General features: G+C 40.8%; 6 protein-coding genes across 11 annotated transcripts; 3 read left to right on the top strand and 3 right to left on the bottom strand.

The window, feature by feature from the left end:
• Positions 1–2,403: 2,403 nt before the first annotated feature.
• Positions 2,404–5,265, top strand: rnaseh2c (ribonuclease H2, subunit C). The gene is made up of 5 exons (XM_082547026.1): positions 2,404–2,536; positions 3,251–3,405; positions 4,209–4,321; positions 4,416–4,535; positions 5,034–5,265. Exons 2-5 carry the CDS (start codon positions 3,252–3,254, stop codon positions 5,055–5,057), a joined length of 411 nt encoding a protein of 136 aa, XP_082403152.1. The 5' UTR covers positions 2,404–2,536; position 3,251; the 3' UTR covers positions 5,058–5,265.
• On the bottom strand, positions 5,254–11,337 carry zbtb3 (zinc finger and BTB domain containing 3). 2 transcript variants are annotated; one of them, XM_082546948.1, is made up of 4 exons: positions 11,249–11,337; positions 10,789–10,943; positions 9,147–9,973; positions 5,254–8,819 (listed from the first exon to the last, which is right to left on the bottom strand). In XM_082546948.1, the coding sequence occupies exons 2-4, from the start codon at positions 10,873–10,875 to the stop codon at positions 7,751–7,753; spliced, it is 1,983 nt and encodes a 660-aa protein (XP_082403074.1). In that variant the 5' UTR covers positions 10,876–10,943; positions 11,249–11,337; the 3' UTR covers positions 5,254–7,750. The 2 variants fall into 2 exon arrangements, with proteins under 2 accessions (XP_082403074.1, XP_082403075.1); XM_082546949.1 differs by having other exon boundaries at positions 5,254–8,816.
• A 191-nt stretch (positions 11,338–11,528) lies between these two features.
• trpt1 (tRNA phosphotransferase 1) lies at positions 11,529–16,852 on the top strand. Of its 2 annotated transcripts, none has more exons than XM_082547011.1 (7): positions 11,529–11,641; positions 11,835–11,916; positions 14,458–14,627; positions 15,535–15,712; positions 15,790–15,846; positions 15,939–16,049; positions 16,154–16,852. In XM_082547011.1, exons 1-7 carry the CDS (start codon positions 11,570–11,572, stop codon positions 16,174–16,176), a joined length of 693 nt encoding a protein of 230 aa, XP_082403137.1. In that variant the 5' UTR covers positions 11,529–11,569; the 3' UTR covers positions 16,177–16,852. The 2 variants fall into 2 exon arrangements, with proteins under 2 accessions (XP_082403137.1, XP_082403136.1); XM_082547010.1 differs by having other exon boundaries at positions 15,921–16,049.
• Positions 16,722–33,971, bottom strand: fermt3b (FERM domain containing kindlin 3b). Of its 2 annotated transcripts, none has more exons than XM_082546969.1 (15): positions 33,887–33,971; positions 31,034–31,158; positions 27,680–27,913; positions 25,528–25,644; positions 25,193–25,361; positions 23,104–23,206; positions 22,886–22,993; positions 22,554–22,688; positions 21,990–22,036; positions 21,711–21,835; positions 19,514–19,620; positions 19,132–19,350; positions 18,783–18,907; positions 18,193–18,334; positions 16,722–17,512 (listed from the first exon to the last, which is right to left on the bottom strand). In XM_082546969.1, the coding sequence occupies exons 2-15, from the start codon at positions 31,155–31,157 to the stop codon at positions 17,333–17,335; spliced, it is 1,935 nt and encodes a 644-aa protein (XP_082403095.1). In that variant the 5' UTR covers position 31,158; positions 33,887–33,971; the 3' UTR covers positions 16,722–17,332. The 2 variants fall into 2 exon arrangements, with proteins under 2 accessions (XP_082403095.1, XP_082403094.1); XM_082546968.1 differs by lacking the exon at positions 33,887–33,971 and adding an exon at positions 32,407–32,595.
• macrod1 (mono-ADP ribosylhydrolase 1) lies at positions 33,293–180,925 on the top strand. 2 transcript variants are annotated; one of them, XM_082546989.1, is made up of 11 exons: positions 33,293–34,045; positions 35,366–35,464; positions 36,660–36,767; positions 115,832–115,861; positions 131,729–131,845; positions 160,315–160,436; positions 164,014–164,044; positions 168,830–168,903; positions 172,902–172,983; positions 175,824–175,853; positions 180,424–180,925. In XM_082546989.1, exons 1-10 carry the CDS (start codon positions 33,625–33,627, stop codon positions 175,826–175,828), a joined length of 1,089 nt encoding a protein of 362 aa, XP_082403115.1. In that variant the 5' UTR covers positions 33,293–33,624; the 3' UTR covers positions 175,829–175,853; positions 180,424–180,925. The 2 variants fall into 2 exon arrangements, with proteins under 2 accessions (XP_082403115.1, XP_082403114.1); XM_082546988.1 differs by lacking the exon at positions 175,824–175,853 and having other exon boundaries at positions 33,299–34,045.
• flrt1b (fibronectin leucine rich transmembrane protein 1b) lies at positions 65,503–97,780 on the bottom strand. 2 transcript variants are annotated; one of them, XM_082546926.1, is made up of 3 exons: positions 97,416–97,780; positions 73,737–74,819; positions 65,503–71,026 (listed from the first exon to the last, which is right to left on the bottom strand). In XM_082546926.1, the coding sequence occupies exon 3, from the start codon at positions 71,009–71,011 to the stop codon at positions 68,810–68,812; it is 2,202 nt and encodes a 733-aa protein (XP_082403052.1). In that variant the 5' UTR covers positions 71,012–71,026; positions 73,737–74,819; positions 97,416–97,780; the 3' UTR covers positions 65,503–68,809. The 2 variants fall into 2 exon arrangements, with proteins under 2 accessions (XP_082403052.1, XP_082403051.1); XM_082546925.1 differs by lacking the exon at positions 97,416–97,780 and adding an exon at positions 97,089–97,405.
• Positions 180,926–202,056: the final 21,131 nt, after the last annotated feature.

Raw genomic sequence — 202,056 nt, 5'->3', positions numbered from 1 at the left:
CAAATGCTAACTCATGATCTAATGCTGCATGAGGTCTAATATTCTGAACTGTGTATTGGTTTTATGTCCAGCAGAAACTGATAATCATATCAAACTGTTTGCTGAACTGATCATTTATTGTTGATCTATTTTGTTTTATCTCGTGGTCCATCGTCCCCAGGGGTTTTTTGTTTCAGTTTTGTGTTCTGCTTCATGTCTTTTTTAATAGCATTATTACTGGTAGTGATAATAGTCTCCCCAGTGTTTCTATCTGTATCATCCTCTGTCTATTTTCTGTTTTAATGCTTTGTTCCCCCTTTTGTTCCTTTGCCTCTGATATCCAGTTATGTGTTAGTATTCATGTTTCCAACAGCCTCCTTATCAGTTTGTATTAGTTTTATTTGTATTTGTATTAGTTTTATTTCACATCTTGTTCCTCTCCTGTTAGGAACGTTCAGAGAGCTACACTCCTGTCTTCCAATTTATCTGTTAGTTCATTTCAACACTGTTTTGTGTTGTCTTGTTTTTGTCTGTTATTTTAATATATATATATGAACAACATGGTTCACGCCTACTGGCTAAAGAAGCTGACTGCACTCCACGAGCGTCTGGCAGCACAAATGAGCCAGCTGCTAGTTAACAGGGGACACCCGGAATGGCTAACCAAAGGTCGGACGGTCCTGATCCCCAAGGACCCCAAGAAGGGACCGGTCCCCTCCAACTACCGACCAATAACCTGCCTCAGTACTACATGGAAGCTCCTGTCAGGCATCATATCGGCTAAGATGAACAGGCACATGGGTCAATACATGAGCGGGACACAGAAAGGAATTAGCAAGAATGCCAGAGGCGCAAAACACCAGCTACTGGTAGACAGAACAGTCAGCCGAGACTGCAAGACCAGACTGACCATGGATGGAGGGTTTCACCCCAAGTCCAGCACCCTGAGGCTGTACGCTAAGCAGAAGGAAGGGGGCTGGGGACTGGTGAGTGTCAGCACCACAGTCCAGGATGAGACAACGTACATCCAAGAATACATTGGGAAGATGGCCCCAACTGACCGAGTGCTCAGTGAATACCTCAGGCAGCAGAAACCCAAGAAAGAGGAGGGAGACGAGGAACCATCATGGAAGGACAGGCCCCTGCACGGTATGTACCACCGGCAGATAGAGGAGGTGGCTGATATCCAGAAATCCTACCAGTGGCTGGACAAAGCTGGACTGAAAGACAGCACAGAGGCACTAATCATGGCAGCACAAGAACAAGCTCTGAGTACAAGATCCATAGAGGCTGGGGTCTATCACACCAGGCAAGACCCCAGGTGCAGGCTGTGTAAAGATGCCCCAGAGACAATCCAGCACATAACAGCAGGGTGCAAGATGCTAGCAGGCAAGGCATACATGGAACGCCATAACCAAGTGGCCGGCATAGTGTACAGGAACATCTGTGCCGAGTATAACCTGGAAGTCCCGAGGTCAAAATGGGAGATGCCCCCAAGGGTGGTGGAGAATGACCGAGCTAAGATCCTGTGGGACTTCCAGATACAGACGGACAAAATGGTGGTGGCTAACCAACCGGACATAGTGGTGGTAGACAAACAGAAGAAGACGGCCGTAGTGATCGATGTAGCGGTTCCGAATGACAGCAATATCAGGAAGAAGGAACACGAGAAGCTGGAGAAATACCAAGGGCTCAGAGAAGAGCTCGAGAGGATGTGGAGGGTGAAGGTAACGGTGGTCCCCGTGGTAATCGGAGCACTAGGTGCGGTGACTCCCAAGCTAGGCGAGTGGCTCCAGCAGATCCCGGGAATAACATCGGAGATCTCTGTCCAGAAGAGCGCAGTCCTGGGAACAGCTAAGATACTGCGCAGGACCCTCAAGCTCCCAGGCCTCTGGTAGAGGACCCGAGCTTGAAGGATAAACCGCCCGCAGGGGCGCGCTGGGTGTTTTTATATATATATATATATATATATATATATATATATATATATATATATATATATATATATATATAAGTAGCACATAACAGTACTTGTTATGTGCTACTTATGTGCTACTCAAAATGTATTTATTTATGTTAATAATTATGTAATAATTACTTTATTATGTTATATATGATATTATGCAGACATATAATATATGTATATATACGTACATAATAAAATACAAAGACTTATATTAAATGAAAACTGGGAATGAACGTGTTTTTAAAAAAAAACAAAACCTTTAAAATCGAAGCAATTGAGTTGGCCGCTAATTTCACTTCAAATAGAAAGCAAAATTACAAAGACAGGTGTTTAACCCCCCACCAAATAAATAAATAAATAAAAAGGATACGCTAACTATCTCATATCTAGAGGTGCGAGTGTGAGTCACAGTTCAAGGGCGAAAACATCGAGCTTCACCGGGAGGAGGCGCTATTCTGGGGCTGAGCAGAAAAAAACCGCCAAAATATCTTCTGGCGTAGAAGAAGAAGGTTTTGTCCAATCACAAGCTGTGTTTGTTGTTTACCGGAAAAGATCCAGTTTAACGTTTCACGTTTGGAAAACTGCAGAAAGGTAAGGGTGGAGATATATGTCTTTTAAATAAATGTAAGACTTTTATTGCATGTTGTATGTTATTTAATAGGAATTAATTTTTTCTCTGGGATTCTTTGGAAAACATACATGTGCTCACTTTGAGTATGTCGTATTCTGTGTATGAAAAATGGAGAACAACAAATAACTATTCTTATCGAAAGCCAGAAAAAAAATATTGTTTTAAAGTAAGTATTACTTTTGGCTGCTCTCAGATACTCAGACAGACTGAAAGCTGTCCACCAAAAAGTTTCATCCTGTGCTGTGATGCATGGATTACATAGCTGAAGGTCTGACAGACAGTTATGGTTGACAGGCAATCAGACAAGTAGGCTGGCAGAACAACAGAAAAAGCTGTAAACAGGTGGAGTAACATTAAAGTCACCATGAGTTCTGAATCAACTGCAGATGATTCATTGTTTGTTTTATTTTTGAGTACACTAGTGTGCTGGACATAAGAGCTAAAAAAAAAAAAACTACTATTGTGAACCTTGTATTGTGACATCTGCAGTTGAAAAATTATTTTAATTGCAGAAAAACACTCAGATTAAAGGCTGAACTTTGTGGCTCAGTTTGTCTCACATACAATTTTTTTCCCCTTTTTTTGTAGTCTGTGACTGTGTTTGATAAAAGAGACTGAGGTTAAATTAAAAACTAAAAATGTACATTCTTTTTTCTTCTGTCTCCTGGCTGCAGGATGTCCTGTAATTCCAGTGTTATTCGACTTTGTACATCATCAGTGGGACAGGCACTGCAAGCTCCAGTCCACCTCATGCCATGTGAGATTGAACACAATGGGCCAGCACAGGTCAACCAATACTTCACTGCTACCACCAAAGATCAGAAACAAGGTAAACACAAAATCTTTTGATATCTGCTAATATGGATTAATCCACAGTGGACAGATAAAAATGTAGAGATAAAAGATCACTAAATGTGTAAATAAAGCAAACAGCTGCCAGTATCCTGGTTTTAAACTATTTGTACTGCTTTTTTAATAACTGCTGTTTCTGATATGATTAATTTGTTTTGGGGTAAAAGTGGAATGGTTTTTAAGAATTCTTGGGAATTTTTAGTTAAAGTGAGTTGCTATTTAACACTTAAGTAAGTAATAAAAATGTAGCTTTATTGTCCTTTTTGAGACAGAAAACACTAACAAAGCGCAAAAACCAGCATATGCTAAAGCAAAGTGGACACATATGAACACTACCCGAATGTCTGTCTGAACAGATGAGTTTTAAGCTTCATTATAATGGATGCCACAGAGTAAAGGGTGTGTGTAGAAAGTGGTAAACTATTCCCTAGTTCTGGAGGTTTGGAAGTCACTATCATATTTAGTTTTCAAATGGGTTTGCAGAATCACAAGAAGACCCCTACCTAAGGACTTGAGAACACAAGTGGAGTAGTTTGACAAAATATGTGGGGACCTCAACCTGTAAGGTCATAAAAGTGAGACCCAAGATTTTAAACAATTCAAAAACTTTAAAAGTGGGATGTTATGCGAAGACTTATGAGAGTGAGTTAAAGCCTTACAGGATCAGTTTAGACAGACTGGAGGCGACAAGTAGGTGCTTTAGGAAAGAAAACTGCGCATTACACAGCACACATCAAGAATCCTCAATGCTTTGTTTTGTTTTTTCCTTTCACATTGCAGATAAGTCAGTGTCATTCAGGGGACGTGGGTTAAAGGGGCAGGAGATCAGCTGTCCGCAGGGCTACACGGGGCTGGTACTGAAAGAGATCAACAAACCCGGCTCAGACCAGGAGGTAAATACCACTGGAGTTGTGGGTCCAAGAACTATTTCATAAAATCAGATGCGTAGATGAGGTTTTTGTAACTTGTGTTTATGTGTGTTTTCAGGACAGGACAGTGAAAGTATCTTCTGTATTTGACAAAATGACCTACTGGAACCTGGAAACACCTCCTAATTCAGACGATACTATTGTGATGGCAATGGATTGGCCTGATTTGGCTGAGGCAGTGAGTTGTTTTTTCCCCCTCTTGGATCCATTAATCCAAGATCAAACCAAACTTTGTCTCCTAGTAATTAATATTTAATACATTTAACATAAATAATGTGTTTTTTTGGTGAAATATGACCCAAACAATCTTGGGATACCCTTGGCTGTATTTTGGAGCAGGTTCATATACTATTCAGTCACCTTTAATCACATCCTACAAAAAATTAAGCATGTAATACCAGTTGTTGCTTGAAGCTGCTGTTCTGAGTTAATTACCAGTTATTTCCTGGATCTATATTACATTTCCATCTGTGGCTATTCAGTACATGTTCACCGGGTTTCATAAATATAACGTTTTCTTGTAAACTCAAATTACACTGCACTGAAAACCTCAGTTGAGGCTCATTCTCTTTGGTGGAGGAACTGTGTTTAATTCAACTGATGAAAATGCAAAAGACACAGACAGAAATATTTTCAGATATTTGCAGGTTTGTCCTGATATTTTGTCTCTTCACAGATCCACGCTCCAGTAGATGACTGAAGAGGCCGCCTGATGTCTCCTCAGCATTTTACATATGAAATGCGCCGCTTGCTGGTTATTCATGATAACTGGTGGAAAGGCTTAAGAAATATTTTCAGTAAGTGTTGCTGTTGCAGAGCAATAAGTTACACAACCTTTGTATATATCTTTAATGACATGTTTTTTTTCTAGTGAACAAAAAATAAATAAATAAAAGTCACTGACCAAAGTGTGCAATGTTTTATTCACTGAAAAAACTACCATGTTCATGTGGCACGTTCTACTCAACACTGTTTATTCACAAGGGCACATTTAGATTCTGTAGACTGGCTACTATAAAACCCTCTAATATGTATTAACTGCAATTATGATATGATAACGGTATGGTAATAACGACACACAGCAGCTGTCATACAAATACACTTAAGGTGGTGCAGAATGAAAGAGTGTTTAACATTAACTTAAAGTTTAAACAGAAGGCAGAAAACTGCATGTGTTCAAGTGTGTCGATACTGTGGTGGTTCTCAGTCATGGTAGTTTCAAGTGCTTGAAAACTATTCATTGCAAATGCGTAAATGACCCTCAGGTCCACCTCCAAGGATACAGTCCCCACTAAGACTCTCAGACAGCTGATGAAGCCGCTTGGATGAGAGGCAAGAAGAACATAAAGAAGTCCAGCTGCCTTCTTTTCAAGCACTTGAGACGATATGCTGTTCTGTCAAATTACAGAAGTAAAACTGGTATGAGATTAATCAACCTGTTAGCTAATCAAGAAATGTTGGCCAGGAGCGTTCAGGGTTTTGTCTCCTTGACAACATTTGATTGTATCTAATGAACAATGTCAAACAAAGTCTGAAATGTGTGGTGATAAGACACAGACGTTACGACCGGACATGCAGAGCTGGGAGCATAACTTGCAGTAAACTACAATGTAAAATCCAATCCTGTGCAGGTCACTGGAAATAAAAAAGTTAATTTAACACCTTTATCCATTTCCATTATTTTCAGATGCAACTTCAGTATTTCTGGATCAGTTACTTTATGTTCCTCATTTGACACTTACTGCATTGGAGATAAAGAGGAAGGAAATGAAAACGAGAAAGAAACAAGGCAGGTATTGACAAAGTGACTTCAAAACAGTTCGAGCTCACATTTGGGGGTTTAAAATGGCACAAAAATCAACTTTCTGGCACTGAAAGAGCAGTCATACAAATTTAACAAATAAAAAAATAAAACCTTTGTGTTTGTTTTGAGTTAATAAAGCATAAGTGGTATAGTATGTCACATGACTAATATTTTTAGACATCTTTTCATCTCTGATAATTTTAACAAACATACGTCTTTGATGCAACAATGATGAAGGTATTTAAAATTACAAACTTGGGTGCGAGGTGTCACTTAATATTACAAAGAGTACACAATAGTACAGCTATCAAATCTGTTCCAGGGCTCCAGTAGACAACAGTGAACATTAAACAGATTAGATTTGTGAATAAAAGAAGTACCAATATGTGTGGGTAAGATTGGGATCAAATTTCCAGAAAGGAAAGTTGGGGTATCTGTGGAGCGTTTTTAAAGTGAGAGATATAAAAGTCAGTCAGTGGCAGGGGTGGGAAATTTTCTCTCAGCCACTCAAACATTTAACCAGCCACGATTTTTATTTTTTGTGTGTAACATTTGCAATGTTGCGTTATATTTACTCCAGAAATATAACGCCACATTGCAAATGTTACTGATCGATTTTTCCTCCCTCTTCTAGATCCCCCTTTTCCATTAGTACCTACTCGGATTGATTTGCCACGGGAGTCAACTCAGATCGACTGGTTCTCCATTACAAATCAGTACTACCTAACCTGCGTGGTTGTCATCACAGCAATGCGTCAGAAAACCCTGCAACTTTATTAATATGCGACATGAACACTACAAAAAAAGGTGGACGTTGAGGCAAGAATATACCTGCTGCTCGGTCTGTGGCCTTTCGTCAGACTTGGGGACCACAGAGTTATTTTTGTAGCCATTTCCCCTGCTGCTGGGTTTAAAAAATGGTGGTTTCAATTTTCACAAACGTATGTAACGAAATATGTGCAGCAGGCTAAGCGTAATTTATGGTCCCAAAAATGTGTTTGTCAGCGTACATCTTTCCATTCGGGGTGAAAAATACAGAACAGGCAGTGGCTGCAGTTGACAACTTTTTACTGTTTTAACACTCTGCTTCACTTCAGCTCTTTTGTATGTCATATATGCTGTATGTATGCTGATGGATCAACAACAGCACAAGCAAAAGTGGCTCACAGACCGGTTGCACCACATACTTTGTACACTGCCTCCATATGACAACGGAGCTCTCTGCAGGTATACGGGCAACCCCAAAACTGCCAGCGGACAGCAAACATGCTCTCTCTGTTGGATCATAAACTCAGCTTTAGAGTGATTAAGGACAAAGAGAGATGGAAACATACTGATGAATGAAACGTGTGGTGAGCAGATGGAAGGAGTACTTTAAGGAGCTGATGAATTAAAAAAATCAGAGAAGAGGACAGACAAAAGATAGTGAATCAGGAAATGCAGAGGATTAGTAAGGAGGAAGTGAAGGCAGCTATGAAGTGAATAAAGAGAGGAAAGGTGGTTGGTCCAGATTACATACTGAACAGTATGGAGTCTTTGAGAAAATGTACATACTGTACATTTTGTTGTGGAATTGAAAGGTGTCTGTGTTAGCTAAGAGGTGGAGGTGGTGGTGGTGGCTGCGCTGGCAGAGAGGACTCTGTGTCTACTTTGCTGCGTTTGGCTGGCAGTGTGTGGTCATGCGCTTTGCGAATGTGTCGGTACAGATCGCCCGATTGTGTGTAGCTTCGGTAGCAGTAGCGACACTCATACGGCCGCTCCCGTGTGTGCACAATGGCGTGGCGTCTCAGGGTGTAGGTGCACGAGAAAGTTTTTCCACAGACACCACACGTTGGTACGTCCTCTACGAAGTTTCCTACAGAGTCCTGGAGCTCCTGGAAATATGCAACAGGGTCGGAGTGCTGCTGAGATGTGGATGGAGGAATGAGGGATGCAGTGAAAGAGGAAGCATCCTGGGAGGAAGGTCCAGCCCCAGAGGAGGAGGAGGAGGGAGAGAGGGGGAAGGAGTAATCATTTGTTTGGGAGGTCAATTGTAAGAAGCCCTGTGGGTGAGAAGAGAGAAACTGAGGGCTGTTCAGATCTTCTTCCTGGATGTCATCTTCAAAGTCATCATCAACTTCCATCACGGGTTCTCTCTCTTTGCTTTCCTCTTTCTCATCCTCTAGCTCTTCATCTGATATAACAATGGCCTCCACTTTGACTTTCACATTCTCTCCATCATTGCCTCTCCTATCTGTTCCCATTAGAGGGTGATTTTTAGTATTAGATGAAGCTCCAGTGCCCCCCTCAGGTCCTTTAAGCATTTGTCTCTGAGGAGGAGGAGCAGCAGCGAGGGATTCTGAGCTCTGGGTTTGAAGCGATATGGCACTCTGAATTCGGATCTGTGGAGGCGCACGCCGGGACAGCGTCTTTGGTGCGCTTAATTGTAAATGTGAGGTCAGAGCTGATGCTTGGATCAACATAACCATCTGCTGTCCTTTGCCTAATGTACTTCTGTCATCAGTGACTGAGGGTTCCCCTAAAGAGCCATTGCGTGGGAGTTGCGGTTCATCAGGATGTGCACTGGATTCTGACTGGGGAAGAGCAACCAGTGAGCGACCAGCAGCCTGGCTCACTGGGACCAGAGAAGAAGATGAGGAGGAAGGCTGCTGGTTACTGCTGAAAAATAAAAAGGAAGATACAAAGCCTTTTGATAAAAAGAAATAAGAATGTTCAATTTCTTATGGTTTAATCTAAATAATGATCATAAGTCCTCTCAGTGAAGGCTGTATTGAAATCAGATTTTACTTTACTTCTCCTGTTTTTTATATATATATATATATATATATATATATATATGTCCTTACACCCTTAAAAACATCTGATTATGAAACTGAATTAAAGACAACACTAAATAATTATAGAACAGAATTAAGTAATGTATGCTGCCATTGAAGTGTTCTTGTTTTTCCTTATTTTCTGTCTGTAAATCAACAATTTATCTACCTGCATGTCTCAGTGGTGCTACAAGGACTACAGAGTGCTGTGCCTTCTCCCTGATGCACAGCCCCCATCCTGATGTGACCTCCAGGAGCAGGGGCAGACTGGCCTGTGATGAAGCCTTGCACCAGCTCTCCACCTGGGGGCAGAGGAGGGCCATCCATGCCTGGCTGGGTGGTATCGGCGAGATCGGGGCTCAAAGGAGTCTGAACTCGTGCCTCTGATGACTGCCCACCAGTCCTTTGTTCAGACTTCACAGTCTCCACATGGCTCCTCTCTGCCACCATGGATGCTGATAACAGTGGTGCAGCTATGGTGACTGGATTTGAGTGATCTGATGCCATGGCCACCATGGGCTCTGCTCCACGGTCACCCCCATCCTTCCTCCGTGTCTCTATTTCCTTCCTCGAACCAGCACTCTCTTCAGAGCGTGTGCTGTCTGCCTCAGCCAGAGGCCCTCGTCTCTGCAGCCGCCTCTTGCAAACTCTTACTACCTCATTCATGTGTAGAAAGCTTGCAGCTGCCAATACGTCCTCCACTGGAGGTGACTCTTCAAGCTGCAGCACTCCTTCATAGACAAAGTCCAAGAGCAAGCCAAATGCAGCTGATGTGACAATGTCACTGTCGAGCGTGACAGAGCTGCTGGTGCTGTTTCCTCCTGGAGAGTCTGAGTAGAACATATGGAAGAATGGCGAGCAGGAGGCCAAAACAGCCCGGTGAGCCAGGAAACGGGATGAGCCCACCAGGACGGTGCAGTCACAGAGGAAGCCCCGCTGGCGCTGAGACCGCAGGGCGGACAGCAGCTGCTGGGAATGCTGAGGAAACTCCATCACCTGAGCAAAAGAGACAGGGAGAGATGCGTTTAACCCCTACAAGTGAAAGCTTCTGTATGAAACTATACTGAATCACAATACAGTAAAGCAAAGCACAATTATACAAAAAGAGGATCTGTTCTTGTGGGATAACTGTAGGTAAATATTGTGCACTAGAAAATGTTTAAAATGTCCTCAAAGCTGGAAACACATTATAGTTATCACAGTGTGTAATAAAGCATTTATGACATGTCTGCTTTATAGGGAGACAACATGTTACCTATGCACAAAATAAAGCACAATAAACTAAATAAGTTAATTAACTTATTTTCTCTGAGTGACAGTGTGATTTTTTTAGATGTACTCTTTAGATAAATTAATGTTAATGCTTAGATAAACATCTAATAATATTTTATAAGACTACCTGTAGAGAAATCATAGGGGGACACTACAGCTAAATACAACACAAACATTTCCTAATTACTTACACTTACTAACAAAATATATATGATTTCTGACACTGTTCCATATAAACGATAACTGTTGAATAATGACATGTCTCATCTAATTTTGCACCAAGATACATTACTTTTCCAGAACAGACACTGGATAATGCCGAGGTCAGAATTGCTAGTGCAAGATTTATACAGTTATATACAGTTATGCAGTTTTTTGTTGTTGTTGTTTTTAAATCATTATACCAGTAAATAAATGGCTACGGCTATAAATAAAAAAGAGAGAAGCTATTTTTAAAATTGGAATAGGATTATTTGGAGCAAAAAGTTAAAGTGGCTATCACCATATATCGAGAGAGAGAGATAAAATAAAAGACTCACGGCAAACTCTTCGTGTTTCCGTCTTTCAGCGCTGTTTAATGGCAGGTAAGACTTTAAACAGCCGTCCAGCTTTAACGTTGCTAACATTAGGTTTCCATGGTGACCTGCTCGAATTCTTCGGTCCGCTGGCAGATCTCTTCATCCACGAGCTCAATCTGTAACATGGGACGTTTCACACAAACAGGAGAAGAAGAAGCACGACTGAAAGCGTACACTTTTCAGAAATCCCCCCCTGCTGCCCAGCCAGAAATTCAGGTAACCCAAGCTCAACGATGCTAGCATTAGTTAGCCAAGTTAGCTCAGGTTCTGTGTTCAGTTCCAGCACCAGGAGTATCCGGACAGTCCCTACTTTAGAGCCTGCTATTTACCAGATAGGTTCTTATTTACCACGGACGGAAACGATCGTTTCTATTCTTGAGTGCGTCATTGTTTTTGGTGGGTGTCCTGAACATTTTCTTACCTGCAGCCACTCAGACAACAGCTGTCTGTCTGAGTGATGTTTTCCTCCAGGACAAAAAAAAAAAAAAGAAAAGAAAAGAAAAGAAAAAAAAAACCCCGCTTTTCCTCTGTGGTGCCGAATTACCGGAGCACTGCCCGTCACAGTGCCACCTGCAAGCGGAGAACGGGAACACACAGGAAGCGAGAGCAAGCCAAAACGCTACGCGCAATGCACTGACAACAAATATTATCCTATGCAACGTTTCGCAGAATTAAAACCAGTGAAATTTATCATACAACAGCTGTAAAACGAGGTCTGAAAAGCTGAGCTGCCTGTGCGTTCATGGACAGTGCCAAAGGAGGGGGAGGAAGTGGCAAAAGAGGAAGAGGAAGGAGAGGACATCGTGGTGGAGAGGTGAGAGTTTGTTGACCCATTCAATTGGGATAATTTCCCGTCTTTTTAATATCTCATAGTATTAGCTGTATGACAGGCAGTATGAGGGTTTTGGCATGGTAAAGTCTAGGTCCTATATTTAAACCACAGCTATAATTAGAACTAAATTTCAGTGTGTGTATGTTACTGAAAGTGATGCCTTTTCCACCACCAGGACAGAGATGTCCGCCTCTCTAAATCCATGTCTTATGCACTTCGCCATGGAGCCAGCCAGATGGGTCTGCAAATGGGTACAGGTGAGCTGCTTACAGTCAGATCTAGGTAACACAGATAATGCAGGGTAGACTGGTAGGGATGCAAATTTAGCAAGGACTCTAAAGGAGTTTTCATTTGAAAATGTAGCAAATTTTCATATTATTACCTGCAATTACACACAGGAAGTTCACAAACACTTATAATGAGCATCAAAACCAGCCTCACACTTACACCTCCAGAAATACCTCGTGATTGTGGTCAGTTAGCTCTATCCTTGTCTCATTTGTGGGACGGAGAGATTTCGCAGGTCTTTCCTCCCCACTGCTGTCAGACTCCACAACAAAGACTTTAACTGAACAAACACACACATCCACACATGTGCAATAACACTAAGTGCAATAATCCTTTCTGGCATCGTTGTATTTTTACTCAGTTGTATATAGCATTCGTATTCTATTTTTATCTTATTGTATATTTTTATTCTATTTTATTCTACTGTATATAGTATATTATTTTATTCTATTCTGTACAGCTGTGTACTGTATTTATTCTTATTGTATTCTAATTTTTGCGTCATAACTTTTGCACTGTCCACTTCCTGCTGTGACAAAACAAATTTCCCACGTGTGGGACTAATAAAGGTTATCTTATCTTATCTTATCTTATCTTATCTTATCTTATCTTATCTTATCTTATTTAAGCATAAAGCTTTTCTCCAGAAGTCATTTAGCTTGTCCATGTGGGCAGTATAATCATACTATAATCATTCTGCAGTTCAAATAAATCATTAAAAGCCCTAAATCACCACTATTAAGGGCTAAGACAAGTGATGTGTACTGAAAACATAAAGGACCCTGATACATAGAGATAACCTGCATGTAATTAATGTCACCATTATAAAGGACATTTAAGAACGTAGCCTGTACATATGTTTACCTAACAGCAAAATTAAGATGGGCAGTTTAAAATAAATAAAACCCAATATAAACATTTTGCTGAGTACCCAATATGACCTTTAAAGAAAATGATGTCATTCACCCAGGTATTTGTAGTATAATACTTTCTTCACAAAGTCTTCTGCTGGATATGCTTACCAATATTATCTGAGATCTGAGGGTGATTTCTGTAAACCAACATAAATTTGGTTTCCTTAACATTAAGAAGCTGCTTTAAACAAGACAATTTGGAGCTCTGACTCAGAGCAGGGTCAGCTGGTACAGTATTATACATTGAGCTACAGCCATTGCTCAGTTCCGGTAATTAGTGTATAAGGACGTAGTGTATCTGTTAATCAGAAGTTTGGTAGTTTGATCCCTGGTTGTTCCCAATGTGTATCTTGCTAAGGCACATTCATCCACTGATGCATCAGAGTATGAATGTGTGTGAATGTTAGACAGAAAAGCACTTACACTAAAGTTGTGCCTGAAATCTGCTGGTCTGCTCGTCGAGTTTCAGGGTTGTTGCTCCTTTTACTGCTGGGATCACTTTGGACATTCTGCATCTCCTCCAGTTGTTGTTGGTACTTCTGTTTTCTTGTGTTCCTTCTTTCTGATATTGCTGTCCGCTGGGAATGCCACATCTATCACAGCTGCAGTGTTCTGCTCCTTGTCAGCCAACACTATGTCTGTTTGGCTGGCCAGCAGCTGCTTGTCTGTCTGGAACTTGAAGTCCCACAGGGCCTTAGCCCTGCCATTTTCAAGCACCTTCAGCAGTGTTTGCCATGAGGACTTGGGGATTTCTAGTCCATATGTGGAACAGATGTTCCTGTATACTATCCCAGCCACTTGGTTGTTTCTCTTGGTGTATATTGTCCCAGGTACCATCTTACCTTTTTCTACTATGTGCTGGAGTGTCTTTGGAGCACCTTTGCACAGTCTTCAATTTTGGTCTTTATCAGCTGTGCTAGATTTCTGCCTCTATGGAGCTTGTGCTTGTAGCCCTTTCTTATGCTCCTAGGATCAGAGCCTAGGAGCATAATGTTTTCCTTTAGGCATGTACAAACTATGCATTGGGAAAGTCTGAGGACGCATAGAGATTAGTACCAACTAACTAGAGGAACCTCTGATTATTATCATTCATAAATTTGATTCATTGTGTTTTGTCTACATGTGATGCTGGAATGCATCCTTAGAAAAACACTCACTGGTGAAATACCTAGAGTTGTCTTAATCACAATCACGTTGCTTGATGTAAACAACAAGAAGGGTAAAAAACTTCAGTTACACCAAAAAGACTTATGCATTCAATATGAAATAAGTAGTGTGAACAATTTTAAGCAATTAGAAAAGTGGGTGATACATATTTCTGATGTCCATATAACAAATTTCACCTATGGACAGATCCCATTTAATGATGTTGTCATAATTTTGATAGCAGATGCAGACCTTAGATTTATTTTTATTTTTATTAATTTTAATATTGAACTTTTTAACATCCTTTTGCTGTTTTTTTTTTTGGATTATTTGTAGAGAAAATGCTGCCAAATTGGATCAGTGCCTCAAACAAACAACTTGTTGCTCACAGGGCTGTAACATCCACAGGGGAAATTTGACCATAGTCATAACAGCTCTCTTCACATATAGACGGCTTCCTGTTTGTGGAGGATCTCCTGGCTCACCCGCAGTTCCACTCGTACTCGTTGGAAGACGTTGAGAGAGTTGTGGCCACAAATGACAAGCAGCGCTTTAAGCTCTGTACCCACCCTGAGGATGGCCGGCTGCAGATTCGGGCCAATCAGGGTCATTCAGTACAGGTAATGAGAGTTACAAAATTGTAAGACATGTCAACACCTGTAAACTCTGAGAAGCTTATACTTGCTGTTGTCAGCACATTGGCTATATTGGATTATCGCCTAGCTAGATGCTGAATTCAGTAAATATTCAGTTTGTTTGTTTGTTCTTGCTGATCAGCAAATGATTAGAAAAATATGATGAAAATGTGATTTATATACTTTTGGGACATAAAACCAAAAAGCAACTCAGAAAATGCAGACTTTGCTTTAGTCATATACCCAATTTGTGCCTAATATACTGTAGATGTGTATGTGTGGGAGAGTGTTAGTGAGTCAAAGACTATTTTGAAGAAGTTACTCTATTTCTTTGCATTCTTGTCATGGAAGAAGTCCTACAACATGGTAAAACAAACTCCATTTTATCCCAAATAATGTAATAAATCAATGTAAATAGAGTCTTTGGAATATCAGCGTATCAGTGTCTTAGAATTAATCCCAAAATTACATTTTTAACAATCTTAAATTACAGGAAAATACACGGATACACAGAGTAGCTGTCTTTAATGTGTACAGACTGATAATGATTATATGTGTAGTCAGGCCTTCCCAAATGCCCCACTGATGCTGGAAAAACCCTGCACGAGCGTTTGCATTTGATGTTAGGTTTAGGCCCAATAACAATGGGGAATATCTTCCTTTTAAATTTTTTGACACTGCCACTGTTGTTGACATTTCAGCTGAGCATGGGATCAGTCAAACTCTCACTGGGCTTGAGTTTAATAATTTCTCTCACTATTTTCTCCGATACTAATCAACTGCCCATGACTAATTACTAAAATAAAGCAATAGTAACCAGAATGCCTTTCTTTACCAGATTTAAGGCGGCTTTGTAAATCTGTGGCTATCCTGGCTGTGTTTCCACGGTCAGGTTGTGGATCTGGAGCTGAAACCGGTCATGGCTGGTTCTCCAGACTGCCCTGCTGAGGCTGTTCATGGCTCCTACCTCAGAAACTGGAGCTCCATCCAGCAGCAGGGCCTGAGCCGCATGAAGAGGACACACATCCATCTGGCACAAGGCTTGCCAGGGGAGGACGGCATCATCAGTGGTATGCTCGTGTGAGTTTGATGGAGAGTAGCTTGTCAGGAGGTTTGTACTACAGCGTTATTTTTTTTCACCCACCAGGCATGAGGAAAGATTGTGATCTAGCTGTGTTTATTGATGTCCCCAAAGCACTGGCTGGTAAGATTAAACCCCGATTGCTGCTGTCCAATTATCTACCTTTACTCTATATGTGTAGGAACCAATGCTATTAGTTTTATGTGTCTCTACAGATGGTATCAAGTTCTTCTGGTCTGAGAATGATGTGCTGTTGACTGAAGGTGATGCTGAGGGTAAAATTCAACCTAAATACTTCAGCCGAGCTCTAAGACTGAGACCTTCAAGTAAGAAAAACTCTTATACAGAAATAAAAGTTTAGATTTTATGCTTACGTGGATTTGGGTTCACTATTTCCTTGTTCACTGAGCTCTCTTTTGCTGTGTTCCAGGGAGCATCCTGCCACTGCAGTAACAGCAGAGAGTGCTGTCCTGTCATTGGTCATTACCGCACTCACCTGACCATGTTAGCATCCGACGGTTGGTTGATGCTTATCCCAGTTCCCCTGGCAACACTTGTTTTCCAGCAGCATCGATTTATCAGCAACAGAAGTGTATATTCAGAAATCTCCCAAAGTGGCACCTGATTGGTAAACTTTAAACTGTTGATTCATTATTGAAAGTGAACAGGACAGAAGGTGTATCCTTATTTTTATATGACAATTCAACAAACTTAAAAATACAGAAGCCTTGTTTTCCCCACTTCATGCTAAATAAAGCATTGTACCAATGACTACCAGGATATTTTAACTGGCAGATCTTTAAATAAAGCGTATTGTGCATGTGGTTAGTCACGTGGCTAAGCATGGGAAATGAGAGGATGCAGACATTGAGGTTTAACGGACTGCAGTTTCCAGTAAGATATGGACTGACACGCACAGTGTGTGAGGGAAGATAACTTGTTTGAGGTTTCCTGTGTAAGAAATTGCCAAAATATGTCACAGGGAAAACAAGAGATAATGAAAAGTATACAGCTCTATTTATTTTAGTAAATGTTTTATGTGGTGAATATTTTGCCATTTATCTTATATTTCTCAGTCATATCATTACCTGTAACATTAATTTCTAATAAAAAGTTTAAGTAACACTGGGTCTGGAGCTCTGGACATTCAAGGCTTTCAATTCTGAGCAATGCTGATTACATTTCTTGACAGAGTGAGTTCAGAAAAGTAGTTAGAAGTTAGAGCTGGCTGATTCAGCTGTTGATTTTACATTTCTTTGAGTCTGATTATGACGCCTGCTGAACCTGGACCAGAAGCCCAGCAGATTGGCCCAGCAGCAGTCCATCCTGTAGGGAGGGGGGAAGTCAGCATGAGGACCGCTGGAGTCTTGAACATGTCAGAACATATCAAGTTTAACATCCACTGATGTGTGAATGGAAAACTTGGTGTACTTACAAGTTTCTAACACATTTACAGTAAACTGAGTATCTTGTTTTTGATGATTTCCTTATCTTTTTGTGGCTGCTTGAGTTAAACATTAAGTCTTTTTCCAAGCTGGTTTTCCACTGAGACACAGGAGGTCTGATGGGCTGTCAACCATCCCATTGTCTGGGCTTTTGTGTTTCAGTCTTAGAGAGCTTCGTGGCCACCGGTCAGCTTGTGGAATAGCTCCTCATTGAGCGTTTCGCTCTTCTCCCGACTGCGTGTCGACATGAAAATGTAGCCTCCGATAAACTCATGAACAATTTTGCAATCAGCAGTCACACAGCTGAAGGCAATGTTCACATTCCCTTCAAACTCAATGGCCATCTGGAGTAGACGAAAATTAACACAAAAGAAATGCAGAGCTATTTAGAAAAAAAATATTAATCCAGGGATGAAAAATATCTTCACTACAAATATACATACATATCCCATGTTGTAAGTCATTAGGGCAATAGCTCCTAAATTTTCTTTCTGGTTTTGTAAAAGCATATTCATCAATCTCAGTTTCATTTCAGGTTTTTCACCTGGTTGTCTGTGCCCCACAGTTTCAGAACCATTTCCATTAAAAGATCTGACCAGTAAGAACTATAAATGTCACTTTATTGAAAGACACACTGTCAGCATGTTTTCAGAAGTCTTTAGCGTGCAGCTAAATTCATGCTTGGTTTGTGGGTCTGTCTCTAAACACACAAGCTTCTTTTCATTCATGCTCAGTTATCACAAATACCATTGTGTAATAAGGCATTGTACATCAGTTGTACAAGAAGTAATTATTCTTGCAAGCCTAAGGTTCAGGCTTCAGACTACTCAGAGTTCTCCCTCTTAGACAATTTTCTAAAACTCTTGGTAAAATATGAGGTCAGGACAGCGAGTAGAAGGTTCAAACCTCTTGTCAGAACTATGAATCATAAAAACCTCTGAGAATGAAAACGTGAAGTTGAAAATGAGCATTCTAGACATTTTTAAATGATCAGACAGAAGCCTGTTCAAGATATGAGTCATACCTGTCTAATATCCCAGTTGACGTTCCACTGTTTCATGTTGTTGTAGCGCCAGGTCTTCACTACATCACCCACACTAAGGTCAATACGGATCAAGCGATTGGGAGCAATGCCGAGTACCTCATCCTTCCGGCTGCCTTTGAACCTGTTTGGGGGGGGGGGTATATTTTGTTTAGATTCCTCTAAGTTAATTTATTTATTTATTTTAGATAAAAGTCAGTCTTGAGTCCTCCATATAAAAATGATTAAACTTCTACAGAACTACGCTTAGTCTGATGACTTTGCACATTGCTGGTGGAAGGATGTTTAAAATTTTTCTTTCTGTCTACCCAAAAAGTGAAAAAAAAATGTTAGGTTAGTTTCATTTTTTTTAGCATGAACTACATTTCTGCCGATCTTGGGCGTGCATTTCCCTCGACTACAGTCTCTGCTTTTATGCTGTTAAAACATTTATAATGTTCATAACACACAGAAGGAGGATGTTCGAGGTCAAGTGCTTTATAATAACCTTGTCACAGTGAATTTCGGTCTTTGATGTGTTCACTGGCACAGAATCAACTCTCAAAAGCTTTAAATGAAACTTTAAACTTAACCTGACAACAACGTATGCAAGCCCAAAGTCAGGCAGGGCTTGCCAGATCTGCAGGAAGCGCATCAATGCATCTGTCAGGGAGAGCTGAGCCACGTTCTGGTATGCATCCAGGATTCGAGGGGTCAGCTGGAAGAGCAGGCAGAGGGTAAAAGGTGAGATTTAATTATATTTTTGCTGCCATAAGCAGTTGCAGATTTGCACAGTTGCACAAAATTACTGTACTGTAAGGTCATTTAGGTTGGTAATTTGAGCCACACAAAATATATGAGATCAAAAATACTGCTTTGTGAAAACACAAGACAATAAATCTGCAACATTTATCCTTTTGTGGCCTGTTGCTACATCTGTACCTGTTTGGGTTTGTACTTTTTATGGTAACGTGGTGACACCAGACTGTGAGTATTGATGCTTTCTTCGCTGGCATTTGCACTGCTGGAACTGGAGTTGGTCTTTTGCATCGCCAGGAAAGAGCGGATACTCTGGATCTCACTTTGGAAACTGCTGTCGGCGAGGGTCTTGCCTTTGGATCCCAACCGGCACCCTGCCATCCACTGAGCATACTGCTGCTCCTGCAGGGTGAATTTCAAAGACATAACATAGAAAAAAGAGCATGAGAGACAGGTGTGACTGTGGTCAGAGCTGAGATGATGAACTGAAGATAGAGGCATTGAAAATGAAAGGATGTCACACGTAGAGATGAGAAGAGGTGTATGGGTGTGCGTGTGGCCTCACGTTCTCACAGCGAAGATAGACCTCATTCATGCCTTCAGGTGCTGGAATCAGGAGTCTGATAAGGAACTTCTGAGCAGCCACATTAACGTCTGGAGCCACCTCACATCCTGTGTAAAGGAGCAACATTAAAGTGGTATCATTAGGTTCATGGTTAAGCTGTTAAAAACAAAAAGCGTGTAGGAAGAGACTGATATGATCCCCGCTGATTCTCCTCAACCTCCTAAGACCCGAACTCTTCCATGTCATGCATTTTTAATTTCTCTTTGATATTTGGGCATATTGGGACCCGATGAATGTAAAAACAAAGAATCACCACATTTGTTTTTTTTACGCCATTTTTGTTCCTAAGAAAAATGAGAGCCACATATGAGGATATTCGTTTTAAATTTTGATGAAACAGAGGCAGTATAATGTCCTCGTGAGTGGATATCAGGCCCTTGTAAAGCAAAATTTAGTATTTTGGTCTAGACAACCCAAAATGTGATGTCCACATATGTGGACGCCAGGTCCTAGGAGGTTAATTCACTTTTAACTCATAGTACTTATCTACCTTTAGGTGTTCACTTCTTGCAATATATTAAAACTCAGTGTCTGATATGTGATTCCATATGTGTTGGAAGTTTTTGGACTTCTTCACTGACAACATTAACACCAGAAGATCTAAAATGTCACCCCCGCATTTAACATTTTCAGAGAGTCAGTCAACTTCATCACTGTTCTCTAAATATAATACCTGCACACTTCTTCATGGCAGCTTTTGGTCCACTGTCTCCTTTTATTCTGACTATTTACGCTATAATTATTTAGCAAATTGAGTCATTCCTTCCTGTTTTAAAACACAGTCATGCAGCCGTTTCTAAAGAAGCATAAACTTTGCCCATATTTCCTTAGTAACTGCAGACCGATACCAAAGTTACCTTCCTTTGCCAAGATTTTAGAAAAAAATTCTCTTCTCCCAAGTTGCTTTCTAGATAAATACTTTTAACATTTGAACAACAAAACATTTGAAGCATAACGTAGGACTGCAGGGTTTCTACACTGGTTTTCCTCAACCTTTAGTGTCCAAATAGGAAACGGCTTCAGTTTCTACTAACTGTGATATCCCTCAGGGATCCATGTTAGGTCCTCTTTTAGTTTCAATATATTTGTTACCCCTTGACTCTAGCATTCATGAATACAACATTTACTATCACTGTTACGTGATGGCACCCAGTTTTATCTGCCAGCCACACCTGACATTGACCACTCCTTTAAGAACCTCTTCGACTGTTTGAATGATCTGAAATCACAGATAGCCAAAATATCCTTCAACTTCAAATCATAGCATAACTGAAGGTATTTTGCCTTCAGTTAGGTATTCTGCTAGAGTCTTTACTGGTACAAAGAAAAGACATCATGTCACTCCTGCTGTAGATCAGCAGTATGGAAGCTTGTCTCTGCCACATAAAAAAAGTGACTTATATGTCTAAATTTTGGGTTATAATCTCAAAATTCAAACCTCAGAAATCTGAGCCAGTAAGTTGAATTTTTGAGATACCTTACTAACAATATCAACTTAGTTCCCCCTGCTTACAATCAAGCTTCTATACACATGCAATAGCTACCTGTGAAATTTCTAAAAGGTTTTAAAATTGTACTATTTGTTTTTAAAGACCTCCATGGCCATAATATACTACAGGTCTTTTTCCTCCAGGTCCTTCAGCGTATCATCCCAATTTCTCTTAATGTCTCTTCTCAGCTAAAAACAGGTGACCTGTCATTGCCTCTAAGTTCTGGAATAGTCTGGCTTCCCACATAAGAACCTGCTCAACAATTGACAATTTTCATTCAGCTCCAAGACCTACCAGGCCCATTTTCATCAAGTTTGAAGTCTCTCATGGTTTGGTCAAGCTCACTGTTAATGTTTTCTTCTACTGTTTTCTTTAACTTCTTACCATTGTTACAATTTAGTTGTTCTTATTCTCATTTTCTGACTTATTTTCCAGTTATTATTTTTATTATATCATCTATTTAGGCAAGTTATGTGTTTTGTAATTGATTTTTGGAGAGTTGGATTGCAAATAAGTGTGCCTGGAAATCACTTTGGGTAAACATCTGTTATTTTAAAATGTGCTAAACACTTACCATTCTGTTAATAGCATGGTGCACTATATATAGCAGAAAAACATAACATAAAAGTACGTAACGAAGTCATTACCTTTGAGGTTAATCATTTGAATGGGCTCTCCTATGCTTTCCTCTTTGCTCTTGAAATAAGAAATGGAGGTATCTTGGAACTTGAACCAGTATTGCTTGTACCCCTTCAGAGTCAGCCTTTTGGGTCTGAAATATACATGTAATCACATTAGCTGATTTCACCAGGGATTTTTCCCCCAGATTCATAACAAGTTAGAAATAAAGAGGAAGGTTACTAATAAATATTTATTTATTTAAAGAAAATGAAATTTATTTTAACCAGTTGGAAACCAGCTCTCACCTAAATATCTTCAGGTAGTCAGTGAGTTCTGGTGCTGTCATATTTTCCTGGATAAAATGCAAGTTTTTCAGTTAATATGTTTTAGCAATAAAACTGTTAGTCAATCAATGTTAGTTTGACATAAGACCAAACATTTAACTCAATGCTGTCTACATCATCAGTGGATTTGGATCCAGGCTAATACTACCATTAATGAAATAGCTTAAATCAGGTGTTCTTAAAGCCAATCAGGGGGACAAGGAGGCCCATATAGGAAAAATTCTACCATGAAACACTGATGTGCTGGTCTATATTTTTTTAACCATGAGTCAGGTGCATATCACATTTAATAATGTCAGCTGTACTTGTCAGTGTTAGGAAGGTTAAAATTGAAGTGAAATAATCCCTCTGTTTCATTCTGTGATCAAAGTAGTAAAGTGTACAGTAGCACATATCATCACAGGCAGCCACTGGCCTGCAAGCCACACTTTGAGAAGCCTGGACCTAAATTGTTATAAATTTCTGTTCCCCGTTATTAAAATAATTTAATTTTAAAAAGACTCGGGTGAGACTATTGTATCTGACCAGCAAATCAGATGCAGAGCTGCCTTCTCCCTCCATCTTGACCTCCAGGGACTGCAGGGCGGAATCCAGATCGTCCATGGCTGGATTGTTGCTCATGATCTGGGGCTCTGACTGAGCCACCTTACTGATATGATACTGCATGTAAAACGAGACAGAGAAATGTCCTATTTAATCCAGTTTTATACGACACTGCTTTACTGACGATTGAATAGACCAGATATCTTTGAGGAGTGGGAGAACATTTGAGTCTCTATATTATCTGACATCCAGCGAAATGTACACTTCCATTAGAGTGATTCACATATTTCACTGTCAGCAGATGGATTTTCTACCTGCAGAGCTCCAAACAGCATCATCTCCTCCTCGGTGCAGTCGATGTCTTCCAGCAGGATGGCCCAGCGTGCCTGCTCATAGAGCTGGGTCAGACGTACAGCATCATACTGCAGGGTGGAGAGGAAAGAGAAGGATGAGGTCAGAGAGTTGATATACTGGCAAAGAAATATGCACACACACACTCTCTGTATTTGTGTAAACACACACACACACATACCTTAGAATCCATATCGTAAGTAGCATAGTATTTGAAGCGAAGCCAGAGTTTATCACTCTCTTGGATGCCCTGCTGCAGAAGACAACGGGACGAGTCCAACCACCTGAGAGGGACAGACAAAGAATATATATGTTTATGATTTCATATTTGTTACATCCATGTTTATCTGTATTTAAAATCACAAGAAAATACTATTTGACATCATATAGACAGCTTGACCTAAACAAAGTAAATTGGTAACATGATTGTTTTTAGAAACTACATCTTATAGCAAAACACAGCAGAATAACAAAAAATGTGCAAAACCTTAAGAAACAAACATATACTTCTATATGAACTATATTCTGTATTTCACTTAATTTTATAGTAGTGTACAAAAGTCTAGGGTGTGATCATTATTATTATTTAACATAGTCTGAAGTGTCTTAGCCAAGCTTTCTTGTCATTTCTTTAAGTAGTCTTCAAAAATAATTCCCCAGGATTCTTGAAGGACATTTCAACCTCTTCTTTGAATGTTGGCTCTCTTTTGTTCTATTATCTGTCAAGATGATCACACATTGCTTCAATTATATTAAAGTCTAGGCTCTGGGGAAATCAATCCATTACTGATGGCATGCTTTTACTCCAGTGTGATCATTGTCCTAAACACACTGTCGTCAATGAGATGCTTTCCAGATGGTATTGCATAGTGGATCCAAATCTGACTGTACTTTCCAATGCTCATAATTCCATTTTTACAAGATCTCAAACACTGCTGGGTGAAATGCAGCTCCAAACCATGGCACAGCCTCCACTGTGTTTTACAGACGGTTGCTTGCCTCCTGCATACATATTCACAACCGTTTGAATGAAATTTTTCAAATTTGGATTCATCACTCCATAAGACCTGTCACCACAGATTTTGTTAGCACACCTCAGCCTTTTCTCCATATATATCTACATTTTCCTCTCAAGCATCCTTCCACTGACACGATTTCTGTATTAAATGGATTAAAAGAAGGGACAAATGCATCTCTCTAGTCCTGTGTCAACTCTTTCCTGGATTATTTCCTATTTCTTAAGGACATGACTTTCATGTACTGTTTATTTTTATTTTTCTGTCCTCTACTTCTAACATTTCCACAAATGTTCTAAGGACACACTGCACACTCTGCTAATTAATAGCTAACAGCTCTCTGGGAATAGGTGCAACAATACAAATTTATGCCAATCAACTGTGTTATCTTTAACATTTTACAAAAATAGAAATAAACAACACCAGTTCATCCCTTGAGTTAGGTGTCATTTTATGCTTGCATGACTCATAGGTGTGTTGAGGGTGTGTTAAAAAGAAAAACAAACAAAACATTCTGGTTGCTAAGGTACAAGGACTGGACTGAAAGTGGGTGAAAAATCATTTAATGTCTGAAGTCTGGCTCCTTGGAAGTAAAATATGAAGAAATGACGTGTGGCTCAAGACTTTTTCACATTACTATATTACTGACTACTTATTATAAAGCTAATGATATAATGTGCTTTATGTAAGCTCACGTATTTGATGTTTTCAAAAAGTATTTATTTGATGTGTAATTATGCAACAATGGCTGAGGCAGCTGAAGTTTAAAGCGGCTTTGAACTTTAGAGAGATAAAGCAGGAGACTTTAAAAAAGCTGCGACTGTGCCTAATTTATTACATCAAAGAGTCTAAAAGCCCTTCAAACAGCTCCTATTTTAATACATTTGTAGGCACTGGCGGTAGTATCTTTATGAACCAGCATGCGCATAAGATAAAATATGTCTGAACTCGAGATCAGAGGAGGCCACTGCTTCAGTAGATACAGCTCTGAGTTCTGGAAACCCCCAGTTTTCTTTATCAGGACTGATAAAGAAAAAGAAAAGTGGCGAGTGATTACACCGGCCTTCTGTATTGTGGGGTAAGAATACTAACTGAGGCAGCATCCCTGATAGCTAGTTAATAAGAGGACTCAGTTTGTGGGGAACTTGTTTGTTAAACATCTTGCATTAGTGTGACATGGACAATGAAACTCTATCAGTTCCCCTCTGCAATGTAAACACCTGGTTTGACAGACTGATACCTGTGCACACATACCTGCCATTGATGTGAGCCTTGTCCACAACGCTGGCTGGGCGGTACTGCTTGGCTATGACCTCAGGGGCAGGGGGAGGCTGACTGACTGACAGCATCTTGTAGATGGCCTCCATCTCCGGTGAGTCGGCAAAGTGAGCGGGCATGCCGTTATACAGACAGGGCCGGGATACTGCAAAAGGAGTGGAAATAATAAGGTTGACCTGCATAGTTTTAATTAAAATGACAGCACACAATGTTTAAAATGTTTTTCAGGCCTTTTACATTACATGGGAAATGATTTAATTTAATTTTTACTATGTTATGCCTGCAGTGTAAATAAAATGTGATGCGTGTACCCGAGGAAAGGGGCACCTCGGTCAGGTCGTAGATCTCTGGTGCCAAATTTTTGTCTTTCTTCTTTTTCTTCTCCTCTATGGGTCGAAGGAGGGAGAGTTCCTCAGGGTGACGAATGTCTATTAAAAATAAATAAATAATATGTACAGTAACAGTGCTGTAAAGGTGATAAGTTATTCAGGGGTGTGTTTACTTCTTGTATTAAGCTGATTGTTAAAGCAACACTCAAAGCATAGACTCTGTGGCGCAACGGTAGCGCGTCTGACTCCAGATCAGAAGGCTGCGTGTTCAAATCACGTCAGGGTCAAGTCCTTTAATATCTTACCCTCTAACAAAGCTAGATGCTACATTTGTATCCTCACTTAACAGCAATCTGTTAACTGACGATCTTCACTCATAACTGATCTAGGTTCTGCTGGAGCTTTCTTCCTGTTTAAAAGTAATTTTCCTTCCCACTGTCACCAAGTCCTTGTTCGTTTTGATTCTTGATTTTTCGTGTATTCTCTGTATTATTGTTGGATCTTTACCTTACAATTAGCAGATATCTTCATCTTACTGGAGAATTGTTCACAGGCGGATATAATACCAGAATTAGTACATATAATAGTAAGAAACTGTTAATGTCAATGCTGTCATTTTGCCACTGACGTTCCCCCACCTCCAACTTGTCAGTATCGTTGGATTGAAACCTTGCACTGTGAAAGGCTCTGATTGTGCAGTACATGCACTGTTGTCCCGATAAGGATTGGCAAGAGATGAGAATCTGTTAAACTGACAACCCTGGTCAAACGGCTGTAACATGACCTTGTGGTGCAATAGTAGTGTGTCTGACTCCTGATCAGATGGTTGTCTGTCTGAGTCACTTAGGCTCATGGTTCTGAGAATCTCACTCCTATCCTCTAACTAAGAAAGACATTAAAACTAGGGCATTTTAATAAATTAAAACCAGGTTCTTATTAATATTTGCTTGTGTGTGATGTGTTTGTAGTACAGCAGGTAATTTGACATAAAAGGAGATTTTCATAAGTACCAAAAATGGCACATATACTATAAACAAACTTTACTTTAGTATTCTACCCCACCCCAAAAGTTTTCCAGTGTTATTACACTGACACTTTGTATTGAGTCTGACCTGAGAAAATGGCCACCTGTGCGACTCTGTGGCGCAACGGTAGCGCGTCTGACTCCAGATCAGAAGGCTGCGTGTTCAAATCACGTCAGGGTCAATTTATTTACTGCTTAAATCAGTGAAGTGTAAGAGTGCATACCAAAATTATAATTTGGTATTCAAAATTTCCTTTTGTTGAACATTTAGTGCCACTGCAGAGCTGCTTTTATTTATCTCATCTCAGGAAAATGCATTCCTCTTTTCCTAGGTCTGGTCATTTTCCTCTTCCTTATATCAAACATCTGTTGTCTTTATATTACTTTAAAAACTAATTTTATTGTCTATTAGATGCCAACTAGGTGCCTTTATATGCAGTGGTGTGCAACTGCAGCAAAGTGGAATTTTGGAGCATACATACTCCCTACAAATCCTCACATACACCTCTTGATATTGATCCATACAAACAACATATGAAGCAATGTCACAACAAAGGCAGGAAGCAATGCGGGATTTAAAATTAGAAATAAAAAATAAAAGTTTATAGTCAAGAGAATGTCCTCAACATGGATGTGTCTTTTCTGCCAGTACAAGTGAGCTCTAGGAGCAAATATAATTAAAAAGGAACTGCTTACTTCATGATACCAAGCCTTATCTTTGAACATGTGTGTGACATTTCTATAGACAGATGTCATTATTTTCCCCCTTCCGTGCTGCTTTAAAAAACCTTTCCAGTCTGCTGGCCCCTCCCGGGGATTTCTGGTGAGGAATCGAGACCAAGAAGTGCCAGAATTAGACAAAATGAAAGCACAAAGCAGATGGGGAAGGCCCTCTCTGGCAATAGTTGCAGTCACCCTGCGATGTATTAATGAGGCACTTTGACACATTTCACTGATTAAATTATTGTGAACAGCTATATTACAGCTTGAGTACTTAGAATCTGCAACAGGACTGAGAAGGAGAGATGAGAAAAAGAACTTAGATGTGTAGATGTTGCTAGCAAACAGAGAACTAGACAAAAGAGAGAAATGAAAGAAAGAAAATCTTACTAAGCATTCTGCAGATGCCCATCACTGTCTGGAAGACGGGATTGGAGAAGCAGACCCGGAGCCTCAGTGTAATGCCGTTGGGCAGACCCAGTCTTAGGGGCTTGTGCTGGGGCATGAAGACTAGCTTGGCATCAGCGTGGATACCATATTTCTCCAGAGTCCAGGCTGTCCGCAGCAGCCACCGCTGCTTCTGCTCCCACCACAGCGCATGATCTGACCAGTCCTGTTTGATCTCTGCAGAGGACAGAAACAAAAGTCAGAGTAAAAAGAGTTAAACTATTCAAGAAACTGAATCTGGTCATCTTTACTTTAAAAATATTCTAATTTACTTATTACTACGATGATCGTCGGATATTTTAAATGGCATTTTACTTGAAAAATAATGGATTTTTTATTGACTTTTTGTATGGTTAGTTTTAACAAAAGCCATAAAGTGATTTCTTGTCTTTTTTTTCACAAAAAAGTACAACTTAAAAGTTTCCACTGACCATTAATCTTTTGTAAATATAAATGAACCGTTTTCCGCTTATATTAGGCAGCCATACTTGACTGTGTTATGGAAATATGTTTCTAATATTGTCTCCATTCCCATTTGAATGTAACAAATATAAGAAAGGAGTCAATACAGTCTGCATGCACAGCATAACTATTGTAGAACAAACAAAAGGAAATGTGTGAGCTTAAAATTTAGAATTGATGATAGAGCTGTTGTATTGGTCTGCAGCTGCTGGTATTACCTGATCTCCCCCACAAAACTTTGGTTTTCACCTATTCGATACCTGGTCTGCCTCCTCATTTACATTATATTACTAATAAAAAGAATACAGTATTACATTATTATTACTGCTGTTGGCCACTTTACTAGATATGTATGTCACATGTCATGTCCTATCTCTCACTCTGCTCTCGTTCCTTTGCTCGTACCAATGGCTCCCTCTCTAGTTCTGCTGGAGTTTTCTTCCCGTTAAAAAGGAGTTTTTTGTTCCCACTGTTGCCAAGTAGGGGTCCTGCGATTGTTTGGGTTTCCTTAGTGTTTTCACCTTCACAACTTACAAACCATAGCGTCGTGTTTTTTTTTAGTTAAAAAAAATTGTTATTAGTACGTTACACATTTTACGTGTGTGAAGTATTTTAGGATTCGGGGGAGTTAGCGTAGTTAGTGTACTGTATGGTAGCAACAGTGCTTATGTTTGCAATTGCTAATTAAATATCACAAATTCGTTCAATTTTTAATATTTAATTAGTGACATTTGATCATTAAAAATTGTTTTCTATGCTTTGAGCAACACTGCTATGACACACTATATAACATAATTTCTTTGTTTAAAGCTAACCCCAGCTCACCGCATTTGTGACCTAATAATTAACTAGTTTTTTGTTTGCTTTTTTCCATTAAGACAGGAAATGGTGTGTAATCATAGTTGGTGCACACACTGTGCAGACTCTGTGGCGCAACGGTAGCGCGTCTGACTCCAGATCAGAAGGTTGCGTGTTCAAATCACGTCAGGGTCATTTCTTTAGTCTCTTACCCTCTGAGAAGCCTCGATGCATGCTCAGATGACTCACTTCAGTCTCGAGACTGAAGAAGTCACCAAACCTTTTTTCCACTGAAAACGCTACTTTTTGGGATACCTCAGTATTACATTTGTATCTAAAACCAGCAATCTGTTAACAGAGGATCTATTCTCGTAATTCATCCAGGTTCTGCTGAACGTTTCTTCCTGTTTAAAATAAGCTTTAAATGTTTAAGGTTTAACATTTAAGAGACTGACATGAAAAACGGTTTAGATGTTTCAGAGGGTGAGAGTGAGCAACGATGTTCATTGGAAATACATCAACATTTTTTCAAGACATTTCAAAATCTCTGAAAGGAGATAATAACACTTAACAGAATATCAAAAAGTACTTTATGAGGGACGATTTCATATCTACTACCCACTAGTGCATAAAAATGATGAATATATGCATTACTCATTTTTCAAGAGGGTAAAAGTTTGATGAAAAGTTGAGTAAATGACGTTATAACAATAAAAAAAATATCAGTTGTAATTTTCTGACTGACACCTTGCATTGACTCATTGACCTGAGAAAATGGCCACCTGTGAGACGCTGTGGCGCAACGGTAGCGCGTCTGACTCCAGATCAGAAGGTTGCGTGTTCAAATCACGTCAGGGTCATTTCTTTACTTATTTCTGCTCCTTATACGATGCTTTACACTGCTCTTATGTGACCACTACCAAACAATGCTAGGCAATAGCCAGATTGTTTTCAGTATGTTCCCACATGGCTCATATTTGTCTGCTAGTTTTTCGTTTTTTCCACACATTATTTACACTAATGTTCCTGAAACACGTCATAGGAAAGTGCAGCCTCTTTATTAACTGGAATATGTTCACTACAGAGTTAAATCAGCAGGACCTTATGGATCTTGGATTGTGAGAGATGCAGCACAACACTGTTACCCACTCTGCATTGATCCTGATGTGATTTGAACATTTTCCTTATTGCTTTTCCTTATTTTCTGTTGTCAGAAGTTCACATACACTCAGCGACAGCTTGGATCTTTTTTTAGACATTGGACAAGTGGTGACACATCTGAATAACGCATCTGGGAACATCCTTGGAATCTACAGCTGTTCAGAAATGGCAGCAAGGACCTTCCCAACTTTTCCCATTGTTCTGAACATTGGTCAGTCCAATGATTGCAATCAATTTACTGTTTGTCCAGTGCAGGGTTCATCTGGGGTGGAGTCTGTCTCTGCTGTCAAAGGGCTGTGTAATCTTTTGCATGTGTACAAAACATGTTTAAATAATGCGTGACTGATTTTGATTGAATGCATGCATAGACCTGCTCGCAATTAACAAGTGATCAATTTGCCCGAGCTTTATTTATAGCTTTGTTTCCTCACTTCTTCAATGTTTGCTCCTAGGTCATTTACATTCATCCTCTCTGAAACTAAAACAGCCTCATGTGATTGAGCTGTTTTGGTTAGATCTTACTGGTGTCTGCATGATCCGTCCAACCTAATTGGTCTCACATTGACAAACTACTTGATGAAACATATGTTTAGACTGATGTTGTGTTTCTTGCTGAAAGCAGTGGCGGAAGAAGTGAACAAACTAAAATTGAAAACATGTAGCAGGTGACAAAAGAAAAAAAATTATAAGAGCAGTTCAGAGGACTTGTGACACACTGTGTGCTGAATAATTCATTCAGTTTTCTTGCCTTAACTATGCATTTGTAATTTTGTTAACTGTATGTGAACTCTTGTGTGAATATGTAAATTACGACACTAATTTTAGTCTGAAGTGTGACTGAGAGGAAGACAAAGAGAGGAAGACAGAGCTACCCACGTGTCTTTTCCACCAACTTGAGGATAACCCCTCCGATGTGAAGGTCGGAGGCCACGCTGATGGTGACGGGTGGGGCATCGAGCCCCAGGTCCTCCACCGTGACTGACAGGTCCCACGCCGCCATACTGGAAAAAAAGAGAGCGTGGGATAGTGAGAAAGAAATGCAGGAGACAAGCCTGACAGAGCACAGTGACAGATAAACAGACAAACACGGAGAGAGTAAACAGCTTTATCGCCCTCCTCCATCTTTTATGTGATGGATTATGGGTGACAAATGCCTTGTGTTTCTTTTTATTTGTCCTTGTTGTTACATATGTGACAACGATGACAAAGACAATGGAAGAAGACGTGTAATTAACTTTCCTTTGTTTCTTCGCCACATTGATCAAACTGTGAAAAATCAGCTCCATGAGACTGACATGAAAAACTGTTCAGATGTTTCAGAGGGAGTGTTAGGGTGAGAGTGAGCAACGATGCTCGTTTGAAATACATCTACGTTTTTGCAAGACATTTAAAACTCTCTAAAAGGAGATAAAAACATGCAAGAATATTACAAAGTACTTTATGAGGGATAAGTTCATATCTGAATTATGAATTATGAATATATGCATTAATTATTTTTCAAGAGGGTAAAAGTGTGATGACAAGTTGAGTGAGTTATTTTATAACAATTAAAAAAAAATTAAAAAAGAAATCGGATAGCTTTGGTCATATAACACCTCCTTCTGCTTTTCAGGGCATTTAAAATATTGAATGAGACAAAGGGAGGATATTTGACCTGCCAATCACTCTTCGGTCTATCAGAGAAAACCAACTTTAACCCACATAATACTGCGCAACATGACACAGACACACACGTATAATGGATGGGATGTCCACTTTGATGAGCACTTCCTGTTTCTGACTTAAACTATCACCATGGATGCACACTTCCGCTTTCTGACCCACCCAAAGTGAGAAGTTCATCCCCCGTTAAGACAGTGTCCTCCTGCATATGTATGAAAAGTAGAAGCCCACCTTGAAGATATTGGATTTATGGACTGAAATGTGTCTGAACTTAATTAAGAACTGAAATAAGAGCAGATAGAGACAAAACAATGCATAAATAAAAGTTTCACACCCCCTGCACCTCTACTTAGGCCTACACTTTCCACATCTGTATGAGTCTAATCATAATTTTCCATCTGTGTGACCACTTCATCATTTTACATTTCATTTCATGAAGTGGTGAAAGTAAATACATGACCTCAGATGTGTGTATAACAGAGAAGCTTCGTAAACATGCGCATACACACACGCCCTGTCCTAAACTTGCTCTCTGTCCTCATGCTGTCTCTCTCTCACACACACACACACACTTTAAAGGACAATACCGTCAGTTTCCCGCGTCCAAGGTTTTGAAAAATGGAAACTGGGGACCCCCTGCGCCTCTGTCAAGATCTCTGAAGAAGTTTACCAGGTTTTCTCCGAGAAGGTTTACCAGTTTTGTCTCTCTTGGGTTGTGGTCTCTGCTACTTGTGTCACTGCTGCTTGTTCCTTTTTTTTTTCTCTGTCAGTTTCCGACAGGCGGAAATGTGAAAAGGCTCAAACATTTTTCACTGACAGACTGTGGGAGTGACACATATATGGCAATTTGGGTGTGCATAAATATGTTATTTTTGTGTGTTGAGTAATCAGCAAAAATGTAACTTTAGGGTGTGAGTTATGAGTTCTATACTTTAGTAGCAGCACTTTCACCTTTTATTGACATATCAGACACAAACCAAAACAATTTCATTTTTATGCTCGACAACTAATAAAAATTGGCGCATTTAAAACCAAAATTCATTGTCTCCTGTCTAACATCCACAAAGATAATAAGGAGTTCATTGTTTTTAATATGGGGAAGATACCTTTATACAATGATAGGCTTGCTGTGACTACAGACTATCTTTTGTTTTTTTGAATCCGCTAGAGGGAGACCAAATACGGACATATTCTTCTGTACGAGCGTACAGTTAATGTTGCTTTCAGGGCTAGATGGCTTTTGAAGAATCGGCGAAAGTGTCGATTTTAAGTCAAGATTACTGCGTAGGGTTGATGCTTTAATTTGTGTTGTCCTGCTACCGCATCCAAAACGACTACTTTCTGGAAACGTCTTGTTAAGATACATATTCGTATTCATTATTCTGTGGGCTGTAGCAGGCCAGCGTGTTCTTATCATGTAACGTCAATGTTTCCGACAGTCATGAAGGCGGCGCGCTCTTGTGGTTGACGGTTTCGACTCTGCTACTCGGGTCGAGGTTTTCGCTGGGTGGGAACTTGTAAATAGAAACACCCTCAGCTGTGTAGTCTACTTATTTCACATGTCACAGCATAACTTGTTTAATGACACCACTGAAAACCATTACAACTCACATTTTTACAGGTACTTATTTGGCGGCAATTAGCAGGCTCCCCTCATAAATGGTACGGTCCCATCTTAACTTCCCAAACAAAAATGGCACATGAGTGTTTGTGAGGTGTGTCGATAACGAAAACGAAACAACGACGTGTGGCCGACACTGCAAACTAGAAAGCCGTAGCAGCACGACCCGTTAGTTTCCTCAGACATGGCACTGCAAGTATCAGCTCGAGTTTCCCGTATCGGGGCTCTCCCGTACTACACCGGCGGCCCTCTGTCCCGTGTCAGTGCTGACACTCAGAGTGTCGGTGTCAAGTTCAAACATATTTTAACTCCTGGAAGCCCCCAGCTGGGAAGGAGGCCAGCAACAAGTGCTCCCCGCAGCCATATTAACGCTGTCCGCCGAACTGACAAGTTCTCAACGACAACACCACTTTGGCGGTCCAGCCGAGGCACCCATTCCTCCTTACCCCAGGTGAACAGAGGCTGGCTGGGCAAGTTTGCCCTCGGTACCGCCTTTGGAGTGAGCACAGCCGTGCTGGTCCAGTCTCTCCACACCGGAGCTTTCACCGCCATGGCCCTCAAAATTAACCTCGACTCTGATAAGGAAGACTGGAAGAAAACCAAGGGTGAGAGAATTCAGTGACAGAGACGAAGATTTTAATTTAAGTTGACAACGCTTAACCTGCAGGGCCTTTGACGCGTGTGTGCGGTCACGTGACCGCCAGAACCTGTCCAGCTGTTGTCACAGGGATCAACAGTACCGATAAAGCAATTAGTGGTAACAGATCAAAGTACACATGTATTTCATACACATTATACTGTATATTAAAAAAATCGAATTAATAAATTAAACTTAATAAATATGTAAAACACACCAATATTTTTAATTAACTGTTAAATTAAATAATACATGATTAAAATACAGTAACGTTATAAAATTATAAATTATGGAATGAAACTGACTTACTGCTGCCTGAAGTTGTAAGCTTGTGAAAAATTTCATGCACTATTTAGTTTCCTTCATAAGGTTGTGGTCTGAAGTTTACATACACTCATCATAGGCATGAATGTCATGGTAATTTTGGGCTTTAAATTGTATTAATTTTTTTAAAATTTTTTTTATTAACTGTTGTTTTTCCTGAATGAAATGATTGTACAGCATACATCTTTAATGACTTAAAAAATAAATTAAAGAATAGGATGCACAAATTTGAAATGATTTTTGGTTCTCTTTAATCTACACAGGGTGAAAAGTATACATACAGGCTTAAATGGACACATACAGCCCCATTGATATTTGGTTAAATGTCTGTTAGCAAGTTGTACTCGAACAGATGCTTTTGGTAGCCATCAACAAGCATCTGGCATAATTCTGGCCAGATATCTGACATCTCTTCTCGGCAGTTCACTTAACTGGAGTTCATTTAAATTCAATTGTTTCCAGTCATAGAGCTGGAATTGAAGCATTATCTAAAAGTTTTCAGTTGGGTTGAGGCCAAAGCTTAATGGAGCCATTTCTCAACAACTCCAGATTCCATAGTCAAACGACTATATGCAAGAATAAGTTTTCTGGATGTGTCACCTCCTTTGCAAAGTCTGGAAGAAGATCCAAACTGTCACTCTCAGATGAGAGGAGATTGGTTTGGTACAACCAGGAGTCACAAAGACTCAAGCATGTCATGAACTGGAAACTGCTGGAACACCAGCATGACTGAGTTTTACATTGTCATGGACTTAGAGGGTGCTGACCAAATTTGCTACTGCCTACATGGACAGGCCAAAAGCCTTCTGGAGAAATGTTTTTCTCAAAATCTGCCAAGAAGAGTGATCAAATATTCAGTCAGAAACTCATTGATATCTGCTCAAAGTGCAAATGACAAATACATTTGATGTTATATGTTTCAGATGACTTACTGCCTTTTCTCTTTATCTTACTTTTCTCTCAGACTACCTGCTGTCTCTGAGCGTGGAGGACAGGCGTCAGTACTACTGGACAACTGACTACAAGCCACTGGATGAGATCTCAGTGTGGACTCCCACTGCAGGTCAGACCCTCAGCATCAGTCACAGTTACCATTCTGTTCACAAAGAGTTGAGTGATAGTAGTGGTAGGGTTTTCCAAGATTCTCAGATTTCCAAGGTTTCAGATCATTAACAATTATTTTAATACTGGACAGACCCCATATGTAGCTGCTCCGTAAAGGTAGGCATAAGATTCAGCTGCTAAAAAATGCAGTCTGATTATAGTGAAAAAAAATGCTGCCCCACACATCTCTGGTTTTTAAGAGACAATGATAGGCAGTGTGCTCAAACGCTGTCAGGCGGAGTCAAGTTTTTAGAAATGAAAAACTATTTTGTTTTGAATTAGCTGCAGAGCTTTCAGTGCACAATATTGTATTATTTAACATTATATAGGTATATTTAGAATGATGAATTAAGGTGGTGATTTCCAATATGCACTAGAGTGGTGTGCAGCAAGAATGACTCAGCATTTTGAAGTCTGAGGTCATGATCCTCAGCCGGGAAAGGGTGGAGTGTTCACTCCAGGTCAGGGATGAGTTGCTGTCTCAAGTGGAGGAGTTTAAATATCTCAGGATGTTGCTCACAAGTGAGGGAGAGTGAGATTGCAGAGTATTAGCTTGTCCATGACCTTCCTCTGAAGGGTGGCTGGGTTTCACACTGAATAGAGCTAAGTCAGATTGTTTGATGGTTTGGGCATCTGCTCTAGGATGCCTCCTGATCACCTTCTAGGTGAGGTATTTGATGCATGTCCTGACAGGAGAAGGCCTTGGAGCATCTCTGTTTGATATCTCCATGGATGGATGGATGGAGGTCATACATTTGAAGGGTCACTGCAGATCACTACACTTGCTTTGATGAAGGTTGTGGAAACTAATAGTTTTTAGTGCTTCAATGTGTTTGCTTTAGATTCACTTTGCTATATAAAGGCCTTGAACAATGAAATGACAGATCCCTCTTGTATGAATCTGTATCTCATACTGTAGATGCTTGGCAGGGAGTGTGAGAGTTCTGACAGTCGCTTAAGGATTGAGTGCCTTCCTGGCAAATCATTTCATTACATACACATCTTGTGATCTTCTATAAATGGTGGCAGCCTTTTCCAAGAATTGTTTAGGACATGATGCTTTTTGTATGCGTTGAACTACAGATGTATCCCCTGTGCTGATTTATCAGGTAAGCAAACCTGGTCCTGAGGCTGTTTGTGTCTCTCATCATCAGGTGGTTCGCAGCCAACTGACTACAAGAGGAATGAAAAATTGGACCAGAAGATTTCCCTTTATAACGGCGACATCACCAAGCTTGAGATAGACGCTATAGTCAATGCAGGTATGTGTGTGTGTGTCTATGTTTAAACCTTTGTGAAGTTGTCTATTTTCACACAGGTCAAAATCAAATGTAATTAAAAAATAAATTGATGAAGCTCAATTTTATTTTGCTGTTATTTGACTAAAAATAATGGCTCGCAGTGGTGTACAGATGAAACCTCTGGAAAAGAATAATGTGAAGAAGAGTCAGTCAGAGGGAAACATGAGAAAGGATTATGTTTTTAAAAGCTTGGTGCCAAACTGAGTGCCGCCTCCAATCCGTTTGTGCATTGATGTGCATACATTTAGCAAGGAACACCTGTGAGGGAGGTTCGCGCTGTGATTATGGGTATTATGTTTTCTCAGTGTGTGGGAGATACAGCTACAGGGCTTTATATGGTTAAGAATCCTACTGTGAAGTTTTCTTTAAAGTGGAGTACAAAAAGAATAAAAGAACAACAGAACGGCTGAGAATCAGAAGATTTGCTGAGTCGCTCCCTGGAAACTTTAAAAGTAGACAAAGAAACACAAAAGCAGAGCTAGCATTCATCTGAAGTCTCCATGCTGGAAGAATTATGGACAGACTCCTTTGATATATGTGAAATTCATATGCTTTGTTTGTTTATGTAGCATCCCCCAGCTGTTTGGTTTAAGAACACTGTATCTTTTAATGTCTGTGCACTGCAGAAAGTGATTATTTTCAACTCCAACTGTTGATATGCATGCATGCATCTGCTGGACATCGGAAATGGCCTTGCTGGCTGCAGTTGGCCTATGAGCAAAAAGGTTGACATTTACCCATGGCAGTGGCTGATGTTTATCTGCTGCGTCAGATCAGTTTTGCTTTGGGTAAATGTTCAGCAATAGTACGATGAAGAACTGGGAGAGTCTGAAATGTCTGAGTTACTGGAACAAGAGGCTGAATAAATAAAAATATAAAACTAAAGACAGACAATAAGTGCAAAACAAAACTTAAAAACCACTCTGATAACGGTAATGCTGTTAACCAAATGATTTTTAAGCCATTTACTAAATTTGTTTTTTAAAATTCTATTTAATATTAAATTATTTAAAAACGGACTAGCTCTGGAACAGAAGAGACGAATGTCTTAATTCCAAAACTACTTGCAAATATTGAATTATAAATAATATTTAAGCTATATCTAATCAGCCGACACATATAACAGAAATCCAATGCATTTAGGCATGGTCGAGAAGTTAAAACTGAAGTTTGGACCATGAGAGTACCCCATTCCCGCCATTCCTGTCAGCTCAGAACTGAAACTGAGGGTATGATTCATACAGTCTCACTAAAATAGGATAATAAAAATTTGGAAACTTTTGCCTTGTCCGATGAGTCTCCATTTATGCTCTGAAATTCGGATGGTAGGTTCAGAATTTGGTGCAGACGATAGGAAACCATGGATCTTGTCTGTGTTGTAGTTCAGTTCAGGCTGCTGGTGGCGGTATAATGGTGTGGAGGATATTTTTTTGGCCAATGTTGGGTCCATTAGTGCCAACTGAGCACCTCTGATGAATGCTTCCAGCACCTTGATAAATCTATGCTATGAGGAATTAACACAGTTCTGAAGACAAAAGGGGGTCCAATTCAGTACTAGCCAGGTGTACCTAATAAACAGTCCAGTGAATGTATATCTAACTCTTAAAACATTTTTTGGTCTCATGTCCTCCCATCACTTGTTGTTCTCAGGTTTTAGATAGTAGTGACCATTAGATGGAGCCAGAAGCCACTTGATCCATTCGAGACTTTCTTTTTCCCACAAGGCTGTTTGGGCATGTGGGGGAAATTTAATCGGTGTCTTGGCACTGGTGATGCATCGGGGGAGAGTGAGGCAGGCCAGCATGCCTAAATGATGCTTGATGATGAGGCTTTAGCAGAAAATGATAGATTTTCACTGGCAGCTGACTGTCAGCAGGTGCGCGCTGTGCCAGCATCCAGTGAATATTTTGATCGTTGACTCTCATAGTTCAGTGTGACTGCTTCTGTTTGTGTGTGCTTGCAAGTAATTATACATGCATCTGTCAATAAATGTTTCAGTAATTATGTGTGTATACAGTAAGTACCGTCTCTGTGTTTCTGGAGAGGCGACTTTGTATTTTACAAGAGCTTTTACAGAGTCGTGGGATGCAAAGTAGCACAGAATTAACAAGAAGAAACAGCTAGTAAAGTGTCATTTAGCGGAGAGGACGAGGCAAGGTGACGAAGAAAAACCTCAGCAATGCCAGAGGAAACATGACTGAGAGATGGAGCGTGAGAGAGTCACACTGAGTGACAAAAAGCAAGAGGGGAGTCTGGAGGAGTGAAAAGAAGAAGATGAAAGAGACACAGGGAGAGGACACAGGCTAGTATTTAAATCTCAGACTGCATTGCCATGGCAACAAGCAGGTACAGGGTACCCTCAAAGGAGCTTTGGGCGGCAGAGTCCGATCATCCTTTCTGCCTGACTGATTGGCTGCCCAGCTGACTGTCTCCGTGGTCATTTTGTTGACTAAGCTGCTGACCTTTTCTCCCAGTGACTAACTGATTGACTAAGAGGCTTTGAGTGATGCCAGTTGCACTTAAAGAAATATGACATTAAAATAAAAGGAAACATCGAGCAAGTTAATTACGCTCATTTTTGAAATTGTAAACTTTCTGCTGTTGCAGCAAAGCTCTGACCAGAGCGTGCGGTTTTTGACATGTGGAGGAGTGTTGTGGATTTTCTGTGGCTGCTTTGAAAGGCCTTGAAGCATCATTTGGCCCCTAAGGCAGCAAACATTCAATTGAAGCCAACTGTGGCCAATTATACGCTATACTGGCAGGCTGGTAGGTAGGTTGGGAGGGTGGGGGCCTCCAGGCCTGGCTGGTGGTTAGCAATTGATTAGACACTCAAACACACGCACACATATATATGCATGAAGAGAGACACTCGTGTACACGAATGCATAGGGACGGATAAATTAACAGGTTTGAACTTCACGTGCTCCCTTATCTTGTTTCATTCCCTCCCTTCCTTCTCTCCTTTCCTCAATCAGCACTCGTTGATCAGGTAAACAGGGCGTTGCAGGGTGGGCGCTGGTTGTCGTTTGTGTCTCTCTCTCAATAAAGATTGGATTTACAGTAACCCTCAACTCCTCCTTCCCTCCTCCTCCTATTCCTCCCTCCCTCCTTCTTTCCACACTTTTACTGCTCCTGGCTTCTGCCCACTCCTATAAAACACTACAAACATAAAAACCCACAAGCACTTAAGAGCCGTCCGGGTGGTGGTGGTGGGGGGCATACTGGGGGAGGAGACGTGGGCAGAAACATCCTCCTCTTTACACCCCTCAATCACTCCGTCCGGAGAAGGGTAGGGAGATGGAGGGGAGGATATATTGTCTCTGATGGGCTAGCTGATTAAGATGGATTGCACAATGAAATGTCGTTGGAGTGATGCGTTCTTGGAGTGTGTGTGTGCTGCTACGCAGCAACTAACTTTGCATTAAAACCTTTTTTCAAATTGATTAAATGCAAATTTGTTGAGCTCTACTGAACTGCATTTTTGCCCTGCAAAAGTTTTATTCTTCATTTCCATTTCTACACTTACTTTTAGCCCCCGTAGTGTTTATTATGTTTGACATTAAATGCCATTTATTCTGGCCCACCGTCTTCACTGCGCAGAATAAAATCTAATTGAAAAAGATTTAAAAACTGAACCGATAAGTTCTCTCAGTATTTTTGTGTGATGTCCTTTTTTTTTTTTTCCGTGGAGCTAATTCGGTGCGTTAAAGTAAATGCAGCAGCAGAGTCAGCTGATAAATCTTTCAGGCTAGACTATAAAAAACTGTCCCTAAAATTAAGCCGTGCACCGTCAAGAGATAAAGAATATTCCGGTCCTATCTCAGTCTTCGCAGCTGAACCACTTGTCTTCGTCACAATTTCTGCTTGCCAGGAGTCTTTGTGTGTGTGTGTGTGTGTGTGTGTGTCACACCTTTACACCCTTATTTAGATGTGCTGTTAAGACTACATATATGTAAGTCTGCATGTGTTCCCCTGCTTTTGCCAGGAGCACACATGAACCCAGCTCTAACTGTGTGTACGTGTTTGATGTGCTTTGTCTATGAGTGGTTTGATATGTGAGCAGGTATCCTGTCATGTGCATGTGTGTGCCTGTGTGGGTGGATGAGATAGGGTCTCCCAGGTTTTCCTCTGCTGGTCAGAGATAAAGCTGTTGGTTGGCTCTGCTAACCCACCCACTGTGGCTAAAGCTGAGAGATACAAGATTAGAGCCAATAGTTTTCTCGGCCCCCAGGTGACCGACAAGAGGGAGGAAGAGAGAGTCTGTATGTGTAGGCTGGACTTGTAACATCCCCCTGGATAAGAAACCTAGAAAAGGAGATGGATGGATGGATAAAGGAGCAGGGGTGGTGTTGTGAGGGACAAAAGGTCAGGCATTAGACAGGTGAAAGGCACTAACTCTTCAGGTCACCTAGGATTTCCACCCCAAACCGTCACGTTACCGTCAGCGCAACATCAGCTTTTTGAAATAAAAAGTGTGATCGGATTGATGAACAAACATTTCTTGAGAAAAGCTGGGAGATTAAAAGCCTTTCATGAGTAATTGTAGACCGTCAGGGAAAATAGAGATATTCATAGCGTTAACTTGAGATGCTGACCAAAGCCTGAAGCTTAACTCCTCGGGAATAATAATAAAGGTTTAGGTGTGCAGTCGATTCAAAGGTCAGAAGGAGACTCAGCTCAAAGTCAAATCAGCTTGAGTGAGTACAGTTTCAGTATTCTGTTTCACAGAAGAGATGCATCTTTGTTTAGGTACATATTTACATGAATATAGGACAAATCGTCACACTGGAGAAGGTGGAAAAAGCACGAGGCCTTTTTGCTCAAAAGCCCACTGAAGCGTTGGTTTTCAAAATGCTTGAGGATTAATGAATTGATTTCAGGTTTAAAAATATTCAGGCATTATGCAGATTTTTCTCCCAATGGCATCTTTCCTGGTAATTAGTCAATCAACAGAATTAAGTGCTGATCTAAATTCTGATTTTCTTTGTCACATTTAATAGTCAGTTTTCAGCCGTCTACAGCTACTGGTCTGTTTGTTTGGCAAAAAACAAGGAAATTAAGGGTCTTGCTATGGCTTGTAAAAAGATGCAACAGTGATGAGATGATAAGTAGTTTTTTACTCTTTGCTTTTGTCTTGTAGCCTAAATTCTAGGTTGTCAAGAATGACTCGGTCTGAGTGCCGAATAGGAAAAAAAGTGACTAGTTTAAAAAAAAAAAATCTATTTATTTTTTAATAGACCATTTAACACGTAACAGTCAATCTCCTCAAAAATTTCTTCTCTAGAAGGAAATAAAAGGGCAGGAAAAGCAAACAAAATGTTCAAATTGAGACCAAAAATACGCCTCCATTCAGTACAAAAAATACAGCAAACAAAAACTGCATGGCTCTCGAAAAACAACTATTCAGGCCAACTTTCTGTTAGGTCTTTAAAATAGTTTGAAAAGCTTCCCCAAGCCCTTTCAAATGTGTTTGTCTTTCCGCGTATATGTTATTTGTCTGTGTTTTTCCTTTTTTCTTTTCAAAAAAACTGACATTCATTAATGCTTGCTTATTTTTGTTGCTCATACAAACTGAACAGAAGAAGCTTTTGAAATTACTTTTTCACATGTCTCTGCCAAACAGTGTTCCACCAGCCCAGGGATGTCAAACTCATTTCACATTACAGGCCATATGCAGCCCACTTAGACCTAAAGTCAAGTTTAACTACATATTTAATCCCTGGGAAAACGTGCTCCTGTAGTAAATGAAAGAAATCTGTCAGCGTGACTATTTGGGCTTGAATTTTAAGAGATAAATGTGTAAAATTACAGAATAGTTCTGGTGACTCATTTCCCATAATGTCCTCTAATTATAAAACAGAAGGCTTTTACTAAGTCACAGAAAATGCTGTGTACACATTGTTAAAAAAAATACCTTTCTCAAGTAGGACATGAAAAACAAGAACTTTTCTGTCATTTAATTCATAATCTAATCCTTAATTACTTTCGTGTAGTGTAAATGGCCAATTGAGATGTGTTTTAGGAGTGAAAGCTGAAAAAATTCAGTTAAAAGTCCAAAATCTGTTCACTCACATTTTCCAGAGTTGTCCAGTGGGTCGGGTTGGAGTCTGCACCGAGCCGATTCTGGCCCCTGGGCCTTATGTTTGACACCTCTGCTCTAGGCTTGTACATTTAGTACAAAGGCATTTTTGAGTTCCCTCCCCAGACGCCTTAACGCCCACTCACATCCTGGGCCATCTGACCTCAGGAATTCGCATGATAAGTTGGGGCCAGGTTTCACAATGAGCTCACCCGAAACTCTGGCTGATTGGGACCCACACCCAGTTTCACACCTTGGCTCAGGCGATTAGAGGATCATCAGGGGGTCCTTTTGTCCCTCTGTGGGGGGAAACTCCCACTAGGTTTAAATCTGGGACTCTCCACCATTTGACCTTAGAACTGAAGAAGCTTCTCGGATGAGAGGTGAAACGTCTTCAAGCAACTTAAAGAAGTCCAGACGCTTTTCTTTGCAAGCTCGATGACCTGGATGACTGAGAACCTTCACAGACATATTAATGGGGATGGCTGTTCTTTTATTTTTTTTTAACACCAGCTGCATTTATCAGACTCGGGGAGGTTTAGTCTGCTATGAGGGCGGGACTAAAGAGTTGAAACTGAAGATAAATGCTCCCTTGGTCTCGCTCTGTGCGGGCTATATTACAGTTTAACATGAACCGTGGATTAATGAAAAGTACCACAGTGCATTCTTTCAGTGTTGCTCTCACGGCCTGAATAAAATGTTTCTGCTCTCGGCCTGCAGGCCCCACTTTGAGAACCCTGGTCTTAAATGATTAAATGCTTGTTCTGTTAATTGAGAAAATAATCACTTCATTAATAAACAATGAATATAATTGTTTCTTGCAGCCACAGCTCTTTTTTTCTGATGTTGTTGTTGTTAGTGAAGATGATCCATATTTAAAGGCTTGCTCTGCTTGGCGGCACTGCAAAAACTTTGTAATATAAGATCTGGTTCCTGCTCATGATGTAGACTATAGAGCTCGAGTGAGCAGACACAAACACTGTAAATGGCTATTAATGCTTTTTTTCTATAACGGTGGGTAATTTTGAATTGGGCCGTAAACAGAAGTGATACAGCAGAAGCCGCACAAGATCAGCTTAATCTTTTATTATTACATTGTGTATACGGGTGGATGCATGGTGGGAGCATTAATAATTAAACAAAAGTGTTTTTTTGAGCTTGGATGCTTCCTTCGATTGAAATATAAATTCAAGTCAGTGTTGGGGCATCTTTTATTGATTCCAGAGAACTCCATGCTTGATGATGTCCTGTAGCAATAGCAGGGTTGTGGGGGCCTATGGGTTATAGAGGATGAAGTTATTGGGAGTGTTGGGGAGTTATGGATGAGCGGACCCAGACGGATGGACAAGCAGCAGGACATCGACTAGAAAATGCTGGAGGAAAAAGGTGAGAGGGATGTACTCTCTGATCCTGTTTGGTGATTTTTAAGAGGATAAAACAGGCGAACCCTTGGCGCTGCAGGTAGAGCCCCTTACAAGAGCATTACCCTACAGCGTCACACTCCTTCTGCAAGTCTTCTCTGATTCTTAGCTGGCTTTGTCAATGGGGCTTAGTGCCGTGCTTAGCGCCAGAATCAGCCTGGCAGACGTCGCCGTTTTTTTTTCCACGCTGCCGGAGTGTGTATGGGAGATTGTCAGGCCTGACGTTGTTCTAAATTGCTTCAGCGCAGCTAAAATTATTTCTTAGATTTCACCTGAGCTGCATTTTCCTCATTTGACTAGAGTGATGGGGGGCATTCAGTGGGAATCTTGCATGCTTAACCACTTTATAAGGGATTTTCCAGCATCAGGCCAAGGATTAAGTTTTCTTTTGTTGTCGTTTCTTTTTCTTTTTTTTAACTGATCTACTGTATCTGGTCCAGCTTCTGGTGCTTAAGCTGGTAATAGTGTAATAGTGTGTTTGTTTTAAGTATGTACATAGTGTAGCTGTTATTAGAGGATAATCAAGTTGTAGCCAGCTGTAGTAATTTTATTTTATTTTTTTAAGCAAGAGGAATGAATGTTTTCAAGGCTTCATAGACACCCTTCGACGTCTGCCAGTTAGTCACCAAGTCACACGTTTTACTCTAGGGAGGCAGCTTGTTGTGATCCACCCGACCTCTCTGGTAGTAGCAGGGGTGTGAGGGGGGAGGATTGATGGAAATCCCAGAACGGACCTAGTCGTGCTGCTGAGGTCTCTTAGGCCCCACAGCGTTCTCTGTTTCCTGCAGTTACCATATATCTAACCCAGAGCACTTGTCAGGTTGTGTTAGGACAGGCTCATATTACAAGATGCAAAATGTCACACTAAGTTTGCTGTTGCTGACAAATATTTCATGCGTGTATGCTTTAGGAAAGATGGAACTCAGATGCTGCAAAATTATAAATGTCCCGTGTGTTTTGATGATTAGGATTTCAATTGAGAACCAATGAAACTCTTCTCGTTGCCTTCAGCTTGCTGGCATCTGTGAAAACTAAGCCAGAGTTGTGCTGTTTACTCTAAAAGTAAAACGAGTCCATATGCCGCTCTTGTGAAGCAGAGCAGATCCCTCATGAAATGCACTGTTTCTCCCTGCTGTAGTAACTGTACTTATTTAGCTCCAGTTCCTACAGCAGTATCCCCACTGCACTGGCTGTTTTGTGAAGCACTGCTAATGGACGCGCTCTTACAATGTGCCTGTCAACTATCTGTATACAAAAGCACTACAGAGTCAAATTGGCATCGCTGGTGTAGTTTCAGATTGAGAGCAAAAATGATGTGCTGTCAAAACTTGGTAACGACACGCTCTCCCCCTCCTCTTTCTACCAGCTACTAAACCGGGATCACTGTGGCGAGGATTGTGCAGACTCTGCCAAATGGAGACATAACCTGCTCTTTTCTTCTTCTTCTTTTTTTTTTTTACTGTAAAGAGGATTTACTGTACAAAAAACCAATAAAAGAGAAAATCCATCAGAGTAAGATTGAGCTGTATGAAGCGAGTTCAGGCAGCGGTGGTGATCGGCAGGGTCAAAGACGGGGCTGATGCAATGTTTACCCATCATCCAAAGTACTACTATTACAGAGCAGAAGTACATTTAGCTTTGTTTTATTCCTCTGTAGGGTAGAGCAACTGTAATTGATTTAGACCACTACCCAACTGACAAATGATCAAGTTATTTTCATAATGGATTAATACGTCAGATGCAGAAGTATCATCAGCGCCGTCTTGAAATATCAAAAGTAACAGCAGTAAGCAGCAGGGATGCCCTTATTATTGTGTTATATAGTTATGTAATGCTGGATTAATGCTGCCTCTTATTGATTTATGTTAATCAGCTTTTAAATGTTGCAAATTTTAAAACCATTTTTAAGTTGATCAGATTTTTAGTAACTAGTGATTCTAGCTGTCAAATTAATGTATTGCAGGGAAAAGATTAAAATGTACTTGAGTAAAATTATAAAATGTAAATAGTCATTAAATGCATAAATACCTCGAAACTGTACTTGAACAAATGCACTCTACCACTGGTGCTTGTTCCAGACAGGCGGCCCAAAAGGTGAGACAGTAAGTGTTTTCCTCAGCGAGCTCCTTTAAGAGAACACATGAAGATCAAGTGAGGCGCAGGAGAAATTGGAGAGCTGAGATTTCAGGGTTTCAAATTGGCTTCTTCTCCCAAAAACTAGATTTAACACCTTCCCAGTAAAATGTTCTTCAGTGTTGGAGTTACTGTGACACAGCCAATAATCGGTGTCGGGTCAACTCCTTAGAGATGTAATCACAGTCCGCCCACACATTTCAGTTTGACAGTAACACCATAAGTGAAGAGCCTGTCTGTGAACTTCAAGACAGCGGTAAGGACACAACGTGGGCATCGCAGGGTCTCCACAGAAAATAAGTTCGAAGACCTTTTTAATAGCACTCTAAATGTAATTTAAACTTGTGAAGGGAATAAACATCATAACTGTAAAAAAATACTCTTTTTGAAGTAAACACATTTGATGTCAGTTCAAACCGAAAAGTAAGGCCGTGTTTAGTTGAGTTTAAAAAATAAAAAGCCCATTGTTCTTGATCTGATGAACAGTGAAAGAGCTGAGAAGCTGATGTTAAGAGAAATAGACTCATATTGCTATTTTTAATCTATATGACAGGGACCTTAGATATTTAATTTAATATGACTGAGACAAAAGCAGGAAGACCACATTTTAATGCCTCAAACAAGTCACTCTCTTTTTTTCCATGAAAAGATTACACAGGTAATAAATTGATTCAGCAGATGTGAATATTTGCTGGTTAACTTTTATGTTAATCGACTCATAAATGCCGTACAGGCTCTAACCTGTAGTAAAAATGATATCATGCATTTGGTGGACATATTTTTAAGCTTGTAAATGCTTTAAGATGGATTTAAACATTAGGCCGTGCCAGTGGGTTTTTATATTTGAATCACAATCGATGAGAGCAGTGACGCGCTGATCTAAAACCTGAGATGACTGCATTTAACGTGAAGCCAGTTGCTTTCTAAATCATAACTGTCCTCTCATTTAGAGGTTTTTTTTTTTGTTTTTTTTTTGAAGAACACTGGATTTTATTTATCTCTGTAAAAAAGGATTGGCTTTTTTTATAGACTTCCTTGTGCTAAATAAACTTAATTGTCACTAAGGAGACGTGCCATAGTTAGCCTGGTTTGTTTCTAATGGGAGCTTATATCTCAGCGCTCTGTGTTTGTGTTTCGAGGGTTTTCAAGAAAACCCTCCATATGAGTTAAAGACATATCAAATGAATAGAAAATTACTATTAGGCTGCCTCATGAAGTGCCTCATTTTTTTATGCTACAAGAACTTAAATGATTGGGGGTGTGTTTAATAACTTTTAAGGCTTTAGATGATCTGAAGTCCACCACTGAGAGTAATCAGAGTGTGTGGGCTTCAAACTCATTTAAAAAAAAAAAGGTAGTTGAAGTGATCACAGCTGACATTTTGTTTTATGTTTAGCTACAGATTTCTGCTTGCCTTTTCAAGTCTCTTCTCTTTTTTTTCTGCTCCTTACTTAAATCTCTACTTGTGTCTCCCACTTTCAAGCACAACACTGAAGTTGCGTTAAGGCCACTCTGTCCTTTTGTATCTGTGTTTATGCCATGGGTCAAGTTTGGAGGCTGCAGAGACTCGTTGGCTGCAGCGTGGATTTAGACAGTGCTGCTGCTCTAGTTTTTTCCAGTCCAGATCTGTCTGAGTTAATAACGGTACAACTGCCAGAAAGACCACTTTACTGGTCATTCGGGCAGTGACATTAATGCTCTCTGTGTAGTCAGAATTTTGAGTGTTCAAGGTTCACTGCCTCCCAGTTTCCACAGGATGCTGCAATGTTCAGTTTGTGTCTCAATTTGAGTGGGAAGATGAAAGGAAAAACTTCAGCGCTCGGTTTGTTAGGCTTTAATCCTTTCCCTTCCCCCTTCTTTCGCTCATGAACTCGGGCATCATCGCAGTGCTGTGACCTGAGAGGAGTGAGACATCGGCGCTAGACAAATGGGCCTTAGTTTATAGCCTCAAACTGATTTACACCCTGACATTGAGAAGTTAACATACCCTTGGAGAGTTAATCCCCAATGTTGTCTGGGTCAGTAAATAAACCGAAAGAGAAAAGCCAAATTGAAGGAGTTTGCAGAAAAAGCTCATTCGTGCTAATTATTTCTCTCCCACCCCTCCCTAGTTAAAAGCTTTCCCACCCCTCCAATCAATCGCCACTTTAGCGAGCAGGAAGGGTTGAAGGAAGTGTGAGCCTCATTAGCCTGATTGGGCCAATGTGGGAGATGGAGAGAGATGGACTGAATGAAGGAGTTAAAGAGAAAAGGAGTCAGCTTGATCCTCAGCACTTGGCCCATCAGAGCTTCTGTCAACAAGGCAAGTGCTGCATTCAAATGTGTTGGTTTGTTTTGTAGAGTTGGGGCTCCTAGTGGGATTTGGGTGGATCTGCTGATGGTATCTGTGCTGGATGGGAAGCAATTAATGATGTGTGCTGCTTGGAGTTTGTTAAGGTAAATATTGTCTGTGTCAAAAGTGAGCAGACTGGGAATGTTGCCTTTGTTTTTAATTTGATTGGAAGATTAAGATTAATGGTTGAAACCTAATGGAGGCACGGGAAGAACTTAGACACACAGTTAGGCCCAGAGACACAGTCAGGACAGAGACACATTTTTTTTTTGTAGTTTTGCCTTTGTACACCATCACAGTGGCTTTTAAATTAAAACAGTCAAAATGTGATTGAAGTGCAGACCTTTAATTTAACTGTTTAGGAATTACTGCTGCTTTCATACACAGTTCCCTATTTTAAGAGGCTCAAAAATGATTTTAAATATTTGTAGCCAAGTTTTTATTACTTGGCTAAAAATCCTTTGCAGTCAATGACTGTCTGAAGTCTAGAAACCATGGACACCACTAGATGCTGTGCTTCTTCTCTTTAGATCTTTTGCCAGTCCTTTACCGCAGCTGCCATCAGTTGCTTGTATGTGGGACTCTCTGCATTCAGCTTTGCATTTAATACCTGAAAAGCTGCTCTATTGGATTGAGATGGCTTTGCTGTCTGATCAGTTTTGCAGCAACTGCCTGAATCTGAGCAGAGCATACAGCCCGACACACTTCAGAGTTCATCCTGCTGTTTCTAACAGTGATCACATCATCAATAAACAGTGTTGACCCGGTTCCACTGGCAGCCATAAAACTACCCCCTTGTAGTGATGCAGTCATGTAGTTCTTGGTTTCATCGGCCCCAAGAATCTTTGTCCCCCAGAACTGTGCAGCCTCTTTTCGATGTTTCTCGGTAAAGTCTAATCTGGACTTCTTGTTCCTTTTATTTAAACTGAAGTAAACTAATTTTGTTTTATTCAAAGGCTGCATTTAAATACCAGGCAGTTTGGTGCAGGGTGAATTGGTTAGTTAGCAGTATTGGGATAACAGTGAAGCACTATTGTAGACTGGTTATATCAAGGGTTGTATACTGTTTTGTAAGGTATTTAAGTTAATGATGCTGATTAGATTCACTGTTTGAATTCTACCTTTTTATAGTGTCTAGAGGTTAGAAATCAGCTGCTCACATCACATATTTTCCTGTTAAAATAACAATGAATGTCAGGGTAGCAGCACAGGTCAGCTGATAACAGTCTGTACACAAAGAAAAATCTATTTGGGTTCACAGCACAAATTACTGTGTGATTTATTTCTGAGTTAGACCTTGCCTTAAGGTGTAGTTACACTTTAAACTACAAATTTCTGCTCTGTGAGTGTCGAGTCTCCTTCAGATTCTTGGTCAGGTCCACACCTTGCAGGTCCAGCTTTAACAAAACAATGTGATGGCCAAAACTCTGACTAATGTGTGACATCTTGGCATCTGTATCCATTGTTTAGATACATTTTTCTTGTCCTGAACACACAGTTTTGGCATAATCGTAACTAATTAAACCATAAAAAATTTAAACAAAGAGGAGAAAAGGGAAATAAATCATGTCCATGTGTTATTTATGAACTGTCTAATACCAAGAAACTTCATCAGAAGTATGCGGTTGTGGTTTAATCAGATCTGATTGACACCATATTTTTCCAGGGCAAAACAAACAGCACAGAGATCTCTCAGGGGAAGGAGGGAGGCTTTCAGGGCATTTGAAGCCTTCGTGTAGTCATATTAAAGGAGGCAGACGCTGTGCATTTTTATTAAACTCATATGCCGGCATGACTCACACGTCGTGCTTTAATTGGCCTTTCTGGACAGCCGGAATCTGCAAAATTTTCAGACCTGCCTTCAGTTTTGCTCAAAGACTCTTTCAATATTCTTTTTGAGACAGTTGCTTTTGAGTGTTTACGTTAGCAGAGGAAAGCAACATTACTCTGCACAATTAAACTGTTAGTAAGACGGAAACGAGAATAGTAAAGATCTGCAGTGGGATGTAAGAAGTCTGTCTTTAATGCAGCCAAGTGAGTTTTATTGCTCAGGACTCTCAGGAAAGACTTTAGCCTCTAATATGTGAAATCTTTCAAAAGTAATATTAAATTTATTACTGATTTCCTGACAGCTGACCAAAATGTTGCTAGAAATTTAAATGATCACTTATCTCTCTCTAGCAGCAATTCCAGTGACAATCCTGCTGGCAGAAATTTGATCTGATCTCAAAATTGCTTGTGAGCTCATTTGGGACAAAAAAAGACCAAGGGTGAAATTGTCTACCTAGCTCGTGCTTGAGGAAAGAAGAGACTAGGCTTTACCATTGTTAAGGGATTACTGCCTCTCAGCCCAGTGGCGTCCACTTCTATGCTGGTGCATCTCGTCCTATGAGGCCAAATGGAAGAATATTGAGTTTTATTTATTTCCTTTCCAATCAAATCAGCGCTTGGTTATGTTGAAAATGATCAAGACATCTAGCCAGTGGGTCAACCTTTCACTGAAGATAGATGATATATGATATGATTGAACGTTTCCAGCTCCAAAATGAAGTTAAACTGAATCTTAGGCGTCCAGCAAACAATCCTGACTTTGCACCAGTGATGCAAGATTGCAAATTTAGACAGTGAGCATGTTATGGCATTATCTGCACATGTAAGATTGTTAAAATCTTTAACTTGTGTCAGACATATGGGCTTTAAATGCCTCAATCCACATTAACTGCCACATATGATACAGATATTAATTGTCGCATGTAATACTACTAATAAAGGACTCATAAGCAAGTTAGCATCACATCACTGAATAGTGAGACTACTGATTATGTGAAACAACGATAGGAGAAAGAACTGGGCACTGGAATATCTGTAGATATAGGTGGCAAACTGCTTTATAGACACACTCATCTTAAAACATATTCCTGGACCTGCTGTTGGAAAAACTTTAAGTAAAAATCCAAACAAACTGGCCTGCTGGGTGAATATTGAAAAATACTGGCTGATTATACCCTCATATTTTGGATTTGTGCCTTTAATCCAACCTGGAAGGAAGTAGCAACAATCATCTCTAAAGGCTTGGGCATTAAGGTTTGCTGAACTTTTACCGCTCTTTATCTTGGATGTACGCCAGATAGACTAAGCAATACCTTCTGAAGATCCCTCTGGCAACAAGCAAAAAGCCATTAAAAATTGATGGCTTCAGGAAAATTGCCCTACTGCCACATTGTTCGTCAATACTGTCAAACATACACATACTGAACCAGACGACATATTCTATACGGAGAATAGAATATGTCGTCTGTGGAGGGAGAAATTGTGCTCTTTAAACCCTTGAAACAAACACATGTCGCGTTGGTGAGAAGCATATTTTTTCATTTACACATACAGTATTTATTTTAAAACATACAATTTTGTATTGGCTTGTATTTCAAAAGTCCTTGTGGGCTAAATTCACTCAATCCATGCAGTGTTTTGCTCTCCATACCTAAATGAATTGGTAGATTAAGGAAGTAACTGATCAGAAATCGTAGAACAGCAAATATGGAAGATCAGAGATGACACACATAATCTCCTCAGAGACTTCTGAAAGTAACCCAGGGTCTCTTCCCAGCCGGGCTTGCCTGGAAAACCTTCAAGGGGGAGTCATCCTAACCAGATGACATCTCATTTGGCTCCCATTAACATGAAGAAACAGCCATTTCAAGCTCCCTCTATATGTCCATGATACTCACCCTGTAGTATGATTTGGATGTGTGTAGCCAGAAGCGTGATGGTCAAGCGGTCATTCCTGTTATGCTTCTTTTAAGTCTGCTTGAGGCACGCTGCCTGGGCTACATGTGCAGTTGGTCAATTGTAAATTCTCTGCAGACGAGTCCACGTGGTCACAAAAATTGGCAAGTCTGCACGGACCCTCTTGCTCACCGACTGGTGACAAAATTTACATAACTCGGACCCCCGCAGACTCAGAGGAAAGTATAATCAATGCCTTAGGCTGAGCCCAGCCACCCTACTGAGTAAACACATTTCGGCGTCTTGTATTCATGACCTCACTCTTTCGATCATTACCCAGATCTCATGACCACAGGTGAGATTTTCATTATGGATGACTGATCGCGTACAGATCCATTGATAAGTACACAAGCACAACTTCTCTAAGCGTGTACAGTATTCTTATACTAAATGGTATTAAATCTGATTTTTAATTAAAGGTTTTAAAGTATTTTCTTTCTTTTGGGAGGTTTTGGAAAAAAGTAATTTTATATTTTCCAATTAGGATTATAATAGTTTGTTACAGTTGGATTTGTGCTATGTCTGTTCTTCTCAGAGTCTTATAGAGGAAAGAAAAAGGAGTAGCAGGGACATTTAAATCCATTTAATGTCTCTTGGGGAAAGCAGTGGAGTCACATATAAAAATCAGAAAAGTACTAACCCTGCACTGCTCCTGAAAAATATGGCACCATTGGATTATTTGGTCCCTGCTGCTACCAGCTCATCAGCTCCTTCTTGACCGCAGACTGGTAACATATCAATAAATATTTCAGTATTTCACTGAGCACTACAAAAGGGAGACAGCAGGTTAAGCGATTACATCAATACACTATTCATATTTCCTTAATTAGAACAAATAAAGACATTAAATTGTGGAGGATATTAAGCATTCTTAGGTTTTGTATTGTTCTTCCCCGGAAATGGCATTAATGCATATTTCTTTTTAGGGCTTTAAAATGCCTTAATAAGTCTTAAATTGGATTTTTAAAAGTGTACAGTCAGACTGTGTAGGAATAATTGTTTGCATTCCTGGTTTTTCATGACTATAAAAGTGTTCACTTTGTTAAATATTGGAGTCAGACTAGTAATCAGAGCGGCATTGTTGAGACTTTGCCTGTGCATCCAAATGTCTTGTCTTCTTGGGTGCTAAGGTTAAATGCTTGAGCAGTTCCAGCACCGTAATTATGACCACAATCACCTGATGAATATTGTGACTGAGTTTATCAACCTTAGATGACTGCCGTTTTTCATTTAGAGGTTTTCCATTAGTATTGAACCCCGTTTCACTGAAGCAGCTTTGCAAGTAATTTTTTACTCAAATCGAGACTCACAGGACTGAATTGGGGGGGGGGGAATTAGATATGGAAATTAAGAACACATTGGGGAAGATTATCCTCATTGTAGGCGGTGTTATTTGAATAATAAAGTATAATGCAGTCTGACAATACCCCTCCATTTTCTCTAATCTGCGTAATCATAGTTTAGTGAACAAAGTACAAAGCATGTATCATTGTAACCTCCAAAATGGGCTTTAAAGTATTCCTAAGTCCTCTTCCCTTCTCTTTCCACCAGCCAATACAAGGGGTCCTCATTGTCTGCTCATATGTCCTCATCACTGATGATGCTTTTGTCACATAATTACCAGCATGCACATTCAGAGAGTACAGGGAGTGCACACGGCACACACTGCACACAATTACCATCTTGTAATTGCGATCTATCAGGCGTTGTTGTGAAGCGGTGATGCACACGCTGTCGGCTGTGCTGCATTATCAGAGCTTAGGAAATGACAAGACTATTTATAGGGGCTCTTTATCCACTTATCCTGCTGTTGCCATTGTCCTCGGGTGCAACGGGCAGCCCTGGTTAAAGCTGGACTGACAGACGGGTTGGTCAGTTGGATACTGCGGGACATAAGTGTGTAAAAGTTTGGACTCTATGGTGAAATGAAGTAATAAAGCACCCCCTGCAGGAAACTTGTTGGTCCTTAGCTGCATTATTAGGACTTCTCCTGACTCTTTAAACTCCCAAAACAACAAAAGAGCTAATATTTTATCATGACAGGCTCCTCTAAGCCACTTGCTGAAGGTATAAAATCAGGCTAAATGATGTAATCTAAACAGGTTAAGGCTATAAAAAGATATTAAACTCTCCATTCTGCAATTCCCCTGTCTGAATTATAATTTAGAAATGGCAGTGAAGGGGAAACCGTGGAAGTCAAAACATAGAAAGCTTTAAGATAAAGATTTAAGATAAAACTGCACCTGAGCCGCAAGAGAAATGCCAAAATCAAACCCATGGAGAGCTAAGCAGAACAGTGCACAGTTTATCGGGTTGGGTTGTATGACAACCAGAGGCACAGGAAATACTGACAGAGCCAAATATCATGAATTGAGTCAACAAAGAGGTTGATTTCTGCAACAGGGCAATGATCCAAAGCAGAGCTCAAAATCCACCTTGAACTACTTACAAGAAACATAAGCTGAATCTTTTGGAGCATCCCTCTGAGTGTCTGACCTGCACATCCCTGAAGATCGGAAAATCAGTTGGGAGACCTTGGAAGTGCTGTGTGTGCAAGGGGTGCCTAAAAATATCTCAGAACTTGAAGAGATCTGCATGGTAGAGTGGGCAAAATTTCCCAAATCGGGAAAAGAAGGACTCTTATCTGCTACAAAATGTGTCTGAAGGCTGTGATAGCTGCCAGTGAGATACAAATAGCTTCCTTCCAAGTCATTAACATTTGAAGGAAGGCTAATATTTTAATACTTTCTGTGTTTTCAGCACTTTTCTTTACTACTTTAAACTTATAAATTAATTGTTGCTGATTTACTGGACTTGTGTACAAGCAACAGATTTATTGAGCTTTTAAACAGGCAATTTGTTCAACTGTTGCAGTTTTATCTTAATTATTTCAATTAAGGCATAATATTTTGTTTTGTAAGGCCCCTGGCACACATCTGCTTTCAGAGCACGAGCCAAGACATTTCTGTGGTCAATTTACTTTCAACACACCAGTGATCCAGTAATTAAAAAAAGGGAAATATTTATCCATATAATTAAATGTGATGTTTGCCACCTCGTGTAAAGTAAACTGAGAGGAAATTGTCAGTTGATATGCTTTTCAAGACAAGAAAAAAAAAAACGAGGGATAAGAAGATGTGAAGGACACTGTGATGTATTGGAAGGACACTTGGATCACAATAACACTGAAGTGCTCAGAAGATTTATTACACCCTTTACGTCTTGTGTCTTCTCCAGGATCAACAACCTATAACCATTTCGTGGTCTGCACACTCATGAGAAAGCCAGTTACGTGTATGCATGAGTGTGCTGCTAATGTTTTCACATTATTGTGTTCAGATATGTTTACGTAATGGTGAGGTTCGGGCTCTGGGGAGGCCGTTGTGTGTTTGTTCTATCCAGGTATGCGTTTACAGCATTGGTTGGAGCAGACCTTCCCATAGTGTGGGGCCCGCCCCCTAGGGGGGGGGCGCAGAGCCATTGCAGGGGGGGCGCGGTGTGAAAAGGGGGAAAAAAACAAAATGCTTGGACACTGCAAGCATGGGGCGCCCACAGAAATGCATATGTTTCCAAACCAACTTCATTCTAAGCCAAAGACTAGAAAATATGGTGAAGCATGTCTTCCCTTTGGTTTCACCTGCACAAGTGCCGAGGTAGGTCTCCCCTGCAGAATTGGTTTTCCCTTTGTTGGGAGCAGCGCTGGGCTGTTTAAATCACGGACAAACAGGATCCCACAGTTGCTTATGTTTTTAAACCCATTTTGCACAGAGAGGCATTTTTTGAAAAATGTATTGATAGCAATGTTGAATATTATTACACATGAAAAAAAAAACAACTACACGTAAAATAATTACACCGAGACGCCTCTGCCTTTCTAAATAGAGGGACATTAACTGCGTCCCTATGTAAGCGTGTAAAACCTGAAGATAGTCAGATTAACATTATTTTGTCTCTATCTGCCATTCTGCAATTCATCTCATGTAAACAATAACGTGAGGCACAGTGTGACGTGAGAAAAGGCACATACCTTTGACGTTGAGTGATGAACTCTGTATTCCTCGTCCACAGGTAAACGCAAAAAAGGAGTTTTAAAAAAATCTCAGTTTTCGGTGATTCGAAACGCCGTTTACGTGTGGACGAAACAGCTGCGTTTTCAAAAATACCCGTGTAGGTGTGGACATAGCGTAAAAGAGTTAGTAGTTTATTTTATTACTACCTGTAATTTATTGCAGATTACTTGTATTTGCTTAATTGTTTACTAAATGTTTGAGGTGTGAAATAAACCGCAATGGAGCAAAATATGGGTGTGTGTGGTTGGAGGATGTGTTTGTGCGTGTGCACGCGCGAGAAGGGGGCGGGAACATTTTTCTTGTAAAACAAAGGGGGGCCTAGCAAAAAAAAGTTTGGGAACCACTGGGTTGGAGTGTGTTTGGGATTACTGTCATCCTGAAACGCTGTTGTCATTCAAACTTATTGCAGGTGGTACTGCATGGTGGATCAAAATCTGATGGTACTTTTCCTGCATTCATAATACATTGTTTTGACCACTGGCTGAGATCACCAACACCACTGGCTGAAATACAGCCACAAACTGTGTTTCATCTCCTGACCTCCTCTGTACATATTAATGATTTAATCCAATCATTATTTGCAACTCTGCTAAAAAAATCTTTTCCCGCTCTGCACAAGTTAAGCTCTTATATGTTAGTACTGTAATCCTAAACAAAACAACTATGCACACAGCTTTACCCCTGACATTAGTAAATAAGTACTTAGAAATCCTTGGTTTATTAAAAACCTCTACATACTGCATTAATCTTTCTTTCTTTTTTATGTGACCTGAGATTGCTATGTCCCTTCAAAATAAAAGCAGTTGTAAGAGTAGTATGCGAGGTTTATTAAAGCATGTTTGGTGTTTCTGAGAATGGACAAACTGCATGATGTATCCGATCATGGCTGCAGTGATACAGCATTTCTTCACTTCTATGAAATGTGAGACACATATATGAACTTGATAGACATCCAATTTGTAGTCCAAAGGATTTAATATGATGTTGGTCCACCTTTTGCAGTTGTAACATTTTCCACAAGGTTTCACAAGCAGATTTGTGAGGTCAGACACTGATGTTGGACAAGAAGACCTGGCTCACAGTCACTGCTCTAATTCATCCCAGAGGTGTTCTATCGGTTTGAGATCAGGACTTTGTGCAGGCCAGTTAAGTTCTTCTACACCAAACTGGCTCATCCATGTCTTTATGAACCTTGCGTTGTGCACTGGTTTGCAGTCATGTTAGAACAGGAAGTACCATCCCCAAACTGTTCCCACAAAGTTGGGATCACAAAATTATCCAACATGTCTTGGTATGCTGAAGCATTAAGAGTTCCTTTTGTTGGAACTAAGGGGCTGAGCCCAACTCCTGAAAAACATTTCCACACCATAATCTCCCCTCCACCAAACTTTACTCTTGGCACAGTGCAGTCAGACAAGGACTGTTCTCCTGCCAACCACCAAACCCAGACTCGTCCATCGGATTGCCAGACAGAGAAATGTGATTTGTCACTGCAGAGAACATTTCTTCACTGCTCTAATGGCGTCATGCTTTACAACACTATATCCAATGCTTTGCATTGTGCTTGGTAAGGCCTGGATATAGCTGCTCGGCCATGGGAATCATTTCCATGAAACTTTGTATGCTTCTTAAACTAATCCGAAGGCTGCATGAAGTTTGAAGATCTCTCCGCAGAGAGCTGACGACCTCTGCACACTATGCTCCTCAGCATCCACTGACCATTCTCATTTTACTTGGCCTACCACTTTGCTGATGAGTTACTGTTGTTCCCAACCACTTCCACTTTGTTATAATACCACCAACAGTTGACTGTAGAATATTTAGTTGCGAGGAATTTTCACGACTGGACTTGTTGCAAAGGTGGCATCCTATCACGCTGATATGCATGAGCGACCCATTCTTTCAGAAATGTTTGTAGAAGCTGCCTGCATAACTAAGTGCTGTATTTTATACACCTGTAATGTAATAATGTGTGTATGTGTTAGTCCCCATAGGGAAATAGTTCCTCTGCATTTAACCCATTCACCCAGTGAATTAGTGGGCAGCCACCAATGCAGCGCCCGGGGAGCAGTGTGTGGGACGGTACCTTGCTCAGGGGTACCTCAGGGTAGCCGTTCAGTGGAGTCGAACCCCCGACCTTCCGATCATGGGGCCACCACTCTACCTACTGAGCTATCCCTGCCCCACTGTGACCATGGAAGTGACTGGAACACCTGAATTCAATGATTTGGATGAGTGAATACTTTTGCTTACTTACTTACAGTGTGTGGATGTGTGTGTGAATGGGTGGATGATTGTGTATAGTGTAAAGCGCTTTGGGTTCCTTAGGACCAAGTAAGGCGCTATACAAATACAGACCATTTACCATTTTGGCAATATAGTGTATCATAATCCAGCCTGTGTTATCTTTTTATTACCAGACAGCATTTTTTTGTACAGAGCAGTGTTGACAGAAAGCAACATGCAACAATGCCCTTTATGCATCTGTTGCATATAAATGATTGCAACTTTTCAAGGCTACTTAATCTGCAGGTTTCTATCTAATTTTATTGTTAATCAGCAGTTGAAGTCTGAATTAAGGCTGTCTGTTACACTGTGCATTGCTGCTGTCATTCTGTGAAGCCTCACTGCTCACACAACGAACACAGCAGAGAGAGAGCAGGTGCTGTGCCAGGAGTGCAAGATGTCATTGTAAAGCAGTATGATACTGTACATGGAGTTTTTGCAGTGCCTTAAAAAAAGAACAGCTGAAGGGGCATTGAAAGTGGCTAAATGTAGTGACAAAGTGACCTCAATGAGGTGAACGGAAGTTTGAGAGAGAGAGAAAGAGAGATGTTGCACAAGCTGAGATTAGTTACAGTTCCTCATTTAACAAGAAAAAAACCCAACAACATATCCAAATCTTAAAATTCAACAACAGACAAATATCTAAATAGCTGAATATTTGGGTAGAGCCCCAGTACGCTTTTAATTTTTCACCTATCCATGCTGAGCTGAGCAATTTCTCCTCAATTGCAATTTCATTATTTTGCTAAATATTTGTTGTTGTCTTAGCGCAGCATTAAATAACGCAGGTTTGAACTGGGCAGTTACCTTTTAAGTTCAGCTGCACATTGTGTGCTACACCTCTGGAATGATCACAATTCACTGTGTGGCATTTTCAACTAAGTAATGAATAATTTACTGTGCTCCAGGAATTCATTTATTTTTTGGCTGAGTTGTGTCTGCCTCTGCTGAAGAAAGGCTGAGAGCCAGTACTCCAGAGAAATCACAAGTTGCCATAACTACAAGTGCTGAGGTCTCTGTGTAGTCCAGAGTATAGCCCCAGAGAGGTGGGCAGTAAGCCGACCATGAATGACGGCTGAGAGCTGTGGAAGACCACATCCAGCAGGAGCCGGCTGCCTGAAGCGCCCTTTAGCCAGAGTCGTTCCTCTGCAGTGTTTGCTCGTGTGGGTTGAATGGCTGATGGGTTATCGTATGAGAAAAAGAAAGCTATCAATTATTCACTTAATGTCAGCCTGGGATAGATAATGAGACAAATCGCACGACGACTACTTAAGGTTGACTTTAATTCTCTAGTTCTCTTGAATTTAGATGCTCTTTTTCTCCTGAAAGCAAGGTTACAAAAGCAATCCTGTGTTTTAGGGGCTCATAATTAAGCTAAACTAAAAGATAACATGCACAGTGATCGGAAATTGAATAGAAGACAATTGCTGTACAAGGAAAATTTGGTTATCTTTTTGCACATGCTTTGAGCGTAGTTACAGCTGAACTTTACTTGGAAGACTTCTTTTTTTTTTTTGTACTCCTTCACACTAGAGGGGCTTTGCAGTAGCACCAAAGTGTCTCTCTCTGATAGACAGCCTAATTCATACAGTTGGTGTTTTCATAATCCCCCAGAGGCTGTCTTGGTGTGCTCTCTGTCTTGTTTATTCCACTGATGTCCTCTCCACCCACTGCTACCAAAGAAGCCAGACCACTGCAGCCTAATGTCTGTCTGTTGTTGTTGTTGTTGTTATAGCTCTTCATCCCTCTGAGGTATCTCATTGGTTTCTAGGAGTGTGTCGGTATAAAAGATACACACGAGTGTTTTTAATCTGGCCCCCGGGATCACTGGTCCCTTGTCAATTCAGGCTATACAAATGTGTGTCCAATAATGAGAACCTTTAAAATTGATTTAAAACTGCTGTGTTTGTCATGAGTTGGTGTTTGTAAATCTGTGCACGTCTGTTGAGAGCTGTTTTCATATCCTGCAAAGATTTGAGGAAGGCAAGGTCTCGAGAGAGTTTTTGCTTAATGAACAAAAAGTAAAATGGCTTTGTTAAAAAAAATCACACTAAGTGGGGAAAGGTGCTGTTTGGAGTCGAGCTGTAAAATGAATAAGAGAGAAAAGGAAAAACTAAAATCCAATCTTCAGGAAAAAGAGCCTTCATGTTATAGTCACCAACATGTTTTTACTTGAATCATAACTCAAGACCTGATTTGAATTTTTTTTTTCAATAAAAAAACATATTTTTTTTAATGTTTGTTTGCTGCTTGTTTGCTGTATACTAAAGCATTTTCATTCCAGTGTGTGAAATAGTTCTGCTCTGTCGGGTACACACGGTGTCCTTGGGCTTTAGGGCCTTGACACATCAGTCACAGTAATATTGGACGCTGAAAGACTGGTTAAAGAGCCAAGTCCACGGTCCACATGTAACTGAATTACATGGACATGAAAAACAAGTATTTACAGAATACCAAATAATTAAATAACCACCGACACTGAGCTAGAGTATTGCTCAAAAGTCTTGAGCCATCTATTTCTTTATACTTGGCTTCAAAGGAGCCACAATTTCTTAGATTTTTTAAAGCGATCTTCAGTAATAGTTCGTCTGATAACGACTGTGTTGAGTCTGTTCCTTCCCATTCCATGCAAGGCCACCTGGGTTGGCTGGAAGACTGTTTACTTAGCCTAGCAGGGCGAAGCTGAACTATGGACACACATACACTTACACTGATAAGCACACACTCATCCCCCTCCCTTTCCAAACGCCTTCGATGCTTGTTTCCTGCGGGGGAACACGGCAGGTCTGTGTGCCGCGCTGGAATGGTAGCGCTGTGCAGGGCGGCTGCTGTGTTCGCTTCGGATTACTCCTCACCCCCCACCCAATCCCGTGGCTTGTCATGTCTTTCACAAAGTTGTGCTGTGGACATTTATGTGCTTTTTGTGCAGAGGAGTTTTTTTTGTTTCCTGTTCTCATGCTGTCCTACCATGGAAGCACAGCATGAGTAGAGGTCTCTTTTTTTCCTCTTGTACTTTCCCATTGTAGTGTACATTTCAGTGTTTTTCTGTAACGCTACCGATCTCCGACCTGTATCCCCATGTGATGTCTGTGTTGTGTGTGTAAGGTCAGGGGGTCCCATTTCACTGCAGGGCAACCTGCATGTGGCGAATAAAGCTTTGATTGATTGATTGATTGATTGATTGATTGGTTGATTGATCTGGGTTTCTGAAGCTCCTTAAAAGTTTGTGTTTGGAAATTGGCTACATTTTTACCCATTTTCCATCCAGTCCTTATACCTGACCATTGTTTAAGCCACTTAACATTGACCTACGAATCATTCAAGCATAAATAAGGTGCCTAACTCAATGTATGAAGCACTGTTGTCTTCACATGTCAACTAAGTAAAGAACCTATGTTATATTGTATCATTAGGCACTTACAAGCAGCCGGCCACAAAAATAGACATTTTGTTCCCATTGCTTTAGTTCCTTGTCAGTGTTGTGTTCAGTTTTTCAGACCTAAATGAAAAGCTGCAGATCTTGTCTTTTCCCTAATTACTGCCAGACTTGTTGAATCAATGAACAATTAAATAGAACCTGTGTGACAGAGTGAAGGAGGATAACAGAAAAAGCAACACATTGTGCAACAATCTAAAGAAACTGCAGACCGCCCCGACTCCGCAGCAGCAGGAAGGCTCCACACTCCAGACCGCAGTCGGACGGCCAACTCCTCCTCCTAGTCCTAGCCCCCCTGCTCCAGCAGGTCGCAGAGAACGGGGGTGAGAGAAGACTCCGAACCTCCCTCCACCCGCTCATTGTAGTGTTGATGCATGTGTGTTCTAAGGTGCATTTAAAACCCAGGAGGGCTTGGAGCTACCTGCCAGAGAGCAGCAGGTAAGCGCATGGTCCCTCCTGCTAGCCCTCAATGTCTACGTGTATTTAAAATTGAGAGGTGGGCAACGATGCCAGGGGTGGGGTGTACACCCTGATGGTACTTTGGACTCCGTGTATCGTGCCCACCCCCAAGATCCTATATGTATGTGTAATGAGAGTGTGAGTAATGTGAATGTCTAAGTTGTGGGATAAAATTGAGGCAGAGGCAGCCAGAAGGGGACAGAGGGGGGGGGGGGGGGGTAGCCTCCTCTGCACCCTGGTGACATACCCCTACTCCAAGGCCCTGCATGTGTGGGTGGTTGTGGTGGAGCGGGAAGAGGGAGGCAGCTGGAGATGGGGAGGGAAGGAAGGGAGGGGCAAGTGACCCCTCCCTGGGGCCAGCTCCCCCGCTGACCCCAGTAGGCACCCCCATACTCCGCGACCCGCCAGGGAAAGGGGGCCCAGGCCCATCCAGACCGGGCCCAGTGCAGCAGCGCCGCCCGGCCCCACAGAGCCCGGGACAGTCCACCCAACCCCACCACAGAGAAAACTGCACCCACCCCACCATCCACTCATCTTCCAGACTACATAAGACAATAAACACCCAGGCTGAGATCTTCCTCCACCTCTCCTGTATCTCCCCCTCCTGCAGAGGGAGCTCCTGAGGAGAGGAAAGCTCCTGCAAGATGTGACAATCTCCCCCACCAGTTGAAGAGCCCCCCAGGTGGCTCGACGCACCGGCGGCACCCTGTGTGTGATCATCTTGACAGAGAAAATGTTTGTTTCAAGAAACTGCTGTACCCGTTTTCCATTTCTATAAAGAACTGAGGGCCGGCTCAAGACTTTTGCACAGTGCTGTATTTTTCTGAAACGTCACACTCAGCTTGATCTGGAAGTAGCTGCCGCTGCAGCCGGTGAAGCTGTGGCTGGATCTGCGTGCCATAACAACATTATTATGAGATCAAACATACTGAAATGTGCCAGTTCTGATATGTTCACACTCAAAGCTTAAAGCATTAGGCACAAAAGTTGGCAGAACACCCTAACACACACAAGTTAGATTAGCATTTTTAGATTATATGCTTTACTGGTTGTGGAGCTGTGATAACAAAATGCAGGGTCTTTGACATTGTGTCATTTAGTTTGGCTCTAGCTCAGAGTGAAAGTTCAGTGAATTTTAAGGTTATTTGGCTGTTGATACGGTGCCCTTTTTTGTATGAAAGTAACTCTGGCAATGACCAATGCGAATCTGGTCAGATGGAGAGCATATAAAGCAAAAAAAAAAAAAATTAAATAGCTGTCTGTTGTCCCTGAGATTGTGGCGCTAATTTGGCTTAACAATTAGCCCCTTCACAAATTAAATGCATGCTAAAAAATGACAGCTACCTTGTGTGTTTAAGTGCAATACCAAGAAGTCATTTATAAGCATTTGTATGTGATGAGTTAGAAGTAAACGGGCAGTTTGACTGTTGCCGTAAAGACAGTGCATAATGGCACCGATGCTAAAGGACACCTTGTGCATATCTGTGAAACGCCAGCGGCTTTGACAACGCAGCAGTATTTGAGGTCCTCTCATGTTTATATGTTGCATCTGTTCATGTTTTTCTCTGCCGTGCCCTTGACTGCTGCGAAGTCAAGAAAGAAAATGTAAACTTACACATTCACCCGTGCAGTGCCTTTTCTTTTCTCAGCTCTGCCTCAGTATTTGTAGAAACATTTGCATTCAAACTATCTGTGCCAAAAAGATTATGTTGTGGATTTGATTCGGTTGACTGTGCATGCATACATGCATTTCCTCAAATGCATGCATTGAGAGGAATACAGTGACCTTTTCACTAAATAAGCTTATAAATGCACGCAAACAGCGGAAGATAACTCGCGTTGCGGCTTTAAATCATCCGTGGCAGCACTGTTGTGAAGAAAATACTGAGCATAGAGTTTAAAATGCAACCGACCAGTGCAAGAATAAATTTAGCCCAAACAGATGCTTACCCCCAGTCTCGGAGTATACATCTTTTTCTTGGGTGTAATGCGAGTTAGGATAATTAAGCTGCAGGACCTGACGTTAGATAATGGACTGCGGCAGTGAAAGGCGTCCATAATGACCGATGAGAACTCGGGCCATTGTTGTTAAGAGCGTGGACGCCAAGATGCAGCCGCACACCGCCAGACGTATAATCACAGATCCTGTAGATAGTCATACGAAGTCATCAGCGTGCGGCAAACCATTTCTGTCTACAGTATTTTTCTTTCAGACTCCTTCCTTCTCAAACACCCATCACAAGCAGTTACTCTAAGATGGACACTTATACACTCCCCCGTTCGTTATATTGATCCATGCTTACACAAGCATTAGCACTCACTTAGAATGAGAGGCATGTCTTCACCCAAACTCAGGAGCACCGAGCACAAACACATCCATACAAATGGACGCAGCCGAGTTTCTTGTGTCACTCTGTGAAATACGCACTTGAACTTGTCAGGATAAAAACATGCGTCCTTCCGAATGGAATCGGAGCGCATAGACGCTGATGTATTCATCCAGTGTGTGTGATTTAACGAGGCCTGCTCCGTCTCGTCATAAATCATGTTAATAATCTGAGCTTCCCATTGATTTTTAGTTTTTAAGCCCTCCCCCCGCCCACTCTGGTGCATTATTTGACATCTCCAGCCTTTCCTTCTGATTTGATGAACTCCACTCAGACGCACGCACACACAGAACTCACGAATCCGCTCTTCCTTTTAGAAGTCTTTATTCATCTGCGTAGAAAAAAAGACGACAGACCAATAAATGGAATAGCGTTTTGCACCCTTTTTTTATGTTTATACATAAGAGTGTTTTCATTATCACATCTGAGGGTGACACTTTTAAAGGAAAAGGATCTCTACACAGAATGAAAGGAAGCTTCAGTGCTTTTAAAAAAATTAAAAAAAAAAAAAAACCAACCCTAAAAAACCCACACCGGAGCTCTTCCAATATTACTGGTACACTGTAACACAGGTTGAAAAAGAGAAAGAGAGCTACACAAAGTAAGACTTGGGTTTCAACACTTACAGGCTCTATCTAAATCACCCCTCTCCACTCTCCCCCTTTATTTTTCTCTCTCTACCTTCTCCTCTTCCTCTTCCTGTTAATCTCTGGCTGTATTTTATTAGCGTCTTCTTTGATGTTCCTCCTGCCTTAAAGTACATTAGTGTGGTCAGCGAGAGGCGGTCAGAAAGCAGGGGGTCGCTCGTTTCCCTGTGGTTGTCTTTGAGTTGAATTGCACAGTGTAGCGGTCAGGCTGTGATCCCAGTCACCAGAACATAGTGTCTATGCTGTGCTAAGGCCTATAAAACCACACGACCTGAGTCAACTTATACGTTTCACCTCCCAGAATGCACTAGATCAGGTGTGATTATACTAGTTGTTTTAGTTTCTCCAATTCAGCTAATCTTTATTATAATACAAGTAAATGAATTGCCTTTGTATATGACAGTGTAAGAGGAAAGGCCACAATTTCATTGTTGATCTAAATTAACTGATTAAAGAGGACCTATTATGCGCTTCCCTATTTCAAACGTGGGCCTTAAAAAAACTAACTTCAAATTGCTCTGTTATTTTTTTGTTTCTACTCTTTGATCTGTTCATATCAAATACGAGGCGATCTCTATAATATGGTCATCACAGGCACACAGCTCTAGTTGTGAGCACAGCACTCCCACCAGTCTGCTGTTCAAACCCTCTGAGGGGCACAGGAAAGGGAGCTGAAGTGGCTCATCTCAGACAGTGGGTGAACTGAGGGGCTGCACCGAGATAAATGACGGTAATTTTGGATTGTAATTCATGCAAAGCAACTCTGGTGCTCGAAGAATAAAAATATGAGGCTGGAAATGAGCAGAATAGGTCCACTTGAATCATCTGGTCCATACAACGTGAGGCAATTGTGGAAAAACGTCTGTCTTAGATTCCTGCACCCTGGGGTAATGTCTTTGAACTGCTTGGTTCATTTAACTAACAGTAAAAAGAGATAAAGATTTTCAATTTACTGAGTAATAAGACTGAGAAAAACTGCAAATACTTAAAATTGGGAAGCTGCAACAGGGAAACATTTGGCATTTGTTTACACAGAGGGATAAAATATTTAAATTTTTAATTTTGGGAGTTTTACAGTTTGGTCAGGTGTTTTTAACTGATTCCTGATTCCTGTCTGGTATTTTTGCTGTAGTCAATCAATATATTGTAAGCCACTAATAGAGGTCTTTATATACAAATCATTCTTACTCTCTTTTTAAATAAACACAGAGAAAAATATTTTCCCCCCGCTGTAGTCGAATAGATTTGTTAAGAGTGGATTTTAACAAAGAGTAATCAGACCAGTGCCGTTCCAACTTCCACCAAAAAAAGTGTCAGCTGCTAAAACTTATTTTTAATTAAGAAGGTTTAGCCATCCTCTAGAAGATAATGGGTTACTATAATAAGATGTGTGATTAGGATTCTTTCACTTCATTTGCAAAGATAATTTAATAATGACACCAGACCACAATAAAAACTGGGTACATGCAGTGCTGAAATTCCAAGATGAAGTTTTTTTTCTTCCTTTTTTTTTTTTTTTACAATAATAGTCGTTCTTGTCAGGCTTGTCTGTTGTCCTGTGGTCTTGGCAATCAGTGTATTTTTTACTCAGATTGTCTCGCCGTGCTTCTTGTCCTTGTTGTTGTCCTACCGATGTTTTTAAAATCCTGAAATGTGCTGTTTATTTTAAAAAAAAGATACACGAGGTGAAAGGTAACTACCGAGAAATGTTAAATTCATCTTTGAATTTCAATGATCACAGGCACCTGAAAACAGTCCTTGAAGGAAGCATGCACTCTGTTATCACTCGGCATGTGCTGAGTGCAGTGGGTACACTGTGGGCAAAAACTTCATTCTTTTTTTTTCTCTTCTTTTTTGGACTATGATGTCACATTATTCCAGTTGTCAACCCTCTTCTTTAACCACCCACTCCCTTCTTGATCCCCCACCTTTTTTCCTCTTTGTGTGCTTTTTTACCTCCTGCTGCTGCATTTGTCACACGCCCTTTTTTCCACTTAGCTCCCCTTTTCTGTCCTCGCTCTTTGCCTGAAGCCAACACACCTCTCTCTGCGTCTACATTCCCCCCAACACAGCTCCGCACCCTCTTTTTTTCCTCATCTCCTTTGATGTTTTCTCCATCCATCCATCCATCCATCTATCCATCCATCCATCCATCCATCCATCACCCCCACCCCAAACACATGCTCTCTCTCTCACTCTCATTAGTCTCCTCGTGCTGTGGTTTGTGTCTCTCGTCTCTGTCAGAACTGTTATCACTGCTGTCAGCTCCCTTGGCGAGAACAAAGTCGTCCTCTGCTCACAGCACCACAAAAGACACAAGAGAAATAAAAGGAAAGAGCCTCAGCTGAAGAAAAAAAAAAAAAAAAAGAGGCGGAAAGGAGGAAAAAATTAAAAAGGAGGGGAATAAACCAGAGGAAAGGAAGGGGCTTGGAACACATCTTTTCATGTCAACCATGATGCATTGTCATCTGTGGGTTATAACAACCATTGATTTCTTCCTCTGTCATCCCTTTTATCTATACAGCACAAAGCTTACAGTTGGTTGGAAGATTTGAGACCTATCTCTATACACATCAAGTGCCTTTTCCCCATATTATAAATATATCTCCTTCTAAATCAGCTAAGCCTAGTATATCAACCTCAAATAATTTACTGTGTATTATCATTAGCTGAGAAGAACAGTAGGTTTGAAAGACACTGAGATATCCAAAAGAGAAACTGTAACCATTTATAAGAAGCGCTGAAAGAAGGGCCTACTATAAATTGTATTTATACAGTAGAAGAGTATAGTAGGACTTACACTTCTGTCACTCTAGCAATTGTCCAATTAACATAGCAGAAATTCTCTACTTAACAAACCAATCAGAATTGAACCAGCAGAGGCACAGAGGGTACTTTGGAAACCAAGGACAAAATAACCACTAGCCAACAGGGCTTTCGTGGCTCAGGGAGTGCGTCCCTGTATCATCACGTGTAGGCATAATCTATGTCAGGGATGCCACCCTCTCTGTAGCCACGGTTGGTGCCATATGTAACACGATGGTGGCTGGTTTGGCTGAGGATGGTGCCATTTAGGCTGCCAGCTCCGTGACTGCTCCGGTAGGTCCCGTTAGCTTGGGAGGAAGAGGAGGAGGAGGAGGGGAAAATGGTGTGGATGTAGGTGACATCCTCCAGCTTAGGCTGAACAGGCTGATGGGCCATAGCTGTCATCTGAAACCCTGCAGGAGGGGCCCTGATCTCTAAGATGGAAGTGTCTTTCTTGGTGCCTGACTCTACATAGTCATCATAATGTTTTCCTCCCCGGCCCCTGTTGTATGAGCCCGAGTCCCCGGATATGTAACCTGATCTCTGTCCATACCAGCAGAAGATGCCAAAGATTAACAGAAGGCTCACTAATGCTGTGGCACCCCCAATAATCCCAGCCAGTGGCAGGGCTGTTAATTCTGAGTCTGGTCCCTTTTTATCTGAGCCCTCTTCTCCTGAGTGTGCCAGAGCATCTCCAGTCTCTATCTGTGCACAGGCCGGGGCTGAGTCTTTACTGTCCGTGTCCGTGCTGACAGCTCGAGACGAACCCATGCTGGGGCTCCCAAAGGAAGTTTCCTGTCGTAATGGCAGCAGGCAGATGAGGTAATGGGAGCGTGGGGTGAGCTGGGTTAGAAGATACTGCCTCCTTTCTCCAGGTACCAAAGTCTCTGTTATTGAACCGAGAGCTGCACTGCTGCCCAGCCTCAGCCACGACAGGCGGAAGGAGGGTGCCGGCTCTGGACAAAGCCAACTCACCAGCACGCTGTCTGAAGAGAGAGGTTTTACAGTCAGCTCCAGTGCCTCTCCAGGTACGTGCCCTCCTTCACCTGGGGGCAGAGGCATAACTAGGCCTGGCCGCTTAGCTCGCAGGGTGAAAAGAGAACCCTGTGTGGGGATGAGCAGAGAGGTAGTGGTGGTGCTGCCATGGGGGACTGAAGCCACTGCTTGACCCCCTCCAACACCATCTTCACCTCCTCCATCTTTGTCTGCTGGGTTCATCCCTATTCCAGTATTAGGAACAGGAGGGGGACCTTCACACTGCTCCATCAGAGAAGTTAGGTCTCTAAGGGCCTGACCCCTTACAGGCTCAGGCCCCTGACAGGTTAGACCCCTAACTGTAACCGCCGCCCCCCGACCGTGCAGCCAGGCATGGAGCCAGCGAAGGTTGCAGCCGCAGTACCAGGGGTTTCCTCGCAGCAGTAGCAGCTCCAGGCTTTCTGTGTCCTTAAAAAGTCCCCGGGGCAGAGTGGTGAGATTATTCCCCGACAGGTCCAGCCTCTGCAGCCGCCGCATCCCATCTAGCGCCCCCCTCGAGATGTGGGTCATACCATTGTCTTGCAAATGGAGTCGCACAAGGTGAGCTGAAGGCAGGTTGGCAGGTGGAGACTGCAGAGCGTTCCTGACCAGTGAAAGCTCAGTCAGGTTGGAAAGACGAGAAAAGGTGTCATCTGCTATGCGTGTGTTGGCCAGCAGGTTCCCGTCCAGGACCAAGCGTCTCAGAGAGGAGAGCCCACGGAAGGCATGAGTAGGGATGGTGCTGATTCTGTTGTCATCCAGTCGCAACTCTTCCAAGGATGTTGGCAGGCCTGCGGGGATGCTTGACAGGTGGTTCCGAGACAGAAACAGCAGTCGAAGCCGTGGGGTCCCAGAAAAGGCTCGGTCCTGGATGCTAACGGTGGATATCGAGTTATCATCCAGGTGTAAACGTTCTAGTAATGGTAACTTGGCAAGAGCCGACCGCGGTAACGTTCGTATATTATTATCCTGCAAATGGAGCTCCCGTAATGAAGGCGGGAGGTGTATAGGAAATTCATCCAACTGGTTGGCATACAGGTAAATCACTCGTATGGAAGAGCTGCGTTCCAGCGACGGTGGCAGCCCGGCGTTACTCAGGCGGTTGCTCTGTAAGTACAGGATGGCAGCCGTTAACGGCAGCGGAGGAATAATGCTGAGGCCACGGTCATTGCAGTAGACAAAACCCTCGTCGCAGCGGCAAACCGAGGGGCAAACTATGCCCTCGTCTCCCTCTCCCGTCTCCATGGCAATTGCCGCTGCCGCCAGTTCCAGCACCTCAGCCAATAAGGTGAGGCACAGGAGGAGCAGGAAGAGCCAATCGCGGAGTTCTGCAACACTCTCAGCTGCCATGGTGGCGCACAGCTCCTGATAGGAGAGAAAATGGAAAACTGGATCAAAACAAAGTACAGACACTGAAACCCAATGATTCTAAAATGAATGGAGAAAAAAAAATTCATTATATTCAAATAGGGAAGCAAAAAAGAAGGACGAGACAGAGCGAGATAGAGTTTCGCTGTGGGGTCTATCTCCAAAATTACTCGACCAAAGTGCTGTGTTTTCTACCTGCTGATAAAAGTAGAGTCTCTTTAAATCTCTAAAGTGCAAAAGATTTGGGGATTGAATCATCAGATGCACTTATAAGAAGCTGCCCACTATTATATGGGTCAGGGCGACCAAGCAAAAGACAAACGCACATTTAGAGACAGAGTGTGATGAGGGGTGGATTGACTGGACGAAGAGGATTACGAGAATCGGAGAAAGCAAAGGGACGACAGAAATGGAGAAAATTGGACAGTGACATTTGAAGGAAGGGAAAATAAGTGAAGAGGAGTTTTTTTTTTCTTCCACAGAGATTAACTGAAATGGAGTGAGTGACATGAAACTAAAATGGAGGCGAGATCGGGGAGGAGGAAATCAGATTAATTGCCCACAGTCCAGTTGATGGCTCAGAGAGTAGCTGAACTACTAAACTTGTTGTTATTGCCCTATATCTACCCCTAATAAATATATATGATAAAACTGAAGAGAATATAGAAGAAAAGCAGAGAAATTTAGGTTTCATATTGTATACTCAGAAACACAATTTATCTATCAGAGGTCGTGACCAAAACACACACTGAGAAATTTGCTCACACAAATAAACAAATGTACTGAGCACAAAGCATTCACATACAGAAGTCTCAGTACAAGCTGACATGTATAATGCATGGTTTCACTCAGTTGTTATTGTTCGTGAAATTTCTATAAATTATTCAGGAAAGTGGTCCTGAAATCCCAGAAATGTTTTAGTGAGATGTTTTACAGAGAAGCATTTTTCTGCAACATTAATAGGTTCCTTGGTCGATGTTTTATGATTTGTCTCCTTGCAAATCCTTGACACCAACATCAATAACATGAATTTACAATTCAGATAAAATGATCTCCGTACGTGCACATTCACGGCTCACTATATTTAGAATATGAAAAATATACAGTGGTGAAAGTTGTGGAAATTGCATTGTGGCGTCCTCGTGTTTGAATCCTTTCTTTTAAGTAGCCCGAGGCTGGAAAATGTGCCCTGATGTGAAATGCCTGACATGATTTGACAGCACATTTGATAAACAAATCCTCTAAAGGCAAGTTTTTTCCCCCCCCTTTCTCCGCCCCTTCTGCACATGCATGTTTGTGCGTGTGTGTTTGTATGTGAACTCTGTGCTACATGTAAAATTGCCCCTTGGCTGCAGTCAAAATCCATGCAAAGCAAACGAGAGATGGCAACAATAGTTGAGAGGCAAGGAGGGAGGGGTGGAGGCGAGGAGACAGATGGACAGTAGGACAGTCAGGAGGAGGAGGAGAGAGGGGGAAATGAGTTCCTGGCAGTGAAGACTGAAGTCACTATCAGCTGGAAAAAGAATAATGGCTCCAAATATTGGTTTGGTGTCATTTTTTTCTATTCTGTGAGATGGATGTAAAAATAGCCGCATTTGTGTACCTGTACATGCTTGTGTGTGTGCCTCTGATGCATGTGTGCGTTTGTGTATGAGAGAAAGATCTGTATCAACAACAACTAGCTCCTGTCTCAGCTCGACACCGGCAGCATTTGATATGTCAGGGTGAAAAAGAGTGTGTGCCACCTAATTCGACGTGGACCCAGACTTGATTTTTCTCTTTTCTTAATAGTATTTTTAGCTCGAATCTGACTATTTCTTTCCCCAGCATGTGAGAGACAGAAAAAGAAAGAAAGAGGTACACATACACACAAGAGGGGCTGTCAAGGTACGAGCTGAGACCATATTGGGATGCTCTATGAATATCAACTAGCATATGTTTCAGTGCCACACTATCCCTGCTTCCCTTTCATAAACATCCTCTTGGCACAAGCTGGCATGTGTGTTTCTTGCCCACATGCCAAGGTTTCCCATCGACACGTTCTTTTAATGATCCTGATTTTTCTCTCGTCTCTCTCCCCTCCCTCGTCCTTCCTCTCGCTCTCTCTCTCTCTCGCTGCATCTTTATCACGCCGTGTACCTCTCCAATCCGCCCACCTCCCCTTGATAATCTTTCATTATATCTACTTTCAGGTTTGTTTACAGAAGTGTCCGTGCAGTCATCCTCCTCCTCTCCTCCCCTGTTTCTATCTCTCTAATCCTCTTTTATCGTTTCCTCTTCAGTCGTCCGTTGATTCCTGCACACTGAGATTGGATCAATCGGCTCTCCGCTTCCTCTCCTGTCCTCTCCTCCACTGCAACTTAGTTTCTGTTTTTCATTTAGATGCACCTCTCCCCCAAATCTCTTCCTCCTCCACCACTCCCGTCTCTTTCTTACTCCCTCGGCATTCTTGCCTCGGCATTCCCTTTCCGCTCCCTTGTGTTTTTTTTGTTTTTGACCCCCCACTTCCCACAAACATTTTAATCATGTTCTGAAGTAAAGGAGCACAGAGCTGGTGTGTGTTTTCTAGTGTCTTCCTTCCTATCCTGTAGCTCAAAGCAAGATGTAAGTGTAGTGTTCCTCACTGTGATGAATGAAGTGTACGTGCGTGCGTGTGTGTGTGAAAGGTCTGATCGACCCAGGATGTGATTGCCAAGGGCTTGCTCACCTGTTCAGTGTCTGTGCCTTTCACGCCCGCCGCAGCCTTGTTTTTCTCTATCAAGGATTTGTGGAGGGGAGTATTAGTGTTTATATGGGTTATTGAGGATGTTGCTGTGGATCTCTGCGTGTTAGCACAATTTCAGTCTCCTTCGAATCGTTCAGAAGTGTAGCCTCTTTCCTTCGGGCCGTTGAATCTTCCTCAGCTTGGGTGAATGATGATAGGGATGATGATAGCCTGTACTCCAGGGCTCCACAAGTAGCAACACCAGCATGGCTCAAAGCCGTCTCGGCATCCACATTTGTGTCTTCTTTGTGTGTGTGTGTGTGTGTGTGTGTGTGTCCTGCTGTCAAATTCTCTCTCTCTTGGTAAGGGGCTTTTAGGCCTGCCAACTCAAGTCATCTTCAGCAAGTGTCCAGAGGCCTAATTCTGAAACAGCCACCCCCCCCACACTCAAATGCTACAGTTGGGCAGACAGTCAGAAGATGGTTGTGGGCTCAAGGGTCCTTCTTCGAAGTCAAAAGCGACCCTGGTTACTCATGCAGGCAGTGGGTCATGCAAAAATAGTACTGTACCGAGCGGCACTTGCTTCAAATAGACAGGTAGTGGTTTTAATAGATGATCGGCGTGAGGAAAATGAGAATAAGTACGCTTTTCACAGCTCGGAAAAATCCAACAAAGTGTCCTTGATCTGTTATTAGAGCTGTACTATAACAATTATTACAACATGCACTTCACGGTTCAGTGATAGTAATGAGCACTTTTTAAGGCAGTGATGGACAGGCTGGCCTCAGTAAGAGTGCCGACTGTATGAGCAGGATTCAAGGGAAAAGCTCCTTTCTCCTTCTCCCTCAGTTTCAAGCACTCTCTCCTCTGTTAAATGTTTGATCACTTCCTTCTCAGTTCACACAGATCATCTTCAGCAAAGCCAGATGACAGCATGTATTGTATACCGTCCGCTTTAAGGAGTGCTGTGATGGGCTGGCTCAGTGTGAAGAGTTGGTGGAAATGGACAGCCTTTGTATCCTGAAGGTAGACTTCACTGGTGTCGACTTCAGCAGGACAGCTGGCTGAGTGTTAGTGAGCGCCGACCTGAAAAGAGACAGCAGGCAAGAGTAGTATTAGAGGCTTCATTTGGAGATGCATTTGAGCAACGAGGTAAAATCTGTCTGATACAATGGGCCATTTGTAACACATCAGACGTGAAAAGAGAGTGCACAACAAGGAGGATTAAAGGTCACTGATTCAGTTCACGACACTCTTTACAAATTTTGGATTACTGTATGATGCTAATGGAACCAGAGACATTATAATAGAGAGCCAGAGAGACGTGGCACAGATTTTGATGGAAGATCGCTTCAAAAGATGGATGGATGGACAGTGCTGTCTACAAGCCTTTTGTTTCAAAATGTAACATGCAAATGCATGCGCAACAAATGTAGCTGCATAAATACAGCTTAATCAAAATAAGTGAGCCGCGTGATAATGATGATGGTGACACTTGTAGAAGTTATGCTAAAACATTTCAAGATGTGCCAAGAATTAAGACTGAGTCTTCTGAAGTAACGTGTCTTAGAAGCTGCATAAAATACATTATGTCATTGGCTTTGGGGCCAAGCGAGTCACTTTAAGTCATTCGTGTATCTACATTTTAACGAAAGCCTCTTAAGTTTGAGTCGGCTTGTAGTTTTTACTCTTATTTTAAGCGATGTTAAAAGCTTCATTTTCTTAACCACTGGAGCTTGTCACAGCTGTTTTTGGGTGAGAGGTGGGGTAATAACCACTCTATCACAGGACACAGAGAGACAGAAAACCATTCACACTTAGACATATGGCCAGTTTAAAATCACCAACCTTAAACTAATTTAAAGAAATGGATTCTGGTTAATAAAGGGGAATTGTTCTCATAAATCTGTTGTGGTAATGATCATAGAGTTTATTATATTTCCACAAAAAGAATATTTTAAATATTGGCTTAATGCTTAATGTGCCGTAAATGAAACATCTTCTAATATATCTTCATTTGTTACACCTGTTTTGTGTAAATGATGCCACCATGTGCTGTTGAGTCTTAATGTTGGCACAATACAGAATCCTAAAAGGTACAGGCTAAATAATTATCCCCATCTGAATGGTTATACCTCTTAAAATTAAGTACCTCGTGAAAATACTTCCTGAAGGTCACCACTGCATATGCACAGCACTGTGCTCCCAGTAGACACAAACCTCCCATTAAGGTAACTCCATATTTTATATCTGTGTTTTTTTTGTGTTTTTCTCTTCAGACAAATCTTTTGAGCTTTTATTAACCATCACGCACTAAGTGCCTGTATCTTATGTGCAGAATCAAACCCCCAGTGAACACTGGTTTTAGAGATATAAGGTTTTCATCAGGCATACTGAGTGTACAGAGACAAATTCATCAAGGCCATTAACTGCTCTGCTGCTCACATTCGCCTCTTCACTTCATCCCAAAGTAAGTAGACTACATCGCCAACTGGGAAATTATTATCCAGTTTGCTTAAACACAAATAGAGACAAACAAAGGCGTCCTCATTTTCATTTTCAAAGGACACGCGCTGCAGCTGAGAAGAACTTGGTCAACAGGCTTATGTCTGTACTCCTGTACATCCTCGAGGGCTGTTAAAAGCTGTGCACTCAGGGCGATGGTGTACAGGTTTTTGTTTCCCATGTGATGTAACTGGTTCCACAGATGGAAACTGGATGTGCAGTTCAGTGAGGTGTTTGGCGAGATAAATGATCCTTTTTATAGGACGTCTTCAGATTGATATCCAGTTGATGCCTAGTAAACTTATTCATATGTGCAGACTGTGGCTAACTCGCATAATGAAAATCAAGCGACGTGGGGCAGAATGATAAAGAGGCAGTGTTTTTGCCAAATGTGTCGACTTTGTTATTGGCATTAAGGAGAAATGAGATAATGGTCTAAGCAAGGACTTGGTGCGGCACTCATTGTTATTCAGTTCATTTGTAATTTGTTAAGGTCTAACAGTTTGCATTTTTGGACTTTAAAGTAGCTACAAAAATAAACACTAATTGGATGTCATCAGTCACGTATTAACAGCAGATGTCACCTTTAATAACGTGAACTGTCATTTTAAAGCTAGTCGCTTTACTTAGCTATAATTTCTGAGCCAACTACTCTTAGACTCTGCACTAATCTTTGCATACTGCAGGCAAAACGTCTGCCTGCACTGGACAAGAAGTGACTATTGAGCATCAGCAGCATCTCCACAGCTCACTGCCATTGGTCATTAGACATCAATATGTGAAGCTCTATCTGTGTGATGTCAAGGCTGTCCTTAAAACTTTTTTTGATGGAAGCAAGCCTAACTAGTGGGAGTGTGATGGGAGGACAGCAGACATAAGGAGCATCTATCAGAGCAAGGAGCTTGGAGGCAAAGTACATGCTAGTCATTTGGCAGAGTATGAAAACGGCTGTTTGTCAGAGTTTTGAGGAAGATTAGAGAAAGTTTCACCAAGGTAATGACTTTTGTTAGTCATAACTGCTTGAGAACATTAGGGAAATTGCAGCACTTTTCAAAGGAAATCCGTCTAAAAATAACCTTGTAGAAAGATGTTACACAAAACACGAATGGACACACTTTGACATGGAGTCACAATGATAAAGAAGTTCAAGGTTTTCGTTTATTTCCTCTTTCATGTGGTTTCATTCCTCTGATGTAAACATTTTCTAGAAATGCACTAATTAGTGGTAGAATATAAAAGTATGATAGAAAAGAGAGGTCAGCTGTTTCACTGTTAAGTCATTGAATGATATGAGGTGGGATCAGACCTTCAATATCAGGCAATGAAAATGGAAAAATGAAAACTACTCTTCGAGTGATAGTGAAGGTTGAAAAGGTCTGATGAAAACAAGTAAGCGAACGTCAAATAACAAGTTCTACCTTACTGAAATAACCATCATGTTTCAAAAGGGACTGCGTTTTCTTTGAAGGCGAAGGTGTCTAGTGTCAGGTTTGCATATCGCTTTTCTTCTTGGTCTGCAACCACTCTCCAATCAGTTGATGAATGCACATTTTTCTGTTGTTGATGGCGGTTATCATGGGGTCACTGACTGGTGACCCTGGAGACTAGGATTTGGCAGTAGATTTTAGAATGACTGCCAGCAACTACTTGCAACTATTCTGGGAGCATTTGTTTTTCCCTAGCAACCGGTAGTTGCCAGGTGGTCTACAACTAGTCTCTGGATGAAACACGCCTTAGCTGATTAGTCAAAAAGTTAATTTAAAACAAGGTGGGGGTTATAGCTTGCAAAGGGGGAACAATTATTATCTTTTCTTAATCTTAACTGATAGCAGATTTTGAGTTTAGGACCATTTGTTGGATAAAACACTTCAAACCATATCTGATATGCTCATTTCCAGTTCCATATTTTCATTCTGGGACTCTACTGAGAGGTCAAGAAAGCCCAAATTATCTTGTGCTAAGCTGTGGTGCAGCTTACATTCTTTCCCTTTTAGCTATTTTTCTTCTAACTAGCTACCCCTTGTACACCAGAAGTTTGTAGGTTAAGTGGGTGGCGCTGTGTTAATATAGGTTTTAGGTTGCAGTTTACTAAATTTACAATTACGCTTTATTTCATCAGCTTTTCGCCTGTAGAAAGGTTATATATAGAAAGCAAACTGATGTCTGCTATCGTAATATTATTTCTTCTAATGTTATGTCATCCTCTTTACATAACATGTCACACTGTCACTGAAACAAAGAAGCAGTTAAAAAGAAAGCAGTAATCCATATCGTGTGCTGAGGTCAAAAACATTTCTGACTGACCCTTCACTCCATGTTTTTTCTGTTGTACTCGATTTTTTTTTTTTTGTCTTTTTGCATAACAGAGACCGGAGAGAACATCTCGTTCCTCAGGGGGACAGAAGTCACTCAGCTCTTGTGAGCCAGTCTACAACAACTGTGTAGCCTACAGGCAGGCAACAGTATGTGACTTTCACTGTGGCATCTGTGCTGTTCAGACGCTCTCACTCCTCTTTCCTTTGTGTAGTAATAAGCAGATATTAGTGTTTTATTTTTCTTTGTTTGGTGCAGAGGCTTATAAAGAAGGCTAGAGATAATAAAACTGCATAAACCAATAAGTGTGATTCTGTACAGATACTGCATCCACATCTGAGCTCAGAGCGACTGAAGACTACAACAAAACAAATCTTTTTACGTTGTGGATACTTTTATGTTAAAGTAAAGTGTACAGATGAACAGTAAAATGATTCGTGTGACTACAGATGTACAGATGGTGGTAACATATGTGCATGAATACAGCCAGAGCATTCGCATGTGCATTGTTAGTGGTCACCTTGTACGATTTGCGGTTGGAAGCTATAACGAGTGGTACTACAGCTGTTTTTGCTGGCATATTCATTTGTACTGACATGAGGTTCGCAAAGAGGAAATGGTGACATTGAGGCTAAGTAGCATGATAAAAAAAAAACAACAACCTCAAAACCTTTTCCAAATCCTCCTCCAGATGACCTTCTAGCTGCACTGTCACAAATCTGACACACTGTAGTGGGGGTGGCAGGAAATTGACGATATCAAATCTCCATTTCCATCCACCCTTTGCTCCATCAGGCTGATCAGAATAATTGGGAAAATGGAAAGCAAAGAAAAGTGACAGCTGTGATACTTGGCAGTTTGCTCGCTCTGTGCGCCGGAGTGAGCTAGGACAGAGGAAGTGAGGAAGTAGGAGTTAGGGATTAATAGTTGCGGGGCTGGGGACCAAAGTCTGAGTACTTTGTAATCATGTGGCTGTCTAACCCCAGTGTTAGCGAGGTTGATGAGCATGTGTCCCTGCTGACACACACTCTCTCCATATCCACTCTGCTGAATATTAATATGGAAAAGAGAATTCCTCTGAGCCCCATTGTCAGACGGCCTATTGTTCTCTGCTGGCCTCCGCCTGGGCGCGAGTGTATGTGTGTGTTTTAGTATTAATGCGTAACTTGGTGTCTACATTGTGTGCTTATGCATATTAAGGCCATGTATTCATTGCAAGCGTGCGCTGGCTGCAGCAGAGCAGCCGTTAAAGCGGCAGTTGGGGAGATGAGGGGTGTGTTTGCGGCCCGCCATGGCCAATAAAGACAACTGGCCTGAGAACACTTGGACTAGCCATCAGGGCCCAACACTGGCAATTATTTCACCTAGAGGCGCTATCAGTAAAATGAACACTCTCATTAAAACCGTGTCCACATGTGTGTGCATTTAAATGCGTGTGCGCACACCCAAGTCAATTTAGAGACACGGCAAATATATGGCAACACAACTGCTCGTCTTTCAATCAAAGGGTAATGTGCTGTTTATGATGTTTTGACTGCGGTTGTGTGCTTGCGCACATGAGTATTTACATACTGAGTTCTCTCGGCGTGCCCATGTGAGCACACGCGTGAGCGTGTACGTCTGTGTTAGCTGTGTGTATGCATCTGTATGGATTTATGTGTGTGAGTGTGTGACTGTTTAACTACCCCACACACGTAACCTCCCCATCTCTGCCTCCCCGTTTCTCATTTACTGAGCCAGCGCCAGTGAGAAGGAGTGTGGGGAAACGAGAAAACAAGTGATAGGAGGGGGAGGAGAATGAGAGATGGTGAAATAGAGGCGGAGAGGGAGGTGAGGAGGGTATAGGTTTATACAGGGAAAAAAAAATGAAGTGAGGCTGGAGTAAAAGGGAGAAAGAGAGCAGGGACGGCAGAGAAGAGGGGAAGATAGAGAAGCAGGAAGATGGGGGAAAGAGGCAGAGGAGGAGGCAGCAGATTTATGAAGCCATTGGAATGTAATTTGGAGGCAGAAATTACTGTCAGCCTGTGCAAGGTTTAAAGTCAGTGAAGCCTGAATCCAGGCCCTGCCTCTGTGTGTGTGTTTGTGTGGCAAGTATCAGACAAATGGATAGCAAATGTGATGCAGAGTAATACCACAGAAGCTCCGCAGTTACTTGTCATACACAATGAATGCAGCGTGTAAGTGTTTATGCACACGCACATTTTTTACAACTACTCCATGCATGAGTGACATGACTGTATGGCATCAGAACACAACCCAGCATTCATATTTAACAGCTCATATTTCATCGATGCTTGAAGACACAGATACACCCCCGCACGCAAACGCGCACACACACTTGCACAAACACAGGCGCTGAATTCTTGTCAGGCTCCGAAGGCCATGACTCCGGCAGAATCAGTCGAGGGTGTCGACGTGGACAGAACGAAGGCTGGAGGGAGCTGAGCGGGAAAGAAAAAGACAGAGAGCGTGTCAAGGATAGACAGAGAGAAAGGTAGAGGTGGGAAATGAAAAAGATAGAGGGGGAGAGAGAGGGAGAGACTCTAAGAGGAGCTAAAAAGAAGAGCGAGAGGGATGTGACTAGCTTTCTAACGCAGCAACACACAGCTTCCATTTAGCATGAGAGGGAGGGGCGGAGAGGGAGAGAGATGAGGGAAGCGACAAAGCAGGAATAATCAGCAAACATCTAAAGGGAGGGAAAGGCTCAATACAGTATATTTTTTCTGATCTGGCGTTACTTTGACAGTTGGTTGTAATGCACACACTTGGGGTTGGCTCTATTTTTGCTGCTAATTTCTACACCGACTTCTCATCGATTAGTTGCAGTGAGCACAAAGGGCAAGCAGTTGAGGCTGGAGTTATTTTTGAAATATTATCCTTTTGACAACACTTTCCTTAAAAAAGAAAAGAAAACCAATACAGTGTTGGTCTGCCCCTCAATGCTTCCTGACCTCCTTAAACTGCCTGCGGCTCTCAGCCCAAAGCCCATTTGTTTGTACTGAAGAAGAACATCTTTAAAACTGCAAATAATTAGTGCATTTGCTGAGGATTATATGGCAATGTATGCGCTTCTATTGAGGGAAAGCACTCTTTATTTTAAAAAGCGTTACCTCCAATAGTATTGTATTTGTAATAATGAGGATCGTTTATTGACATTGGAATGATTCCAATCTACCTCCTCCTTCTCCCAAATTCATCTAAAAAAAGAAATTTAGAAATAAAAGAAAAAAGCCTCCCCTGGTAATATTGGAAGTCCATTACTGGCTTGATGCAAAGCTTGGTGGGCATCCCTAGTCTGAATAGATGAAATGTGGACTTGCATTGCCTAATGCTGCAGTCACACTTGGGGAAAATAGTGGTTAGAGACCACAACATGACAGAAATGATTGTGACCGTGTACAATGAACTTAAAATCTCTGAGTCAGTCTCCAGTCTGAGATCGAATGGGGTCACAAACAATTACGTGGAATCTGTTTGTGATAATATGGTGATTAGCTGTTATTAATACAGCAAATATGGCAAATCTGTTGCCGTCAGTGTTGCAAATGTGTTATTGTCAGATATTAAATTTCATATTAACTACCGGAAATTCAGAAATTGCTCCACAAATAGTGACCTAGCTGCTGCAGGACGACGGTTTAGCTGCAAAATTAACTAGGCGCTCAGTAACCTTCCTTTTATGCAGGAATACAACCAGAATACAACTAGCTGGCAACCCACTGAGTCGAGCCTCCTGTAGATATGTGTGGCAGATACTTTCATTGAACTCGGATTGACTGCAATGTACTGGATCAGTTCAGTTCAATGTATTTATTTGAAAGGGAAAATGCAGTTTAACGTAATTCCAGAACAGAGCACATAAAACTGCTGTGCTGCACATCGAATTTAAGTCTGCTACTAATTTCCAGCACTTGTCCCTTGTTGGGCTTTTACATTAGTAATGCACAAGCAATATTTACAACTTTCAGTTAGATAAAACCATAATAAACATGTAGAGATGGTGATGGTCTGTCTGAGAGTCTAAGTTGGACTGTGATTGTTTAGCGACCTGTGCAAACACCTTGTGATCAAAAGTGGCTGCCGCAGCGATTTGCAATTGGTTTCCGACAGCAAAGAAAATCTGACGCAGTCACCCGACAATTACAGATTTTCCTCTAAAGGCAGGAAGTTACCATCCTCTCTTTTACTTTAGTGAGACTGAGTCACAGACTGGAGCTTTTTAGGACATTTTCCAGATATGAGGTACAAAATGTAACTAAAATTCAGAAGGTTCAGCAATAACATGAAATTGACTTGTTTCATTCACTCAGAAATGGAACAAAATGTTTGTACAGAGATCCAAGTGCAGTAGTTTAGCGCTGTGATACAAGAGTTTATGCGTGACAATAATGAAAATCTCAATTTTATTGCTTACATATTTGATTTCTCTTGTGTAACAAAACTTATATTTTCTTTGTTTCTTCTTCTGTTGTTGCAAAATGAAATCGGTGAAATGTCAGTCTTTCTTTGTGCTGCTTTTTGTTTTGGCCATTTCAAGCTGAGGACTGAATCCCTCACTGCATAACTGCAGGAATGTGAAGCAGTGCTCTGAAAATTCCAACACGTTTGTTGTTGCACACATGGAGAAGGGGAAAAAATGTCACACTTCTGATAAATGTCAAGACAAATGTGTTTAACACAGTGACTGGGTAAGATCAGCTTCTTAAAGCAGATCAGTGCTTGGGTGGTTTACGCACCACCCAGCTGCTCCCCTAAAATGGATGCCTCTGAAACACACAGACACACAAAGTTCTCCAGATCTTTTCCACACTTTCTGAAACGAACGTCGACACCGTCACCCTCTCAGTCTCTCTTCTTGCTCTTTTGGCCTGTGGACTGACTTTCTCGCTGACACACAAACGCATCAGCTCTCTATTCTTTTCTCCTCGTTGCCAGTGATAACGAAAGCAGCACCATTATGCACTGTGACAACACTACCTCCCACTTACTCTTCAAGGCAGTTCATACCACAGTACAAACTCTGTTTCTGTCTCCGCCTGCTTCCCTCCATCTCTCTCCTCTCACTCAGAATAGTGTTGAGGTCAATTAGCTCTGAATTTGCTTATACACTTGGCTGACTGCTTCAGGATGCTGGAAGGTGTTAAGGAGCATCTGTAGATTATTTAAAAGGTTTTCAAACAGTTTTTTTTCTCTGACATTCATCCCCTTTAACACCTTCTCCTACTGTTTGCTATTTACATGTTTCTACATTTTTTTTTGGTCTCTCCCTTTCTTTCTTTATCTTAGATTTTCTCTCTTTGTTAAGTAAAACTAAACTTTTTGCATTATTACTTTATTACAACAGATGGGTAAAGTTATTGTTATGTAAATGAAGCAGTTTTCTGCTAAAGTTTCAACACCTCTAGATTAACTTTGAAAAAAGCAAACAAAAACCCCCAGATTTAAGTTGATCTATCTTTGTTTTTTATTTACAGACGATAAATTGAGTGTGATCTTTGAGTTATCGTGGTTTAGTAGTGATGCAAATGGATAACTTGCCATTTGTAGGAGTTTCATAAATGATGAAAACTCCACCGATCAATCACGATCGTCACATTGTTATCGCCACAGGCCAAAGATGGAAAAGCCACCAGCATCATTAAGGGGACAAATTATGCTGGCTGTCTGGACTGGTCCAACCTCAGTCGTGTGTGGCTGTGCTGAGCGGGGGCTATCCCCTCACGCCTGAGAGGATATGTGGCCGAAATGGTGCGTTATTTCCAGTTTATCCTTCAGAATATAGTTTGGACAGAAATTTACAAGGCAAGATAATAAACGTTGGATCTTTGCATAACTGCTTGACTGTCTTGGTGTATGCCTTGGTGGTGTATACGTTTTGTATGCCCCATCACATTTGTTGATACTAATTAAAGTTGAAATTTAGCCATTTAAAAAAAAAAAGTATTTAAGTTATCTTAAAACACCATATGTAAGGTACAACATACACTAACATATTTTTTTCTCCAGCGTCACTGGAAGATGAGGATCTTACTGGCTCAGAAACAAAAGCCACCTTAATTACTTAACATTTATATAAATATATGCTAGCTTAATCTATAATAATATAGCATTTAATGTATCAGTAGTTTTTTTTTTATTGTATTGATCCTTTAAATCTCAAAAATGATCCAATAACTAAAGCTTTAAGGGAGTAAATGCTGCTGACCCGTGCATGCTGCAGGTAACCCTGTTGTCTGCCTTCAACAAAGGTAAAAAAAAAAAAAGTTTGTGGCAAACTGGATAAATGATATTTATTTCAGGGTTAGGGTTAGGGGTTAGGGTTGTGCTGTCACTGGGTTTGGGAGCAGGTGGAATAGACTGAATTTTCTTCACAATTTAAAAAAAAAAACTCAGCAGGTGTTTTCGTGCACTTTTATTAGCACTTTAATGTGAAAATACTGAGTGGAAATAGAAAATACTCATCAATGAGGCTTCAGTTCGCCTCACCAGTGAACACGATTAATGGAAACATCATTAACGGCCCTAACAGACCAGCAACTTGCCCAACAGATTTTTCTTTTTTTTCCCCCCCTGACAGATTTAAAATTTCAAAGACCGACAATGATGTTATTGACAACAAAATTTAAGAGGTTTAAGTTTTTTTTTTTAAAAATCTTAACAATAGTCTGTACACATAATTAATCTCGTATCGATTTAAGGGCTATAAATCTAAACTAATCTGGCAACGTATCGCCTGAGTAGCCGAGTATTGTTTACTCACAACTTAACTTAATTACATTTTTAGTTCATTATTTTACTTCACTTTTGTTTATGAATCAGCTATCAATTATAGCTACATGTCTGCAATTCTTACATAGAGGAAATGTTGTGTAATTTTTTTTAATAAAGCCAGCAGCATCCATCTGCCAAGTGTCCGTGATATTGGCGAGGTGAGTTGTCTGCACTGAGTCCAGGGGGTACTAAAGGGCCACAGCTACCCTGGTGTCTCTAAAGAAGTGTCTGCTGTTGTTGCAGTAGACGTGGGAGCTGTCATACTTGTGAAAATAAAGCTAATAATTTTGTTGGGGTGATTTTGTTAGTACAATAAAGGAACTACATCCGAATTTCATTATAGGATCTTTGGTTGCATTATGATTAGTGAAATAAATCTCATTCTATCAGCATTGATGTCTTTAATATGGGTCAGCCCTACCTTTCATGTGCAGGTCTATTCATTTCAGGCCAGGTTATTGATGGTTTATTAGGTGGGATGTTAGTAAAGCGTGAAAATCGAAGACAAACTTTCTAAATTCAATCCTTTGCTGTCTGTGTCTGTCTGTGTGTGGTTAAAATGTTTCTTGCTGTGCATTCTTTCCTTCCCTGTACGACTCCTCCTCTGCTTCTTCTGAGCAAAAAGGACAAAACTCCAGCGGTGATAAGCTACTGAGAGGCAAGCAGTGCAAATGGGAAATTTCAATAGATGGGTCCCAAAACCTTCTGTTGAGAGGGAGAGAAAAGATGGAAAAAAAAGGAATGAAAGGAAGAGGATAAAGAGGAAAGATGGAAGAGGGGGAGCGTCGATGGAGGCGGACAGGGAGACAAAGTGAACTATAGAGTTTTCGCCCTGAAGGAAGCCGGTATCCAAAGAGAGAATGAACGGCAGAGGAGGCAGTAAACAAGACTTTGAGAGAGAGCGCTGCTGAAGAGGGGAAAAGAAGAAGAAGAGGAGGAGGAGAAGTTGGGTCGCGATGGACTAGAGAGTCTAGGAGGGGAGCTGCAAAGGGACGACAGCAGTGGAGATGAGAGACGTGAAGAAGATTGGTTAACACACACACGCACAAAAACACACACACAAACTCTCACACGACACCCAGAGTGAAGGTGTTTTGCATAAATATGGTGCGAATAATGAAAACGCTGGCGGGTTCATTTTAAACACAGCAGCTAATAATTAAAGCAGCCAGACCTCACACTATGGGGCTACAAAGACAGCACACAGATTTTTATGCATAAGCGGTAAATAAACTGTATTATCTCTCTAGGGGCTCTCTGAGGGCTGCGGCCTTGGGTCCTTGCAATATATTCACATCGCTGTGAGCTTGAGCCCAGCTAATTCACCCACCCGCTCTACCTCCAATTAGGGTTAGACAGATACGCAGCCTTAATGATGAGTTTTCTTATTCCCTGACTGAAGTTGCTCCTATCCCCAAAGTCCTAGCCTTTCAATTAAAATTTGATCATTTTTAACAGCAAAGTGAAAACTCAGATTTCAAATGATTCACAGGACAGAAGCGTTCCATAACTGTAATTAGACGGCGATACACAGAAAAGCCAGTGAAAACCTCACAGATGAAGGCTTTTAGGTGGGTTGGCAGCTCCTTAAGGAAGGGTGAGGCAGGTTTCATTGCAGGTTTTTACAGACTGACACCCTTGAAGCTATGAGTAACATCCTCCCACGCCATGTTGGAGTGATTTCTCTGCTCAGCCATCTGCAATAAAGCAAAAATATTCCTAAAAACATATTTAGACCGAGGCCTCCGTCACGTCGGCAGTGGACGATGCGACCTGGCTGGTGCCTGAATGAAACATAAACAGCTTTAATACCGGCCTCTTACGCTGGCCTAACACTGTTCTCTATCAGCACAGGAGGAATGCATCAAATTTATACGCTCAGAGAAACTGCACACCCATCTGCCTGCAGTATAATGTGCCAGGAGATGCTATGATATACCCCGACTCTCAGCAAAACACAAAATGCAGCCCTGCATACACACACATCGTCTTGTGACAGTACGTGGATAAATTGTGCCATTAAATATGATTGAGGGGTTTTCCGTTTCTCTCTCAATCTCTTCCTGTCTGTGTCTCGCTCAAAATGAGGCATGCACAGGAAACACCTACAGATGGGTAATTTAAGGGCCGCACACCCTCTCACACACTCCACCAGAAGGCACTCTTAGATAGGTCACTATTACTCTCGCTAGATTGAACTTGGCACTTATGCCTTTGGAGGAGAATCCCCGGAGTCCTGTGTGTGTGTGTGTGTGTGTGTGTGTGTGTGTGTGTGTGTGTGTGTGTGTGTGTGTGTGTGTGTCGGACAAAGCAAGTCATTTTTAATCCACTAATATGTGATGTACATGTGGCCTCCTGGTGGCGGGCTAAAGCTCAAATCCAGCTGACAACCTTTCCTACATTTTGCCCACCAGTGTTTTATATTACTTCCTGTCACTCTCCATTTCATTATTATTCTAGGGAAGGGGAAAAAAGGGAGCTAAACTTCTTAAAAAGAGGACCAAAAAATCCCCCCAACTTGCATGTGAAAAGGCGCTGTTGCTGAGTAAAGAGGCTGAGCTGAAAGCACTTAGAGTCTGCCAGCTGTCTGTCGTTCTGTTTTCGCTGTGTTTATCTTTGTTCCTAATTGTAAACAGACAATGAGTACACTCCAGAGAAGCTATAGGGTAATTATCAATTCTTATTCAAGATCAAAGTCTAGTGCAACCCATGCATACCTAAGAGATCTATTGGCATTCTATTCATCAGGTCGAGCACGTATTCCTGCCACTTGTCCTTACGCTCATGCACCATCTTGTCTTGCTTTGCAGAAAGAGGAGCACTTTCTGAACATTACTAGGCATCATGACTGATGATTTCAAAGAGTGTAGCACAGTTTGACTATAACTCTTTTCTGCCATAGGCGATTAGACATATAAGGCCTTGTGCACCTTGTGTTATAACGCAACCAATCTCTGCTCTTTCTGGAAAACTGGTCATAAAGTCATTCACCAATAAAATGGAGGCAAAAACATCACTAAATAAGGGCAATTTATGCAAGCAAGCATGTAAAGGATAGAAATCAGATGTTTCCTACAAACTCACTTTTATTTTAGAACACTTACTGTTTGCCATTAAGCAACGAGAAACCTCGGGACAAACCTGCCAGCAAAAAAACACAGCTGGTGCAAATCTCAAAATCGAAAATTAAGCTTTTATTTTTTTAATCTTTTTATTTTTTTTAAGTTCCAAGTAAATTACATGCACCACATGTCATTGCAACACTAATTTCTGCTGCAGGCAGAGCACTCAGACTGTTGCAACAGATGCAAACTGTGGTGCAACTAATACGAAAGTGGAAAACGTAGACAACATTGAGCTTTTGTAACACTCGTACCTTTACACATTTTGGGTTCGTGTGAGGTATTCCTTTTTTAAAAAAAAAAAAAAATCATTTTAGATTCTCAGTGATGTCACATATTGTTACGTGTTTTGAGTAATTTGCAACACACACAAAGAAAGACTCACAGAGGGGGAAAAAAATGGAGGATGTCACCCATCATGAAAATCCCATGTTCAGATGATGAATGGCTCTTGATACCCAAAGTAATCACTAAACCCTGGCCGTAGGTTCCTGATTTATTCATTAATACTTTCATACCTGTCCCTCTCCATTAGCTTTCAGAGCCTTTGATCCGAGAAGGATCAAAAAGAAATCCCTCTTTGCCTCGACTGAACTCCTCATCCAGACGATCACATCTTTGGTCTTTGCGTTTCCTTCACCACTGGGCTTATTTTCTTTACAAACATTTTCTTTCTACAATGATTTTTGACACGGTAACAACCACAATTTGTCAGAAACTTCAGCTCACAGTGATGCAGTGTGATACTTTCTAATTACCTCCCATTAACCTCCAGTAAACACGCTTAATCACAACAGTTCATCTGTGGTTTTCTTCAGCATGAGGTGCTACTGCTAATGGTAATTCTGGAGGTGTTTAACGCAGTAAAAACAGCAGAGGTGAAACCTTTTTGGCTAATTTGTTGATTAGGCGACCCACAGAAAATTATTGGCATAATTACTGTGATAATCAATTAATTGCTTCAGTAATTATGCAGGTTAAATGGCTGGATATTTGCTGGTTTGAGTGGCTGAATTGTTAGAATTTGGTCGGTTAGTTCAGAATGGGGCTTCTGGAAGTGTATCACTCCCAAATCTCAGTTTCCTGCATTGGCTTTCAGTAAAATACAGAACTGAATTCAAAATATCGCCAATCGTTTATAAATCACTAGACGGCTAGGGCTCTAAATCTATATCTGAGAGTTTAATGGACACAAAGTTGGTCTCTAAGATCTGCAAGATCCCAGTCACCTAGAAGGTTCACAGATCTGAACCTAAACAGGGCGATAAGGTGTTTTGCCTCTATGCTGCTCAACGCTGGAACCAACTACCCACTGAGGTCACATCATCTCCAACACTAGCTATTTTTAAAAAGAAGATAAAACAGCTTTATCCAGGACTACTTTACTCCAGTGTTAATTTTGTCGAAGAATAATTAGTTTATATTTTAGTCATCATCTAATTCACAAGGACAGAAACTGTGATGAAATGTATTGGACGCGTTCTTCAATAAATAAAAACAATATGAAAATGTTCTGGAGAGACGAGATCCAATGAGAACTGAATAGGTTGTGTAGAAAGGCGGGACGAGTTTGCACGTGATCCAATCAGAAGTAATCTCCTTGTCCAGTAAGGTCAGAAGGGCACATTTGATCTGATGGTAGGGCTAGCTCCCACACTCCCTGTTTCTCATAATGACGCGACAAAATGTCAGCGCTAGGTGGAAGAGAAGAGGAGACATATGGACGCATTTTGCATTGTAGTAAAAACAAGATAAACTTTCACACTTTTAACTTTTAGTCTGCTGAATCTTTAGATTTGAAAATTTTACATTTAGTCTATAATAACCTAAAATGATCTAATAATTTAAATTATGATTAAAACTAAATCAAGATGAACACTGCTTTTAACTAACCAGATTGCTGTACCATCATCATTATTAATTTGATTATTTTGGTGTTACTCCATCTCTTCTTTTATTTTTCATTTTAATTTTGTCTCATAAGGCACCTTGAATGACTGTAGTGTTTGAAAGGTGCTAAATATACATTATAAACTTGCCTTGCCTCATTATATATGATAGCTGATTTTCAGTATTGTGTGACTTCAGACTGTTAGACGTCAGCTAGTGTAATATAAACTACACGTAGGTGTGCGTAAAACAAATTGCCCATATTTTTAAAAATGAGTCATTTTCTCTTCCATGTCAGAGGGTATTGTTAACGAAAGCCAAAGTTTAGACTGCATGTCTGAAAACTCTCATTAAAAAAAGAAGGCACGGCTCCATTTATTGACACCCTTTGTCAAACAGCTTCTCACCGTCTTCCATATGTTCCTTAAATAAAACATCAGTGAAATTTTTACTTTTTAATAAACAGCCAGGGTTCATTGGTGCATTCCTGTCACGTCTGTTCACAGTCTCTTTATGCATAAATGAGAATTTTAATGGAACAGAACGTAGCTTATTTCTTGTTTTCTGCTGTTACTCAGCTCATTCTGCCGTTTAATCACAGGTGCCAGTATTTCTGGGGGCGCCTTTGGCTGGTGTAAAGCTAGGTATGAGAACAGTGCGGACGCTCTGAAGTCATCTCTGCTGCTCAAACAAAAGCTCATCTCTGAACTTCCCTCTGCGTGACTCCTACGCTCTCTGACCCGCCTGCATCTCCCACACTCTTCCTCTGCTCCAACAAATAGACTGACGCACATACTCAGACACACACATGCACATAATGCAATATAACAGAGAATAATGCAAGGCCACTGTGTTTTTGTGCGTGTACGTTTGTCTGAAAGCATCCCAAATTGTCAAAACCTTCCCGTGTGTAATGCATCCAATGCACTGCTGTTCTTATCTGGCGTTTCTGTGAGACATACAGTATTTATTTCAGGTTATCTGGGATTTGTATTTATTATGCCTTTCCAAGACGGTTTCAGCCAAAACATTGCATTACTGGATTGTTTCAGGGCCACATAGCCTCCTACAATAGCTTGCATAGAGAATAAATGGATATATCTTGGAACAACATGTGTCTTGAAACCATCATATCTGGTTCCTGACCTTCCTGGTGTATGTAGAAAGCAGTGTTTACTTCATTAACCCTCTCTCTATATGTGTGTGTGTGTAATTTGATCACATGTGATTGGTGCGGTGTCTAAACAGCCCACAATCTGTCATCAGATTTGATTCACATGCCGTTAAATCCTGTCTGCTGTACTGAAACATGTGCCCTTTACCCTTTATTTTTTGACTAAGTGATAAAAGGGAAAGCAGAAGAGGGAGGTGAAATTAAAATTTTAGCCACGCTGTGAATGGTAAAATAACTAATCTAGGCCTTTAAGGGAAAACATATAACCAGCTAGTTGAAAGTTTACGTTGTACTAGCTGAGTAGTTCTACCGCCAGCTCCTGGTTTTGTTGTGATAGCTTAGATTTGATCTCAGTTCAGGCAAATAGTGAGCATGCTTATCATCACCAGGTGTAAACAGTGCTACAGTTCAGTACAGTCTGTACTTTTTGAAGTTTTGAGGTCACAGTTCGGCACAATTTTCAGGAAAGCATCACAAACAAAGAAACTCAAAGAGCACCTCGATCAAAACGCTGACTGAAAGACTGAAGCCAATCAAAGACTAACACAAACATGATGAAAATCTAAATAATATGGCATCTCATCATTAAACAAATTAAACTAGACGGGCACTCAAATGTTATTGATTTATCTGGCAAATTTACAGAACGTTATCTGTAATGGGCTTTTGCTACACCTCTGCACTTTCATGAAAATCAGCCTGGCAGTTTTTGCATAATCCTGCTGGCAGATGAACACAAACCAACCAACAGCAGAGTTAAATTTACCATCAAGACAAAATTCTAATATACATCAACACCGCCTTACTTTTTGTCAACACTGATCTATCTGTTTTGAATAAACTTTATTAGAGATGTTGCTTGATTAAAATTAACTGGAGCCTTGATGCTTCTGTTCGAGGTAAGTTAGCACATTATACACGACAGAGTTTCTGCTGCTGTCATTCGTTTTGCGCTCAGTTGTTTACTACAGTGACTTTAGTCATGCTACCATGAGTCAGGAAGCGCACGTATTTATGTTCAAATAAAGCTCTTTTAGCCCAGTTGAACTCTAAACAGCATATCTCATCTTTATGTAATGAACTTCAAGAATCTGAGTCAGTTTGGGACTCTTTGATGTTTCGAAGCATCAACGTTCAACCCCTACACAAGATTCGAAGCGCTGCATGAGCATTGTATAGCTGAAAGACGACAACATTTCCAAAATGGAACTCGCTCTCTAGATTTTCTTTTATGTGGATATTATCTTTTATAATCAAAACTCTTAAAAACAAGGAATTGGATTTGATTAAGGTGATGCAGATAACAAGTTAATACCTGATTAATGCATGTGGTTTTTCAATTAGCAGCTTTTTCTAATCAACGCTGTTTTTTGTTTTTTGTTAGCCTGGGACAAATATTTGCACATATGTGCTTCTGGCATGAACAACATGAGGGATCTGTACAGTACGATTGGTTATTCTGACTTCTAAAGAAGGAGCTCAGATCAGAGTTATAGATTTTTGTCATCATCAGTTTGACTGTTTACATCTAAATGAGCTTTGTGTTCTCCTCCTCGTGTTAAGAGAAGATAAAATGTGCCGTAATCATCAGTAAATTATCCTGGGTGCTGTCTCAGTCTGAGTCTCTGTAAAGCTGTTCAGGGCAGGGTTATGAAATCATTGTTTCGGGGGCGGGTTAAACTCTAAATCTGGCTACAAGTGCAGTATTTCCCACACATGTGGTGTGACTACAAAACACTAATGTGCAGGTATATGTGGAAGGCCATATATAGCAGACAACACTCTTCTGTTGGGTTGTTCTGTTTATTAGTTAAAGAAAGTGCATGTTTTAGTCCCACAGACTGTACCATTACATAAGCTTTTAAACTGCTGACAGGTGATGTGAATAACATCGATCATCTCACTAATAATAGTTTGCTGGTGTTTGTGGATGATGCCACCCACCAAGCACCAAGCACAACATCATGTGGTCCACCATACCATAAAGACTGCACGCTAGCAGGTCAAAGAATACCACAAACATCCCAAGGCATGCTCAGATAGTAAGATCTGCAGTAGGCCCAGGCATCACAGCACACCGCCAGAGGTCCCATGACTGGGGCCTGATGGGTCAGAGCTGGTTTAGAGAGGGAGCGAAGGGGACTTGCACAATATTAGACATTTACTTTTAATCTTGTAGCTGTCAGTATTGGTATATCAGCAAAAATACTGAGCTCTGTACTGTTTTTTTTCCCCCCATTTGTATTCAATGACAAGACAATTTCCGCTCTTGCTGATCAATAAAGCCCAATTTGATCTGGTTCAGTTCATCTGGTTCATCAGTTTAACTTAACCATTTACCATCCTGAGACAGCAAAAGGTTTAACATAAATAAATAAATATATAAATGAACTGTCATGAAAAGGCCACAAGCCAGCGCCGGTCAGCATGGACATCATCCATTTACTCCAATTGGGTATTGATTTGGACGGGTACCAATTCCAGTATTGAATCATTAATAAAAGGAAATGTTAACAGCATGCCAGAGTCACTCAATTATTTACATTTTGCCGTGAAACATTAATGCTGAACGTCATGATTTTAGGCTTGGAAACAAATCGACGGACAGCGGTTAATAGCGATGTAAATCTCAGTAGAAGTAAGCCACAGTGCTGTAATAAAGACGATAAAGGTCGGATTTAAAAAAAATAAATACAGAATCAGAGATCATCAAAGTAGGCATGTTAGATGTGATGGTATAATAGCCCCAGGACAGCAGACATATTACTGAGATACATGAAGCAGAGTTTTGCCACAGGGAACTGACCCAGTGCCTTGAACGTGAGCGTGCAATCACTCAGTGGTAAACTGAACAAAGTGCCACCAGGGAAATAACGTCACTCCTGATCAAAACTGTGGGTAGTTACAACCCCCAAGGTCATACTGCTGGGGTTTTATATTTAACAGTACAGAATACACTGACTGCATATTGCACAGTCTAACAAGGACGGAGTAAAGTTTGAAGGAAAATATATTACATCAACAATTAAAAGAAAAGAAAAGACTGCATGTAATATTAACCTACTAAGACCTGAACTCTTCCACAGCATGCATTTTTAATTTCTCTTTGATATTTGGGCGTATTGGGCCCGATGAATGTAAAAACAAAGAATTACCAGATTTTTTTTTTTTTACCTTAATTTTGTTTTTAAGAAAATAAGAGCCACATATGAGGATATTTGTTTAAAATTTCGATAGAACAGTAGCAGTATAATGTCCTCGTAAGTGGATATCAGGCCCATGTAGAGCAAAATTGAGTATTTTGGTCTAAATAACCCAAAACGTGATGTCCACATATGTGGACGCCAGGTCCTAGGAGGTTAATGGAGTTGGAAAGCCAACAGAAGATTGTAGCTCTGCAGTTCTTCCCATCCATGTGAAACCACTCAGAGCCTTTCATGTGATTGTTGCGGTCATGCTTTGCTCTGATAATCCCGCCTTCTCAGCGCCACGCAGAAGACAGACAAAGTTACTGGTGGAAAGCTGAGTGTTTACCAGCTAAAGGCTCAGATGTTTCCCACCCTGCTGATTAAAGGTGAACCAGAAGAAGAGGGAATTTTGGACCTAAACTCATCAGTTGGCCAGAAATCAAGTAAATGCTCATGTTGCTTGGTGTGTTTCTTTAATACACTCTATTCACCCAGTAAGTTTTTTGTTCATTTTTTCAAACTTGTTGCTGTGCCCTCAGTGTGACCTGGAAAAATATGTTAATTCTAAAAAAGCAGACTTGTTGTTTTCCGGTAAATCTAATTAGCTTTATACAAATTCCCCACTGAGCCTCAACTTAATAAAGGTCTGCTAGAAAAGCCTCCACTTTAAACAGTTAATATTCAGTGGGATAACATCTAATACCCTATGTGTTGTTTTAAAGCAGGCTCTAGGATCATACTTTTTAATAATGTGTTTTATTTACCCAATAGTAGCATCAGCAACCCGATGGCACAGTTTAGTCAACATTGCTGATACAAGACTAAAAGCTGCTTTAACATTAATCTGTCTGGAGCAATTCTTTGAGTTCAATTAGGGCTACAGAAGTGTTAACAAAAGACACATGCTGTGCAGAGCGCACTGGCATTAACATATCTTTTAACACATGTGCTGCTGAAATTTTAACAAATCCTTGGCTGAGTTTGAGGATTTGGAACAGCTAAATGTAGTTTTGGAGGTGAAAGCAGGGTCTCTTGATAGGTTGAATGATGCCTGTAGCAGATTTCAGGGAAATGAAGAATGCTGCCATTCAGGCATGGGGATGATACTAATGTCTGCCAGGCTGAGGATGCACATCTGTTCCCAGGTTTTAGATTTGAATGTTTTTTTCCTGTAATTTCCCAGTCTAAAGTGTTTTTTTTCCTCCAACCCCTTGGTTTATTGTGCTTTTCAAATGGGGGGTTATATAAGCAGCGCTCCCCTAGTGCTTTCAGATGGGTGAATAAGAGGAGATCAAAAGGGAGGCGATAGAGGAAGAGTGTCTGCTGCCTTCACCTCGTCTTTATTCTCGCCACATTCTGCCAATGCCGTTCCTTCTAACTGCATGACTTGCCCTGGATTCTCTTTCTCTCTGCCTCTCTAGGACATTACACTTTAATCTCATGTTCTGTGCTTCTCTCTCTCTCTCTTTCTCCCCCTTTGCCTGTCACTGGCCTCTTTGCCTGTCACTCCCTCTCCTTGTTCCCCTTCCATCACTTCATCCATCCATCTATCCATCTCTCCCTTTCTTCTTTAATCCCATGTTCAACTGCTCTGGCCCCGAGAATCTCATTCTAATCTGGCTGTCTCGATATGACTGCTAATCCCGTACTGTACATGCACATGGGTGTGCATGCGCAGATGTACGTTTATGTTTGCACCCAGTTAGAGATGTTAGTTAGTTTTAATGAGACGAGTTACATGACGCAACATTTTGATTGTGTGTTTTAGTCTGCTTGGTGTCCTGCGCATCATGGAGCATCAAAGCACAGAGAGCCTTGAGAGACACTGAGTGTGTGTGTGTGTGTGGGGGGGGGGGGGGTGAAGGAGATGTAGACGTTGTCATGTAAGAAGGGCATGCCTGTTGGGAGACTTGGCCTTTCTGAAACACACACACACACACACACACACACACACACACACACACACACACACACACACACACACACACATAAGCGCAGACACACACACAACAGCTCACATGGGGAATGCAGGGAGGGAACAGGAAAGAGCGATAGGAGGGATGAGAGAAAACATACAAGCGGGAATTCTTTCTCTTTACAAAGTAATCTATGGCTTTAATCTCCCTCTGCCTGTTAACTCTCCGAAGCCCTGCTTCTCAAATCTCGGACTTTTTTTCTACTTGTCTGCAAAAAGCTTGGTCCAGCAGGTAGCTGCACAGATGAACACACACGCAAACACACATTTATATAAACGAGGGCAGGCGTACGTATTTGCAACACGGAGGGAGTCTAAAGCTGGTTGGCATCAACATGTAACCACGATGACAGACTGACAGCACTGAACGAAGCGTTTCCTCTGCAAACGCAGTCACCAACACGAACCACATCATACCTTTTGTTGCCCCTTTTTCCGCCTCTCTGGTGCTCGCTCCCCTCAGGGCATCCTTGTCCTATCATCCCCCTCAAGTTAACAGATTATTTCTGGGTGTCCGGTAAGTCCCGGCCAGCGGTCTCTACAGCCGGGGCGAGCGCGCCGCAGAGGAACGGGGACGCTCGGTCTGTCCGCACCGAAGCTCCGCGATGTGCACGAGTTATCTCCCACCCTGTTGTTTCACTCTGAGCTCCGCTGTGGTTAATGTGTTTGGAGTGTGTGTGTGTGTGTGTGTATGTGGAAGAGAGAGAGAGAGAGTGTGTGTGTGTGTGCCAGAGAGGGGCTAACCTCGAATAAAGTCCAGGTTTTCCCTCTCCAGCGTCCTTTCGCTCTCACTTCTCGCTGTCAGCCAACAACCAAACGTCAACTTCGCTACTTCAACTCCAAAACGGCATGTCATAACGTTAATACTACACAGTCTCTTCCTCTCTCTCTCTCACTCTTTCTCCTCAAAAGAGGTCCGTGTCTCTCCCTCAGCGCAAAACAGCGGCAATAGGTGCGACTAATCTCTATTTCCACCTCGCTTTGTCCCCCAAGTCCTCAGGGCGCCTCCGTCTTTTTAAATAAACCAACTGTGTTCAGTAACGGTTTGACAGGTGTCGCCTCCAGCGCACGTTGTGTCCTCCTCCTCCTTCGCCTCCTCTTCTTCATCATCTAGAGCCGAGACTGCGCGTGATGTTGTTTTCTGTGTGTGTGTGTGTGTGTGTGTGTGTGTGTGTGTGTGTGTGGAGGGGGGGGTACTCTTTACAGCGTACAGCGGCTCTCTGAGCTCCGTTACAGGGGTTCAGGAGGTCGCAACGGTCCAGCAATTACCGACAACTCACCACGCATTAGAGTGACAGGTGCACAGACACACACCCACGCACACACTCACACACAGGCTACACAAAGCACCGGAGACTTTAGCTGTTGGGGCTTTGGGGGCCCCCTTAGATGGAAAATGAGTGGATTAAAGCCCTCGAGGAAAAGGAAGGAGAAAGGTTTCTCACACTTGAGAAAATGAAGTAATACATATTATTTATATAAGTCTGAGTTTTAATTTGACCCTAATCATAAACATAGAGTCACTGGCATCATTGTGTGTCAGGACGAGTCAAAGGCAGGGGTCCTTGAGGCATAATGACTGTGAATCAGCTCGGGGTTAAATTGATTCTGATGTGTTTTCTGACTCTGTGACCAGTGAGTTTTATTTCCCTAAGAGGCACACCTCACAATTAATTTGCATTTATTACCTTTGCGCTGTTTGCTCACTGAGGAGTCGCCACAGCTTAGGCTTTTATTGAATGCGAACACAGCAATTTTAAATGTTGCTTTCCCTGACAGAAGTTGGTCATGCCAGACCGAGGTGCAAACATTGGCACACCTCTGTCCTCTTCAATCACGCACCCACACACTCTGCAGCTCATTTGCACACAGAGCATCTGTACAGGGCCTGTGTGGGCCCCTTGGGGCTCCAGGTGCAGGTGCAGCTACACCACCAGCACCCTCTGGCGCTGTTCCAGAGATGCGGTAGTAGGACTTAGTCTGATTCATTTTGAAAGACTCTCATAGTCAGACTCACGGAAACAATCAGAGGGACTGGGGCAGATTTCCCTAGCAGTTATTTTATCTGCTTAAAAAATGTTATTTTAGAGTGTGTCTGCTCTAATCTACCACTGTGTCATACTGTATATTTGACCCACACAGTGCAACCCTGAAAAACGTCTTGATTTCCATAATACTATTATTATATGTTTTTAATGTCATCTCGTGAGACTGTGTACCCGAACACTGACGTTCTTAATCAATACACGAGTCCATCACAGTGAGCCATTGCTAACCAAACCTTGACACCCATCATGGCCACACAAACGCCAAAAAAACCCAATTTTACCCTCACATTAGTAAAAGTCTAATCATAACATAAGTACTACTAAATTAATTATTTGGAAAACTGTAAGTTGTGTTTTTCTGCCTGTGAGAACAAAACCGTTTACAATCAAAATCTCTGTGCAGGAGGCGCTAACAGAAACCAATCAGGAAATGAGCAAACGAACGTGCCGTGAAACTATCAGTTGCTAGGGAACAATGAGTATTCCCTGACCGATTGCAAGTGGTTACTGGACGTTACTGGCTGTTGCTGTTGAATTGATTTCTAACCCATATTCATGTAGGCCAAAAGACCGGTCAGTGACCTCATGGTTACCACTGGTATTTTGTATTCCAGACCAGTTGTTAAATGATTGCAGGAGGTTGCTGATTGTCGCTAAAAGAAAGACCTATATGGTCCTGCATCGGAAACCTTGTGATTGCAGCATAATTTGTATTGAAGATGCCAACTTGTCTGCAAACAGTTGCCAAGTGGTTGTGAAAGTACAATGCAAACTGCAAATGGACGATATTTGCCTTCAAAGTAAATGTTTGGCATTTTGAAACACATTGATGTAATAAGGTACAACTTTTATTTTGAATGCAAAGTGTTTCAGTCGAGTGTTTGCAGACCTGTCGGCGTCTTTAATGGAAACCATGAGCAGTTGCCAAGTTGCAATCTGATATGCAACCAAAGCAGCTATACCCGAGAACAACTGTCAATCGCCCACAATCAGTCGACTTATTAGATGACACACATTTATCGTAGAAACCAGAGGTTGTCAGAGGATCACCGACTGGTCTCTAGGCTTGTGTGGCTGAATTTGTGTAGACCCCTGAAGGTATTTATCCATAATAGATATTATAGCGTCATCATAATCTAGCAACCATATATCAGCAGGCTTTAGCATTTATGCACTTGTAACACTTTATAAAACAGTTGATCATTCTAATTCAATTACATCTAATTTAGCAAATATTATTAAATACTTCATATGTCTAAATTGTCATGCTTACAGTGTCAGTATCACTTACATCATGTGATATGATAATTTATGAAGTCAAGTGTACTATAATTATGGAGTGTAGCAGTCTCTAGTAATGGTCGTACTTATATATTCCTTCTGTTTGTGCAACTCTATTAGATAATATATTTACAAATATAATAGAAGGAAAGATAAAAAGTGGGCTGTTAATCAATGATATAAGTGACCATTTACCAGTCTTTGCATCGTATAATTGCCATTATAAAGTGAACAACGATGGACATAAGATTATTTACAAAAGAATAAGAACAGAGAAGACCTTAAATTGTCTTAGAAATGAACTTTTAAAGCAAGATTGGAATATTGTATATGAACAAACAGAAGTTAATAAAGCTTACGAAGGATTTTTAAGAACATTTAACACATTACTTGATAAAAACTGCCCAGTAATTGAAATCAATAGGAAACACAACTATGCAGGAAGACCATGGATGACAAAAGGACTACAAAATGCCAGCAAAAAAAAGAATACCCTGTATCGAGAATTCATAAAAAAGAGAACAATAGAAACTGAAATGAAGTATAAAACTTACAAAAATAAATTAACTAATATAATGAGATCCTGTAAAAGAGAGTATTACATTAAAAGGTTAGAACACAATAAAGATAACACAAGAGATATATGGAATGTATTAAACAGAATAATCAAAAATGAATCAAGGAATAATGATTACCCTGGATACTTTATAGAAGGGACAAGAAGTATTAATAACATGGAAGAGATAGTAAATGGCTTTAATGAATTCTTCGTAAACATAGGGCCAAAACTGGCAGAAGAAATAAAGGTTGATGGAATAGAAAGGGACACTGGTGAAAATATTGAAAGGAATAGTAGCTCAATGTTTTTAAGAGCAGTGGAAGAGAAAGAGATTTATGACATGGTTAGAGGACTTAAGAACAAAACCAGTACAGACTGGAATGATATTGATATGGTAACGGTAAAGACAGTTATTGATGGTATCGTAAAACCATTAAAATATATATTCAACTTGTCGTTTCAAAAAGGAGTTTTTCCACAAAAAATGAAAGTTGCTAAAGTTATTCCCATTTACAAAACCGGTGAAAGACATCATTTTACAAACTATAGACCAGTGTCAATACTCTCCCAGTTCTCTAAGATACTGGAAAAACTCTTCATAAAAAGATTTGACAGTTTTGTGGAAAAATATGAATTAATGACAGATAGTCAGTATGGGTTCAGAAACAACAGATCAACAGCTTTGGCACTGATAGATTTAATGGAAAAGATAACGGAATGTATGGATAATAAGAGGTATGCGCTCGGAGTTTTCTTAGATCTAAAGAAGGCGTTTGATACTGTTAATCATGAAATTCTATTAAAAAAACTGGAAAAGTACGGGTTTAGGGGAGTGGTTTTGGAATGGTTAAAAAGCTATGTAGGGAATAGGCAACAATATGTACAAATAAATGAATATAAATCTAATTTGATGGATATAGCTTGTGGAGTACCTCAAGGTTCAGTACTGGGTCCAAAAATGTTTATTATGTACTTAAATGATATCTGCAGAGTATCGGAGATTTTAAAGTTTGTAATATTTGCCGATGACACAAATATACTGTGTTCAGGTGGGGAATTGCCACAGGTTTTGGAAATGATCACACAGGAATTAACGATATTAAAGAAGTGGTTTGATATAAATAAATTATCATTGAATCTCGATAAAACCAAATTTATGTTGTTTGGAAACCAAAAGAAAAACATCGAAGTAGAAATATGTGTTGACAATGTATATTTAGAAAGAGTAAATGAAATAAAATTTCTTGGGGTGATCATTGACCACAAGCTCTGTTGGAAGCCACACATTACTTATGTTCGGGGGAAATTGGCACGGGGCATTGCCGTCCTGGGAAAAGCAAAGCATATGTTGGATCAGAAAGCACTGCACATTTTATACTGTGCTTTACTACTGCCATATATGAGCTACTGTGTAGAGGTCTGGGGAAACACATACAAAAGTAACACACAAACAATAACTATAATACAGAAAAGGGCCATTAGATTAATAAATAATGTAGGGTACAGGGACCATACAAATGCACTCTTTGTCAAAATGCAAGCTATTAAATTCCAAGACTTGGTGAAGCTTAAAACAGCGCAAATAATGTATAAAGTCAGAAATAAATTGCTTCCCAAAGAAATCTGTAAATTGTTCATAGAAAGAGAAGGTGGGTATAACTTAAGAGGGAAATGGAATTTAAAAATACAAAGTGCTAGAACAACTTTAAGAACTATGTCAATCTCAATTGCAGGAGTTAAATTATGGAACAGTCTAACAGAAGAAATAAAAGACAGTCAAAACATAAAACAGTTTAAAGTAAAATATAAAAACCTAATTTTAAATAAGTATAAGAATGAAGAAAACGGGGTTAACCCAGGATGGTAATGTTGCTGGTAATGGTGTTGCGGTTCTTTTTTGGTTGTTTTTTTGTTTTTTTGTTTTGTTTTGGTTTGTTGTTTTTCCATAACTTGTGTATCTGCAAATATACACATTCTGTATTTTTCATATGAAAGAAACTATACTGTGGTGGGGCTTGCTAATTTCTTGTTTTTGATTTATGTATGTTATGTTTTGTTTTACTTCATATGTTTATATGTTTCATATGTTGTTTGTTTAATTTAAGACAAAAAAAAAAATTTAATGAATGAGAGGTAAAACTTGAGGGGGTAGGGACAAATAAGTAAATACTTCAGCCTACTCCTTTTCAAACAAATAATGGAATGATATTTTGTAATGATTGTGAAGGCACATGTTTGAAATGTTTGAAATAAAAATGAACTGAACTGAACTGAACTGAACTAAATGAGGCAGTGGGACGTGATGCTGGATAATTATTGCTTAGCTATTTAAGTAGTCTGGTACTATAATAATGCTAACATTTGACATTTTATGCAGTTTTATTTATTTTTCCACATATAGTATAAGCAAAATATTAGGATAAAGGAAAGTGTACAATATTGTAAGTCCACTTGTGGATAGACGCGTTGTGTATGTTTGAAACATCCACATTTAGCAATCCAGTTCTATATATTCTTCCCCCTGTCTTAATACAACAGGGTAATGTTGACTGATTTATCATTCTCATTCTGTTTTATATTGTCATATAAAGGAGCTTGAACCTGACTTGAGAACCTGAAGTACAATACAGTTCAGTTCAGTTCATCCTGCTATATTTACAAAGATTACCCTTGATTTTATTGATCTACATCAGGGTGTTTCTTATTGTGTTTTTTTCCCTCCCATTTTTGTTGAAAATGTTCTTAAATAGAGGGAACTTATTACAATCAGGTTACTATTTTTTCTGTTTGTATTATGGCATTTGTAATAAGAAAAATTGAGTTATTCCTGCAGGAACTATTACTGTGTCTGTGTTAAATCACTGTAATTTATGGTGGATTTATCCCTCGTGGTATCTGTTTAACACCCCCGTTCAGGCAATTATTGTCTTAAGTAAAAGTAGGTTAAAGGATTAGCTGCATGTTCCCCTTCAAATATTAAAAAAACAAAAAAGTTGTAGCCACAAATGGCAAACAAAATGGCCCAGATTATACCAAAACAAATGATACACAATCATTTCAACTCACTGATATGTAGATTTAGCATGATTGATGAAATTGCTCTCTGCATAATAAAAATTGCATTAGCAGCTGCTTAATGCTTAATACTTAAAATCTGAATATTATCTATATTTACCAGTGCAATTTCTGCACCAATAATTGTTGGTTTGTTGTGCAATATTGTGGTCATTCTGCACTGGCTTAGCCAATCAATACTTAGATGCTCATCTCTGATTGTTTAGACCACAAAAAGCAAAACAAACCACTCTTCTTCTTCAGGCTTCCCTCAGTCTCATTGTACAGACTTTGCATTGCCTCCTGCGTGACACATTTGCATGTTGGTTATATTCAGAATGGGTTCCCTGTATGTTCATGCTAATAGCAGTGATGGCAAGCTCAGTAATTTTCTGAGAGCACTACTAAAGATGATATCAGCCTGTCAAGTCAGACAAAGCCTTGAGCCAGTATTATCTACTGTGCAATAATTTTAATCTAAAGGGGACCATAATTTATAAAAAATAACATTGTGCTGTATTACATAAGATTTGACACTAGTGAATGACACGAGAAACACGTGAGCAAAGTGTTTGCTGAGGTTATATATAAGAAGTTGGGAAGCTTTTCATAGACCTCTAGTATCGCCCCTGCTGGCCATTATAAAAAAATAATATTTAAGGCATTTCCACATTGGCCTCACTTTTCAGTAAGAGGCTACATCTCTTCAGTAGAGATTAAAATATAAAATATTGAATTTAGTAATTAAGCATTTATGGTATAAAATAGTGTAAAATGATAACAAATGGCTTTGTGCAAACTGGAAAAAGCCCAAATTTATGATTTACTTGCACAGTCTCACCAGAAGCAAGAAAGCAAAACTGGATCAACAGATGTTCTCTTAATTAATTCAAAGATCATTTTAGAATGATAAAATATAAATATTTTGCCAAGCATGCAATGCACTCTCTATGGTAAAGGCAAAAAAAGAGCTTTCTCTGCATCATTTATCTTCGCCTGTTGTTAATGTTGCCTCACTGATTGCAGGCATTTGAATTTCTACTATAAAGTTGTTGAGGAAGTACGCGGGCTGTTGCCAGCCGTTATAGTAACTGTAGTCGGAGGAGGATTTACGACAAAAAAATGTAAAGTACCCTTAAATACTTCTACCCTTCAGCTGGCCATTTCCCCAATGCATTACTGCTCATTTGCATAAAGTTGAACTCTGGTCAACTTCCTCCGTTTCCAAGTAGTCTGAGAAACCTGCTCTTGTCACGCTTCATCTTATCATTAATTTAAAGTTACCAGCTGCTTCATGTCATATCGCCACTGCAAGTGTGAACTATGGTAAGAATGCACAAGCAATTAGCAGTGTTGGGATCCTCACTTATAAATCTATGTTAACACTACATCAGTGCGTACAAATGCACATTTTGGAGTAAGGTGTTTGTTACACACAGGTGGGAACAAGACTTTGTGAAGCTTAAAAACATATTTCTAGTAAGTAAGGTTTGCCAAGAGGCCAAGGAAAGCCTATAAAGCAGCGTAAACACAGGTGCAAGAAAAGGAAACACAATAACACTATTTCTTTTAACCCAGTTTGCTTGCATTACTTGTTTAACTCAGTTTAGGTTATAGTCCACCTGTACTGATGCTCAGGGTGGAGCAGGACAAGTTAAAAAAATAGATTATTAACGATTACTTAATACAACAGTTGGAGTGTTTGTCATTAAAGGCAAATCCTCTTATGTTATTAATTACAAGATCAGATTGTTTTATGTTAAATTTGTCTTTCTCGGTTTAAAAGGTGATGGTAAAGAATCAAATCTGCATTTATCCTGCAACGTAGCTCAGGCTTTGTCCTCTCTGACACAGGGACAGCAGCAAACTGATTGACATTCTCAAGTGGTCCAAATAAATGATGGCTAGAAATTAAATGACTGAAAGCGCTATAATGGTGTTTAGGACAAGTGGGTAGGAGAGAGAGGCAAGCGGGAGAGGGAGGAATACACAAACAGGTTGCACTGGGGCCTGGGGAATAGGAGGGAGAAGCCAGGGAGAAAGGAGAAAAAAAACTAAAATAAGATGGAAGGCCATTTAAAGGAAAGACACACACTGGCAAAGCTGGTTTAACACAGGGCTACAAAGTAAATGTTACCCTGTTTTCATCATTATCATCATTACCTCCGATTTCTAACACAGTCCCACAGAGAGAGAGAAACATTCACACACACTCATAAACGCGCAGGTGATTAAACACAGTGAGCCAAACACAAAACGAGAGCCCATTGCCTCTCCTTAGTCTCACTCTTACAGCCAAATTCTTTCACCACCACCTCCTCTCTCTGGCCAGGTTTTAAGGCATGTAGCTCCTGTCCTTCACTGATGCATCAATCAGGCCTCTTTCTCCCCCTTTCTCTGATTACTTACCTCCCAAGAAAGAAGAAGAACTACACTCCATCTTGTTGTTTTATGTTCCCGGCAAATTTAGCCCTGTGTCTCCCTTCTCCACCCTCAGGTCTCTTTCACTTTGTCTCTGTCTCTCTCACTCACTCACCTCCATCATCCCCTCCCTCCCTCACGCTCTCTCCCCCCTCCTCCCCGAGCCTTTCCTCTGTCCCCTGACACCTCGCACTCCCCTCCTCCACCCCATTCTCCACTCCCTCCCTGTCAACCCTCCCTCCTCCCGTCTCTTTCCTTCTGTATGTAGTTGTATAACTTATCACCCTGATCCCTTTCGTGCGCGATAATTGGTGTGTCTCTGCAGCAGATGCCAGCGCGTGTTATTTGGCGGCTAAGCATTAGCTCTTCCAATTAGTCATCTAATACCAGTAAGAAAAAGAAACTCTTGGCCTCTGCGCTTTCAGCACCACAGGAGCAGAGAATTGTGTGTGTGTGTGTGTGTGTGTTTGTGTTTGCTCATGCAACAACTGTGGCCAGCTCGTGCACACACAGTTACACTGTATCCACATACGACCGGGCAGAGGGTACATGTGGGTTTTAACAGATGGCGAAACACTTTCCCTCGAGTATCGACATTACTCTCTCTCTTTCGCCCTTACTCCTTCTAATTAACTAGGTTTCAGTAACAAACCTTTGGGCTTTGCCATCACCATGGTTACCCAAACACTGACTGTCTGGATTTGTATATGTGTGTATCTGTGACTGCTTGAAAGGGTGGTGTATGCGCATGCACGTCTTGGTGTTCAAACCCCTTTTCCTCCTGCACCCTTCTGCGTATGTGTTTGTGTGCCTGTGTGCTTCCACGTATGTGAGCGTGTGTGTGTCCATGTCTCTGCAACTGCGTAATTGTGCATGCACATGGGTATTTTGGTTGCTTTGATGCCTTTGTTCCCCCCACAAGGGAAAACAAAGGCATCAGACCAGAGGCTGGTTCAGACTCAAGCACCTATGTATCTACACAGAGAATAACAGGATTATATGGGATAACTGAAAATGTGTCAAAGATTTATACATTTATACATTTTTCATGTAAGACTATCTTAATAATTATATAATTCAATGAATAAAGATTACAAGTTGAGATTTTTTTTAAATGGTGAGATGAAATGAAAATCATTTTTGCATTTGTGACAGGAAGGTACAAGGTGAATTTGAATTTGAACTTGGCTCCCCTTCTTTGAAAGGCAAAAATAAAATGGAAATAGGATGTTGGAGTGCATATTTTACATCTTCAGCTACCTGGGCAGTCGGTACAGTGTAGCTCTCCATGCATTGCCCACGTGTCATATATTACCTACAAAATAGCAATTCTGTGATACTCGGTGTAGATAATTAATCAGCATCCTTGTATACTTGAAGAAAGCACTTTCCCTGCACTGTGGTGTCACAGTGTGCGTATATGTATTATTATTATTAGTCAGTTGGAATAATGTGTCTGATTATTAATGTGTCTGATCTAACTTGCTCTCTAATTTGCTTTCCCCTGCTGTCCACCACGTCCCCCCTGTGAAGTTCTTATGCTTCACTATAACTTAGTTAACTTCCATTGATGTTAATCTCATTTTATTTTGAAAGGCACCACCTTAAGGAATTGGTAGTGGGATCCATTTTTAGCATGGTCTCTGTGTTTTTAATAAAAGTGTTCATATTGCCAGAGTACTGAAAACGTATCTCAAAATGAAGTGATATGTAATATCACTTCATCTTTTCCTGCGCACTGTTCCAAATATTTTGCCAAGAACGTTAACAGATACAGGTAGGTCCACAGGTTTTTGGCCAAATAATAAAAATAAAAAGATTAATTTTTACCCCAGTTACTTTCAAACCTCTGAAAAATCAGATATATGACAATGCCAGTGAGTGCAACACTTTTGTCACACTCCTTGCACTTCAGTCAGAAACTCATTGTATGATTTAAAAATGCACAGTGGTGGATTACAGAGAGAAAACTCAAGAAAAATATGCCACTGTCCACAAACTTATGGACCTAACTGAGCAGAGTATCCTGATCCACAGATGAACTCCCGACTGCAGCTGGTAGTCCTTGTTCTGCTCTGAAGCCTCCGTGAGCTTGAGCATTTTAACCACTTTTCCACCTGCCACAGGTTCTCATTAGAGTGTCCCTGCAGCTTGCAATGGATCTCTGAGGCAGAACATGGGCTACTGTCACCAGCTGCAGTCAAAGACTGTCGATGGAGCTGAATGATATTGAAAACCTCCACATCAGTGATCTGACTAACGAGTCAGCCAGTCAGGAAAACACAAGGCAGGGAAGGCTGGGGCTAGCTAGGGGATTCTCCAATAGTGGACTGATCGTGGATGGAACCTTTTTCTTGGAGTCTTGATGCATTCAAGTTGATTCTGTTCATCTGGACGCTGGTTTGAGCGCGGAGTCAAGGAGGCCATTTACGTGAAAAGGGAAAGACCATCTCTGAATCGAGGAGGGGCCCTAAGGGTACATCTTTCGCCATCTTACAATGCTGTGATTGCAGAAATTCCCCAACTCTCTGTGAATGCTACTCATGGCCATTGATCAGTGGTCTTTGATCAGTGGGTTTTGGTCAGTGGTTGTTGATCAATGGTCATGCAAATTTGCATAATTAAGATTAAGGAACTGACCTCCCAGCCCATTGTTCCTTCAGTGGGCTGGTTTCAGTCATTATGCAAATGTACTGTTTATGAGATCGGGGAAACCTGCAGTCAGCTGAGACTGAAGAAGTCACTTGGATGAGTGACGAAACGTTTCTCCCACAAAACGCTACGTCCAGATGAACAGAATCAACTTTTGGAGACTTTTTCTTGGAGGTATTTAAATATGCTAAAATGAGTTGCCAGTTACACTCTGACTAGTCTGCCCCACTAAAGTCTCTATGTTGGGAAATTCTGCTTTGCAGCCGATACTGAAGCAGAGAAATATGCTATAACTTTGAAGGAAGGATAAGAAATCAGCCCCATATAAGTATTCAGCGTATTTTTCAGGTGGTGCAGTGAAGTAAAGGCTAATAAATAAACAAAACAAAACACTGCTATACTTTAAATATCTTTCAAATGAATTAGGTCATACAGAGTGTTGTCTGTTCATGTCTGAAGGCAGCAGTTTTTATACTGGTCATCAGCTTCCTCTGGGCTGCATCAGCCTGCCCCCACGATCTCTCTCCAAGAACTCTTTGTCTGCTTTTGTGTGTCTTTGTCATCTTGTAGCTTCACACACGAACAGTGACGGAAGAGGGAAGGGGAAAAAAAAAAGAAGTGCTTGAAAGAAAAATACACATCCAGCCTACTCTTTTCCCTGTACGGACATAACTCGCTGCTATCTGAAATGGTAGTGACTGCCATCTTATTAGTACTTTTTTTTTTTTTTTTTTTTTTAAATTTCTCAAACAGACATTATCATGTGGGAGTAAGACATTTCTGTCAGCTCTAATAGAGCAGCCGACACAAATCTCAGCAATCTAAAACATCAGGTTTTAGTGTCATTCCCTCAGAAAGAAAGAGGACTTAGTGCACACAAATAACAGCCGTAGGGTTCCAGAGGGTAATGGAGTAATTAAACACGTTGTCATCGTTGCATTGTTTCTCTCGACTGCCGGAATTTCATTATCACTCTCTGTGTTTACTGTGTCTTATTGTGATTAATGGAAATGTTTGGACATTACCTGACACTGATGTAGCCAAGGCATGTTGCAGGAGAGGAGGTGAATAATTTGCTTCCAAAAATCGTTAAGTTACAACTGGTCCCATTTGACATGCCTAAACACTCTAAATCTGTTTTTACAGCTACTAATGCAGTCATTAGCGATGAAGTAGCAATGGGATTTGCACTTCTTTGATGACACTGGGTGTGTTTTGGATTCTATAGATTGACACATGGTGACACCTACCAGTTCAAACTTGTTTTTACTTGGTGGCTCAGCTGTTTAGCTTTCTGTCCTCCCAGAAAGCTAAACAGCTAAAGTTCTCTGGAGCTAAAGAGGTAAAGGATAAGAACAGAAAAACTATTTAAGAAGAATGCTTGCTATTGGCCAGATTAGTCCAGAATTATGTTGAATACAAAATTAAAATAGTTTTTTTAAAAATCTGTGATGGAAGAGTTTAAAAAAAATGTGGTCAACATGTCAGACCGGATACTTGTTTAAAACTCAGTTTCACAGTAATATGTATTCCACACTCATTCTGCAGTGCATGATTATTATTTGCTGTTAAACTATATCTGTCATCGTATCCACACTTGATGCAGACAAAGTAATATCTATAGTTAGGTGTAATAGGGTTTGGTTCCCGTAACTGTCAGTGTCAGTTTCCTAGCAACCAATTTACCCATTACTAAAGTTAGACAGTCAGAAAGACGATTTTTAAAGTCTGTAAAATATCACGCTTTCATATGCTGAATTTATCAAATTACAATGTGTGAAACAAATCTCTCATAATGATGCTCATTTTGCCTTTTATTTGATAGCTGCAGATAGCCAACAGGAAATGTGGGAAAGACAGCAGGAAATGTGATGCAGTGAAAGGTACACCTGGTTGGGAGTTGACCTGGAACATTGTGCTGTTTTGCATTGCACTTTAAAGTTTTTGTTGACCCGCAGTGTTGTCGTCTCTTTGCTTTTGGCTACAGCTGGCAGATCTACAATGCAGTTGTGCTTTGGTGAAGATAGTACAGCATTTAGCTGCTATACAGTTAGGTAATTAACCATGGATTGGTTAGAGATTAAAACAAAGGTAACGTCAGTAAATATTGGTCTTGGATTCAAAAGGGTGGAAACGGACAAATTATAGGTGATTACTTTGCTCGGTAACTGCTCTGTGTCTTGCTAACAAGTTCACCAAATCAGCCTAAAACAAGTGCTGTAACAAGTTTCCACTGTGGGTAAACAAAATCAGTTATTCCAGCAAATCCTGATGTCACAGTCGGGCTCACCAGTTCACTTCAGCACCAGTAAAACACCGATAACTGTAGTTTTGGTCCAGTTCTCCCTGTCAGAGCTGCAGTCTGTCTCCTTCAGGCAGATTTGTTTTTCTTTAGAAAGGAAGCTTTTCACTACTCAGGAGTCCTGGCTTCAAATGGCCCGGGGCATGTTAGTCGACACAGACGAGTACTAACAAGACCTAGTGTGTGATATAAGCCTTATGTACAGCCTGCAGCTAATCAGCACATGATGAACGGGTGACTTAATGGAGACGATTTATCTGTCGGAGGTTTTCCATCTGAACGAGCTTTATTCAGGTTCATCATTCGATCTATCAGCTCTTAGACAAGCTGTGCACCTGAGACAGTTTCACACTGTCACATTAAACTCCTTTTTTTTCCTAAGAAGACTTGATAGAGAGTAGAGAGAGTCACTTTGGGAGATCTTAGTGAGACATATACAGGGAAGTGTGCTGTGTTTAAAGGGTGAAATTAAGTGGTATTTACAATTAATGAGGCAATGGGGGGTGGTGAAAACGGCGAAGACTAGAGAATCCTCGAGAAGGAAAGACATCTGTGGGATTTAGCTTCTCTTCCTCGCTCTCTTAAAAACCAGCTTGCTTCATGTACAGTCTCAGTGCGTACCCAGTTGGCACAATGCCTCCTGGCAAGGATTAGCTAAAATGAGAGCTGTCCCCTGTGTGTTCATACGTAACTTTGAAACTGTCCCTCGCAGAACGATTATGTGCTTATCAGATTATCCTAACATGTTCACAGCAACCAAAATAGGATGCATGAGCATAGGGGGAAAAAGAAGAAACTTGATTTGTATGAGTTTATGGTACGGTTTCCTGGAAGCGCTGCAGATGTCCTCAGGCTAACACTGCTGAGTCCACACGTTCATGGATATGCGGGTGAGAAAAACACTTGGGTATCACATATGTCAAAAGCAGCCACAGCCAGCATTATCACCCTGCCAGCAATTTACACTTACAAGCATGTGCAGTGACTTGATTCGAGTAGGGAATGATTTGGAGCATACTGGCCACTCATAGATACTAGTATTTATTCAGCATTTACCTTGCTGCAAAAAGAGCTCATTATATTCTTACTTTGTTTAAGTTACAGTCACCTCCTTGTTATCCAGGTTGGAAGTCGCTGTATGGTCTCCTTTTTCATAAGTGAAACACAAACTGAACCACATTACCTGTTTATTTTTTGTCACAGGGTAGCTTATTATTCTTTGGACTGTAGCCTCAGCGTGAGTTTATTTATTAGCTTCGCGGGCCGTGAAGTTACTCGTTCATATTGTGCTGTGCTTCTCAGCCCTCGCTGACGGGACTCCGAGCCTGCTGGTTCTCATTCTATCCGTCTAATCAGGGACCGAGTTACACCTGCGATGCCACGTGGATGCAATTAACTGACTGGCTGGGAGATAGTAGCAGCACTGTAAGCCCTGAAAACACAAACTGAGAGCCACTCGTGTGAAGAATTGCTGACACCAATAAACTTTTTTTTCCCCCCCAGAAGGACAAATATCAAAACACCTTCCCCCCCCCCCCCCCCCCCCCCCCCCTTATTTTTCTATCTTCACCTAAATGAAGATTCATTTAAATATAGAACTAGGAATTAAAATTAGAATTACTGTTGAACAAGTAGCTGAATGAATTAATTCAAACTGAAGCTTGATACTCACTGTGATGACTGTGAGGTTGTTCAGATCACCAATCATGAGGTGAAGCATAAACCGATCAAAGACTCTTGTTTGCACACAGAAGCCTGTTTATAATGTCAGCAAAGCACTTGTGCAACACGTTAGCAATGTAGCTAGTCATGCTTGTGTTATTTTGTAACGTTTTTGGTTGTAGTATCAACTTGGTGTTAGATTTATGCACAAACTGTAACTCATTTGTAGTTTTTGAAGTTTCCAGTGTTACTTTAAAGGGTATTTCTTCATTTCTTAATAGCATTGTCATTATTGTACTAATGAAAATGGATATTATATGAGCTCTGTCTTACTGTCACTTTGAATGAAGATGTGCTGTACACTTCAATGCAATGAAATATCCGGTTCTTCCATTTCCAAACTTGTAGAATGAAAACTGAACCAGTCGTCCACAAGCAGGAAATGGAGACAGTTTGCCTTTAAAGTATCAGTTGCACCTCTTGAAACAAACAGCATTTAGGCAGGGTTATTGAAGAAAAAGCTCTCCTGCATTAATATACACTCATCACCCTCTTTATTAGATACAAGTTGCTAGAACTGGCTTGAACCTTGTTTTTCCTTCAGACCTGCCTTCATTCGTCATTAGAGCAGGGCGATATGACCAAAAATATTTATCACGATATACATTTTAAATTTTGCTATAACGATATAACTGACGATATAATTGGCACTAGACAAAATACTTTACAACTCCACAACTTTATTAGTGCAAAAAACCCCATCAATGTATTTTCACTTAAACAAGCAGCTGTTTTTTATGTGCATTAAAGTTATATAAAAATTTAACAGTGCAAATGCAAAATCCTTGCTGACAGTTTAACCAAAAAGCATTTCCAGTGGAAACTGGCTGACATATCCTCAGCATAACCATGTATAATATCCACAAAACTTAAAAAGAGGTTATACACATAATACGGTAATATCATGTTGAAGCACAGTACGTATCACTCAGCGAGGCTCCTGCCTACGATAGCCGTAATGCTCCGACAATCCATCAAGTGGTGCAGGTTCGTAGCTTAGCAAAGTCGTACTAAAACATTTGACAGATTTCCGAGTGCCGTGTACGACATAAAATCATTTCGAGGTCAGTAAACACAACCAGAATTCATACATAAGACACACGGGATTATAAGTTTTTTCAGAAAAATCAAAGGATTGATTTTAAGTGTGCTGTATTTTCCAAAAACATGGTAATATCGACGGCCCGCTAGCATGCACTACCAAAAATAGTGCTTTGTTGTGTATCTGACGGACGAAAGTTAAACCAGTTCCACACCACTGAAGCTGCAGCATTTTTACAAACCAATTCTGGTTCATCCGTTTCATTCAACAATCCGCTTTCGCCCTTCTCATTCTGCGTCGCCGCCATGCTTTTTCCGCCATGTGTGTATGAAAACAAAGGCACTGCGCATGCGTGTTTTACCCATAATCTATTGCGATATTTCATTTTCTTATCGTTGCCCAACATTATACCGGTATTACTGTGAACGGTATGATATGTTCCGGCCCTATTTGTCATGACATAGATCCAAAAAGATGCACAGCACTACACACTTGCTTCAGATTTGTTAGCTGCACATTCATGATACAAATCTCCCATTGTACCACAAATGAAAGCTCTATTGAATTGAGATCTGGTGATATGAGATTTGTGACATAGTGTGTTATCTTCTGGAAGTAGCCATCAGATGATGTGTGGTAAAGGAATGAACATGGTAAAAAGGGGCCCAAAACATGAAAATTCCCCCCACACCATTACAGTCCTACTACCAACCTGAACCGTTGATATAAGGCAGGACTACTGGTGTGCTTTGACGATGTTTACACCAAATTCTGACATGACCATATGAATGTTGGCGCAGAAATATTGACTCATCAGATCAGGCAACATTTTTTTCAGTCTTCTCTTGACCAGCTTTGGTGAGCCTGTGCAAACTGTGCCCTCAGTTTTCCTGTTCTTGGCACATCCCACTTTTCAGTTATTTATTTGTAAAAAATGTTTGGAATCATGTATGATTTTCGTTCCACTGCTCACGTGTACACCACTTTGTGTTGGTTTTTCACGTGGAATTCCAATAAAATTGATTCATGTTTGTGGCTGTAATGTGACAAAATGTGGGAAAGTTCAAGGGGGCTGAATACTTTTGCAAGCCACTGTAAGTGGCTATTGTAGCTCATCTGTTTCAAGGTTTGATGTTAATAGATGCTCTACTGCATCTTCCTTCCCTATTCTGATGCTCAGTTTGAACTTCAAAAGGTTATCTTGACCATATCTACATGCCCTAAATGCACTGATTTTTCTGCCATGTGATTGGCTAATTAGATATTTGTATTAATGAGCAGTTGATCAGTTGTTCCTAATGAAGTGCGTAGTGAATGTACATTTTCATTAGGACCAGTTGGACACTAAAGTAGGAAATGTCTCCATGAAATGTACTACTGTGCACAGAATATGTTCTAAAACCAAAATGAGGTGTTTCAAATCATAGTGAAAAGTTATGCAGAGGTAAGGCAGAGAAAGCAAGTGTTAAAACTACTTCCTGTTGGATGAGGTGCCATCAAATGTATTGTTTGTTTGGGCTTCAGTTTGACATTTAGGGGTAATCGGTTTACAATTAAAATAACTGAATAATCATAATGGGAAAAAATGAAATCTGCTCATTGTAGTAATTGGAGTTTTATATCACCTGGATGTAATGAGAACGTGATTGCACTATTCATCACAGACCTGTGTAACATTTTATATTAGATGTGATGAGGGCTGCAACTCATGGGTATTTTTGTTATTGATCTGTTCAGGTATTTATTCAGTTTAACAAATAGCAATCACAGGTTGGTATGGTCCAAAAAATTAAAAGACATCTTCTTGTTCTTATTTCAGTCCAACCCTCAAATATTATTTGCAGTTTAAAATAGAAATCTAATAGCTAAGTGTAATACTTAGCTGTTTATCTGGCTAAATACATAGCCATAAATTGAAAAGACATTCTCGCCATATATACACTACAGACATTTTTGCTTAATTTAATTAGTTTTGTGTCCTCCGACTTTTTAATTATTGCTTGCGGTGACAGTTTAAGCCTTATTAATTACGCTTCAGTTGTATTCACAATCATTTCTTTTTTCTTGTCTCTCTTTTAGCCAACAACACTCTGCTCGGTGGAGGTGGAGGTAAGTTACCACCTGTCTGATCCTTTGGTCGTCTATGTTTGTGTGCCTGCCAAGATACGTGCAGGCCTCAGCTGTTATTAATGGCATGGCTTTGTGGTGCAAATGGTCGTCTGTGGACACCAAATAATTTAAAATTGTCGCACTTCTTTTAATCAGATGATGCAGTGCAATTTACGAGCCAAAAAGAGCGAGCGAGCGTGCGTGCGTGTGTGTTGGTGTACGTGTTTGCGAGTGTTTTATGCCCCATGTGTGGTGTCTGTCTATATTTTTCTTTGTGTAAGGTAGCAGGTAGCTCTTTGTTGTGGCAGGTGTTCAAGGTGCTTTTGCATGCAGCTCGTGAGGGTGTGTGCCTATGTCTGTGTGTGTGTCTGTGCTTTTTACGTGTTTGCAGGTGTGAAGTCAATAGTTCGTAATTTATGGGTGTGGAGTGCTGTGGAAATAAACATTTTTCAGTGTATTGTTGACTCAGTGCTTTGCTGCGGGTGTGTGATGTTTGACGTCCGTGGGTAATCGATACTTGCAATAAATCTGTATTGCTAATGCAGTAGCCAGATTCACTAAAACATGTGCGCACGCACCTTACTCAACTTGTGTGTGTGTTTGTTAATGCTTGCAAATTTGGGTGCTGGTGCATTTGCCTGTGGTCGTTTTCTTTGTCTTCATTTGGCCAAACAGCTTTAGCCTTTCAGCCCGGCTCGCTCACACTGCCGTTTTTAACCTTCCTATTTGTATGTTAGTCTGCATGCAGCCTTTTTCTTTGCAGTCTCTGTGGTGAAGTATCAAGTGGTGCACCTGCATGTCTGTATATTCGCGTGTATGTGCATTCGTATGTCAGCTTACAACCGTGCATCTGCTTGCCTGAAATGATCTACTGAAGTCCTGAGTGTCCATATGCACACATACACGACACACACACACACGGGCTCCACCTTAACTGATAAACACCAGCTGAGGCTCAAGCCACAAAAATGGATGCCACACTCTTCCTGTTGCCACACACACACACACATGCAGTCAAGCACCTCGAGATCTACAGCGTCGTTTGATGTTGTCCTGAGGTCTCTGATGGCTTTACAAAGACAGATGGTTTCTAGAGAGCCCTCGAACATGTGAATGCGTCACACTGGGTGCATTAGTGCCCGTGTAAAGCATGTTTATGTTGATCACTGTGGTTTAGTTAATGTTTTTATTCAGTTAAATTTAACCACAGCAGCTGTTTTCATTGTAAACATTTCCACCGACCAGCTGAACGAGCCAACATTAAGAGCCACCATCTGAATCTGTCTATTCTCTCTTTCTGTGCCACTCTGCACCATTTCCCCCCCCCTTGCTCAGTTGATTTCCCTCATTTTTTATTGTATGTATTTTTCTGTCTCCATCTCCCTTTTCAGCTCTGTCCTTTGGGGTTTGCTAAGGCAGATAGAGCCTGGAGTAGGTGTTAATTAGAGATAGGTAAGGGTAGTGACAAGAGGAAGAATGGAACAAACAAGAGAGAGGGAGGGAAACGATGCTTAGAGAAAGAAGACGAGAAAGACGAGAGCGATGACGGCCACTTGGGATCGACAGATGCAAGCGGAGGGCCAAGTGGGGAAAAAACACACACACAAAAATCATTTACTATACATCTACATTTGCCAGGATCACACTCTGCACTGAGTAACCATGCATTCATTCATTCAGCTTTAGTGAGTTGTTTTTTCCATCAAAGGTGCGGCAACAAAAGGTCTTTACGGTTCTTTACCTCTCAGTCTCAAGGGTAACTGGGTAAATGTCATTCAGTTAGATCAAACGCACACCTGTCGACATTGTTTTTCGCACTTCAATCTGGAGGAGTGCTGAGCTGATGCAGTGCATCAACAACAAACTCAAGGGCAGGAAATTAACCTTTTTTTATGTCCACTGGCTGCTGTTGCTCATTTATTCCTGAGCTTATCTGCTATTTCAACATTTCACTGCTTTGATTGATTTTCTAAATGGAACAGAAAGCCAAGATGATAGAGGTTTAGTCAGCCAGACAGTTACCATTATCTTTGTATAAACATTTATTCATGTAGACATGAACATATATCAGTTTAATCTCTGAATGGATGCTGTTAAAATTGTTAGAGCCAACACAGATTCTTCTTCTAGGTCACCATATGTCAGTGCGTACCTTTGGGATGAATGGCACGCTAAAGTGTTTTTTCACTGGCATGTGGCCTCCAAGAAGTATCAGCTTTCACTGATACAGCGTGCAGCTGTTTTCTGCATTTCAAGACATTGTAAACAATCTTTAAGGATGAAAACTACAGTTTCCTTATTCATTTAGCAGGGTAGCCATGGGGTTTTAAGTGCAGTTTAACACATAAGTCAGCAGTTCGTGAACAGTGTTGTCACTCAACAGTAATTTCATAGCTTTGATACTATATTTTCAGAGCATTTTCATTCCATGGGGGGAATTTATTTCCTTATCTATGAGCATTCTGCCTTCATTCTGATTTCAACTGCACACCTGTGAAGTTTCCCGACTGGACTGTACACCTTTATGCTCACCGTTGTGGCCCTTTTGAACAGCGACAAATACTGAAAGTGACTTTAATCACTGTATCACTTTGCTTCCTGTTATAATTTTTTCCACTTCTGTATCAGTGATAATGCAGAGGATTTTTTTTGAGTGGGGACATCTGTTGTTCAGGAGGAGACTGCCGCAAGTCCAGGAAACATTGAGTGCCAGTATGAATGGTGACCAAGCTGTGACGACGACACAGCGGGCATGCAACACAATAAATTACCTTTAAAAGGGGATTTAGGTGATGTAGGAGAGACGAGCCGTGATGTAGTGACAAGATTATATAGCTTTAAAATTATATAGCACTCTTCTATATATTTGAGCATTCAGAACAACTTGTATTGCATGGCACACTGGCTTCCTTTTTCAGCTCTGAAGATTGCACGTTGGTCACCCACCACACTTCTATTACAATAAGCAGTAAAGAAAATTGGTATCACAAGAACCAAACCCCTGAAACGAAGTTTGTGAACCCAGACGCAGGTTGCCTGGTTGGTAATTTTCCTGTTACATGCAGAGCAATCACAGAAGCCAGCAAAAAAACACTTTTCAAGTAAAAATCGTCTATGAGCAAAATATTAAGATAGAAATTGAGATCTGGAATTCAGCTTTAAGCACTTGTCAAACCAAATCATGTGATCATACATTCAAAACCCTCACTTGCTGTGATGTTCCGGTTTCATAATAACAAGTTACTGATCAAACAGAGACACAGTTACAGACACACAGACAGTTGCTGTCAGAGATCCTGCTCTGGGTCTGTAGGGACAGATTGCACAGGATGTGAGCCAGCCACAAAGACACTGCCGGCTTATGATTGGTTTAGGTTTTAAGACCGTGCACAATAGATGAGCACAGTCCCAATTAAAATTTCATCCACTTGCATTTTTTCATTTCGATGGGGAAACACGAAAGAAAATGTTGCACAGCTAAAAAATTCAGGCTGAAATTGCATGAGATGACATCTGTAATCAATCCTCAAGAACAACGATGGAGTTTGAAACCCGGTACTGGAAGTCTCTCGGCTCTCGTCCTTGTGTGTCTGCAGCCCTTTTTGGGTTTTTTTTTTTTGCTTTCTCCTTGTCTGGATGGGGAGAAAAATACAGGCGGAGAAGAATAGGCTTGTCTGCTTGGCTTTCAGAACAAATGAACAGGAGAGCATGTATTGTGAATGAAGGGAGAGAATTTTGGAGCATGGAGATGAGACTAGAGACAAAGAGCACTTAGTGTACCTTCCGCATGCAGACAGTGCTGTCAGCCGCATACATAAATTCATCTGTTTCACTGCTGTTAGCAACACTCATATATGCGTGTGCGTGCGTGCGTGTCTGTGTGCGCAAGAGTTCACGGTAGTAACACTTAACAGGTTGCGCTGCATTTGTTTGTGAGTTCAAGTTTGCACATATACACAGGTGCCTATACAGAATCGTAGGAGAGGCAGCGTGCGTGTTTGTGCGTCCATCCACCACCAGAACCATCCTTAATGTTGCCTTGGCAACAAGCTGACTGAAGTAAATGAGTGTCCCGGCTCTGCTGAGGGATTGTGGGAAAGCAATATGCCAGCGTTCCGCCCCATTAGTTTGACAGACAGCCTGTTTGGCCTATAAGAGGTCAGCTGGCAAGGGCAATCGTATTAGTATTCCATAGGAGAGACTTCAGGATTGGTTTTACTCTTATGCCAAGCTACCCATGAGTGTGTGTTTTCTTATGTGTGGATGTGTTTGTTGAGGGTGGGCGGTTTGAGGTAAAGCTTGTCGTGGCACAGAACAATAGCAGAGAATGTGTGTGTGTGTGCGAGTGTGTGTGTTTGTTTTTGTGCCCTGCTGGAGGTTGCAGGCTCCGCGCCAGGTAAGCATATCGCCAATTATCACTTCACAGTCCCCCTACATCCCCTCCCTCTCTCCCCCAGAGTCAGTCAATACAGAGCCTGCGAGGGAGATGTGATAACACCTAAACTGGTCAGCCGCCTGTTTAACAGGGTAAAGAAGCCAAAACACTAATTTCAATCCTTCCTGTATTCATCCATGCATTGCATCCTTTTAATCTATTCCTCTCTGGAACCCTGCTTAACATTCATCTCTCCCTTCTTTGTTTTTAGTCTCACCCACTCTTTTCACCTACACACCTTTTATTTATTTATTTGTTTTACACTTGATCCCCTTCCAAAGCCATTTCTTTTTGTCCAACTGTGCTCTTCAGTCTCCCGTCTCGTCGTTCTCTGTCTGTGTGTGAGTGTCTCTCCATTCCCCATTGTTTTTATTTATTTTATTTTTTTTTTTTTGTTTGTGCACTCCATCTCTGATTCCCCAAAAGACCGAGCTTCAATAGCAGAAAACGGTGAAGTGATATTTAGTATGATAATAAAGGCTAAATTATGAATTTTGCATGATTTTTTTTTTAGGATGAAAATTAATTTGGCATATTTCATGTTTTGTGTGTTTTTGTGTGTCTAGTGATATAAATGTGTTCCCTGGTTATTGTGTTATAATCGGTTGATGTCTATTGGTTGCATTAGGTGTAGCCAATTAAGACTAATGGTCGAGTAGTTCACATGCTTCATTTGCACAGAGTCAGTGGAGTATGAACAACAAGTATCCTTTGACACCAAACTCATTGCTCGTTTTAAATGACTCTGTGTCTAAGTGGCTTATAAAGACCTGATATTGGTGGTATTTTTTATTAAGGCAATGTCAGTTTGACTTTTTTTGCTTCCCAAGAAAAGTGATTTTCATTTGTGATGAATTTATTTATTTTTTACATTCATAAGCATAAACAATACAGACAAACAGCCTTTACAAAATCCAGTTCCTATGCAATAAAAGACCAAAAGGAAATCAACAGAAACATATAAATTACATAAATCAATTAGAGTGAGGCTTCAGACTGCTGGAATATTATTGTTGTGTCTGAAATCTCTGCCTTGTACTAGAATTGTACTAGAGAAGACAGTATCACGACCAAAATGTTTGCAATAAATTCAGTCAGATTAATAATAATATTGGGAAGATGAGAAGTTCAGTCATTCAAGAGGCTCAGAGTAGCGCCACTACTCCTCTATGTCAAAAGGAGCCAGTTGAGGTGGTTCGGGCATCTTATTGGGGTGCCTCTTGGCCGCCTCCTGGGTGTTCCTGGCATGTACCACTAGAAGGACCCCCCGGGCCAGGCCCAGGACATGCTGAAAAGATGTATTTCTTGACTGACCTGGAAATGCCTCAGTGTTATTGTAGAGAGACACATAACAGACAAGTTGTACTCTTCAGCATAGACTGACTAAGACTGATTTCAAGGTATTGGCAGTCTGCCTGCGTTTATAAAGTAGGCAGCAAAGGTGAGGAATAATTGCTAATCTGTCTGAGAGTGGCTGCATCAGATTGGAGATCTGTGCAACTGCCTCGTGATCAAAAGTGGTTAGCCAGAAATTGAGGGTGTTACAAACTTAATCTCTGGGGAAGTTTGTTACTAGAACTACTTGCAATTGGTCTCTTACAGCAAGAAATTTCAGTGCAGTCACTGAGCAAACACTGGTTATTATTTTTGAACCCCCTACTGGCAAGGATGCTTCCATGCTATTGTTACTCTGTATTGGGACTGAGCCATGAGCAACTCAGGTTCAAGTGCTGTAAAAGTTACAAGTTAATGTAGTTAGAATCAAACGCATCAAGTCCCTAGAAATAAAGGAGGTCATGAAATTCACATTGATCTATCCTGGGTCCTATATTCAGATCAGTTAAAGACAGCAGTCATGAAAAGTTTTATTTTCAACATCAGTAGAAGTGGTTGCAGCCTGCTTACATCATAAATCTTACTGACATCTGATATTTTCTGGAAATCAATAACAAGCCTCCTAAAAGAGCAACAATAGAGAGCAAGAGCTCCACGGTGAAAATAGACAGTAAAAAAAAGTGAAACCTCACAATTCTCTCCCAAGTGCTTCTCTTATAACACTCATTGTTTTCCAACTGTGTATGTGTGTGTCAAAGAACGGCATGTTTCAGTATGAGGGCGTACAAAATTACAGGCATACTTTATAGTACTTGTGGTGAGTAGAAAAAACTTCCTACCAGCTCCTCTGATTATTAATCGTGTATAAAAAGTTATAAAGTAACCCTTAGCTATTAAACAACAATGGATGTTAAAAAGTTTTAGAAAAAACTTTTAATAGCTAACTTGATCAACAGGAAGAATACATTATAAATGTGAAAGAAGCCATTTCTGTTGTGATAAAGTCAACACCTGCGCTGTAATGACATTTCTCTGGTGGCCTGCTGAGGCTAATCTACCGAACACCTCGTCACCATATCAAAAACCACTCATTACATTACATAATGGCACCTAACAGGCTCACCGTTAAATAGGTTATTATTGCACTTGATCACACTAACATTAGTCTGTTATGCTGGTAATTCATCTTTAGGTAGGCATAGATTTCTGCATCAAATTGCAAAGAATAGGCAATAGTTTTGTTTTGTTTTTAAATAAAACTTAAAAGCACTCATTACAGCTTGCTGGTTGTACTAGAGGAAGTCATTAGACTTTATTCCTTGGGGACTATAAATGAACAAGTTGTTCTCACCCCCAGATTTTCATGTACTGAAACTTGACCACAACCTTTTGGCTTTAGATTGCGCTGTTCTGGCTACCCATCCAGCTTCATTTTCAACCTGCGGTGCAGTCCAGTCCAGTTCAGTACATCTGAGCAACTGCTGTCATCACTGCTGGACATGGGTAACCATGACAGCCATGAAACTAGCAGAGAAGTTTGTTGTAGATGTGAAAAGTTCTTGTTACTGCTACATGGATTGATATTTATATAGCGTTTTATAGCTTAACAGAGCAGTCAAAGCACTTTTTAAATACAATCCACATTCACGCTTTCACACATTCATACAGCATCTTATTTTATACTTTCAATAACTTTCTAACTACCTTACACACTCACACTCCAGTGTATCGCAGGCTTTTGGGGGTTCAGTATCTTTCAACATGTGGGCTGAAGGAGCCAGGGATTGACCCGCTGACCTTCCCATTGGTAGATTACATCCTCTACAGTAGATACTAGCTGTCCTCCTTTGTTAGGCGAGAAACTCAAATCAAACATTAGCCATAGTTGTTGTTTAGTCTGCGTATTGTTAGATGTCTGGAGGTCCGCATGTCTAATCTGCTACCATAAGAAATTGCAACAATGTTGGAAATAAAAAAGCATATTTATGCACGTTTCGTGTGTTAGAGTCATGACTTTCAGTGAGGAGGAAGAGGGTGACATTTGATCCAGATACAGGTTGCATGGTCTCTTCCACCTGTGCTTTCATTTCTTTGATCAAGGAGACTCCTTCTTAGATTATAAAACTTAGGTATTTTCCTTCTTCATATCTTGAGTTTGAAGGTGCAGACAAAAATTTAAAATTGCCTCCGCTGCAAATGAACAGTTGGTATGATGCTCCATTTCTGAAGGAAAAGACTTTTTCGCCGTTTATTTCTGAATACCGTATATTTTTTTTCTCTGTGAAATAACCTAAAAAAACAACTACCTTTACCCTTAAAATATGACAAAATTTGATCTGTACCCTGCCTCTTGCCCTGTGACAGCTGGAATAGGCTCCAGCACCCCCCACAACCCTGAAAAGGATAAGCGGCAGCGAATGGATGGATAAATGAATGGGTCTCAGTGAGAATCGGCTGGTGTGAAATGCGTGGCAATACATCCAATAGTTGTTCAGATATCACATTGTGAAGTGAGTTGACCACTTGGCAGCTGTTATAGCTCACCAAAACCACAAGTACATTATAGATGCTGGTCTCAAATTATATGTGTGGAATACTAGTATAATACTAATAGTGGTGGAAACTCATAGAAAACACATGCAAGACAATTCTTTTGTTCGCCTTTCTACTATTTTTAAAAAAAGGCAAATATTTCTGGCAGAAAAATGATTTTGGTCTAGAAACTCAACAAATCCACTCATATTGTTTTCTAGAGCGATATTGGTGCCCATAAGCGACTCTTACATAGCCGTCTGCATTGACAAGGTACTGCTGGTGCCGCTTTGCTTCAAGCACATCTTTCATTTGCTTCCCCCTCTGCTCATGAGTTCCCCCCCTTCATATTTCTGGCACCATTCAAGTGACAGAACAGTGTCTGAATCTACTCAGTAGCATGCAGTGCTCATGCTGGGCTATTACACTGGCTCCCATGGAGTCAGAAGTTACTGTAGACTGAAAGAAAGCTAACATGGTCTGTGTTCAGTGAGTGCAGTGACAGGGATAGCTTGTCTGTGTTAAAGAGGTGGGAGTCATGGAGTGGTTAAATAGGTGTATGGATATTTATTAACCATACTCACCAGGTTCAGGTTCTTTTGTCTGCCTCCTATCATCTCCATTTAGCAAGGAGCAATCTAATTTAAACATGATAATATCAAAGCTGCCTTTTGCTAAATGGAAAAAGCAACTCATGTGAAAGAAAATATGTTGAGCATGACATTAAAATGATCTTATTTGGAGCTAAAAGGACAGGAAGTGCTGGTTTCTGGGATTAAAAAGTCATCTTTTGTGTGTCTCCGTGGGCGTGTTTCTTTCCTCTTTGGTTTTTTTGTGTCCCTGTGTGACTCGCCACATAAGAATGTGATTGGTCACTTCATAGAAAGGCTTTAGATCTGGGGACTTGAACTCAGAAGGCCTGCGCAGTCATTCATCCATGCCAGTAATAGGCTAACACCTTAGCACCGGGGATCTAAAATCAGATTTCGGCAGCCCCCTTGGCCCTGCGCCTGATGTAAGGGGTCATTGTAACAAGTGGAAATCAGCAGTTCGCCATCCTTTGTAGTCACATTAAACTCCCAAATTAAATGTATTCCAAACAGTGTTTCTGTGCCAGGACACGTGTTCCTTAATTTTGGCATTCAGCTGTATTTAAAGCTGTATGTGCACCCATGCATATGTGCTCTAGAGTGTGTAGCTGCATGTGTGTGTGCAAGCCTCAGTGTGGATGTTTTTCAGCTCCATTCGCAAGCTTGTATTACAGCTGTGTAAGAGTGAGGGCAGGGCAGTACTTGGGTCAAAAAGCACTGCTGTAGCTCAAGGCTATGCAGTCCACTCATAAAGACTGGAGGGGAAAAGGCCAGTTTGCACTAGTAGGCACACAGAGAGGCACATACACATTTGTGTATCTGTCAAACATGCAGCAACGAATGGAAAAAAAAAAGGTATTGTTGGTTTAATTTCCAAGTCAGTTCCTTTTCTTTTTTTTATGTTGTTTTTCTTGCTTGTTTCTTTTTCTCCCTCCAGACTATTTTACATCTGCTACTCTTGCTTATTCCCCTCCCCTCCTCCCCTTCTCTCCTTTCCATCTCTCTGTCTTATCACACTTGTTCTCTCTTTCAGAGTTGGCCTGCTTCAAAGTTGGTGTGCAGCGTATTTTTGTGTCACCTCAAGGACTCATCACACACACGCCACACGTACACTTGAAAATACACTCATAAATACAGTGTCCACAGCTGCACATATGCTTTGACAAGGATATACACACACAATATATCACTCACATGCGCATACACACATATCTAAGCTAGTTTCTGAGCACCCTGAGGAGGTAGCCACTGTTCAGAACTTGTTTGTCACACCCTCGCACTTGTGCTTCGCTCACAGCGTGGCCCAGTTCAACATGGCACAGCATGACATGGCACACCACGGCTCAGCGCCGCATGCGATATGCCAACTTAACACAATAATGTTCAGATAACACCAGACCCCTGCCTGGAGCGCCTCAGTTTGGCGAAACACACCGCTGTAACAGCTGGTCTGTACGCAGAGAGACAGATAAGAACCACAGGCCAATGTGCTGAGCTCTGGCATATGGATTGATGCTATTGAACTATTTTGAACCAGTGCTGACAAGTGTCACAGTGCTGTGACGAATCCATTTCTGACATGTGCCTGATTCTGGGTTGATTTAGAATCCAAACTTTAGATTTAATATTCTAGAAAAACGACATGTTGCTCATACACGACGACCAAAGATTAATTGAATTAAAGGGATGCTTTTCATTAACACACATGAACATGTTTAAATGTCTACATATTTACTGGCAACCTATCCAGGATGTACTAGTCCTTTCAGCAATATGCCAGCTTAACACAGATAACACCAGGCCCCCGCCTGGAGCCACTCAGTTTAGCGAAACACACCGCCGTAACGTCTGGTCTGTACACAGAGAGACAGATAAGAACCAGACCTATGTGTTGAGCTCTGGCATATGGACTGATGATATTAAACTATTTTGAACAAGTGCTGACAACTATCATAGTGCGCATGTTTAAATGGCAACCTGTGCAGGGTGAACCAGTCCTACTTCCTCGCGTCAGTGCCTGACCCCACAACCCTGAATTGTATAATGGATGGATGGATGTTTTTTCCATTGGTTGGTTATTGCTCAATTGATCAAATATAACATTATGATCACTGACAGGTGATGTTAATAACACTAATTATTTCTTCACCTGCTATAAGGTGGGATATATTAGGGAGCAAATGAACATTTTGACCTCAAAGTTAATGTGTTAGTAGCAGAACAAATGGGCAAGTGTAAGGATTTGAGTAAGTTTGACAAGGGCCAAACAGTGATGTTAGATAGCTGAGTCAGAGCGTGTCCAAACTGCAACTCTTGTGGGGTGTTACCAGTCTGCAGTGGTCAGTATCTATCAAAAGCCGTCCAAGGAAGGAACATTGGTGAACCACTCACAGAGTTATGGACACCCAAGGCTCACTGATGCCCGTGGGGTCTTATCCAACAGAAGAGCTACTGTAGCTCAAAATGCTGGTTCAGTAGAAGAGTGTCAGAATACACAGTGCATTGCAGTTTTTTGCATATGGGGCTGCATAACTGCAAACTAGTCTGAGTACCTGTGCTGACCCCTGTCCACCGAAAAGTCCTAACAAAGGGCATGTAAGCATCAGAAGTGGACTACGTAGCAATGGAAGCAGGTGGCCTGGTCTGATCAATCGCGTTTTCCTTTTTTTTACATGTCGATGGCCGGGCGTGTGTTAGTCACTTACACTTACAGCATAGTACACCTCGCACCAGGATGTACTATGCTTTGGGCAGTGCTCTGCTGGGAAACCTTGGGTCCTGCCATCCATGTGTTACTCCTACCTAACCATTGTTGCAGACCATGCACACCCTTTCATGGAAATAGTATTCCCCGATGGCTCTGGCCTCTTTCAGCACAATAATGCCCCCTGCCACAAAGCAAAACTGGCTCATAAATGGTTTAAGGAACACAGCAATGAGTTTGAGGTGCTGACTTGGCCTCCAGATTCCCAGATCTCAATCCAATCGAGCATCTGTGAAATGTGCTGGACACCTCGAAATTTACAAGACTTACTGTATGTGTTACTAACACCTTGGCGTTAGATATCATAGCACATCTTGTGTGATCTAGTGGAGTCCATGCCTCAATGACCATTGCTGTTTTGGCAGCAAAGGGGAACCGACACAATATTAGGCAGGTGGTCATAATGTTGTGCCTGATCGGTGTGTATTGCTATTTGGTGTAGTCTGTTTTTAGATAGGATAGTTTCTCCTTACATGTATAATTGATATTAATAATCTCAATCTACTATATAATTAGTAACTGCACTCTAAAATAAATGTAGTGAAAGCTTCTCAAAATGTAGTGGAATAGAAGTAGAAAGTAGCATGCTGCTAGAATCACTGCTATAGAGAGAGGAGGGCGGCTGTCTGTAACAGCGCTTTCTAGAATCTGGCAAAGCTGGAAATTGATAACAAATTAGGCTCACAGTTAGTCTTCACACATTGCTTTCATTTTAAAATGTTTCTGGCAACTCATTTTAGCCTTGCAAGAGAGCTGTGGCTGTGTAAAACAAGCCAAAAGTGGATGTTAGAGTAGAAAAGATCACTTTAGTACGAGCTGGTAGGGCAATGTGTGTTATTAACCCACAAAATTTTATAGTTATAGTAATTAGAGCAGTTGTTAACTCTAGAAGAAGTTGTGCTTGACTTCACCTGAGCTCAAGGTCTCCAATACATCGGTGTATCTTTGCAGTGTGTAGGTGTGTGTGTGAGTGGAGAGGCTGCACAAAGAACACACAGATAACTGACAGTGCCATTGTCATGGATGTTGTGTTGCAGACCTTTGTTGGGGGGAAAATAAGATGCTGCTCAGGCTGGCTTTTCTAGTCTTTCTTTTGCATGTGCTCCTAAAAACACATTCACGGTTCAAACAATATTGTTCCTTAATTGTAACTGTGAGTGAAAGGCTTACCTTTCATATCACCATGGCCTTCCTCCACCGTGGTGAAGCTAAGAACCTGTTCTTTCTTGCAGTACATCAAACTGATTTTACTTATTTTCATATGAAACTTTTTCTTGGTTTAAAAACAAACAAAACCTAATTTTACATCCATTTACAGCCCACTTTGAACTTGAGTGGACCGGACGAGTGAACCTCCACTTTCTCATATCTCAATATAAGATAAAGAAGTGCAATTTCAACAGTGCATCTTAGTTTTTCTACATGATGAATGGGTAAAGTTACAGTGTTGCATGTTTTTGTTTTATAAAACAACAAAGTGTAAAATTTCTAGTAGACATTGAAAAACAGGAACTTTTCTGTCATTGAACTATTTAACTCAGGGGTGTCAAACTCCAGGCCTCGAGGGCCGGTGTCCTGCAGGTTTTAGATATCGACCTGGGTCAACACACATGAATCAAATGATTAGTTCATTACCAGGCCTCTGGAGAACTTCAAGACATGTTGAGGAGGTAATTTAGCCATTTAAATCAGTCGTGTTGGATCAAGGACGCATCTAAAACCTGCAGGACACTGGCCCTTGAGGCCTGGAGTTTGACACCCCTGATTTAACTAATACCTACACCACCAATTACTTTGGTGTAGTATGAATATCTGTGGGGGAGGTCTTTATCTGCAGGAAAAGCTGTAAAACATATAGAAACACAGGGTTTTATGTTTTACACACCTGATTTAGAGTATACACCCACTGTACACTTTATTAGGTACACCTTGCTAGTACTGGGTTGTAACCCTTTAGCCTTCATAGCTGTATTAATTCATCATTTATTCAACAAGCTGCTGGAAACATTCCTCACACATTTTGGTCATTTTTGACATGACAACATCAGACAGTTGCTGCAGATTTGTGGGCTGCATATCCACGACGTGAATCTTCTATTCTACCACTTCCCAAACGTGCTCTATTGGATTGAGATTTGCTAACTGTTGAGGCCTGAGTGTAGTGTCATGTCTCATTGGCATGTTGAGTAAACAAGTTTCGGATGATTTTACCTTTGTGACACGATGTGTATCCTGCTGGACGCAGCAGTTATAAGATGGGCACACTGTGGTCATAAAGGGATGAACATGGTCGGCAAAAACGCAGAGACAGGCTGTGGTGTTTCACTGATGCTTAATTGGTGCTAAGGGGGCCAGAGTGTGCTGAGAAAGTCTCCCTTACCTCAATTACACTACCAGTAGCCTGAGCTGTTGATAAAGGCACATGGATTAATGTTTAATGGTGTTCATGCTAAATTGTGACCCTGTCATCTGAATGTTGCAGCAGAAATCAAAACTCATTAAACCAGGAGATACTTTTCAAATCTTTTTAGTCTTGGTGAGCCTGTGTGAATTGTAGTCTCAGTCTCCTTTTCTTAGCTGACAGTGGTTACACCCGGTGTGGTCTTCTGCTGCTCTACTCCATGTGTTGTGCAATCAGAGATGCTCTTCTGTATATCTAGGTTTTAATGAGTGGTTGTTTGACTTACTACTGCCTTCCTATCAGCTTAGAGCAGTCTGACCATTCTCCTCTAGTATCAACAGGGCTTTTTTGCCCAGAGAACTGATTTTCACTGAATATTTAACTTAAAAAAACAATATTTTCTGTAAACACTAGAGAGGGATCTGTGTGAAAATCCCAGCAGAGCAACAGTTTCTGAAATATTTGGGGCAGCACGTCTGGCACCAACGTTCAAAGTCACTTTAATCACCTTTCTTCCTCATTCTGATGCTCTCTTTGAACTTCACTGGATTGACCTGACCATGCCTACGCACCTCAAAGTACTGACTTGAGTACAGTTATGTATCACAAGGTTTGGGACAACTATGTTTTAAAATGTTTGGTAAAAAATAATGAAGTGATTTATAGTCAGTAAATCAGGTGAGCATTTCCTGAGGTTTTCCTCACTCTTGACTTTTATCTAAGGATAATCGTGATCTTTCCCAAAATCATTAGAAAGCATAGAATAGCATTAGTCATCATTATTCAAACAAATGAAATATGTTTTCAGCAAACAGGTGTTTTACTTTCATTAAAAACCACCCGTGGGTGCTCTGTTGGCCTCGGCTGTTAAGCTAAAGCCCGTGAACCACAATGTCCCAAAAGGTTTCACGATATGTTAATAAAAGAAATGTAAAAACGCCACAGAAGAACCTGAATGCTGAAAAATGGGAATATGTAAATGTAATTTCTGGAAGACTTGGTTGGACCTCCAGCTTATTCCTCCTCTTCACCCCAGCTGATCAGTGATCAATGAGTCAATCAAATCACAGAAAATCTACGTTATTACGGTTACTGTTATAGTGTCTCTGTGGATGGATTATTGTTTTACATGATTTTAAAAGCTCATTTGTTGAAGTTTGATATTTTTAGTGCTTTTTTTCCTTGAAGTGTGAATTAGACGCATTAAATTCTTCTTTCTCGCTTTCATAATGCTGCAAATCATAATAATAAAACTGTATCAAAATGAACTTTGAAGAAATAAGTCTGACTGCAAGGGGTGCATAGATTCTGTCTGAAAATGTAATTGGCACAGCTGTAAAATTGCTTCAGCCGCATCATTGCCCTCCTGGAAATGAACACAGTCACGGTCTTTAGATGTGGTGGGGATCAAAGACAGATACACATTTATGAATATTATGTAGATTTATGAAAATTTAATTAATAAAGAGTAATTGCCCAAAAAGTCAAAGTCAGCTGAGTCCTTAATAACACATTAAATCAAGTAATTAAGGAAGGCAATAGCCTTAAAATCCATTAAATAGACTGACATGTAGAGAGACAGATGCAAGCAGGATTAGGGGTGAAAAGTTAGTAACCTGCAGAAGCCTGGAAATTCAAGCGTTCACCGCTAATACCAACATTATCCAGGTCCTTTTAGCACTAAGCCTCGACTCCAGTAAAAGTGTCTGCTGGACTTCAAACCACACTCTGGCTGCTGTAATTAGTGAGATTGCAGGGGATTCACATAAGTAGGCCAACTTTTTAAAATCTCCTGTCGTCTCCTTTCCAGTGGACGGAGCGATCCACCGCGCTGCTGGTCCCATGCTAAAAAAGGAGTGTGCTTCGCTCAACGGCTGTAAGACAGGAGAGGCCAAGATTACCTGCGGCTACCGCCTTCCTGCAAAGTGTGAGTATAAAGTGTTTGTGTAACTTCTAGCAGCTCCGGTGAGGCTGCTTCCATGTGTTTCTGCTGGACAGCTTCCAGGTGTGAATGTGTGGGAAAGTGTAACAGGGATGCAGGATGATGTGGAAAAAGAGTTGCACTGTTGAGTCTTTCTAGAAAAACGAAGGTTAAACTGCTTCATGAATTTAAAAAATGGCTTTTAATAAGGAATTGGTGCTGTCTTAATATCAACAATTTCCTCTTTTAACGAATTAGTTTAAATAACTTGTGCATTTTTTCTCTTAGAGAGGTCTTAAAGTAGCTCAGTTTCCCCTCTTTACCTCAAACCCGAGCAGCAGCACAAACTCGGATGTATCACTGAGTTCCATTTATAGCAGAGTAAATGGAACTCAATTATTAAGTGGCACTCCACTGCTGCTTGTGTAATGTGATGAAACTGTAGGGTCAACATGACAGGAGGCACTTTTCTAGGTGTTCTCCTCCAACTTTCTTCATATCTACAAGACATTTAATTAAGTAGGAGATCAGAACTCTGCATTTACATAAATCACAAAAGCTGACAGTCACTTTATTTTATTTTAGCCATTTAATTTTATTTTAAAAACCCTGAAAAACACAGTTATTGGGACATAAATAAGCCTCTAACTATAATATATTTATTTGTGTTATTTTTTTGCTATAAAAATACTCCCTTAAAGTTTGGAGCCAGTCCTAATATCTTTATATTTTAAGCAAACCTTTGTGGGGATACAGTATATAAGCCAAAAATCTGAGTTTCTATCATTTTAACAAGCTTGATCGTCAACACAGCCTGAACTGTCTTAGACGAGCTTTTTTGTGATAGCTTGAAGTACGGTACTGTGCAAAAGTCTTGAGCCACACCACCCCTTTCTTTATATTTTCCTTCCAAGGAGCCAGACTTTCTCTGTTTCTCTGGGCTTTCTGAAGTTCTTTTTACACTTTTTCACCACTAATTTTTGGTTTTCATGGGAATTTTTGCTTTTTTGGTAAACCAAATTGACCCATAAACCATTCAAGAATAAAAAAGGAGCACCTATCTTACGTGTTGTCCACATATGACAGACCATTTTAAATGGTATCTTTAGGCACTTTGTTACAAGCAACCTGTCAAAAAAAGCATAATTTGTTCCCATTTCTTTAGTTGAATTTGAGGAATAATGCAGACTATAAAACAGCTTGACAGACATAAAATAATGTTTTTGCACCAACAAGGTGATTCCCAAGAGCTATTAACTGAAAACGTGGCATATCTCAGAATGTGTCCTTATAAAATGAGGAAAAATGGACAAGTGGAGGACAAAAGAAGAAGTGTCAGGTCTAAAAAAAAATATCCACAGCAGATGAAAAGTATCTGAAAGTCATGTTCTTAAGAAAGTCCTGACACAGGACCTGAGAGACGCATCTGGCCTTCAGCTGATGTGTCTACTGAGGTCTTACTGAGATGAAATTATTAGCATAACAGAGAAGACAATAAGAAAACAGACATATAGTTAAGGGACAAGAATAAATCTTGCTAAATTAAAGATCATTTTATGGAAGTTTTTACTAAAAAAAATATAGAAAAAGTTTGTTGATCGGTGGTCAACAGCATCTTCAAACATTGAAGATATATACTATACTGTACATGTTTCAGGCTACTGCGTGCATTTAGATATAACCACATACTGTACAATAAACACATGAAATATTACATTTTGTTTCACAAGAGAACATTTCTTTGCACAGATCAATTTACATGCATACACAGTGCATCATTACCAAGAGGACCAGTCACAGTTGCTCGTATCTTTCTGTCTGGTTACATTTCTGCAAGGCGGAGCAGGGTAATTTGATATAGAGTTATTGGCTCGCTGAAAAACCCAGGCGATTCAGGTGATCTCCAATAATCTCTCTCTAATATTCTTGCTTGATCAAATCACAGCCTTGAATGTTAAAAATGGCAAAAAAAATTGATGGATTATTTCTCGGTTTAGTGCACGTTTAGTGTGTTAGCATTGCTTAGCTAATAATTGGGCTTTTTGCCTCAAAGCCAAACATATTTACCTTCTTCTGGCTTTAGATCAAGGAGTGTTTTTGGGCCATTTTGCTCACAAATGTCAAGAGGTTTACCGGCCACTATAGACAAACATTCATTTAGTTGTTTTCTAGGTTGGCTCACCTGTTCTTTTTAGAGTCCTGCCTCTTTACCAGTCTTGCATCTTTATCAGCTTAACTGCTTGAAACACCAAAAAACCACAAGTGAAACTCAGATTGGCAACTAATTGGCTAATATCAGCTCTGCGTGGGACTATAGTGCTAAAGGTTTATGCAAAAGATGACAAAAACTATAAGTGTGGCAAAGAGAGGTAACTGTAATACCTTCATTATTCTAAATGGGATATTTTAAAGGAGAACTCCGCTGATTTTTATCACAGTCTGTTCACAGCTTTGGGGGACTACTGCTAAATATGGAGAGAAGGTTGGATGTGTTTGTGGCTCAGGAGTGAGCTGAGGAAAATCTGATAAACTGTCTTATAGTGATGACATCACTTGAGGCAATTTAGATTGAGGTAGGGGGGGAAATGAAAGACATCTGGGGGTGTGGAGCTGCAAAGGAGCATGACACTAATAGGTATGGAAATAATGCAGTAGCCAAGCTTTGAGCATTATAACGGCCACCCAGGTGTGAGCGTGCGTCGGTGTTTTTTTTTCCGAGTGAGATTAAAGCAGCACTGAGGCTGTGTGATATCAGCTTCTGGTTCTACTGAGAGTTTAAGTTCACAGTGGCAGAGAAAAGGAAAGAAGAGAGGGGGGAAAAAAGGAGAAGAAGCGCTGATAAAGGCGAGCTCAAGGCAGAATGGAGCGCAGGAGTAGGAAAGATAGATAAGGAAAGAGTTGGAGAGAGGAAGAAATAAATGAAGCGGCGTAGAGGAGAGGAGAGATGTGAGAGGAGCTGAAGACTGAAGGGAATTAGGGGGAGATGAGTTCTTACATTGTCTGTTCTCCTTTGTTGGTTCACTTGTTTAACTTTGAGGATGTTAGCTGTCATTTTTGTGTGCGTGTTAGCGGATGCTTGGCTGCTTGTCACTGGGTTTTTTATGAGTGCATATTTATGTGCAATTGTGTGCATTTGTTTTGCTCTCCTGTACTTAGTCATACAGCCTGTTTCACAGGCTGCGTTCGCTCATGTGTTGGTGGATACGCTGTGCCAGTGCAGTATATCCTTGCACGCGGTGGGGTCTGCCTGTCAGGTCCTATCAGTCTGGTACCTGTAACTCTGTCAGCATGAGATCTGTGTGACTGACAACTTTCTGACTCACTGACTCACTGACTAACCATGTGTGGGTGTGTGTGCGCGCACATCCACACACACAACTTCTCGGTGTTGCACTTATGTGTGCGTGGCCTTTACCCAGCATGTGGTAAGGAGGCTGGTTCTCCCCTCCCAGACAAAATATTAAGTCCTGAGAATAATTCAACGTGCGTCTGCTCCAATGCTTAAACACTCACAACAGGGCTTGATTACCTCTCAGCAGGAGGGCGAGCGAGTCAAGACAGCAACAACAGAGGGAAAGCAAAGGAGGGATGACAAAGCAGGCAGAGGAATGCGTGAAGGCAGAGGAACAGCTGAAGAGAGAGAAATGAAAATGAAACTCGACAGGAGAGAGGCAGAAAGGTTGAGAGATGGGCTCGGTCTCAAAGGCAGCACTTTGATCTTGATTTGTATGGGCTTGCCACCAGATGTGGGATTTCAAGAGCATCTGACTCACAAGTTGCCAAATGGTCCAGAAGACCTGCTGTCAGCCCTCTATGCAGAGTGTCCATCGATGATCCCGCAGCCACTTAGCCATCAGCAGCCTGGTATCGTAACCTAGCAACACCCAGAGTGCATGCCACACTACTGCTGCTGTTTAGCAACAGTTGCGTGCAATTCGGGGAAGCTGATAAATGACAGCTGGCCCAGGTCGGAGTCAAATCTCAGCCAAAATGTAAAGGCAGTTAAATCAGAAACTGTCAGCTTTGAGGCATATGAGCCACTGTAATTAGGACTCGATTAGGAGAGGAGCCTCCTGTTTGTGTGCGCTGCTCACTTGTGAGCCCGTTAGATGCTGTAAGATGCTTCTGCACATGTGTAGGTGTGTGCAAATGTTTTTTTTTCCTCTCTTTTTTCTTTTGCCTTTTTCTTCTATTTATTTATTTTATTTTTTTTGCAGTTGCCAGACAAGGGAGCCTGGGCCAGCGTGTTGTCTGGGCGACTCATGGCCCTGAGCTCACCTGTGTACCGATAAACACAGCTGTAACCCTGCTAACTTGTTCCCCAGCCAGCTCTACTCCCAAACACACAGAGATACAGCACTGGGGACAGAAGGTGCAGGAGGGTGGGTCAAAAGATAACACAACTGGCAACTTCCCCGTTAGAAAAAGCACCCCTTGGCTTTAGTGATGTCAATAAAGAGAGCTAGAGGCTCAGACAGCAGGGGTTTTGGGCACATTTAACCCTGATTCACTCCTGTCAACGTTTGGAGGAGAAAACTGCTCTGAGACTCACAGACACCGATGTTCAGCCCAGATTATCTGGTAAAGTGGAGGGTTTTTACAGAACCACTCTTAAACCTCCCAAATTGTTTGCAGATTAAAAAAATAAACATTTTTGACATTTGGAGTTAAGATCTGGATGATTATGAAATTACAAAACAAGACTCCAAATAAAGACAACAAGCAGCCAGCTCTACTGCCTAATAGCTTTCTGTGAATGTAATGTAGCGCAGTCTGGGCAGCAGAGTAATACAATTTGAAAGGGGAAAAATATATAAAAATGTCAGACTGTGGAAAATCACCAAATAGTTTAATGACCCAGGCTGAAAGCAAACAGCTGTGCAGGTGAAGAGTAATATCAGCGCTTTTTACCTACCTGTAAACATCAGTCTGAGCACAGCATACTTATCTGCAGTGGCCTCCTACATTTTTCAGTTGAACTCACTTTGAGTTGTACTTCTAGATAAAATGGCAGCTTCTGTTTGTTTCCCACTTGTATCTGTTTTCAGCAATGTTTCTGTGTTCCCAGATCTCAGTGGTAAGTGCCATGCTATCACAGCTAATACCTGACAGTCCTGTTTTCCTTTGAGATCAGTTGAAGCAGTGTAAATGTCCAATAAGTAATTATTTCAGAAAACAAGCTAAAAATGTTAAACTGTATTTCTTATTTTCACTCCAGTAGGTCCAGAGCATCAAGATTATTTCAAGATGAGCTGACCTGAAGTTACAATTAAGGCTAAAACTATCTTGTTTATTGTGGAAAGATGCATCTTTACTACATGTTAAACTGTAACTGTTTAGCAGCTGTTTGGGTCCAGCAGGCTAGAGCTAGTAGCAATGTAAGGTCTCAGGTGCACAGGTTTAGAAACCACTGATCACTGGGGAAAAATGTGTCTTCTCTGACAGTGGGAGACTGCTGGCTGTTGTCAGTAACCTCCAACACAAGCACTAGCAGATGGCTTCAGTCACCTGTACTTAGCAGATGTTTGCGAACTACCCACGAAGTGGAAGTAAAACTAAGAAAAGTGTGACTTTAACTAGAAATGTAGAGCGTTTCCCTGAAACTAAAAGTTGTGTCTTTTTGAAATGTGTGGTGATAAAGAACAACTTCTACTTAAAAGGCAATTTTTTCCAGTATATCTCAAGCTAGTGAGTATTTGCAGACAGGTCACCATCTTCCATGCAAACATGGGCAATTTGGTAATCTCCTAGCAACCAAAGCAATCACAAGGAGGTAGATGCACCTGATTTCAACAGGTGACAGCCAGCATCTCCAGCAACCACTCATCAATTTATCCAATCTTCATGTGTAGAATCATTACAGGTGAAACTATATGCTTTTCTAGCTACAAGACAGACTCTTACAGTGTTCAAACCTGAAGGCAGTGTAGCTCACTGTGGCTTGCTTCTCCACCCCAAAATGAAAGTTCAAGGGTTGCTGGAGTGTGCACTGCAAATGCACAATTGGAAACGGCCAGAATGGGAGAGCTTAAATTGGTCCAGGACTTCATAAGGAGACAACCTCAAAGGAGTTGTCTGCCAAATTGAAATCTGCTACAGCTTTAGATTTTTAAGGGTCGAGTTGTGAAACTTATTGCAACTTGTACAGGTGCAACTACTTCCTGTGGAAACACTATTAACATACATTTGTAAATATGAGCCTGAATTTGCACCAAGTTAATCACAGAACGGCTCATTTTAAATGTAGGTCCTACACATATTTATCACACCTTTTTTTTCTAGATCCCAGCCCCTCCCCCCAAATAACACTTTTAATGTATCCTGCGCCTCAGTAAACCGTGGTAAACTTTTTAGTATTACTTGCAGATATTACTTTCTGGTGTCTCTTGTGCCAAATACAGCACAGTATATTGTCTTGTGTTTTGGGGAAATTGGCTGAAAGTAAAAGATACTGTTTGGGGAAAGTGGGAATCGCACAGTTGGAGGTGGAAAAAGATGGAGGGAGAGTGAGATGGATCTGGAAAAGATCAGACAGAAAAAGGACTGAAGGAAATAGAGAGGCATAAAGCAAGAGAGATATCACTCTGTCAAAAACTGGCTGTTATGCACCCCTCTCTTCTCTTCCTGCCTCCCGTCTCCCAATTTCTGTTCCCTCGGTGGCCAATTACCGCTAATTAAAATCCTCACTGCAGCTCTCCCGGACTCCCCCTCTTCTTCTCCTCTCAGACCTCCATCTTCTTGCTTCAAATGTTGCCCTGTCTGTTTCTCTTTCTTTGAAGATGCGGTGCTTCTCCCCCGTCGTGATCAACAACTTAAACACCTTGTTTCCCTGCGCTCTTCTCATCGTCTTTCTCACCTTTATACCTTTTCACCCTTCCTCTTTCCCCCCTTTTTCCTCACTCCTAAATTTGGTTCTTCTTTTCGTCCTCCCTCCGCCTTTGCTTTCTCCTCCACATCTCACCTCCCCCTCCACTGTTCCTATCATCATCAGCAGTAAGGTTTCTTTAGTAGTGCCAAGAGACTTGACAAGGCTCTGGGCTAAAGACTGTAGCAGCGTGACTGTGATACCTTGCTACTTGATGAGTGGTTTTTTTCTCCTCTCTTTTTTGCTTTTCCTGATAAGGTTGCCGACATCTTTGCTTCTTCCTGCCTCAGTGTCAGCAGTGCGATCCTTATAGGTGTTAAAAAGCTCCGTCAAAACTGCTGCTGATGAGGAGGAACGCGATGATGATGATCACAGCAGCAGCCGCCTTGGTGTTAATTCATTCAGTTAATTCATTCGCCTTGAAGGAGAATAAGGGAAGGGAAAAAAATAAGGCTCCAGTGTTGCTTGGCTCGGGGAAGGGAAGTTGGATAGTGGGAGTGAAAAGAGTAAAGAACATCTTTGCTGCTGCACTTTGATGAAGAGAATTATGTCCGCTCTTTTAAGCATCTGCATCTTGTTCCCCCTTTTCCATACACTCTCGTCCTCCTGTTTAGAATAACCGCCCCTCTGTCTTTTTCAGGGAAAGGTGGAAAGAGACAGGGAGAACCATAGGGCCTTTTACAAGACCTGAGCCTTCCTATTGTGCCAAAAACCCAGGCCTGGATTTAAGAGCTGTGTCTGCTTGGCTGAGCACAAACTGAGGCCGGGCACACAAAGGACCCGCTAGCCTTTTTCCTGCCTCCTGCTTTAAAGGCAGATAAAGAAAGGCGAGGGACAGATGGAGGTATGAGAAGAGGGAGTGAAAGGGGAGGGGAGGTAAAAAGATGGACGAATGGGTGGCTGTTAAGTATGAAAAGCAGAAGCAGCGACTCGTGGCCTCCCAGGTAAGAATGGTGTGAGGCCACAGGAGGAGAGAAGGGGAGGGGATAGAGACAAAGCCAAAAAAAGAGGAGGGTGATGGCAATAAGCAGGAAAAAAGCTGGAACGGTAGACAAAAAGAAAAGCGGGTGTCACCGGATGGCACTCAGTCAAGTTCTCTTAAGGCTTATGCCAGTGTAACGCCCACTTATGAGCGAGAGCAGGCACACACACACACACAGTCTCCCGCTGCATCTTTGCAGGCTGAATTTGCAAGGCGCATGCAAAATTTATTTAGCTTTTCTTCTCCCGTGTTACTCCCCGCTTCCCATCCTACCTGTCTGTGCCGTTTCATTTCATTATGTTGTTCTGTCACTTTATTATTGTTTTAGCAAAAAGATTCCACGGTGTGACAGCGCCTTTATAAAATAAGTAAAATATGTTTCATAAAAGCGCCTCGGTGCCATCTGCGGGGAGGGGAAAAGGCTCTTGTATTATAATTAGGTCAGACAGAATTGTGTTTTTACATTTTGATGAAAGTAGCTTCTTAGCATCGTATTCTAATTGATCTGATAAGCGCTACAGTATTCTCGGGCGGAAAATGAGATAAAACCGCAGGAACATTGGCGCTTTGCAACAAGAGGAGCCTGCTGAAACCATCTCCGACTTTGGAGACTGTTTCAGATGCAGCACTGATTAAATATTGTTCTCTTAAAGACAGCATTTGTATTTCAAACCAGTTGCATTCATAAAGAAGTGTTTTCTTTTTTTTATCCACTGACCACTGTGGTTACTGGCTCCTTAACAAATAAAGATTTTACAGTGAAACTATGTTAATCATCAATGCCTGGCTCAAGGCCAACAATAAAAACAAATATTTCAGATTTTTGTTTGTGTTATTCACGTCACAGTAGATGCATATAAAAATTGACATTTTGTGATTTCTAATTAGGAAAACTTCCACTTTCTGAGCTTCCGGCTGCATCGTGGGTGCTCATGAATGAATGGAGCCCTATGGAGCTGTAGCCCAAAACATGATGAAAAAAAATGTGTCCTTTAATTACCTAAACCAAAGCGGTTATGTATTAACTAGGGTTTGTATGTGTGTCATTCTGTCTGTGAACACAGTAGCTTAAAATGTTTGAAATGAATTCTCATAAAACTTTGAAAAGTCTAAAGTTGGCATCGTATTGTGTAAAGACACCTAATGAAGCAAACACACAATACGTCACTGGAATGCGTAGCCACAGGGTAATGACAGCCATTAATTCACATTGCATGCCTAACATTCATCTGCAGGCAGTGTTAAATTTCTTCTTTACATATCATAAACTAACGTGTTACACGCTCAGCGTGTGTGCATGTTCTTGTAATGACAGTTTAGAGAAATTTAACCACTAGCAAGATGATAAAATGCGGCTGTTACATCCATTTTTTCGCACTGTATGCAGACGCTACAGCGACGGCTGATGTTGGGTAGACGGGAAAAATGTTTGTGCAGAATCAGCAAGTTTCTCCCTCATTAATCAACAGAGCCAAACTAAAAAAAACACAAAAAAGCAAAACTTATCTAATGAGGTGGGAGTAATTTGATTGCATCTACTCATTATTCTGAATAAAATCTAGTCTTTACTGTTACTGTAGCAACTGTGCATAATTACTTTCAGAATATATCTGAGCATACAGTAAATCACAGCTCATGATTATGTTTTGACTGTAACTTGGATCTAAACCGAGGTGGCTGTATGATTGGTTTTTTTTATTCTGTGATCTGGAAAAAAGTTGGGGATGGATTCACATAAAAATTTTTTATCACAGGTGGGAACTGGACCAACTACCAGTGAATGTATACTTCTGTAATAAATCAGTGTTTCAGGTACATTCTAACCACAGATCTTTCTGAAGCAACCTAAGGTGTGACCTGGCGTGCTCCTCTCTAGAAATGTAAGCAACCGTTGCTATTGATGCAGCCTGCACAGATATAAATGTTGACCCTGGCGTAGGATCTTCATATATTCACTGCAGAAGTATAAATTAAGTGTTAGAAGTAATTAACTTTTGAAGTCAGTCTGGATAATTATTCTGATGAAGGAAGGATTCTCTACTATTTTGAGGGTAAATTGGACGTTTTTCATCATATATCAGTCTGGAGAAAGTAAAATTCGGAGACATCTTGATGTTCTCAAAAAATATATACTTGTGGATCCAGGAACTCCATACGTGGAGGATGTGGGGGGGATTTTTTTTAGCCTTGGCAAAGGAATGCTGTCTCAGACTGCTCTTCTTATTGTTGCTAACATGCATGTTATGCTCAGTTCACTGAAGAAAATAACTGTTTATTTAGTAGTGCAGTTCAATAATACAGATCATTTCACTGTTGCACAAAAGTATGCGAGCACTGCTGTTGTTCTGGAGCTGTTTTTTATATTTTATCTCTATCAAAGCACAGCACATACACTAAAAGGCAATCAGTGGATCTTTTTCAGGCAGCTTGAAGTTTTTGCTACCATCTTTTCTAGCAGCTACGAAGACAAGCTTGACATATTTGTTAACACCTCCTATGCTCGAGTGACGTGTGTTGATATACAACACTCATGGCGCCAGTATGTATAACAGGTGAGGGGTTTCAGTGTGTAGGAAACCTAATTACACAGCTTTATCAGCAAGTGCAGCTGGAGAGGAAGAAACTGCATCCCAAAGAGTTTGTTAAGATGGACAACCTGGAAACCTGGAAGCGCAAAAGTGACGTGTGAAGGATGAGTTGGCAAAGATGAGGCACAACGTGTGGCCAAGAAATGGCACAGGGACCTCAAATTGGCCATTAAATCCTCAAGGGACAAATAGGATTAAGTAATTGGATAAAGTCACATGAAAAATAAGGTTTTCACAGTCCTGAGAAAACCTACGTAGAACTTCTAATTCAGTAGCTTATAAATGCCTCCTGCAGTAACTTAAGAAAATCGTTTTTTTATCAGTCTTTTGCATCATGAAGTAATTTTTTTCCATTCTTCTTTACAAGGTTGTTTCCTTTCATTGAGGTTTGCAGCTGTGCCATGTATCATTGTCCCACTGCATGAACCAGTTTCAGATGAGATTTAGCTGTTAACAAATAGCCTTCTGTGACTGCAAAACAAGCCCAAATATACAGAGTTTAGCTTTTGCCAAAGGTAGTGCTATGCATTATGTCCAGAGATCTCCACCTTGGTCTTGTCTGTCCAGAGGACATCGTTCCAGAGGTCCTGAGAAGTCGTCTTCTTCTTAAGATGCAGCTTTGCAAACCCAAGCTGTGCTGCCATGCACATTTTAGAGAGAAGAGGTTTTATCCTGACATCCCTTCCAAACAAACCAAACTTGTTCAGTCTCTCTCTGATTGTACTGTCATTGAGTTTAACATTGAACATACTAACTGAAGTTTGGAGAGTCTGAGATGTAGCTTTTGATTTTATTTGCTCTTTGTTGCATCATCTAAACTTGAATTTGCTGAGATGTCCACTGCTTGGAAGATTGACCACTGTCTTGTTTTCCACTAGTGAAAAATTGTTCTCACTGTAGAATGATGGACACCCTTTTCAGATTGCTGCTTGCCAAAAACTGCCAAAACCTCTGCTTTTATGGAGATGGTTACACCTGCTGATGATCAGTTAATCAAGTGCATTTGATTAACAGTAGCTGGCTGCTGCTTAACCGTAAAGATGTACTCAGTGTTTCATGTGATTGTATAAGTGGTAGACACTCCCGTCCACAGCTAGTTCCCAGGTGACTGTTGACGTGTCATGTTAATGTTTGTTTTGAATGGATACAATGTTTTATTTTCCACATTCTTTTGCATGTTTCAGACGTGCCCGTTTTTAAATTAACAGACAGAGGATTCAAAATCCCTCATCTGTTAGCGAAACTAAATGCACTCACAGAAGGCGATTGTGTATGGTTCTGAATGTTAAATACATGCACACCACTCTCTTACTGTCAGTCACACACACTTTCAGAAGACATATCCAATTTGTCTTTTTAACACTGCTCCTCACACGCGCACTCACATACGCTCCAAAACGCACTATCCACCACACTCTTTCCTTCAAACATAAATCCCTCGCACATCCTAACATGCTTCGCTAGCTTTCCATCTCCACACCACCACCACCTCCTCCTCTCTCCCTACCATCTCCTCCACTCTGTGTTTCAGAGTAATGTGAGCCAGCAGCCGTAACACTGGGGTGGGGAGTGTGGGGATGTTGATGTATGGTGGAACTAAAGCAACCCTGCCGATCGATAATGTAAACAGGAGCGAAGAGAGGCGGTAAATAAGGCCAACTCCTGACAGAACTGTCTACCTCAGGTGACGGAGAGAGTGAGCCGAAGGAGGGGAGAAAGCGAGAGATTGGGAGCAGGGAAGAGGTTGTGAAGGGGAATATCTAATACAGGGACATGGGGACAGACAACGATGTAGGGCTAAAGAGGATAATGGAGGGATGAGGAAAGGGTGGAACAAATGGGGCAAGAAAAGCGAGGCATGGGAGGGATGAAGGGACTGAAAAATATGAAAGAAAAGAGGTGGAGAAAGACAGGAGCTGATGGAGGCACGGAGGAGCAAGCAGAGGTTGAGTGGATGAGGTAATGGCAAAAGAGGGAGGGAGGACAAAAGAGGAAAGTGAAGCAGAAAGATGGAAGTGAGGAAGAATGGATGGAAGCGAAAATGGGGAAAGGAGGGGGGAGACGAGTGGAGGAGACGACGGCTTCAGCAATGAGGATAAACGGCCACAGCAATTATAGATTACAATTCAATTTTAGGAAAAAACAGTGGCGGCATCTGCTTGCAAGTTTGTGGTAGCAGTGACATTTAACTGATGACATGCAGATGGATGACCAGCAAGTGACCTACTGTTGAACCAAATCGGGACGACACGTACAGTACGACAAAAACACACACACATGCACACACACACAGGGCCGATTTGTGATCCTAGTCACCGCTGGAGGCTCCGTTGATGCATTGGCGTGGCTGAACAATTCTTTGAGAATACCACGCACTCGCCGCGTGCCGCTACGGGACTAGTGGGTAAACACACGCTCACGACAACGTCAACAATCGCACAGCCCGTGCACAAACACGCGTGGCGATCAAATGTGTGCCTGACTGTTTTATTATGTTTGCATTGCACTCCATTGTGTTTGTCGTTTTATTTCCGGTCGTGCGTGTTTAGTAATTAAACAACAGTGTCTGTGAGCGTTTCATTTTAACAACTTTGCACTTTCTGATCAGTCTCTGCTGGGATTTAAAGAATTATCTGCAGCTTTCTCAAACACTATAAATTGCCCACCAAGTGATGATTCACAGTGGTGATTCATCATATAGCCAATTCTTGGGAGCTCTTGAATTTGCAGTTTTAATGACGTGCCATTTCTCACATCCGTGCATAAAATTATTATTTATTTATTTATTTGATATTATATTTTGCACTATCCTACTGTATATTACTGTATACTTGTATTCTATTGAACATATTGTATATCTTATTCCTCTGCTCCTCTCTCTTGCTGCATTGAGCATGTCCCAACAGCTCAATGCAGGGTGTTTAAGATACAGCAGTTAGTTACATAACATTTTTATGCAATCGTAATGTTTTAAACAGTGCACAACAACAGTGGCTTAAGTTATATTTTATTAAAAGTTAGAGTCGGATTTCGTTATTTCTCCAGGCAGGTGCTTGAATTCCTGAATACAAACACTGTCCCCATTAAATTTTTTTCTTTACCTGGAAATAGAAAAGGCCATGAAGAGCACTGAAAGTAATCAATAAAGTAATTCTAAAATTAATTCTAATCTATATTGGGAGCCAGTGAAAAGAGGCTAAAGCGGGGCTGATGGAGCAGTGTCTGTGATGAGCTCAGAATTCAGATGAATTTTTACATCAGGCTTTTACTGAGAAAAAACAGAGATAAGGCTTGTAGAAAGCCTGATAAACAACAAGGAAAGCTGATTATTGACTTTCAGCCAAGTGATAATGTGATGATTTGATCTCATCTTATTATTCTTCCTGTTTGTGCTGTTTGAACTAATAATTTTATGGAGGCTGTGATTAACAACTGTTGTATTTTTAGAGCTTAAGCGGGAAAATTGGGGGTTTTTTTTTGGTTTTTTTTGAAAACTGACAAGTCAGAACTGTTTTGATAATTGTTTTATTATTTAATTCAATTATTAGGTATCACAAATTCCGTGTTTTAGCCCCTGAGCCTCTGTTTGAATGTTTTCTGCTTTTCTTGGCTTTTTGGGTTTAAAAATAAATATCATCTTGGGCCCGGGGAAATTAAAAGAGACATTTTTGATTATTTTATTTTTCTGATCTAATGACTCAAATCATGGATAGCAAATAGGGTGACACATTAATGCAGTGCTTAACCGCACACTGTTTTTAGAATCGGTTGGATTATTTGTGATTTTCCACGCCTGTGTTGTATCATCATGCTTGTCAATTTAGCTGACGCTTTGCCACGACATCAGTGTTTATTGTGTTTACAGCTTAATAAGCTGACTCCTGGCCACTTTATTAGGTATACTTTGCTTCTACTGAGTTTGAACTGCCTTAATTCTTAATGGCACAGATTCAACAAGGTGCTGGAAACATTCCTGGGACATTTTGGTTCACATTGATGTGAAAACATCACACAGTTGTTACAGATTTGTCTGCAGCACATCCATGATGTGACTCTCCCGTTCCACCGCAAAGGTGGTCTATCGGATGGAGATGTGATAACTGTAAAGGTCATTTGAGTACAGTGAACTCATTGTCATGTCTAAAAACTGGTCTAGGATTTGTTTGAGAGTTTGAGATGGTTTGATGTTTATGGCATGGTGTGTATCCAGCTGGAAGCAACTGTCCATAGATGGGCTGGGACTTATATGGTGTCTTTCTACTCAGTTGAGCACTCAAAGCACTTTCTGCTCCTCTCTAACTCTCAAATTCTGCCACAGAAATTTAAGTTCATCACACCAGACAATATTTGTCCAGTCTGTTATTGTCCAATTTTGGCGACCCTGCCTGAGTTGTGGCCACAGTTTTCTGTTCTTAGTTGAGAGGAGTGGCACCGGATGTGGTCTTCTGCAGCTGTGGCCTATCTGCTTTGACGTGTTGTGCATTTCAGAGATGCTCTTCTGCATACCTTTGTTGTAACAAGTGGATATTTGAGTTACTTTTACCTTCCTATCAACCCAAAGCAGTCAGGCCATTCTCATCTGACCTCTGACATCACAAGCTATTTTCACAGAGAGAACTGCCGCCCAGTGGATATTTTCTCTTTGTCGCACCAACCTCAGTAAACACTAGAGATGGTTGAGTGAGAAAATCCCAGCAGTAGTTTCTAAAATACTCAGACCAGCATGTCTGTCACAGTCAGAGTGACCCGAATCACCTTTCTTCCTCATCCTGATGAACAGTTTAAACTTGAGCCTAAATGCATTGAGTTGGTGTCGTGTGATTGGCTGATTCAGTAGATAATGCACTAACAAATAGTCGAACAGGTGCATCTAACAAAGTAGCCAGTGAGTATACAGTACAGCATGTGATCACAATAATGTGACTGTTCTAATATTAATATGTATTTTTATATTAACCGCTGACTGTTAATTAACTTTAATCAGTATCAGTGTCTAAGTCGAGCCCTTTGTCCTTCTCCTGGGAGTCTTTTTTTAAACTTTGAGATGTCGTTCAGTTCAGTATATTGATGACTGCTTTGCTTTGTCATGCCTCACTGCAAGTGACACTTCTTTTTAAGAGGCTGACTCGCTTTCAAATAATCTGTGGATTACCAAAGTTAAATGTGTGATTTTTGCCTGGGTTTTCTATCGATAGGCTGGTGAAGACATAATGTAGAAGAAGTATAGCAGAGTCCACAGAGCATATTGTTGTTGCTGGCTGATATTGTGGTACTTAACAGCTAATGGGCCTGCAGTCGGTGCTTATTGAAAATACTGCAAACAGTGACTGGCGGGGGATTAACTCTGGAATGAGCTTCAGCATCGTCTCTGAGCTGAGATTTGGAGCAAATGTGGACTGAGAGGAAAGATGGGCGGGAGATGTGCAATCATCAGGGTTATCAAGTTTAATCCTCCCTTTGCAGATTACAGATGTTTGTATGAATTAGCCCCACGCCACCTCTTGAAGGATCATTGCTGCCGAGAAGCTGCGGTAATGATTTGTCACTCGCACAAACACACAAAACATTAACACTCGAGCTCTTGCTCTTAAACAAAAGCCTAATGTTGCATTAATGCACCCTAAAAACCCAATGAGCCGTAGCTCGAGCTGTTAGTGTCCAGAAGCCAACATTAAAGTGTTTCTGTTGCTGGTGTATTTAATAACCACCTTAAATTTCAAGCAATATGTTGGAAGTGATGCACAGTGGTGACTGTAAGTTTGACAGCTGTTCAAATAAAATAATTAAATGATTTAAAGAAATGAAATGTTACACTTAAGAGAAGAGAAACGTATCCATTTATAAAAATGATGCAGTATAACATATCTGCAACAGGGAAAAAGTATGGCAACCTTTCCTGTGACCTCTTAGTGCAACAATAACTCCAATCAGACATTTCTGGTTACTGCTGATCAGCCCTGCACACTGGTTTGGAGAAATTAAGGGCAATTGTTTGATATAAACAGCTTCATCTATGAGATGTTTCCTCACTTGAAGTGATCACTCCACACCATTTCTGTTGAGTGAAGATGAGGGCTTGAACTCTGCCAATCCAAAAGTTTATCGTTGTTCTTCTCTAAGCTTTCTTTGATTAAAAATAAGGGCTGTCATCTTGGTGCACAACTCTCTTTGTTTTGAGGTTGAAGGCACAGAAAGATGTCCTGATGTTGTTCTCTAAGATTGGTTTGTGTAATTCAGAATTGTTCTTATCATTGATGTTGGCCTGAAACTGGTCAAACCAGTGAGATGAACTTACTGGGTCCAGTTCTTATGCTGGAGAGGAGCATTTTCATTTCTTTTTTTAAACATAATACTATTTTAATTCTCTGCCCCACCCTGAGCCTGGTTCTGCCGGAGGATCCTTCCTGTTAGAAGGGAGTTTTTCTTTCCCACTGTCACCAAATTATCATCTTAAAGAAAGAAAGAACACTTTAAAGAAATCATTAAAAGACAAAAATTACCATTAACATGTATAAACATTTCGGACCACAACTGTACATCCATCTTTTATACTATCTGTGATTCACACACCTGTCTTGGTTGTTTTAGTGGACCACAAAATGGTTTTGTAATGGTTTCCAACCTGAGGAGCATCAATAACTCTTTTTCCAAAATCCCCAAAACTCTAATTTTTCATGTCACCATAAATCTCCACTAATGTGTCACCTTCAAATTTACTGCTAAACTTGTGGGCAAAAGTACTTGATCCTCTAACAAATTTGTAATATTGGCAAATTTTCCTCAGTAAATAAATCACTGAGTATGTCATGCTTTCTCTCAGTTGTTTAGTTGGGTTTTCTTTAATTCTGTTTTTAGAACCTTTGTCTTTTGGTTTATAAAGTAATTTAGAGAAACATAAAAGCTTGACAAACTTTGAAGTAGCACTATAGCTTTATCCTCTGATAATCTATGCAATAGGAGAATATTGGTTTATAATAGCCATGGTAATACATAAACAGGCTTTGATTGGAGCACTTATTCCTTCTGTGTGGGTTCATGCACTCAGACTAAGTGATTTCTCAGGGACTGCACTCTGCTTCATTAGTGAGCAGTTTGTTGAAGGACTGTCACGTTACTCAGACAACTCTCTTTCATTCTAGATCTGTGGAGTCCACTGCAAGCAGGACTCCCATATCAGGCTGTGGTACTTTCATCCACACGCTTCTGGTCTTCGGGGCACACGGAGGCATCACAGCGTTCAGTTTTTCATAAGTTGCCATAGCAGTAAAGCTCTTCGTCTTCAGCTTAATGATTGCAGGAGGAGTGTAGTCTGCTGAAACAGTTGCTCATTGTTTTGGCTTTGTGGGTTACAGCTTTGCTGTTATGCCCCACTTTGACCATTTATATAGAGCCATTTTCAGCTAACACTAAAGGCTGTTGAAAAAGCATGCTGTACTATATCTGTCGTGCTTTAAACATTGGAGTTGAGCTCTTTAACATAGGGAGTACTTAGTAGCTAAAGAACCACATATTTCCCCCAGGAAATGATAAAGACCTTAACAGAGCTAAAAGAAAAGCGGATACTCAGTAAACAAATCAAGTGAATGTTAATGTTGCGCTTTATCTTCAGGCTTTGTAAAGAGGTAACTTTTTTCTAACACATGAAACTTCTGAAATTATTTAAATACAAACTCAGATGAACAACAACATGTGGAATATTAGTGTAAGCAAAATGAGTAGGCAGTGTGTGTTAAACCAAGTATATCTCATAATTCAGTAGCTTGTAGAAACACCTATAGCATCAATAATTGAAACTTATCATAACTACATCAGTTGTAGCAATTTTAACCCCCTCTTCTACTAGTTGTTTCAGCTCATTGAGGTTTGCAGCCATTTTTTTATATATTGTCTAACCTTGGGATGAAATTGTTGGACGTCCACTCCTGGGAAGATTGACAGCTATCTAGAATTTGTTCCACCTGTAAATAACGGTTTTGTAGAATGATGGACTTCAGTTTGTTTTTTGTTTTTAATGGCCTTTAACCCTTCCCAGATTGATGGGGAGTAATGATTGCCTCTCCAAAAATCATTCCGATGTCTTTCCTTTTTGGCATTGTTGTAATGCATAACTTACTGTTCCAGACAAGCAGACTGCCAAAACATCTGCTTTTATGGAGGTGCTCACACTTGATGATCATAATCATGTGCATTTGATTATCAGGAGCTGGTTGTTTCTTAATCTCTTCATTTCATATTTTCCCCATTTTCCTGTATGATAAATGACTGTCATTGTAGCTCATCTGAGATTATATTTACCTAATTTTAAGAACTGCTGAGGGCCAGAAGATGTTCTGATAACAGGTGATATTTTATTTTTATATTTTATTATATTTTAGGTGCCATTTTTATACCTTGTTGCTCTTCCTCCAAATGAAGAACAGTTAATGCAGCTGTGTCAAATTAAAACTTAAGGGGTAAATAATTAAATAAAATGACATGTAAATGCATGTTGATATCTGATAATGGAAATATAAAATTTCATTTTTTTTAAATTAATGTAATTATGAAATATATTTGTTATGGTTTATTTAAACTGTAGATTATTAGCTGGCTCTATTGTAGGGTCATTATAAAGCGCCTTGACCTTACTGTTAGTGTTAAATTCAACTGTATTAAAATTCAGGGTTTTTTATTCCTTATATAGCTTTTTAAGTTCCATTTTAGTTACTTTTACTTCCAAAAAATATATAGATTTTACATTTTCTGTATTTAGTCATGTGATTTCTACGTTTAGTTTTTTACATGATATAAAATAATAATAAGCACAGGCGCACAGATGTTCACAAACTTCACTGCACTAGCTTTTGTAGGCTTAAGTCCCTTAATGCTCTTCAGATATGTGAAAATAAAAATGATTTTCTTTGTTTCTTGAAAAAAAACAACCCTTTTTTTTTAAACCTTTACATAACATTTTTTTTAAAAGGAAAAACACGGTAATAGAACAAAATTACAAGTAGTACGACTTGCACAGGAAGTCTCGGTCATAATTCGGTATGTTGAAAATGCTGAACCAAAAAAGTTTCTTGTTTGTTCTTTGATTTCAGTCAGTGGATCAAAACTCCCACTTTCTGACCTGTATGGTGAAGTACAAAGATGCTGTATATACTTCAAGGCCTGAAATCTGACAAGTTTGTGCCATGCTGCTTCTAATCTGGCCTGCACCCAGCTAATCAGTCACTTTGCCTGATATCACACATTTCAGTTCATGCATTTGCACTGAGAAGCATTAAAATGAGTGACAAAAGGGTGTTTTTACATCACACCCCATTTAATATACCTTCAGGCTTCAGAATGTTTCCCTCTTAAAAAAAAGTGGTATGAGATTCAAATCAGCTTGCGCCTCTTTCCCTGCAGTTTCCTTCTTTCTGGAAGGCTGAGCTCCGTTCCTCTGCCTGCGAATAATGAACAGATCCTGCATGACTAACCAATCCTTCACTGATGTTGGTTAGCTGTCGATGGATACAGCTACAACCATTTCTAACCACAAATAAGTCTGTAGAGGGCATCGGGGAAATGGGTAGAAGCGCACATTTCATTCTTCTGTTATGAATTTCTGCTTCTGAAAAAAGATCACGAGATCATATTTCAAAAAGTCACAAACACTGTGTTAAATCGTTCTGCCTAATGGCCTCCAATCCTCAGAGGGTCCGATTAAAGAGGTTCTGCAGGGCTTCCTCTGTGCTCTGCAATCTGTGGCTTGTTTTGTGTGAGTGACTGAAGCAGCATTAAGGTCCATATTAAGTCGCTTAATTATTAGACTCATTTTGTTTTGAATCGTGAAAAAGAAAAGTCCAGCACGCAGGAGTGAGTTGATTTTTGTTTTTGTTCTCGTTTGTGAAGTTTTGTTCAAGTTTTCAGTGCCTGATGAATGAATCTAGAAATAAATCATAGAAACGGCCTCTGTCTATAATTAATTAATAATTATAAAATATAATTGATCTTGTTACGGTTTTCTTTTCATTGGAGTGAGAGGACTAGCCAAGTCTTCCAATTCTACACGCTTTTTATTCTCCCTTTTTGACAAATGTGAACAAATCCAGGCTCAAGAAACCATTCAGGTTCTATATTTGGATTCTCTGAGGCAACTATAGGTGTGCCACTGGCTCTTGTGACAAATATCTAATATTCGTAAAGCACACAACTGCACAAAACATCATGAATAAATTGTTAGTTTTCCGTATTAATACTTCCTATGACCTCATTTCCACCAGAAATCTCCTAAAGACATGTCTGTGTTAAATTCTGGTTCTTTTGGATTCTTTCAGGCCAAGAAAGACACGGCTCAAAAGTGGTCCTTTTACTTTAAAAATGATCTTTATTTTACATATCTGGATATGGAGACCTGAACACAAAACACACTACCCCAGGTCTGAAGCACAAACGGAAGCCTAGTTATTTATATACTTGCTCTCTACGTCACACCACACTTTAAGTTTCGATCAAACAGCCTAGTTGGTTTCACTTTCTACTGCAATTACCATGCTTCTGCAAAGGCGTGCAGTTTCCTGTCAGCCTGCAACCTAATTTTACACTGAAGTCTGGGCCTCTCATAAAACACACTAGTCAGCATTCAGATTATATATTTTATTTCCTAATATCTGTCAAAAGGAACCACAATCCATTTGCACAATTACCGAATGATGAGAGTGACACGCATCAAAGGTCCTGCCTCGGAGTGAAGTGGCGAATGGATCCCGCAAACCACAACCAGTGCCATCAATCCAACACCTGAAGAAAACATAAATGAAAAAGCCACTTTCATTGGCAGTACTGTGTAAACTGCAAGTCTTACAGTTGTGTTTTTACAGTACTCTATGCAGTCCTGTAAAAAAACACTAAGTAATGGTTTTCTGTCTTCAGCTGGACTGGGTCTATTTCACATGTCAGATGACAAAAATTCACTTTCCATGGATATGAATTCAGGAGTGTCTTGAAATTTCGGCTTGCCCTTTGGCGTGCTTTGAGTGCAATAAGTTACTCACTGAATCAATGGTAAAATTAGACTGTTTAAGTGCACTTTATTTTGTTTTGTATTGATTTATACCTCTGTCAAGTCTAAAGCTTTACATCTTCTTTCTTTTCTTGTCTCTTAACCACAAAACCTGGAGAGAATTTTTAATGATTTTGGGTTTGTCTAAAGCTAAACAATTAGGAGTGAGCGTGGCTGTGTGATACCGCTAATCTTGTTTTTAATGCCAAGTAACACCCAAGCTGATATCCCCATTGCCAGTAAATGTTTAAAAAGTTTAAAAAAAAAATATAGACTAAACCCATTTAATTTTAAATCATCTTGTTAGTGTAGGTGCTCTTTACCCTGGGCTGGCAGACAGACTGAACCTCAGTACACGGCATAATAAAACTAACTTATATTTGCTGTACCTCAGTACACTGATTCAGTAAAAGGACTAGGTGTTACAATCCCTGATAATGCATTGCTTTAAATGGAGAAAATCTTGAGGGATGGCTGTTATGAGGAAAGGCAGCCCAGAAACGTTACCACCGCCACGCATCGTTGTGTGCCTCAACTTTTGGTCTTTTACCCAAGCTTATCTGCCATTTTTTCCTTCCTTGGTTAGGTTTAGGGATTAGAGCTCTGATGTAGATTATCATATTAAAATTTGGGACACATCGTCAGTATTTGACCTTGGATTCATCGGGTGTTTCGGACATTATCACAGGACACCCTCATCCAGGGAGGACCTGCCAGGGTTGATCAGGCACCGGAGTGTCACTGGTTTATGTTAAATTGTTATTTCTCTTCTTCTTTCTTCAGTTTAGTTTTCTACTGTTTATTTTCGTCTATCTATTCACTGCAACTGAGAAGTAATACTTACCTCTTTAACATTTATGGAGCGTCCAAATCTGCACTAACTACTGTAAAAGATCAGAGGAGAAAACACAGGCTTGGTTTTTAATTATATTGTATTATAATGAAAGAAATGCATGATAAAATAAGTAAATAATGCCCTAATGAATATATATACAGTACTATACAAAATTATTAGGCACCCTTCACTTCTTTTATATTTTGCTTGGAAAACTAAATATAGTGATTTCTCGAAATATTTGCAACACACTTAAAACACATATCCATGAAAAGACAGAAAGTAAAGGTAATAACATTTTTATGAATTTGAAAGTCAATATTTGGTACAAGCACCTTTACTCTGGAGAGGACAATCAAGTCAATTCAGTTCTTTTAAAAATTTTTTTTTACCCTACATCATATATTGAAAATAAATTGACCCTGATTCGCAACACATAAAATGCAACCAAATAAAACAATCTTGTAATATCCCCCAATATTGCTATAGGGTTGAAATTTTTAAATTAAAGGGTTAATAATGACGGGAACATTAACTCATAAAACTGTAGCCTGGATAGACACAGATTGCTTTGCTGCAGTCAGTGATAATTGTTGCTTTTTATCAGCCCTCTCTGTGTTTTTCCTCACTCTCTCTGTGCGGGCATGAGACCAGACTACTGTACATCATGAACAATATGTAATCACCCCTCACCCTCCACTGACCCCAGCACCCACCTCCGCCCCCACAGGCTGGTCCCACTGGATGAGTTAGAGGGCTGAATTTCTTCCCCAGCACACAACTAAATACACATTTATGTCCAATTACTGAGTTTAGATATGGATTTTTTTTTTTTTTTAAATTAGAATTGATTCTAAGACAGGAATCTCGGGATTTGGAAACGTCAATATTTCAGTATGAATCCACCCAGCACAGCCAGATTGCAAATAGACAAGCAGACCTTTATATTACATCACATTGTTAGTGAGGGCATGTGACAAATAACTTGTCCTAGATGGATGTAAAAAATAAATAATAATAATAAAAAAACAGGGCCCCTTTTAATGAACAGTGAACATGTTTGAGGCTGTGATTGAGCTGTCTGGTGTGAGTGAAATCTGCAGATCAGTCCACACTTTATTCAAGACTCAAGTGTCAAAACTGATCTGAGGTGGAAAAAATCAGAGATTATTTCACCTCATGGGAGCCTGTTAAGAAAAAAAAAGGTGTCTCGTGGTACTAGATGGAAGAAAAAAGCCTTGTATTGTTGAGATTCTTTTCAGTTTGTGTGTGTTCTCGTGTAGAGGCGGTGGTCCAGCCAGGTCTTATGACACCGCTGGGATTCAAGCTGAGCAACATGCTGAGCCTCATCAGAATGTGTGGTGGTGTCGGCGTGGGCGTGTAGAGGCCGGTTAAACCGCAGCTCACCGACAGCAGTCTCTGTTCCTCACTTGGTTTCTGTTTACTAGTATTCCTGTTTTCTCTGCCTCTCCTGTCTTTCCTCAACCTTCACGTCAGTACGCTTCAGTTTATTTAGCCTTTATTTAATCAAATACACAAATTTAAATATTTTTTCTGAGACCATAGAGTAAAACTGCAGCAATTAACTTGACAGAGACAGTATCAATTAGTCGAGCTATGGCTACATGACTGAAAAGCATGAAAAAATATTTCACACAAAACAAATTGGAAACAGTGAAAGATGGTGTTGCTGTGGACTCGCTGAGAGGACAATGTAAAAAAAGTGCTGTGTACCGTTTTCGGTTTGGTAAATAATGGTAGTACTAAAAACTGTTTTCATACGACACCATAGGCTGTGACAAACACCCAGAAAAAATGATTTGCTTGCGGCATCAAAACCAGTGACAGCAGTAGATTCAAAGCTTTCCAGCTCTGTAGTTAAAATCAAATGTTAAACCCTCTGGAAATTTAGATTGAAATAGTAAAAATGCATTTGTGATCTCACAGTTCAGAGCCTCATTAATCATCACAGAAATCAAAGTGAGGGGAAAAAAGTCCAGAAATATTGAGAAAACCTAGTTTAAAATCGGCTTATTTTACTGATTTAAAGTGCCTACATATCATAGCAACACTGGATCACCTTAAATAGACACTCACCAGCCACTTTGTTGGGTACTCAGATTCAACTGCTTGTTAATGCGAATATCTTATCAGCCATCATTGCGTGGCAGCAACTCGGTGCATTTAGATGTGTAGACACGGTGAAAACAACCTGCTGAAGATCAGAAACAGGGAGCAAGGCGATTGAAGCTGGTCTGAATATTTTAGAAAAAGTTGATCTGCTGGGATTTTCCCACACAACCATCTCTACAGGGAGTGCAGAATTATTAGGCAAGTTGTATTTTTGAGGGATAATTTTATTATTGAACAACAACCATGTTCTCAATGAACTCAAAAAACTCATTAATATCAAAGCTGAATGTTTTTGGAAGTAGTTTGTAGTTTGTTTTTAGTTTTAGCTATTTTAGGGGGATATCTGTGTGTGCAGGTGACTATTACTGTGCATAATTATTAGACAACTTAACAAAAAAAATATATATACCCCTTTCAATTATTTATTTTTACCAGTGAAACCAATATAACATCTCCACATTCACAAATATACATTTCTGACATTCAAAAACAAAACAAAAACAAATCAGCGACCAATATAGCCACCTTTCTTTGCAAGGACACTCAAAAGCCTGCCATCCTTGGATTCTGTCAGTGTTTTGATCTGTTCACCATCAACATTGCGTCCAGCAGCAACCACAGCCTCCCAGACACTGTTCAGAGAGGTGTACTGTTTTCCCTCCTTGTAAATCTCACATTTGATGATGGACCACAGGTTCTCAATGGGGTTCAGATCAGGTGAACAAGGTGGCCATGTCATTAGTTTTTCTTCTTTTATACCCTTTCTTGCCAGCCACGCTGTGGAGTACTTGGACGCGTGTGATGGAGCATTGTCCTGCATGAAAAGCATGTTTTTCTTGAAGGATGCAGACTTCTTCCTGTACCACTGCTTGAAGAAGGTGTCTTCCAGAAACTGGCAGTAGGACTGGGAGTTGAGCTTGACTCCATCCTCAACCCGAAAAGGCCCCACAAGCTCATCTTTGATGATACCAGCCCAAACCAGTACTCCACCTCCACCTTGCTGGCGTCTGAGTCGGACAGGAGCTCTCTGCCCTTTACCAATCCAGCCACGGGCCCATCCATCTGGCCCATCAAGACTCACTCTCATTTCATCAGTCCATAAAACCTTAGAAAAACCAGTCTTGAGATATTTCTTGGCCCAGTCTTGACGTTTCAGCTTGTGTGTCTTGTTCAGTGGTGGTCGTCTTTCAGCCTTTCTTACCTTGGCCATGTCTCTGAGTATTGCACACCTTGTGCTTTTGGGCACTCCAGTGATGTTGCAGCTCTGAAATATGGCCAAACTGGTGGCAAGTGGCATCTTGGCAGCTGCACGCTTGACTTTTCTCAGTTCATGGGCAGTTATTTTGCGCTTTGGTTTTTCCACACGCTTCTTGCGACCCTGTTGACTATTTTGAATGAAACGCTTGATTGTTCGATGATCGCGCTTCAGAAGCTTTGCAATTTTGAGACTGCTGCATCCCTCTGCAAGATATCTCACTATTTTTGACTTTTCTGAGCCTGTCAAGTCCTCCTTTTGACCCATTTTGCCAAAGGAAAGGAAGTTGCCTAATAATTATGCACACCTGATATAGGGTGTTGATGTCATTAGACCACACCCCTTCTCATTACAGAGATGCACATCACCTAATATGCTTAATTGGTAGTAGGCTTTCGAGCCTATACAGCTTGGAGTAAGACAACATGCATGAAGAGGATGATGTGGACAAAATACTCATTTGCCTAATAATTCTGCACTCCCTGTAGTGTTCAAAGGGAAGGGTTTGAATAGAGAAAATATCCAGTGAGCTGCAGTTACTTTGGTGAAAAAGCCTTATTGATACTAGAGGTCAGAGGAGAATGCATTCTCAAATAACCACTAGTTGCAACCAAGGTTTGCAGAAGAGCATCTCTGAATGCTAAAAGCATCGTAACTTGAAGCAGATGGGCTACAGCAGCAGAAGACCACACCGAGTGCCACTCCTGTCAGCTGAGAACAAAAAACTGAGGCTACAATTCAGGCTCACCAAAATTAGACAACAAAAGATTGGAATAACCTTATTTGTCATGAGGTTTATTGATTTCTGCATCAGCAGGTGGACGGTAGGGTTAGAATTTGGCTAAAACAACGTGAAAGCCTGCCCGAGTACTGCTGCTGATCATGCCGATCCCTTTATGACTGCAATGCACAATCTTCTGATAGTTCAAAAAGTTCAAATCATCTCAAGCTGGTTTCTTGAACGTGACAGTGAGTTCACTGCACTGATATGCCCTCCACAGTCACCAGATATGAATCCAGCAGAGCACCTTTGGGATATGTTGGAACAGAAGATTCACATAATTCATGTCAGTTGAGTTTCTAGCACCTCGTTGAATTCATACCACAAAGAATTATGGCAGGTCTGAAGAAAAAACTTGGTACCAGCAAGGTGCAACTTACAAAGAAACCAGGAAGTGCAATTTATTAATGGCATGTTTACATTCTGCCTCATTTCCAACTTCATGTTCGGGACTCAGGAGGAGGGGAAAGAAGGCGCAGCTGCAATACAGATAACCTTGCATAATGTATACTTTCCTGGGTAAAACTATTTAATTGGTCTTTGGTTAAATGAGTATGCCAAGAGTGGGAGTTTTTTCTTTTTTTTAACGATCGTCCACAAAACATGAATTCCCTGCTGATTTTCTATGTAGAAAATAGAAATAAAAATAAAAGACTTGGGTCAAGTAGAGGTAAAAAATGTAAACAAAAGGCCGACATGTTGTCAAACTTTAATGGCTAATGTGCCATCAGAGACAGCACAATCAATAACAGTGGGGCAAGGAAAGAAAAAAGAAGTGTACAGTTTGGTGACAAAAAATATATCCGTATAAAATGTTTTATGCTTTTTTGCTATCAGCTCAAATGCAACTTGACACTGATTTTTAGTTGATGTATTTTAAATGTGTGTTAAAGCAAATTTTGATGACTATCGTGTACAGACGAGCTGGATTATATAGACGGAAGGCATCTGAGTTTACACTTGCTTGAAGTGCGATCAGTGCACTGTGTGAGCTGACAGAGAAGGTGGTTTTTTGAAAGCTTAATACATCCAGCCGGTTGCCTGATTGATTTATTTTTGAAGTTATGATGAATAAAACGGTGATATTGGGAAACTCTGCCACGTAGAAACTCTGTTTGAAATGTGAAAAAGTAGACTTTGTTTTGTTTTTCATTGTGCTCATTACTTAAGAAAACCATCCTGCAATGTTAAAATGAAGGTCATCTTGTGTTTTCTGTTTTCCTAACTGAAAGAAAGAGACTCCTCAGTAGAAGAGTACAGCCACAGACATGTTGCTCTATAGTTACAAGCTTTTGGATTTGCTTAGAGCACTTAAATAGAAGCTGTTTGGAGTCCAGAAGCAATGGCTAAAATACAAGAGGTGTTCCATTTAGCTGCGTCAATTAGACTTATGGTGTTACTGCCATGTTCCTGTACATGAACACAAAGAAACATTCAATATTCATTTGGAGCACGGCTAACCTGCATCACCTGGAAGGCTGGTAATCTTCTTCAAGCCCTCGAAGCCCACTCATCGCTTCATGTAGGATGTTCACGGTTTATTTTATCCGGAAATAAAATGGATGGCAATTTCCAAAATTGCACCTCTATGCTAAACAGAATATCAAACCACAAATGTATCCACTGTTGGCCTCTTGGTGTGCACCAGCAGTTCTGGTCATCCACTCTTCTGATGATGGGCACGTTTTATCATACTATCAACATGGATAGATCTAAAGATTATAGTGTTGGTGCTAGTTGGCACAGAAAGTGCACTACTTTTCAGCTGATCACGAACACTGTTTACAGTAAGCATCATTTTTCAGGCTTTTGTCAGGGGATATAAAACATGTTTTATAAGGACTTTAATGTTAACAGTAGAGTTTATTAATAATATTTAAAATAGTTCCCTGATAAAAACTATAAATTTTAACTGTATTTTATTTGCAGTTGTCCTGTTACCTTTATTTCACAGTAGCTTCATACCTTTGACACTGTGTAAAGAATTCTTTCCTCCCATCTCTGCAGATGTGATTCACACAGTGGGGCCGATTGCACAAGGCGGAGTTGGAGAGGAGGAGAAGAACGCGTTAAGATCGTGCTACAGAAACAGCCTCGAGACGGCGACCGAAAATGGTGCTCGTTCTGTGGTGAGAATGAATTTGAGACAGCAATTTGAACTGATGCTGAAAACGGGGTAACGCAGGAGGATTGAGAGGTCAGGTTAAAAGTAAAAGAAGGTAAAGAAAAAGAATTGGTAGCATTGGTAGGAAGAAAAAAAGGACGGGTGAAGCAGTCATGACTGTATGACAGGGTGCTATAGATAAAAAAGAAACCCAAGCCAGAAAAAATGATCGCATTGGATTTTTCAAAGAATACAGTGTTCAAACTGAGATGGATGGAGGAAGGGGAAAAGAGGTAGGAGTGTGAGTTGTAAGAAGGTAGCATGAAACACACCAGGCAGGAGGTTTCACAGAGAATGAAGTGTTAAAGCCAAAGAAAAGCACCAAAGCAACATGAAAACAAAGTCAGAGGTGCAATTGAAGAAAACAGGAGCATGGAAGCAGTGTGAAGATTCTTGCAGAACATTAGTAGCTTCGCTAGTAAAGAACAGGATTTGAAACAGACTTAAATGCATCAGTTGCAGGATTTTTTTTTAACCGAAGTTTTCATAGCAACAGCAATTTTCACAAAACTTCAAATTATTTGTTTATTGTAGGTGTCAGAGAACCTGTGAGGCATAGTTGCCTTCACCCTGAGTCTTAAGCTGTGCAGTCTGGTTAAATGAACAGATCTGGAGACCTGGGGAGCATCCAGACATCTGCTTGTGCTGGCATATTTGACAACAGGTTGGAAATCTGCCAGACTTGAAGTTTACTGGCTGCTTGACTCAAAGGAGAACCAGTGGTGTTGCACAGACTTGGCAAACACGGACCTCACTGACTAACAGTTATAATCCTTTTGATTTTTAATATGTATTTATTTCTGTTAATAGCTGCATTTACCTTCTGCTGTGGTCTCTTCTTGTCATTGTTTTTTCATTGCTGGTGAGTCTGCCAGCAATGTAAGCAAAATCACCTACAGTGCAGGAAATAATGCATGACTTAAATGTAACTGTTGGCTCTGCTGCAACTTTATACTAAAGTACAAGTCGACATTGTTCCAGTCTGTCTTAAAAACATCCGCCTGCTTATGCTTGTCTGCTTGTCCAATTTAAGAAAAAAAAAGTTTTTGGTTTTGGCAGTTGTCCTGCGGTCCAAAGCAGCTGCAAAGACATGCCTCTTTCAATCAGATGCAATCTAAGTACTGCGGAGACAAAATCTCCAGTTGTCTTTGTGCTGTGAAAAAATGCTTTCAAAGCTAATCTGAAGTGATTAATTGGGCAACTTAGAGAAACTAAATCCAAGGTTAAATACTTTCAGTACCAAATTACCTATTTTACCTTGCCGAGATGCAAAAGAGGGAATGTGGTGCTAAATAGACTTTAAACAATTCCCTCGCTCACATTCGCTTTGTCGGGAACCTGAAATAATGAATCTGCTGCAGATTTTTTGCAGCTATTGTTAATAATGAGTGCTTTTACCTGTTTGTCCTGTTGTTTGGGAAGGATCTCCCACTCAATCACAGCATTGGTGGGGAAAAAAGCCCATTTAGCGTTGTATTAAACTAATATGACACAATTACAAGCCCACAATCTGTCTAGCACTGCAGCAAGTCTTCCATTCAAAGCTTCATTTTCACCAGCATCATTAAAAAGTAGCTGTTGCAAAAATGCACCAATTCCACAAAATCGTGGACACAAGAAGTTTTTTAAGTTCTTTTCCTAAAGTATACCGGTAATAGCTTACGGTATAAAGTGATTGTTTCCTCAGTGGCTGTCTGTATACCCACCATCGTAATTACTGTAATGATGTCTGATTAGTGTTACTAGCACGGCCGAAGCTGACGGAAGAATTCTTCCCTGCTCGGCCTCGTCAGCAAAGGATGATCAACAGTTTGGTCTTTAAATAGATGTGAAAGTCAGAGGCTGAAGAAAGGCTGCCATAAAAAACAATCAAGAGAAAGACTCCATCGGGATCCAGCAGAGAGTGTGATTTCTGTGCAGTGCTACGTGTGTGTACGTGTATGGCTGCCTTTGTGAGGACCAGTTTGTTGTAGACCTTGAAAGTGAGGAGATTTGGGGAAAGTTGCTTTTTGACACATCGTCAAAGGTTTAGACCCGGATTTAAGCTTCAGGTTTAGCGTCAGGTTTGAGTTATGTTAAGGGTTGCTTCTAGGGCTTTGGTTTATGCTAGTTAAGGTTAAGTAGAGAGGATAGGCAATGCATTATGTCACCGAGTGTCCTCAGAAGGATAGACATACAGAGAGTGTGTGTGATGATGATGATGAGCTCTTCAGAAAGTTGTCAGATCTTTTAAAATTTTCCCCATTTTGATGTGTTTCATGCTCTTCTTCAGTTCATGTTCTCTCATCAGTCTGCACACAGTACTCCACAATGTCAAAGCAAAAACAAGGTTGTAAAGTGTGTGTATGTTTTTAATTAAAAGAGTGAGTCTTTTTTTCCATTTTGTTTGGAGCCTTTGTCATGATACACGTAATTAAGCATCCCACGTCTATCAGTGATCCTTGAAATGCCTACAGCATGATCTGTCTTTTTGAAGTCATTGGACAAAATCAGGAAATATATACACATACCAGTTAAAATAAAGTTTCCAAAGATCTGCGAGATGGGTTTTTGTTTTTTTGTCTTTTAAATGATCACTTTTCGATGTAGTTTTTGTGCTAAAGCACTGTCAGGGTGCATTTGGTTGAATTTGGTTGAAAATGAAAGAAATCTGGAACCACCAATACTCATCCTGTCAAAATCAGGAATAGGGGAAGAAGGCATTGCGTGAACAGGTAACCAATAATTCAAAGGTCATGATAATTAGGATCCAGAGTTCCTTTATGGAGATTAGATGTGTCTAAAAGAAGGGCAGCCTTTGATGATGCGTTCTAGCTGTCAGGCCTTTATGGTGGACAGACTGCTTTGTCAGATACCTGACTCTTATACTTCTGGTCTGATGAAATAAAGATTGAACTCTTAGGCCACAATTCCCCACGCTTTGTGTGCAGGAAACCGGACACTGAGCATCGCCTAATTAATACCATTCCTACAGTCAAACACAGTAATGGCAGCAGAAGATGGATGCAAAAAACACAGAGCAATACTGAGTGAAAACCTTTTCCACAATAAGATTTCAGACTCAGGCAGAAGTTTACATCTTAGCAAGAATATAAAGCACATTACCAAGTAAACTCAGCTCTGGTGTGGGAAAGTCAACCAAAAGTCTGGACCTGAAGGAGCATCCCAGGAGACACTTGAAAACGCCTGTGCACCACTGCTTCCCGTTAAGCTTCACTGAGCATGAGAGATTCTGTCAAAATGAAAAGGAGCTTTGGAAAAGAAAAGCATGCCAAATTTGTGGGATTATTCCCAAGAACTCATAATGCATTGCTGCAAAAGGTGATTTAGCAAAGTACTGAATCTACTGTCTGAACACGTATGTAAAAGGAGCGTTTGATTTCTAAATGATTTTGCTTCATCATTATCATGTGTTGTGTTTAAATTGGAGGGTGGATTGATTGAATGCATTAGAACATAACAGAGTGACACAAGGAGCTGATAAATGTTTTAAATGTGACCTGCGGCACATTGTAACTTGGTTTTTCCTCTTCACTCTGCAGGCTTTCCCTTGCATCTCAACTGGAATCTACGGTTAGTGCCTTCATGTGTGTGTCTCCTCTGTTCCTACACTTTGTGTTTGTGTGTCAGTTTTCTATCATTTATTTCACATTTATTGATCACCAACAACACTTCCTCTCTGCTGTCTTCATTCACTGTACACGCTGTGTGCTCTCCATCACACGCTTGTCAGTCTGCCTGTTTGACCAGAGCGCCGAGCCTCCGGGTGCCGCTTGTCAAATGATCTCCCCCGACCCAGAGGTGGTTCTCAGATTAACGCCTTGGATTAAGAGCGGCAGATTAAGATAGATTAGGCCGGAGATTGTGTTATATTGACTGTAATCCTCTTCACGCTGGCAGGAGAGAGTCAAGGATAGTGCTTAAACACACCCCAGGGTGGCTTTGCTGTGAGGGCTAGTTGTTGACACCTCTCTGTCATTGCTGGAAAGAGGAAAAGGCTAAATTCCCAGTTGACTCCAGGTTGTCTTCCTCCCTGTTCTGCTTGTTTGTCATTGTCCCGCTGTTTCTTTCCTCTTGAGTGTTTTGTAGGTCAGGGTGTTGAAGCAGTAACACAAATTATGTAACTTTAGGAGGTATAAGCAGCTTGTGTCTCTACAGACAGACGGCTGCAATTGAAAACAAATCTGCCATCTTTAAGCCATAGTTCCACACAGAAAACATACCAGCGTATGAGTATCATTTTTAAAGAATGGTCTCATATTTTAGAGCTGTAACTTAATTCCTATTAAAGCATTAACTGCTCCTCATCAGTGTTTTATACACTCTGTAATCTAACGAAATTGGGAAAAACAAATGTGCCTGGCAGGCAGTCACACTAGTAGTTTGTTGTTTGTTTGTTTTTAGTAGTAACACAGATGATGTACACCTCTTCCCAGACTTTGTACCACTATTATAGCTGCACTTTAAGGCCCTGCAAAGCTTGCTGGTGTTTCAGTCAATAAGGCTGAGCAGACCTCATTACAGCGGAGGTGAGAAGACCTCTGCTGGGAAATAAGCGAAATAGTTTACTTACTTTACTAATAAGGACGGTAAATACATTTTTGGAGGGAATATAATTGCATCCTTGATTATGTTCATTAGCAACATTTTTCTCCTCAGGTTGCCTCTTGCGTCAGATATGTGGTAAAGTAGAGATTACTAAAACACTCGAGTTAAGGTTGGAGGAAAGATTTTGGTTTTGATTAAATATTAAAAAGGGAAACGTGTTCCACGCTGTGCTTCACATCCAGTGGTGTGCAAGTTAAGCTCTGAGATTAAATCGGTGCTCGCGCTCAGTTTTTGCACTAAATTTGTGGTACCGAAATAAACCACTTAATGTTTATTTTCCTGCATTTTAATTTTATAAATGAGCTGTTTTTTCAGTAGAGCCCCCAATCTTTGAAACTGCCTGCCAGGCACATTTGTTTTTCCCAATTTCGTTAGATTACAGAGTGTATAAAACACTGATGAGGAGCAGTTAATGCTTTAATAGGAATTAAGTTACAGCTCTAAAATATGAGACCATTCTTTAAAAATGATACTCATACGCTGGTATGTTTTCTGTGTGGAACTATGGCTTAAAGATGGCAGATTTGTTTTCAATTGCAGCCGTTTGAAACTGAATAAATCACTGAACTCTCCTACTGCTAAACCAGACAGATTACTTTTACATGCAAAGAAAAACAAAAGTACCAATCGAAAGCTCAGACACACCTGAGGGCAGATATGTTTCTAATTATTTGTGCGTCACAGTATCAGAACATTTTATGTTTAATAAGATAACGTGATGCACAAATGCACAAAATTACACTCTTTTGATTGTTGTACAGAGTGAGCATGAAGCCAGTGTGATTAAAAAAAAAAAAGTAAATTTCTTAAAATATGTTGAAAATTTATGAGAATATCAGTGATGTTTGCTTTGGAAGATCAATCGTTTAGTGGCTTTACAGGTGCGTCTGTGGTTTAGTTTTCTTCTCACTGGCTATTGATGATTCATCGCAATCGTTTATTTACTAGTAGAATAATCCAGGACCCCAATACACATATGTGGTACAATTTCCTGGATCAGCATTAGAAAGAAAGCTCAACCTACTGTGTTGTAGGTCACTGACGAATTCAGCAGATGTTGTTTTGTTTTTAAAAAAATGTAGAAATCAATTAAAAATAAAGAAATGCTCTTCAATGATTGAGTGTGCCTAAGCTTTTCACTGGTATTGCATGTAAATATAAACCAATCAGTAGAAATCAGGACAGACGTAATTCAGCTCTACGGGACTTTTTATGGGCTGTTTCCACAGGATCTTACACTTTTCATGACTGATCCTTTGTGGTTATTACCAAAAACTGCCCTGATCCTTTAAGTCAATTTGACATTTCAAATTTGGTGCTTATTATGTTGACATTGTGGCTTGTTTTTCAGACCCATATGGACACAAATTACATTAATTTGACACCCAGCAACCACCTTGTGAATCCTGTGTTGCATCCTGTTTTGTCTGCATATCAGTCATAAGTCTTTGTGCCATAGATCCAACAAGGTGCTGGAAACATTCCTCAGATGTTTTGGTCCATATTGACATGATCGTATCACACAGTTAGTGCAGATTTGTTAGGTACACGTCCATGATGTCAGTCCCTCTGTTCAACTACATCCCAAAGGTGCTCTATTGGATTGAGATCGGAGAGCCCCTGCGAATTGTAGTGTGAGTTTGCTGTTCTTTGCTTGCAGGAGTTGTGGCATTTCCACCCAGAGAACTGCTGCTCACTTGATCTTTTCTCCTTTAGACCATCCTTTGAAAACTTTAGCGATGGTGGTGTGGGGAAATCTCAGTAGATCAGCAGTTTCTAATTCTAATGCTTGGTATTGAACTTCAGCAGGGTGTCTTCACCTATAAAGCTAAATGCATCGAGTCGCTGCATTTACATTGACTGATTAGATATGTGCTGAACAGATGTACCTAATAAAGTGGCTTAGTTAAGATAAGATAAGATAAGATAAGATAACCTTTATTAGTCCCACACGTGGGAAATTTGTTTTGTCACAGCAGGAAGTGGACAGTGCAAAAGTTATGAAGCAAAAATTAGAATACAATAAGAATAAATACAGTACACAGCTGTACAGAATAGAATAAAATAGAATAAAAATATACAATAAGATAAAAATAGAATACGAATGCTATATACAACTGAGTAAAAATACAACGATGCCAGAAAAGATTATTGCACTTAGTGTTATTGCACATGTGTGGATGTGTGTGTTTGTTCAGTTAAAGTCTTTGTTGTGGAGTCTGACAGCAGTGGGGAGGAAAGACCTGTGAAATCTCTCCGTCCCACACCGTGGGTGCCGCAGTCTCCCACTGAAGGAGCTGCTCAGTGCTGTCACAGTCTGCTGCATGGGGTGGGAGACGTTGTCCAACAGGGATGACAGCTTAGCCGCCGTTCTCCTGTCACTCACCACCTCCACTGGGTCCAGAGGGCATCCTAGAACAGAGCTGGCCCTTCGGATCACCCTGTTCAGTCTCTTCCTGTCCCCAGCAGAGATGCTGCCGCCCCAGCAGACCACACCATAAAAGATAGCAGAAGCCACCACAGAGTCATAGAAGGTCTTCAGGAGTGGGCCCTCCACTCCAAACGACCTGAGTCTCCGCAGCAGGTACAGCCTGCTCTGCCCTTTCCTGTAGAGGGCGTCTGAGTTATGAGTCCAGTCCAGTCTGTTGTTCAGATGAACACCAAGGTACCTGTAGCTGTCCACAGCCTCAATGTCCATACCCTGGATGTTCAGTGGTTGCAGTGGAGAATGCTTGTGCCTGCGGAAGTCTACCACCAGCTCCTTGGTTTTACTGGCGTTGGCTGAGCTTTTTTTTTTCCTGTGCGAATTTGCACAGATTTGCTCAAAATCATCCTCTAATATTTAACAGCACTGCTGTAAGCTGCACATTTTCTCTGCCTCCTCCAGCACTAGCACTAGCCTTGCTGACAACCTGTGGTGCTGTTTACATCATATGCAATGAATGCACTCAGTGGAAACTATTCAAAACAATCAGTGTGCTCAGTGAACAGCTCTGCTCACGCCATTGTATTTTTCAGTCTTTATTTCAGTATTTTATGCGTGGATGTAACATATACATTTAAAATTAAAATTATAAGGGTTGAAATATTGAATTAAAGAGTGACGCAGGTCTCAATTGGTCCAAATAAACAGAAAAAGGAGTGAAAACACCTGTGCAGATGGAGTGAGGCCACTTGAATTAGATGCACATGTCAATCAGTAAAATGTTTTATATAACAAGCCATAGTGGGCACATATTAACATATTATATTACATTTTCTTCAGTGCATTTGTTTCAGTGCTCTAACAAATTGTATGTTGCTAATTTGTACCGTCGCGTATTCCCCTGTGCCAACACGCTGAACCATCTCCTAATGTATAATCACATAGTGTTTGTTTGGGTTGAGCAGTTTGACCAGATGATGAGTTTTCATTGCCTTTGTGCTGCTTTACCAGCGCTGGGTATAATTTTCCAGCAGTGAAAGGTCTCAGCTGCTCAATGAATATAGAAGAAGAAAAGCAGCCTTTCTCCATCTGTCTCCTCGTAACCAACAAGTGTGTTGTGTCTGCGTCTCGCTGGAATAACTGAGTCGGGATCAGACAACGTGAGAGGAGTCAGGACGGGGAGTGTTAGAATAGTGTAAAGAAGAACAGAAAGCACCGAAGACAACAGCACAACGCAAGCACACAGATCTCTCTCTGCACCTGTTCTCGAAAACTGTGTGTGTATTTTTGATGTCACTTGCGCGTGTGTGTTTGTGTTTCTGTAGGATATCCATCTGAGCGGGCTGTGCACGAGGCGTTAAAAACTGTGAGGGACTACCTCGATGCACATCATGACAAGGTGGGTATGTGTTTGTGTTTGCGCCTGCATGATTGGCAAATTTTCCCCTACCCTTTCCTCCAGGTATTATTTCTCTCACAGCTGTTGTTTTTGTTTTCGGGCGATACGAGGAAAAGGGTGCATTGAGAAAACACACACAATCAGACACACAAAAAATATTTTTGAACACACACCCAAGTTCTGCCTCTCTCATGCTCATGGCCAAGTCTGCGTTTTAATTGGCTCCTTGCGGGACCAAACCCGACTAACACAAACACACAGGCACGCACACACTTTCTCTCTCAGGAGAAACGCCAAGCGGAGAAAAGACAAAATGATGGAATAGATGACTGGAGGGGAGGGACGGAGGAAGAGATTGGAAAAGGCGGAAACTTTCCAATCAGTCATTGACAAGCCCTAAACTCTCCTCCCTTTTTCCCCTCCTTTACTTCTCTGGTCTCCTCCCACTTCTCTTTTTCCATCTTTGAAGCCTCGCTGTTACCGCCGTCCTGCACGGCCTCCCAGAGAGGGTGCTGATGATGTTATTGTTAGCTCTGACATCTCCAGAGTCTCTGTAGCAATACCGGTCGACTGATGCCATCAGCCGCTCTGTGCATAGCAAATGAACTCAAATCATTGCATTTCTCACCAGACTGGACAACAGACAGCAAGCCTCGAATGTCAGTAAATAAGACCAGAAGGCCAAATCAACAAAATTATTTATATTCTGCCCACAACTACTTCCACTCTGCTTTTAAGGGGGAAAAAAATATTGAAGGCGACCACATAAATATAAAGAGAGAATGTTTACCAGAGGAAATTGGGTTTATTCATTAATTGAAAAGTTTTATGGGGTTTTGTCGAGCGTGTTTTGGCTCTGAGCGCTTTAATGTTGAAATGAAATTGAAAACTGCAAACATAGTAAGGTGCAAAATGGACTCAAGACACAGGTCAGTATGCCTACATTCTGCATCAAATGTAATAAAAATCGAATCATTTATGTGCAGAAAACATACCAGTTTTAAAATGTAACTGCTGTTGTTGTTGTTTTGTTTTTTGGGGGACCGGGGGGGTCTCGAATTAGACTCAGAGTCAACTAGAGAGTCTCATCAAATCCTTTTAGCAGCTCTTCTGGCTTTTTATTCATAATCACGAGCTTCTTCAGCAGATTGAGCTTTTTAGTTGCATTGAGCTGCAAAGCCCCACCCTACTCTTACAATTTAATTACACTTCTGCATTATGTCTATGGGGTAACTTGCGTCATAGCTGGAACCCCATTTTAACCCTACGCCGCAATCTTCTGCATAACCTGACGTGCACCTCGCTAGAAATGTAACCACGCGTTGGGTTGGGATCAAAGGAGCTTCCGGTTACTGCACAAGTTAGGATGTAAATTTCCCACAGAAGTCTAAATTAAACGTTAGCAGCAGTGTGTGATACTGCAAAACCAAGTAAATACAGAACCAATATCACTGATATTTTTAAACTCTAAAGGCGGCTTATGTACAGGAGAGCAGTACAAGATGATTTATGAATTTAATGTACCAAACTTGGAGAGAAACATATTAAAGTATCAGTCCTATCACATCATTAGGGATCCAATGTCAATGTTGGCATCAATACAATCGATCTGCTCTCCCCTAACTCTTGGGGTGTCGTCACACCTGTAACGGTTTTTAATCTGTTCAAATCAAATTATTCCCCCACTTGGTGCCGTTTGTTTCTGCAGCTGTAAACACAGCAATCACATTCAGACACAGACCAAAACAACAACAGTTCTGGTTAAAGTTGGTCTCATTATAAATGACTTCAAAGTGGTTCCTTTAAGGACATGGTCCAGTCCAACTACCAAGTGTACACTGCAGGCTTCAACACCTTCCTCTCGCTGGGTTTGCTTTGCATTCTGGGAATAAGCAGTCCCACAGATGTACTGTAGCAACTAGCCTCCTACATACAGTTATATGCCCAGGTAAATATAAATGCTAGGAGAAAACTCTTCACGTTATCTACTACTCCAGGACCCAGCACCTTCTCTCTGTGTTTATTTTTGATGCTCGCACTGCTGATGCATCTTGCCAGTAAGCAGACTGAGCATTCTCACGCGGTTTGTAGTGACACGTTTTGGTCCTCCATGTGGAAAGAAACCTAACCAAATGAAAAATCTAAAAGTTTACAAGCTCATCAACTGATCGGTATAGCTTTATATTCTCTTAAGTGTGCAATACTTTCATGGAATGTATATCAAAGAGGCCACTCATTGGTTTCTGGTCATCTCTGTACTATTTTGTTGAACAACTTATCTTCTAACACTCTGAGTTGGTGAGCAAACTCCATCCAAAAACTTTACAGAAAGACATATCTGCTAATTGGTGCTAAATAACAGACTAATAAAAGGAAACGGTAGAACTCACTAAAAGTAAAGCACAAATGTTTTGAAGAGACTGCACCATGCTGGTCCAAAAGGGGAGCCTTGATGTACAAATTCTCTCTTGTTAACCACAGTTAGCCAATTTTTAAAATATTTTTTAAAGCAGATCAAACTCAGCTTGGTGTGAATGAACAATCATTTTCAGGATGAGGTTTGGCTAATGATCAGTGTGACTTTCAATCTCATCTGTTAAGCAGTATGAAATCCTAAAACTCTAAATTAATAATTTGACTAGTTCCACAATTGCATTATTTCTGGACAAGTTGCGCTATGACTGAAGTCTTCAGAAAATCTACTAAATAGACATCGTGGTGAGAATATTGTTTTAGTTGCTGTCGAGCCTGAAGTAAAGCTGAAAAGCACAGTATTATATATCTTTTTAGATGCGTCGTTTGTTAAAGGATATGCATTTTCACAAGAGCACAAAGACTAATGTAATTTCCACAACAGTTGACAGGTTTTCTGTTTGAGAGGGGAATATTTACAGGTTGTGTAACGTGTTTCCATTAACAACAGGCTGTTCTCATAGAGCCATTTACAGTGACTTGCTGTTATTGTTAGCATTAGCATCTCTAGGCTCGCTGCTGCAGTAGTGTGAGAATTAGTTCCCACTTCTACAGTTTTCAAGTGGAGCCACCTTCGTGTGGAGGTTAGAAATTTCAAACCTTAGCCTAGGGGATCTAGTTACATTTCCATATCTTCCCTTTTAGCTTCCATGCAAATCCTGGTGAGTGATGGTAATTGTACAGCAAGCCGGGGCTGAAAAACATGGGCTGCAGGCTAGCATGCTGCTGAAATGTCTCTTTGAAAGCACTGAGACTTAAACTCCCACACCAGGCTGAAAGAGATGGAAACAGCCTGGCTATAAATTGCACTGCCTCACCCAAAACAGAGAAATCAAAACCTTTGTAGAGACATTAGGGTGGTAATAATGTTTGTCAGAGTCAGAGCAGAGTAGAGGTTATATCCCTAGAAGCATCGTTTTACTGTAGCTAAAGTAACTTTAATCATTACAGGCTACATCCACAGTGTGTACTGTACTCCGTCCAGATATACAGAGCATAATATAAATATTATAGACTGCAGAGCTGGGGTCTAAACAACATAGGAGCTCGGAGCATAAAGATTCTTTGTCATATACTAGCTGCACACTCTCAGCCAATGTCTTAATATTGTTTGAAAGCTACTGTATTATGTTTATGGCTTTGTGTGTGTGTGTGTGTGTGTGTGTGTGTGTGTGTGTGTGTGTGTGTGATGATCTCTCTAACCCCTTTATTTCTGCCTCTGTCTTTTTGTCTTTCTCTTTATCACACACATACCCACTCTTTCCCTCTCTTTGCACATTTTCAGCACTCTGTCCCCAGCACACAGAGTAATAAGCGCCTTGTCGTGGCATTATCATAATAGAGAGCTAATAGTGGAGTAATGGACTGATGCATTAGTGGCATTCTCCTGATATTGCCACCGCACAGTGTCACACATTTTTACATTGTTCCCTGCTGCAACTGATGGATTCAGAGTTATTGCATATGCTTGCAATAAAGGTCATTTTGTGTGTGTGTGTGTGTGTGTGTGTGTGTGTGTGTGTCAGCTGGACAGAGTCATCTTCTGCGTGTTCTTGCCGAAGGATCAGAAGCTGTATGAGGAGAACCTGCCACTCTACTTTCCTGCTGGTGAGTTTCCTTCATATATATGTGCAGCTACACGTATCAGCAACAACATTAAAACCAGTGACAGATGAAGTGAGGAATACATAATGCAATGTGTTGGGAAACCATGGCTCCTGACATATATACAGGATCGGGATCACACATACAAAAAATAGCCATATATTAATGCAACCAAACAGCTTTTAACATTGATTGATTTTGAGAGGTATTCCAGGCTGATGTGTAAATGGCTCTGTGAGAGAACAAGTATAGGGAGGGAGCAGCATGTGTTCAGGGCCTGCAGAGAGAAGGAAAATCCATCCATCCATGAGCTTGTGTTAGTTTGTTCTTATATACATATAGCATTTTAGCCCCAGAAAACCAAGATGGATGCACTGAGATTGGTATAAAATAGCTATAAATGAGTCCTGAACTCTAGAAATGAGTTAACATTTTGCACTTGACTCATGTCAAGTTTTTTTAGACTTCAGTCAGACAGCCCTAAAGATTTGTCAGCGACCCCTAGGAACCACAGGTCACTGGGGAAAAATGTATATTCCACGACTGGTTGGTGAGTGGTTGATGCTTGTCAAAACACTGACTTGGTGGTCGTGAAATTTAAAGGAACTGCGATACAAACAGCAGATGGGAAGTAACAAAGTGCAAATGCTTTGGTTCTGTACTTAGTAGAATTTTCAGGTATCTGTATTTTACTTGAGTATTTATTTTCCTGACAGCTTGTCTTTGTCTAGCTGGAAAAAACAACTAAACCCTTTGTTTGTATGACACGCCATATTGAAATTATATTTTCTAAAGAAAACATTTTTTTAATTGCAAAAATGTATAAATAAACTCAAGTACAGTCAAAGGCTAAAGTCAAATAAAATAAGATATATATGCGAGCTTAAGGCATAAATAATGTACCTTTGTCTTCTTGGAAGACTTTCTGATGTTAATTGGAGGCAAGTTTTTGTTCTGCTGAAAACAGACATTATGATTGTGTAGACATTAATTAATATTAATGATGATTCAGTGTCCAGTCTAACAGCCCTCGGGGTCAGTGGCTCAGCGTTTAATAGCACTTGTATATTTTTATTGGTTTGTGGGGTTTTTTCTGTTTATAAATATTAATGCAATTTAATTAATAAAACATTTGATATTATGTCACTCAGGGGTTTTCCTGAGTGGACATCAGCGGGGTGGGAGGAGGTGTGTGTGTGTGTGTGTGTGTGTGTCTGACATCATAACAATCAGATTCAGTGTTAAACCATCATGTTTCAGTCGGTGCAGCTTTAACTTTTGGTTTGTGTCGCACTTTTTTATAATTTCACTGCCACTCAGCGAGCAGTTTTTCGAGGGTTTGCAGACAAGTGGAGATCTTCCATGCAAACTATTGGCGATGCACACCCGCCAGTAACCACAGCAATCAAAAAGAGGCATTTAGCGTAGCTCTTTGCAGCTATTTTCACCTGGTGACAGCTGGCAACCTACAGCAACCACTAACCGCTTGGGATTACACACTTTCTCCTAGCAACATGTGTTTTCCAGGTCATCAGTAACCACTGCCTAGGCCTGCATGAATGGAATCTTAGATGCATAGCATAAAGTCTGTGGTCAACACTCGCTTTGGTCATTTTTATGATTTGTTCGATAGTAGTTTCAAAATTCATAAACAGGTGCGTAAGAGTGTTTAAAGAGATCAATTATAACTTCTTGTACTCTGTCTTATTCACCATTATTTTATTAAATCACAATGTTTTGGTCCAACTGACCTTCATTAGATAGAAATTATGGCAATCATTTGTTCAATAACAAAAAAATAAATGCCCCACTTGCAAATTTTAAGCTTTATGTGTGCTAGAGAAAGCAGGTGGTTAATAAGTGGCTAAATAAGAGTAAGTTGTTGAAGACATTCAGCATCATCACATTAACCATTTCCCCCATAAAGACAACATTTGACGACCTCCCCGGTACCCTTAATGACGAGCCTTGACACCTCATTATATATCAATAAAGACACGGTTTGACCATTAGAATAGTTTCTGGGTTTTTCCGAGGGTAGCCGCAGAGGCGGAGACCACCCTCACTAACCTGCAAACCCAGGCATTTTCTTCTAGAAGCAGAAATATGACAGAAAGCACTCAAGTCAGAAAAAACATTGCAAAGGTTACTCCTAGTGGACTTTCAAGGGGTATAGAGTTAAACACAGGAACTTGATTTTGGTCACACAGTCTTGATTTATAGCCTAACATTATTGTGGTGAGCTACTTTCTTTTGCATTTAAGTTTCAAAAATCACAAAAAAGGGTGTCAGTTTGTAGAGATTTGCTGAACCAAACATGGTGGCATTAAAGCTTTCCCACAGAGCCTTTTTTTCTGATACTCATAAAAAAAGAAAAGCCTATTGATAACTCCCACTGGCATTTTGTCAAGCAACCAAGATGATGCCCGCTTTCAGTTTTTTGCCCTATAAAAAGCATAGTCAGTGTGGCACTTTATGGATAACACGCAGGTTGTACTTTTATCTCTGATCACATGAGTCACCTGAAATATGAATGAATGTTACAAACAATCTCTACGCTCATGAGCTGCCTTATTATAAAAGTTCTCACTGTTGAGCTTCCTTTTAACAGGAAGGACCTTGAGAGTAATGGCTGTGTGTGTGTGTGTGTGTGTGTGTGTGTGTGTGTGTGTGTGTGTGTGTGTGTGTGTGTGTGTGTGTGTGTGTGTGTGTGTGTGTGTGTGTGTGTGTGTGTGTGTGTGTGTGTGTGTGTGTGTCCCCTGCAGCTTCTTTGTTTTGTATTTTGATACAAACATGTCTTTTCATTCTGTATCCTGCCTTCATTTCTTCGTCCACCACTTTAGCCTGACCTGTGGCAGCGACCCGTTGTTCAGGTAACCATCGTGGTGTTGTGCGTCAACATGTGTGGTTTCTTCTATCAACTTAACTGCATTCAGTCTGTTTGTCGACACGCAGTCTTAACCCCAGTGCAAAATGTAAATTACGTGTCACGGAGGGGAAACTCTGACATTTCCTTCAACCGGCACTCGTCCCATTTTGCAAATAAATTGCTCATATTTAGACCTCAGTTAAATGAAAATGGCATTCTGTGCATTCCTGAGTACAACGGCTGGCCTCAAGCTAGTTAGTTTTCGAAATGATGCAAGGAAAAAAGAAATGGGCTTTGTTTTTTTTTGTTTTTTTCCTGCAGTGGTGAAAAGGGTCTGATTTAAATGAAAAATAACAACCACTTTTTAAGCCTCCAAGGTGCCTTCTTGAGTCATGCCTCACCTGCTTTCCAAAACAGACTGAAAGGAAAGTGTTGTGCCATCGCTACAGATTGATCTATTTGGTTAAACGAAGTTTTGTAAATAAGTAAAATGTATTTAATGTTATGTTGGCTTTAGCTGTGACATGATGACTTTACCCATTTGTTTTGATTACACTTGTGATTTATGGTGTTATATTGCCAAGCAGTCTGGCTCCTAAGCATGATCAGTCATTCACTCAATTATTCAAATTAAGCATCGGTATTACAACTGCAGCCTTAACCCCTAATGTCTTGCTTTACCGCTGCTATAAATCAAACTCACCTCTTGCCTTCGGAACATTTTGAGAGAGAGGTCTTAACAGTCGTATGCTTTCTGGTTTTGTAATTTTTAATGGGTGTTATGTGGCTTGGGACGCAGGTGCTACCAAAGCTGCTGAAAAGAAATCCAACAAATTATCAACCGCAGGTCCTTTGTACGAGTGAAGCCGTGCTTTTGGGTTTGACAGAATTTAAATTTAAATGAGAGCTTCAGATGGAGCCGGGTCACTCTAACACTCATAATAGAGATGCATGGCAGAAATATTAGTGAAATTAACTGAAATCAGGCAAACTTAATCACCACAGAAAAAAGTGAACCAGAGCAGGATTGCAGTGTTTAATTTTAAATGAAAATGAGATCATGAAATTGTCTCAGCGCAGGAAAGTCAAAGCAGAGAAATGCTGCTGGCGCTGGAATATATCACCCTTTGTAACATTAATATGCGTTCTGCAGTTCAACAGTTCAAGAAAACATACAGCATACATGTCATTTAACATTGTTTTCTCACCTTTGAGTGCTTTTAGACGTGTTGGCAGCAGCTGAGTTCTACATAAAGAAACAAATGTAGACACAGAGAGAGTTTTCTGTTTTTCACAAACATGGCCTGACAGCCAAGGCGTTAAAGAGGAGTGGGAGAGAGAAGAGAAGAAGCCTGCTTAACCTAAGAGGAGAATCCAATCAACACTGCAGCCTTATCTCTTATATGAACTCACACACCGGGTCAAGAGTCTTAATCTTTTTTAAAATCTTTTTTTGTGAACAGATTTGACCACTAGCCCCCCGAATCTGAAAGTATTTTTCATTTATTAAAGTTCAAGGAGGATCAATTGCTAAAAATAATGAGATCTCAAAATGTGATGAACTGCTTTTTATAAGCATTCACTGGCCACTTCATTAGGTACCCGTTGCAAGCACTGGATTGAACCCTTGCTTTCGTTCTTGGGAGCATAGCGTGAACAAGGTGTTGGAAACACTGCTCAGAGACGTCACACAGTTGTTGCAGATTTCTTAGATGCACATTGATGACACGTATCTCCTTTTCCATAACATCTTAATGATGCTGTATTGGATTGATATTTGGTGGCTGTGGAGGCCATTTGAGTACAGTCATTGCTATGTTCAAGAAGCCTGTTTGAGGTGATTTCAGCTATATGACATGACACGTCCTGCTGCATCAGAAGATGAACTCAAAGTGCTTTCTGCTGCTGTCTAAGTCTCATTCACCTAAGCATTCATACAACAATTTTATCTGCACCTAAGCTCTTTCTATTGTTCACACATGTTCACACTCCAGTTGATGCACTGGAAGCAACTCTGGGCTTCATATCTTGCCAAGGATACTGTAGCATTTTGACTGCAGGAGTCAGGGATCAGGGAGCAATGCTTGGGCAGACTGTGATATTTGAATGGCACTCATTCTATACTAAGGGGCCCAGCACACCTTTACACCACCAACAACAGCCTGGAAACCAGGATGTATACACGATTTAATGTTGTTTTTGAGCCTACCATGTAAATTTTACAGAAGAAATCAAGAATCATCAAGCATGACAAATTTCGGTGAGCTCATGTGAATTGTAGCATCAGTTTCCTGTTCCTATTTGACAGGAGTGGCACCCGGTGTGGTCTTCTGCTGCTGTAGCGCATCCATTATGGGTTCAGAGATGCTCTTCTGCATACCTTGGTTGTAACAAGTGGTTATTTGAGTTACTGCTGCCTCAAAGCCATTATTCTCCTCTGACATCTGGTATTAACAAGACATTTTCTGCCAGAGAACTGCTGCTCACTGGATATTATCTTAACTTCAAACCCCTCTCTTTGAACACTAGAGATGGTTGTGTGGGAAAATCCCAGCAGATCAGCAGTTTCTAAAATACTCAGACAAACCCCAAAACCCTGCTACGCTCAGTGACTTGAATCACCTTTCTTCCTCATTCTAATGCTCAGTTTGACCTTAGCAGGGTCACTACATGCCCAACTGCACTGAGTTGCTGCCATATGATCAGCTAACTATCTATTTATGTCAACCCTCAGTTAAACAGGTATACCTAATAAAGTGTCCGGGGAATGTAGATACAAAATACACAAAAAACAATGTATTTGCAGATAAAAGGGGAAGCAGAAGTGGATACTTCCTGCTAAAACGTTTAATGCGCAGGTGTGAGTTTATTTTGAGAGAATCCCACATACGCCCTTACGCTGACTAATACCCAGTAGAGCATCATCAGTGTATTTATCCACTGCTGAAAATGGTACCCAATAAACAAACTATTTATTCTTGTTTGAGTAACGTTTGCTAAAAAGCTGTTATACATTGCCTTTAAAAGTAAAACCACAAGACTAAATATATATGACTATAACAGGCAGTGAACAGTAGTCAGAGTACTGAGCAAAAAGCACCGACCTTCCGCCTCAGCTACCTATGTAGAAAAATAAGCTACAAGGTAAAATCACAGCAGCCCTTTATTTCTGTTTGGCCGGAAGGAAAATGTATTTTTATGTCTAAATCCAGTTTGTCATCAGTTTGTGGATATGTTTAGAGAGACGTTTAGTCATCAGCCACAACAAATCAAGGCAGAAACTCCAGTTCACTTCAGGCCAGTTTCGAAAATGAGTCAGTTCTCATCGACTCCTGTTTAAAATAAATAAATAAATAAAAAATGTTCTGCCTAAAAAAGGAGCAAAAAAATTTTTGGTCATTGTAGCTTTGAGAAACAAGTAGGTGGCAACAAAAGTGGCTGAAGGCACTGTCTTATAGCGATCACTTTTAAACCAATTGTTTTATTTTGGAGCATTTTAATGCAGTTATCTGACAAATAATATAGCCTGCCCAAGTATTTTATTTCAAAGCTAGCACTTTTTTAGCATGTATCTCTTTGTTTGGATGCATCAGCTTGTGTCTCAAATATAAAACATGACAGCAGCAGAAACTCAGAGTTTAAAAAGAAAACTCCACAAAGTAGTGGTGAATATTTTTATTTGCAGTCTGTGCACCAGCTATTTTCTCCCTGAGTAGCTAAATATTCTGCTAAAATACCAGACGAAAGAACAAAAATGGATAAAGACTGAATACACGATTCATATTTTCCAAATATTTTCCATTTTTTTTCCTTTCCACCTACATTTTCACTTTGATGACCTTGTGAGGTCAAATTATATCACTGTGCTGTTTACAGCTTGTTCCTCTACCCACAACTGGCCAACAAATATGTAGTTATTGCTTTACAGGCTAAGTGTTAAAGAATGATCAGTGCGTACAGCTCAGAGCATTAGAGGCTGTTTTTTCTTCCTATTTCTTGTAGCAGTAGCTTCCACTCAGCAAGCCAAAGTCTCAAACTGCGGCACAGCCGGTCAGATGCCTGAACCATGAAATCAGCACTTTCACATCTTCACCCTGGGTCAGCTGACCGAAAAGGTTATTTTCCCCCCAAAAATCCAGGTGTGCCCCTTTAAAAAAAAAAAAGTCTGAGCGAGCTGCTGGTGTCTTTCTCCTCTAATGGATGTGCAGCAGATTTGGTAGCAGTAGTGGTGCTTGGCTGTTAGATGGACCGGAACTGTCTGTCAGTGTGACAGAGCTGCTGCAGGCAGGCCTCCAAGTCTCCACTATAAACCTTATGTGTCTCCAACACCTGGCACTACCTACGCTGGCTGTCTGTCTGATGTGTATGATTGTGTGTTTGCATGTTTTGAGTGCGTCCTTAGCCATGTTGGGCTGAGAGTGACTAAGCCTCGCTAACAGATCCCTCTGAAGCAACCAGACGCTCCAGAAGCCAAAATGCTTTTAACCGCTGCATGACCAAGGTAAAATGTTCCCCCCACCGTGTTTTACATGTTTCCATTTCCTCTCTCCCTCTCTCTCTGTCTGCTCCCACAGAGGCCACAGTCAAGAGCAAACTCTAAGAGAGTGGATTTGTCAGATTTGGTTGCCGTGGATACACACCGCTACACTCACATCCAGATTCTTTCTCCTCCTCCTCCTCCTCCTGTTTGCCATTGACGCAAATCAAGACCATCTTCATCAGGAAGATAAGTTGCAAATGGGTGATTGCCTTTTTGAAGTGCTACGGTTCTCCTGCAGATGTTGTCGGAGGAGGTGGTTTTCTTTTTCTCACTTCTTCCCACTAATGGCTGAGGTTAGGAGCGGTGTTATGATGACTGTGTGAAATGAGGCAGATAATTCTTATGAAAAATGGACTGTGCGTACTCGTAAGCTTCACTCTACCTGTGATCAGCGGCAGCTTCGCATCAGGCTTACGTCCCCCACCCTCCCGATTTCTCTCTTCCCTGTACTACAGCATTTGAATATTAAAATATCAGCATGTGTGCGTGATTGTGACACACATGACAAAAGCTTATTAAAATGAATCTGAGCTTTGTGTGAGCGCAGTGATTATTTCTCTGGTTATGAAAGAGTCGATGAGTCGGGGCGCCATTCGAGAACACTTCACACCAGTATTTCCTTCTCCACTCTCTGGCAATTCTTTGTGAAAGAGATCGAATAAACTGGAAGATGAAGTCAAACCTTTCTGGAGGAAGTGTGTGCTGCTACTGCCATTTGATATGTCCTGCCGAGAGAGCGCAGAGTGGGAGACTTTATAAATACCCTCTATTTTAAACGTGTGCAATTTTTTTTAAAGGCAAGCGTTCAGACACCCTTTAAAAGATTATATTGTTATAGTCTAGCCTACTATACTCATATACTCTAGTAAGCAAGCTCACAGTTGAATACCAGTTGAATACTGGAAGGAAAGACGGAGCTTTTCAGCCTGCAGCACCAGGGCTCTCGAACAGCCCCCCCCCCAGCTGCGTTTAGCTGACTCTTTAGAGTCTTTAAAAAAAAAAACTGTTCTGTTTAATCTTCTACTGAAATTCTTTTGTTTTTTAAATGTATTTTTATTCTATTTTAACATTTAGTTCCTTAGAATTATCTAATATCTCGTCCCTAATTCATAAGTTTTGATTATGAATATTCATCACACAGCAAGTTCCTTTTCTGAGGACGTGTTTGACACTTTTTTGAGCCTCTTATTGAGCTCGCTACAGTCTCTGTAAAAGCTGAAACCAAAATTCCCATCAACAAGTGATTTGATGAATCTGTTCCACAAGTTATCTCCAACCTGAAGATTGGGACCCACTGTGCAATCTTAACTCATATTTTAAACACAGAACATATCTACATATCAAACGTTAGTCTGTTTAAGTTACATGAAGGCAGAAGCTGATACATTTTAAATCATGGGTAATTTTTTTCTGATAATAATAAAGACTAGCAAATGTAGGAAAAATCATGAACGTCAGTGACTCGTGTTTAATTGAAATAGCTTCACTGAATTAATCTTGCAGAATGTCAAACGGTGCTAATATTTAATTATCACAGAGCCCTTTTTCTCATGAATGACTAACCAGAACAAATTTGACAAAAATATTTCACTTGGTAATCATACAGTACTGTGCAAAAGTCTTGAGTCATCCCTCATTCCTTTATGTGTAGCTAGAAAAATGGAAACTAGGTGCTGAAACATATGCAAACGGGGATGGAAATACAGTAAAAACAGTCTGCACAAGTCTATCGAGCTTGAAAGCTAATAATTGTTCTCAGTTCTCAGGTCCAGGCTTCTTGAAAGACATTCAAAGCTCTTCTCCAGATGTTGGCCTCATCTTTTTCTTCAAAATGATCCCACATTGCTTCAGTAACTTTGAGGCTCAGACTCCAGGGAAGCCAATCCATGACTGATAGTGTACCACTGTAAAAGACTGAGTCGACTACAAATCAGTGAAGCCGATCGAGAAATGCCTTAAACCTGCATTCTTGCTAAGCAGAGCCGCCAGAGTACGACTCCACTGGCGGAAAACAGAAGTCTGATTAAGTTGAAGCCTGTGACAAATACTCTCATTTTCACTTAATTTATGACCTCAGATGATGTTTTCCCAATAAGTGCTTTTAGTTAGAAGTTTCTACAAGTTCAGTTTAATATAGCAAGATATTTACTTTACACGTTGTATATACACATATATATGTCATGTTTATGGCCATTACACAGAAAGTATGTTGCAAAAAAATACCGAGACAAAATTCAGAATTTTCCAGATCCGTACTTGCCATGTCAAGTGTACTCTATATAAACTGAACGTGTTTCTCAAGAAAAGATCCACTGTGTGATCGAGATGATGAGCTCGTCCTGATGTTTCTAAACAAGAAAATGGTTTCATTCTGGTTTCATCGGATTCTCACAACAAGGCGGCGGCAGCAGAATTTCATGGTTTGATCCAGGAGTTGAATCACCGTATCACAACTGCTTTCAATAATTTCACAGAGCCGACTGACCCAAAGTAACATACAGTACTGTTATTTGACTTTTTCCTTATCATTCTATATTCAGTACTGGTGCTCTTTTGAGCATCGAGTTCATTTGTTGCAAATGTGTGGTGTCCCTCAGTTTCCGGTCAGACTCACGTGTTGCTCATGAAATCTCGCTCCACAATCCCTGGTAAAACTGGTAACAGCCACAATGCTCGGGATCTTGTCACAATGGTCACATCCATCTCTTTTATACAGTCTGTGCTCTAAAGGTGCTACATAGTCTTCTCTGTAAGCCAGCTCCCTCTGTCTGATACTGAGCAGGTAGTCTGCTGTTGGCTTTCCATTTTCTCTGAAGGTTAGGGAGCTGCTAAACCTCAAACTGAGGTTGGTAAGCGGTGAAGACAAACTGGTCGCTACACAAAGAGATGAAACTAATAAAACTGCAAAATAAAGCAGTGCTACAAAAGTATACAATAATTATCTGAAGGTTCATCATAAGTGACCACTTTCTCATTTTCACATTGTTTTTACACTATAACATTTGATAATTGCTGCTGTGAAACTGCAGATAATTTAAGGTCCTTTTGCTAAAAATGTTTTGTTAGTTTGAGTCTTGTGTTCAGTTATTATTATGACTAAAACATAATTTTTCCACCTTATATCTTCCCTTTTTTGTATAGCTACAGCACCTACTCTTTTTTTTTTTTTTTTTTTTTAACCAACAACCATCAATTATTTCCCCCTCCTCCTTTCTCACTGTATGCTGTCCAACCTCCCTCCACCCCATCTGCCTGTCAGAACCCACCATATGCGTATTTCTGCAAACGCCATCATGCTTCTCCCTGCAGCGCATCTGTATGAATTGTTGCGGGATGCGGCCGTCACGTGTCGGCACAACACAGGCGGTGATTTGTGTGAAGCAAAACGAGCGTTTAGCGAGCCATCGTCCCACCCCCACAACTTTCATCAGCCAACAACCATCTTTATTGATTTCAAACAGTCTGCCGTGATGGCGCAGACGCACGGGGGGGAGCGGGGAAGGAAATAAACTACAAAGAATATCAACAGGAAATTGGGAGAAGACCGCCCTTTTTTCTATAAAATCCTCATCTGTCACATAGGGGACTGGTTTTTTGTTTTTGGGGGGTTTTTCTCGTCTCCTGTGCTCTTTGATTCCCTCCCTGTATGGGCCTCGGTTTCTTCTTCCTCCTTCATCCTTCTCCTCATGTCTCTTCCTCGCTGCTTTACTCTACAGGATGGTGGGGGGAAAAATAAACAGATGGAAGAGGGAGGGATAAAGAGACAGAAAGAGGAAGGATGCAAGGGTTCAAACTGAGAGAGGGGGAGGAAAAAAGGTGGGGATGAAGGGATGAGAGGATGCAGAGCCGGCGGGGGGATGGAGCGGATGGAGGGAAGAGGAGGGGACGGAGAGCCTGATGAACTCATCTAAAGGCGCTCTGGGTTTTTTAATAAGCAGCAGACTGTGAAGCTACTCTCCAACCAGTCACTCTGAATAATGAGAGAGAGAGAGACGCGCGCGCACACACATGCAGGATGAGAGGATGAAAAGACAACCAGACTCATTATCTTGCGACCAATTTTCATCACTGTCCCGTCAGTAATCTCTCTCACGGACTCGAACAGTCCTCAGCTCTGTGTGAGATGACAGATGAAGACCAATTACGGTAACTGTTTCGTTAACTTGAAGGCTGATTCCCTGCCATCTTCCAGAACATACACTGATAATCCTGTTGGCCCTAGAAATTACCCACTGCTCACAGCCCACCAACACACCTGTGTGCCTGTGCGTGCGTGTGTGTGAATGTAATACCTTTCCTGGCGAACCCCTTTGTAGTTAAAGAGCTGTGGACATGCAAGTGTGTTTGTTTAAAAAAAACCCTGCACTCTCGGGTGTTTAATAAAGAATCATTTCCGGCTGACGACTGCTGTTGCTGACTTTGTTTGATGCACACTAATAGGTTACTGCTTCGTCAACATTTTTTTGGCACCTAAACATATTTGGTGCTGATCTGCTTGGGTTTCTTCCAGCGGGGAGAGACGCAGAATAAACTTCAAATTGCTAATCTGTCTTTTCATTTATTGCTTTCTCGTTGTATCACTTTAATCGAAGCGGCTCCTACTCAGAAACTGATTTACGCTGAAAAGCTTTTTGTATGTAAAACAAGGCAAAGTTTGCTGAATGGTTTTTATTGCAGCAAGCTCTCTTGATCGCGCTGCTCATTGTGCTTTTCCGCGTCTTGGCGGTGCAGTAAATCGCGGCGTGAGGACATAATTCATTCATATGCAGATTTTTGTGATAAATGCACAAAAAAATGTCAGTTGTCATGTAAGGTGACACAAAACTCTCTGAGTGCATGTGGAAGGTTATTTGTGTAGCACTACTGAAAACTAAAGTTACACACTGCCTCATGATAAACTCTATCCCACATAATGGGACCATTTAAATCAGTCATCCTGGGAAAGTTTTCATTAACATCTCTGGCTTAAATAAAGTGGGCCCATTGTGATTTTCCTCAATTCCGATCACATTTATATTCATGGTAAAAAGAAAACTAGTCTCACCTTCACTGCTCTCAAACGAAATCAGAGGATAAAAGCCTCCAGGTGCTGCTAACCAAATTGACTTGCTTAGCTGATCATCTGCAAGTGTGAGCGCCTCTATAAAAGCAGGAGTTGTGTCACTTTGCTGGTCTGGAGCATTCAGGTGTGTTAACACAGTGCCTAGGAGGAAGACATCAGCCATGATTTTAGAGAAACAATCGTTGTTGCCCATCAGTTTGGGGAGGGTTATAAGGCCATTTCCAAACAATTTAAATCCATCACTCTACAGTGAGACAGATTATTCGCTAGTGGAAAACATTCAAGAGGGCTGCCAATCTTCTCAGGAGCAGATGGCCATCAAATTCACCCCAAGGTCAGCAATGCTCAAAGAAACTAAAAAATACACAAGAGCTATAACTCAGACTCTAGCTTCAGTTAGCATGTTAAATGTTAAAGTTCATGACAGATCAATTAGAAAAAAAGGCTGAAATAGTTTGGTTTGTTTGGAAGGGTTGACAGGATAAAGCCTTTTCTTTCTAACACTTCTGTAACAATGTCCTTTAGATAGAGGAGACCAAAGTGGAGATGTTTGTCCATAAATACAACATATCAGCACAAACACCTCATACTAACTGTCAAGCAACGTGATGGAGAGGGATGATTGGTTTGTTTTTCATGCATCAGTCATTGAGTCAACTATAAACCCCCTGCACCTCCTGACTTCAAACCTCAAAGAATTTAATTTATTTATACAGCAGTTTCCACAGGTGAGCCCTAAAACTCTTCACAAAAGACATAAATCAGTATAACGGAATCGAATTAAAAAACTGTTATGAAAGTGAAACGATGCTACAACTCTTGGGTCTATATGACAAAGGGGAAGGATATCTCCCCTTTCAGCTGTTCACACCTTCTGTTTGCAGCAGTCAGCCAATCGCAAGACCGCACGGAGGCCCAGTGTAATCAGCAGAGATTCCTGCAATAACTAAAATTTGGGCTGGGATATTGGTGCTGTGGTGGTTAGGCAGCACTGTCATCATTCAACAGGAAGGTTCCTGGTTTGAATCCCATTTGGAGGATTTCTGTGTGGAGTTTGCGTGTTGCCCCTGTTCACCCGTGTGCGTTTCCTCTGGGTGCTCCAGCTTCTTTCCACAGTCCAAAGACATGCATGTGAACTGCAGCATCTAAATTAGCCATATATGTGAGGTAGACAAAGTGCTGCAGTTACAATCTGACTTTTAGTTAGGTGTTTTGAGTGGGCAGTAAGAAAAGAGAAATGCTATATAAATGTGAAAAAGTACCTAAAGGGCCTTGCTTTTTCATGCTGATCCAAAACAAGAGATTCTCACTGATGATTAAACATGTAGCTGTGGTCTGTGTGAAGTCCGTGTGATGAAGTTGCTGTGCTGTGTTCAGAGTAAATCCACGTGTCTGCCCGGAGAATGTGGGTCAAACACTTGAGTCAAGTTTTCAAACTGCATGCACTAAAAAAAAGAAAATGTTGTCCCTGGCTGGTTATATTACATCAGAAACCTCTCACACTTTATTTGAAGAATATCAGCTTTAACCATCAAACACAACACTCAGTCCCACAGGCTACACTGAGCACACTGTGCAGCTCCGTTTATCTGTCAGACCACTAAATAAGAGTTTGGTTTGGCCTCAATTTACCTCTGTAGACCAAACATCGAGGACTTGTCTGTGATTTGTGATGTAATACATGCATTTGCTGGTTGTTTTCAATATATTGTTATTTATGTGAAACTCTTTACACCTGGGATGCAAAACGGATATTCTGATAGCAAAGAGAGAATAACTGCACGTGGAAAACTAATGAGAGCTGTGTGGGACCTTTGCTCACATTTCACTGACTTCAGCTTTGTTGCATCACTGATAGCGAGACAAAAAAAAATAAAGATATTATTAGAAAATGCAGTCAGCTGCTCAGGTATCCGACTACAGTTGACAATATACGGTGCGTGGGATGTGTGAGGTGTTAAATCATGGGCACACAAGAATTTACACTTTTTATTAGGTACACCTGTTCCACTGCTTGTTGAAGCAAATATCTAACCAATTCCAAAACTCAATGTGCTGCACCACCATCTTGGATGATGTTCACAAAGAACTAGGAAAAGGGAAAATATCCAGTGAGCGGCGGATAACTGTGCAATGTTGTCATGTTAAAACTGCTGAGCAATGCTTCCAGTACCTTGTTGAATTAGAATACAATGGCCTTCTATTGCCCCTGTACATGTATGACATTTTGGGCATACAAAACAAGAGAAGCTACCCAGTGCCAAAAATGTCAGTTCTTGTGGACACTTCTCCAAAAGTGAGTCAGTCTTTAAATACTATGTGAAATGTTCGACAAACATGTTTATGATCTTTAGCCCCCCTTTATGATGACTTTAGGAGTAGGGGTGGGTTTTGATAGTCGATTTATCGATTAAAATCGATTCTGGCTCGGATAACGTGATATTGATTCATTAAAATCCTGTATCGATTTTTTTAATATAAATTTATTTTGCCCAAAACGCCAGAATCTCAGGTTAAACCTCACAAAATTTCAACAACCACCAAACAGCTAAAACAGTGAATGAGAGCAGGAACACGGATTCTGCACAAAGACGTAAACACAAAGCGCGGACCCGCCGACGCATCAGAATCAGTGAGCTGTCGCCTTTCTCACCCGACGGCACGGACACGGCCGAAAGCCGACAGCTCGCTGATTCTGATGTTTCGGCGGGTCCACGCTTTGTGTTTACGCCCTTTTTGTGCTGATCCTAAATCTGTTAGTTTTATCTCTCACCAAACAATATTGACCGAACCAGCAGCAAAAGAAGATCCAAACTACGCATAAACATCGTCATGAATTCCCTCTGACTTTTGCTGTTTTGCTTCCACCACGATAAAATCACACTTCATGCACAGCTCTCTCTCTCTCTGTACTTCAAGAACAGTTTCCAGTCTAAAAATGTTTTCTGCGTTATTCGCTTGCTTGTTACGCACAAGTCTACCGTTGTTTACAGCGGTGTCAGCCGCTGGTTTTTTTTGTCATTTTACTTCCGAAAAGAAAACTGAATTTCTGGAGTTCAACAGGCTTCTGAACAAATTTAAACTTTTTAAAATTATGCAAAATGCAAAACGCTTAACTGTGTCTCTAATAAAACCGCTGTAACTTCAGAGGTAATGTTCATATGTTGATTAATGGTTTTCTTTCGTTTTTGATGTACTGCAGGGCTGTATTTGGGACATGTGAGTGTTTTAAATGCAATGGTATGGCAAATATTCGGAAAACCTGTTATGTGGTGGATTGTATTAACAGCCTTCCAAGTCAGTGTTCCCATTTTTGAATTAAGTTTAGTTTTTTTATATTTAAATATCAGTACTATTAAGTAAGAGATACTGTATGTGATTGCCTCTGCACTAAGCAGAAAAATGATGAACAAAAGTAAATGTTTGATAAGAAATGTTTTGTTAGTGCTGCAAATTAACATGGAAAATGGATTCATCAGAGAAGCATTTAAGCTTTACCCATTAACAAGGCAGGTAAAACAACTATTAATTATCATTATATAATGACAACAGTGAGAGAAAAAAACATTTTCTTTGTAGCGTCCCATTTATAAGGAACATAAATAAACTAAAGTTGGAAAAACCTCCTCTTGACTTGGGAAATGAGACTCTACCAGCAGCATTTTATTCATTGCTGCAGACACCTCTCTTCTTGACACCTCTGCCCTACAAGCCTTTGAGTTTGCAGCTGTGGGATGTAATGTCCCTGAAGGGTCTCACAAACCTGCTGGCTGTTGGCAGGCAGAGGGGTTATGGCCCCTGATGTTAAGATTCAAGTCATCACACGCTCAAGAGCCAAGCTTTGAATCAGCTTTATAAAAGTGCCAAGACGAGCTGGGTCCTGTTAGGTAAAAGTGCACGAAACCACAGAATAAATGGTAGTTTAGGGCATTTTAAACACAATTATTTAATCATACTTAATCAGAGTCATAAACGCAGCTAGCTACAGGTGGCTAATATTAGACTAAATGCCAATTAGCAATGATAATCACCACTGTGGGATGTGAGTTTTTCAGGCAACATGAGAACACTAACAAAGCTGTAGAAATTAACACCATTATGTAAGCAGTAGCCATAAAAAGGTACAGACAAGGTGGAGTCAGTGCCACGTGCATGGGTTTAACAAACAGCTGGTTGTATTCACCAGAATTCGCACTAACATCACCTGATCTTTGTAATAATTTATCATTTTAAGGTGTTTGTAGCATTTTGTTCATCTTCTGTACTGGTGGTTGTCATTGATTCTGGTTGTTTCAAGGTTGAAACCATATGACATTTTTAAATAAATCAGTTGTTATAGGAGGTGTTCATTTGTTTAATAATTAGAATATGTTAAAAAAAAAAAAAAAGACTGATTTATGTTGATTAGGCTATTTTCTTTGATTGCCTGCTTGCGAAGGGAAATTAAATTCTGTTCCTGGATTGTGTGCATACCCACGGCGCATCAGTGGCATGAGTTTGTGATTTCATTGTAGATGTTCCGAATTTTTTGACTTTAGAAACTGTAGTTGAGAAATCTCACCGCAAAGTGTGTGTGAAAGCTCATCCTCTTTAACCGCGATGTTGCTATTACATTGTTACACATAAAGCATGCTAATGCTCAAATATAAATAGATCCATCAGTTCTAAAGCCACCTGTAAGTACTTGAACAGTGACTCATCTTCTGTTATGTATGCTGCTTCTGAAATGGAACAATAGACCTATTTACAGGAGACATTGTGACTGGTCACAGGAATGAAAGCGCCAGCGAAATTAATGATGACACTGGATCCATTTAGAGTCCCACTAAGTCATTACAGTACATTATCGTATACAGTGTGAGTAGTGACCATTGGTTGTACACTACTTCAAGGCATTGTGGAATACTTTGAGTGCACTATATCAGAAATACTAATATGCCTTTCAATAGCATTAAAAATAGAGAACTCACTGGCCAGGTAGAGTTACACTAGGTTGGTCTTTCTTTTGCCTTCAGCTCTGCCTCAATTCTTCATGGCAGAGATTCATGAAGGTGCTGGACACATTCCTCAGAGATTTTAGTCCAAATTAACATGTTAGCGTCACATGTGAATCTCCTGTTCGAAAACATCCTAAAGGGGCGTTACTGGGATAAGATCTGGTGACTGTGTGGGCTATTTGAGTACAGTGAACTCATTGTCATTTTTAAGAAACCTGTTTGAGATTATTTGAGCTTTGTTACATGATGTGTTATCCTGCTATAATCAGCCTTTAGAAGATGGGTACACTCAGGCAGCAATACTCAGGTAGGCTGTGGTGTTTAAATGATGCACACTTGGTACAGAGGGGCCAGGTTTACAAGGAAAAGATCCCCCACAGCAAGGACTGGACATGGTCAGTAACAATGCTCAAGGCAGCTGTGGCATTTCAGTGATGCTCAGCTGCTACTTAAGGGCTCAAAGTGATGCAAGAAAAGATCCACAACACCATTAAACCACCACCAGACTCTAAACTGTTGATGGAAGGCAGGATGGAGCCATCCTTTCATGGTGTTTACACGAAATCCTGACATTGTTCAGTGCCAGTGAGCCCATATGGAAACTCTAGCCCTACCTTGGCGTGGGATACTGCTGTATCCCATCTGCTTCAAAGTTTAATAAGTTGTGCATTTAGAGATGCTCTCCTGCATCCCTTAGTTGTAACAAGCGGTTATTTGAGTTACTGTAGCCTTCTTATCAGCTTGGAGCAATCTGGCCATTCTCCTCTCACCTCTAATATGAACAAGGTTTTTTCACCCAAAACATGTTGATCACTGGATAGTTTCTCTTTCTTAGACCACTCTCTGTAAACTCTAGAGATGAATGTGTGGAAAAATTCCAGTAAAGCAGCAGTTCCTGAAATACTCAGACCAGCCCACATGGCACCAACAACCACACTATATTCAAAGTCACTTAAATCACATTTATTCCTCATTTTGATGCTCAGTTTGAAACTTCAGCAGGTTGTGTTGGTTATGTCTACATGGCTAAATGCTTAGATGCTTTAAATGCTGCCGTGTGATTGGTGATTAAAATATTTGTATTAACGTGCAGTTGAATTGGTGTACCTAATAAACTGACCAGTGAGCGCAAGTCAGTTCTAGTCTGAAACCAATATATATTTATTGATGAGTGGGGGTGATTTTATTGTACTATTGTTTTCTAACTGGTATACTCTGCAGATGGCAACAAGTCTATAGGGAGTAGTATTTTAGTAGTAGTAGTACTTTATAAATACTGCTCACCTAATAAAGAACAAAGCTGAAACTGGAGCTTTTTTTCCCCACTCTATAATTAAAGGGTAAAAAGAGGAGAACAGCCCCATGAAATTACAGTCCACATAATTAATTATATTAGTTTAATTAAAACAATTAATAATTTGTCAGGCTCTCATTAAACATTAAAAGACAACCATGTTAGATCTGTCTGTATATTATGTGTTACACTGGATTCTCTTTTATGTTTTAGTAACAGACACCAGTGTGCATTTGAAAAAAGGTAAGTTAGTTTTCCACTCCAGCAAATCTTTTATAAGCTGCTGCAGTGCTGGAAAAACATTATGCTTGCTAACAGCACATTCTCGAAAGTGTGGTAGTGATTTCTTTCCTTATTTCTATTTCAATCAGTGTATCAGTTCACTCAAAGTAAACTGTCCGAGTTGAACCACAGCCAGTAGTTTACACTATAAAGTATACCGATTTTTACTTAACTTGACAATAAGAAGTTATTAACATAATTTTCCTCACACTTCAGTTCACTGTAGTGACATTTAAGTGCTAGTAAGGACCATTAAGTGTTTGACTTCTACCAGAATTAGACTGTAAATTGCTGCCTGTGTTACTGTACCAGAAAATTCTAACCCCATCTGTCTTCACCAGTCAAAAAGTGAGGGGGTTTATGCAAACCACAAACAAACTCATGTGCTGTTGAAGCAACATCAATGCTCTTGTTATTGTTTCACACCAAATGTTCTTGCACAGACGTAAAGGAAAATGCATTTCTGTCCAGACACTTACAGACTGCACATAAGAAAACAACAGCAGGCACTTGACTGCAGACAGAAAGTTAGCTACTATAGAAAATTAAAAAATAAAACATCTGTGGAAATTTCCTGCTGGTGTGCTGCTGCAGACAATTACAATGCAAACATAATGTATAGGTATTGCTGCAAGGTTGAGAGATAAATGTCAGATTTCTGTTGTTTTTATGAGATATTGTAGTGCAGAGGAGCAGCTGTGGGCTGCTTCTTTCTCTGCAATGTTTCTTAATTTGAATTTAAAAAAAACCCTGACTTACAGAACATCCTCTTTGAGGAGAGAAAACCTGTTAACGAAGTAGCCCTACACATGTGCTCACACAAATTATAGGAAGGTTAAACTAGTCCTCTCCTAATGTTGCTGCAGAATTATTTGAGCTCATTCAAGGAATCCTCCTGCAGGGCTTTGTATCCTAATTGTGGGAGACAAATGTTTGTGTGTGCAGTTGGTATGTAGTAGTGAAATGTTTCAAGCCTTCAAAGGTATTTCTCTGCTAAGACAATTGTGAGAAAGCAGACAAAAGTGGGAGGAAAACAGTGGCGGTACTTTGAGAGAATCAGGATCCGGCTGTTAGGTGAGATGGGTGATGTGTATGGATGAGGCCATGATGGAGAGAGCGAGAGAAGAGGGAGGAGAGCGATGTTTACGGGTGGGGGGTAGCAAGGCCAGTAAACTGCTTGTGAAATGAAAATGGCTCTTTAGCAGAATCCAGGACACTTGGGCGCTGCGCTGGATCAATGTCTCTGATTTACTGTCTGAAAGCCTGTCAGGGAGAAAGGGAGCAAGTTGGGGGAGGAGGCGGCCAGGGGAAGGGTGGGGTGGAGGCTGGACGGAGAGAAGTTAGAAGCTTAAAGGTAGAAGAGCCCTTTAATGGAAGGAGACAGAGGAGAGATGGGGAGAGGTAAAGGATGGAGAGGGAAATTGTCCGTCAGAGTGACAGTGCGAGGAGGCAGAATCAGAGGGATTGCTCCTCAAGTCCTCACAGCCAAGATACAAAATCAATCTGTCAAGACGATGGGGAAGGGCAATCTTGTTTTGTGAGGGGAATTGGTGCGGCCATTTGGGGTAAAATCAATAGAGGACACATGGTGCTTCTTAAATCCTTACTATCCCACAGAGGCCAGATTATTGACAAACAGTGGAGTGTACGTAGGCAGTACACAAATCCTTAAGTTGACCCATGTGCAAGAAATCTATAATCTATTGGTGCACAAAAGAACTGCTTCGTGCTTTAAATGCAGGACAGTCATGTAAATGAGAAAAAGGCAACTCTGAGGATAGAAAAAAAAATCTGTCTATCATGTTAATCATCATGCTTTAGCATTTCAGTGTGCTAATATTTGCTCATTTACTGAAACGTGGGTTTTTCCCAGGTGGGTTAGTTGAAAATGAAGCCAATGCAGAAGTGCTTCAAAGGGCAACACTATTGAGACTAGACCTGAAGCTCTCTATATATAAATCTCTGGCTCCAATAAACTCCCACTCTAGTAACTTCATGAAATAATCTCTCATGTCAGTATGTATTTTCATTATGAGGACAGACAAATTCAGTCCCTCTGATCACTGTGCTGCCGGTGTCTATTTTTAAATGAATTACCTAACTCAAAGAAAGGTATGCTCTGTGTGTGCATGCACACGTGTTTGTGTGTGAGTGTGAGAGAGAGAGGGAAAGAGACTGGTTTCATTGATATAAGTGGTCTAAGTGATTGACAGACCATTTGGATTTAGGTCAAGAGTTAACCATCAAATATCAGCCACATTATAGATGACTTTGATCAACTTATATTGTCATTTGGAGTGGAGTAAGCATACAGACTTGTGCTGATTGTTAGATTGTTTTAATTCATCCTAGTCAATTTAGTTAATCTGTAATCTGACTTGTTCTTCAGAACATGCCTGTTTTTATATAATTATATTGTGGGCAATTAATTTTCTCAAGCAGTCATTTGAGAAAATTGGACTGTTGTGGAGGGCTGCACTGTGCGGCCCTTCACAACAGTCCCAGTTAGATTATTGGTGCAGCCCACCACAACAGTTCCAGTTTTGCACGCGAGCCTTAGGAAAATTAATCGCCCACCCTTCTCTGCATCCTGATGATGCAGTCATTAAAATCATTTGGATTAATCTTCTAACTAACACATATGTCTGCATGCATTTGCAGCTGGTCCACTTAGAAAATGTTGAGATATTTTAGTAAATAAATGGCAACAGATGCAGACAGACTGGAACGGCACCCCTTAAATGTTGAAGTTGCCCAATTAACCGGATAGAAAAAGCAGAAGAAATCCTAACACAAGTTGAAACTTGAGATTGTTTGATATTTTTTCCTTGATTTAACAGATAATTAGTCAGTTTTCAAATACTTGATAAATTTTCTGCAGATCAGTGAATGGATTAATTGTTGCAGCTCTATCACGTCTGTTTTTCAATGTTTTGACCCCTACTGTCATGTGTTTTGTATTTGCTTAAAGGGAGGATTGTATTCCTGTGAGGATCCCTCTGTCAAACACACACACACACACAGGTGGAGCTCTGGGACCCAGGACGACAGAACGGACGTCTCGACAAGTGTTTTCCCGCACCCTCGGGACGCCAGAAGTCTGGTGGGGGGCGGGGGGAGTGTTTTATTTTTATTTTGAGTGTTTAATGTATTAAAAGGGGCCGGGGTAATGAATTATAATCTTTAATGCAGAAACCGATCGATACCACCCAGAGAATAAATCAGCTTTTACTGAGAGCGTCAAAGCCCCTTAATACACTAGGGGAGAGAAAGGGAGTGCAAAGGGAGGAGGAGGAGAGAGTGAGCATGGACAAACTGTTAGAAGAGGAGGAATGATCCCAAATGAAAGGGAGAGAAGGAAAGGGGGAGAAGGGAAAGGGGGAGAAGGGAAAGGGATGAATTAAAGGAGAGGAAGAAGTTAGAGGTAAAGAGACGGCTGGAGGCACACGGAGGGAAGTTATAGATGAACAGACTCACCTTTGGGCTAACCTCATTGAGTAAAAGCCCGCTGAAAGCAGAGATTCTGACAGTTTTGTGAGGAGGCGAGGTTGCAGGGTCAGTCGGTGTGTGTGTGCACACACTCCACTTACTTGCTATTTCTCCACCTAGTTGCACTGTGTTCCCTCTCAAGGATCCCCTCCCCGACTTTTGTTGCCTAGAGCAAAATATAATTAATTGAATTACTCCACCACTTCTCGATCAAAGATCACCTCGGCGCTCTCTTGTCTCGGTGCCTGCCCAACCGGGGGGGCCTCTGCTGGGAGAAAATGCCTAACAACAATCCATGAATTATAACTTTTTATTAACCCAAAGCAAAGTTTCAGTGGTGTGAGCTGCTTCCAAATCAGGCAGACTGCACAAAACAAGTCTGGGAAGACTGAACACAAGCTTGATTTGAATTCAGTGGATAGTTACAAAGATTCATCTCTGTGGCAAAGACAAAGACTGAACAAAAACCTAATGCACCTAGGTATTTAGGATGCCTTACTTGTTCAGTAAGTGGACTAAGTGGTTTAAGTGAGGTTTTTAGTCCAGAGAGACTCTTTAGTAAGACACAATCATGAAAAATTTATATCTCAGGCCAGGACTGGAGGTGAACGGGCAGAGGAAGCGGTGAAGAAAAACATATGCAGGCCATGGAGGTTTCAAAAAAAAAAAAAAGCAGGCTTCACCGAAAATGAAAAAATAGAGCGCTGGAGGAAGACCAAAAACATCGAAGAGGAGGCTTGAAAAAGTGATTTTTACTGATAGTGTTACACCCCTCAGGTGCTCAATAATTAAGCAGCTGAGCACACTCTTGAGATCCAACTGTGATGTCAGCCAAGGCAGCCATCCATCATTCATCGCTTTAGGAATCAGGGGTGGAGATGGCACTTAATCACTCATTTTGTGGCAATGACGTCTTTTTTTTTCTTCAAGGCCTTTTATTTATTTTGTACTGATTTTGTGTTGCAGCAGCTCATTATGCTCCCTGGGAAAAGCTTTCTTTAAAAAAATGTTTTATTTCAGCCAGAGATTGCGCTGAATAAAGATGGCTCAAATTACAAAAGAACCACATTTATGCTTCTTTTTTTTTTTCTTCAAATAAATCCTTCCCTTACAAATTTCTTGATAACGCACAGAGGCTTATAAACAGAAGGAAAAAATAACCTATACGGGTTTTTTACAAGGCTAAAAATGATTTAAAGCCTTGCCCTCACTTTTAGTCTGTGGGCGCTGTCTGTCTGTGTGCCTGAAGGCATGTGATTGTTGCATTGCACTCATAATAAGCCTCTGAGTGACTGGCAGAACCAATATCTTGCTATCGCTTTGCCCTGCGCTCACTCAGGCGCCTCGGTGTGCAGCCCCCGTCATGCATCTCAATTCCACAAACACAATGTTCGGCGCCCAGAGAAGGGACCTGCTTTTTGATTAATGTCACCATGACAACTACATAATTCATGAATTGTATTAGCGATCTATTTGTCATTTGCAAATCATAATTTAGGATGTGTATTTGAGAAGGGGTAGGAAAAACAGAGCTATGCGCTGCGCTATACGCACCACCCTCCCCAAAAAATAGCACTCCTAACGGAAACGCTGACGTTTTCCTGTCCTAATCTGGGAGGCTGGGAGCTGCGTGTTTTATGAGAAGGCCGTTTTAGCTTCATGATGAACTCTCAGCTCTGCGCATTTGGACAGCTACATGCTAATTCCCCCGTCTTCATCTGTCCATGTGTCTGTCTGTTGACAGAGGCCTGGCCGGCTCTACACTGACACCATTTGGTGCAACAGTGAAAGAGGAATCTCATTAAAGCACTAATGCAGCTCATTTGCCATTTGATCAATGGCTAGATTTACACAGGAACCCTAAACTAAATGGGATTTTCAACCATATGTGAGGCAGATGGCAGGGTTTCTCATGTTTATGTGGCTGTAGGCAAATAAGATCTGGGGGTTAGGCAGAGGTTTTCCATCAGATTTATGCATTATTTTGCTTTCTGCATGAATCTGACCCTGAGAAAGAAACTGCATTGCAGATGACTTCATTATTTTTTGTCTCACTTCCGTACTTAAATCTTTCTCTTGCAGGGATTTTTATGCTTTTGGTTCACCTTGCTCCAGTGCTTTTCCTTCTTACCTTGAAGCTCTGCTCACAAAAAAACCCAGCAGCTTTTAAAAGTCACACTTTTTTGACTTTGAGTGAGCCAACTTAAAGGAGAGGCGATCAGAAGGAGCAGCGTGAACACTGAACATTTTTTCGTTAATCCTGTAAAGGTTTATGGAAAACGAGATGAAGCACTTCAAGCGCTAAACTTTAATGCTCAAGTGAAATTTACATATGAGGGCTCTGCTCCACTTTCTGCCACAGCCGAGCCACATATATGTCACTTATGATATAGCCCATGAAATCTACTCTAATGTTCCTGGTGTCTTCTTGCTGGCATCAGTAATTAACCGCCTCCACAGATGCTGCAGAGCTGCTATTTGAGAATCTGCTGAGGGATTTACACAGTGAATGTGGAGCTTTGGAACTGACAAGTGTAGTAAAAGGTCATGTCAAAATACAACTGAATACATCAATAAATAATGTTAACAATTAAAATGGAGACAATGTTATGACAGTAGAAACACTCAGCTTCCTAGTAGTTACAGAGGCAACTTTTTAGTCTGGGCTTGTTAAGATGAAATGCTGTTACTGCTGTTGCAAAAGAAGTAAAGAAGCTTTCTCAGAAGACCGAGTTTCCCACTTACTCAATCCAGTCCTTAATTGCGGACACCGGTAACTTCATTACCTCAGAGATTTTGATCCATATTGAAACGATAGCATCAAAGAGCTGCTGCAGATGTGTCAGTTTCACATTCACAATGAAAATCACATCCAAAAGTGCTCTACTGGATTGAGATCTGGAGACTGTATGCCAAGACAATATCCACACATTACACCACCAGCAGCCTGAACCGTTGATACAAGGCAGGGTGGATGTTGTTCCCGCCCATCTGAATGTTGCAGCAGAAATCAAGACTCATCTGATCAGACAACGTTTTTTCCAGTCTTTTGTTGTCCAGATGTGAATTGAGTTTTCTGTTCTAATCTTACACAAGTCTCATCTGTGTGCTCAGAGTTGCTCTTCTGCATACATTTTGTAACAAGTGGTTACTTGAGTTATTGTTGGCGTCCTATCAGCTTGAAGCACTCTGGTCATCCTCCTCCACTCAAAGAATAGTACCCATGCTCGTGTTCTTACTGTATTACATAACTTGGTTTCATTCTTATAGCCACAACTCATCATCTGTTATTTAATGTAATCTCTTCCTCAGTGTTTAACTTGCCTTGACTTGAGATTGTGGTGAATAAACATGCGTCAGAGGGTTTTTTTTTTAAAATTCATCCTCATTTTTTAATTCATCCTGACAAAACTCAGTTGTTTCAATTTAAAGCCTTACAGTTCATATATCTTTACATAACTGAAAATTGCTGCTTGCAGCTTTTGTGTAGCTCGCTGGTGGATTCGCTTTATCTGTCGAGTCTGGACAGATACAAGCAGAGGTTATTGGCCGGTATTAACTAACATGTTCTTGATATACACCACATACATTTTCATAGTAGAAAGAAAGTGCAGTAAAAGAGATTAGAGGCTCAAAATCATTGCTTACTTGTCTGCAGCACATGTAGCAGAGTAACATTGCAGCTGAACAAACAGTGGCGTGGTGTCAGCTGTGGTCTTCAAGTCGCCAACTCTAAGAATAAATTCAGAGTTATTTACCAACCCCTTTAATCCCTTTCCCTTTTTAACGACTCTAGCATATCAGCTGTTATATGAGTATAAAAATCTTTTGGTCCTTTAAAAGTTGTCAGTCTGGTCTGGGTTTAGTTCCATAACTCTTAAGTAGCATTATTATGTTCCTAACAAGTCCTCCACAATAAAAGCCTAAATTTCTTGTGAGTTACTCCATTTCAGAATAACACAACAAAACTCACTTGATTTAAAAAAAGTCTCTATTTATACTTTTTCTCTTAATATTAGGAGACGATTGTGGTGCCATTCAATAAAAAGCAAATCTGAGTTTGGAGAAGAAGTAGGTAATGACTGGTGTTCCCAGCCAGTTGGCTGGCCAATCAAGCACAGTATTAACATGGTCAGCAAACCATTTCATAGCAGTTTTGGCACAGTGGGCAGGTGCTAAGTCCTGCTGGAAAAGGAAATCAGCATCTCCATAAAGCTTATAAGCAGATGGAAGTGGATGAAGCGCGCTGAAATGATTCTGCTACATGCCTGCATGGACTCTGGATTCGAGCATCACGAATCAACCAGACATGGCATGATCACAGACCCCAGGATCTTGATTTACTAATTAAATGAAAAACTCACTTTAATCTAAAATGTCGACTTTGGACCACTGAGCATCAGTCCAATTTCTTTTTTCCTTAGCCCAGATCATCGGCGTAATTTTGTGCTGAACATTGGGAGGGTCAAGATCTCTGTCTAAATAAATAAATAAATCTGGGTAAATTCCCAGATGATTAAACATGCAACTATTTTGCTGGTAATACCTGAAATGAGTAAAGAAAATCAACAGCCTACTTTCCAGACAGTCTTCACGAGGCTACTGTCAACCCTGTTTCTTGTGCACCTTTTCCTAACACACCGTTTCTTTCCACTGATATGTTTCGATACAGCACAAACAGTGAGCCTTTTCAGGAGCCACCTTCTGTGGCTCACTCTCTTCGTGGAGGGTGTTAATGATCGTGATCTGGGCAACAGTCAGTTCAACAGTCTTCCCCATGATTGTGTTGCATGCACTGAACTCGACTAAGAGATAAACAATATTTATAATTTATATTCTAGGAGTCTGGATTTCTAATTTTTATGAGCTAAAAGCCAGAATCACAAAAACGCTTTAAAATTGTTGTCTTTGTGTGCCTTAAATACAGAATATTTGCAGGATTACCTCTTTAGGTCAGGAGATGCACACGCCTACAGTACAGCCAGGGCTAATCTAAAGAAGGGCATCAAAAAAGCCAAACACCATTACAAAAAGAAGGTAGAAGAACACTTCTCCAACTCCAACCCCCGACGCATGTGGCAAGGACTCCAGACCATTACAGACTACAGGACCACCAAACCCTCCCCCGCATCCTCTGATGTCTCCTTCCTCAACGAGCTCAACAACTTTTATGCTCGTTTTGAGCGAGGGAACCCCACAACCACAACCAAAGCAGACGTGACGCCAGACCACCAACCTATGACTCTCTCCCCCACCGATATAGGAGCGGTGCTGAGCAGGATCAATGTCCACAAGGCTGCAGGTCCCGATGGGGACCTGCAGCCTGGGTTGGAGATGGGTTGGAGATGCCATCTCCAACCCATCTTGCCTCAATGACTACCGCCCAGTAGCACTCACCCCCATCATCACTAAGTGCTTAGAGCAGCTGGTCCTAGCACACTTCAAATCCTGTCTCCCCCCCACCCTGGACCCCCACCAATTCGCATACCGCCAGAACAGGAGCACAGAGGATGCAGTCTCCATCGCACTGCACTCTGTCCTCTCACACCTGGACAACAACAACACCTACGCCAGAATGCTGTTTATAGACTTCAGTTCAGCATTCAATACAATCCACCCCTCACAACTCATCAGGAAACTGACAGACCTGGGCATCAGTTCCCTCATCTGCAAATGGTTACTGGACTTCCTGACCAACCGCCCCCAATACGTCCGGCTGGATAACCGCTGCTCATCTACCATCACAATGAACACCGGTGTACCACAAGGCTGTGTGATGAGCCCTTTCCTCTACTCCCTCTTCACCCACGACTGCAGACCTGCTGATGGTTCCAACACCATCATTAAGTTTGCAGATGACACCACGGTGATTGGCCTCATCAGTGACAACGATGAGGCCGCCTACAGGGAGGAGGCGGATCGTCTGGCTGAGTGGTGCGACACAAACAACCTGCTGCTTAACACCGAGAAGACCAAGGAGCTCATCGTGGACTACAGGAGGAATGCTGACCCACATCCACCCATCCACATTAAGGGGACGGCTGTGGAGCGTGTGAGCAGCTTCAAGTTCCTGGGAGTCCACATCTCCGAGGATCTCACCTGGACGACCAACTGCTCCAAGCTGGTCAAGAAGGCTCACCAGCGCCTCTTCTTCTTGAGGACTCTGAGGAAGAACCACCTGTCCTCAGACATCCTGGTGAACTTCTAATCGCTGCACCATCGAGAGCATCCTGACCAACTGTATAACAGTCTGGTAGGGAAACTGCTCTGCCTCGGACCGGAAGGCGTTGCAGAGGGTCGTGAAAACTGCCCAGCGCATCGCCGGAGCACCACTTCCTGCCATAAAAGACATCTACAGGAAGCGGTGTCTGAAAAGGGCTGGGAAAATCATCAGAGACCCCAGTCACCCATCACATGGACTCTTCACCCTCCTGCCCTCTGGGAGGCGCTACAGGAGCCTCCGAACTAAGACCACCAGGTACCGGAACAGCTTCTTCCCCACAGCTGTCAGACTCCTGAACTCTGCCTCCTGACATCTGACCC

Source organism: Aulonocara stuartgranti (genome assembly GCF_965226115.1).
Source record: "Aulonocara stuartgranti genome assembly, chromosome: 2".
Lineage (NCBI taxonomy): Eukaryota > Metazoa > Chordata > Actinopteri > Cichliformes > Cichlidae > Aulonocara > Aulonocara stuartgranti.
The sequence above is the reverse complement of the archived record's forward strand: the minus strand, read 5'-3'. Positions and strand labels throughout refer to the sequence as shown.

Bases quoted from the DNA above. Each gene is read 5' to 3' on its own strand.
- rnaseh2c (XM_082547026.1), top strand. From the start codon at position 3,252: ATGTCCTGTAATTCCAGTGTTATTCGACTTTGTACATCATCAGTGGGA. The intron at 3,406-4,208 runs GTAAACACAAAA...TTCACATTGCAG, and splicing joins CACCAAAGATCAGAAACAAG to ATAAGTCAGTGTCATTCAGG. The intron at 4,322-4,415 runs GTAAATACCACT...GTGTGTTTTCAG, and splicing joins AACCCGGCTCAGACCAGGAG to GACAGGACAGTGAAAGTATC.
- zbtb3 (XM_082546948.1), bottom strand. From the start codon at position 10,875: ATGTTAGCAACGTTAAAGCTGGACGGCTGTTTAAAGTCTTACCTGCCA. The intron at 9,974-10,788 runs GTGAGTCTTTTA...TCTTTTGCTCAG, and splicing joins GGAAACACGAAGAGTTTGCC to GTGATGGAGTTTCCTCAGCA. The intron at 8,820-9,146 runs GTAGATAAATTG...TTTATTTTTCAG, and splicing joins AGCACCACTGAGACATGCAG to CAGTAACCAGCAGCCTTCCT.
- trpt1 (XM_082547010.1), top strand. From the start codon at position 11,570: ATGGACAGTGCCAAAGGAGGGGGAGGAAGTGGCAAAAGAGGAAGAGGA. The intron at 11,642-11,834 runs GTGAGAGTTTGT...TTCCACCACCAG, and splicing joins GAGGACATCGTGGTGGAGAG to GACAGAGATGTCCGCCTCTC. The intron at 11,917-14,457 runs GTGAGCTGCTTA...CTTCACATATAG, and splicing joins GGGTCTGCAAATGGGTACAG to ACGGCTTCCTGTTTGTGGAG.
- fermt3b (XM_082546969.1), bottom strand. From the start codon at position 31,157: ATGGCGGCGTGGGACCTGTCAGTCACGGTGGAGGACCTGGGGCTCGAT. The intron at 22,037-22,553 runs GTCAGATACAAT...CATTTTATCCAG, and splicing joins GCTCTGCATCTGATTTGCTG to GAAAATATGACAGCACCAGA. The intron at 21,836-21,989 runs GTGAGAGCTGGT...TGTATATTTCAG, and splicing joins GACTACCTGAAGATATTTAG to ACCCAAAAGGCTGACTCTGA.
- macrod1 (XM_082546988.1), top strand. From the start codon at position 33,625: ATGGCACTGCAAGTATCAGCTCGAGTTTCCCGTATCGGGGCTCTCCCG. The intron at 35,465-36,659 runs GTCAGACCCTCA...TCTCATCATCAG, and splicing joins AGTGTGGACTCCCACTGCAG to GTGGTTCGCAGCCAACTGAC. The intron at 160,437-164,013 runs GTGAGAATGAAT...TTCACTCTGCAG, and splicing joins AAAATGGTGCTCGTTCTGTG to GCTTTCCCTTGCATCTCAAC.
- flrt1b (XM_082546926.1), bottom strand. From the start codon at position 71,011: ATGGCAGCTGAGAGTGTTGCAGAACTCCGCGATTGGCTCTTCCTGCTC.